The following is a 288,358-nucleotide window of genomic DNA, read 5'->3' as shown; positions in this document are numbered from 1 at the left end:
CCAGACCATACAAACTAAGAAACCGCTAGAAGTCTTGATGATCGACTAGCTCCTCGTGGGACACTCGGCCCAGGGGCTACAGTACTGTTCGGTGATGACTGATCATTTCTCCAAGTTCGCAGTAGTTACCCCGACTAGAGATCAGACTGCAGAGTCGGCGGCACGAGCCATCTGTCAAGACTTTATCCGGGTGTATGGATGCCCAAAGCGCATCCACTCCGACCAAGGCGCTTGTTTCCAAGGCAAGGTGATGGAAGAACTGTATCGTATGTATGGCATCGAGCGGTCCCGTACCACCCCTTACCATCCTCAAGGCAACGGAGCATGTGAACACTTCAACCGAACATTACTTCAAATGCTGAGAACGTTGGAGGAGGATAAGAAGGCGTGTTGGCCAGACTACCTGCCAGAGTTGGTCCGGACCTACAACAATCGGGTCCACTCCACCACGGGTTATACCCCCTATCTACTGCTGTTTGGAAGAGCTGGACGGGAGATCATTGAGCTGAATTTGGAACAGCCAGAGGAGCTGATGGAGCGAACGGTCACCTCATGGGTGAAAGAGCATCGGCAACGACTACAAACGATACGGCGGTTGGCGGGTCAGCAGCTGCAAGAAAAAGAGCATACAGGCCGTAAACCGACGCAAGAGTTACCACTCCAACCCGGAGACCGAGTGTTAGTCAGAGAGAATTGCCCCAAGGGAAAACTAAGTGAGAGATGGGAAGTACAGCCTTATAGAGTAATTGAGCGAGTGTATGCTAATGGCCCTGTCTACAAGGTGCAAATTGAGAGTGGGGCGTCCGCCCCTAGAGTACTTCACAGAAATATGCTGAGGCCCTGCCGGTCTGAGATCTGTTCTACGCCATTGTCGCCTGAAGGCGCTACTCCACTTTCCGAATCTGTCATGCCTGATGGTGAAATCGATGACGAGTGGTGGACCGTCCCTGATGTAATGGGTCCTCAGCCGCACAGAGACAGTAATCTCATGGATGTACCAGTACCGCCACGCGAGAACGAGACCAGACAAGAGCCCACAATGACTCCTGCATAGTGTTGAGCGATACCGTCCGATACTTGAAAGTATCGGTATCGGAAAGTATCGGCTGATACCGGCAAAGTATCGGATCTAATCCGATACCGATACCCGATACCAATACAAGTCAATGGGACTCATGTATCGGACGGTATTCCTGATGGTTCCCAGGGTCTGAAGGAGAGGAAACACTCCTTCAGGCCCTGGGAACCATATTAATGTGTAAAATAAAGAATTAAAATAAAAAATATTGCTATACTCACCTCTCCGACGCAGCCTGGACCTCACTGAGGGAACCGGCAGCGTTCTTTGCTTAAAATGCGCGCTTTTCCTTCCTTCCGTGACGTCACGGCTTCTGATTGGTCGCGTGCCGCCCATGTGGCCGCGACGCGACCAATCACAGCAAGCCGTGACGTAATTTTCAGGTCCTTCTAGGCATTCAGTATTTTAAAATTACGTTCCGGCTTTGTGATTGGTCGCGTCGCGGTCACATGGGCGACGCGACCAATCACAAGCCGTGACGTCACGGGAGGCAGGAGACGCGCGCATTTTTAAAATTACGTCACGGCTTGTGATTGGTTGCGTGCCGCCCATGTGACCGCGACGCGACCAATCACAGCAAGCCGTGACGTAATTTCAGGTCCTGATGCCTATTTCTGCATTCAGGACCTGAAATTACGTCACGGCTTGCTGTGATTGGTCGCGTCGCGGTCACATGGGCGGCACGCAACCAATCACAAGCCGCGACGTAATTTTAAAAATGCGCGCGTTTCCTGCCTCCCGTGACGTCACGGCTTGTGATTGGTCGCGTCACCCATGTGACCGCGACGCGACCAATCACAAAGCCGGAACGTAATTTTAAAATACTGAATGCCTAGAAGGACCTGAAAATTACGTCACGGCTTGCTGTGATTGGTCGCATCGCGGCCACATGGGCGGCACGCGACCAATCAGAAGCCGTGACGTCACGGAAGGAAGGAAAAGCGCGCATTTTAAGCAAAGAACGCTGCCGGTTCCCTCGGTGAGGTCCAGGCTGCGTCGGAGAGGTGAGTATAGCAATATTTTGTATTTTAATTCTTTATTTTACACATTAATGTTGTATTTTACACATTAATGTTGTTTCGATACCGATACCCGATACCACAAAAGTATCGGATCTCGGTATCGGAATTCTGATACAGCAAATATCGGCCGATACCCGATACTTGCGGTATCGGAATGCTCAACACTACTCCTGCAGCAAGTGTTCCTCTGGAAGATAGTCAAGCCTTGCCTGACAGCCAAGAGCTCCGGAGATCCCAGAGGTCTAATGCAGGGGTTCCACCAGTTCGATATGTAGAACAGTGTGCTCTGTCTGTTTTTCCAACTTTGTTGCCTCCTCTATAGGTGCTGTTTCCGCATTACATGTTCCTTCATTATGCTTCGACCTTGATGCTGTGATGGCCGAGGACGACCATCATTAAGAAGGGAAACATGTAAGAGGGTGGTGCTGTTATGGACAGTAACACGCTGCCACTTTAAGAGACAGCACCCCCTTGTCTGGTGTGATGGAATGTTCTGCTTCCCCCTGCTGTAGACTGTGAAGATAGCTGCCCTAGAATTAGGGGAGGAGTTGAGCCTGAACTGTGTGTGTGAGCTGAAGCTGTGACAGACTGTGTGCTGTTTGCTACAAGAAAGGTCCCACAGCCTGGGACGGAGTGTACTTGTGAAATTTGGAAGACTTTTCCGGGTACAGCAAAGGTGGCTGTTCTGTGCTAGTTTGTGAAGCCATGAAGTTACTGAGAAAGGGACTTACAGTTTCCAGGAGCATGCCTAGGATCCAGAAGCAAGGAAAAGACCACGCTTCACAGAGCTGACAGAAAGCTGTGCGCACCACCATATAGACTGCTGGGGGCCCCCCTGAGACTGGACCCGAGTCCCCAACATCACCGTGAGTCTGTTCCTGTTTGGTGCACCTGTTAGGGCCTAGTGTAGGCTTCAGTAGTCAGTACACGGCAGCCGTGTGGCCTGCTTAGTAAAGGCCAGGGAGGTTATATGTAGAGTAGCATCGTTATCTGTTTATTGTTTAAATTTGCTTGTGAGACATATTTTGAGTCTGTAATAGCTGGAGCACCGTGCTATTTTATGGACAAGATAAAGTTTATAACTCTTGTAAAGTGTCTCTTGCCATTGCATACTCCTGTTTGCATCTTCCTCCCCCACTTCATTCCTTGCCTTCCAATAAATCTACCCTTTGTTGTTTGCACCTCATCTTGTGTACAGTAGTCTTCCTGCACCGTGGTGGTCCCCTGGCCATTGCTTCATATGTATGAGAGGCTTCTGCTGGGCTGTATATGTATGAGAGGCTTCTGCTGGGCTGTATATATATGAGGGGCTTCTGCTGGGCACTATATGTCAGAGACTTCTGCTGGGCTCTATATGTATGAGAGGCTTCTGCTGGGCTGTATATGTATGAGAGGCTTCTGCTGGGCTGTATATATATATGAGGGGCTTCTGCTGGGCTCTATATGTCAGAGGCTTCTGCTAGGCTCTATATGTATGAGAGGCTTCTGCTGAGCTGTATATGTATGAGAGGCTTCTGCTGGGCTGTATATGTAATATATGTATGAGAGGTTTCTGCTGGGCTGTATATATAAGAGGGGCTTCTGCTGTGCTGTATATGTATGAGAGGTTTCTGCTGGGCTGTATATATATATGAGGGGCTTCTGCTAGGCTGTATATGTAAGAGAGGTTTCTGCTGGGCTGTTTATATATGAGAGGCTTCTGCTGGGCTGTATATATATGAGGGGCTTCTGCTGGGCTGTATATGTATGAGAGGCTTCTGCTGGGCTGTATATGTGTGAGAGGCTTCTGCTGGGCTGTATATATATGATAGGCTTCTGCTGGGCTGTATATGTATGAGAGGCTTCTGCTGGGCTGTATATGTATGAGAGGCTTCTGCTGGGCTGTATATGTATGAGAGGCTTCTGCTGGGCTGTATATATATGAGAGGCTTCTGCTGGGCTTCATATGTATGAGAGGCTTCTGCTGGGCTGTATATGTATGAGAGGCTTCTGCTGGCCTGTATATGTATGAGAGGCTTCTGCTGGGCTGTATATATATGAGAGGCTTCTGCTGGGCTGTATATGTATGAGAGGCTTCTGCTGGGCTGTATATGTATGAGAGGCTTCTGCTGGGCTCTGTATGTCAGATGCTTCTGCTGGGCTGTATATGTATGAGAGGCTTCTGCTGGGCTGTATATGTATGAGAGGCTTCTGCTGGCCTGTATATGTATGAGAGGCTTCTGCTGGGCTGTTTATATATGAGAGGCTTCTGCTGGGCTGTATATATATGAGGGGCTTCTGCTGGGCTGTATATGTATGAGAGGCTTCTGCTGGGCTGTATATATATGATAGGCTTCTGCTGGGCTGTATATGTATGAGAGGCTTCTGCTGGGCTGTATATGTATGAGAGGCTTCTGCTGGGCTGTATATGTATGAGAGGCTTCTGCTGGGCTGTATATATATGAGAGGCTTCTGCTGGGCTTCATATGTATGAGAGGCTTCTGCTGGGCTGTATATGTATGAGAGGCTTCTGCTGGCCTGTATATGTATGAGAGGCTTCTGCTGGGCTGTATATATATATGAGAGGCTTCTGCTGGGCTGTATATGTATGAGAGGCTTCTGCTGGGCTGTATATGTATGAGAGGCTTCTGCTGGGCTCTGTATGTCAGACGCTTCTGCTTGGCTGTATATGTATGAGAGGCTTCTGCTGGGCTGTATATGTATGAGAGGCTTCTGCTGGGCTGTATATATATGAGGGGCTTCTGCTGGGCTGTATATATATGAGGGGCTTCTGCTGAGCTGTATATATATATATATATATATATATATATATATATATATATATATATATATATATATATATATATATTGTAGCATGGCTAAAGGGTGTGTAGTCGTCGGGAGGTATGTGCCACATAAGTGCCTTGTTGCTGTAATGTAGCCCGGAGTATTTCTTTATTGTATATAACCATGTATACAGTGCCTACAAGTAGTATTCAACCCCCTGCAGATTTAGCAGGTTTAATAAGATGCAAATAAGTTAGAGCCTTCAAACTTCAAACAAGAGCAGGATTTATTAACAGATGCATAAATCTTACAAACCAAAAAGTTTTGTTGCTCAGTTAAATTTTTATAAATTTTAAACATAAAAGTGTGGGTCAATTATTATTCAACCCCTAGGATTAATATTTTGTGGAATAACCTTTGTTTGCAATTACAGCTAATAATCGTCTTTTATAAGACCTGATCAGGCCGGCACAGGTCTCTGGAGCTATCTTGGCCCACTCCTTCATGCAGATCTTCTCCAAGTTATCTAGGTTCTTTGGGTGTCTCATGTGGACTTTAATCTTGAGCTCCTTCCACAAGTTTTCAATTGGGTTAAGGTCAGGAGACTGACTAGGCCACTGCAACACCTTGATTTTTTGCCTCTTGAACCAGGCCTTGGTTTTCTTGGCTGTGTGCTTTGGGTCGTTGTCTTGTTGGAAGATGAAATGATGACCCATCTTAAGATCCTTGATGGAGGAGCGGAGGTTCTTGGCCAAAATCTCCAGGTAGGCCGTGCTATCCATCTTCCCATGGATGCGGACCAGATGGCCAGGCCCCTTGGCTGAGAAACAGCCCCACAGCATGATGCTGCCACCACCATGCTTGACTGTAGGGATGGTATTCTTGGGGTCGTATGCAGTGCCATCCAGTCTCCAAACGTCACGTGTGTGGTTGGCACCAAAGATCTCGATCTTGGTCTCATCAGACCAGAGAACCTTGAAACAGTCAGTCTCAGAGTCCTCCAAGTGATCATGAGCAAACTGTAGACGAGCCTTGACATGACGCTTTGAAAGTAAAGGTACCTTACGGGCTCGTCTGGAACGGAGACCATTGCGGTGGAGTACGTTACTTATGGTATTGACTGAAACCAATGTCCCCACTACCATGAGATATTCCCGGAGCTCCTTCCTTGTTGTCCTTGGGTTAGCCTTGACTCTTCAGACAAGCCTGGCCTCGGCACGGGAGGAAACTTTCAAAGGCTGTCCAGGCCGTGGAAGGCTAACAGTAGTTCCATAAGCCTTCCACTTCCGGATGATGCTCCCAACAGTGGAGACAAGTAGGCCCAACTCCTTGGAAAGGGTTTTGTACCCCTTGCCTTGCCAGCCTTGTGACCCTCCACGATCTTGTCTCTGATGGCCTTGGAATGCTCCTTTGTCTTTCCCATGTTGACCATGTTTGAGTGCTGTTCACACGTTTGGGGAGGGTCTTAAATAGTCAGAAAAGGCTGGAAAAAGAGATAATTAATCCAAACATGTGAAGCTCATTGTTCTTTGTGCCTGAACTACTTCTTAATACTTTAGGGGAACCAAACAGAATTCTGGTGGGTTGAGGGGTTGAATAATAAATGACCCTCTGAAAAAACTTTTCCCAATTTAAAAAAAAAATAAACAAAGAAATAACATTCTTTTTTGCTGCAGTGCATTTCACACTTCCAGGCTGATCTACAGTCCAAATGTCACAATGCCAAGTTAATTCCAAATGTGTAAACCTGCTAAATCTGCAGGGGGTTGAATACTACTTAAACCAAAATTGCCCTCTCGGCCAGCAGAGGGCATACCTCTCAGCCAAACCATATAAACCTAAAAAGAACACTGGGCTGCAAGATAGAATAGTAAATATCTGCAAAGTATGCGACCAAACAAGAGAGGTATCAAAATCAAATTTTATTCTTACGGTATAAATACACAATATTAGGGTAAATGTTTATGGACAGAAAATACGGTGATTGGAAAGACGTGCCAACATAGCCACCAGCAAAGATGTCATAAAAGGCTGGGGAAGGACACACACAGTCCAGGCAACCTGACTGCCCATCCACGCCAGAGTGTGGCCCAAGTTCAAAACATTTATTGATATTTTATAAAATATAAAAGAAGCAGCATAAATGGTCAATGTTAATAATGGAAGGGGGTATCCAGTGAAAAACCCCCTAAGGAGTTAAAAAGCTCAAAATAGCAATGACCCTAGACCGTAAATGTAGTTTGTGCTGCGTAAGAACAGGGCATATGATAATAACAAATTACCAGCACATCCAGGTCCTAACAAAAGTGCATGCAGGCAAATACTAGTAAAGGCACATTACCTTGGGACATAGTGGGAGGCTGGTACCGGCGTGGTATGGACAGAAGGAGGGCCTCGACGCACGTTTCGCCGTAAAAGGCTTCATCAGGAGGCGTGGTGTGCTGGAAGCAGAGTTGAGGTTTAAATAGGGACCAAGGGGGACCTGCTGACCAACCGGCGCGCTCCCATCATGATGCGGAAGTCGCCGACCGGCTGGCGCAGCTGCGCGCCACGGAGTATGGGCGGGAGGACTAGCGTCATCTCCGCCCATCTCCACGGCAACGCAGCAAGCGCCCGACACGGCCGGGGACGCCACAGCGCATGTGTGGGGCGCGCTCGAGCCAGGGGGAGGAAGACAAAAGTGAGGAGGTACCGTGACCATGGATCCCTGGCCAGCCGGCACGCTCCCATCATGGTGCGGGAATCACCGGTCGGCGGGCGCGGCCGCGCACCCCGGAGTGAGGGCGGTGGGGAGATGGTAATCCCCGCCCATCTCCATGGCAACGCAGCCGCCCAGTACGGCCGAGGACCCCACAGCGCATGCGTGGGGCGTGCTCGAGCCAGAGGGAAAAGTAAAAAAGAAAATGTATGTGTGCCGTAACTGGAGCTGGATGGATGGAGAGCTAGATGGGGGCAAAAGCAAAGATACTAAAAAGTTGTTTAACAAAGGAATAATATCCAGAGGAACAAAAGAAACAATAATAAAAATGCATGATGTCCCATATGGTGCCCCAAAGAGCATAACAGTCAGCGTAAGACAGATCAATATAATAATTACATATCAACAACGAATACATGAACTTATTATAAATAGTTAGATCATTTTAACCCCAATCAAAGTAGTCCACATAGGTACAGGAAGAATATGTAACAGCCAGGCAATAGTTAGTAAAAAACTGTCCAATTAGGCACCGAGAAAGATGTATGCAGGCCAAATGCGATTAACGGCAGCTCCCCAACAGATCCCATATTACGATGTTGCAATAGATGTAGTAGTCTTCAGATGGATAAGGTCCCACATGAGCGAATCAAAAGTGGAAATGTATGAACATCTGGTCAAAGACAAAATATAACAATAAATAGCAAATAACAACAACGAACAAGTGCAACCCAAAAAGGAGAAATAACCATAAAATTAACCCCAAACATGCAAATAAAAACACAAGCGACCTGGATTCATAAAAAAGACTTGAAGCTGATGGCCTCATTGAGGCCTCTTGGTGAGAGAGTGTCAAGATTGACCATCCAACGTGTCTCTTTTTGGAGGAGTTTCTGTTTGATGTTACCACCACGGATCCCCGTGTAGACGCGGTCAATACCGCAAAAACTCAAACCCTTAGGGTTACTGTGGTGGACATCAAAAAAGTGTCTTGGAATGGACTTTAATAAGAGGGGCTCCGAACAAGTAGCAGAGTTCCTAATATCCCTGATATGCTCCTGTACTCGAACTTTAAAGGCCCTGGTGGTCATGCCGATATATATGCGGTTGCATGGACATTTGGCGTAATATATTAGAGCTTCCGTGTTACAGGTGATGTGATGTACTATCCTGTACGTTTTGTCCCCCGTGGAGTTGGCAAATTCCTTACTCCTTACGGCGAAACGTGCGTCGAGGCCCTCCTTCTGTCCATACCACGCCGGTACCAGCCTCCCACTATGTCCCAAGGTAATGTGCCTTTACTAGTATTTGCCTGCATGCACTTTTGTTAGGACCTGGATGTGCTGGTAATTTGTTATTATCATATGCCCTGTTCTTACGCAGCACAAACTACATTTACGGTCTAGGGTCATTGCTATTTTGAGCTTTTTAACTCCTTAGGGGGTTTTTCACTGGATACCCCCTTCCATTATTAACATTGACCATTTATGCTGCTTCTTTTATATTTTATAAAATATCAATAAATGTTTTGAACTTGGGCCACACTCTGGCGTGGATGGGCAGTCAGGTTGCCTGGACTGTGTGTGTCCTTCCCCAGCCTTTTATGACATCTTTGCTGGTGGCTATGTTGGCACGTCTTTCCAATCACCGTATTTTCTGTCCATAAACATTTACTGTAATATTGTGTATTTATACCGTAAGAATAAAATTTGATTTTGATACCTCTCTTGTTTGGTCGCATACTTTGCAGATATTTACTATTCTAGGTTGAATACTACTTGTAGGCACTGTATATATCTGCTTCAGGACATGTGGTGATGTCAGACCACATGGCTAATCATGTGATGGGTTACTGGGTGTGGTTAGCTCTATATAAGACAGGCAAATGCTTAACACAGGGGATATTGTTGTGAATTAGACTTTTTGGCTCCCTCTTGTGGTTACTAGTGATATGACTCTGGGATTGTCTTTCCTCAGTTTGGCACCCACCTGGGTCGTTAGTCCAGGGGTGTTGCTATATAAACTTCCTGGATCCTTAGTCCAGTGCCTGGCATCGTTGTAATCAGATCCTTTCTGTTTGCTCCTGTCTGCTGTCCTGGTTCGTGCAAAATTAAGCTAAGTCCTGCTTCTTTGTTTTTTTGGTTATTTGCTTTGCTCTTCTTTTTGTCCAGCTTGTACTAAATGTGATTCCTGACTTTGCTGGAAGCTCTAGGGGGCTGGTGTTCTCCCCCCGGGCCGTTAGACGGTTCGGGGGTTCTTGAATATCCAGCGTGGATATTTTGATAGGGTTTTTGCTAAATACCTAGCTCATTCTTGCGTTTGTCTTTTCCTCTTACCTCACCGTTATTATTTGTTGGGGGCTTGTATCCAACTTTTGGGGTCTTTTCTCTGGAGGCAAGAAAGGTCTTTCTTTTCCCTTCTAGGGTTAGTTAGTTCTCCGGCTGGCGCGAGACGTCTAGAACCAATGTAGGCACGTTCCCCGGCTGCTGCTATTTGTGGTGCTAGGATTAGATATATGGTCAGCTCAGTTACCACTGCCCTATGAGCTGGTTTTTTGTGTTTGCAGACTTAGTAATTATTTCTGAGACCCTCTGCCATTGGGGTCATAACAGGATATGTGTGGAGGTGAAACCCTCCTGAGTGTGTTAAGGCTACAAGAGTGAGCCTGGTGGACTGGACACTTTGTTTTTCTTTTCCTGAACTTAAGGCTATTTGTTTGCTGTTATTTTTCCATGTAGTTTATGACGCAATAAACCCTCTGAACTTTAAAGGAACGTGCCTCCTGAGTGTCAGCCATCGCACCTGAGTGAGTGAAATCCCTACAATTGGTGGAGAATGCGGGCAGCGTTCCCAGCGGAGACGAAAAGTCTGTTATTGAATGTCCTGGGTCAAGTCTGTTGTAAGCCAGCCGGGGAAAATCGAGGAACTGCTGAAACACTTGGTCCAGTTGCAGTCACAGCAGGAGCAACGGCAGAGCCAGCAGGAGCAACGGCAGCAAGAGACCAACAGGCTGTTGATGCAGCAGATACAACAGAGCCAGCAGCAGATACAACAGAGCCAGCAGGAGCAACGGCAGCAGATGCAACAGAACCAGCAGGAGCAACGGCAGCAGATGCAGCTTCTGGCATCCGCCATCCAGGGCAAGTCGAGTGCCCCAACCCCAGGTTTGGCTGATGACACCCACGTCCGGAATACGGTAAGACGCGCATTGCAGAAAATGACCCCCGGGGATGATGTTGAGGCCTTCCTGACGGTGTTTGAGAGGGTCGCTGAGAGGGAAAAACTCCCGCCAGAGCAGTGGGCAGAGGTACTGGCGCCATACCTGATGGGAGAACCCCAGAAGGCGTACTATGATTTGACCTTGCAGGATGCCAAAGAGTATCACAAATTGAAAGTTGAGATTCTCGCACGTTTGGGGGTGACACTGACTGTCAGGGCACAGCGAGTTCACAGCTGGGCCTATCACCGGGACAAACCGCCTCGCTCTCAAATGTTTGATCTGTTGCACCTGGTCCAGAAATGGCTGCAGCCAGAGTCGTGTACACCTGCACAGATGGTGGAACGGGTGATGATGGATCGGTTTGTGCATTCCCTCCCGAGGTCCATACAGACTTAGGTTGCCCAGGGTGATCCCCAGAATGCCGACGAGCTGATCGGACTGGTTGAGAGATACCAAGGGTTGGAAGGCTCCTCCGGGAGACAACCCATGCCGTACTGGGGGTCCCAGAAGGGAGCTGAGTCCCAAAAAGGGGTGGCGCGTCCAAGGTCACAAAGGGCGGGGGAGGTGGTGCCCAAGGTCCCTACGGGTGATGTTATTTGTTGGAGGTGCCACCGGCCAGGACATATAGCTGCCCGTTCCCAGACCACTGAGCAGATGGACTGCAGCATGGGACGCCGTTGTTCATACTATGCATATCCAGCCTGCAGTGTGAACTCTCCGCCCAACGAGGGACCTCAAGCGTGTCCCGTAAAGGTGAACGGTCGAGCAGTAACGGCACTGTTAGACTCAGGGAGCCTGGTGACCCTGGTGAGGGCCACTTTTCCTCTCCACCTGCTCCCGGGAAAGAAGGTTGGAGTGCGGTGCATACATGGTGATGCAAAGGACTACCCTTTGGCCAGGGTGGACATTGAAACGGCATGTGGCACTGAGTCCCACATAGTCGGCGTCATGCAGGACTTGTTGCACCCTATAATTATTGGCCGGGATTTCTGTTTGTTTTGGGATTTGTGGGGAAAAGGTTCTGAGCTCCCTAGCAAGAGTAGGGAACCAATGAACCCTGGAAGGGTGTCGCCACACCCAGAGTCAGACAGGTTTCCTTTTTGTGTTCTGGTTGGGGATGAGGAGGAAGTGTCCACCGCATCTGACATTATGGAGTTAGAGGTAACCGGTGAAAATTTTGGGACTGCCCAACATAGGGACCCCACTCTGAGGGAAGCCTTTAATAATGTCACAGTTATTGACGGGGTGGTACAGGAACCGGGCGCAGACACAAGATTTCCCCATTTTCTGATGAGTGGGGAGTTGTTGTACCGGATCACGAAAATAAGGGAGGAGTTGGTAGAGCAGTTGATAGTGCCGGGTCCGTACAGACGGAAGGTGTTGGACATGGCCCATTCCCACATCTTGGGTGGACACCTAGGGGTGGGAAAAGGCAGGAACGGATTGTGCAGAGGTTCTATTGGCCTGGGTGTCACCGGGAAATAGTGAACTATTGCAAGTCCTGCCCTACATGTCAGCTAACTGCTCCCACTCCTCATTTCCGGAACCCCCTTGTGCCACTGCCCATTATTGAGGTGCCGTTCGAGAGAATTGCCATGGACTTGGTCGGTCCCTTAGTTAAATCAGCCCGGGGCCATCAGTATATATTAATCATCCTGGACTATGCCACACGCTATCCTGAGGCAATTCCTCTGAGAAATTCTTCTTCGAAGAATATAGCCTGCGAGTTGGTCCATGTCTTTTCCCGGACATGTCTGCTGAAAGAGATCCTGACTGACCAGGGGACACCTTTCATGAGCAAGGTGATGAGGGAGTTATGCAAAGCCCTGAAAATCTCCCAGTTGAGGACCTCGGTGTACCATCCCCAGTCAGATGGCCTTGTTGAGAGATTTAACAAGACACTGAAGAGCATGCTGAGAAAAGCTATAGAGAAAGATGGTAGAGACTGGGATTGTCTCTTACCCTACCTGATGTTTTCTATTCGTGAAGTTCCACAGGCCTCCACAGGATTCTCACCGTTTGAGCTTCTATATGGCCGACATCCACGAGGACTCCTGGATATAGCCAAGGAAACCTGGGAAGCCGAAGTCACGCCCCACAGAAGCATCATTGAGCATGTGGCCCTGATGCAGCAGAGGATTGCAAAGGTGATGCCTATTGTGAAAGAACACCTCCTCCAGGCACAAGAAGCTCAGGCCAGAGTCTACAACCGGTCTGCAAGAGTGAGGCAGTTCAATCCGGGAGACCGAGTTCTTGTGTTAGTTCCGTCGGTGGAGAGCAAGTTCTTGGCCAAATGGCAAGGGCCATATGAGGTTGTCGAGAAACTTGGTGAAGTAAATTATAAAATTCACCAACCAGGAAGACGGAAACCATTCCAAGTATACCATGTCAACCTCATCAAGCCCTGGCAAGATAGAGAGCCGACAGTAACTCCGTTGTTAAGCAACCCAGAAGGTGAGGTTGGAGCGGTTACTATAGCAGATACGCTATCGAAGACCCAGAAACAGCAGTGCCGGGAGTTACTCCAGAAAAACAGGGACCTGTTTTCAGAGTTGCCAGGACACACGAAGGTCACAGAGCACGAGGTCCTAACAGAGCCACATGTGCGGGTGAACGTGAAGCCCTATCGTATTCCTGAGGCTCGTCGAAAAGTTATCTCCAAGGAAGTGGAGCGTATGTTGAAGCTTGGAGTCATTGAGGAATCCAAGAGCGGTTGGTCGAGCCCAATTGTCCTGGTCCCAAAACCTGATGGAGAGTGGAGGTTTTGCAACGACTATCGGAAGTTGAATGAGGTCTCCAAGTTTGACGCTTATCCCATGCCCCGCGTTGATGAGCTCATCGAAAGGCTTGGGCACGCCAGATATATATCCACCTTGGATTTGACAAAGGGGTATTGGCAGATCCCCATGGCACAGGAAGCCAAGGAGAAGACGGCCTTTTCGACACCTGATGGATGCTTCCAGTATGTCCGGATGCCGTTTGGCCTACAGGGAGCTCCGGCGACCTTCCAGAGGGCTATGGATAGAGTCCTTGCACCCCATAAGGCCTACGCTGCTGCGTACCTAGATTATATCGTCATCTTTAGCCCGGACTGGGAGAGTCATCTGGAGAAAGTCCAAGCGGTGTTTGATGCCCTAAGAGAGGCGGGGTTTACAATAAACCCGAAGAAATGTGCCTTGGGTAAGGAAGAAGCTAAATACCTAGGCTATATAGTGGGTCGTGGAGAAATAAAGCCCCAAATCAGGAAAGTGGAGGCAATCCAAACATGGCCGAAACCACTCTCCAAAAAGCAAGTTAAAGCCTTTCTGGGAATCGTGGGATATTACAGGAGGTTCATCCCGAACTTCGCCACAGTGGCTGCGCCTCTGACTGATCTGCTAAAGGGGACAAAATCGGTGATGGTTAAATGGTCTGAAGAGACAGAGTCAGCCTTCCAAGAGTTGAAAGGGGCTCTATGTAAGCAGCCCGTTCTGATGGCCCCAGACTTTAATAAATAATTTATTCTTCAGACAGATGCCTCAGATGTTGGGGTAGGAGCAGTCCTTTCCCAAGAGCTACATGGGGAGGAGCATCCTGTCCTCTATCTAAGTAGGAAGTTGTCCTTGTCTGAAAAGAACTACTCAGTCGTTGAGAAAGAGTGTTTGGCCATAAAGTGGGTGGTGGACACGTTACAGTACTATCTGCTGGGTCGTAAATTCAGACTGATATCTGACGATGCCCCACTGAGATGGATGAGGGAAACAAAGGGTAGAAATGCTAGGGTCACCCGTTGGTTCTTAGGCCTGCAGGACTTCAGTTTCCATGTGGAACATAGGGCCGGAAAGCTTCACGGTAATGCGGATGCCCTATCAAGAATCCCTTGTTTAGTGGGGAAAAGTGCCAAGCCCCACGGCTTTAGGCAGAGGGGGGAGGTATGCAGCATGGCTAAAGGGTGTGTAGTCGACGGGAGGTATGTGCCACATAAGTGCCTTGTTGCTGTAATGTAGCCCGGAGTATTTCTTTATTGTATATAACCATGTATATATATCTGCTTCAGGACCTGTGGTGATGTCAGACCACATGGCTAATCATGTGATGGGTTACTGGGTGTGGTTAGCTCTATATAAGACAGGCAAATGCTTAAGACAGGGGATATGTGTGGAGGTGAAACCCTCCTGAGTGTGTTAAGGCTACAAGAGTGAGCCTGGTGGACTGGAAACTTTGTTTTTCTTTTCCTGAACTTAAGGCTATTTGTTTGCTGTTATTTTTCCATGTGGTTTATGACGCAATAAACCCTCTGAACTTTAAAGGAACGTGCCTCCTGAGTGTCAGCCATCGCACCTGAGTGAGTGAAATCCCTACAATATACTGTGTATGAGGGGCTTCTTCTAAGCTGTATATATATGAGGGGCTGCTGCTGGGCTGTATATATTAGAAGCTGCTGTTAGGCTGTATATATATGAGTGGCTGCTGCCGGGCTGTATATATCAGAGGCTGTTGCTGTGCTGGCTGCATATAGAATAGAGGCTGAGGGGTTGTATAAAGTGTATACACAGCACTATACTGTAAACAGGTCCACACTATATACATACAGTATACACAGACACACTGTAATGCAGGATATAGTGTGGACTTGTATATACAGTATGGTACTGTGTAGGACAGGAGCTGCAAGAAAGATACACAGACAGACACACACGGACACATACACGGACACACACAGGTCATACTCACCCACAGCGACACTGTGAAGACTGACCCACTTCACCTCTGGATCTTCAGTGACTGAAAATCCAGAGTGAAGTCCTGCCGCTCTCCGTGGTGGAGAATCCTCTTCTCACGCCGACATCGTGGCTCCGCCTCCTTCCTCGAAGGTAGCTGAACAAACTCTCATCTGATCTAATTCGAGGGAGCGATCATATAGCTGAATGGGTAGCGCCTAGAAGCTTCTGTTGAGATCGGAGAAGGCTGCCATATGCCAGAAGCTAAGCATTAGGTACATGTAGGGTACTAAGGAAGTCTGGCTAGGCTAGCCAGGTAAGTGGATGCTGATTCAGGTCAGGTGCCATGACTCTGCCGCTCTGCGCCAGCCTCTGAGATGTAGGACCGTAGCCAGGTCCCTACACTTTCAATAGTTTCTCTTTTGTTAAATGTTCCTTATCATTAGAAATGATTCACAGCAAAGAGACGTGTATTTTTCATGTTTTGCGATATTTATCCCTTTATTGGTGGGAGGCCCCTGCTTGGTGGATGGCCCAGGGCCCACCCCTAAATCCGGGCCTGGGCACATGTCAGCTATTCAAAACAGCTGACATATCCCGGCTTTGATGTGGGCTCACCGCCGGAGCCCTGCATCAAAGCGGGGGTTCTGACCTCGGACGTACTATCCCGTCCAAGGTCAGAAAGGGGTTAAAGAAGAAGAGCTCCCATCAAAGTTTTTATCCCCTTAATACATTGCAATCATATTACACAGCACTGTGTACTTACAATTGTTCATTGTGCCTTTCTACCCAGTTAATTATTTTCCATCAGATCTATGACATCACATGATTAAAAACGGACTAGCTGAATCCTTCTAAGCTTTATGTAGAAACAGGAAGTTTCTTTTTTCTGCATGAGTCATCCCCCCCTCTTTAACTTCTGACCCAGCTGTTCCTCTCCTGCCTCCTTGTTGGTATTTTTCAGTGATGTAGAATTGTATATCAAATGATGACCCATGCAGGGAATAGAGGCCTCATGTTTCTACATAGAAGGATTCAGTTAGTCTGCTTTTTACTCCCGTGATATCATAGACCTAATGGAATAGAAAATAATTAACTGAGTAGAAGTGTCATGACCCAGACCGGGTTTTGAGTCCTGTCTTCCCTTTTCCCGGTCTGATCATGTCAGGGGTTAACTTTTCTCAGCCTCAGTCTGGTCTCAGGTTTGCAATTTAGCCCTGCTGTGTCCTGCAGATCAAGTCAGTTATATTTTCTGCCTAGTGCTGCTGTACCTGATTCTGATTGCTCTGATTTGTCCTGCTGCGTTTGCTGTCTGAACTCATGTCTTTGTTTTCCCCTGTTCTCATCTTGACTCAGTGTTTCCCTTTAGTGTGCAGACCCCCTGGCTTGACTTGGCGTGTATCGTGACCTGTTTCTGTCCTTTGTCTTTTGGCTTATCCGCTCATGACCGTAACTGGCCCCCTGGCTTGTCTCTGACCGCGAGTTTGCTTATTTACAGTCTAGGATTTGACCCTACTTGTTTTGACTATTCTGATGCCACCTTTGGTAGCCTCACTGTTGCACTGCAGGTTAGCTCTGTTTAGTTGCAGACCTGCTTCTTCTCTACTGCCATATAGTGAAGCCTGCACCTACCTGCATTGCAGCAGCATGACAAGAAGGACAAAATTAACAAGTGCAAGTACACAGTGTTATATTATTGTCAGATTGGAACCATTGATTCTGTGTTTTGTAGTCAGCCTCTCTTTCCGTTGAGCCACAACACTTTTTCTTTGAGTCTTTTAGTTCTGTTATGTTTGTTTCTGCTGGTTTTGGGTAACAGGTGTTTTTCATTTACGCTGTCTCTGTCCTATCACCTTTTGAATGCAGCTTTAAATACATTCTTCTATCGGTGTTTCCTGCTGGTGATAGACTTTGTTGGATTCATTCACTGGGCATTAGTTTGTGTTGGTTTCAGTTGCTTTGTGTGCGATTTCTTTTCCCCTTAGGGTATGTGTCCACGGTCAGGTTTGCTCCAGGCTTTGGTCAGGATTTTATGCAGGTAAAATCCTGACCAAAAATGCACCTGAGGTCACTGGCAGGTCACCTGCGGTGTTCCTGCGTGTTTTGCTCATTGTAGCCACATGCTGCGTTCTGAAAAAACGCAACGCATGTGCGTTTTTGCGGGAAAAACGCATGCGTTTTTTAATGCACAGTGGAGACGGGATTTCATTAAATCCCCTCCACTATGCTGTAACATCTGGACGCTGCGTTTTTGACGCTGCGGCTCAGCGCTGCGTTAAAAACACAGCGTTTCCTGAACGTGGACACATACCCTTAGGGTATGTGTCCACGTTCAGGATTGCTTCAGGATTTGGTCAGGATTTTATGCAGGTAAAATCCTGACCAAATCTGCACCTGAGGTCACTGGCAGGTCACCTGCATTTTTTCTGCAATGTAAGGACATGCTGCGTTCTTAAAAGACGTGCCGCATGTGAGTTTTCTCGGGTGTGCCGCTTGCGTCTTTTACTGCATAGTGGAGGGGCCACTGCATAGCGCCATTGTGTTACCTTAGGGTGCCAACCTCTGTTGTCAGGCAGGGTCAGAGAATGGCTTTTCCTAGTCTGAACAGGGACCTGTCAGGTTCAGGTATTTGTCTTCCAGGTTTTACGTTACCCGTGTGAATGTGCTTTGGCAGTCATAACAATGATACGATGACTGGAATATATTCAGAGGATAAAAATTTTGATCGGAGTGATTCTCCAGCTGTCAGTGTTGGAAAGAGGCTGTCCAGCAGAGTTGGCAGTACTTCAGTTGCTTTGACAACTATTCCAAGTGTTAGAAATGAGACACAACTCTTTAGCACTGGCCCTCCCACTACACTGACTCAGAAATAAAATCTGAAAGCCCTTAGTTAATCCCACTCAGATCTGCTGTGCTCCAGCACGTCATCACTCTGCTGTGCTCCAGCACACTGTCCGTCTCACACCGAGCCTATTCTGAGCTATTGTGGGGGTATGTTCATTTTTCCCAGTGTGCTGCCTGCTTATGATTGGTCAGCTTCAGGCTAGGCTCATCTTTTCCATCTGAGAAAATCGGTCCAATTATGTTGATCAGCATGGAATCCAATTTTCTTGGATGAGGAGAATACAAAAAAATAAAAATTCTCCATCGTCTACATTTTGTCAGTCCGTGAAAATCGGACCGCACTTGGATGTCATCTGAGCACGATCCAATTTTTTTCCTGAATCCAAAGATTTGAATGGTTGAGTGCATTCCAACTATATCGGAGGCAAATCGTGCATGCTGCGATTTTTTTTTTCCTCGGAATATGCTAATGAAAAAAGTTTTATTCAGATCTACAGCCACTATTACATTGTGAATCCAGTCCATTATAAATACTTTGGTTACAGGTTCTCTTTAAATAAATCACTTACACCTTCTCTTTTCTGAATATACTTACTAAATGGAAGGAATAATAATGATAACTAGATGGGTATTTCCTGAAGGAACTACAGATAGTGCTTTGGAATGGTGCCCGGGCTGCCCCTGCAAGACTTTCACACTTGGGTGCCCCTCAGGCGGTCCGATTTGGTGGGTTGGGTCAATCTGGGTCTGATTTTGTGGGCGGGGTAAATCTAGGTCCGATTCGGTGGGCGGGGTCACTTTTGGTCCGATTCTGTGGGCGCGGCCACTCTGGGTCCGATTCGGTGGGCGGAGCCACTCTGGGTCCGATTTGGTGGGCGGGGCACCTTAGGGACCAATTTGGTGGGTGGGGTCACTCGGTCCGATTTGGTGGGCTGGGCACCTCAGGGTCTGATTTGGTGGGCTGGGCACCTCAGGGTCCGATTTGGTGGGTGGGGTCACTCTGGGTCCGATTTGGTGGGCGGGGTCACTCTGGGCCCGATTTGGTGGAAGGGGTCACTCTGGGTCCGATTTGGTGGAAGGGGTCACTCTGGGTCTGATTTGGTGGAAGGGGTCACTCTGGGTCCGATTTGGTGGGCGGAGCCACTCTGGGTCCGATTTGGTGGGCGGGGTCACTCTGGGTCTGATTTAGGGGGCGGGGTCACTCTGGGTCCGATTTGGTGGGCCGGGCCCCTCGGGGTCCGATTTGGTGGGCCGGGCCTCTCGGGTTCCGAATTGGTGAGCGGGGTAATCTACTATCTAATTATCTAAGGGCACTTCCGTCTTTCTGTCTCACAACACCGCTACGTCATCATCTCGTGAGACCGCAATGCACTCTTGGGACCGGAGCGCGCAACAAGCATCGGGTACCGGCCACTCCAGGTGCAACAAGCATCGTGTACCGGCCGCTCTAGGAGGTGCAACAACCATCAGATACCGGCCGCTCCAGGAGGTGAGTATGTAACTTTTTTATTTTAATTCTTTTTTTTTTAACAGGGATATGCAGTATACTATGTGACTGGACAATATACTACGTGACTGGGCAGTATAACTACGTGGCTCTGCGCTGTATACTGCGTGGCTCTGTGCTGTATACTGCGTGGCTCTGCGCTGTATACTACGCGGCTCTGCGCTGTATACTACGCGGCTCTGCGCTGTATACTGCGTGGCTCTGCGCTGTGTACTGCGCGGCTCTGCGCTGTGTACTGCACGGCTCTGCGCTGTGTACTGCGTGGCTCTGCACTGTGTACTGCGCGTTCTGCGCGGTATACTGCGCGGCTCTGCGCTGTATACTGCGCAGCTCTGCGCAGCTCTGCGCTTTGTACTGCGCGGCTCTGCGCTATATACTGCGTGGCTCTTCGCTGTATACTACGCGGCTCTGCGCTGTGTACTGCGCGGCTCTGCGCTGTGTACTGCGCGTGTCCGTGCTGTGTACTGCGCGTGTCTGCGCTGTATACTGCGGGGCTCTGCACTGTATACTGCGGGGCTCTGCGCTGTATACTACGCGGCTCAGCGCTGTATACTGCGCGGCTCTGCGCTGCATACTGCGTGGCTCTACGCTGCGTACTGCGCGGCTCTGCGCTGTATACTGGGTGGCTCTGCGCTGTGTACTGCGCGGCTCTGTGCTGTGTACTGTGCGGCTCTGCACTGTGTACTGCGCGGCTCTGCGCTGTGTACTGCGCGGCTCTGCGCTGTGTACTGCGCGGCTCTGCGCTTTATACTGTGCGGCTCTGCGCTCTGTACTGCGCGGCTCTGCGCTGTGTACTGCGCAGCTCTGCGCTGTATACTGCGCGGCTCTGCGCTGTGTACTGCGCGGCTCTGCGCTGTGTACTGCGCGGCTCTGCGCTGTGTACTGCTCGGCTCTGCGCTGTGTACTGCGCGGCTCTGCGCTGTGTACTGCGCGGCTCTGCGCTGTGTACTGCGCGGCTCTGCGCTGTGTACTGCACGGCTCTGCGCGGTATACTGCGCGGCTCTGCGCTTTATACTGTGCGGCTCTGCGCTCTGTACTGCACGGCTCTGCGCTGTCTACTGCGCGGCTCTGCGCTGTGTACTGCTCGGCTCTGCGCTGTGTACTGCGCGGCTCTCCGCTTTATACTGCGCGGCTCTGCGCTTTATACTGCGCGGCTTTGCGCTGTGTACTGCATGGCTCTGCGCTGTGTACTGCGCGGCTCTGCGCTGTGTACTGCACGGCTCTGCGCTGTGTACTGCACGGCTCTGCGCTTTATACTGCGCGGCTCTGCGCTGTGTACTGCACGGCTCTGCGCTGTGTACTGCGCGGCTCTGCGCTGTGTACTGCACGGCTCTGCGCTTTATACTGCGCGGCTCTGCGCTGTGTACTGCACGGCTCTGCGCTTTATACTGCGCGGCTCTGCGCTGTGTACTGCGCGGCTCTGCGCTGTGTACTGCGCGGCTCTGCGCTATGTACTGCACGGCTCTGCGCTTTATACTGCGCGGCTCTGCGCTGTGTACTGCATGGCTCTGCGCTGTGTACTGCGCGGCTCTGCGCTGTGTACTGCACGGCTCTGCGCTTTAAACTGCGCGGCTCTGCGCTGTGTACTGCACGGCTCTGCGCTGTGTACTGCGCGGCTCTGCGCTGTGTACTGCGCGGCTCTGCGCTTTATACTGCGCGGCTCTGCGCTGTGTACTGCGCGGCTCTGCGCTGTGTACTGCGCGGCTCTGCGCTGTGTACTGCACGGCTCTGCGCTTTATACTGCGCGGCTCTGCGCTGTGTACTGCACGGCTCTGCGCTGTGTACTGCGCGGCTCTGCGCTGTGTACTGCACGGCTCTGCGCTGTGTACTGCACGGCTCTGCGCTTTATACTGCGCGGCTCTGCGCTGTGTACTGCACGGCTCTGCGCTGTGTACTGCGCGGCTCTGCGCTGTGTACTGCACGGCTCTGCGCTTTATACTGCGCGGCTCTGCGCTGTGTACTGCACGGCTCTGCGCTGTGTACTGCGCGGCTCTGCGCTGTGTACTGCGCGGCTCTGCGCTTTATACTGCGCGGCTCTGCGCTTTATACTGCGCGGCTCTGCGCTGTGTACTGCGCGGCTCTGCGCTGTGTACTGCGCGGCTCTGCGCTATGTACTGCACGGCTCTGCGCTTTATACTGCGCGGCTCTGCGCTGTGTACTGCACGGCTCTGCGCTGTGTACTGCACGGCTCTGCACTGTATACTGCGTGGCTGTGCAATATACTACGTGGACATGCATATTCTAGAATACCCGATGAGTTGGAATCGGGCCAATCATAAGACTACGGATAGTGGTTTGGAATTGTGCTGTACTGTCACTTTAAGAGCTGATATTATCTGACAAAACTTGTGACCTGGTGAGCTGATGTAGATTTCATAGGAGTTGGCATAGTAACTGTGTCTGACTGCGCATATCAATGAGCTAATCAGCCAGGTGGCAGTTATTTTTAGAAATTGCCTCAGAAACCAGCCCATTATAAACGTATAGGAAAATTTCTCCATTGAAACGCATTGAAAGACTTTTTTCAAACACAAATTGCGCAAAAACTACAAATCCGATCGACACGAAAAATACTTAGCACACCTCTCAGGAACGCTGGCTTCGAAATGACACCTCACTGGAGTCTGTGAGTTTAGCGGTTCGGGCCGCATTACGTGCGGACTGAATAATAAGAATAAGAAGAAGTTTACCACGGTGGAATAACAGTATAGTGCTTTGTTCCAAAGCACTATAATAAAAAACCTTTAATTCATGCATATTAAAATTACTTCTAACGTCTCGGTCAAGGTTCAACATAGAACGTTTAGTGCTTGTCACATTGGATAAAATGCTACTTATATAAAGTGAGGTTGAATTTAGCAAAATAAAGTCTGGAAAGAATGTATAAATAAGCACTTGTATTTAGTCAAGGACATTAGACTATGCGAAGCTGTAATTAAAATACAAAATTCCCTTTTAAACAACTCATTTGTTACATGCTAGTTCTTCATTTTCCATTCAGAATTATTATTTTGATGGACACATTACTGTTGTGTTCGGGTCATAGTGACCTGAAGAGAATTTGTGAGGCCCTGTAGATATTTTTCTATAAGTTTCTAAAACTTGAGGTTACTTGACTTTTCCTCATTTGGGGGGACCTATCTATGAGTAGGTTTGGTTTGTTTTTTGTTTACTTTTTGCTACACGCCGATTTGTACACTTGTCGTGTTCGGGTCATAGTGACCCGGCATCATTTTTTACGGCTGTGAGGCCATATTTTCAGTGAAATAAAGGAGTTATAACCTCAGTTGGGTCTATTTATTGCATCTGTATAGCAATTTATTTATTTCCTAAATTATTTCATTGGGGTCGTACACGCGCTCTGCTGGGTGTATGCATTGAGATCTGCGCACCATAAAAATGGCTTTATATTGATTATTTTTGGTGCACAGTCTATACTAAAATGTAGAGCGCATCCAGAGAGATCACTAGGTGTGCACTACACGTGTATATTCTGCGCAGAACGGACTGCGCAGAACGCGATGTGTAAGTGGGCCTTATTTTGTAAAGCTGAGCTCTAAAGGCCTGCAAATGATTTTTTTTGGCTAAGAAAGTCAGTATTCCGGGCTTATCTCCTTGTTTTCCGAACGGAGGGAGAAGCAGGCCTTGTACAGAGCATCCAGCAACATGCTCAGGAAAGTGAAACCATGGCCTCCACAAGCACTTCTACCCCCATGGCCTCTACCAGCGGTGCTTCCAGAATAAAAAGAAAAAGGTGCAGCTATTGCCCTTATTCTTGTGATAATAAAACAAGTATTACATGTTTTGGATGCAAAAAAAACTTATGCAAAGTCCATGTTTATTGTTCTTCATGCAAGATACATAAGCTTATATTACCATGTAAATATGTTCAAATTGAAGTGTTTATTATCTTTAATTTTTTATCACAAAATGTTTGATTTGCTTTTTTTTTTTTTTTTTTTTTTTTTTTACCACATGTGTGTAGTTTGCTATTTTTCGTTTTGCTTATTACTAAGTTTTTTCAATAAAAAAATAAAGATTTCAATTTCATTTTTCTTTTTTTTATTTCCAAACATGTTCCCGTACAGTCTGGTAAGCAAAAGGTATAAAAATAATTGAGTTAGAGTATCTAAAATCAAGATTTAATAAACCGGGTCATAGTGACCCAGGAGCAATACAAGTGTATAGTACATGGGAACAAAACAGCAGGGTTAAAATTAACTGTCCCTATGTGACCAATATGGTACAGACAGCAGGTTGGCTCAGTGGTTAGCACTGTCTCAATCTCACAATCCCACCAAGAACAACATCTGCAAGGAGTTTGTATGTTGTATGTATGGGTACTTTGGTTTCCTCCAATAGTCCAAAGACATACTGATAGGGAATTCAGATTGTGAGCCCCATTGGGGACAGTGATGGTGATGTATGTAAAGCGTGCTGGAATATGATGGTGCAAAATGTAATATTAGTAGTGGTGACACTGACCAAGTGACCTACAGTAAGAGTGTTGGTCTATCGCAATGTCATGCTGGCATTTTGCTATTATCAGGATTTAGGTTATAAACTGTAGATCTCTCAGTAACCTAGAAAATGGGCAGCATTGGCAAAGGCCCAAAAAAGCATTTAATAGAGATTTAACGGGTTATAGCAGGATAGAGGGAGGGCATAATTGTCAATAATATATGAATAGGATAGTATTCATGTGAACTATTAGAGTGAAAGAATAGATCAGAGAATGCATATATAGAGCTGTGAGGCTCCATTAGTGTCAGCAGGCAAAATGTTACATATACAGGGCAATGTGACCCCAAATTGCAGCAGCTTGTAGGACAGATGGAGAGTAGTGTTGAGCATTCCGATACTGCAAGTATCGGGTATCGGCCGATACTTGTGCAGCGCCCCAGAGTCCTGGTCGTTGCAGTAGCATGGTTCAGCCACTAAGGGGGGCCATGCTGCGTTCGATGGCACGGAAGGAGTTCTCTGAGCAGGTATCACAGTCACCAATACATTTCACAGCTGGGCCTCCGGGGGGAGCTAAGGGTGCTATTCATTAGGCCACTCCCCACCATAGTGGGTAAACTGGGGGTCAGGCAGGAAGTTAGAGAGAACGCTGACGGGATTGAACGGAGCAACACCTGGTGGCAGAGGGTGTTGTGAAGGGAGAGACTGTAGGGTCTCTGCCAGGGGTGGGATCCTGGCAGAGGCTTGGCATGGAAAGAACGTAAAGGGACCGTGCCTGCTCAGCATAGCGGCGGTGCCCAAGGAAGGACTAAGAAGCGAGATAGATTGTGCTGAGTGAGAAACGAAATCAAGCGAAAGGAGATACCAGTGAGGGTTGTGCTGAAAGAGGCAGCACCTTACTGAGGCGCACTACCGGTGGCCGGAACGCCGAGGAGGTAAAGAGTTTCAAGCCATACCTCAGACCTACGGCAGGGCAGTTAGCTTGAGGCGGACTGTCTCACGCATCACCCAGGAAGGCAAAGGGGGGTACCAACAGGAGAGGGGCGCAGATAGAGTCCCGGAAGATCTCCGAGCCTCCCCGTCATACGGGTGCGTTCCTACCATAGTATCTGGAGGGACGAGGAAGATCATTGCGAATTAAGTTGTTGTGAGGGAATACGAGAAACAGACACAACAGTTGTGGGGTACTTTCCGTAAGCACAGCAGGGAAGGACTGCAACACATAGCGCTAGAAGGAAGGCACCGATTTCCACCTGCAAGGAGAGCTCTGGAAGTGCCATTGGACCGGCCGGACTTGCGCAGCCTGGTGAGCCGTATTCCGGACTGAGGACCCAGAGAGCTTCAGTAAAGAGGTAAAGAGACTGCAACCTGGTGTCCTCGTTATTTACCGCGACCTGCACCCCACAACTGCACCGCTACAACATCACTTATTGCACCGGACGTCCCCCACTGACAGACAGGGCCACGGACCGGGTCTAGCCACCGTGACAACCCCAGGACTGAGACCTAGAGGCCCGGCTCCGGGTACCCCTCGGCCCTGCGGCGGTGTGGGGGCGCTCCAACTTGGCGTCACGAACAGGATCTACTTAAGCCTGAAGAATCAGGTCATGTGTGCCTAGAGACTGTGATTTACTGTGCTTGGACTGTACTTTATTGTAAGACTGTGCTGCGCCATTAGCCGCCAAAAGTTCCCGCCAAAAGGCGCCGCCATTGCTACACCCAAGGGGAAGGAGGGCGTGTTATGGGCGGAGACTCCCAGTGTGGCGCGAGAAATGGCTACCGCCCCCTGCACTTCTGGCTGCAGAGGGATGACCTGCCCCAAAGCAGAAGAGAAACACCCCTTGATATGCAACGGCGGGAAGCTGGCGACGGAGAAGCCCGACCTCGGAGAAATGGCGGAGTTAGGTGCATGCACTGCCGGCGACTATCAGGCGGCGATGACGAGCAGCAAGTGCCTGAGCGAGGAAGAAGCGATCCCGGCCTACCATCCTTCACCAGCGACGGACCGGGAGCCTGTGAAGCTGACAGCGGAATTACCTCCACCAATCCCGACCTCGGAGTTGGAGGAGGAGGAACCACAGCAAGCGGAGCCGAATCCGAGAATCCCATTGGAGGAGCCACGGTCCGGGCTGCCGCCGACTCCAGCGCCCTTGTCGGCGGACCGGATCGACCACGGTGGGACCACACTAGGCGCAGGTACGAAAGGCGCCCCTGCCCCCGCACTCGATCCCGCTCCCGCGACCGATTTCCCCCGCAACAGTAGCCCTTCCTTCACAATTGACCGGGCGATCCTCACCCCTGGCGCGATGGGGAAACTGTTACCACCATTACCCACCAAGTGGGGGGAACCCATAGAGATGGACCCGGGAGGGGTGATGTTTCGATGGGATACCCCCTGGGTCGAGCAGGACGGGGTTCCAGTGGATGGTCTCACTGTTGCGGTGTTTACCTGGGAACAGTACAAACAATGCATACTCCAACACTGGAAGCAGCGCGAAGAAGTTGAAAAACAGGAGATGCAAAGTAAGAAGTTTATATATGGTGGAAAGGACGCAGTAAGACGAGGAATTGTATCGGCCTTCTACCCCAAGAAAGGGTGGGGCTCCATTTGGGAATCAGGTTTACCTACTGGCATCTTCGTTGCTGGCTACGACGTGGACACCCCCTGCTGTGATCGGGAGGGCGAGCCGCTACGGGAGGGAGATCAAGTGACGTACACCCGCCACCAGAATGCGCAAGGATGGCGTGCCCGGAAGGTGCGGCGATGTGAGCCTGAGAGAGTCTCACCTGTGGCCCCAATTACGGGTGATCCAGAATTGCCGGATCTCGTTACTATCTCCACGGTGCGCTTTGTAGTAGCTCCCGAGCTTGCCCGCCAGGTTAGTCTTCAAATCCAGACGCCGAGTGACCTGGTGGCCCCTGTGGAGCTTGCCGCTGGAATCCGTGTCACAGTGGCCGGGGTCCAGGAACCAAAGCCACCGGAAGAAGAATAAACCTCGATACCATGAAAATGTAAATAGTTACTATTTGTTCTTTTGAGTTGCTGCTAAACCCGCCCAGGGTTAATGGATCCCTCTGTTCACCCGGGATCCTCTTTGTTTGTTTTCCTTTCCTAAAATTTTTGCACAAGTTTAAAGAACTGCAGAAATCATGGACTGTGCATGATTCGAACTTCCCTTGTAAATAGTTTGCACCTTCTTAAAGGTGCTCCCTACTGGTTTTAGCCAAAGACACTTTGCGAAGATATTTGCCCTATTTGTTTGAGCCAAAGACACTTTGTGAAGATACCTTTCCTACCGGTTCTAGTTAAAGACACTTTGCGAAGATACCATGCCGGAACCTTTGCATGGGCCGGTAGGCTGAGGAGACGAGCTACCTTAGAAAGACTTGGTCTCCTCTTAAAGGGGATGTGAGAAACTGAACTTGAGAGAGATACTGTTGCAGAACAGTAATGCCATAATGATGCCTTGAAAAGAAATGTAACTGTTTTACATGCTAAGTTATATGTGTTGAATTTGTTAAAATGTGAAATTTGAATAATGTTTTGAAGACAGGAAAGATGCAGAGAGCCCGTAGGGGTAGAAGCAGAGGTCTGCATAGTTGAAAGTAAGAGAAGTAATAATGAGGGTGAGGATAGAAGGTAAACCCTGCGTCCCCATTGAAAAGTTACTTTATTGCTAAGGACAGAGAGTGAACCCGTAGGGGTTAGAGAGTGAGTCCTTAAAGGGGCCGAGTAGAGCTGGCTCAGAGTTCTTCAACCGAAAGGAATGTTATGTCTATACTGTGTATAGTAGCGAAAGGCAGTAGGCCCTGGCTGAACAGGGCGGTCCTGTAGAAGAAAGGAGAGGCAGTAGGCCTGGTGCCGTAGGGACAGGCGGTCCTGCAGGTTCACAAGAAGGAGAATGTAAAGTTGAAATGCCTTATAATGTGATTATAGGAAGGCCTTTGATAGACTAAGAGTGTGAGTTTCTTAAAGGCAATGTTAAGTTATTATTTCAAAAATTGCATTAAATAGAATACCCGGTTGGGTAACAGAAGTTATTTATACTCTGTAAATTATAAGGTTAATTATGTTTGTAACGTTACAAGTGTCCTCACCTCCCATAAAGGGAAGCCTACTTAAGTATACTTATTGTTATGTGCACTCAACAAAATTGTATGTCTTTTTGCTAACCTGTATTGTTGTTTTTCTTCCCAGTCCCGGAGTACTGTGTTTAACCAGGGGGGAGTGCAGCGCCCCAGAGTCCTGGTCGTTGCAGTAGCATGGTTCAGCCACTAAGGGGGGCCATGCTGCGTTCGATGGCACGGAAGGAGTTCTCTGAGCAGGTATCACAGTCACCAATACATTTCACAGCTGGGCCTCCGGGGGGAGCTAAGGGTGCTATTCATTAGGCCACTCCCCACCATAGTGGGTAAACTGGGGGTCAGGCAGGAAGTTAGAGAGAACGCTGACGGGATTGAACGGAGCAACACCTGGTGGCAGAGGGTGTTGTGAAGGGAGAGACTGTAGGGTCTCTGCCAGGGGTGGGATCCTGGCAGAGGCTTGGCATGGAAAGAACGTAAAGGGACCGTGCCTGCTCAGCATAGCGGCGGTGCCCAAGGAAGGACTAAGAAGCGAGATAGATTGTGCTGAGTGAGAAACGAAATCAAGCGAAAGGAGATACCAGTGAGGGTTGTGCTGAAAGAGGCAGCACCTTACTGAGGCGCACTACCGGTGGCCGGAACGCCGAGGAGGTAAAGAGTTTCAAGCCATACCTCAGACCTACGGCAGGGCAGTTAGCTTGAGGCGGACTGTCTCACGCATCACCCAGGAAGGCAAAGGGGGGTACCAACAGGAGAGGGGCGCAGATAGAGTCCCGGAAGATCTCCGAGCCTCCCCGTCATACGGGTGCGTTCCTACCATAGTATCTGGAGGGACGAGGAAGATCATTGCGAATTAAGTTGTTGTGAGGGAACACGAGAAACAGACACAACAGTTGTGGGGTACTTTCCGTAAGCACAGCAGGGAAGGACTGCAACACATAGCGCTAGAAGGAAGGCACCGATTTCCACCTGCAAGGAGAGCTCTGGAAGTGCCATTGGACCGGCCGGACTTGCGCAGCCTGGTGAGCCGTATTCCGGACTGAGGACCCAGAGAGCTTCAGTAAAGAGGTAAAGAGACTGCAACCTGGTGTCCTCGTTATTTACCGCGACCTGCACCCCACAACTGCACCGCTACAACATCACTTATTGCACCGGACGTCCCCCACTGACAGACAGGGCCACGGACCGGGTCTAGCCACCGTGACAACCCCAGGACTGAGACCTAGAGGCCCGGCTCCGGGTACCCCTCGGCCCTGCGGCGGTGTGGGGGCGCTCCACTTGCTGTATCGGAATTCCGATACCGAGATCCGATATTTTTGTGATATCGGGTATCGGTATCGAAACAACATTAATGTAAAAATGTGTAAAAGAGAGAATTAAAATAAAAAATATTGCTATACTCACCTCTCCGACGCAGCCTGCACCTTACCGAGGGAAGCGGCAGCATTCTTTGTTTAAAATTCGCGCTTTTCTTTCCTTTACGTGAGTCCCGGCTTGTGATTGGTTGCGTGCCGCCCATGTGACCGGGACGCAACCAATCACAGCAAGCCGTGACGTAATTTCAGGTCCTTCAGGATTTTAAAATTACGTTCCGGCGTTGTGATTGGTTGCGTCGCAGTCACATGGGCGACGCAACCAATCACAGCAAGCCATGACGTAATTTCAGGTCCTTAAGGATTTTAAAATTACGTCACGGCTTGCTGTGATTGGTCCGCGTCCCGGCAACATGGCGCCGTGACCAATCATAAGCCGGGACGTCACTGGAGGCTGGACACGCGCGCTTTTTAAAAAGCGCGCGTGTCCAGCCTCCCGTGACGTCATGGCTTGTGATTGGTTAATGGCGGCCATGTTGCCGGGACGCGGACCAATCACAGCAAGCCGTGACGTAATTTCGTCACGGCTTGCTGTGATTGGTCCGCGTCCCGGCAACATGGCCGCCCTGACCAATCACAAGCCGGGACTTCACGTAACCAAGTAAAAGCGCGAATTTTAAACAAACAACGCTGCCGGTTCCCTCGCTGAGGTCCAGGCTGCGTCGGACAGGTGAGTATAGCGATATTTTTTATTTTAATTCTTTCTTTTACACATTTATATGGATCCCAGGGCCTGAAGGAGAGTTTCCTCTCCTTCAGACCCTGGGAACCATCAGGAATACCGTCCGATACTTGAGTCCCATTGACTTGTATTGGTATCGGGTATCGGTATCGGATTGGATCCGATACTTTGCCGGTATCGGCCGATACTTTCCGATACCGATACTTTCAAGTATCGGACGGTATCGCTCAACACTAATGGAGAGGAAAGCTGAGTAAAGTTACAAACAACTGTTTTTACTAGAATTTACATAACTACAAGCTCCTGGTATAAAGTTAGAATTATGTATGGCAATAATTGCTCTAATTTGTTTATTTCCAATTATTACATTTGAACTACAGTCAGTTGTGGCAGATTTATTGCGGGTTTTGGGTGGTAATTAAAAATTCTTTTAGTAGCCTCAATCCACTACTGGAGTACGGTTTCAGCAGGTGTTCCGATAGTTGGAAGGCTTCACCCCCAACACAAATAAATGGCATTGGTGGCCCAGAGGTCTTAGGCAGCGGTCTTGGGGGTGGAAATTGGAAGGTGTATCCATAGAGATGATGCCCCATTGCAGACAATTTAAAAACTTGGGAATCATTGGAGCGGCCATAGGCCCCTATATCGACCGCTATAAATTTGTATTCAGCGTCAGCGATGGCCATGAGCACAATGGAGAAATATTTTTTATAGTTAAAATATTCCGATCCAGATCCAACAGGTTTGACGATGCGGATATGTTTCCCGTCCACTGCACCCAAGCAGTTGGGAAACTGACAGATTTGCTAAAACTTTTCCGCTATTTCCAGCCAACTCTCCGTTGTGGGATGTGGTATAAACTTGCCATGTTAGGCCTGTCCCACACGTCCAGATAATTCCGGTACCGGAAAAAAACTGTACCGGAATTATCCGTGTCCGTGTGCCTGCGTTTCTGTGGCACATCAGTGTGGCACACGTGTGCCTCCCGTGTGCCCACTGGGTACCACACGCACCGTGCAGGAGACAGCGCTAAAGTTTAGCGCTGTCCCCTGCATCGTGCTGAAGCCGCGATTCATATCTTCTGTGCAGCAGCGTTTGCTGTAAAGAAGATATGAATAATCCATTTTTTTAGTGGTATTTCGTGTTTAAAATAAAGCTCCATGTCCCCACCCCCTGTGCGCCCCCCCGCTGTTCTGAAAATACTCACCCACCTCCCTCGCAGTGTCCTGTCCTGGCCGCACCTTCTACTGTATGCGGTCACGTGGGGCCGCTCATTTACAGTAATGAATATGCGGCTCCACCCCTATGGGAGGTGGAGCCGCATATTCATGACTGTAATCGGTGGCCCCACGTGACCGCATACAGTAGAAGGTGCCAGCAGGACAGGAAGCAGCAACAGCCAACGAGGGAGCCGGGTGAGTATTTTCAGAACCGCGGGGGGGGCGCACAGGGGGTGGGGACATGGAGCTTTATTTTAAACACGAAATACCACTAAAAAAATGGATTATTCATATCTTCTTTACAGCAAACGCTGCTGCACAGAAGATATGAATGGCGGCTTCAGCACCATGTGGGGGGGACAGCGCTTACTGGAGCGCTGTCTCCTGCACGGCACACGGAGAATGTCCATGTGCGGTACGTGTTTTACACGGACCCATTGACTTTAATGGGTCCGTGTAATACGTGTGCTCCCACGAACACTGACATGTCTCCGTGTTTGGCACACGGAGACACGGTCCGCAAAAAATCAATGACATCTGCACAGATGCATTGATTTTAATGTGTCTACGTGTGTCAGTGGCTCCGGTACGTGAGGAAACTGTCACCTCACGTACCGGAGCCACTGACGTGTGAAACCGGCCTAAAGAGCCCCACAATGCACAGCAGGTGTGCTTCACAATTAAGGAGATGGTGGAAATCCCAAGTCTGAACTGGAAATGGAGTGATGAAAGGGATTCTCCAGTTGCAAGGAATCTGTGGGGAAAAAAAGGGGTAAAATGAGTACAAAATACCAGCAATAACATTACAGTTATAAGTCAGCTTTAACAGTTGGAGACACAATAAAAACAATTAGTAAAAACTACCAGCAACAACATTAAAGTTCTAAGCTTTAACAGAATGAGATACAATAAAAATGGCTTACCAAAGCGTCACCATCAGACGCGTCGCCGGTGAAATGGAGAAGCGGCAATATGTGTCACTTCTTCTGATGAGGTGTCCAATTCATTACACCAATAAATCAAAGTTCTCCTCTTTCATCCACTCATATGAGACAAATTTTTCTGGGTTTCCTCATAGCTCCATGTATAGTGTAGAATACACACCACGCGTCATTCTCTGTGCAGTGATGGGGTGGATCCACAAACGTCGTCGGCGCAGACGCATGATGCGCTGTCTCTCTCGCTCCTTCTCCAGAACAATCGCTATCAAACGATTCGCCTCCACAGTAAAATCCACAGTAATCTTCAGAATGTTTGCCATCACCCCTTCCATCTTCGCCACTTGCTCCTCTACAAGCTGTCAAAGATGGGCTGTAGGAACACTGCATATATAGGTTTTCAGTAGCCAATCATGTTTGGGAGCCTCCCATGGGCGTTTTTAAAAACCGGATCCGTCGAAAAATGGATAAAAAAAAGGAAAAAAGGATGTAACGGATGCAAAATGGATGGGACAGATCCGTTTTTTTGCCGGTTGCAGTGCGCAGGCGCCAGAAAGGTCAGAGAGGCCCGGCGCCTGCGCACTGCAGTACTTTGCTCTGCCCTCAACAGGGCAGACAAAGTATGCCTGCACCGGAGCCGCGGCGTAAAGACCCAAAGAGGACGTCATGGAATGAACATGGGAGGCGCCGGAGCGGACCGGAGACACCCATCCGACCAGACCGCAGCGGGACCGCCCCTGGGTGAGTATAATCTAACGTCTTTTTCTCCTCTTTCAGGTAACATCGGGGGCTTATCTACAGCATTACGGAATGCTGTAGATAAGCCCCTGATGACGGTGAGCTTACCTCACCAGCCATTTTGGGGGTGACAGGTTCCCTTTAATGCTAAAAGTGTTTAAGGAGGGAGAGGCACTTGGCGGTCTCCACCACCCCCTTACACATGGATAATGCTAGCTTCTACAACCCCTGGCAAAAATTATGGAATCATCGGCCTTGGAGGATGTTAATTCAGTTGTTTAATTTTGTAGAAAAAAAAGCAGATCACAGACATTGCACAAAACTAAACTCATTTCAAATGGCAACGTTCTGGCATTAAGAAACACTAAAAGAAATCAAGAACAAAAAATGTGGCAGTCAGTAATGGTCACTTTTTTTAACCAAGGATAGGGGAAAAATTATGGAATCACCCTGTAAATGTTCATACCCAAAAATAACACCTGCATCAAATTAGATCTGCTCATTAGTCTGCATCTAAAAAGGAGTGATCACACCTTGGAGAGCTGTTGCACCAAGTGGACTGACATGAATCATAGCTCCAACACGAGAGATGTCAATTGAAACAAAGGAGAGGATTGTCAAACTCTTAAAAGAGGGTAAATCATCACGCAATGTTGCAAAAGATGTGAGTTGTTCACAGCGTGTTTAAAATCTGGACCAAATACAAACAACATGGGAAGGTTGTTAAAAGCAAACATACTGGCACACCAAAGAAGACATCAAAGTGTCAAGACCAGAAACTTAACCCCTTCACCCTGAAGCCTGTTTCCAACTTCCTGACCAGGCCATTTTTTTTCAATTCTGACCACTGGCACTTTATGAGGTCATAACTCTGAAACGCTTCAACAGATCCTGGTGATTCTGAGTTTGTTTTCTCGTGACATATTGTACATTATAATAGTAGTAACATTTCGTTGATATGACTTGCGTTTATTTCTGAAAAAAAATGGAAATTTGGCGAAAATTTTGCAATTTTTAAACTTTAGTTTTATGCCCTTAAATGAGAGAGTCATATCATACAAAATAGTTAATAAATAACATTACTGACATGTCTGCTTTATATTAGCACAATTTTGGAAACATAACAAAAAAAATTAGGAAGTTATAAGAGTTAAAAGTTGACCAGCGATTTCTCATTTTTACAACAAAATTAGCAAAACCATTTGTTTTAGGGACCACCTCACACTTGAAGTGACTTTGAGGGTCCTATATGACAGAAAATGCCCAAAAGTGGCACCATTCTAAAAACTGCACCCCTCAAGCTGCTCAAAACCACATTCAAGAAGTTTAATAACCCTTCAGGTGCTTTACAGGAATTTTTGGAATGTTAAAAAAAAAATTGAACATTTAACTTTTTTTCACAAAATTTTTACTTCAGATCCAATTTGTTTTATTTTACTAAGGGTAACAGGAGAAATTGGACCACAAAAGTCATTGAACAATTTGCACTGAGTACGCCGATACCCCGTATATGGGGATAAACCACTGTTTGGGCACATGGCAGAGCTCGGAAGGGAAGTGGCGCTGTTTGACTTTTCAATGCAAAATTGGCTGGAATTGAGATCGGACACAATGTCGCGTTTGGAGAGCCCCTGATGTGCCTAAACAGTGGAAACCCCCCACAAGTGACACTATTTTGGAGAGTAGACCCCCTAAGGAACTTATCTAGATGTGTGGTGAGCACTTTTAACCCCCAAGTGTTTCACTAAAGTTTAGAATGTAGAGCCGTGAAAATTAAAAAATCATTTTTTTCCCACAAAATGATATTTTAGCCCCCAAATTTTTATTTTACCAAGGGTAACAGGAGAAATTGGACTGTAAAAGTTGTTGTCCAATTTGTCCTGAGTACGCTGTAGGGGGGAACCACTGTTTGGGTGCACGGCAGAGCTCGGAAGGGAAGGAGCACCATTTTCAGAATTGCCTGGAATTGAGATCAGATGCCATGTCGTGTATGGAGAGCCCCTGATGTGCCTAAACAGTGGAAACCCCAAAATTCTAACTCCAACCCTAACCCCAACGCACCCCTAAGTCTAATTCCAACCATAACCCAAACCACACCCCTAACCTGAACACAGCCCTAACCCTAATCCCAACCCTAACCATAACCCTGACCACATGCCTAACCCCAACACACCCCTAACCCTAATACCAGCCCTAATCTCAACCCTAGCCATAACCCTACCCACACCCCTAACCCGGACACACCTCTAACCCTAATCCCAACCCTAACCCCAACCGTAAACATAATCCAAACCCTAACTTTAGCCCCAATCTTAACTTTAGCCCTAACCCTAACTTTAGCCCCAATGCCAACTTTAGACGCAACCCTAACCCTAACTTTAACCCCAACCCTAACCCTAATGGGAAAATGGAAATATATTTTATTAATTTTATTATTTTTCCCTAACTAACGGGGTGATAAAGGGGGGTTTGATTTACTATTTATAGCGAGTTTTTATAGCGGGTTTTTGTTTGGCAGCTGTCACGCTAAGAGACGCTTTTTATTGCAAAAAATAGTTTTTGCATCACCACATTTTGAGAGCTATAATTTAGCCATATTTTGACCCACAGAGTCATGTGAGGCCTTGTTTTTTGTGGGAAGAGATTAAATTTTTATTGGTACCATTTTCGGGCACATGACATTTTATGATCGCTTTTTTTTACGATTTTTGGGAGGTAGAATGAACAAAAAACAGAAATTCCTGAATTTCTTTTAGGGGCGCGTTTATACCGTTACGCATGTGGTGAAATTGATAAAGCAGCTTTATTCTTCAGGTTAGTATGATTACAGCGATTCCTCATTTATATCATTTTTTTGTTTTGGTGCTTTTACACAATAAAAACTATTTTATATAAAAAAATTATTGTTTTTGCATCGCTTTATTCTGAGAGCTATAACTTTTTTATTTTTCTGTTGATGATGCTGTATGGCTGCTTTTTTTTGCGGAACAAGATGACATTTTCAGCGGTACCATGTTTATTTATATCCGTCTTTTTTATCACATTTTATTGCACTTTTTGTTCAGCAGTATGATGATAAAGCATTGTTTTTTGCCTCTTTTTTTGCGCTGTCCGCTGAACGGGTTAACTAGTGGGATAGTTTTACAGAGCGGGTCGTTACGGACGCGGCAATACCAAATATGCGTACTTTTATTGTTTTTTATTATTTACATAAATAAATGGATTTATTGGAAAATATTTATTTATTTATTTTTTTCCTTATTTGGGAATTTTTTTTTTTTTACTTTATAACATTGTCCCAGGGTGGGACATCACTATGTTACATCAGACCGCTGATCCGACACTTTGCATAGCACTGTGCCAGATCAGCGATCTGACAGGCAGTGCAGGAGGCTTTCAAGCGCCTGTTCTCAGCAGGCACCGGGAAGCCACCTCACTCCAGGACCCGGAAGGAGCCCCGTGGCCATTTTGGATCCAGGGACTCCTTCGAGAACACCGTAGCAACATGATCGCAACGCGTTGTTCCGGTGGGAGAGCGCAGGGAGCCCCCGTCCCTGCGGAATGCCCCTCTATATCGCTGTCACTGCTGACAGCGGCATCAGAGGGGTTAAATGCCCACGATCAGTGCTAGCGCCGATCGTGGGCATTGCTGCGGGGTGTCAGCTGTCACATACAGCTGACACCAGCATGCGATTGCCACGGTGCTCACCGTGAGACCGCGTGATCGTGCCGCCGTACTAGTACTGTGGTTTGCGAGAACTCAGTTCCCGCAGAGCAGTACTAGTAGGACGCATGTCGGGAAGGGGTTAAAGCAATATGTCTCCAAAACAGGAAATGCACAACATAACAAATGAGGAACGAATGGATGGAATCTGGAGTCAACGTCTGTGACCAAACTGTAAGAAACTGCCTAAAGGAAATGGGATTTATATACAGAAATGCTAAACAAAAGCCATCATTAACACCTAAAAAGAAAAAAAAAACAAGGTTATAATGGGCTAAGGAAAAGCAATCGTGGACTGTGGATGACTGGATGAAAGTCATATTCAGTGATGAATCGCGAACATGCATTGGGCAAGGTGATGATGCTGGAACTTTTGTTTGGTGCCGTTCCAATGAGATTTATAAGGATGACTGCCTGAAGAGAACATGCAAGTTTCCACAGTCATTGATGATATAGGGCTGCATGTCAGGTAAAGGCACTAGGGAGATGGCTGTCATTACATCTTCAATAAATGCACAAGTTTATGTTGATATTTTGGACACTTATCTTATCCCATCAATTGAAAGGATGTTTGGGGATGATGAAATCATTTTTCAAGATGATAATGCATCCTGCCATAGAGCAAAAACTGTGAAAACATTCCTTGAAAAAAGACACATAAGGTCAATGTCATGGCCTGCAAATAGTTCGGATCTCAATTCAATTGAAAATCTTTGGTGGAAGTTGAAGAAAATGGTCCATGACAAGGCTCCAACCTGCAAAGCTGATCTGGCAACAGCAACCAGAGAAAGTTGGAGCCAGATTGATGAAGAGTCCTGTTTGACACTCATTAAGTCCATGCCTCAGAGACTGCAAGAAGCTGTTATAAAAGCCAGAGGTGGTGCAACAAAATAATAGTGATGTTTTGGAGAGTTTTTTTGTTTGTTTGTTTTTCATGATTCCATAATTTTTCCTCAGAATTAAGTGATTCCATAATTTTACCCCTATTCTTGGTTGAAAAAAGTAACCATTACTGACTACCACATTTTTTGCTCTTGATTTCTTTTAGTGTTTCTTAAAGCCAGAAAGTTGCCATTTGAAATGCCTTTAGTTTTGTGTTGTGACATGTGTCATGGTTCCCAATGGCAGGGGAACGTCAGGACACATAAATAACGGACGAGCTCTTGGGTGATGGAATCTCGAGCTGACCGTGAGCTAAACCTACCACACAACTAATAGTGGCCGGGGGGCGTGCCTACGTTTTATCCCTAGACGTCTCTCGCCAGCCGGAGGACTAACTAACCCTAGTAGAGGAAAAAACAGACCTGGCTTACCTCTAGGGAAATTCCCCCGAAAAGGAGACAGAAGCCCCCCACATATATTGACGGTGAGTTCAGAGGAAAAGACATACGCAGTATGAAGGTAGGTTCAGCAAAGCGAGGTCCGCTTACTAGATAGTAGAAAGATACAAAAGGGAACTGCACGGTCAGCTGAAAACCCTTTTAAAATACCATCCTGAAATTACTTTAAGACTCATGTGTCAACTCATGACACCGGAGTGGTAATTTCAGCCCACAAGAGCTTCCAGCTACAGAGAATGATATAACTGTAAACTGGAACAAAAAATGCAAACCAACTTAGGACTAAGAGTCCAACTTAGCTGATCAGTAGTCTAGGAGCAGGAACATGCAACAGAAAGGCTCTGGTTACATTGATGGCCGGCAAGGCAATGACTGAAGAGCAGGAATAAATAGGAACTCCCCACTACTGATGAAAACAGGTGAACTGAGAAAGAAAACACACCCGAGTCACCAGTACCACTAGCCACCACCAGAAGGAGCCCAAAAGCAGATTCACAACAGACATGTCTGTTATCCACTTTTTTTCTACAAAATTAAACATCTGAATGAACATCCTCCAAGGCCGGTGATTACAGAACTTTTTGCCAGGGGTTGTATATGCTGCCTGTAGTCTCCCAAGAACATAGATACTGTAAAACTTAGTTACAGGATTCCTGAGGGGTTTGAAGTAAGAATTGTTGTAAATATTGACCCTTTGGGTAGAGTCACTCTTTAAACAGTGAGACATATACAAATATAATGTGTTTGTGTCTTCAGGCCGTCTTATGACACATCAGTGTAAAAAGTATCAGTCACTAGGCAATTATTTTTGGACTGGATGGTGGTCCAATTCTAACACATCGGGTATTCTAGAATATGGTTGTATGTATGTATATAGCAGCCACATAGTATATAGCATAGGCCACGTAGTATATAGGAGCCATGTAGTATATAGCAGACAAATAGTACGTGGCCTGTGCTATATACTATGTGGCAGCTATATACATACATACATACATATTGTAGAATACCCGATGCGTTAATACAGGCCATGCAGTATATAACACAGCCCACGTACTATATAACACTATATCACACAGCCCACGTAGTATATAACACTGCCCATGTAGTATATAGCACAGCCCCTGCAGTATAGCACACAGTCCACGCAGTATATAACACTGCCCATGTAGTATATAGCACAGCCCACGCAGTATATCACACTGCCCATGTAGTATATAGCACAGCCCACACAGTATATCACACAGCCCATGCGGTATATAGCAGTGTGGGCACCATATCTCTGTTAAAAAAATAATTAAAATTAAAAATAGTGATATACTCACCCGCCGGGATCCACCGAAGCTCTGGCGATCAGCGCGCGGCTGCCACCATCTTCAGTTCCCAGGATGCATTGCGAAATATCCCAGAAGACTTAGCGGTCTCGCAAGACCGCTAAGTCTTCTGTGCAATTTCGCAATGCATCTCTGGAAACAGAAGATGGCGGCAGCCGCATGCGGCTCGGCAGACTACGGAGGGTGAGAATAGCAGGTTTTGTTTTTTTTTTTATTATTTTTAACATTACATTTTTTTACTATTGATGCTGCATAGGCAGCATCAATAGTAAAAAGTTGGGGACACACAGGGTTAATAGCAGCGATAACGGAGTGCGTTACCAGCGGCATAACGCGGTCCGTTACCGCTGGCATTAACCCTGTGTTAGCGGTGACCGGAGGGGAGTTTGCGGGCGCCGGGCACTGACTGCAGGGGAGTAGGGAGAGACTAATCGGACTGTGCCTGTCGTTGATTGGTCTCGGCAGCCATGAGATGCAGCTGGGGAGACCAATCAGCGACGTGGGATTTCCGTGACGGAAGTTGAGGACAGAAAGACGGAAGTACCCCTTAGACAATTATATATATAGATTGCCACTTTAATTTAAAGGGAGCCTGTCAGTCCAAACTGATGGTATAAATGAAACATGTAGCCTTTTAGGGGACAGTGATGATGATGTCTGTATTAGGTGCTGCCGAGTATGATGACGATGTATACATTTATGTGAAAAAGTGTTTTCCCTTCCTGAGTTCCTATTCTTTGCATGCTTATCACACTTAAATATTTGAGCTCACCAAACAAATTTAAATATTAGACAAAGATACTGCAAGTTAACACAAAATGCAGTTTTTAACCCCTTCCTGACATGTGTCGTAATAATACGCACATGTCAGACTCCCCCTGTTTCAGCTCCGAAGCCCGCACTTTTCCGGGCACATGACAGCTGATTTATACAGCTGACATGTGCTCGCAACAGCCGTCGGTGGAATCGCGATCAACCTGCGATGTTAGATAATTAACCCCTTTCTGACATCGAGTGTTATGATCCCAGTGGCTGGGGATCACAGAACTACTAGCTAAGTACTAAGTATAGAACAAGCTCTAGGGAGGTGGTAACTGGATTGACCGCAAACCTGATCCCAACCAAACACACTAAAGGTAGCCGGTGAACGTGCCTAAAATCCTGGACGTCTCGACGCAGCCTGAGGAACTAACTACCCCTAAAGAGAAAGCAAGACCTCACTTGTCTCAAGAGAAATAACCCCAAAGATATAGGAAGCCCCCAACAAATAATAACGGTGAGGTAAGGGGAAAAGACACACGTAGGAATGAAAACAGATTCAGCAAATGAGGCCCGCTAAAACTAGATAGCAGAAGACAGACAGAGAACTGTGCGGTCAGCAGAAAACCCTACAAAATATCCACGCTGAGAATTCAAGAACCCCCACACCAACTAACGGTGTGGGGGGAGAAACTCAGCCCCCTAGAGCTACCAGCAAGCAAGGAATCACATATTAGCAAGCTGGACAAGAAACATATAGAACACTGATGATCAAAAAATGCACAAACGGAAACTTAGCTTCTCTTGAAGAGACTGGGAGCAAGGTAGTCAGAAGGAAACAGAATAGCACTGAATACATTGACAGCAGGCATAGAACTGAGAGTTCCAGTGAGCTAAATAGGAAACCACCCACATATAACGAGACAGCTGATGCCAGCCACAAACCTGCAGAAAGACAGCACTACACAGTACCACTTGTGACCACAAGAGGGAGCCCAGAAATAGAGTTCACAACAGTACCCCCCCCTTGAGGAGGGGGCACCGAACCCTCATCAAGACCCCCAGGGCGATCAGGATGAGCAGTATGGAAGGCATGAACCAAATCAGCCGCATGAACATCAGAGGCGACAACCCAGGAATTATCCTCCTGACCATAGCCCTTCCACTTAACCAAATACTGAAGCCTCCGTCTAGAAATACGAGAATCCAAGATCTTCTCCACCACATACTCCAATTCGCCCTCAACCAGCACCGGAGCAAGAGGCTCAACAGAAGGAACCACAGGCACCACATACCTCCGCAACAAAGACCTATGGAACACATTATGAATGGCAAACGATGCTGGGAGGTCCAAACGAAAAGACACTGGATTAAGGATTTCCAAAATCTTATAAGGACCGATGAAGCGAGGCTTGAATTTAGGAGAGGAGACCTTCATAGGAACAAACCGAGAAGACAGCCATACCAAATCCCCAACACGAAGTCGGGGACCCACACCGCGACGGAGGTTGGCAAAGCGTTGAGCCTTCTCCTGTGACAACTTCATATTGTCCACCACATGGTTCCAAATCTGCTGTAACCTATCCACCACAGAATCCACCCCCGGACAGTCAGAAGGCTCAACCTGACCTGAGGAAAAACGAGGATGAAAACCAGAATTGCAGAAAAAAGGCGAAACCAAAGTAGCAGAACTAGCCCGATTATTAAGGGCAAACTCGGCCAATGGCAAAAAAGTCACCCAATCATCCTGATCAGCAGAAACAAAACATCTTAAATAAGTTTCCAACGTCTAATTAGTTCGCTCGGTTTGGCCATTCGTCTGAGGATGGAAGGCCGACGAAAAAGACAAATCAATGCCCATCTTAGCACAAAAACTCCGCCAATATCTGGACACAAACTGGGATCCTCTGTCCGACACAATATTTTCAGGGATGCCGTGCAAGCGAACCACATTCTGAAAAAATAAAGGAACCAAATCGGAAGAGGAAGGCAATTTAGGCAAGGGCACCAAATCGACCATTTTGGAAAAACGATCACACACCACCCAGATGACAGACATTCTCTGAGATACTGGAAGATCTGAAATAAAATCCATGGAAATGTGCGTCCAAGGCCTCTTTGGGACAGGCAAAGGCAAAAGCAAACCGCTGGCACGAGAACAGCAAGGCTTAGCCCGAGCACAAATCCCACAGGACTGCACAAAGGAACGCACATCCCGCGACAAGGAAGGCCACCAGAAGGACCTAGCCACCAAATCTCTGGTACCAAAAATCCCAGGATGACCCGCCAACACCGAAGAATGAACCTCGGAAATAACTTTGCTGGTCCATCTATCTGGGACAAACAGTTTCTCTGGTGGGCAACGGTCAGGTCTATCCGCCTGAAATTTCTGCAACACACGTCACAAATTTGGGGAAATGGCAGACAAAATCACTCCCTCTCTGAGAATACCAGCCGGCTCTGAAACTCCCGGAGAGTCAGGCACAAAACTCCTAGAAAGAGCATCGGCCTTCACGTTCTTCGAACCAGGCAGGTACAAGACCACGAAATCGAAACGGGAGAAAAACAACGACCAACGAGCCTGTCTAGGATTCAGGCGCTTGGCAGACTCGAGATAAATCAGATTTTTGTGATCAGTCAAGACCACCACACGATGCTTAGCTCCCTCGAGCCAATGTCGCCACTCCTCAAATGCCCACTTCATAGCCAACAGCTCCCGATTACCAACATCATAATTCCGCTCGGCAGGCGAAAACTTTCTTGAAAAGAAGGCACAAGGCTTCATCACAGAGGAATCAGAGCTTCTCTGCGACAAAACAGCCCCCGCTCCAATCTCAGAAGCATCCACCTCGACCTGGAAGGGAAGAGAGATATCAGGCTGACATAAGACGGAGCTGAAGAAAACCGGCGCTTCAGCTCCCGAAAGGCTTCCACGGCCGCAGGAGACCAATTAGTCACATCAGAACCTTTCTTGGTCAAATCCGTCAAGGGCTTAACCACGCCAGAAAAATTAGCGATGAAGCGACGGTAAAAATTAGCAAAACCCAAAAACTTCTGAAGACTCTTAATAGATGTAGGCTGAGACCAGTCATGAATAGCCTGGACCTTGACTGGGTCCATCTCAATAGTAGAAGGAGAAAAAATAATACCCAAAAAGAAAACTTTCTGTACTCCGAAGAGACACTTTGAGCCCTTCACAAATAAAGCATTAGCACGCAGGACCTGAAACACCATCCTGACCTGCTTCACATGGGACTCCCAATCATCCGAAAAGACCAAAATGTCATCCAGATACACAATCATAAATTTATCCAGATATTCTCGGAATATGTCATGCATGAAGGACTGAAACACAGAAGGCGCATTAGAGAGTCCAAAAGGCATCACCAAGTACTCAAAATGGCCTTCGGGCGTATTAAATGCTGTTTTCCATTCATCCCCCTGCTTAATACGCACAAGGTTATACGCACCACGAAGATCTATCTTGGTGAACCAACTGGAACCCTTAATCTGAGCAAACAAATCAGACAATAATGGCAAAGTATACTGAAACTTGACCGTGATTTTATTTAGAAGACGATAATCTATACAAGGTCTCAGAGAACCATCCTTCTTAGCCACAAAGAAAAAACCTGCACCAAGAGGGGAGGAGGATGGGCGAATATGTCCCTTCTCCAAAGACTCCTTTATATAACTCCGCATCGCGGCATGTTCTGGTATAGACAAATTAAAAAGTCGTCCCTTAGGGAACTTACTACCAGGAATCAAATTTATAGCACAATCACAATCCCTATGAGGAGGCAGGGCACTGGATCTGAGCTCATCAAATACATCCTGGTAGTCCGACAAAAACTCAGGGACCTCAGAAGGAGTAGAAGAAGCAATTGACACCAACGGAGTATCGCCATGAATCCCCTGACAACCCCAACTTGACACAGACATAGCTTTCCAATCCAAAACTGGATTATGGGCCTGCAGCCATGGCAGACCCAAAACAACAACATCATGCAGATTATGCAGCACGAGAAAGCGAATCACCTCCTGATGTACAGGAGTCATGCACATGGTCACTTGAGTCCAATACTGAGGCTTATTCTCAGTCAATGGTGTAGCATCAATTCCCCTCAGTGGAATAGGAAATTCCAAAGGCTCCAGGACAAAAGCACAGTGCTCAGCAAACGACAAATCCATCAGACTCAGGGCAGCACCTGAATCCACAAAAGCCATAACCGAGTAGGATGACAAAGAACAAATTACAGTAACAGACAAAATGAACTTAGGCTGTATAGTACCAATGGTGACAGGTTTAGCGATTTTTTTTAAGCGCTTAGAGCATGCTGAGATAACATGAGTAGAATCACCACAGTAAAAACACAACCCATTTTGACGTCTATGACTTTGCCGCTCATTTCTAGTCAGAATTCTGTCACATTGCATTGACTCAGGTCTCTGTTCAGAAAACACCGCCAGAGGATGCGCAGATTTGCGCTCCCGCAAACGCCGATCAATCTGAATGGCCAAAGCCATTGAATCACTCAGACCTGTAGGCGTGGGGAACCCCACCATAACATTCTTAATGGCTTCAGAAAGACCTTCTCTAAAATTTGCAGCTAGGGCACACTCATTCCATTGAGTAAGCACCGACCATTTCCTAAATTTTTGACAATAAATCTCTACTTCATCCTGACCTTGAGAGAGGGTCAGCAAAGCCTTTTCTGCCTGACTCTCAAGATTAGGTTCCTCATAAAGCAGTCCAAGCGCCAGAAAAAACGCATCCACATTCAGCAATGCAGGATCTCCTGGCGCCAAAGAGAAAGCCCAATCCTGAGGGTCGCCGCGTAACAAGGAGATAACAATTTTAACTTGCTGAGCGGAATCACCAGAGGAGCGAGGTCTCAAGGATAGAAATAATTTACAATTATTCTTAAAATTCAGAAACCTAGATCTATCTCCAGAAAACAACTCAGGAATAGGTATCTTTGGCTCAGACATAGGGCTATGAACAACAAAATCCTGAATGTTTTGCACCCTTGCAGCAAGATGATCCACACTAGAAGTCAGACTCTGAATATCCATGTCTGCAGCTGAGCTCAGAACCACCCAGAGATTAAGGGGATGAGAGAAGCTGGACAGACTGCAGCAAAGGAAGAGAAAAAAAAAATTGTACTCAGGACTTCTTTTATCCCACTTCTGCGAAGCATTAAACATCTTTTTGGCCTGCTGTACTGTTATGATCCCAGTGGCTGGGGATCACAGAACTAAGTACTAAGTATAGAACAAGCTCTAGGGAGGTGGTAACTGGACTGACCGCAAACCTGATCCCAACCAAACACACAAAAGGTAGCCGGTGAACGTGCCTAAAATCCTGGACGTCTCGACGCAGCCTGAGGAACTAACTACCCCTAAAGAGAAAGCAAGACCTCACTTGCCTCAAGAGAAATAACCCCAAAGATATAGGAAGCCCCCAACAAATAATAACGGTGAGGTAAGGGGAAAAGACACACGTAGGAATGAAAACAGATTCAGCAAATGAGGCCCGCTAAAACTAGATAGCAGAAGACAGACAGAGAACTGTGCGGTCAGCAGAAAACCCTACAAAATATCCACGCTGAGAATTCAAGAACCCCCACACCAACTAACGGTGTGGGGGGAGAAACTCAGCCCCCTAGAGCTACCAGCAAGCAAGGAATCACATATTAGCAAGCTGGACAAGAAACATATAGAACACTGATGATCAAAAAATGCACAAACGGAAACTTAGCTTCTCTTGAAGAGACTGGGAGCAAGGTAGTCAGAAGGAAACAGAATAGCACTGAATACATTGACAGCAGGCATAGAACTGAGAGTTCCAGTGAGCTAAATAGGAAACCACCCACATATAACGAGACAGCTGATGCCAGCCACAAACCTGCAGAAAGACAGCACTACACAGTACCACTTGTGACCACAAGAGGGAGCCCAGAAATAGAGTTCACAACAATCGAGCACAATAGTACGCCGATGTTGGACTCCCTCGCTTTGATGTGGGCTCCGGCGGTGAGCCTACATCTTTTCTGGTGCATTTCAGCTGTTTTGAACAGCTGACATATGGAAAAGTATAGTATCTGATAAACCAAAAATTAGTATTAACCAAAAGTATAACCAAAAACTAATATGTACAAATATCTTTATTGAATCAAAAAATATAGGACTAAAAACGACACAACACCCAAACCCCTCTTAGTGGGAGTGGGTCAATAAAAGACTGGCCCGATAATACAAGGGCAATATATGGGAGCACGGCATTAGATTATAGGTTCTACGTGTCCCTAAAGTGCTCCCTGCCTATCTGCGGAGGTTGGCACCCTCTTGGACGCAATGTGGCGCCCCCGCTCCTCGACGGCTCGCCCTAAAGAGCCCTATGTGTCCCTCAAGTGATATGGAGATACTATACTCTGTAGATATCCTAAAAACACCACACCATAGGGCCCAACAAGCTGACATATGCCCAGAACAGCTGCAGGTGGAATCACGATCCACCTGCCGCTATTAACCCGTTAAATGTTTGACAGCAGCATTGAACATGCGCTTCCGGCAATCGTGTCGGAAACCCGCCCACCAGTGACCCCCGTCACGTGATCGCGGGTCACCGATGGGTTGGCATGACAACCAGAGGTCTCCTGAGAGACCTCTATGGTTGTCACTGCCGACTTGCCTGGAGTGCCACCCAGTTGTCAGCGCTCATAGCAAGTGAGTAATTCAGCTACATACAGGTGAAGTGATCATTGCCTGTATGTAGCTGAGCCGATCGAGTTATGGCAGCTTCTAGTCTCCTACGGAGACTATTAACTCCTTTCTGCCATTGAACGTACTATTCCGTCCATGTGGGGTGGGCCCTAATTCCCAAGGACGGAATAGTACATCCAGCTCGATCGGCCACGCTCACGGGGGGAGTGCGGCCGATCGTGGCCGGGTGTCAGCTGCCTATCGCAGCTGACATCCGGCACTAAGTGCCAGGAGCGGTCACAGACTGCCCCCGGCACATTAACCCCCGGCACACCGCGATCAAACATGATCGCGGTGTGCCGGCGGTACAGGGAAGCATCGCACAGGGAGAGGGCTCCCTGCGGGCTTCCCTGAGACCCCCGGAGCAACGCGATGTGATCGCGTTGCTGCGATGGTCTCTTACCTCCTATCCCTGCAGGCCCCGGATCCAAAATGGCCGCGGGGCTGCATCCGGGTCCTGCAGGGATTACTTCCGGGTGCAGACCAGGCTCTGGTAGCCTGGAGCACTGGAACTCAGATCGGTGATCTGACAGAGTGCTGTACAAACTGTCAGATCAGCGATCTGTGATGTCCCCCCCTGGGACAAAGTATAAAAGTAAAAAAAAAAAATTTCCACATGTGTAAAAAAAAAATAAAAAAAAATTCCTAAATAAAGAAAAAAAAAATATTCCCATACATACATTTCTATATCTAAATAAAACAAAATCAAACAATAAAAGTACACCTACTTAGCATCGCCGCGTCCGTAATGACCCCACCTATAAAACTATTTCACTAGTTAACCCCTTCAGTGAACACCGTAAAAAAAAAAAAAAAAACGAGGCAAAAAAACCCTGCTTTATTTTCATACCGCCAAACAAAAAGTGGAATAACACGCAATCAAAAAGACAGATATAAATAACCATGGTTCCCCTGCAAAATGTCATCTTGTCCTGCAAAAAACGAGCCGCCCTACAGCATCATCAGCAAAAAAATAAAAAAGTTATAGTCCTCAGAATAAAGCGATGCCAAAATAATTATTTTTTCTACAAAATAGTTTTTATTGTATAAAAGCGCCAAAACATAAAAAAATGATATAAATGAGGTATCGTTGTAATCGTACTGACCCGAAGAATAAAACTGCTTTATCAATTTTACCAAACGCGGAACGGTATAAACGCCTCCCCCAAAAGAAATTCATGAATATCTGGTTTTTGGTAATTCTGCCTCACAAAAATCGGAATAAAAAGCGATCAAAAAATCTCATGTGCCCGAACATGTTACCAATAAAAACGTTAACTCGTCCCACAAAAAACAAGACCTCACATGACTCTGTGGACTCAAATATGGAAAAATTATAGCTCTCAAAATGTGGTAACGCAAAAAATATTTTTTGCAATAAAAAGCGTCTTTCAGTGTGTGACGGCTGCCAATCTTAAAAATCCGCTAAAAAAACGCTATATAAGTAAATCAAACCCCCCTTCATCATCCGCTTAATTAGGGAAAAATTAAAAAATTTAAAAAATGTATTTATTTCCATTTTCCCGTTAGGGTTAGGGCTAGGGTTAGGGCTAGGGCTAGGGTTAGGGCTAGGGTTAGAGCTAGGGTTAGGGCTAGGGTTAGGGTTAGGGCTAGGGTTAGGGCTAGGGTTAGGGTTAGGGCTAGGGTTAGGGCTAGGGTTAGGGTTGGGGCTAGGGTTGGGGCTAAAGTTAGGGTAAGGGTTTGGATTACATTTACGGTTGGGAATAGGGTTGGGATTAGGGTTAGAGGTGTGTCTGGGTTAGAGGTGTGGTTAGGGTTACCATTGGGATTAGGGTTAGGGGTGTGTTTTGATTAGGGTTTCAGTTATAATTGGGGGGTTTCCACTGTTTAGGCACATCAGGGGCTCTCCAAATACGACATGGCGTCCGATCTCAATTTCAGCCAATTCTGCGTTGAAAAAGTAAAACAGTGCTCCTTCCCTTCCGAGCTCTCCCGTGTGCCCAAACAGGGGTTTACCCCAACATATGGGGTATCAGCGTACTCGGAACACATTGGAGAACAACTTTTGGGGTCCAATTTCTCCTGTTACCCTTGGGAAAATACAAAACTGGGGGCTAAAATATAATTTTTGTGGAAAAAAATTATTTTTTATTTGCACGGCTCTGCGTTATAAACTGTAGTGAAACACTTGGGGATTCAAAGCTCTCACAACACATCTAGATGAGTTCCTTAGGGGGTCTACTTTCCAAAATGGTGTCACTTGTGGGAGGTTTCTACTGTTTAGGTACATTAGGGGCTCTGCAAACGCAATGTGACGCCTGCAGACCATTCCATCTAAGTTTGCATTCCAAATGGCGCTCCTTCCTTTCCAAACCCTTCCATGCGCCCAAACGGTAGTTCCCCACCACATATGGGATATCAACGTACTCAAGACAAATTGGACAACAACTTTTGGGGTCCAATTTCTCCTGTTACCCTCGGGAAAATACGGGGGCTAAAAAATAATTTTTGTGGGAAAAAATTTTTGTTTTATTTTTACGGCTCTGCATTATAAACTTCTGTGAAGCACTTGGTAGGTCAAAGTGCTCACCACACCTCTAGATAAGTTCCTTAGGGGGTCTACTTTCCAAAATGGTGTCACTTGTGGGGGGGTTTCAATGTTTAGTCACATCAGTGGCTCTCCAAACGCAACATGGCGTCCCATCTCAATTCCTGTCAATTTTGCAGTGAAAAGTCAAACGGCGCTCCTTCCCTTCCGAGCTCTCCCATGTGCCCAAACAGTAGTTTACCCCCACATATGGGGTATCAGCATACTCAGGACTAATTGTACAACAACTTTTGGAGTCCAATTTCTTCTCTTACCCTTGGGAAAATAAAAACTTGGGGGTGAAAAGATAATTTTTGTGAAAAAATATGATTTTTTATTTTTACGGTTCTGCATTATAAACTTCTGTGAATCACTTAATGGGTTAAAGTGCGCACCACACCTTTAGATAAGTTCCTTAGGGGGTCTACTTTCCAAAATGGTGTCACTTGTGGGGGGTTTCAATGTTTAGGCACATCAGGGGCTCTCCAAACGCAACATGGCGTCCCATCTCAATTCCAGTCAATTTTGCATTGAAAAGTCAAATGGCGCTTCTTTGCTTCCGAGCTCTGTCATGCGCCCAAACAGTGGTTTACCCCCACATATGGAGTATCAGCGTACTCAGGACAAATTGTACAACGTCATTTGGGGTCCATTTTCTCCTGTTACCCTTGGTAAAATAAAACAAATTAGAGCTGAAGTAAATTTTGTGTGAAAAAAGTTAAATGTACATTTTTATTTAAACATTCCAAAAATTCCTGTGAAACACCTGAAGGGTTAATAAACTTCTTGAATGTGGTTTTGAGCACCTTGAGGGGTGCAGTTTTTAGAATGGTGTCACACTTGGGTATTTTCTATCATATAGACCCCTCAAAATGACTTCAAATGAGATGTGGTCCCTAAAAAAAAATGGTGTTGTAAAAATGAGAAATTGCTGGTCAATTTTTAACCCTTATAACTCCCTAACAAAAAAAATTTTGGTGCCAAAATTGTGCTGATGTAAAGTAGACATGTGGGAAATGTTACTTATTAAGTATTTTGTGTGACATATCACTGTGATTTAATTGCATAAAAATTCAAATTTGGTAAATTACTAAATTTTCAAAATTTTCGCCAAATTTCCGTTTTTTTCACAAATAAACGCAGGTAATATCAAAGAAATTTTACCACTATCATGAAGTACAATATGTCACAAGAAAACAATGTCAGAATCTCCAGGATCCGTTGAAGCGTTCCAGAGTTATAACCTCATAAAGGGACAGTGGTCACAATTGTAAAAATTGGCCTGGTCATTAACGTGGAAACCACCCTTGGGGGTGAAGGGGTTAATGCATGCCAAAAGTTAAAAAAAAATTGTTTTAAAAAATATATAAAAAAATAAATAAAAGTTCAAATCACCCCCCTTTTTACCCCATTCAAAATAAAACAATAATAAAAAAAACCCCTACACATATTTGGCATCGCCGCATTTAGAATCGCCCCATCGATCAATGAAAAAAGGATTAACCTGATCGCTAAACGGCGTAGTGCTAAAAGTAAAAACGCCAGAATTCTGTTTTTTTTTTGTCGCCGTGACATTGCATTAAAATGCAATAATGGGTGATCAAAAGAACGTATCTGCAGCAAAATGGTATCATTAAAAACGTCAGCTCTGCTTGCAAAAAATAAGCCCTCACCCAACCTCAGATCACAAAAAATGGAGACGATACGGGTCTCAGAAAATGGCGCAAATTCTTATTTTTTTTAGCAAAGTTTGGAATTTTTTTCGCCACTTAGATTAAAAATAATCTAGACATGTTTTGTGTTTATGAAATCACAATGACCTGGAGAATCATAATGGCAGGTCAGTTTTAGCATTTAGTGAACCTAGCAGAAAAAGAAAAAAAAGAAGTGTGCGATTACACTTTTTTTGCAATTTCACCGCACTTGGAATTTTTTTTCCCATTTTATAGTACACGACATGATAAAACCAATGGTATTGTTCAAAAGTACAAGTCGTCCTGCAAAAAATAAGCCCTCACATGGCCATATTGACAGAAAAATAAAAAAGTTATGGCTCTGGGAAGAGGAGGAGCAAAAAAATAAAAACGCAAAACCAAAAAAGGCTCCGGGGTTAATCAGTATAACAGCACCAGCCTGACACTGTCTGTAGGTTACTCAGCACAATCCTGCTGGCAGGTTCCCTTTAAAACATAAATTAACTGTGGTTTATCACATCTTTGGGAAGCTGAGTTAAAATTCCCTAGGCACATACAGGCCTGACTACTACCACAGCTGTTCTCAATCGCTTAAATAGGACCTACCTGATAAAGTCAAGTAGACTAAAAGATCCTCAAATCCTAGATATCATTCCGCGAACCAAAGAAATTCTGTAATGAGAATCAAAGTAATTCAGATCTATCAGTCTGGAAAAGGTTATAAAGCCATTTCAAGGAAAATAGAAAAAATTAGAGTCTGGCTCAATGAGACTGGATTTTCCTTTTCTTTTTCAAAAGAAAATATAGTGCATACAAAAGAAAAATGTACATGGTTTACATGACCCAGTCGACGCGTTTCAACTGCACTAAGCAGTCTTACTCATGTCATGATCGGGCCCTCGCAATAACATTGCTGGTGCGCCGATCGTAAGGGAGAAGTGGCCCTCTCCCAGCCTTTTCAATTCTGTGATCGATATAGATTCCTTCATTTAGGTGGTCAAATGGCCTGAGGAGGACGGGCACCACTCCTGGCCCTGACAGCCGGGTCTTGGCTTTAACTTAAGCTGAGCTCCCGGCGGCGATCACACCGTATGAGTATGCCAAAGGTCGTGAAGGGGTTAAATGCACACAGTTAAAGCTTGTATGAGGTGCCAGTCATAAACTTACAATTAATGAACAATGCGTTCAATGCAAGTAGCGCACCATGCTTCTATTACAAGTAGTGCACCGTAATTCCATGACAAGTAGAGCACCATGATAATATGACAAGTAGTGAACCACGCTTCCATTTACAAGTGGTGAACTACAACTTCCATGATGACAATTAGTGCACCATGCTTCCATTATAAGCAATGCACCACGATTACATGACAAGCAGTGCACCATGCTTCCAAGAAGAGCACCATGCTTCCATAGCAAGTAGTGCACCATACTTCCATGACAAGTAGTGCACCATACTTCCATTACAAGTAGTAAACCACAACTTCCATTGTGGAAAGTGCATGAGATCCCTGAGACTAAGCTATACGCAAAACGCGCGTCGGGGTGCAGCCACTACTTAATGGTAATGCTTCAGCATACTTCTCTTATGCATTTTGCTTACACTTAGCTATTTCAGGTCACTTTATTATTTATGCACTGTGCCTTATAACCATATATGGTCTTGCTACTCAAAACTATGTCACCTTGTTACTCAAACCACATTGCTTGAATTCCAGAACTACTAGAATTATGCTGGGTTGCTGCTTTTATTAGGTATTTATCCTATTTAACCCCTCCTTTGGCCCATCATACCTATGGGAAGTTTATGTTTCAACTCCCTTGATAAATTCATTATATCTGTAGCACTTGTAATAACTCTGTTTAAGATTGGTGGCTTTTCTTACTATTTTTTTCCACCTTATTCCTTAGCTACACATTGCCTTTATTTGGTGGCTTCTTTTGCATAGCATTTTCCCTGATTCATGCAATTTAACTGGTTTTAATATATTTGTTTAAATAAAAATCATGTTATTTTATGGCTTACTGCTGCCCATTTCCTATTTGATTTACGCTTGATTTTGGAAGTTTTGCCGTTTATCTAGGCAGTATAATCTTTTGATGTACAAACACCAAGGTAGCTGCTTAAAGGGAACCTGTCTCCCCCAAAATCGATGATGAGCTAAGCCCACCAGCATCAGGGGCTTATCTACAGCATTCTGGAATGCTGTAGATAAGCCCCCAATGTATCCTGTAAGATGAGAAAAAGAGTTTAGATTATACTCACCCAGGGGCGGTCCCACTGTGATACAGGTCCGATGAGGGTCGCGGTCCGGGACATCCCATCTTCTTACGATGACATCCTCTTCTTGTATTCACGCTGTGGCTCACTGACTTTTCCCGGCGCCTGCGCACTGCAGTACTTTGCTCTGCCCTCAACAGGGCAGATAAAGTACGCCTGCGCCGGAGCCGCAGTGTGAAGACAAGAAGAGGACGTCATCGTAAGAAGATGGGAGGTCCCGGACCGCGACGCCCATCGGATCGGACCGCCCCTGGGTGAGTATAATCTAACCTCTTTTTCTCATCTTTTAGGATACATCGTGAGCTTATTTACAGCATTACAAAATACTGTAGATAAGCCCCTGATGCCGGTGGGCTTAGCTCATCATCGATTTTGGGGGTGACAGGTTCCCTTTAAGCAGCTACCTTGGTGTTTGTACATCAAAAGATTATACTGCCTAGATAAACGGCAAAACTTCCAAAATCAAGCGTAAATCAAATAGGAAATGGGAAGCAGTAAGCCATAAAATAACATGATTTTTATTTAAACATACATATTAAAACCAGTTAAATTGCATGAAGCAGGGAAAATGCTATGCAAAAGAAGCCACCAAATAAAGGCAATGTGTTGCTAATGAATAAGGTCCTGATGCTGGTGGGCTTAGCTCATCGTCGATTTTGGGGGTGACAGTTTCCCTTTAATCATGCCCCTCCAGGGTAAGTCTGGTTTGTGGCACCGTGGGGCCACAACCAGCCTGGGTGCGAGCATTACAGCTTCCTTTACAAGTAGTGCACCAAGCTTCCTTTAGAAGTAGAGCACCATGCTTCCATTACAAGTAGTGTTTGAGTAGGTGGATCAGCTGCCATGTTGCCCCCTGAAGACATCAATGCCACTGTGATAAATAATATGTAATGTAATGTTAATGTATGAAAGTAATGCAAGCTGTGTGTTAGAATGTAAGTGAAACGTTAAGTCTGCCAAACATTGGACTGCTGGGGAAGGCGGAGTTAATGTTGGGACTAGCCCATAAGGGAGGAGCTAGCCTGCTCCTGCATGAAAAGATGACTGTGGTACTATTAGAAGTGAGTGTGTGCAGAGATCTGGATAGGAAAATAATTAATGTGGTGTGAGCTGTGAGGCACAAGGCAGCAAAGACCATTAAAGAACTTTAGAGGTGACAGAGATCCAGTTCAGCAGCAAGTGGGCAAAACCTATTAGTGGGAAAATTAAAGGAAGAAGAGAGTCTTGTGTTGGCCCACAGTTGGGGAACCTGTGAAGGATGGGGCAAAGAAGAGGGAAGCATCTCTAGGAGTGGACCTTGTAAGGCTACGTTCACATTTGCGTTGCGTCGGGCGCAGCCACAGCGACGCATGTGTCATGCGCCCCTATATTTAACATGGGGGGCGCATGGACATGCGTTGTGTTGCGTTTTGTGACGCATGCGTTTTTTTGGTGCAAGCGTCAGGGCGCAGAGGACGCAGCATGTTGCATTTTTTTGCGCTATAAAAATGAATGCATGCGTCACAAAACGCTGCGTTTTGCATGCATTTTTGCGTGCGTTGCGTCGCCGACGCAGCACACAACAACGCAAATGTGAACGTAGCCTAAGTGATCACACACTGCTGTTTAGGTGCAGGTTTTGCAGTATGACATGTTGATCTCTGTGTCCCTGCACCGGGAAAATGGAAGTTTATCTGATTTGCTCTGCTTGTTTACAGTCCACATGTAAAGTGCAGCCACCCAAAACTGACTTTAATCGGGTCCACTGCCCCTGACAGTGCATTTGTTTGGAGGCCTGGGCAGGTAAGCATCTCTGCTTTTTTTCTGGTGTTTTAGTGCATGAAGCTTCCATTACTAGTAGTGTGTCATGCTTCCTTACAGCCTATTAATCACGCTTCTGAACATTTATTTGTACAATGACCTGGAATGAACGGTGCTATAAAATAAATAATGATAACGCAAATAAATGGATAGACTTTTAGTGAGCAAAGTATGTACATACTTCAGATTCTTTGATAAATTATAGAAAAAATGCCACAAACGGACAAAGTGATGCCGCGCTTAGGGGTAAATGCTATATGCTACTAAGATGCAAGTAGTCAATGTATAAATACAATGCGCAATTGTTCCGTGGTGAGAGGGTGCTTACCCTAAGTATAGATGCGCTGATTGTTCCGCTGCGATGCCCCGAGGAGTAGTCTGATCCGGTCCCCGCTGCTGGTTCTTGCAGCGTCGGAGGGAAATAGAAGGGGGGAGCGGGAGGTAGTATAGTAGCTAGCGCGATACCTGGGAGCCCCGGCCGAAGGCGTCCCTGGTAACCGCGAGGAGAGAAATGGCTGTTGGCGCCGGCTCGCAAGTGCCTGAACTGTGACGTCACACAAGGTACGGAGCGGCGTTGGGGCCAAAAGGGATGACTAAACCAACGCGTTTCGAAGGTGCACGGCCTTCTTCATCAGGGTTACGGTGTATCACTCCATCCTCTCCTTTTATGGGTTGTTAATTAGCTGCTATTCTGCCCGCCCCCCATCCCAGTGTATGACTCCTTTGAATCTTGATCATAATGAGTCTGCTATGTTAATTACGCGGCGTTCAAGAGGCCTAACTGATCTGGACCACCCTAAATAGCCTATCTATTCATAAATAAATATAAATTAAGAATCAAATACTTTATTAGAACTGCATGATTAAAACCTGAATGAGTGTAAATTCAAAATCAAATGCTTTATTAAAACTACATGATTAAAACTTAAAAACCTAGAACTTTATCCTGTGCCTCACTGGTGATATGCAAATTCCTCTGTTTATATTACGTAGCCGTTACCCCGGGGCTCACGTAAAAAACTTAAAAGAACGACGCTAACTAAAACTACTTGGTATTAAAATATTTAAAACGTTTGTTTGAAAAAAGCGTTAATAAGAATCCCTAGCTTAAAAACATAGCTCAATCCCTTTGCCTCCCACTATTGCTATTTAATAAAGCGCTTAGGGTACTGTTTGTATCTGTGTGCGCTGGAAGGTGAACCATACCCCTTACTTGGTTATACGTGTATATGTCCTTATTAAGGGAGTAAAACAGGGAACTGCGCAAAAAAAGGGAGAGAAGGACGGGGAGGGCGATGTTACTCTATGTGCCTGTTGCGTGAGGAGAAGGGGTAAGGGAGAGATGAGACGGGATACAGACATGGAGGAGTACTCTCCACCTTTCACAAGAATTATGTGCCCATAATGCATGTGTGTTTATACCACATTAGAATTATGTTCAGTCTTACTGCCTGCTTCAGAGGGCATGCAATTCCAACTCCTGGTTGAGACCCCTTGGGGATAGGCTGTCCAATAAGAATATCCACTTCGATTCAATTCTCGACATCTGTTTGAGGAAGTCCCCTTTTCTTGAGTTAGGTTTGATCTTTTGAATTCCACAGAACTGTATGTCCTTAATCTTCCCCCCATGCTTCTCCACAAAATGTCGTGACAAGGGATGTCCTAAAAATCCCTTTTGGATGTTAGTAAGATGTTCCTTGATCCGTATCCTGAGTTCCCTCTTGGTACGACCAACATACAGTTTCTTGCATGGACATATGATAATGTATATCACTCCCGAGGAAAAACAGGAGATTTTATTCTTAATGCTGTATGTCTTTGTGTTGTTGGTGTCCATGAACTGGGTCTGACAGGTTTTCTTGAAGGTTGTGTTGATGCAACTGAAACAACTGCCACAAGGTGTAAATCCCATATTGGAACTTGAGGGAATCCCACTGTTAGATGCTGGTTTACTAAGGGCCAGTTTGTTTGTTGGGGCAAGAAGATTGCCCAAAGTACGGGCTTTCCTGAACACGAACTTAGGGTAAGGTGGCAAAAATTCTCCCACCACCTTATCCCTAGATAGAATCGCCCAATGTTTGCGTATGATGTTCTGGAATTTCCTATACCCTGCGTGGAATTGTGTTATGATTGGTAGGGACTTTATCTGTTCTGGAATACTGATGGTATCCCCAACTCTGTTTCTGTTCCCCTCAATCAGTGAGTCCCTCGATATATCCCTCACCTCGTTCCTAACTCTTTCCAATGCAGGTAGCGGATACCCTTTTTCCACAAATTGATTTGTCAGATGTTCTGATTCGTTCTCATAGTCCCTTATGTTGGTGCAGTTCCGTCGGACTCTAGTGAACTGGCCTTTCGGTATGTTATTTAGCCAAACGGGCAGGTGACAGCTAGTTAGATGGATGTAGCTGTTTACATCAATTTCCTTACGATAGCATTTGGTATGTAGCCTGCCTTCCTCAATGTATATGGTAAGGTCCAAAAAGTTGATACTACTGGAGCTTATAGTAGGCGTGAACTCGAGTCCAAAGTTGTTATCATTTAGGTTGGACAAAAACCTCTCTAATGAGGACCACGAGCCGTCCCAGATGATTATCACGTCATCTATGAATCTGCGCCAAAGTATTAGGCCTTCCTGTAGGCGTCCATTCTTATATATATAGGATTCTTCCCATTTGGCTACGTATATATTTGCGAAACTGGGCGCAAACCGCGTGCCCATCGCGGTCCCCCATGTTTGCAGGAAGAACCTATCTTCGTACATGAAGTAACGAGAAACAGAAATTATAAATAAAAAAGTGAGAAAGTTCCAGCGTGACCATATCCCAGAGCAAGCGTACATGGATTACCCTGCTACATCCATCTAACTAGCTGTCACCTGCCCGTTTGGCTAAATAACATACCGAAAGGTCAGTTCACTAGAGTCCGACGGAACTGCACCAACATAAGGGACTATGAGAACGAATCAGAACATCTGACAAATCAATTTGTGGAAAAAGGGTATCCGCTACCTGCATTGGAAAGAGTTAGGAACGAGGTGAGGGATATATCGAGGGACTCACTGATTGAGGGGAACAGAAACAGAGTTGGGGATACCATCAGTATTCCAGAACAGATAAAGTCCCTACCAATCATAACACAATTCCGCGCAGGGTATAGGAAATTCCAGAACATCATACGCAAACATTGGGCGATTCTATCTAGGGATAAGGTGGTGGGAGAATTTTTGCCACCTTACCCTAAGTTCGTGTTCAGGAAAGCCCGTACTTTGGGCAATCTTCTTGCCCCAACAAACAAACTGGCCCTTAGTAAACCAGCATCTAACAGTGGGATTCCCTCAAGTTCCAATATGGGATTTACACCTTGTGGCAGTTGTTTCAGTTGCATCAACACAACCTTCAAGAAAACCTGTCAGACCCAGTTCATGGACACCAACAACACAAAGACATACAGCATTAAGAATAAAATCTCCTGTTTTTCCTCGGGAGTGATATACATTATCATATGTCCATGCAAGAAACTGTATGTTGGTCGTACCAAGAGGGAACTCAGGATACGGATCAAGGAACATCTTACTAACATCCAAAAGGGATTTTTAGGACATCCCTTGTCACGACATTTTGTGGAGAAGCATGGGGGGAAGATTAAGGACATACAGTTCTGTGGAATTCAAAAGATCAAACCTAACTCAAGAAAAGGGGACTTCCTCAAACAGATGTCGAGAATTGAATCGAAGTGGATATTCTTATTGGACAGCCTATCCCCAAGGGGTCTCAACCAGGAGTTGGAATTGCATGCCCTCTGAAGCAGGCAGTAAGACTGAACATAATTCTAATGTGGTATAAACACACATGCATTATGGGCACATAATTCTTGTGAAAGGTGGAGAGTACTCCTCCATGTCTGTATCCCGTCTCATCTATCCCTTACCCCTTCTCCTCACGCAACAGGCACATAGAGTAACATCGCCCTCCCCGTCCTTCTCTCCCTTTTTTTGCGCAGTTCCCTGTTTTACTCCCTTAATAAGGACATATACACGTATAACCAAGTAAGGGGTATGGTTCACCTTCCAGCGCACACAGATACAAACAGTACCCTAAGCGCTTTATTAAATAGCAATAGTGGGAGGCAAAGGGATTGAGCTATGTTTTTAAGCTAGGGATTCTTATTAACGCTTTTTTCAAACAAACGTTTTAAATATTTTAATACCAAGTAGTTTTAGTTAGCGTCTTTCTTTTAAGTTTTTTACGTGAGCCCCGGGGTAACGGCTACGTAATATAAACAGAGGAATTTGCATATCACCAGTGAGGCACAGGATAAAGTTCTAGGTTTTTAAGTTTTAATCATGTAGTTTTAATAAAGCATTTGATTTTGAATTTACACTCATTCAGGTTTTAATCATGCAGTTCTAATAAAGTATTTGATTCTTAATTTATATTTATTTATGAATAGATAGGCTATTTAGGGTGGTCCAGATCAGTTAGGCCTCTTGAACGCCGCGTAATTAACATAGCAGACTCATTATGATCAAGATTCAAAGGAGTCATACACTGGGATGGGGGGCGGGCAGAATAGCAGCTAATTAACAACCCATAAAAGGAGAGGATGGAGTGATACACCGTAACCCTGATGAAGAAGGCCGTGCACCTTCGAAACGCGTTGGTTTAGTCATCCCTTTTGGCCCCAACGCCGCTCCGTACCTTGTGTGACGTCACAGTTCAGGCACTTGCGAGCCGGCGCCAACAGCCATTTCTCTCCTCGCGGTTACCAGGGACGCCTTCGGCCGGGGCTCCCAGGTATCGCGCTAGCTACTATACTACCTCCCGCTCCCCCCTTCTATTTCCCTCCGACGCTGCAAGAACCAGCAGCGGGGACCGGATCAGACTACTCCTCGGGGCATCGCAGCGGAACAATCAGCGCATCTATACTTAGGGTAAGCACCCTCTCACCACGGAACAATTGCGCATTGTATTTATACATTGACTACTTGCATCTTAGTAGCATATAGCATTTACCCCTAAGCGCGGCATCACTTTGTCCGTTTGTGGCATTTTTTCTATATATCTATATCTCAGGATAGGCACAGATCCTGTCAGTGATCCCAGCAGCTAGGGTTTTCCAGTCACTATCCATTTTCCCTGTCACCATCCTTTTGTCTCTAAACGTGGTGAGCGCCAGTGTGTCAATTTCTTCTTTGATAAATTACTATAGTTGCATTTTTTTTTAAAATGTGTATTTTTGGGTTAAAAATGCATTATAAGGTAGTATACACACAATCCTCAGATCAGATACCATGTTCATTTTGTATAATCATACCCGAAATACAGTAGCGTAGCTACTGGGGGGGCAGAGGGGGCCATTGCTCCAGGCCCTGTCATCTGAAGGGGCCCACAGGGAGATCCACTGCCGCATTTGAAGTGTCAGGGAGAGAGCAGCACAATGCCGGCTCCCCTGTCTGATAGACTCTGCTCAGTGGCAGGCTGCAGAGCCTCCATCCGTGCCGAGTGCGATGTGGTGTGGCCTCTCCCTAGGAGCCTCTTCCTGGCTGGGCTGGCAGAAGCAGTTACTTTCTGGCTGTGCACGCTTGGATTGGCTGAGGCACGCTGGGTCCTAGTGCCCTTCTTGCATCTATCTGGACACTTCCTGGCCCCCCTCACTGCCTGAAAACTTCATCAGTCAGTAAGTGGGGATGGATTGTTAGATTAATTCGATTTGGGCAATCATGGTCACTGTGGGGTGAATGTGAAAGGATTGTGGGGGCTGAAGTGGGGGAGGGGGACAGGGCACTGTGGGGTAGATATGAGAGGATGGGGGTTATTGTGGGTGTTGGGGTGTGTTAGGCTACTTTCACACTAGCGTCGTTAGCACTACACGTTGCAATGCGTCGTTCAGGAGAAAAAACGCATCCTGCAAAGTTGTCTGCAGGATGCGTTTTTTCCCCATAGACTTACATTACCGACGCATTGCGACGTATAGCCACACGTCGTGCGACGGTTGCGTCCGTGTTTTGGCGGACCGCCGGCACAAAAAAAGTTACATGTAACTTTTTTTGTGCGTCGAGTGCGCCATTTTCGAGCGCGCATGCGCGTCCGAAACTCCGCCTCCTCCTCCCCGGACATCACAATGGGGCAGCGGAAGCGTCGTAAGACTGCTTCCGCTGCCCACGTCAGGCATTTATTTCACAGCATGCGTCGGTACGTCGGCCCGACGCACTGCGATGAGCCCATACCGACGTTAGTGTGAAAGCAGCCTAAGGGTGACAGGGCACTGTAGGGTAAATGTGAGAGAGGATGGTGGTATTTTGGGAGGGGGACAGGGTACTGGGGGGTAAATGTGAGTTTGAGGGTATTGTGAGGGCTGAGGGGGCACAGGGGACTGGAGGGCTGATTATTATTATACTGTTTAATGTTATGAGATTAGATGCACTCCATCATATGTAATAGTTGCTGTCTTGGGGGCTGGAGATGGGGAGGTCGGGGGCTTTTTATACTTGCGAGCTGGGACTTTTATAAATATTAGTAAAACAAGCATAGCATTATAGGTTAATAGCGTTAACACATTAGTAATAGGATAATATTTCAGTATTAGCATAACAAGGATAAGTAAGGCCGTACTGGGCCGCAGGCCTTCAAAGGGAGGACGCCATGACAGGGTTAAGTGATAATACATGAGAAAGCATTGGGTTGAAAGAATTTTGGGTGGGGAAGGGTTAATAAGTTTGAATCAAGGGAATGATGTATGGCTAGGGGGAGGGGGAATAGGGAGAAGAGGTGGAGTAAGGGCGGGCAGTATAAGGGGCAACGGCCATCTCAGTGGGGCAACCATTTTAGGTCCCCCACCGTACTAGAAACAAGCTCAGAGCTAATTTTAGTTATGGAGATTGAGGCGATTCTGCTGCAAAGCAGAGCTGCTGCAGGAACCAGAGGTGCGGGATGGCTACAGGCATCCATTCAGGGCCTGCTGCCTGATGGGGGAGCCGAGCAACCCCAAGGCTTAAGTGCAGGGCGACGGACTCGGAGGTCTAGGCCTCCGGAGCGCCTCAGCCCTGAGGCTACCCCCAGGGCCCGGCGCCGTATAAGGAGCCCCTCTAAGGACCCTCCGGCCACGGTCACGAAGCATCGGCAGACGGCGTGTAAACCAGCGGCTGGGAGGAATCCGCAAAACCGGCGGGGCCTGCAACAGGGGGAGGTGTCAGCCTCCCCTGCAGCGATGGCGTCTGGAGGAAGCGTGGATCCAGGAGCAGGAGCGGCCGCTGCCCAACCAGGAACGGGCTCGGCTCGGCGGGGCAGAGAGGTACTGCGGAGCACACGAGGGCCTGCTAGTCAGGTGCCTTCAGCGCAGGGAGGTAGCCGGCAACGCGTGCACTCACCGGCAGCAGCAGGAGCCAGGGATCCGGGATCAGGAACGGCTGGGGCCCCTTCGGTTCGGCCCCAGGCTCGGCATTCATCCAGCAGCAGTGAGGAGTCGGCGGGGCGAGCATCAGAACGCAGGGTGGCTGGTGAGTGGCAGTGGGGAGTCTCCTCCTGCTCATCGGCTGCTGCTGCTGCTACAGAGAGCAGAGCTGGACGTCCCTGTGCTGCAGCTGGGAGGGGGAGGGGGGGCGAAGCTGACCGCGGGCCTGGAGGGGTTCGCTGTGTAGTAGGAGGGAGGGAATCTCCGGCCACTGGGGAGGGGGAGAGGAGGGGGGAGCATGGATTAGGCCATTCATCTAGAAGAAGAGGATCGTCAGCCAGATTTGAACCAGGACATGCAGGACTCATGGACACTGGGGACGCAGCGGTCGAGTCGAGCCGGCTGCACACTGCATCCACATCCATGGGACAGCACGAGGATGGAAGGAGCATGCGCCCAGAGAGATCGCATCAGGACGCTGGACTGGCGGCTGCTGGGAACACAGCACCCAGGCAGCCAGGTGAGCGAGATTTCACTTCCTTTTACTTACCTGCACTAGCCTCAAATGTGAACGCAAGGGGGAGGATTTATTTGTTGGGGGGGCTAGTGGTGGCTCTGGTGTTTTATTACAAAGTCTTAAAGATTTAGTGCGTTTATGGGAGGCGGGGAGTACACAGGGCACGTTATCTCCTTCTGCGGCTTGGTTAGGTAATAGAAGGGGTATGGGGGATGGAGGAAGAGGTCTAGAGTCACGTCCTGTGGTCCAGAGCGAGGCAACGGGGGTTACTGCGGCGGCTGGGGATGAGGCGGCTTCGGGCAACGCGTTAACGGGTCAGGTATCCACGGCGGTCGATAACGGGGGCAAAGATAAAGATGAAGCAGTGCGCTTAGGGGATGCGGCAAAATGTGAAGTGTATGTCTGTTTTGAGGGGCCTCTGGGAACACATTTAAAGCAGGAAGTAAGGGATAGGATTTGGAAGGGGGAATACGTGGAAATATTCTCGCTTCTCCCACTCGAACGTTTTAATTTAGATAGGGTCAGACGGGATGAGTCTAAAAAGGAAGACGAGGAGAGGAGACGTTTTCGTTTGATACCCCACACATTCAATAATTGGTTACAGGCTTTCGCTATATAGGCTAGCGTGATTGGGGAAAAAGCGCCAGAAAATTGTTCGCCCCTATTCTGCTATATGGATACCATAGGGGAGGCATATAGAGTATATGGGGGACAAGGATGGTTGAGATATGACGAGCAATTCCCCCAGAGGAAAGCAGTTCGTCCAAACATTAGATGGGATCATAAAGACATAGCTCTCTGGATGAGAGTGACGGCCCCTGGTAAAGGGGGTCCGGGTCCACAATCGTTTCTTGGGGGCACCGGGGGGTTCAGGGCAGTTGGTGCACTCGGTGGCAGTACAGAAAGGACTGTGCTTCTCATACAATGAGGGTTTGGCGCCAAGTGCAAATTTAAACACGAGTGTTCCGCCTGCGGAGGTAATCACGGGGTGTCGAAGTGCTTCAAGGGAGGAAGACAGAAGGGATCTGAGGGTTTTGAAAAAAGGGGTGACACCAGTTCGGCTGGAAGAGATGGAGCACTTTCTAAATAAATACCCGGACAAAGAGGCTGCAAAATTGTTGCGTGATGGTTTTCGGGAGGGATTCAAGATCCCTTTTGTTGACATGGAGGTGAGGTTATCAACCAAGAATTTGAAATCAGCCAGGGAATTCCCAGAAGTGGTCACTGAAAAATTATAAAAAGAAGTGGCCTTAGGTAGAATGGCTGGCCCGTTTGACACAGCCCCCATGGATAACCTGAGAGTGTCGCCATTGGGGGTTGTACCAAAAAAGGAGCCTAACAAGTTCAGGTTGATTCATCACCTTTCATTTCCGAAGGGCTCTTCGGTAAACGATGGAATTGACCCCCAATTGTGTTCTGTGTTATATACTTCTTTTGATTCGGCAATGTCATGGGTTAGGAAATGTGGACAAGGGGCCATGTTGGCAAAGACGGACATTGAGGCAGCGTTTAGACTCCTACCAGTTCACCCGGACAGTATGCATTTGCTTGGTTGATTTTGGGACGGGGGATTTTTTGTGGATCGTTGTTTGCCGATGGGGTGTTCATTGTCATGTGCCTATTTCGAAGCATTTAGTACATTTCTAGAATGGGTAGTTAAGGACGTGACAGGACTCGGTTCTTGTGTTCATTATTTGGATGATTTCTTGTTTGTCGGGTCGGCCTTTTCTTCGGATTGTTCGGTTTTACTTCACTCGATGGAAGGGGTGGCTAAAAAATTTGGCGTTCCGTTGGCAGCGGAAAAAACGGTTGGGCCTGTTACATCTTTGAGTTTTCTGGGTATTGAAATCGACACGGTGGCAATGGAGTGTAGATTGCCAGAGGACAAACTGGAGAACATGAGATTGGAGGTGAAGCGTGTAGGTAGCTTGAAGAAGGTAACACTTCGTGAGGTCCAGTCGTTGCTTGGTAAACTGAACTTCGCTTGTCGGATCATGCCAATGGGAAGAGCTTTTTGTCGTAGACTTTCATTGGCCACGGTTGGGATTAGAGCGCCGAATCATTTCATACGGCTTAGAAAGGATCTGAAGGATGATTTGAAAGTTTGGGAATTTTTTCTGGAATCATACAATGGAAAGTCACTTTGGATTGCGCCGGTGGTGTCGGCGGAGTTTCACGGCATTTTGGTCGGTTCGGCGGACAAATCGGGTTTTTCTTTGTTTTTTCGGAACGAATGGTTAGTGGCCGAGTGGCCAAAAACGTGGAAAGAGAACGGTCTAGTAGCTGATCTTATACTCCACGAAGTTTTTCCTATCGTGGTAGCTTTGACACTATGGGGAGGCAATGTTCGAGACAAGAAAATATGTTTTCGTTGCGGCTCAATTGGGGCCATGGAGGCTATTAATTCGTTGTCTTCATCAAAACACTCTCTTCTGCGAGTTTTGCAGCACCTGGTTTGGGCTGGTTTGAATTTTAATTTGTGGGTCACGGCGGAGCTTGGGGTTTTGAAATATAACAACATTCTTGAAGCTCTTTCTTCTTCACAGTGGGATCGTGTTCGGGAGTTGGCACCTCAAGTGGAACCCACGGGGAAGGTTTGTTCAGAGGAGCTTTGGAATCTTCCGCTGGGGCAGTGAGAGACTTGTTGGCCAGATCGCTGTCGGCTGGAACTTGGTCGCACTATACGAGGGCCTGGGATTCTTGGGTCCGGTGGAAATTTCAGATGGGTGTGGATTTAGAGGACGAAAGCAAATTGATTTTATTTATCGGTCATATCTGGGAGACAGGTTGGTCAGTGTCCAAAATCAATAATTCTTTATCAGGCTTGGCTTTTGTCTTTAAACTGAGGGGGTTGAAGGATTTGACAAAATCGTTTCTGGTCCGGCAGGTGGTAAAAGGCTGTCGTAAAGGCTGGAAGGTGTCGGACGGTAGGCGCCCGGTGTCATATGAAGTTTTATTAAATCTGGAAAATCAGTTGGAGGCTGTGTGTTCGGATATGGGGGAAGTAATTCTGTTTAGATTAGCATTTTCTCTAGCATTTTTTGGGGCTTTTCGGTTAGGTGAAATGGTTAGTCCTTCCAGGTGTAAGGAAGGTGGTATACTGAGGCAGGATGTGGACATGTTTGGGGACAGGCTAGTGATATTTTTGCATTCTTCCAAAATGGATACGGCAGGAAAAGGTTGTCGAGTGGTTCTTTTTGAGGTAAACGGCTCTCCAGTTTGCCCGGTAAAATGTTTGAGAGAGTTCCTGTCTGGTCCAGGTCCGGGGGACTACCTATTGTTAGTGCATAAGGATGGGTCATTTCTCTCCTGTTTTCAATTTTTCACTGTATTTAGACGTTGTTTGGAAAAAGGGGGCATTCCAGCGAAGAATTTTAGTGGGCATTCATTCCGGATTGGGGCAGCAACGGAGGCTGCCAGGAGGGGTTTAGGAGATGAAATGGTTCAGAGGATCGGTCGCTGGGAATCAGTAAGATTTCGTTCTTACATTCGTCCTTCTTTGTTGTAACGGATTGATCTAATTGACCGCGGTTTTCCTTTTCAGTTATATGGTGTTGATGTTTCCTTTTCTATTTTCAGAGCCGAGGCAATTACTTATTGGATCATGGGTCATTCATTTGTCTTTTGGGCGGCAATGAGGGCCGATGTGCGTCCGGACGGGAGACAACTGGGAGTGCCCCAATCGCTTGGAACCCTGAGGTGGATGGGAAAAAGGGGTATGATGTGGAAGCAATTGCTGTCGGAATTCCACAGATTTGTTCGTTTGGATCGGGTGCCAGACTTGTTGGTGGTTCATTTGGGGGGCAATGACTTGGGCAAACGTCCCTGTAGGGAACTAATCAGGGATATCAAGTTTGACATGTTACGGCTTTGGTCTATGTTTCCATGTTTGTTGGTGGTTTAGTCGGACATTGTGCCCAGGAAGGTTTGGCGCGGGGCAAGATCTGTTCAGGGTGTGAACAAGGCGAGGATTAAGTTAAACAGAGCGATTTCACGTTTTATGGTGAGAAATGGGGCACTTGTGGTTCGGCATAAGGATCTAGAGTCTGGGCAAGGGGAATACTGGAGGAAAGATGGGGTCCATTTAAATGCGATAGGTCTAGATTTGTGGTGTCTGGCGATTCAAGAGGGCATTGAGAAAGGTATTTTGGTATGGCGTGACATAAATGTTTGAGGGGTCAGAACATTTATGCTGGTGGCGTGGGGGGGGGTCCTCGAGGTTGGTGGTGATGGAAATGGTGGATCGGAGGGGGGGGGATCTCAAAGGTCCTGGACTCCCCCGTGGGTGAACAAATTTGGAATGGAACAAAAAGATCACATGGAGGTGATAATTAGGATACATGGGCAATTTTGGAGGAAATTGGCCGGGTGAGTCTATGGGCGTCTCTGAGCTGGAGCGTAGCGGCTAGAGGCAAGACGTGACCTGGAGGCCAAGTTTTACGGTTATGGAGGACAAGTTTTTTATGGTCTGGAGGCCAAGTTTATTACATTTTGGGGCTTCGAGGACCGCCCTCCCCGTGGTTGATGTTTAATAAATAAACTGTTTGTTATTATGTGTTAATAAAACGGCTGCTGTGGCCAACTTATCCAAATACCATTGTGGTCAGTTTTATATTTCAGATAAAGTGGTCGGGCCGTTGGTTGAAGGGTAAAATGAGGAGTAAAAAGGTGGGTAGAGATACTCATGGGGATTCACGTATACCCAATTGTCAAGTATTAGCATAAGCGCATAGACAGACGGCCGTATAGCGCATGCAAGGATCGCATTGCAATCCTCGGACTGGACCGACCCTCTCTTGACATAAGCGTGACAGAGTGATGGAATACTATGCAGCTGTCAGCCTCTGGTCAGGAGAGCCGACGATCAGTCCGACGATTGTGATGCGATCCGAACATGAGAAATACGTCCGTCTGTCTGCCCCCTAACAAGTATAACAATACAGTAACCACGGGCTGCATTCTATGTTATAAGAATAAATTGCTTATTATTAAATTATTAAGTTATTAAAGGCTTGGGACAATTGTCTGCACTCACTTTAAGACTACTGACTGCCAAATCATGATGGGGTGCGCCTGCCGTCTTGAGACCCCAAGAACACTGTTGTGATCAGGCGGTTATGCGTCCAAGTTTGCTATTTGCACGTGTCAACTAGAACAAGTTTGACTTCTCTCAATAGAAGAAAATCGTCACACGACCTCCTGCTCTCATCAGCGATGCTGGGGCCATTATTACTGTACATAGGGGGACTTCTAAATATTAAGTAGGCACTTACGAAGCATTTAAGCCTAGCTACTGGGTGGCAGACGGTGCTGAATCGGCTGTCAGTCTGTCCCGGGGCATCAGTTACAGCCGCCGCTCTCTATACATAGAGCGGTGTCATGGTTCCCAATGGCAAGGGAATGTCAGAGAACATAAATAACAGAACAGCTCTTGGGTGATGGAATCTCGAGCTGACCGTGAGCTAAACCTACCACACAACTAACAGTGGCCGGGTGGCGTACCTACGTTTTATCCCTAGACGCCTAGCGCCAGCCGGAGGACTAACTAACCCTAATAGAGGAAAAGACAGACCTGGCTTACCTCTAGGGAAATTCCCCCAAAAAGGAGACAGAAGCCCCCCACATATATTGACGGTGAGTTCAGAGGAAAAGACATACGCAGTATGAAGGTAGGTTCAGCAAAGCGAGGTCCGCTTACTAGATAGCAAGAAGATACAATAGGGAACTTCACGGTCAGCTGAAAACCCTATTAAAATACCATCCCGAAATTACTTTAAGACTCATGTGTCAACTCATGACACCGGAGTGGCAATTTCGGCCCACAAGAGCTTCCAGCTACAGAAAAATAACATAACTGTGAACTGGAACAAAAATGCAAAACAAACTTAGGACTAAGAGTCCAACTTAGCTGATAGTAGTCTAGAAGCAGGAACATGCAACAGAAAGGCTCTGGTTACATTGATGGCCGGCACTAGAATAACTGAGCAGCAAGGCTAAATAGGATACACCCATATCCTGATGGAAACAGGTGAACAGAGAAAGTGAAGCACACAAGTCCAGTACCACCAGTGACCACCGGGGGAGCCCAAAAACCAAATTCACAACAGTACCCCCCCTCATGGAGGGGGCACCGAACCCTCACAAGAACCACCAGGGCGATCAGGATGAGCCCTATGAAAGGCACGGACCAAATCAGAGGCATGAACATCAGAGGCTGTCACCCAAGAATTATCCTCTTGACCGTAGCCCTTCCACTTGACCAGATACTGAAGTTTCCGTCTGGAAACACGGGAGTCCAAGATCTTCTCCACAACGTACTCCAATTCACCCTCAACCAACACCGGAGCGGGAGGCTCAACGGAAGGCACAACCGGTACCTCATACCTGCGCAATAATGACCGATGGAAGACATTATGGATAGAAAAAGATGCTGGGAGGTCCAATCGAAAGGACAGGGGGTTAAGAATCTCCAAAATCTTATACGGGCCGATGAACCGAGGCTTAAACTTAGGAGAAGAAACCCTCATAGGGACAAAACGAGAAGACAACCACACCAAGTCCCCAACACGAAGACGAGGACCAACACGACGACGGCGGTTAGCAAAATGCCGAGTCTTCTCCTGGGACAACTCCAAATTGTCCACCACCTGTCCCCAAATCCGATGCAACCTATCCACCACAGTATCCACTACAGGACAATCCGAAGACTCCACCTGACCGGAAGAAAAACGAGGATGAAACCCCGAATTGCAAAAGAAAGGAGAAACCAAAGTGGCAGAACTAGCCCGATTATTGAGGGCAAACTCCGCCAACGGCAAAAAGGCAACCCAGTCATCCTGATCCGCAGACACAAAACACTTCAAATAAGTCTCCAAGGTCTGATTAGCTCGCTCAGTCTGGCCATTAGTCTGAGGATGGAACGCAGACGAAAAAGACAAATCAATGCCCATCCTAGCACAGAACGCCCGCCAAAATCTAGACACGAACTGGGTCCCCCTGTCAGAAACGATATTCTCTGGAATACCATGCAAGCGAACCACATTTTGAAAAAACAGAGGAACCAACTCGGATGAGAAAGGCAACTTAGGCAAGGGCACCAAATGAACCATCTTTGAAAAACGGTCACACACCACCCAGATGACAGACATTTTCTGAGAAACAGGAAGATCAGAAATAAAATCCATAGAGATGTGAGTCCAAGGCCTCTTCGGAATAGGCAAAGATAACAACAATCCGCTGGCCCGAGAACAACAAGGTTTGGCCCGAGCACAAACATCACAAGACTGCACAAAAACTCGTACATCTCGAGACAGGGAAGGCTGTTGTGAAATTGGATTCTGGGCTCCCCCTGTGGCCACTTGTGGAATTTAACTTGTGTGCATCATCCCCTCTGTTCACCTGCTCCTATCAGGATGTGGGAGTCGCTATATAACCTTGCTCCTCTGTCAGTTTCATGCCGGTCAACAATGTAATCAGTAGCCTTTCTGTGCATGTTCCTGCTACTAGACAACTCCCAGCTAAGTTGGACTTTTGTCCTTGTGTGTTTTTGCATTTTGTTCCTGTTCACAGCTGCTGTTTCGTTACTGTGTCTGGAAAGCTCTTGTGAGCGGAAATTGCCACTCTGGTGTTATGAGTTAATGCTAGAGTCTTAAAGTAATTTCTGGATGGTGTTTTGATAGGGTTTTCTGCTGACCATGAAAGTGCCCTTTCTGTCTTCATGCTATCTAGTAAGCGGACCTCGATTTTGCTAAACCTATTTTCATACTACGTTTGTCATTTCATCTTAAATCACCGCCAATATATGTGGGGGCCTCTGTCTGCCTGTTGGGAAAATTTCTCTAGAGGTGAGCCAGGACTGTCTTTTCCTCTGCTAGGATTAGGTAGTTCTCCGGCTGGCGCTGGGCATCTAGGGATAAAAAAACGTAGGCATGCTACCCGGCCACTTCTAGTTGTGCGGCAGGTTTAGTTCATGGTCAGTATAGTTTCCATCTTCCAAGAGCTAGTTCTCATATATGCTGGGCTATGTTCTCTCGCCATTGAGAATCATGACAGTTTGACCGGCCCAAAAAAAGGTTAAATTACTGGCTGAGAAAGGAGAGAAAAAAGAAGTCTGCTACAATTTTTTTTTTTTTTTTCCCTCTAGTTCTGAGTGTGCTCTTAATTGAATCACTTGCTAGTCTGCCTATACTGCAGCCTTCCTCTCTTCCTCTCCTTCTAATCCTTGAATGGCTCTGTGTTCACCTGTTTCAAATGGAACTTCAGAGTGTAGCTACAGGTTTGAATAATCTCGCCACAAAGGTACAAAATTTGCAAGATTTTGTTGTTCATGCACCTATGTCTGAGCCTAGAATTCCTTTGCCTGAATTCTTCTCGGGGAATAGATCTCACTTTCAAAATTTTAAAAATAATTGCAAATTGTTTTTGTCCCTGAAGTCTCGCTCTGCCGGAGACCCTGCACAGCAGGTCAGGATTGTAATTTCCTTGCTCCGGGGCGACCCTCAAGACTGGGCTTTTGCATTGGCACCAGGGGATCCTGCGTTGCTCAATGTGGATGCGTTTTTTCTGGCCTTGGGGTTGCTTTATGAGGAACCTCATTTAGAGCTTCAGGCGGAAAAGGCCTTGATGTCCTTGTCTCAGGGGCAAGATGAAGCTGAAATATACTGCCAAAAATTCCGCAAATGGTCTGTGCTTACTCAGTGGAATGAGTGTGCCCTGGCGGCGATTTTCAGAGAAGGTCTCTCTGATGCCATTAAGGATGTTATGGTGGGGTTCCCTGTGCCTGCGAGTCTGAATGAGTCCAAGACGATGGCTATTCAGATCGATAGGCGTCTGCGGGAGCGCAAACCTGTGCACCATTTGGCGGTGTCTACTGAGAAAACGCCAGAAAATATGCAATGTGATAGAATTCTGTCCAGAAGCGAGCGGCAGAATTTTAGACGAAAAAATGGGTTGTGCTTCTATTGTGGTGATTCAACTCATGTTATATCAGCATGCTTTAAGCGTACTAAGAAGCCTGACAAGTCTGTTTCAATTAGCACTTTACAGTCTAAGTTTATTCTATCTGTGACCCTGATTTGTTCTTTGTCATCTATTACCGCGGACGCCTATGTCGACTCTGGCGCTGCTTTGAGTCTTATGGATTGGTCCTTTGCCAAACGCTGTGGGTATGATTTGGAGCCATTGGAGGCTCCGATACCTCTGAAAGGGATTGACTCCACCCCATTGGCTAGTAATAAACCACAATACTGGACACAAGTGACTATGCGTGTTAATCCGGATCACCAGGAGGTTATTCGCTTTCTGGTGCTGTATAATCTACATGATGTTTTGGTGCTCGGATTGCCATGGCTGCAATCTCATAACCCAGTCCTCGACTGGAGAGCTATGTCTGTGTTAAGCTGGGGATGTAAAGGAACTCATGGGGACGTACCTTTGGTTTCCATTTCATCATCTATTCCCTCTGAGATTCCTGAATTCTTGTCTGACTTTCGTGACGTTTTTGAAGAACCCAAGGTTGGTTCACTACCTCCGCACCGGGAGTGCGATTGTGCCATAGACTTGATCCCGGGTAGTAAATACCCTAAGGGTCGTTTATTTAATCTGTCTGTGCCTGAACACGCTGCTATGCGAGAATATATAAAGGAGTCCTTGGAAAAGGGACATATTCGTCCTTCGTCATCTCCCTTAGGAGCCGGTTTTTTCTTTGTGTCTAAGAAAGACGGCTCTTTGAGGCCGTGTATTGATTATCGACTTTTGAATAAAATCACTGTTAAATATCAATATCCGTTACCACTGCTTACTGATTTGTTTGCTCGTATAAAGGGGGCCAAGTGGTTCTCTAAGATTGATCTCCGTGGGGCGTATAATTTGGTGCGAATCAAGCAGGGGGATGAGTGGAAAACCGCATTTAATACGCCCGAGGGCCATTTTGAGTATTTGGTGATGCCTTTTGGTCTTTCAAATGCCCCTTCAGTCTTCCAGTCCTTTATGCATGACATTTTCCGCGATTATTTGGATAAATTTATGATTGTGTATCTGGATGATATTCTGATTTTTTCGGATGACTGGGACTCTCATGTCCAGCAGGTCAGGAGGGTTTTTCAGGTTTTGCGGTCTAATTCCTTGTGTGTGAAGGGTTCTAAGTGTGTTTTTGGGGTTCAGAAGATTTCCTTCTTGGGATACATTTTTTTCCCCCTCTTCCATCGAGATGGATCCTGTCAAGGTTCAGGCTATTGGTGATTGGACGCAACCCTCTTCTCTTAAGAGTCTTCAGAAATTTTTGGGCTTTGCTAACTTTTATCGTCGATTTATTGCTGGTTTTTCTCATGTTGTAAAACCATTGACTGATTTGACTAAGAAGGGTGCTGATGTTGCTGATTGGTCCCCTGATGCTGTGGAGGCCTTTCGGGAGCTCAAGCGCCGCTTTTCTTCCGCCCCAGTGTTGCGTCAGCCTGATGTTGCTCTTCCTTTTCAGGTTGAGGTCGACGCTTCTGAAATCGGAGCTGGGGCGGTGTTGTCGCAGAGAAGTTCCGACTGCTCCGTGATGAGACCTTGTGCTTTTTTTTCCCATAAATTTTCGCCCGCCGAGCGGAATTATGATATTGGTAATCGGGAGCTTTTGGCCATGAAGTGGGCTTTTGAGGAGTGGCGTCACTGGCTTGAGGGGGCCAGACATCAGGTGGTGGTATTGACTGACCACAAAAATTTAATTTACCTTGAGTCTGCCAGGCGCCTGAATCCTAGACAAGCGCGCTGGTCGTTGTTTTTCTCTCGGTTTAATTTTGTGGTGTCTTACCTACCGGGTTCTAAGAATGTTAAGGCGGATGCCCTTTCTAGGAGTTTTGAGCCTGATTCCCCTGGTAATTCTGAGCCCACAGGTATCCTTAAAGATGGAGTGATATTGTCTGCCGTTTCTCCAGACCTGCGGCGGGCCTTGCAGGAGTTTCAGGCGGATAGACCTGATCGTTGCCCACCTGGTAGACTGTTTGTTCCTGATGATTGGACCAGTAGAGTCATCTCTGAGGTTCATTCTTCTGCGTTGGCAGGTCATCCTGGAATCTTTGGTACCAGGGATTTGGTGGCAAGGTCCTTCTGGTGGCCTTCCCTGTCACGAGATGTGCGAGGCTTTGTGCAGTCTTGTGACGTTTGTGCTCGGGCCAAGCCTTGTTGTTCTCGGGCTAGTGGATTGTTGTTACCCTTGCCTATCCCGAAGAGGCCTTGGACGCACATCTCGATGGATTTTATTTCGGATCTGCCTGTTTCTCAGAAGATGTCTGTCATCTGGGTGGTGTGTGACCGTTTCTCTAAGATGGTCCATCTGGTTCCCTTGCCTAAGGTGCCTTCTTCTTCCGAGTTGGTTCCTCTGTTTTTTCAAAATGTTGTTCGTTTGCATGGTATTCCGGAGAATATCGTTTCTGACAGAGGGACCCAATTCGTGTCTAGATTTTGGCGGGCATTCTGTGCTAGGATGGGCATAGATTTGTCTTTTTCGTCTGCTTTCCATCCTCAGACTAATGGCCAGACCGAGCGGACTAATCAGACCTTGGAGACATATTTGAGGTGTTTTGTGTCTGCGGATCAGGATGATTGGGTTGCTTTTTTGCCTTTGGCGGAGTTCGCCCTCAATAATCGGGCCAGCTCTGCCACCTTGGTGTCCCCGTTTTTCTGTAATTCGGGGTTTCATCCTCGATTTTCCTCCGGTCAAGTGGAATCTTCGGATTGTCCTGGAGTGGATGCTGTGGTGGAGAGGTTGCATCAGATTTGGGGGCAGGTGGTGGACAATTTGAAGTTGTCCCAGGAGAAGACTCAGCTTTTTGCCAACCGCCGTCGTCGTGTTGGTCCTCGGCTTTGTGTTGGGGACTTGGTGTGGTTGTCTTCTCGTTTTGTCCCTATGAGGGTTTCTTCTCCTAAGTTTAAGCCTCGGTTCATCGGCCCGTACAAGATATTGGAGATTCTTAACCCTGTGTCCTTCCGTTTGGACCTCCCTGCATCCTTTTCGATTCATAATGTTTTTCATCGGTCATTGTTGCGCAGGTATGAGGTACCAGCTGTGCCTTCCGTTGAGCCTCCTGCTCCGGTGTTGGTTGAGGGTGAGTTGGAGTACGTTGTGGAAAAGATCTTGGACTCTCGTGTTTCCAGACGGAAACTCCAGTATCTGGTCAAATGGAAGGGATACGGTCAGGAGGATAATTCTTGGGTCACTGCCTCTGATGTTCATGCCTCCGATCTTGTCCGTGCCTTTCATAGGGCTCATCCTGATCGCCCTGGAGGTTCTGGTGAGGGTTCGGTGCCCCCTCCTTGAGGGGGGGGTACTGTTGTGAAATTGGATTCTGGGCTCCCCCTGTGGCCACTTGTGGAATTTAACTTGTGTGCATCATCCCCTCTGTTCACCTGCTCCTATCAGGATGTGGGAGTCGCTATATAACCTTGCTCCTCTGTCAGTTTCATGCCGGTCAACAATGTAATCAGTAGCCTTTCTGTGCATGTTCCTGCTACTAGACAACTCCCAGCTAAGTTGGACTTTTGTCCTTGTGTGTTTTTGCATTTTGTTCCTGTTCACAGCTGCTGTTTCGTTACTGTGTCTGGAAAGCTCTTGTGAGCGGAAATTGCCACTCTGGTGTTATGAGTTAATGCTAGAGTCTTAAAGTAATTTCTGGATGGTGTTTTGATAGGGTTTTCTGCTGACCATGAAAGTGCCCTTTCTGTCTTCATGCTATCTAGTAAGCGGACCTCGATTTTGCTAAACCTATTTTCATACTACGTTTGTCATTTCATCTTAAATCACCGCCAATATATGTGGGGGCCTCTGTCTGCCTGTTGGGAAAATTTCTCTAGAGGTGAGCCAGGACTGTCTTTTCCTCTGCTAGGATTAGGTAGTTCTCCGGCTGGCGCTGGGCATCTAGGGATAAAAAAACGTAGGCATGCTACCCGGCCACTTCTAGTTGTGCGGCAGGTTTAGTTCATGGTCAGTATAGTTTCCATCTTCCAAGAGCTAGTTCTCATATATGCTGGGCTATGTTCTCTCGCCATTGAGAATCATGACAGAAGGCCACCAGAAGGACCTAGCCACCAAATCCCTGGTACCAAAGATCCCGGGATGACCTGCCAACACAGAAGAATGAACCTCCGAGATGACTCTACTGGTCCAATCATCAGGAACAAACAGTCTACCAGGCGGGCAACGATCAGGTCTATCCGCCTGAAACTCCTGCAAAGCCCGTCGCAGGTCTGGGGAAACAGCAGATAATATCACCCCATCCTTAAGGATACCTGTAGGTTCAGAATCACCAGGGGAATCAGGCTCAAAACTCCTAGAAAGGGCATCCGCCTTCACATTTTTAGAACCTGGTAAGTATGAGACCACAAAATTAAACCGAGAGAAAAACAACGACCAGCGCGCCTGTCTAGGATTCAGGCGCCTGGCAGACTCAAGATAAATCAAATTCTTGTGATCGGTCAATACCACCACCTGATGTCTAGCCCCCTCAAGCCAATGACGCCACTCCTCAAAAGCCCACTTCATAGCCAAAAGCTCCCGATTACCAATATCATAATTTCGCTTGGCGGGCGAAAATTTTCGAGAAAAGAACGCACAAGGTCTCATCACGGAGCAGTCGGAACTTTTCTGCGACAAGACCGCCCCAGCTCCGATCTCGGAAGCATCGACCTCAACCTGAAAAGGAAGAGTAACATCAGGCTGACGCAACACAGGGGCGGAGGAAAAGCAGCGCTTAAGCTCCCGAAAGGCCTCCACAGCAGCAGGGGACCAATCAGCAACATCAGCACCCTTTTTGGTGAAATCAGTCAAAGGTTTAGCAACATCAGAAAAACCAGTTATAAATCGACGATAAAAATTAGCAAATCCCAAAAATTTCTGAAGGCTCTTAAGAGAAGAAGGTTGCGTCCAATCACAAATAGCCTGAACCTTGACAGGATCCATCTCAATGGAAGAGGGGGAAAAAATGTACCCCAAAAAAGAAATCTTTTGAACCCCAAAAATACACTTAGAACCCTTCGCACACAAGGAATTAGCCCGCAAAAACTGAAAAACCCTCCTGACCTGTTGGACATGAGAATCCCAGTCATCCAAAAAAATCAAAATATCATCCAGATACACGATCATAAATTTATCCAAATATTCACGGAAAATGTCATGCATAAAGGACTGAAAGACTGAAGGGGCATTTGAAAGACCAAAAGGCATAACTAAATACTCAAAATGGCCCTCGGGCGTATTAAATGCGGTTTTCCACTCATCCCCCTGCTTAATTCGCACCAAATTATACGCCCCACGGAGATCAATCTTAGAGAACCACTTAGCCCCTTTTATTCGAGCAAACAAATCAGTCAGCAGTGGCAGAGGATACTGATATTTGACTGTAATTTTATTCAAGAGTCGATAATCAATACACGGCCTCAAAGAGCCATCTTTTTTAGATACAAAGAAAAAACCGGCTCCTAAGGGAGATGAAGAAGGACGAATATGTCCCTTTTCCAGGGACTCCTTAATATATTCTCGCATAGCAGCATGTTCAGGTACAGATAGATTAAATAAACGACCCTTTGGAAATTTACTGCCCGGAATCAGATCTATGGTACAATCGCAATCTCTGTGAGGAGGTAGTGAACCAAGCTTAGGCTCCTCAAAAACATCACGATAATCAGACAAAAATTCCGGAATCTCAGAGGGAATAGATGACGAAATGGAAACCAAAGGTACGTCCCCATGAGCCCCCTGACATCCCCAGCTTAACACAGACATTGCTTTCCAGTCAAGGACTGGGTTATGAGATTGTAACCATGGTAATCCGAGCACCAAAACGTCATGTAGATTGTACAACACAAGGAAGCGAATCATCTCCTGATGGTCTGGATTCATACGCACAGTCACTTGTGTCCAGTATTGTGGTTTATTACTAGCCAATGGTGTAGAGTCAATACCCTTCAGAGGTATAGGAACTTCCAGAGGCTCTAGATCAAACCCACAGCGCCTGGCAAAGGACCAATCCATTAGACTCAAAGCGGCGCCAGAGTCGACATAGGCATCCGCGGTAATTGACGATAATGAACAAATCAAGGTCACAGACAGAATAAACTTAGACTGTAAAGTGCCAATTGAAATAGACTTATCAACCTTTTTTGTTCGTTTAGAGCATGCTGATATAACATGAGTTGAATCACCACAATAGAAGCACAACCCATTTTTTCGCCTAAAATTCTGCCGTTCGCTTCTGGACAGAATTCTATCACATTGCATATTTTCTGGAGCCTTCTCAGAAGACACCGCCAAATGGTGCACAGGTTTGCGCTCCCGCAAACGCCGATCAATCTGAATAGCCATTGTCATGGACTCATTCAGACCTGTAGGTGCAGGGAACCCCACCATAACATCTTTAATGGCATCAGAGAGACCCTCTCTGAAATTCGCCGCCAGGGCGCACTCATTCCACTGAGTAAGCACAGACCATTTACGAAATTTTTGGCAGTATATTTCAGCTTCATCTTGCCCTTGAGATAGGGCCATCAAGGCTTTTTCAGCCTGAATCTCTAAATTAGGTTCCTCATAAAGCAACCCCAAAGCCAGAAAAAACGCATCCACATTGAGCAACGCAGGATCCCCGGGTGCCAATGCAAATGCCCAGTTTTGAGGGTCACCCCGCAGCAAGGAAATTACTATCTTAACCTGCTGTGCGGGATCTCCAGCGGAGCGAGATCTCAGGGAAAGAAATAATTTACAATTATTTTTGAAATTCAGGAAACGAGATCTATCCCCGGAGAAAAATTCTGGTATAGGAATTCTAGGTTCAGATATAGGAGTATGAATAACAAAATCCTGTAAATTTTGAACCTTCGTAGCAAGATTATTCAAACCTGTAGCCAAACTCTGAGGATCCATTTTAATCAGGTGAGATCAGAGCCATTCAAGGATTAGAAGGAGAGAGAGAGACAAAGGCTGCAATTAGAGCAGAAATGCAACTGAGTCAACTAAAAAGCAAGCTCAGAAGAAAAAAAAAAAAAAAAAATCTGCAGACTTCTTTTTCTCTCCTTTCTTCTGCCAACGGTTTTAACCCTTGGCCGGCCATACTGTCATGGTTCCCAATGGCAAGGGAACGTCAGAGAACATAAATAACAGAACAGCTCTTGGGTGATGGAATCTCGAGCTGACCGTGAGCTAAACCTACCACACAACTAACAGTGGCCGGGTGGCGTACCTACGTTTTATCCCTAGACGCCTAGCGCCAGCCGGAGGACTAACTAACCCTAACAGAGGAAAAGACAGACCTGGCTTACCTCTAGGGAAATTCCCCCAAAATGGAGACAGAAGCCCCCCACATATATTGACGGTGAGTTCAGAGGAAAAGACATACGCAGTATGAAGGTAGGTTCAGCAAAGCGAGGTCCGCTTACTAGATAGCAAGAAGATACAATAGGGAACTTCACGGTCAGCTGAAAACCCTATTAAAATACCATCCCGAAATTACTTTAAGACTCATGTGTCAACTCATGACACCGGAGTGGCAATTTCGGCCCACAAGAGCTTCCAGCTACAGAAAAATAACATAACTGTGAACTGGAACAAAAATGCAAAACAAACTTAGGACTAAGAGTCCAACTTAACTGATAGTAGTCTAGAAGCAGGAACATGCAACAGAAAGGCTCTGGTTACATTGATGGCCGGCACTAGAATAACTGAGCAGCAAGGCTAAATAGGATACAACAAAAATGCAAAACAAACTTAGGACTAAGAGTCCAACTTAGCTGATAGTAGTCTAGAAGCAGGAACATGCAACAGAAAGGCTCTGGTTACATTGATGGCCGGCACTAGAATAACTGAGCAGCAAGGCTAAATAGGATACACCCATATCCTGATGGAAACAGGTGAACAGAGAAAGTGAAGCACACAAGTCCAGTACCACCAGTGACCACCGGGGGAGCCCAAAAACCAAATTCACAACAGAGCGGTGACTGAAAAAGCGTCAGCGCTGCCCCTATGACTGGAAGAGCACGGCTGCTGGGAGGAATACAGTTAATTTCCTCCCGGCAGTGGGGCTCTCAGTACGGGCCCACACAGTGTCAAAACCCTATTAACCTGCAGAATAACCCCATAGCTGCAGGTTAATAGCATTACTTTACAAGACAGGTTCCCTTTAAGCTCTGCAGTAGAGCAAGGAGACACGATCTCCCTGTACCACTTCTGTCCGTTTTGTAGACCACAGGTCACCTTAAGCCTGTCGTCTACAGAACGGCAGGGTGATGCACTGGCTAAGTCGCCAGCGCATGCATAGAATGTCACAATGTGAGCTAATGAGAGTCACTATACTGTTTGGGGGCCATCATACAATGTGGGAGCCCATATACAGTGTGGGGACTACTGTAGGGAGCCACCATAAAGTGTGGGGGCCATTATACAGTGTGAGAGCTAATGAGAGGGCCATTATACAGTGTGGACTACTCTGCATGGCCCTCATAATGTGTGGAGACTAAGCTGTGGGGGAATTATACTGGGTATATTGGATCTCTGTCAGCATTATACTGTGTATAGGGGAGCTGTGGGCCCATCATACTGTGTATAGGGAAGCTGTGGGCCTATTATACTATGTATAGGAGAGCTGTGGGATCATCATACGGTGTATGTGGGAGCTGTGGGCCCACCATACTGTATATGAGATAGCTGTGAGAGCATTACGTATACTGTGTATAGGGCAGTTGTGAGTCTATAATGCTGTGTATAGGAGAGTTGTGGACCCATCATACTGTGTATAAGAAAGCTGTGGGGGCATTATACTGTGTATAGGGGAGCAGTTGTCTCATTATACTGTGTATAGTGGAGCTCTGTCAGCATTATACAATGTGTAGGAGAGCTGTTGGATCACCATATAGTGCATAGGGGATCTGTGGGCCCACCATACTGTGTATAGAGGAGTTGTACATGGGGAACATTATTAAATGTTAAGTGGGCACGTAAACATTATTATAAAGAGGGGCACTCAGTATTGTGACCATCAAAGTTGCACATGGAGTATTACTTTCTAGGGACAATATGTGCAGGGCACATGCACAGGAAATTAATATTTTCTAGGGACAATTTTACCATCTAGAGAGCACAGAAGTGGATTATTACTATGTGAGGGCATAGTGGTAGCATTACTATGTAGGGCACTAAGAGAAGCCGTTATTGTACCACACAGCAGGTGCAGTAATAGGGACACATACGGCAGCAGCAGCTCAGTATTGGAATCAGCAGGATGAGCAGTTTGTGCAGGTAGGGGATAGATGTGAACAGTGCTGGAAATGTGTGAAGTCAAATGTGTCTTTGTTGTATTCTCTGCAGACGAGTCCTGGCTGGAGAAGTCGTCATGTTATGTCTGGATCAGATGGAAAAGGTGAGAAAAGTGACGACTCCACCAGAAAGAACGTCCTCTGTAAGTCTCCATCTATAACTGCACTGTGATCTTTATATGTCATGCAGGACTGGTATCTACCGCTATATGTCACCGTATGGCGATACTATCAGTGCTGGTCATTGTATAGAGATTTATTTTCAATAACTGTGCGGTCATCTCCTGAGGTTCCCCTATGCCCACCGTAGTTATAATCATGGTTACCTGGTTAAGGGCCACAGGTGGACACAGACAGAAAAGGACCCATGTGCATAAACAATATATGGGCCCTTTGCAGCCCAAGAGCTCCTAAAAATGCAAAATTGCACTTTATTTAGAGGTAGAAATGGGCCCCTTATCTCTTTTGGCCTATAGGTTGCACTAATGATATGTCCGCCTGTAAGGGGCCCACTCACGTTTTGTCCCCCTGAGCTGAACCCCTAGCTAAACCTCTGCCTAAATACCATGATAAGGGAGGCTAGAGTAGCCAGGGACACTCTCAGAAACATGATTAATACGAGAAAGAAAAAGAGTACAAAACGTCCCAAGGATAAAATTCAATAGTGCTGCACCAGGTCCCCAGGTGGAAATAAATATGGGTAAGGACAGTTTTTGATTCACTTTGTGCACTTTTGTTCCCTTAAAGTGATACATACTATTTTACTAGTTGGTCTTATTTGACCTTCTTGGGATTGATTGTTAGTACCCATTATATGTTTTATTGTTGTGTATGAGCCATTTTTTATTTAGTGATCTTAATGTAATTTCAGGTGACTTACTGATTTGGGTGCTATCTCTTTCTCTTGATTGACTGATATTTACAAGGGAACAGCCTTATGTGGGTCGCACTTGCACTTTCTTTATATGGCTGCCATTTTCTGCCCTCCCTCTCACTAGTATTTGGTACCTTGGTGCATTACACCTGTTATTCATTAAATTGCTTCATCATTATTTGTACTTATTATGTATTTTGTTTGTATGACATATGTGTTTGGAATAAATATTGCATTTTTTCCTTATCCTTTTGTACTTTTTTTTCTTTCTCGTATTAATTATAAGGTAGTATGCTATTAGTTCCTTTGGAGAGTACTCTTCCCACATGTGTACATCTTTTTAGTGTGTTTCTGTATTTTGCACCAATCAATCACTTTCTCAGAATGTAAGGTATACAATTGAGTTAATTCTCTGCATTCTGGATATGATATCTGCGTAGACCAAGGAGGATGTTACAGCCTTCCGCAGCTGATTCTCTGCTCTCAGGCATCAATGCTGGTCTGAGCAAAGCCCCCACTACTGAATGACAGCCCCCCTGAGAGATGCTTGCCGCACCCCCTTTAAATCCAGTACACATAAAAAGGCAGAGCTGGTCCAGCTGCCAAATGGCCACATGGTGGAGCCTTGCAGGCACTGTGCACTCTTACACAGATGCCTTTAACCCCTTAGAGCCCAAAATTCTTAAAAAAAAAAAAAATCCCACAGAAAAAAAAGTAGAATATATATGAGAGGCTGGAGTTTGTGTTGCACTGCATGCTACTGCCACAATATACATGGCTTACCAGAGTTTCAGTCCCAGCTGCAGTAACAGCAGCAGTGTTACCTGCAGAATCAACCATCACTATGGAACAGACCTGGCAAACTTGTCCCCAACTGGCCACCTGCTGGTAGCTGTGTCCCTTGGAATCATTGGAAGTTTGGGCTTCTTCAATAACTTGCTGGTACTTGTCCTCTTCTGCCAATACAAGGTCCTGCGTTCACCCATTAATATGCTCTTGATGAACATTTCCCTGAGTGACTTGATGGTCTGCATCCTGGGCACTCCATTCAGCTTCGCAGCAAGTACGCAGGGACGCTGGCTCATTGGTAAGGCTGGCTGCATTTGGTATGGATTTATCAATACACTTTTTGGTGAGTCTCATTTTGTATTAATCTTTGTAGAATAATTATGCCGTGCTTTGCTGAGCTGTTGATTTTCTTATGTAGCTCGAGGTAAAAGCGCAATGTGCTCAGCAGTTTGAAATATATGTCAGAGCTATATTTGTCCATGAAACTGACAAGTTTATTAAATTAATAATCTAGTTTCTTTCTATTTGCCATAAATCAAACCTGTTTAATGCATCTTCTGACACTTCCCTGAATCATGAGCATGCTCGGCAATGAGTTCTTCAGGAGTTTCTCTAAGTTTTGACTGTTATGCGTTCAATGTACTAAAAACATAAGTAAAAACTTGCAACTATAGCAGGATAAAATATAAAAGAAAAGATGAAACAAATTCAGACTATTAGCTAGTAAATAAATATTTGGATTTGACATTTTCCCAAGTTTTTATCAACATCTTGTATCCTCGGGGCTCAGACATCTGTGATTTTTTTCGTACGAGAAGTGTCTTTTATTAGTTTCATCAGATTTTCAACAGAGTTTGGTCGCAGGCTCATCATTTTTTTTTTTTGTCTGATGAGAAAAAAAACAAAGTTTCTTCACCTTCTCCTATCAATCCATGAACAATGGACAGCACTTGGAGGGCATTCGAGTACTGTCCGATATATATATTTTTTTTTTTTCACACACCCATAGACTTTGATTCTCGAGTTTCAACCGACCATCGGATTAATATAGGACGATTCAGAAATTTTGCACTGACCTCTCGGTCCCCAAAAATCATGGGCATGTGAATAGACCCGTAGACTTTCATAGGTACGATTGCTTTCTGCGAAAACCACATACACTGCATGCAGAATTATTAGGCAAGTTGTATTTTAGAGGATTATTTTTATTATTGATCAACAACTATGTTCTCAATCAACCCAAAAGACTCATAAATTTCAAAGCTTAATATTTTTGGAAGTTGGAGTGTTTTTTTTTTAGATTTTGCTATCTTAGGCTACTTTCACACTAGCGTCAGTACTGGGCCGTCACCATGCGTCGGCCCGACGTACCGACGGAGGTTGTGAAATAAATGCACAACTATTGTAATGTCCAGGGAGGAGGGGGCGGAGTTTTGGCTGCGCATGCGCGGTCAAAAATGGCGGACGCGACGCACAAAAAAAGTTACATGGAACTTTTTTTGTGCCGACGGTCCGCCAAAACACGACGCATCCGTCGCACGATGGATGCGACGTGTGGCCATACGTCGCAATGTGTCGCTAATGCAAGTCAATGGAGAAAAAACGCATCCTGCGGGCAACTTTGCAGGATGCGTTTTTTCTCCAAAACGACGCATTGCGACGTACAGCCAACAACGCTAGTGTGAAAGTAGCCTTAGGAGGATATCTGTTTGTGCAGGTAACTATTACTGTGCAGAATTATTAGGCAACTTAATAAAAACCAAATATATTCCCATCTCACTTGTTTATTTTCACCAGGTAAACCAATATAACTGCACAAAATTTAGAAATAAACATTTCTAACATGCAAAAACAAAACCCTAAAAAATTAGTGACCAATATAGCCACCTTTCTTTATGATGACACTCAGCAGCCTTCCATCCATATATTCTGTCAGTTGCTTGATCTGTTTACGATGAACATTACGTGCAGCAGCCACCACAGCCTCCCAGACACTGTTCCAAGAGGTGGACTGTTTTCCCTCCCTGTAGATCTCACATTTTATGAGGGACCAAAGGTTCTCTATGGGGTTCAGATCAGGTGAACAAGGGGGCCATGTCATTATTTTTTCTTCTTTGAGACCTTTACTGCCAGCCACGCTGTGGAGTAGTTGGAGGCATGTGATGGAGCATTGTCCTGCATGAAAATCATGTTTTTCTTTAACGATACCGACTTCTTCCTGTACCACTGCTTGAAGAAGTTGTCTTCCAGAAACTGGCAGTAGGTCTGGGAGTTGAGCTTCACTCCTTCCTCAACCCGAAAAGGTCCCACAAATACATATTTGATGATACCAGCCCATACCAGAACCCCACCTCCACCTTGCTGGCGTCTGAGTCGGAGTGGAGCTCTCTGCCCTTTACTGATCCAGCCTCTGGCCCATCCATCTGGCCCATCAAGAGTCACTCTCATTTCATCAGTCCTTAAAACATTTGAAAAGTCAGTCTTAAGATATTTCTTGGCCCAGTCTCGACATTTTATCTTATGTTTCTTGTTCAAAGGTGGTCGTTTTTCAGCCTTCCTTACCTTGGCCATGTCCCTGAGTATCGCACACCTTGTGCTTTTTGTTAATCCAGTAAAGTTTCAGCTCTGAAATATGGCAAAACTGGTAGCAAATGGCATCTTGGCAGCTTCACGCTTGATTTTCCTCAATTCATGGGCAGTTATTTTGCGCCTTTTTTGCCTACCACGCTTCTTGCGACCCTGTTGGCCATTTGCCACGAAACACTTGATTGTTCCGTAATCACGCTTCAAAAGTTTGGCAATTTCAAGACTGCTGCATCCCTCTGCAAGACATCTCACAATTTTGGACTTTTCAGAACCCGTCAAATCTCTCTTCTGACCCATTTTGCCAAAGGAAAGAAAGTTGCCTAATAATTAAGCACACCTTATATAGGGTGTTGATGTCATTAGACAACACCCCTTCACATTACAGAGATGCACATCACCTGATTTACTTAATTTGTAGTTGGCTCTCAAGCCTGAACAGCTTGGAGTAGGACATGTATAAAAAGTATCACGTGAGCAAAATACAACTTGCCTAATAATTCTGCACACAGTGTATAGCACTGATACTCAAAAAACTGACTTGTAAATGAGCCCTAAGGGTATGTGCACACGTTGCGGATTTGCCTGTGGAATTTTCTGTGCGGATTCTGCATCTCTTGGCAGAAAACGCAGGTCAAGATCTGCGTGTTTTTTAATGCGGATTTTGTGCGTTTTTCCCGGTGATTTTGTGCTAATGTCATGCGTTTTTACTCCTGCGTTTTCCTATAATGGAATGGGTACAGAAACGCTGCAGAAACGCACAAAGAATTGACGGTGACCAGAAAAATGCCCACAGGAAAATTGCCCACAGGAAAAATGCCCACAGGAAAAATGCCCACATGGAAAACTGCCCACACGGAAAATTGCGCACACGGAAATTTGCCACACGGAAATTTGCCCACACGGAAATTTGCCCACAGGGAAAATTGCCCACACGGAAAATTGCCCACATGGAAAATTGCCCACACAGAAAATTGCCAATTGTAGCATCACAAAGTTTCAGATTCATGATATTTGAGGTGCAAGGTGAAGAATGCCAACAGAAAATTGCCCACAGGCTTAATTATAGGTTAACTGCTCTGTAGGACAGGGGGATAGTATATGCATGTATACTTGAGATGCTCTGCAGGGCAGAAGAATAATATATAATTATAGGTGAGATGCTCTGCAGGACAGAGAATAGCAAAGACCTATAGGTTAAATGCTCTGCAGGACAGGGGAGAGTATGCAGGTATAGGTGAGATGCTCTGCAGGACAGAGAATAGCAAAGAGATATAGGTTAAATGCTCTACAGGACAGGGGGATAGTATATGCATGTATACATGAGATGCTCTGCAGGGCAGAAGAATAATATATAATTATAGGTGAGATGCTCTGCAGGACAGAGAATAGCAAAGAGATATAGGTTAAATGCTCTGCAGGACAGGGGGATAGTATGCAGGTATACGTGAGATGCTCTGCAGGGCAGAAGAATAATATAATATTGTAGGTGAGATGCTCTGCAGGACAGAGAATAGCAAGGATATATAGGTTAAATGCTCTGCAGGACAGGGGGATATTATGCAGGTATACGTGAGATGCTCTGCAGGGCAGAAGAATAATATAGAAATATAGGTGAGATGCTCTGCAAGACAGAGAATAGCAAAGAGATATAGGTTAAATGCTCTGCAGGTCAGGGGGATATTATGCAGGTATACGTGAGATGCTCTGCAGAACAGAGAATAATATAGAATTATAGGTGAGATGCTCTGCAGCACAGAAGAATGTCGGCAAAAATTGCCCACATAAAAAACTACCAACAAGTTTATTAAGAACAGTTTATTAAGGAGTTTTAATAACAACAATAACTTAAGTTTATTAAACAATCATTGCACAGCTGCAAATAATTAGCTGCCGGGTGATTGTCCTTGACTTCCATGGGCTCCATTGAAATACAATACAGCACAACACAGGCAGCAAAGAAAATGCAGAATGGATTTCAACAAATGTCTCTGGGCCCAGTTTACTTCTCCAGGTTCTACAGGTTCGGTTCACTCATCCCTAGTCCCAGAGTACGGATTCTGTTCTTAGGAGTTGTCATTCCACTGTGCTAATAATAATTCTGCTCTCATTGTGGTGTGTGTGGGCCTAGAGACCCTTAGGCTATGTTCACACGCTGCAGATTTTGCTGCGGATCCGCAGCGGTTTCCCATGCGTTTACAGTACAATGTACTGTACAATGCACATGCTGCGGAAAAAAACGCTCAGAAACACAGTGGTTTACATTCCACAGCATGTCAATTCTTTGTGCGGAATCCGCAGCGGTTTTACACCTGCTCCATAATAGAAAACCACAGGTGTAAAACCGCAGTGGAATCCGCACAAAAACAAAGGACCATTCTATGTGTGCACATACCCTTATTCAAATCCACTCTGCATTTCCTTCCATCCTATGCCTGCCTGCACCTGCAGTATATGTGTATGATACATAACTAGGTAGGGACTGTTCACCCATACTCTTGGTAGTCGTAAGTGGACAGGGAAGAAAGTGCAGGCCCCAGATTCACTGCAACTGAAGTCAATGGGAGAGTGGAGCTGCTATGGCGCTTCTGCTCTTCTGACAGATTCTGACAAAATCTCACCTTTCTGCGGTGCCTTCTGGGTTTCCAGGACCATCTATCTCAGACAGCAGCACCCTGCTTTTGGTGGGCACCCACTAAGATGATAATGTATTAGATCTGACCTGCAGTCCCATGTAACTCCACAGATAATAGAGTGATTCTTTTGTGGGTACTGATAGCAATGATGGCTCCTCTGGATCACACTGCTGCTGGCTCTGCATGTGCTGCTGTTCTGGGCTGGTGCGAGGAGTAAGGCAGAATCAGTGAGAGATGAGAGCAGACTAGATCTATCTATTGCTGAGAATGACAGACTGCTACAAACGACAGATCTTCAGCATGTTTGCAGTTTTGCACTAGGTCAGCAGTAAATCACAAGTTGATCACATATCATGTGAACATCCTCACCTTTCACCTCAAATATCATAGTCTGAAACTTTGTGATGCTGAAATTGGCAATTTTCCATGTGGGTAATTTTCCATGAGGGCAATTTTCTGTGTGGGCAAATTTCTGTGTGGGCAATTTTCTGTGTGGGTAATTTTCCGTGTGGGCAATTTTCCATGTGGGGAATTTTCTGTGTGGGGAATTTTCCATGTGGGCAATTTTCCGTGTGGGCAATTTTCCGTGTGGGCAATTTTCTGTGTGGGCAATTTTCCTGTGGGCATTTTTCCTGTGGGCATTTTTCATGTGGGCAATTTTCCTGTGGGCAATTTTCCTGTGGGCATTTTTCAGGGAACCCACAAAAACAGTGATTGGCAGCTCTCTGCCAGCAACCATAACTCTGGCAGGGAGCCTACATTGAGAGACCTCCATGGAGGATATGCATAAGCTCAGATTGGCCTCCTCCACACCCTCTGAGCTTAGTAGTTTTCCACCGTTGCGCTTTTTTTTAGAAAACAGAGGACAAGCATTTACATAATGCCCTTTTTTACCACAGCAAAAACAGAGTCCCTGCTTCCTGAGCGAGGGGGCTTGATGACGCGACACCCCTGCGATTTGCATAGACTCCGTGGGCTCACCTGCAGCAACCTCACGTGCACCTACAACCTCCCCCATAGGCGGTGTCTCTAGCGCCCCCTGACGCAAACAACGATCAATGCGGACAACAAGACTCATGGCAGACTCTAGAGAAGCAGGAGTCTCATACATCAGAAGGGCTTGTTTAACCCTTCTCGAAACCCCACATACAAACTGACTCCACAGCGCCGGGTCATTCCATTATGTGTCCACCGCCCAGCAGCGAAATTCAGAACAGTAATCCTCCGCCATTCGCTCCCCCTGGCAGAGAGCGCGTATTTTAGATTCTGCTAGAGCCAATCTGTCAGGATCATCGTATATGAGTCCAAGAGCAGAAAAAAAACCTCCCCACTGAGTTAAATGCAGCTGAATCAGAAGGTAATGAAAACGCCCATGCTTGGGGGTCTCCGTTTAGTAATGACAAAACCAAGCCCACACGCTGAGCCTCATTACCTGAGGAAAGCGGGCGCATACGAAAATACAATTTGCAAGCTTCACGGAAAACAACAAATTTACTGCGTTCCCCAGCAAACCTCTCAGGTAAAGGGATTTTTGGCTCTGCAACTCTACCTGCAGTTTCCACTTGCACATTAGATACCACAAGACCCTTTTGCTGAACTGCCCCCTTCAATTCAGTGACCTGTAAGAACAGCGCCCTCAACTGGCGGTTTATGGAAGTCATGGGATCCATGACATACAAAAAAAAAATATATATATATTTTTTTTCTTTTGGGCTGATTATAATGTCACGGGATTACTGGGTAGACTAAGGCTGGTTACCCGGGCCCCTGCGATATCCCTCAGACTAGGGAAACCCTGTCTGTCCCTTTCCCAGAAGTTACACTAAAGGTGTGCATGTCTGGGCTGCCAGGCCTGACCCTGTCTCCTGTTTCAGCCCTAAGCTGAAACCACCACCCGCCACCCAGTGAAGAGACCACACACCAATCCCCACAGAAAGCACAGACAGGGAAAACTGAAAAACGCACCACGCCGCTGACACACAGGAATACACTATAATGTGCACAGGGCAAAACAAATACAAATATAGGAAGGAGGAATATGACAAAGGATAATACACCACCAGATATGATATTCCTACAACAAGACCACCACTCCAGACCGGAATCACTAGGCATAAAGCACAAGCTATAATCGGCGACGCCCAAAGTCCAGCACGACTATTTAAAGGCCGTGGACGTGACCCAGCCTCCAACCTGATTACCAGCTAGATTAACCCCGAGCAAGCTGGATAAAATCTAGCCGACACCACTGAGTGTGTAGTGGACGTAAGTGGAGTTACTGCTGTCTGTCGGACGCCCTAGTGTGAACAGCGTCCGACATGACAGTGAGAGAGAGAGGACCCTGCTGACCATAAGAGCTTACACTTTACAGGAGAGAGAGGACCCCTCTGACCATAAGAGCTTGCACTCTATAGGAGAGAGAGAGAGGACCCTGCTGACCATAAGAGCTTACATTCTATAGGAGAGAGAGAGGACCCTCCTGACCTTAAGCGATTACACTCTATGAGAGAGAGAGGACCCTTCTGACCATAAGAGGTTACACTCTACAGGAGAGAGAGGGCCCTTTGACCATAAGAGCTGGTGTGAGCAGGTTGCAAGATGCAGTAACTGGTCGGAGGCAGAGCAAAGGTTAACATTGGGTTTACTTTTAACAGGTATACTCGCAGGGAGAAAATGAGTAAAACAGTACAACTGAATAAAGGGCTTGAAACTCAGAGAAAACAGGGGTAGTGAATAGGGTAGACAGTTCAAGAATAGCAAACTTATCAGTCCGACGACGTCAGGATGCGGATTTCTGGATGTGAATGTTGGCGGCAAGACCTTGGCGCCTAAGGGGTCCTGTGTAGTCCAGGAGAAGATGGCATCCTGGATCCTGGCGGTGTTTCCTCATGGTCTGGTCGATGATCAGTAAGTTGAGAAATGATGAACGGCAAAGAGCAGAGACAAGAAACGGTTGTCAGCAGTTAGAACAGGTCACCACTCATGGCGGGTGACCCGGCTTCCCTGTAGATGTGTGCGTGTGTCTGTGTCTTGTCTGCGGAGTTTGTCACTCATGGTCAGTGGTAACAGCGAGGACCGCATGAGTCTTTGTCAGCAGTCTCTGGTCACTGCTCTCAAACCCTTCTGGCTTGGGCCTGCTCTGTCTAAATGCTTTGTGGTAGGATCCCTGACACTGTCCTCCTGCGCACTGCACGTACCCGCCAAGACTGACTGATTTCCCGCACGCTGCAGGCCTCATCTTAGCCATGCCCCCTGCTCTTATGCTTTCCCCCGTGCAACCTGGGTGACAGCCCCGACAGTTCCGGATCCGTCACAAAGTAGGCACGCCTGGTCTGGGTCTTCTCCTTCCACTTGCACTCTATGGAAGAGAGAGAGGACCCTGCTGACCATAAGAGCTTACACTGTATAGGAGAGAGAGAGGACCCTGCTGACCATAAGAGTTTACACTCCACTGGAGAGAGACTTACCCAGTGACTTTGTAGATGAAAAACGATTCTGCTGTTACAAACTGTTCTCCACTGGGAACCGCTAGTCTCAGGTGGCTCCATTAAAAGACCACCACTCTACGATATGGTATGATAATCCGCTAGATGTCATAGCTGCAGGGCATTTTGGGGAGGCCCATGTGGCAATGCAAAATGATGATAGCCGGTTTTATGATGCTTCAGCAGTGTGGGAAATGGTGGCGGCAAATTGTTTTTTTGCAAATTAAATCTCAAAATGTTCGAATTCGTGTTAAATCACAAATTTCAGGAAATTTGACTCAGACTTGGTCCTCCATAGTTTGATCCGCTCATCTGTAATTATAAATTATTTATATCTTGGTGGAAATTGTGTCTGTCTTGATCCTACAGAATAGAGCTGGGATTAGTTTGTATTCCTTTTTACTAAGCAATGTGATTCCTTTCTGCCTCATTGGTAATATGTACTCTTAGTTCTCATGGCTCTCACCATGCACCGTGTTTGCACTCTAGGGTCTAGGTCATAAAAGGTTCCTAAAAGGGAGCTTGTTTTTTTTGGATAACTTTCTTTCTGTGAAATTTAAAATATTTTGATGCACTTGTGACTGACGGTACATGTCTTCATCCAGTGCCATAACATATACTGACATTTTCAAAATCCAGCAGGAATTATTGAGTTTCTACTGAGTCCGGCAATCAGGAGAAGGTGAGCAATAATTGGCAACTGGCTCTCCATGTTTATATCATCAATGCAGCACAGAATGAAAGGATTTATGTAGTACACATCATTCATGATAAGTCATCTGCAGGAAAAGTCATGTGAAATCCATACTGACCTATAGGTAAGTGTCTGTTTGATAGATGGACAGAATGTCAGCACTGTACGACCTGCCATAGATCTCGATTCACCCCTTACTGACTGACAAACTTGTGGAATCGCATAGAAATGTAGAGAAAAACAATGATAATAATGTATCTCAACTGTATTTTCAATGTATTTGCTGGTATTCTGCCAATTGATGATGAGCGGATTGTTTGAAATTCAAATTTGTCAGTTTTCCCAATTTTTTCCTACACAATTTAATTTGCGGTGAATAAATTTGCTGCAAAGCCTTTAGTAGCTCGGAAAATAAGTGTATAACATGTTGAGATATTCTAGGAATGCATTGAGTCCTTTTGAGTTCTTTAATGCAAACATCCCTAACAATTTCCAAGTGACCTCAACCTATCTAATTAGGGGAAAACGTATGGTAACTGGTGGTAACCAACATCGGTATTCTGGTGGGTTGTATTGGTGTAATATTGGACTATTACAACAAAGAAGTGTTCAAATATATTTTTTTTAACAGGCACACTGTGTAAGGCACAGATGTGTATATAATTCTGAATTGTGGAGATTTTTCTTTTGATTAAAGAAAAAAATATGACTTGACCTTCTAACGATGCAGGAAGAACAGATTCTGTGACACATAAGCCATGGTTTCAGGATATTTATTTAGTAGTGAATTTAGGGCATTGGGGTATTAACCTGCTCTCATTGTTTGCAGTGTTTGAAGAATTAAAAAACTCTGTTATTAAAGGGAATTTGTCAGTAGGATCAACCCTCCTAAGCCGTCTATATGGACATGTAGGTCATAGGAAGCCAGATTAAACAATACCTTGCTATCTGAGATACGATGTCTTATTACAGAGAAATCCACATTTTTATTATATGTAAATGACATGTAAAGGACTATCAGCCGGACATAGATCTCCCTAAAAATCTATCTCCAGAGTTTATTATACATGATAGGGGGTGTTACCAGTGTGAGATATGTAACTTAACATTGACTCATAACAGACATGCTAGCTGCTGCAGCTCTCACAGCTGTGCTGTATTGCAACATTTCATCACTTAGTGCCTGTGAGATGGAAGATGACACTGAGGGGAACCGGCAGATGTGTCAGTTATGATCACACAAAGCTCTGCAGTGAGATCATGGGATGAGAGAGCGGCCATTACACATAACTCTGGTGACCATTACATGTACCATACTGGTAACACCCCCTTTAATTTATAGTAAACTCTGGAGGTAGATTTCTCACACACATAGCCCAAATGTTTCCCGTCACAGGATGGATGATGTAAGCAGCCATAATTTGCCTTAATCAGCTGCCGGCAGAGCTATAGTGTAGCTGTAACAGTAAGGGTATGTGCGCACGATTAGTAATTGTGCGTTTTACTGTGATTTTTGGTGTGTTTTGCCGCAGTTTTGTGTGCATTTTTTACATGCATTTTTGTACAGCAATGAATGCTTTATTGAGATAAATAAAGATACTAAAAAAAAAGTTTTGTGGTGTAATTTCTTGGTTTAACACCACCTTTTTCATTCTGATGTAATAGCATCAGGGTAATGGCATTAGGGCTTGGTGTCAGTAGCTGTCATTGACACCAAGCCCTAGGTTTAGTAATGAAAAGGTGTCAGCCAGACACCCTCATTACTAAGTTGTAAGTAAATACACACACACACACACACACACACACACACACACACACACACACACACACACACACACACAGTCACCAGCCTATGTAGGAGAGGAGCATTAACAGAATGAATCTACATAAGCTGTAACCAAACAGCAACTCTTAATTTAAAAAAAAAAAGAAAAAACAATTGCGTGGGCTCCCACATAATTTTCACAACCAGCAGAGGAAAAGCCGATGGCTGAGGGCTGATGTTAATATTCTGGGAAGGTGTCAATAGCCATAAAGGTTCCCAGGCTATTCCCAGCCACAGCTGTCGGATTAGCCTTTACTGGCTAGTTTACAGGGGCACCCCAGAAAAAAATTGACATAGTGTCCCCCTATAAAATCTAACCAGCAAAGGCTAGGAGGACAGATGCTTGCTGATATTAATAGCCTAGGAAGGAGCCATGGATATTGGCCCCCTCCCAGACTAAAAAAATCAGCTCTCATCCACCCCAAATAAGGCACATCTATAACGTGCCAAATCTGGCACTTAACCTCGCTCTTCCCACTTGCCCTGTAGTGGTGGCAAGTGGGGTGATAGTTGGGGGGTTGATGTCACCTTTGTATTGTCAGATGTCATCAAGCATATAGGTTAGTAATGGAGAGGCATTTCTAAGACAACCCAATTACTAACCCCATAGTGATATTATAAAAACACACACACCTAGAATAAAGTCCTTTACTTGAAATAATGATACAGACTCCTTTATTGAATCTTAATTAAACCGTACTTACCGAATGCCTAATCCACTGATGCCAATGTCTCCTGCAACAAAAATAAAATAATAAACCACAATATCCCTCACCTGTCCACAGAGAAGATAATCCATAATGTCCCACGACGATCCTGATGACTTTGAGAGCACTCACGGCGTGAGAAAGTTCTCAGGCAGCGTTGGTGCCTTAAGTAAGAGCACTGGAGCTGATCAGCTGATGAACTCCGGTGAACTCTCTCACGGCGGCTCAGTGCTATACACTGCGGGAGTGAGTACCTCCTGTCAGTGTATCGCCGGCGGCCTAGTAGAGCAGTCACGTCTCCCAATGTGACTGTTCTACAAGTGAGATTGCCATAAGACACGCGGGATTATGTGGACTACAGCGGACAGGAAAGTATATGGTGGTTTACTAATTTTATTAGGAGCATCGGGTATTGGGCTTTAAGGTGAGTATATGTTGTTTTTTTATTTTACATTTTTTTTCTAGGAGACGAAGGCATCAGGGATTTGATGTTAGGTAAGTATAATGTGTTTTTTATTTTTATTTGAATATGTATGTAATTATTTTACTTTTTTTTTTTTTTTAAGTGTGAGCACAGGTGCCGGCTGACGAGAAACTACGTCTCCCATCAGCGGCTCCAGCCATTACTGTTATCAGTGGCAGCAGATGTTGGCTGAAGGGAGGAGTAATCCCATCAGCCCATGCCTGCTGACATGCGGTAAGCTTTTTACTGTGGGTCACCACTGCGGGTAACAGTCACAGCTGCGGAGTCATGATGATATCTGACAGCATGACCCCGCAGCTCTCTGACCAATGGTCTTACCAGCGGTAGCGTTAATGCCGATAAGAACCACTGCACTGGTGTTTCCCACTCTGTCACACAGATGACAGCGTGGAAAACACCATAGGAAACCGGTAAAAATGCAAACAAAAACTCAGCAAATCTGCAAACATTTTTAAACCTGTGTTTTTGCTGCGGATTTGACTGACTCAATTGAAGTCAATGTGTAGAAAATGCTAAAAATCCACACAAAGAATCGACATGCTGCAGAAAAAAAATGCACTGGAAATACTCAAGGAAAATTACTGATCTTGTGCACAACAGTTCTGTATTGTCATTGAATTAGCTTTCATAACGACTCCATAGTGTTTTTGGCCCATTTCTGTGTGGAAAAAACGCAGCGAAAACACATAAAAAACACACCATGTGCACATAGCCTAAAAAAACTAAAAAATCCAGAGCCTTATCTATATCTGCAGTGCCTGGTCTGGCTTTTTTTTTTTAGTTCAGCATTCCTGATAGAGCTCGGTTATTTCAAATAACTGGCTAACTGCATGTATTGCACAATCCCATCAAATAACTCTTATGACATTGATTTATGCTGTATGCTTTTTTCATCTTTATTGCTTTTCATGTGAGTCATAGTTTTACTGCCACTGCTGTAACAACCTATACTAGTGATCCCTGTGATATAGAAGTTCCTGTCACAACTTTGGATACTTCTTATTTAGTTTTTATCCGTGTATCTATATGGCTCTGGCAAAATTAACAGACCACTGCAAAACATTCAGTTTGTCAAATTTTTCTCTTTATAGGTATATTTTTGAGTAAAACGTAAATTGTTCAGTTATTCTATAAACGTCTGACAACAATTTCCAAGCAATAAATTTTGTTGTTTTTTTTCTGAAAAGCAAAAATAGTCAAAATTAAAAAAGAAAAAAACAGTGCTTTCAGGCCTCAAATAATGCAAAGAAAACAAGTTCATAATCATAAGCAAGGTCACACTACCATATTTTCAGCTCGAGTGCTGTCCTTTAAAAACTGACATCACACAGATAGCACTAGGAACAATGTGATTCAACTAGACAGCTCAAATTAGCTTGTGGGTTTTTTTTCACGTACCAAATCTGTATGTGAAAAAAAATCACAGCATGTACTATTTTTTTTAGTATTTCAGATGAGACTAAACTATTAAAAAGTCTATGAATGCGCCAAAAGCAAAAAAATTGGATCCAACATGGATCAACCATATAGCAATCATATTTTCTACGGATGCATTTCCATTATTAACCAAGGAGACAGAATTTAACTATTTATCTTTAAAGTGTTATATAAAAACCTATGCCACACAGATGTAAAATACAGACACATAGATGAAATACAGATGACAATATGGATAAAAACCCTCCGAGATTTCTGGATGAAACTTAGACAATTTGTTTTTAACCCCTTCCCGACATGTGACGGTATAGTACGTCACATGTCGGGACCCCCGCTTTGATGTGCGCTCCGGCGGTGAGCGCACATCAAAGTCGCGACATGTCAGCTGTTTTTTACAGCTGACATGTGCGCGCAATAGCGGCGGGTGAAATCGCGATCACCCGCCGCTATTAACTAGTTAAATGCCGCTGTCAAGCGCAGACAGCGGCATTTAACTACCGCATCCGGCCGTGCGGCCGGATATGAGCGCATCGCCGACCCCTGTCACATGATCGGGGGTCGGCGATGCTCCTCCATTGTAACCATAGAGGTCCTTGAGACCTCTATGGTTACTGATTGCCGGTGGCTGTGAGCGCCCCCCTGTGGTCGGCGCTCATAGCACACCTGCATTTTAGCTACATAACAGCGATCTGATGATCGCTGTTATGTAGCAGAGCCGATCGGGCTGTGCCTGCTTCTAGCCTCCCATGGAGGCTATAGAAGCATGGCAAAAGTAAAAAAAAAAAGTTTTTAAAAATGTGAAAAAAATAAAAAAAACATAAAAGTTTAAATCACCCCCCTTTCGCCCCAATCAAAATAAATCAATAAAAAAAACCAAAAACCTACACATATTTGGTATCGCCGCGTTCAGAATCGCCCGATCTATCAATTAAAAAAAAGCATTAACCTGATCGCTAAATGGCGTAATGAGAAAAAAATTCGAAACGCCAGATTTACGTTTTTTTGGTCGCCACGACATTGCATTAAAATGCAATAACGGGCGATCAAAAGAACGTATCTACACCAAAATGCTATCATTAAAAACGCCAGCTCGGCACGCAAAAAATAAGCCCTCACCTGACCCCAGATCACGAAAAATGGAGACGCTACGAGTATCGGAAAATGGCGCAATTTTGTTTTGTTTTGTTTTTTGCAAAGTTTGGAATTTTTTTTCACCACTTAGGTGAAAAATAACCTATTCATGTTAGGTGTCTATGAACTCGTAGTGACCTGGAGAATCATAATGGCAGGTCAGTTTTAGCATTTAGTGAACCTAGCAAAATAGGCAAGCAAAAAACAAGTGTGGGATTGCACTTTTTTTGCAATTTCACTGCACTTGGAATTTTTTTCCCGTTTTCTAGTACACGACATGCTAAAACCAATGATGTCGTTCAAAAGTACAACTCGTCCCGCAAAAAATAAGCCCTCACATGGCCAAATTGACGGAAAAATAAAAAAGTTATGGCTCTGGGAAGGAGGGTAGCGAAAAACGAAAACGGAAAAACGGAAAAAGCTCCGGGGGTGAAGGGGTTAATTTAGCCTGAGTGTATAATGACTCGGAATAAACTTTTAATATTCCACATTTCTGAAAATCATATTGTCTAATAAATTTTTATATACAGCTCTGGCAAAAATTAAGAGACCACTGCATAATGTTCAGTTTGTCTGATTTTTCCCTTTAAAGGTATATTTATGAGTAAAATGTACAGTACAGACCAAAAGTTTGGACACACCTTCTCATTTAAGGATTTTTCAGTATTTTCATGACTATGAAATGTGTACATTCACACTGAAGGCATCAAAACTATGAATTAACACATGTGGAATTATATCCTTAACAAAAAAGTGTGAAACAACTGAAATTATGTCTTATATTCTAGGTTCTTCAAAGTAGCCACCTTTTGCTTTGATGACTGCTTTGCACACTCTTGGCATTCTCTTGATGAGCTTCAAGAGGTAGTCACCGGGAATGGTCTTCCAACAATCTTTAAGGAGTTCCCAGAGATGATTAGCATTTGTTGGCCCTTTTGCCTTCACTCTGCGGTCCAGCTCACCCCAAACCATCTCGATTGGGTTCAGGTCTGGTGACTGTGGAGGCCAGGTCATCTGGCGTAGCACCCCATCACTCTCCTTCTTGGTCAAATAGCCCTTACACAGCCTGGATGTGTGTTTGGGGTCATTGTCCTATTGAAAAATAAATGGTCCAACTAAACGCAAACCGGATGGAATAGCAGGCCGCTGCAAGATGCTGTGGTAGCCATGCTGGTTCAGTATGCCTTCAATTTTGAATAAATCCCCAACAGTGTCACCAGCAAAGCACCCCCACACCATCACACCTCCTCCTCCATGCTTCATGGTGGGAACCAGGCATGTAGAGTCGAGTCCATCCGTTCACCTTTTCTGCGTCGCACAAAGACACGGTGGATGGAACCAAAGATCTCAAATTTGGACTCATCAGACCAAAGCACAGATTTCCACTGGTCTAATGTCCATTCCGTGCGTTCTTTAGCCCAAACAAGTCTCTTCTGCTTGTTGCATGTCCTTAGCAGTGATTTTCTAGCAGCTATTTTACCATGAAGGCCTGCTGCACAAAGTCTCCTCTTAACAGTTGTTGTAGAGATGTGTCTGCTGCTAGAACTCTGTGTGGCATTGACCTGGTCTCTAATCTGAGCTGCTGTTAACCTGTGATTTCTGAGGCTGGTGACTTGGATAAACTTATCCACAGAAGCAGAGGTGACTCTTGGTCTTCCTTTCCTGTGGCGGTCCTCATGTGAGCCAGTTTCTTTGTAGCGCTTGATGGTTTTTGCCACTGCACTTGGGGATACTTTCAAAGTTTTCCAAATTTTTTGGATTGACTGACCTTCATTTCTTAAAATAATGATGGCCACTCGTTTTTCTTTATTTAGCTGCTTTTTTCTTGCCATAATACAAATTCTAACAGTCTATTCAGTAGGACTATCAGCTGTGTATCCACCAGACTTCTGCACAACACAACTGATTGTCCCAACACTATTTATAAGTCAAGAAATTCCACTTATTAAACCTGACAGGGCACACCTGTAAAGTGAAAACCATTCCCGGTGTCAACCTCTTGAAGCTCATCAAGAGAATGCCAAGAGTGTATAAAGCAGTTATCAAAGCAAAAGGTGGCTACTTTGAAGAACCTAGAATATAAGACATAATTTCAGTTGTTTCACATTTTTTTGTTAAGTATATAATTCCACATGTGTTAATTCATAATTTTGATGCCTTCAGTGTGAATGTACAATTTTCATAGTCATGAAAATACAGAAAAATCTTTAAATGAGAAGGTGTGTCCAAACTTTTGGTCTGTACTGTAAATTGTTCTTTTATTCTATAAACTTCTGACAACACTTGTCTGAATTTCCAAGCAATAAATTTTGTATTTTTTTTCTGAAATGGAGAAATGGTGAAAATGTAAAAAACAAACAAACAGTGCTTTCAGAACTTAAATAATGAAAAGAAAACAAGTTCATAATCATTTAGAAACAACAATACTAATGTTTTAACTCAGGAAGAGTTCAGAAATCAATATTTTGTGGAATAACCATGATTTTTAATCACAGCTTTCATGCGTCTTGGCATGCTTTCCACCAGTCTTTCGCACTGCTTCTGGCGCAAAAATGTAAGCAGTTCTTCTTTGTTTGATAGCTTGTGTGAGTATCCATCATCCTCTTGATTACATTCCAGAGGTTTTCAATGGGGTTCAGGTCTGGAGATTGGGCTGGCCATGACAGGGTTTTGATGTGGTGGTCTCTTAATTTTTGCCAGAGTTGTATATTATGTGTTTTATTATTGTATGTATTCATTGTATATATTAATTATAATAATTCTAAATATATAATATGATAATAGCAATAAATTAAAAAAATAAAAAAAACTTTGGGAGTGCTGCTTTAAGGTCTATAATCCTTTTATTTGTTTCCCCTAATCTGATTTTTTATTACATCAAAGTTCAACTTATAACTGGTTATTAAATGGGTTTTACAATAGTTACATATTATTCACCTATCCTTTGGATAGTTTTCCAAGATCACTTGGTTAGAGATCTAACATCCAACATCACCACCAATCAACAACTTGCAGTAAACAGTGTACAGAGCTTGAACAGTGGAGTGCCAGTGGAGATCAATCTTATTCTGGAGGTTGAATCCTTACTGATCTGATATTGCAGGTCTATATTAAAGATATGTCATCATTATCAAAGGACAACACCTTTAAACCAGCTTTGAAATGGAGAAAAAATATGAGGGTTACAAATCATGCCATCAGATAAGCTCACTAACCACTAGAGCAGCAGCACTGGAGAGTTGGGGGTTGCAACTGGAAAGCAACACTTACAGGTGCAACTCACAAAATTAGAATATCATAAAAAAGTTAATTTATTTCAGTTCTTCAATAGAAAAAGTGAAACTCCTATATTATATAGAGTCATTACAAACAGAGTGATCTATTTCAAGTGTTTATTTCTGTTAATGTTGATTATTATGGCTTACAGCCAATGAAAACCCAAAAGTCATTATCTCAGTAAATTAGAATACTTTATAACACCAGCTTGAAAAAATGATTTTAAAATCTGAAATGTTGGCCTACTGAAATGTATGTTTAGTAAATGCACTCAATAATTGGTCAGGGCTCCTTTTGCATCAATTCCTGCATCAATGCGGCATGGCATGGAGGCGATCAGCCTGTAGCACTGCTGAGGTGTTATGGAAGCCCAGGTTGCTTTGATAGTAGCCTTCAGCTCGTCTGCATTGTTGGATCTGGTGTCTCTCATCTTCCTCTTGACAATACCCCATAAATTCTCTATGGGGTTAAGGTCAGGCGAGTTTGCTGGCCAATCAAGTACAGTGATACTGTTGTTTTTAAACCAGATATTGGTACTTTTGGCAGTGTGGACAGGTGCCAAGTCTTGCTGGAGAATTAAATTTCCATCTCCAAAAAGCTTGTCGGCAGAGGGAAGCATGAAGTGCTCTAAAATTTCCTGGTAGACGGCTGCGCTGACTTTGGTCTTGATAAAACATAGTGGACCTACACCAGCAGATGACATGGCTCCCCAAACCATCATTGATTGAGGCTACCTCACACTAGACCTTGGAAATCTAGGTCCCAGAGTCTGGAGGAAGAGTTGAGAGGCACACAATACAAGCTGCTTGAGGTCTTGAGCACTTAAAATGGCCCATTAACTCGTCTCAACACATAGTGTGCTGGAGGAAACTTCTAGTTTTCAAATCACTGAAGCTAATATGTCCTCTCCTGTACTTTGCCAGTGACTGCTTCTCCCCGTCCCTTGTCTTCTGATCTCATCTTGCACAATGCAAAAATCTTTATTGGTCAGAACTTCCTATAGTATTAAATAAATGCCAAGGTGCAAATACACTAAGGCTAAAGTGCAAACATATTCTATAGTACTATAAGTCACTCCATGTGAGTTGCGGTGCGTAAGTAGGGATTGAGTCCGAAAAACAAATAGAGGAAAATCTCGGCATTCAGAGGTTGAGTCATAGAATAGTAAAAATATTTTAATTAGGCAATCCAGTTGCACAAAATATTAACGTTTGTTCATTGACACTTTCCTGAAGAAAAAGGTAGCAAAACTTAATGGGTACCTGTCATTATTATTACTTGTACATCAAATGCTGTGGGTTCAAAGCCTGTCAAATAAAATGTTCCATTCATTATAATCTCCTTCATGTCCCTTATCATAAGTTATCAAGTAAGTATGTTTTCAAGACTTTTGTGGCTCAATTTTATCAAATCTGATTCTGGAGTGAAAGCTTTGAAAAGTTGCAAAATTTAGGCGCAACTCAAAGTTGTATCCAAATAGACTATTTTTTTTTGCTCATTTCTTGCCAGTGTTATTCCACATTTGTTTCATTATGTATGTCTCTTAAACAATTCATATTTATTCTATTCAAAGAGGGATAGGGATTTTTTTTGGCGCCTTACATCAGTCATCATTGGTCCAATTAGGACTACTATACCATCTTGATTATCTTCATGTTGATCATTTTAGCCTGACCTCTCCCATACCGCTGTTTACATATTTTTTGTATATATTTGTTAATAAACTTTTTTTTACATTTTATTTATTTTATTTACTTGTTTGCCCCTAGTGTTTTTTTTATTTTTGTAGGTACATCATTTACTATATTGTTATTGTGCGAACTGAAATCTTTTTGCTTTTGCACGTTATCATATAGTGACCTGCTAAAAGTTACTGATCCCCCATTCATCTCTGTACTTAATCAGGAATCTTACATATTTTCCAATAAGCTTGACTTTTATTTCTATAGGGCACAGACTGTAATTTAAGGAGGCAAAAGAAAAAGATGACCTAGCTACAATAGGTACTTCCCAATACCATTAAACCTACAACATACGGAAGCATATACCAAGTAGTATTTTTTTTTTTAAAAAAGGTATTTACATGATCCATGCAAAAGAAAGGATACCTGTTTAACATACATCGAATCATATAAGCACTAATTGCATTCATTTTTTCGTGCTTTATCCAAATTATATGGTTTTTTTTGAGAAATATTGTTGTATTCTCCAAGTATGTTATCATCATTATTCTTATTATGAAACTTGGCTCATCATTTGAGTAAAACCAATCCTGTGTTTTCAGGTCCATTTTTGTGTCTACTCGCTAAGGCATAATTTTCTCTATTTTAAGAAATTGTATGTTAATAATTGTTAATAAAATTATCCCTTTTTTTAAAAAAAACAACTACTTGGTATATGCTTCCGTATCTTATAGGTTTAAAGTAATTTAAGGTGGTTGGCCACTACTTGGTTGGCCATCAATATCTGATCAGTAGAAGTGGAACCTCACTTGTTACCGGCTCTGGCTGGAACTTCTCTGATGCTGCCGGAACACAGCAGCTTTGTCAAAACTATAGTGGCTATGGCAGAAAACTACAGATCCACCCCAATTCGCTTGAATGGGAGGTGGATTTGCAATAAATGGCACAGCCACTATAGTAAGGATGGAGTTGCTGTGTTGCAGCAGCATCTGAGAACGTCAGTCATCATTGCTAACAACTGATCGGTGGGGATGCCGGGTGTTGCACCCACACCAAACAGATATTGAAAAGTAGTGGCCAAGTGGCTTAATGATGTGTTTTATGTTCTTATGCATTATATAATGCATTGTATTTGATCAAACTATAATAACTATTCTTCTTTTATCCTGTAGGAACTGTATCTTTGGTGTCTCTGGCCGTGTTATCGTATGAACGTTATAGCACAATGCTTAGGTGTACGGAAGCCGATGCAACAAACTACAGGAAGGCTTGGCTGGGAATCCTGGTGTCTTGGTCCTACTCACTTATTTGGACTTTGCCTCCACTTTTTGGGTGGAGCAGCTATGGACCAGAAGGGCCAGGTACTACTTGTTCAGTGAACTGGCACTCACGTGATGCCACAAACACATCTTATATTGTTTGCCTTTTTATTTTTTGCCTGGCTCTGCCTTTCTTCATGATTGTGTACTGCTATGGAAGACTCCTGATTGCCATCAAACAGGTAAGGTGAATTTTAAAATTAAATGTGTTCAGATTTCCCCCACTGTTCGGGGAAGACTGAATTAGAACCTTGCATGTCGTTGTTACGATTTTAACCCCTTATTGACCCAGCCAATTTTGACCTTAATGACCAAGCCAAATGTTACAATTTTGACCAGTGTCAGTTTATGTGGTAATAACTCTGGAACAATTCAACGTATCCCACTGGTTCTGAGAACGTTTTTTCATGACATATTGTACTTCATGATAGTGGTAAAACTTATTCGATATGACTTGCGTTTATTTATCAAAAAACGGACATTTGGCAAAAAAGTTTTACATTTAGCAATTTTCAAACTTTTCATTTTTGTTCCCTTAAATGAGAGAGATGCGTCACCAAAATAGTAAATGAATAACATTTATCACATCTACTTTACATCAGCACAATTTTAGAAACATAATTTTTCTTTGTTAGAAGGGTTAAAAGTTGACCAGTAATTTCTGATTTTTCCAACAAAATTTCCAAAACCATTTTTTTATGGACCATATGACATTTGAAGTGGCTTTGAGGGGCTTATATGACATAAAATACACAAATGTGACAACATTCTAAAAACTGCACCCCTCAAGGTGATCAAAACCACATTCAAGAAGTTTATTAACCCTTCAGTTGCTTCATGAGAACTGAAGCAATGTGAAAGGAAAAAATGAGCATTTAACTTTTTTTCACAAAAAATTTGCTTTATACCCAAACTTTTTTATTTTCACAAGGGTCACAAGAAAAAATAGACAGCTAAATGTGTTATGCAATTTCCCCTGAGTATGCAGATACCCCACATGTGGGGAAAATCCACTTTTTGGGCATAATGCAGGGCTTGGAAGGGAGGGAGCACCGTTTAACTTATTGAACGCAAAATTGGCTGGAATTGAGAGCGAATGCCATGCCGCGTTTGTAGAGCCCCTCATGTGCCTAAACATTGGAAACCACTCACAGCTGACCCCATTTAGGAAACCACACTACACAAGGATTTTATCCAGGGGTATAGTGAGAATTTTGAACCCACAGGTAAGATACAGAATTTGATAACAATAGGCGACAACAGGCGACACTCCGTGTAAACCTGAGCACCCAATGCAAACTCGAGTAGTGAGCACCTGCGCTAAACAGTAGCCTTCATATCTTTATCTTTTTTTAATAAAAAAACAAAATCTAACTCCAACCCTAACCAACCCTAACACAACCCTAACCCCAACCCTAACTCTAACCCCAACCCTAACTCCAACCCTAACTGCAAAGAATGGAAAAAAATATTTTTTTTATTTTATAATTTTTATTTAACTAAGGGGGGTGACAAAGGGGTATTTGATTTACTATTTTTTTTTAATCACTGTGATAGACATGAACATGTGGTTTGAAGGAAAGAGCAGCGAAAAATCTTACCCTCATGCAAGGGACCTATTAAACAGAAGAAACTGTGGTGTAATTTACAATATTAGGCCAGTCTTGGAGAGGTAAGTATGGAAGGTTGAATGAGAGAGAGGAAAGATAGTCAGTTTTGTTTTGTCCATAATGAGTTTTAGAATTTGTGATAATGAGAAGAAGGGAGATATACTTGGTAGACACACTGGGATTTCTGGCATCAGAGAGGTAGATATGTCTGACATAGGTGGTATTTGAAGCCCTGGGATGTTATAAGGCAAAAAGAACACATGGAGCAGAGTCTGCATTATGTCTAGTTTAGCTCTTGTTTACAGTACATTGGACCCTTTAAATTAATTGTCCAGGGAAATTATATTGTTTTTCAAATATCAGTTTTAAAGATAATTTACAAATTTGCAATGTACCTTCATTAAACATTTGAATAATTTTACCATTAAAAGAGTTGGCCATTACTATTTTATTAATGGACTATCTCTAGGAGAGGCCATAAATATATCTGATTTGTGGAAGTGCAACACCCAGCACACCCGCCGATCAGTTGTTACCGGCACCAGTACTGGCTGGAAGTTCTTAGATGCTTCTGAACACAGCCGCTCTTTTATTTCTATAACATGATACTGCAGATCCACCACCTATCAAATGTTGTTATGGAGCTGCTGTGTTCTGGCAGCATCTGAGAGTGTCCGACCAGTGCCAGTAACAGCTGATCAGCAGAAGTGCCAGGTTTCTAACCCTCACCAATCAGATATTCATGGCCTATTCTAAGGATAGACAATGAATTCAAAAGTAGTCGGTAACCTTTTTAACAGTTCCTTGTTTTCAGACCAGAAATGTTAACGTTCTTCTGGGCTCTACACAGACCAAACTGCTGCCTCCTCCTTATGTCAAGCTATGATGAGACAATCTGTCTAAACTGATTTGACTTTCGTTTCCTAACACTTAGGCCGCTCTGCTTTGGTTGTCCTTCTTGAGTAATTCTACCTGCTAGGCGTATTCTACCCCCCTTGAAGCCTTATGTAGTTCATAACCATCCTACTTTCAGAAAGAGAGAAATTAGTAGGCTTCACAGTGGGGATGGCAGAGTGCATGCACCTGAGCTGCAGATCAATGAAAATGATGATAATTATTCCTGGAGAATAACCAGTTGTGGACTACAACAGTAAGGAAAGGAGGCATGGGGATGGTGTGCTGCATGCACAGTCAAAGATTCACACAGTTAAGATAGTCAGTGGGATTTAGACACTATGGGGGCAGGAACTATTACATTGAGGGCGAGAAGGAGAAATGTCAGAACTGGAGGAGTAATGTAACAACTTCCACAATGGAAAAGGTCCTGCACAGCAGATGAGAATGAAGGCTACAAATATCTTATGCAAATAAGTAAAGGGGAGAGAAAACATAATGAGAATAAAAAAATATAATTGAAGATATCTTATTTTTTTTTAAATTATTCATAGGGCAAGGCCTTTAACTATAATAGAAAGCCGTTTATGTTAACAATAAAGTACAAGTATGTAAATTTGGGTCTTGAGCATGTGACAGAACATTGCAGCTATATAACTAAACTAGTAAATATTGAAAAGATCTGTCGGGTAGACGATGCGTCATGCAAAGTCCTGACAATGCTGCTTACCAAGAACTCCTGTTATTATTATATTCCAAAGTAGTTCTCCAAAAACCCTAGAGCCAGGAAAATAGATTCATGTTGCTAAGTTCATTCAAATGTTTGGATCATTGTCCTTAGGAAATATATTGTCCAGTTTCCTTTTAATTAAGGTCTGAGGGAGTTAAAGGGAACCTGTCACCACGTTTTTGGAAGATGGGATAAAAATAGCGTTAAATAGGGGCAGAGGTGGGCGTTACATTAGTGTTTGTTATGCGTTTATTACCCACCTAAGTTGCCGAAATACCTTTGCAAAGTCTCCGTTTTCGCCTGTCAATCAGGCTGGTCTGGTCAAAAGGGCGTGTTGTCTTCCCCCAGATTTTGCGTAGTTTTCCGTTGGTGGCGTAGTGGTGTGCGCATGCCCAAGGTCCCGAATCCTCTGCAAGGGGATTTAAAAGAGCGCGCTGTTCATTATTTCATTGGTGATCGGTGGGCGCGGCCATCTTCCTTTGGCCGCGCGTGTGCAGAAGCGGCGCTCTGCTGGCCGCGGCTTCAGGAAAATGGCCGCGGGATGCCACGCGTGCGCAGATGGATATCGCGGCGGCCACTTTCCTGAAGCCGCGGCCAGCAGAGCGCCGCTTCTGCGCACGCGCGGCCAAAGGAAGATGGCCGCGCCCACCGATCACCAATGAAATAACGAACAGCGCGCTCTTTTAAATCCCCTGGCAGAGGATTCGGGACCTTGGGCATGTGCACACCACTATGCCACCAACGGAAAACTACGCAAAATCTGGGGGAAGACAATACGCCCTTTTGACCAGACCAGCCTGATTGACAGGCGAAAACGGAGACTTTGCAAAGGTATTTCGGCAACTTAGGTGGGTAATAAACGCATAACAAACACACTAATGTAACGCCCACCTCTGCCCCTATTTAACGCTATTTTTATCCCATCTTCCAAAAACGTGGTGACAGGTTCCCTTTAAGCAGTAAATCCGTATGTATCACTCTATTGTGTGAGATCAAAGGACAAGACCAAGTTGTGGATTGTTGACATAACATGCCGTCCAATGATTTGTGAAATCTTGGCCATGTTTCCACTGATGTTGGTATTCACTAACAAACACTTCATGGTCTTGTTTCATTTATTTCATTGGCTAAATCTGTCAAGTATATGGATGTTTCAGGTTATCATCTGTGTATGCTTAGAATAGACAACCTTAAAATGTGAGAAATTGATCAAAGTGGTTCATGCTGTTTGATAAATTTGGTTCATGTTTGGACTACTTTAAATAGCTGTAAGCCCAAGGGGACAATTGTTTGGCCAGCAACTATCTCGCCCAACTCATTCATACAAAGAAGTGCTTGCTCTGTCAAGTGCTCTAGTGTTTTCTAAGGGTACCGTCTCACAGTGGCACTTTGGTCGCTACGACGGCACGATCCGTGACGTTCCAGCGATATACATACGATCTTGCTGTGTCTGACACGCTACTGCGATCAGGGACCACGCTGAGAATCGTACATTGTAGCAGATCGTTTTAAACTTTCTTTCGTCGCTGGATCTCCCGCTGTCATCGCTGGATCGGCGTGGGTGACAGCGATCCAGCGATGTGTTCGCTTGTAACCAGGGTAAACATCGGGTTACTAAGCACAGGGCCGCGCTTAGTAACCCGATATTTACCCTGGTTACCATTGTAAATGTAAAAAAAAAAAAACACTACATACTCACCTTCTGATGTCTGTCACGTCCCTCGCCGTCTGCTTCCCGCACTGACTGTGAGCGCCGGCCGTAAAGTAAAAGCAGTGCACAGCAGTGACGTCACCGCTGTGCTGTGCTTTACGGCCGGCACTGACACAGTCAGTGCGGGAAGCAGACGGCGAGGGACGTGGCAGACACCGGAATGTAAGTATGTAGTGGTTTTTTTATTTACATTTACAATGGTAACCAGGGTAAACATCGGGTTACTAAGCGCGGCATCGTTGGTCGCTGGAGAGCTGTCTGTGTGACAGCTCTCCAGCGACCACACAACAACTTACCAACGATCACGGCCAGGTCGTATCGCTGGTCGTGATCGTTGGTAAATCGTTTAGTGTAACGGTACCCTAAGGAAGAGCCTTGGTCAGACCTCTCTGACAGTAGCTTATCGCTTTGAAAACAAAAAGGTTTGCCCTTCAAAATTGGACATGCTGTATATTTATCTCCCCCCAACATCGTCTGTGAGGTGTCTATATACACATTTGCCTGTCAGCTGAGCCTGTCAATATTGGTTAGGTCAAATTTAGTCTAATTCCATTATATCAGCTAGCCTTAATGGTAGTTCATAAAAACAAATTTCCAGAAAGCTGGCATAGAAAAGGATCACATTTTTGCTGAATAATTAGTAGCGCAATAATGTTACGACTTTCGGAATTTTTGCTTTTCTCACTTCTACAGCCCTATTTCTGAGTTTTTGCTCTGTCATAGGAAGAGAAGTACCCGCATGCCAAAAATAGCAGAGCCAGGTGGATCCATTCAATTTATGGTTCATCTGATTTCTGTCATAGTGTGCGTGCTGCTATATTTTCTCTGGATTTTCGCTGGAGACTTGAAAAAGAGCCTCCACGGCAGATGTGAAGAGAGTCAAACACTGTTATTTAGGCACTGGTTTAGAAGCATTATTGGAACTAAATATGAAGTTATTTGGGCACCAAATTGTATTGTGCTAATAATTAGGCACTGTAAGGTGTGTGCAGCTTAATTTACAGGAAGGCATTTTTGTTCACTGAATATAAAAAACACAGATGACTGGACCATACATAATGTCTTAGGCTGCTTTCACACATAAGTTTTTTGCCTTCAGGCACAATCTGTCGAATGGTGATAAAAATGGATCCGTCGCAGATTGTGAAAAACTGATGCAATGGATCTTTTTTTTTACGGATCCAACTAGCTGAAACAGCTAATTGGATCCTAAAAAAAACAGAGCATGCTCAGTTAAAAAAAACGGAATCTGGCGCCCATAGCCTTCCAGCACCCATAGGCTTCCATTCTAGCAAAAAGCCGAAAGCACCATATGGCACTGTCCAGTTTTTCGCCGGAGACAAAAAAAACGTAACTTTGTACGTTTTTTCCAGATGCCGGACAAACAATTTTCGCCGGATCCGGAAATATGAGGCCATCTGGCGGAATCTGGCGCTAATACAAGTCTATGAGAATAAACCGGATCCGGCGGCATAATTCGCTGGATCCGTTTTTTTTTTTTCAAAAATCGCCAGATAGAGCCTGACGGCAAAAACCTGATGTGTGAAAGCAGCCTTAACTACCTTCCCGATATGTCCGGGACGAGGTATTTCGGTGGCCTAGGCAGATGAAGTCGATTGTGCCCCCACCTCTGAGCCCCCCCAGTCAAAGAAATGGATCTGAGACTAATGTAACAGGACCCACAATGCACCCTCCTCCAATTGGTCAGGTAACAACCTCTGACAACCATTTCCACTAGAATTGTTACCTTTTTCGCTCAAAAATACCAACAAAAGTAAAAAAGTGGTGTACTTTAGAGGTGAGGCTCAACAGGGAGTTCAGTTTTAAAGCTAGATTTATAAACACTCATTATTTGCTGACAGTAATGTCAGGTCAACCCCATATACAATTGCATGAACCAACAACTCCCAGTATGTCCGTAAAACTGGTAAGGACTAGATGCTGGCAGTTGTTCTTATCAGTATTTTATGAGACTGCAGACTATATAGAAACCACAGAACTGATGAGACACAATCACAAATAAACATTTACATCTGACAACTTCTGTGATTGGAGTCATTCTCTTTCTTTTCGTCTCCATCTAGTCCAGACGCCATTATGACTTTTCACATCCACAGCTTGTCTCTGCAGACTTACCTCTGCTCCAGTCTTCTGCTGCACTTCCCAATATTGTGGCCTTAAAATAGGAGTGTTATTAAAATGCCCTCTGGATAAAAACATCTGTGTATATTGGGCCCTAACTAAGCCTCCTATAGTATATGGTAACCACACTCTCTGCCCTTATTTATGATCTATAACCTCACCACTGTCTGCCATTATCAGCTTTTAACACCAGAGCCCTTATGAACCATGGCCTAGACCATGGCTGTCCCCTTTCCACTGTTTTCTCTTACACTCTCTATATGTCCACACTGTCTCCTGCCAGGCTAAAATCTCTCCATATGGTGCCCCCATTACACACTTTCTTCATAGCCATTCTGTGCCTCTTCACACTATGCCCCCATACTGCCCATCATGCTATCCTTTCCAAATTGTATCCCCTCCTCACACTGTCCTCCTACACAGTATGTGGGCACAGCAGCCGCCCAATATACACTATGATGACCCCCCACAGCACACTATATGGTATTATGACTCCCCAGTCCCCGATGCAGTATATTGGCCCTCAGCCCTTTCTACACAGTATATTGTCCCTCACAGCACCCCACACAGTATGATGTATATCCCAGCTTCCTATATAGTATAATGTCCCTCATGGTCCCTCAAATATTATGATGTCTCCACAGCCTCAGTATAATGTCCACCATAGACCCCGATATAATATGGGGCACCATCTTGAAGAAAAAAATTTCCTCCTCCAAGATGGTGCTACCCACTCCTACGCAGTAGTAGCTATCGTATCACCTCTATATACACCGACAGCTGCTACTGTGCAGGCACGGCGGGCACCATTTTCTAATGGATTTTTTAAAATATACTATTAGGATAACCTCAAGCACATTTATTATTAACACAGTAAACCTGTAATTAATATACTACCAGGATAACCTCAAGCACAATTATTATTAACACAGTAAACCTGTAATTAATATACTACCAGGATAACCTCAAGCACATTTATTATTAACACAGTAAACATGCGATTTTGCTGCAGCGCAGGTGCCACGGCTGGCACCCGCCTGAAGAAGGGTATTTTTTTTCAGTATGCACATATACTCAATATGTAAACTAGGGGGGTAGGTCAGTGAGGAATCACTGACCTGTCAGCAGTCTGCATTATGAATAGCTAATCAGAGCACCACATGAAGACCCCCCACAGGCCGCCCCGGAGCACGAGCATATCATTAACTCAAAACTGAAAATAAAGATTACAGAACAACCACAAGATGGCTGTCATCCACCAAGGTATCATTGTAAACAGTATGACGTCGTCGACCTGACACTGTGTGTAAGTTACTGTGCACAATCCTGCTGACAGGTTCCCTTTGACAGTTGGATTAGCTCACTAGTTGTAAGGGATAAGAGGAGTTTTATAGAAAATGTTTTCTGGGTTACAGTGAGTGAAGTAAGGGCTGTCACACAGCCTAGTCAGAGTCTGGGACTCATCAAGTGCAAGTCTGGGTGGAGTGGAAAGCAAGGCTAAGCAAGAAGAGTTACCAAGTTCTAGTGCAACTAAGATATAGCAGAAGAGAATGGGTCTGGTCAGTATTTGTTTTCCTAGAAGAATGAGAGTACAGCTTTGGTCACGTCTGGACTCTGGGACAGTCTTGAACCTAAGGTTCAGGAGAGGTAAAGAGAATCATGCCTCTGTCTCCCTGAAGAGGAAGATATCAGCCCTGTCGCAGAGTGAGGTGAAGATGGTGGGTCTCAGAAAAGGATGGGGACAAGGACTGATGGATCACAAAACCTAAAGAACACCACTAAAAAGAGACTTTGTCTTAATCTGTATGCTGCAGCCATGTGTAAATGAATTGCACAGTAAAGTCGTATCTGTTAACCCAAACCCAAGGTCTTCTGCCTTGTTTGTAGCTGATATTGGTACCCTGGATGGGGAGATAGTAAGGGCTCCAGAAATAAAAGTGAGTAAGGAATGTATTCCATCACACTCCACCCAGACATTCATTTAGAAGAGGGGTTGCAGACCATTCAGAACTCAGTTTCGGCCCTCAGCAGACTCAAACACTCGTGCCCCGGCCCCACTTCACCTACACAGGAGCTCACCTGTGATGCCCCAGGGTCCTGGTCATTACAGTGGCATTGCTTTCCCCTTGGGGAGAGTGATGTCATGCTTGGAAGCGATGAAGGATAACTTTCTCCAGGTAATCACTTGCATACAACACGTTCATACTCCAGGCCAGAAGGCCTGGACCCGGATTAAGGGGAAATTCCCTCATATATTCTGGCTGGAGAGGAAGTTAGAGAGCATTCTGTCAGAGGACAGAGAAGAGAGCAGACAGACATAGAGTGTCGGAAGGTCTGAAGGAGCCGTGTAGTCCGAGGTACTACAGCTCCTGGAGGAAGAGAACAGAAGGAATGAAAAGTTTGTAGAAAGAGTGCAGGAGAGAGAAAGCACAGGAGAATAATACCAATGGAGCAGAGCAGTGATTTGGCTACCTCCCTGCCTAGCGCAGATTCCGGTAGCCAGAAGACCGAGGCCGTGCTGAACTCTAATGTGGCATAGCTGAAACCAAAAGGACAGCTGGATTGTAAATCACTTGTCCGCCTTTATACCCAGGAGACACAGTGATAAATATAGGGCCCAGGTCATGACAGAGACCCTGTAAAAAGGTAAAAAGGTCTGCTTCACTTGTCATACGGGTAGTGTCCTAACCTATATGGAGAACAGAGAGGAACTGTGAGGACCTTATCAGAAGCCATAGGCAGTAAGGGACTACAACACCACCGCGGTTTGGGGAAGGCTTTTACCTCCACCTAGTCAGAGGACTCTGGATTCGCTTCCAAGCCGGCCGGACCCTGCCTGTACCTGTTGTCTGGTGCCCTGGACTGCCTAAAGCTACAATAAACCAGGTAAAGAGACTGCAAACCTGTGTCCTCGTTCTTCACTGCACTTCTCACCATCTTCACCTCTACACCGGGAGCCCTGGGGACCTACTTCACCTGTGGGAAATTATATCATCTAGCTGCCATAACATCACCCCAGAGGACCCCCCCTTCATGCAGCGTCGGTCCCTACTGACCGAATACCACAGGTGGCGTCATGAATAGACTTTATTAAACCCTTTAAAGACTTTCCGCTTTTAATTCAGTGCCCAGGGCCATGGACCAGGTCAAGCCACCATGACATCCCCTTTAAGTACCGGACCCGGTACCGAATATCCCCATTGCCCTGGTGAGCGACCCACACCTTAGCCAATAGCTGAGATCCTGCTGTAAATGCCAGGGCTGGTGCCTGCCCCATCCTTGGCTGTTTAGCCCTCTGAATGCTTCAATCAATAGCAATCGCAGCATTTATTAGATTGAAAGTGGGAGGGGGCTGCTGCCTTCTTCACTCCAACAGCACCCCCATGATGTTATTATGGGGAGCTGATTGTAGTCATGGCACCTGGAAGCCAAATGACCTCCAGATCTGCTAGCTATGGTGGCCTGTTAGACCCAGTCATAAGCAAGTGTGAGGCTGTGGCCTCTGATACAGCTAGGGGGTGCTGTTTGTTCTCCCCAGAATGTGCATGCAGATGGATGAAGTCCATAGGTGTGCATGAGAGTCACGGATTTCCGGTCCGGGTTTTCCAGGTGGCTGAAGGCCACAGGTTTGTGTGTGTGTTTAAAAACCCTGCAGTAAGGGGTAGGGGTGTGTAAGGCCGTGTCAGGTCATGTCAGGTGTGCGAGGTGCACGTCAGTGTCAGTCTGGTGTGTGCTGGACTGCAGAGTGCATGGAGGCACAGGCCAGCAGAGCCAGCACCCAGGGCAGCTGAATAGCCTGGCACCCGCAGTGTACACAGAGATGCAAGTTGTCCATGGTACTGGTCTCGGATGTGGACAGTCCTGTGCACGGAGGTGGATGTCCTGTTCCCGAAGGAGTCGGATATGGACAATCCTGTGCCCGGAGGTGGATGTCCTGTGCCCGAAAGAGGACTAGCATGTGCAATGATTGCAAACAGGTGGATATGGTGCCCGGCTGCTATCCAGAGGATATCCTGAACTATGTACGACTGTGTGAGTAAAGAGTCTGTAAAGAGACTGTGATACAGCGATGCAGGACACCCACAAGAACTAGTCAGAGGAGGGCTGACGTGTGTAGTGTCTGCAACATATGAGGCTGTGTGTATGGAGACATATAGAGACTGTGAGATGGCGTGCGGTCGCCCAGGGAAACTGGACAAGGGAAGTCTGGCCTGTTTAGGGACCGCAAATCTAAAGCTATGTAATATGTATTGCTTTGAACTGGTGTAAACTGGTCACTGATAATATCCACTGAAGTTATATGCATTTATGTGAATTGGACTTTAATGCTGTGAAGCAACACATTAAAAGAGACTTTTGTGTTTGAATTTGTGGGTCACTGCCTCTTCACTGCATACGATGCTACTGCAGCCTTACACAAGTTGTAGCAGGCCAGTGTAAAACTGACAAATCTAGTCCATTGTAATGCATGTGGATTGAAATGTATTACACCAGTAATCAGATAAATAAAAGTTCCATAATTACACAGGTATGCAAAATTTGGGTTTATGGAAATTTGTGCAAATCCAATGATTTATTCTTATGTTTTCTTTGAGAGCCAAAATTCTTGCTGGTTGGTAGGTGATAAAATACTTACTCCATGTAATAAAATGCAATTTAATTGTTTAAAAATCATACAATGTGATTTTCTGGTTTTTATTTTTAGATTCTGTCTCTCACACTTGAAGTGTACCTACAATAAAAATTACAGACCTCTCCATTCTTTGTAGGTGGGAAAACTTGCAAAATCAGCAGTGTATCAAATACTTATTTTTTCCACTGTATATAATATCCTTCTTATTTTTAAGGCTGAATCCCTCCACATTGCACATGCAAAAGTAGCAGTCATCACTATGATTTTGTGGTTCCCTCTAGATCATAGGCACGCCAAAACGAAAGCTCTTTCTTCCCTTTCGACCACTGTCTTAGTTCTTCTACACAACAGAACACACTACATGTAGAACTCACTACTTGTCCTAATAACCTCGTTTTACACCAAAGTATGCATAATACACTTTTCTAAACGAAGTCCATAATGTTCCTTCGTTGTTTCTTCACTACAAAACAACCACAAATGTAGCAAAAGTTGTTGAGTCAATTACAACACCCATTTGTAGCCATTTCCTGCACATTGTTAGAACCAGAAGCATAATTCACCAGAACCACTAAATACTGAAAGGAATCGTGGTAAGGACACCACCACACTCTTATGAGCTCTGTCTAAAAGAAAATCTACCTTTGTTCCCCATGGCAACCAATCACAGGGCAGCTTTCATTTCTTATACTGCTGAAGTAAAATGAAAGCTGTTCTCTGGTTGGTTGCTATGGACACCATCACACTGTTATGAACTGTGAGTAAAAAAAATATCTTTCTTTTCTGCCCATAACAACAAATCACAGCACAGCTTTTATTTCTTATGCTGCTGAGGTAACATGAAAGACATGCTATGATTGGATGCTATGGACACCATCACACTATTTGTAAGCTGGGTTAATAAAATCTTCTCTGCAGCCAATCACAGCCCATTGTCCATTAATTTTTAACTAATCTAATGACACCAAAATCATCCACTAAAGGTCATGCAAAGGGGTCAAAGTATAGGCCACGAAAAAGCCTATGGAGTTAGTGTTTGTGTAAAAACTGTAAGTGATGGAATTTTTTTTCGATATTTTGTAGTGTAGTGTAGTGTAGTGTAGTGTAGCGTAGTGATCAAAAATACAAAAATCACATCTTACTTTTCCAACAATTTTACCCTAGTCTTATTTGTTCGCTGTTTAACACACAGTATACCATATAGGAGTGTCAATGGAAGATATTGCATAAGGAATCGTCCTTTATGAGGACAACACTTTCTACCAGAACACATAATGCTACTAGGTCATTAAGTCATTGGTGCTGTGTAAATCACTGACCCTGTAGCTGAATTTTAATGGCTTTACTTAAAATTCTTCCTGACAGCATGGATGTCACAAAAGTACATCACCACTTCCAAAGTCTCTTTTAACACATCCTTGCTGAGTACCTGACGTCCACTGGGACATAAAAATGTATCTGGCACTTAGAATCTTGTTATGTTTAGGTTTTACTATTTTGTGACCTTTATTCGAAGGTTGTGATGGCTGACATCATACCAATAATAAAGTGATAAACTTACATTATGTTTGAAAATTGCAAAGTCAGTAATGTTCTTTCTATGGGTACAAACCACCAAATTCATGCACTGACGCTTAGACTAAGTTCACACCACATACAAATATTCCCTCCCTTAACTTTCTGCAATTTATGATAAGGAGTAGATTATAATTTCTTAACCTATTAGTTCAATAAATTATTGCAGTATGCTACAATTATCACTTCAGGCTGCAACCCACATCTTCTCCAGCATTGGACATATTATGTGGAGATTCTGAGAGAGAATCAAAAGAACACTAATGGGATACATAACGAGTATATAAGAACAATATCTAAGCATAGGAGTTTTTTTTTTAATGATCAATAATTGAATAAATGTTATATTTTATGAGATTTAACAAAGAAACACTATATGGACACAACTACGGGGACATCTTTATTATGACATCCCATTCTAAATCCATAAGCATTAATATCGAATTGGTTACAGTTTCCACTCAGAAGATGTCTAGAAGATTTTTGAGTGTGCATCTAGGTATATTTGCCCATTCATCCAGAAGAACATTTGTGAGATCACTGATGTTGGATATGAAGTCCTGACTCACAATCTTCATTCTAGTTCATCCCAAAGGTGTTGGATGGGGTGGAAGTTAGGGCTATGTGCGTCCAGTTGTTTTCTTCTAGACCAGGGATGCACAAAACTTTTTGGTCTGAGTGCCACAATGTCATACGAAACCACTCCCTAGGGCTCCAAAAAATGTAAAGTGGTACTTGCATGAATACATCACCAGAACCACTGTCAGTGCATGAATACATCACCAGAACCAAGTTTTGAGTATTTGATAGTATCTTCTCATTTACTGCAGCAATTAATCAATGTCATCACACCCTCACTTACACTGAGTTTTTGGAGCAGAAATCCAAATCCACCTCATAACCTCAAATTTCCAAGTTTTGAGGATTTTTGAGTTTTAACATAGCCATATGGCACATAATCTTACCAGTTATAGATTCCTATGATTGTAGAAGATTGGAACCAGCATCACCAGAACCATCATCAGATCCATTATCAGTACATGAAAGCAACAATTTCACACCAACGCTAAGTGAAATCACCAGAACCTCCATCAGTACATGTTTGCAGCACCAGACCAAACATCAGTTCATGATTCCATCAACAGAACCACTTTCCGTGCATGAATAAAGCACTAGAACCATCATGAGTACATGAATGCAACACTACATTTAGTACAGCGATCAATTACAATGTCAGGACAAACCCATATACGCTTGTATAGCATGAACCAGCAGCTCTCCTTGTGTCCATAACAATAGTAAAGAGATACTCGGAGTTGTTAACAGCGATCATCAGACTGAGGACTATAGAGGAACCATAGTACTGCTGATAAGTAGCCAGTATCACAAGTAAACATTATACCCAGACACCTTATAACTGACATCTTCTCTGATTGAAGTAGTTTCCATCCCTTTTGTCTCCAAGTAGTAAAAACACCATGATGACTTTGAACATCTACAACTCGTCTCTGCAGAATTACATCTTTTCTGGTCTTCTGCAGCACATCCCAACATGGTGGTCTTAAAAATAACAGTGTCATTATGATGCTTGTGAATAAAAATATCTGCCCTTCTCTCAGCCCCCGAATAAATAATTGCTCACACGCACACACACACACACACACACACACACACACACACACACACACACACACACACACACACACACACACACACACACTGCTGTCTTTACAAGCTGGGCATGTCTTAGTCAAATTTCCGGTGTAGGGAAAGCTTGTGTGTCGAGAATTTATCAATTATCAGTAGCTACTTATGGCCACACACTAAGTAATTTTGTATTATTATTAAAAGATACATAGAATTTAGGGTTAAACAAAGTGTAGTATCTACTAAGATTAATATCATTGCACCTTTTATGTCTACCTTATGGTGTTTTTTGCCTGTTTTGATTTGCACCTAATTCTTTGTTTACTTTTCCCATTTTTTAAAACATATTTTGCTTAATTCATCCTCCCCTTTATGTGCACCAGTTATTTTGCACAAATTTTGCAGAATTTAGCAAAAGTGTAACTTTTTTCTTTAAAAGTCACAAAACATGTCAAAATCAAAAATGAAAAAAAGCAATATCAAACAGTATTTTTTTTCAATTCTGTGAAAAAAAATCATGAACAATGTGTGCCCTTTTTAAGAATTAGATGCAATAAAACTTCATCTATTACCCCAAAACAAAAAAAAAATAATTGTATTATGAAAGTTCTGAATCTGGCCCTGAGCGATCATTACTAAGAAGGATCTTTTTACATCGCTGCTTTCTCATTTATTGGTTGCAATTCCTAAAACTGTCATGTGGTGTCACCTGTGAATAACTGTCCCATGCATTTCTGATCTTGAATTCCAGTTAGAAGGAATATAAATAGTGATTTAATTGGTTTTATATGAAAAATGATTTGACATAAAAATTAGGAAACACACGTCTTTGTAATCTTTATCTATGTGATTCATTTTCTGTAACTCAAGAAGCAATTTTATGAGCTAAAGTTTTAGATATAGAAATATTATCCTTTGCGTAATTCAACGGCTTATATAACCCTTGGCAAAAATTATGTAACCACCAGACTAGGAGGATGTTCATTCAGTTGTTTAATTTTGTGTAAAAAAGCAGATCACAGACATGGCACAAAACTAAAGTAATTTCAAATGGCAACTTTCTGGCTTTAAGAAACACTAAAAGAAATCAAGAACAAAAAATGTGGTAGTCAGTAATGGTTACTTTTTTTAACCAAGAAAATGTGTCCCATATAATGCTGCATAAAGGTTGATTATGGCCCCATAAGATGCTCCATAGAAACATTTGCCTCATGCAATGCTGCATAAAGTTTGATTATGGCCCCATAAGATGCTCCATAGAAAATATCCCCCATATAATGCTGCATAAAGGTGATTATGGCCCCATAAGATGCTCCATAGAAAATTGTCCCCCATATAATGCTGCATAAAGGCTGATTATGGCCCCATAAGATGCTCCATAGAAACATTTGCACCATATGCTGCTGCGATTAAAAAAAATGACATACCCACCTCTTGTCCTGAGTAGACACACGCACTTGCGATATTCACCTGTCCCTGTTCCACTGCCGCGCGCCGCTCCGTCTTCCGTCTCTCTGCAGTGTCTGTTTTCTAATGATTTCCTATGGTGTTTTGTTGCAACCTGACACTGTTACACGTCTCCAAATGAGATACAAGTCGAACATGACACACTTGGCATAGACTTAGGCTATGTGCACACGTTGCAGAATTGCCGCAGAAATTTCTACGGCAATTCTGCAACTCCCTGCCACGGGAAATACGCATGCATATTCCCACAAAACACTAGTGTTTTGCAAGCGTAATTAGCTAGCGTTTTCCAAGCAATCTGTAGCATCGCTTGGAAAACTGATAGGTTGGTCACAATTATCAAGCATAGTGTTTGACAAGTGTGACCAACTTTTTACTATTGATGCTGCCTATGCAGCATCAATAGTAAAAAAATATGTTAAAAATAATTAAAAAAAAAAAAAAAAATCTCGATATGCTCACCTCCTGGCGTCCCCCGCAGCCTTCCCGCTCCTCGCGATGCTCCCCGCAGCTTCCGTTCCCGGTAATGCCTCGTGGCAATGACCCCAGATGATGTAGCGGTCTCGCGAGACTGCTACATCATCATAGGTCATTGTCGCAAGGCATTACTGGGAACGGGAGCATCACGAGGAGCGGGAAGGCTGCGGGGGCTGCCGTAAGGTGAAAATATCACGATTTTTTACTTTAATTCTTTTTTTTAAAAGGTATATGGTTCCTAGGGCCTGGAGGAGAGTCTCCTCTCCTCCACCCTGGGTACCATCCGCAGATGATCCGCTTACTTCCCGCATGGTGGGCATAGCCCCATGCGGGAAGTAAGCGGATCAATGCATTCCTATGTGTACGGAATCCCCGTGATTCCGCACAAAGAATGAACATACTGCGTTTTTTCCGGAATGCGGAAAAAATGCAGCATGTGCATAAAAAATGCGGAATGCATTAAAAATGATGGGATGCTTTGTTAGGGCTAGCAGAACGCACCAAATAATTAGAGAAAAGGAATAAGGTGCGTTCACAGCCTGGGGTCCACTGTGCAGAGATGGAACATGCTGCTAAGCAATGATAGACTATATGGCGGTACAATGAAGATACACACACGGGTTAGCTTCACCCTGTGTGAAAGAAGCGAACTCTGTTGCGTCACAGGGCCGCAGTACCACACGTAACAGAAATAATAATTAAGTAGCACGAGAGTGCATGCGGTGCCGCACTGGCGGACGCCACTAACCACCCAGACTTGGGTTTGGAAAGCGCGGTGATAGCGCACGGCGCCGCACTGGTCACAGTAATAGATGCTGTTTGTGTACCAGTGTTGGTAACAAGTCGGGCGCTAGATTACAATCATCCTCCTTACGCGAGCATTCAAACACAAGGGAGGGGATGATTAAAGAGCGACTTTCATTCACAACACACACACGTAAGCAAGTGTATACTAGCACATGGCCGTGCGGCCATGCAAACCTTTTATAGCTGCAGCAAGTTCAGGACCTTCCTAGAGGACCAATAGGAGCTACTGCAGTACCTGAGCATGTGACCCCAGACCTCCACTGAGAGGTCTTTCTTTGGGCATGCTCAGAAGAGGAAAAGCAAGACAGTCCCAGAGATATCTGCTCGCCGCTGATCAGTACTGGCTACAATGGCAGAGCCTGGAAAGGCAGCAGTAACCCTTTGCACAGAATAAGACTGAGCGAGACGCTGGGACCGACGTCTCCGCTGAGCAGGCTCCACTGCAGCTGATGCAGAATGAGAGACCGCAGCAGACATGGTTCGAGATTCCCTGTGTGCAGCGGCAGGAACTCGACTCCTAACATGCTTATGTAAGCATTTTTTCGGCGGAAAATGGCCGAAACAACACTAAAAAAATTCTAAAAATCCTGAACGTGTGCACATAGCCTTAAGTTCAATTTGCATGCAACAATGTCTGCAACTAGTGTTGAGCGATACCGTCCGATACTTGAAAGTATCGGTATCGGAAAGTATCGGCCGATACCGGCAAAGTATCAGATCTAATCCAATACCGATACCCGATACCAATACAAGTCAATGGGACACCAAGTATCGGACGGTATCCTGTATGGTTCCCAGGGTCTGAAGGAGAAGAAACTCTCCTTCAGGCCCTGGGATCCATATCAATGTGTAAAAGAAAGAATTAAAATAAAAAATAGGGATATACTCACCCTCCGGCGCAGCCTGGACTTTACCGCCGTAACCGGGAGCCGTTGTACCTAAGAATGCGCGCTTGAAGGGCCTTAGATGAGGTCACTGCGCTCTGATTGGTCCATAGCGGTCGCGTGACCGCTACGCGACCAATCACAAAACCGTGACGTCACCTAAGGTCTTAAAATTAAGAAAGAATTAAAATAAAAAATAGGGATATACTCACCTCTCCGACGCAGCCTGGACTTTACCGCCGTAACCAGGAGCCGTTGTACCTAAGAATGCGCGCTTGAAAGACCTTAGGTGACGTCACTGCTTTGTGATTGGTCGCGTAGCGGTCACGCGACCGCTACGGACCAATCAGAGCGCAGTGACCTCATCTAAGGCCCTTCAAGCGCGCATTCTTAGGTACAACGGCTCCTGGTTACGGCGGTAAAGTCCAGGCTGCGTCGGAGAGGTGAGTATATCCCTATTTTTTATTTTAATTCTTTCTTTTACACATTGATATTAATCCCAATACCGATTCCCGATACAACAAAAGTATCGGATCTCGGTATCGGAATTCCGATACCGGCAAGTATCGGCCGATACCCGATACTTGCGGTATCGGAATGCTCAACACTATCTGCAACTGCTATCGTACAACAAATGTTGCCATATGACCTATTTCATGATTATGCAGGTATTCTGACATGAATTTTCAAAGTAGGTATGTCAGCTTCAACAGGTCTAAGAGAGTTATTCAATAATGTATGTCATGTCATGAACCGGGGGTGTTTGGTTGCCCCCAGTTCTTCATTAGGGATTTATTTATAACCCATTTCCCAGTTCCAGTGTGGAACTTGCAGCTCTCTGGCGCCTCCTTACCCTCAGGTCAGTCAGGGAATTGCACCTAGAATAATTAGTCGCCAGAAAGGCTGCCTTGCTATGTACTGGATATTGGGCACACTGCAGTGACAGTGATATAACTACTCTTGCTCAAAGGCAGGAAATCCACTTATAAAACCCTTTCTGTCACTACCAGCTTTGCCCAAAAAGCTCAGAACGCTTTGCTGCCACCAGCTCCTATTACTTATGATGAATAATGAATCAGGAGCCACCCCAATCAGTAGCAATGACTTAGGTCAGAGGACTTAGGGTACGTTTAGAGCAAGAAAAACGAGACTAGTAAATATTATAGCTTTTACTCCAAAAAGAAATAGGCAGTGTTTACAAAAGTATAAAAATATTGCTACAAAATGAGACAAATACTATATGTACAGAACGAGTACAAAATAAAAGGGATTAAAGAAGAAAAACGCTTACAGTTATCTCATATCATGGTTGCCATGTGGTGTGGGAGGGCGACATATCACAATGCATCAGAGCAGATTGCAGAGCTTCTGTTAGCTGACTTCCTGGGCAAAAAAACTCCCAACTGAGCTCATCAATGTCATATCCTCTGCTTCGTGACCTCACTGAATGGGCTGCGCCCTGGAATGTACACACCTTTTCAAAGCCACCAAAACTTCATTAATTTCATAACTCGATGGGGGGCTTCATGGCACAACAGCAAGACTATCATTGATCTTGTTTTGAAATTAGTGTTCTATTAAGTCTTAACATGGAGTTGAAATATGAGCCGGTTAAGCAGAAATCTATTTCTCTTATTCTGCTGGTGTTGGAGCTTAGAAAAGCCACTGTCTGATGGCTCTATTTCGGCATGTTATAAAAATGTAAGATTCACACCTCTGTCAATAATCGGTGCCATTATACGTAACTTTTCAAGAACAAAGAATTCCCATGTGTATGGGACAAAGGCTGATTCCTGATGACCAACACATTCTTGAGGGAGGGGGATGAGTGGTTTAGAATTGCACAGGTAGACTGAGGGGGCACGCAGCTGTGACAGGGGGGTAAGGGAGGAGCTGGCAAAGTGAAAGAAAAGCTACCTGGTATAGGGAGAAGAAGGAGGGGCAGCGAGGGGGACTACAGCTGCAGCGTATGTGTGCTGAGCTGGCATATCATAGAAGGCACTAGAAGGGCTCATTGAATGACATATTCGTAATATCATTACACCTCCCTTTTGGAATATGCTACAGAGGCAGGACCTCTCGGTACTCCTCCAGGTGCACCTCGGCAGGTTCGCCCCGGCGGGACAACCCATCTGCATTGCCATACTAATTGCCCATTTTGTCTTTCACTGTAAAGTCGTACTGCTGGAAGGCAAGGCTCCAGCGTAGCAACTTTCTGTTGGTACCAGACATGGTGTGCAGCCAGCTCAGGGGGTTGTGGTCGGTCACCACAGTGAAGGTGCATCCGTACAGGTAGGATTGCAAACGTTGCAGAGCCCAACCCATGGCCAGGCACTCCTTCTCGATGGTGGAATAGGCCACTTCCCTCGGCAAAAGCTTCCGGCTCAAGTTCAACACGCGGTACTCTTGGTTCCCCGAGTCCACTTGGCTGAACACAGCACCGAGGCCAAATTTGCTGGCATCAGTCTGTACCAGGAATGGCAGACTGCTGTTGATGGAGTTTAGCAGCGGAGAACTGCTCAGAGCTGTTTTCAAAACCCGGAAAGCCACCTCACAGCCAGCTGTCTAGTCAACTGTTTGGGGTACTTCTTCCTGGTGAGGTCCGTCAAGGGTTTTGCAAGACTACTATAGTTCTGTACGAAGCGCCTATAGTACCCTGCAGTGCCTAGGAAGGACATCACCTGCTTCTTGGTCCTGGGAGTGGGTGATTGTATCCACTTTTCCAGGCTCTGGCCTCATAAAACCCCTGCCTACCTGGTGCCCCTGGTAGTGGACCTCGCTCATGCCCATCTGGCGCTTACCCAGCTTGATAGTCAGGCCTACTTGGTGAATTCACCTGAGCACCTCCTGGAGATGCTGCAGGTGTTCCTCCCAGGAGAGACTGAAGATGGCAATGTCATCCAGGTATGCCACCGTGTACTTCTCCAGTCCCTGAAGCAGGTAGTTGACCATCCGCTGGAAAGTGGCAGGGGCTCAAGCAGCTCCTCAATGCGCGGCATTGGGTGCGCGTCAGGCTGTGATGGCGTTGAGCACCCTGTAGTCCACGCACAACCGGGTGGTCCTATCCTTCATTGGCACAAACACTACAGGTGAGGCCGACGCGCTTTTGGACTGTTGAATCACCCCCAGCTGTAACATCTCCTTGATCTCCTGGTGCATAACCTGCTGCACCTCGTCGGAGATCCGATGGGGTGTCCGCTGCAGTGGGGCATGATTCCCGGTGTCCACCATGTAGACCGCTAACTCAGTCCTTCCGGGTCTGTTGGTAAACACGGCCCGGAAGGGTTCCAGCGTGGTCCGCAACTGCGACCGCTGGGGTTCGGATGGCAAGGCGCTTACCTTCACGCCCTCGATGGACCCACCGACCTTGGTTTGTGCCAGCATGTCCAGGAGAGGGTCTTCCTCCCCGTCCTCAGGCAGGTTGCAGACTGGTAGGATGCAGGCTTCCCGTTCTTGATGAGCATTCATCATTGACGTGGAAAGCTTTGCACCTACCCCGGGCGTGGTCGAGAGTGACCACCTAGGTGACTGGGTTGAGCTGTTGGTGTACGATGTACAAGCCTTCCCAAGCTGCCTGTGGCTTATCCTTTGGTACAGGGACCAGTACCCACACCTGCTGACCCACCTGGTAGGTCCGCTCCCGGGCGTGCTTCTGGTCAGCCTGAGCCTGCGTCATGTTGTCATGCACCAACTGCGTCAAGGTCTGCATCTTATCACAGAATCGCATGACATACTCCAGAATGGACACTTCTGAAGGGTTTGGCTCTTCTTCCCAGGATTCCCTTACCAACCCATTAACCTAACTATCCCTGTGTTGCCCATTCAAAATGTTTTACCATAACCAGGTTCCTTGCATCATGTTCTCTCATGCTTCATGCATTTAATAGCCCTCTGTTTCTGTATTGTTACATACTTAGGCTGATAACCGGTTCAAGCAGCATTACATGAACACCCGATTCTTACACTTTGGCTGGTCAGAACAACGAAAGCAAGTGTTACCATCCACCTTTCGTGTTTCCCCTATTTCCTCATAGATTGTAAGCTTGCGAGCAGGACCCTCATTCCTCTTGGTATTTGTTTTGATCTATGTGTTTGTTTTGCTGTAATGTTTATTGTATGTACAAGTCCCCTCTAAAATGTAAAGTGCTGCGAAATATGTTGGCGCTATAGAAATATAATTATTATTATTATTGTGAAATCTAGTGGACTTGCCTAAAGCAACACATTGCTTTGTGAAATAGAATACGTGCATTATCATAAAATATTCAATTTGACAAAGCAATGTGTTGCTTTAGGCAAGGCCACTAGATTTCACAATACAATCAGCATACATTAATGAAGAAATCTCTTAGACCTGATAAAACTGACATACTTGCTTTGAAGTTTCATGTTAGAATACCTACATAATCATGAAATATTCAAGCATGAATTTTCAAAGTAACTATGTCAGCTTCTTCAGGCTTAGATGTTTATTCCATAATGTTAGCCGATTGTACTGCGAAATCTGGTGACAGATATTCTATGTACGTGGAGAGAAATTCCAGTGACTAAGCATGCAGCATTGATATTGCTACAGTAGGAATGGGATTTGCAGTTGCGAGGTATCTCTGACTGTGCTTATTGCCTGGTTGAACAAAAGATTAACATGCCAAAGCTTGTTATACCAACAAGCAGACATCAGGGGAAAGTATGGCTGCCCAGCCCTGAAATTGTTATCAGATGCTGTTAACATCAGATGACTCTGCTGACAGTTATCTAATGTTCATTAGCTGCATATCAAAGTCCTGCTTGTAGTCTGATCCCATAGTAATGTTATGTTCTGTGTCTGCAAGATCAGACGACACAAAGGGTTGTATTGCAGTTTGCAACCATAATGATGCATAGGGATTAGGGATATTTGATTGTGCGAGTCCATCTGCCTTAGAAAAGGTACGTCATACAAGTGGGTCTCAACAATAAACAGATTTACATATGTTTGGTCTACGCATCTAAAATTACAAAAAAAGGCAGGTAGGATCCGGCTATATTCTGTTTAAAGGAGATGTTCTATAATTAAAGGAAATGTCATTGTAAATAAAATCCTAAATACTTTTAAGTTGTAAATCACACTTGTTTTGTCATGGAAAACAGTCACTATAGATTGACAATGGTCGCAATCTTGTTACGTTGATAGAAACATGTTGTCAAATGTCAATAGCACAGGTACATGAGCATGTGTAGTAGGAAGTTCCCCTGCTGTGACTTGGAGAAAGCCCATACCAAATACTGTCAGTTCATCTCCAGGTCACAGCAGTGTGAGCAGCCTTTTCTTACCAAAGCACTCCTGCTATCTCCAGAATTAGATCAGATAGTCAGGGTGGACAGCAATGTGAGCAGCCTCTCCTTACCTCAGCACCCCTGAGCAGTGTGATCAGCCTCTTCTTACCTTAGCATGCCTGGTATTTTCAGTATTAGATCCGATACACAGGGTGGACAACAGTGTTTAAATTAAAAGACCAGATAGCAGCAGTGTGAGCAGTCTCTTCTTACCTCAGTACCCCTGGTGTCTCCAGTATTAGATCAATAAGTTGATGTGTAAGCAGAGCACCATATAAAGTCCCTGCGCACAGCCCCGCCTACAGGGCACAAGAATCTCATTAACTGAAAACTGAAAATAAAGATTAAATAACAACCATAAGATGGATTTAGTTCATCAACCCAGGTATCATTTTTATCAGTATAACAGCACCAACCTGATACTGTCTGTAGGTTACTCAGCACAATAATGCTGACAGGTTCACTTTAACTCAGCACAACTGGTATCTCCAGTATTAGATCAGAAAGACATAGTATACAGGAATGTGAGCAGCCTCTTATTACCTCGACACCCCTGGTATCTCCAGCATTAGATCAGAAAGGCAGGGTAGTCAGCAGTGTGAGCAGCCTCTTCTTACCTCATTACCTTAGTGATTTGATAATTAGGGTTATTTATGAATTTATTTTTAATTACATTTCTTTTCATTTTCTCTTTTTTTCTGTTCCTGGAGAACCTCATTAAAGGGAATCTGTCTGCAGGAAAAAAATCTTACGGTGTTCTGCTGTGAAGACACTGACCTTGAACTGCAGTGACCTCATCACTGACTTTTTCCCATGGTGCTGAGGTCACCACAGTTCAGCCCTGCTGGGAAGGCAGCCTCACTGACCGGCGGTAACCATGATGATGTCACCACTGGTCAATGATGCTGCGCTTGCAGCAGTTCATTCACCAGTGGTTTTCAGCCTGGATGTTCGCATCTTAGCACCATCCAGGTTGAAAACTATTTTTCCCCCAGACATGGATTATGGCATGGGACAGAACAACGGATAAGTGAAGGATAGTTATTTTTTATTTTTGGCTTATTACAAGATGCAAGAGATTCAGTATAAAGATTATTATTATTATTCAGTGTAATTAGGTGAGTATAACTGTGTTTGCTATTTTTAAATAAAAAAGGAAAACTGTGTTTTGTTTTATTTCTAATAACAGACTTTATTCTTGTGGTGTCTTTATTTACCATGTAACTTATAGACACCTCTCCATTACTAAGCCGTGGGCTTGATTTCACCTGACAATACAAAGGTGACATCAACCCCACAAATATGAATCCCACTTGCCACTGCTACAGAGCAAGTGGGAAGAACCAGGCAAAGAGCCAGAATTGGCGCATCTATTAGATGCGCCTTTTCTGGGCAGCTACAGGCTGCTATTTTTAGGTGGGGGGGCCTATATCAATGACCCTTTACCAGCCTGAGAAAAATGGGGACCATTCTATTTTTGATAACCAGCCTTGCTGAAGCTGACAGCTAAGGGTTGCAGCCCCCAGCCATGAGTTTTGCCTGGCTGGTTATAGAACCACGCCATTTTTTTAAAATTATTTATTTACAGCACAGAAGCCGGCTGATGAACACTCACATCAGCTGCTCCTGCTGTTACTGCTATTAGCTGATGGGTGTAGTAGTCCCATCATCTGCCGCCTGCTGTCTTTATTATCACTTGAATATAACTCATCATTCTCCCCTGCTCGCGTTGATCGCCGGCAGAGAAGGGGAAAATGCTGAGAGCAGCATTCAGCACCCGTTGCCGGGGAACAGCGCTTACTGTAGCGCTGGTTCTCAGGTGCCGGTACATGTCACACAGATGACATACCAGTGTGTCATCCATGTGCACGGTAAAAATCAAGCATGTCTGTGTGTGGGTCAAACGGTCCATGGTAACACTCGGATATGTGCACAGCAACGTAGTATTCAATGTATCTTCGTGTGTCAGTGTCTCCGTTACATGTGAAAACTGTCACCACACGTACTGGAGAAAGAGCCCTAATGCTGCTATCAGATTATAAAGCAAAACCTGCTGATAGATTCCCTTTAATTTGAAAAAAACTTGGACAGATGGGAGTAGTGCATGACTAAGATGAAGGCAGCAACCATCCCCCAAAACATAAAGACCACATCCAAACAAAATAAAATAAATGTATAAACGTTGGTTACTGTGGCTGCAATGTGAGGGTGAGTGTGAATCGATAATATTCGTGTGCCTTAAGGCAATTAAATCACTTTACATCATGGAATTTCCATTCAGGGCACTTTCCTTGGTATAATTTAGATCCAAGCAGGTTTTTGCTATGTAATCTGAGGACAGCATGAGGTAGGGGTTAAAACACTGAATTCTATGATGTGTTATTTATAATTTCGAGATTATCATTGCCAGGTCTGATGTATAGGTGACTGCTAGTCTATCTCTGCTTCTTCTGTGATAAGCAGCTCACTGTCAATAGACTATCTACATACAGAGCCTGGTGTGAGCGGCGTTGGCATTCTCATCTCTGCTGCATTCTAGATCTAAAAACTATGATTGTGTCAGATGAGGTAACAAAAATCTTAGATACGCAGCACATACATGATGGGGATTAAATATGAGGCACTGCAGGCTGTATCACACATGATGGGATTAGATACATCACAGTGCGGGCTGTACCCCACATGATGGGATTAGATACGCAGCTCTGCTTCTGATATTTGTAATACAGGGATATCTGAAAAAAGCTTACACTGATATAGCAGAGCTCAGTCAGTGTTCAGAGCACAGCAGAGTGATCACTACACTATTGGCCTCTGAACACTGCGGTGGCAGTGGCGGTGAGTGGTAGTTGACAGCCTGACATTGTACTATTAATCCCAGGCTACCGCCGATCACACTGTTCTCACTACTGGAAGAAGTCTCCGTCATGCCCAGTTCTCTCACGGCTCAGAGCAGAGCTGCGGCGGGGACTTCTCCAGCAGTGATTACAGCCCAGTAGCTTGACAGAAGTACAATGTCAGGCTGCCATCCACTGCTCACCACCCTGATGCTCACTGCTTTCCACATCCTCCAGTCTCCCTTTATCTATTGTGCGCTGCTGTGAGCTACAAAAAAAATGGCGCCTGACTCCCTCCCCACAGCTGTGACCTGGACAGCCCAGGGGGTGTGCCAAGGTCACACCTGGAAGCACCCACTTACCGCAGTCTCCTAAGTTTATGAGCTACCATTTTTATGGGTCTGTAAGTGTCATGCTCAGACACTTACACACCAGCAAATAAAACTGGCAGCCCCCAGTGGCTGCAGAAAGAAATAAAAAAAAAAAAAAGTGTTAAAACAGTGCATTTTATTTTGCATTTAAAATAATTTTACATATTCAATAATAATATGAAATTAAAAATTACACCACATTCTCTTTACGTTTAAAGTTATAAGACACCCCTCACATTATGAAACCCCTCCATTTCGACTACTCCTGTTATCGACAAGTCTTTCTTCCCTAAGGCTAAGTTCACATTAGCGTTGTGCGACGCAGCGTCGGGCGCCGCTGCGTCGCCGCATGCGTCATGCGCCCCTATATTTAACATGGGGGCGCATGGACATGCGTTGTGCTGCGTTTTTTGACACATGCGTTTTTTGGGGCGCACGCGTCAGGGCGCACAGGACGCAGCAAGTTGCATTTTTTTTGCGTCCAACTTTCGGCAAAAAAGGACGCATGCGTCGCAAAACGCAGCGTTTTAGCATGCGTTTTGTTGCGTTTTTGTTTGCGTTGTGCGTTGCGTCGCCGACGCTGCGTCGCACAACGCAAATGTGAACGTAGCCTAACACAGTTATTATCTACTGTGTAGTTTCTCAATAAACCTGTGAACAGAATGTAACCTTTCTCGTTCAGCTGAACGATTTATCAGCTTGTTCTTTTATCACTCATATGTATATCAGAGAATCCTGGGTCCAGTTGCTTTAGTTCAAGACAATCTGCAAATGACTGAATCAGTAGCGTTCGCCAGTGTTAAGATTACTTCTATGGACAGATGATGAAAACAACACTTAGGGTCCCTTTCCACTTGCGAGGAAAACGGACGCGTGCAATCCGATAAAAAATCGGATTGCACTCGGACCAATGTTAGTTAATAGGTGTCTTTTGATTTGCGATTTTTTTCTCAGCCGAAATCGGACTGAGAAAAATCTGGATCGGCTGAGAAAAAAATCGCAGCATGCTGCGTATTGCTGCGATTCTCGGACGAGACTCGCCAATGCAAGTCAATGGGTGCGAGAAAAAAATCGCACAGCACTCGCACCATGCGAGTTCTGTCCGATTTTTACGCACCGGTGTCCTTTGAAAAGCCGGTAATTCAGCGCGGTGTACAGTAAAATCACACTGACAGGTTAGAATAGAGTAGATATATACACATAGAATGTGTATATATACATATATATATGTCAGTGAGACACCTATATATGTATATTTATATTTAATGCAGCACTAGATAGCATTAAAGCCGCTAATTCAATTGCCGGCTTCTCATTTCTCCTGCACAAACCCGACAGGATATGAGACATGGTTTACATACAGTAAACCATCTCATATCCCCTTTTTTTTGCATATTCCACATTACTAATGTTAGTAGTGTGTATGTGCAAAATTTCAGCGCTGTAGCTGCTGAAATAAAGGGTTAAATGGCGGAAAAAATTGGCGTGGGCTCCCGCGCAATTTTCTCCGCCAGAGCGGTAAAGCCAGTGACTGAGGGCAGATATTAATAGCCAGGAGAGGGTCCATGGTTATTGGCCCCCCCGTGGCTAAAAACATCTGCCCCCAGCCACCCCAGAAAAGGCACATCTGGAAGATGCGCCTATTCTGGCACTTGGCCACTCTCTTCCCACTCCCTGTAGCGGTGGGATATGGGGTAATGAAGGGTTAATGCCACCTTGCTATTGGAAGGTGACATTAAGCCAGATTAATAATGGAGAGGCGTCAATTATGACACCTATCCATTATTAATCCAATTGTAGGAAAGGGTTAAAAAACACACACACACATGATTTAAAAGTAGTTTAATGAAATAAACACAGCGGTTGTTGTAATAATTTATTGCTCTCTCAATCCATCAGCAACACCCTCGCTTGGCAACATAATAACCGCACAAGATACATACCTTCTGATGTCCGATCATGTCCCACGAGGTAATCCATCTGAAGGGGTTAACTAATATTACAGGCACGAGCTGCGATAAACCACTCACTGGTGCCTGTAATCCCCCGGGTGCTGAAAGGAAAGCAGGATCTGTACTTACATTGAGTCGCGGTGAGGCGCCCTCTGGTGGATGTTCTCATAAACTGCAGCCTGGGAACTTTTTCCCACGCTCCAGGTCATATGAGGACATCCACCAGGGGGCGCATCACCGCGACTGAGGGAAATGTAGGTCAATGACCTACATTTCATTCATTCGCAGGGGAATTACAAGCACGGAGCACAGCTGCATTTGCAGGGCTCCTGCCTGTAATATTAGTTAACCCCTTCAGATGGATTACATCGTGGGACGTGATCTGACATCTGAGGGTATGTATCTTGTGCGTTTATTATGTTGCCAAGCGAGGGTGTTCCTGATGGATTGAGAGAGCAATAAATTATTACAACAACCGCTGTCTTTATTTCATTAAACTACTTTGTAATCATGTGTGTGTGTGTTTTTTAACCCTTTCCTACAATTGGATTAATAATGGATAGGTGTCATAATTAACGCCTCTCCATTATTAATCTGGCTTAATGTCACCTTCCAATAGCAAGGTGGCATTAACCCTTCATTACCCCATATCCCACCGCTACAGGGAGTGGGAAGAGAGTGGCCAAGTGCCAGAATAGGCGCATCTTCCAGATGTGCCTTTTCTGGGGTGGCTGGGGGCAGATGTTTTTAGCCACGGGGGGGCCAATAACCATGGACCCTCTCCTGGCTATTAATATCTGCCCTCAGTCACTGGCTTTACCGCTCTGGCGGAGAAAATTGCGCGGGAGCCCACGCCAATTTTTTCCGCGAGTTAACCCTTAAATTTAATAGCTACAGCGCTGAAATTTTGCACATACACACTACTAACATTAGTAGTGTGGAATATGCAAAAAAAAGGGGGATATGAGATGGTTTACTGTATGTAAACCATGTCTCATATCCTGTCGGGTTTGGGAAGGAGAAATTAAAAGCCGGCAATTGAATTAGCGGCTTTTATGCTATCTTGCGCTGCATTAAATGTAAATATACATATATAGGTGTCTCACTGACATATATATATGTATATATACCTATTCTATGTGTATATATCTAGTCTATTCTAACCTGTCAGTGTGATTTTACTGTACACTGCGCTGAATTGCCGGCTTTTCAAAGGACACCGGTGCGTACAAATCGGACAGTAATACGGATGTCATACGGATGATGCGATTATAAAAAACGGATGATGCGATTAAAAATCGCATTGTACTCGCATGACACTCGCATGAAAATCGCATACGTTCCATCCGTTTTTTCGGTCCAGATTACGGACCGTTTTTTATCTCGCAAGTGGAAAGGGACCCTTAACCTGAGGTCGGCGTCTCCATTCCTGCTCTTGAGAGACAGTAATTTATACCCTCTCTTGTGCTACCAATCGAGAAATATAATGAACAGTAGTGTTTTATCCACTGAAGCTGCTTTTCAATACCTCGCTAAAATAAATGTTCACAGGATAATCTATGTTCCCGGCACATTTTCTCTGTAACGGTTCTCTGCTTCCTCATTCATTCTGCTTACTCCTGTTTTGTCTCCTCTTAAACCACTCTGCTATTTTAGTAAATTCCATCACAGACATAGTAGATATTTTTTATGAAAAATAAAAAATTTTATTGTTTTTTTTTAATCTGTCCTTTGTTATATAAAGTATTTTTATTTTAGGACTTTATTGTTTTAAGAAAAAGGAAAGGTTCTAGCTTCTAATGTGCAAAAATGTATTTCAACGTTAAAAGGATTCCATAATCAGGATAGACATGGTGACGCGTTTTGAACACACAACCTGGGTTCTTTATCAGAGCGGCACAGTTAATTTACGTGCCAAAGAGAATGCAAAACACGGTCAAATGCTGCAGTAACTAAAACCGCGAAATGTATTGAAAGTGTGTATAACAATAGAAAAAAACAAAACAAACAAATAAGAATAAAAATACAGATGTAAGAAACATGTAACCAGGTACGTGGCATAGGCCAATAATGGAACATCAACTTGCGATGCATATTTAGTCCATCTGGATGACATGAGTTCAGGTTGAAAATCCAGAAGACTTCTTGGTCGAGTAAACGCCTTTTGATGTCTCCACTGCCATATACCTGCAGGGAAGAGGTATCACGGCTGTGATACTGGATTAAGTGCCTGAATACAAGGGAGATAGTGCGATTAGTATCAGACAGGTTGCTAATATCTGATATCTGCTCAGAGATGCGATTCTTACGTTTGTGGATAGTACAGACTACATATAACTTGATACAAATAGTGCATTTCATTACATGTAATACATGATCATTTTTGCAATTTATGTATTGATGAATACTGAATCGTTGAGAACCATTTGTATTAAATAATATTTTTTGTAACTAGTGCATACTGACATATGCCACAATGATTAAATCCACATTTATAAAAACCTTTACAATTCAGCCAAGTGTCACATTGCACAATTCTTTGAAACATACTCGGAAATGTTTGGGCTTTTTTAGCTACCACTGGGCTTAAAATTTTGGAAGAAATCGCATCCTCATACAGGATTGGTCAATATTAACTGTTTATTTATTTTATAAAATTGAGAACTAAATTGCAAGGAAAGTACTGGTTTATTTGACATAAAGCATTCCTCTTAAACTGTGAAAATGTTATTAGATCCATTTTATTTGTATGCTTGACAATATTAGAAACTTTATTTACAGGCCAAGATGAATAATTTTAATTTGGTATTACACTCACAGTTTTAGCATTTAATTTAGCTTTGATTGTGTGCTGCGGATGCCCGCTAAGCGCTAGCTACATGTAAAATTGTGTTAACAGTAATTGGTTTAGAAAAAGTAGAGGTGGAAATCTGGCAGTCAGCCCCTTCTAATTTGAGATCTAAAAAATAAGTGGATTTACAATGGAAACTACACTCACTGGCCACTTTATTAGGTACACCTGTCCAACTTCTTGTTAACACTTAATTTCTAATCAGCCAATCACATGGCGGCAACTCAGTGCATTTAGGCATGTAGACATGGTCAAGACAATCTCCTGCAGTTCAAACCGAGCATCAGTATGGGGAAGAAAGGTGATTTGAGTGCCTTTGAACGTGGCATGGTTGTTGGTGCCAGAAGGGCTGGTCTGAGTATTTCAGAAACTGCTGATCTACTGGGATTTTCACGCACAACCATTTCTAGGGTTTACAGAGAATGGTCCGAAAAAGAAAAAAAATCCAGTGAGCGGCAGTTCTGTGGGCGGAAATGCCTTGTTGATGCCAGAGGTCAGAGGAGAATGGGCAGACTGGTTCGAGCTGATAGAAAGGCAACAGTGACTCAAATCGCCACCCGTTACAACCAAGGTAGGCCTAAGAGCATCTCTGAACGCACAGTGCGTCGAACTTTGAGGCAGATGGGCTACAGCAGCAGAAGACCACACCGGGTACCACTCCTTTCAGCTAAGAACAGGAAACTGAGGCTACAATTTGTACAAGCTCATCGAAATTGGACAGTAGAAGATTGGAAAAACGTTGCTTGGTCTGATGAGTCTCGATTTCTGCTGCGACATTCGGATGGTAGGGTCAGAATTTGGCGTAAACAACATGAAAGCATGGATCCATCCTGCCTTGTATGGAGCATCTTTGGGATGTGCAGCCGACAAATCTGCGGCAACTGTGTGATGCCATCATGTCAATATGGACCAAAATCTCTGAGGAATGCTTCCAGCACCTTGTTGAATCTATGCCACGAAGAATTGAGGCAGTTCTGAAGGCAAAAGGGGGTCCAACCCGTTACTAGCATGGTGTACCTAATAAAGTGGCCGGTGAGTGTATATGTAAAGGATACATTTTTTTTTGTTTTGTAAATTATAAGAACTTACCATCCATGTCAGATTATATCAGGTTTAGTTTCCCAAACCTATGGAAAAGCAGCCATTTAGTCATCAATTTCCCCAAAAGCAGTGTTCTTCTCAACCAGCAAAGTACCAGATGAACCTGGCACAATAATAGGCAGGGCTATACACTCTATAAGAGAGATACTTAACTAGTGACTCTGGAGATGGAAAACGACTCTGCCATACAAACTGTTCTCCACTGGGAACCACTGGTCTCAGATGGCCCAAGTACTGACTACCACTGTGCATGATGTGAAAATCTGCTAGGTGTTATAGCTGCAGGGCATTATGAGGATGCCTACATGGTCATGCAAAATAACATTTACCTGCTCTTTGATGCTTCTGGAACATGTGAAATGCTGCCGGGCAAGTTTTTCTTTTTTGCGAACTGTGAATTGAAATGTTCGAATTCGCATGAAATTGTTAATTTCAGGAAATTTGACCCAAACTCGATTCTTCACGAAATGATCTACTCATCTTGCCCTCAGGTTAAAGGCTTTGTCCACTACTAGGACAATCTCTTCATGATCAATATGTTTGGCCTGATAAAATAATAAAGCCTATACTCATCTCACGTGCTGGGGCCATTCCTGCGGTCTGGCACCCGTGCTCCTGGGGCATCCATGTGATTGATGTGATACATGACCCCGGCGTCCAATCAGTGCCAGCGTCACTGTCTCGCCTTCATACAAACTGAACGTGAAGAGGAAGCCAGGGCTGCAGCTTAACTCTGACTTCTTCATGCTCAATTTGACAGGAGGCAGGAACAGTGACACCAGTATTGATTGTGCGCCAGTGTCACGTGTCACAACAACAGCACTGGAACCTCGGGAAAGCGACTGCTGATACTGCGGGAACGATGCCAGCACAGGAGGTGAGTATAAACTTTATTAAGCTATCAGGGCCAAGCAAGGGATAGGAGAACTTGGCCAAGTAGTGGACAACTTAAGTTCCCATGATGAGTATTTGGTGAGTTTTTGCTGCCCAAAATGCAGTGTCTTACTGTTACAGCAAAGTGGATGAGATTTATAACATTCTCATGCCCACTGTGCTTTTTTATACGCTTCATAAACTGCGTTATTGAAATCTGAAACATGTCAAATTTTACCCATAGAATTGCAATAGATGCAGATAATCCTTAAATAAAAAAACAATTATGGTATGCGTTTTTAGTGAGTTTGTCAAAGCCAAATGCTGGGAAGTATCAAAAACAAAGAAGTTTTATTTAAAACATAACTCACCAAAAATACATAAAAACCAGCATGAAGCAGTGCATGACAAAATGCAGTAAAAATGCATGTTAAAAAAAACTACAGTTAAAAACACAATGAAAAAAAATACAAGTAACCTACTGTATATACTCTAGTATAAGCCGAGAATTTCAGCCCATTTTTTTAGGCTGTAATTGCCCCTCTCGGCTTATACTCGAGTCATTGCCAGGGGTCGGCAGGGGAGGGGAGCGTCAGTTGTGTAATAATACTCACCTGCTCCTGGCATGGTCCCTGCATGTCCCTGGTTCCTGGGCGCCGGCAGCTTCTTCCTGTAGTGAGCGGTCACATGGTACCGCTCATTACCATAATGAATATGGACCCGACTCCACTCCCATAGGGCTGGAGCTGCATATTCATTACTGTAATGAGCGGTACCATGTGACCGCTCACTACAGGAAGAAGCTGCCGGCGCTGGGGAACAGATGTGCAGGGACTGTGCCAGGAGCAGGTGAGTATAACGCAGTGCGCAATATTCACCTGTACCATGTTCCACCACCGGCCGCCGCTGTATCTTCTGCATCCTCTGCAGTGACGCTCAGGTCAGAGGGCGCGATGACGCGATTTGTGTGCGCTGCCCTCTGCCTGAACAGTCAGTGCGGAGGAAGGGGAAGACACAGTGGCGCCCATCGGTGGAGCAGGTGACTATAGCAAGTGCCGGGGGCCTGAGAGGTGAGTATGACATTTGTTTTTTTTTTAATCACAGCAATAGCATATGGGGCAAATGTCTGTATGGAGCATCTTATGGGGCCATGTGCAGCATTATATGGGGCAAATATCTGTATGGAGCATCTTATGGGGCCATGTGCAGCATTATATGGAGCAAATATCTGTATGGGGCCATGTGCAGCATTATATGGGGGAAATATCTGTATGGAGCCATGTGCAGCATTATATGGGGCAAATATCCCTATGGAGCCTCTTATGGGGCCATAATCAGCATTTGTGGAGCATTATACAGGGCAAATGTGTCTATGAAGCATCTTATGGGGCCATAATCAACATTTGTGCAGCATTGTATGGGGCATATTTTGTATGGAGCATCTTATGGGGCCCATCATGAACTGTATGGAGCATTATATGGGACTCCTGATTCAATATGGATATTCAAAAACACTTAAACTACTGATGTCTCAATTAATTTTACTTTTACTGGTATCTATGTTTATTTTTGAAATTTACCAGTAGCTGCTGCATTTTCCACCCTAGGCTTATACTCAAGTCATTAAGTTTCCCCAGTTTTTTTGTGGCAAAATTAGGGGTCTCGGCTCGGCTTATACTCTAGTATATACGGTAATTTACTTAATAGGGGCAGAAATTCTGCAGAAAATCTGCAAATCCAAAACTCACCAAATTCTGATGTGGGAATGTTGCCTGAATGAGAGATTGTTTGCTAACCTGTCCACTTCCAAGAACACATCAATGACTCTTCCATCAAGCAGAGATGTTGATAACTATGATGAATTGATACACAAAGTAGAGTAGAAATTTAAATAACTTTAATTGCTAAATAAATAAGTTTTATTTTACACTGACAAGAAATAAGAAGTTAACAAATTGCTCATTTATTGAAATTCTATTGCTAGTATTTTCCTTCATTTTTATTTACTCCTCACTTCTCTTGCTGATTTTTATAATTCTGAACAACCCAGATGAAAAATGTGCAGCATTATTTTCAGCTAAATATATTAATCAGTGTTTTATATAACCTTGAAAACCAGCAGGGAATGAAAGTTAGTCACTGGAGATAAATATGAACAAAAATGAAATGCCTGTCATGTCCGTGCCTGCCTGAGTATTATCATTTATTTGATTTGTTACAATATCTTTCTTCCTTAACTGGGCTATTTTTTGTTTTTTGTACTTTTGTTTTTTCTCCCTTTCTACCAAGAGCCATATCTTTTGTCTCAATATCCATATGAGGGCTTGTTCTAGTTTGTGGAACGAACTATTGATATGAATTGCACTATTCCATGTACATTATTATTGGCAGGTGAGGCAGATGTGGAACCAAAATATATATATTTTTTATTTATTTTATATGATTTCTATATTTACCTGAATGTATAAAAAATGTAAGATCCTTTTTGCTTTAGAATGAGAGCAATATTGTTTCTATTTCATTTTAATGTTTTAAAATTTGTCTTGGATTCAGTGTGATTCTGAGGGTTAAAATATTGTGTCTCTTGCAGAAAATGGAGAAGATGTGTTGGGCAACTTTGGTCCAGATTGTATGGGCTGCAACATTATCTAAAAGCAGTTGCAACTGAACACCTAAGTTTCATGACTATTGTGGAGACATGGGGGTCAGCTGGTGCTCTTGTCTGCTAGCCAAAACTGCATGGACCAGGGTTCATCCCACCAAACCCCCGCTCTCCTTTTACTGTGGGCATAATACTACTCGGACAACACATAGTGAGGGTAAAACAGTGTGGCAATACTTTATTGAACCACAAAACGGGCAAATAACACATAGAACAGTCCCAGCAAAATACGCAAGATGGAGCAAAATTACAGTCTCACCCTTCCTCTGTCTCACCAGGATAAGAGCAGGTGTGGCTTCCAGAGCTTCCAGGGCCAACTACCCCCACTCAAGGCACGCACAGAGAGGAGGTAGCGACAAGCTTAGGAAGCTGTCTGTCCTTTGAGGTACAAGGCCAGGGGACCAGAGGATCACAACCTGGCTTCTCCGAACATCTCCATGGAGCCAAGTGACTGGTGGGTCCAAATCCTGACTACCCCAAATCTATCCATGGGTTTAGTGATGGTCAATGGGGCAGATGTGTACTCTTTCAGCTGAGGCTGTGGTCCCCTAAGCTGGCATCCTGTAGAATGTCGAATCTGTGTCCCTCATGATGGAGCAATGATGCTTTGGCAACTGTCTTGTACAATGTTCATGGCTGTGGTTTTGTAAAGAGTCTCTGGTTCTCTGGATCTCTTGAATGTCTAGGATCTCTTGTTACAGAGGCATATCCTTTTTATAGTTCACAACTGTTCTTCAAGCCATAATTTACAGGAAAAGGGGAAGGGGTGATGAGGTTAACCTGTATTGTTTAATTATTTATAGTTTATCCTTCAATGTTTGCAAGTCAACAAACTGCATTGCCCAGTATAATGTGTAATCAACATATCAGCAAACATAATTGTTCAGTGACCCTGCATTCCTGTTTTACAAAGATAACAGTACAATAAAGTGTAGGAGCTGATATAAGAGGTAAATAGCAATCATTAATTAATTCACAAATATCAATTCAACTTGCAAGAAGAGTCAACATAAATGTAGCAGTCTATGCCTTCTGGCTTACTGAAAATAGACATCTGAAAAATTGAGATTAAACCCTTAACCACAGATACGTATTAAAACGGTAGTCGTTAAGGGGCTTTATTCCCTCATCGCCATCGCTGACAACCTGGAGTATCTGGCACGGCCAGTTTTGTGACTGATCAGGGCTGATTAACCACTTAAATGCTGATGTAAATAGCGACAGCAGTACTTAAGCTGTTGGCAGTCGGTCACAAAACCCCATTAGTAACCATTGGAACCCTGCAATGAGAATTGTGGGTCCATGGTACCCTGAGGTAATGTGATGACCCCAGGGTACAGTGGTCTGTAGATCCAGCTATACGCCGGGGTAACACTAGCGTAGAATACGGATGAGTGCTATGTGAGAAAACATCGCATAGCACTTGGACCAGTGTTCATTTATGGGGCAGCTCACACCTGCGATTATTTTCTCATGAAGAATCGGCATGTGAGTACAATCGTAGCATGCTGTGATTGGCACTCAACCAAGTCTCGCCTCACTCACACTCATATAAGTCTATGGGTGTGAGTGACACAATGCACATCATTCAGATATAGTCCGAGTGTGGTGCGATACACACCGACCCCTGCAGTGGAGGAGATGGAGAAATTACTTTCTCCGCCTCATCTGCAGCTGTGCTCCGATTTTCTCTGTGTGAGAGGCTCGGAGCACAGTAGCATGATGACACTCTTCTCACAGCAGAGTAGGAGCCAAAGGTCAGGGGCGGATTATAATAGGGTCAATCTGGGCAGTAGCCCAGGGTCCAGTGGTGTGGCGTATGGGCCCGGTGGGCAGAGAGGGGGCCCGCATCGGGCCTCATCCCATCTGCTCACCGGTCCCCTACCGGCGCTGCGGCAGTTTCACCTATTGATGTGCAGGCGCGCGCAGGTTCAGGTTCATTTTAGGCATCTTTATAGCTCACAAGTGTGGGCAACCACAGATCTGTGATTGCCTAAAAAGATGAATAACACCGGAGCAGACACCAAACGGAGTCTCCATCTGCCTCATGGTGGGAGATTACGCTGGGGGGTTAGTCTAAATTGCATTTTTTGTAGGATTTACACAGAAAGACCGACTTAAGTGCACAAGAATGTGATCCCAGCCTTATACTGAAAGCAATTAAAAATATTATGCACTCCAAAATGTTACCGATAAAAACCCTAATTTATCCCTCACAAAACAAGCCCCTACTCAGGTTCATCATCTGTCACTGGAACTACAGGGGGTTCCTATGTTAGTGCTAGAACATAGACTCTGGAAAAGCAATATGGCTTCTGCCCACTCATTTAAAAACCAGTGAATTCTGTGCTCCAAATGCCCACTCCTTCTGAGCCCCACTGTGCCTAAACCATGGTAAGCAGCTATATGTTTGGCATTATTGTAATGGAGAGAAGTCATTTAATGTACAGGTGTATATCACCAGAAGCAGAAGCTGGGTACAATGTACGGGGTGCTACAATATATGGGGGCTGTATGAGGACACAAAGTATTGGTACTAGACTGTCAGATTTGCAATTCTCCAGAAAAAAAAGCCTGGCTTGGATGTCAGAAAATAGTCACGGCAGCTGTAGATGAATTCATTAAGAGGTGCAGTTTCACTTTTGCTTTTCTTTCTGCTGCTCTGGCACCTTCGGGGCTCCGCAATATCTACAAACTTTTCTAGCAAAATCTGTGCTCCAAAAGCCAAATAGCGCTCCTTCCTTCTCATCACTGGCCTGTGGCCTAACAGTAATTTCTGACAACATATGGGGCATCACCACGTTCGAGAGAAATTGTGAAATAAATTGTGGGGTCTAGTTTCACCTATTAACAACCTGTGTACCTGAAAAATTTGCAGCAAATTCAAAAATTTAATTTTTACCACTAAAATGTCATATTTCCACTTCTCAATATTATAAAATTCTGTGAGGCACCTATGGGTTAAAAAATACTCACTAAACCAGTAGCTGAATTCCTTGAGGGATCTAGTTTCCAAAATGGGGTCACTGCTGTTTTCACATGTCAGGGGCTCTTCAAATGCGACATGGCATTCACAATCTATCCCAGGCAAATGGCGCTCTTTCCTTTCCTAGCCCTACCATGTGACCAAGCAGAAGATTTTGACCACATATGGGGTATCGTCGTATTAGGGACAAATTTCGCAACACATTTTGGGTCCATTTTCTCCTATTGTCTTTTGTGAAAATTACAAACTTGGGGCTAAAACAACTTTTTCGTGAAAAAAAAAAATAAAAATGTTCAATATGACAACATAATATTATCAAATTTGGTGTAGTATCTGTAGATTCAAAATGCTCACTATACCCCTGAATAAAATTCTTGAGGGGTGTAGTTTCCAAAATGGGGTAAATTGTGTTTTTTTTCACTGTTTAGGTACATCAGGGGCTCTCCAAACGCGACATGGCATCCGCTCTTGATTCTAGCCATTTGTTTGATCAAAAAGTCAAATGGTGGTTCTTCCCTTCTGAGCCCTGCCGTGCGTCCAAATAATAGTATTACCCCACATATGAGGTATCTGGGTACTCGGGAAAAATTGTATAATAAATTTTGAGGTCCATTTTCTTCTTTTACTCTTGTGAAATTAGAAAAATTGGGGCTAAACGTACACTTTTGTGGGTAAAATGTGATTTATTTATTTTCATAGCTCTATGTTATAAACTTCAGTGAAGCACTTAGGGGTTCAAGGTGCCCACCACACATCTAGATACATTCCTTGAAAGGTATAGTTTCCAAAATGGGGTCACTTGTGAGGGTTTCCACTGTCTAGGCACATTAGGGGATCTCCAAATGCAACATGGCGTCTGCTCTCAATGCCAGACATTTTTGTGTTCAAAACAAGTCAAAGGGTGCTCCTTCCGAGACCTGGCGTACACCCAAACAGTGGATTTTCACCACATATGGGGTATCTGCATACTCAGGACAAATTTTACAACACATTTTGGGATCCATTTTCTTCTATTACCCTTGTGAATATAACAAATTTGGAGCTAAAGTAAAATTTTTGTGAAAAAAAATCAGATGTTCATTTTTTCTTCCACATTGCTTTAGTTCCCGTGAAGCATCTGAAGGGTTGATTAACTTCTTGACTGTGGTTTTGAGTACTTTGAGTGATACAGTTTTAAGAATGATGAAACTTTTGGGTATTTTCTGTCATATAGAGCCCCCAAAGTCACTTCAAATGTAATGTGGTCCCTAAAAAATTTTTGCAAATTTTGTTGGAAAAATAAAAAAAATCGTTGGTCAAATTTTAACCCTTCTAACTTCCTAAGAAAAAAAGTTAAAAAAATGATGCAAATCTAAAGTTGACATGTGGGAAATGTTATGTATTAACAATTTGCATAAGACAACTTTTTGATTTAAGGGCAAAGGAATTAAAAAATTTCCAATATCGAACACGTTTTACAACTAGAATGAAGTACAGTATGTCGCAAAAAAAACTATCTCAGAGTCAGTTAGATCCATTGAAGCGTTCCATAGTTATTACCACATAAAGTGACACTGGTCAGATTTTAAAAATTTGGCCTGGTCAGTAAGGTCAAAGTTGATCTGTCATTAAGGGGATAAGAGGCACCAGTGACCTCTTGTGGCTGGAGTCTGACTCCTATATGCCCCCTTATCAAAACTGATGAGAAAATCGCCTGTCTTAACAAGTTGGGCCAGAACCTGTAAAAATGAAAACTACAGAAAGTGAAGGAAACAAGTCATATCATGGCCAGAAACAGTGTTATTCCTTGCTTATGTAAGGAGATGGGCATTTTGCCCTGTTCCCCCATTTAAGACATCAGTGCTGTGTATAATGTAAAGAGTAGTGAGTATAATGTCATGCGTTATGGTGATGGTAATGTGCCGTATGGATTGTGATGTGATGTACTGTAATGTGTTGCATTGTACTGATAGAAAGCTGCCCAGAAACAGGCAGTAATTAGGGTAAGATGCAGTTAAGTATTGGGACTAGCCCAGAGAGGGAGTAGCTACATAGCAGGATCAGAGAGGACTTCCTGGTAATGACTCACACAGGCCTAGCTTGCAGCTAGAGCAGACATTTGGTCTGAGTGCTCAGCAAGGTCGCATGCAGTGGATGTTTTGTGGCAAGAGAGAAAGGAGATCAGGACACAGATAGCCTTTGTCAGGCACACAGGTGGCTGGCGCATGTGGTTCATGGACCCACAAAGCCATAGGGCCAGACCTGCCTAGGAAGGGGCATAGCTTAGCATTTACCTGGTGTTTGCTGGAGCTCCTCATGGTGTAAACAGACTGGACTGCAGGTGGTCGCCAGGTACCACTCCTAGGCAGGTGCCAGTACTGCAGCTCCCGGTCCCAGGCTTCAGGTTTGCTGACACACGGAGACGTGATCGAGGTCACTGACAAGCAGGTAATGGAAACTGATGGACTCTACGGACTACTTGGATTTTGAAGATAGGCTTTTGTTCACACATGCAGATATCAGGAAGCAATTCTGGAGCTGGCACTCAATACGACCAGGAAAAACAGACACAGGACTGATCGCACTGGGACGAGGAGACCGGGTATAGGTACCACAGACTCGGTTTCAGGATTAGGATACTGCCAAAGTGGTCACAGGAGCACAAACAAACAATCTAGGTGAACAGAAACACAGGATACGGAATAACTATAACAGGGACTAGGGATGGGGAACCTGGCAACATACAGTTGCACACACCAACACCACCAGATGCCTTGCGGCATTGTCTGGGAGACACTTTGCAGGGGATCACATTAAGTAAATGCCTCCCAGCCATTACCCCTTTAAGAGTAGGGGAGCACGCTCACACATGTGTTAGGCACGTCGCTGGAGCACAGTGCGGTGTGCAAAGGGAAGAATGAGGTAACTCAGGAGGACGCTGCTGCGCCCGGTACAGTGAGTAAGCTGGCATCCCTGCATGGTGGGAGGAGGGGAACCATGCAGAGACGCCAGCAGACGTTACAGTATGATGATTCATAACAGACCTAGATAAGAGAGAGTTACAGAGTCGCAGAGAGAAGGACAGTGCCAGCTCAGAGGACTGACCAGAGAGCATATTGACCAAGTGAGAAGGTTCCGGAGAAGGTATGCCTGGCAGCAATGCCCCGAGTAGCTTTCAACTATTAATGGTAGTGGGCCAGGATGGAATAGAACATAAGATAAAGTGAGTGTCGTGGGCGGGTGTTCCCTAAGCTTCAGAGAGCTTGAAGTTGAGTCCATCCATATTGGCAAACCGATTCCTCTATGAGCGAATTCAGACACGGAACCGCGGGAAGAGGAAATAACTTTTACAGCCTGTACTGTGGTTATATAACCCTCAAAAAATATTCATCAGACATCAGGCACCAAAAGCTTATAATAAAGGAATAAGAAATAAATGATAAAAAATATATATATTAAAATGATTACTAGGTGTGTGCAGGCCAGAGCATGTCCAACTGATTGGTGATCAATAAAATAATAATTAATTAAATATCAAAGAAATAGTGGTGAGGTGATCTGTACACCAAAAATTAAACTAAAAAGGAATTACCTTTATATATAAACACATGTGATATGATAATAAATAATGTGCAAATAGATCAAAAGACTGTGTCTATAAATCTTTCATAATTATAAAATTAATTAACAATATAAAAGAGCACATGCTTATAAATATTATAATTAAAAATATTTAATGAGCAAAATCAATGTGCAGATAAAAAATGGAGTGTATATAATTAATCAAAAAGTGAACTTCATTAATAAAGTATCAAATGTGCCCACGTACTATATTGCACAGCCCACGTAGTATATTGCACAGCCCACGTAGTACATTGCACTGCCCACGTAGTATATTGCACTGCCCACGTAGTATATTGCACAGCCCACGTAGTATATTGCACAGCCCACGTAGTATATTGCCCAGCCCATGCAGTACATTGCACAGCCCACGTAGTATATTGCACAGCCACGTAATATATTGCACAGCCCACGTATTATATTGCACAGCCCACGTAGTATATTGCACAGCCCACATAGTATATAGCAATGTGGGCATCATATCCCTGTTAAAAAAAAGAATTAAAATAAAAAATAGATATATACTCACCTTCCTTTGGCCCCGGATCCAGGCGAAGCGGTTACCAACGCTCCTCGCGTGCTCCGGTCCCAAGAGTGCATTGCGGTCTCGCGAGATGATGACGTAGCGGTCTCGCTAGACCGCTACATCATCATCTCGCGAGACCGCAATGCATGGAGCGGTCACCGGAGCGTCGCGAGGAGCGGGAAAGGCCGGTTCTGGATCCGAGGGGCCGACGGACGGTGAGTATATAACGATTTTTAATTTTTTAAATTATTTTTAACAGTAGATCTTTTAGCTATTGATGCCGCATAGGCAGCATCAATAGTAAAAAGTTAGTCACACAGGGTTAATAGCAGTGGTAATGGAGTGCGTTACCCACAGCATAACGCGGTCCGTTACCGCTGCCATTAACCCTGTGTGAGCGCTGACTGCAGGGGATTATGGAGCGGGCACAGACTGCGGGGAGGAAGGAGCAGCCATTTTGCCGCCGGACTGTGCCCGCCGCTGATTGGTCGTGGCCGTTTTGCCGCGACCAATCAGCGACTTGGATTTCCATGACAGACAGAGGCCGCGACCAATGAATATCCGTGACAGACAGACAGACAGAAAGCCAGACAGAAGGACAGACAGAAAGACGGAAGTGACCCTTAGACAATTATATATATATATATATATATATACATACATGCAGTGTATATATATATATATATATATATATATATATATATATATATATATATTTATCATTCATTTCTTATTCCTTTATTATTAGCTTTAATAAAGTCTCTATTTTCTAACAATGAATTTTTATGGTGATGAGGTGTTGGTTATTGTGTCCAAATAAAGCATTATTTACATTACTCTTTCATGTCTGATGAATATTTTTTGAGGGTTAAATATTCGTGTTAATATTCATTGACTATATAATTAAAAACATTTTCTGGTATTTCTTTTCTGTATAGGATCTTGCTTTTGTACTGTGGTGTTAAGCTGGGTGGTCGTGAATAAAGGGAGATCAGTGGAGCAGGAATGTGTGAGGCCCAGGAAGTAACAGGACTGTGTAATATGATGCTGTGTATTAATGAAGAAATGTGCTGGAAGTTGTGTACCTGCTATCCTGTGTACATAGTTGCCATGCAATGGCTGTTCAGTAAAGTTTAGCTTGTTAAGAACCGGTGGACTTCTTTCATAAACTGGTTAACACCTGGTTCTGGCAAACCAACATAATGGTTACACATTGCAGCCTGCATTGGCGTAGCGCCCTCACAGCACAAGTCCACACTCCCAGACAAGACCCCCACCTTCAGGTAAGGCTACTTTCACACTAGCGTCGTTTGGCCTCCGTTTTGGAAAAAATGCATCCTAATGTAATGTTTTTTTGTGCGACGTGTCCGCCATTTCCGACCGCGCATGCGCAGCCGGAACTCCGCCCCCTCCTCCCCGGACCTTACAATGGGGCAGCGGATGCATTGAAAAACTGCATCCGCTGCCCCCGTTGTGCGGCGCTTTCAACGCTAGCGTCGTTGCGTCGGCACGTCGCATTGCGACGTACAGTGCACGACGCTAGTGTGAAAGTAGCCTAACCTGCTAGGGTGCAACTGATGAGTACCTCGCTCACGGCTACTGCCCCACTTACACATACACACCTTCAGGCCGGAGACACACTGCTGCGAGATACGGCCGAGTCTCGCTGGTTAAAAGCAAGTTGTGGCACCTGCACTCCAGAGCGGACCGTGCAGCTGCATAGCAATACATGGAGCTGCACGCTCCGCTCCGGAGTGCAGGTGCCACAGCTTGTTTTTAACCAGCGAGACTAGGCCGTATCTCGCACCAGTGTGTCTCCGGCCTAAAGCTTATCCTGAAAAGTAACCTGACACAACAGGTATGCTGTAATTCTTATCCCTTTTACCAATCTTTCAGGGCCCTACCAGTCTCTTTTTGGAAATAATAAAAATCCTACAGACTGACAAACACTCTGCACAAATATGTCTCCTCCGGTTTACTTTTAGCTTCATTTCTAAGCAGAGCAGTATTTACTATGGCATAAAAAGTATTTTTTAAGGCTTTGAGTTGAATATTAAATCAATGGCAGGGACTTAAATTTTCAGCAAAGGGACTTCACAGGTTTTTTTAAGTAAGGGATTAGACTGTGTAAATTTAAAGTTTTAAGGCTTATCCCTGTACAAGTGTCTGAATGTCTTCCCCCCTGCCATGAGCACAAGCCTGCTGAACCTCATTTTGTTCAGAGATCAGACTGCAGGAGGTACAGAGTCAGCTCAGCTTGGTGTATTAGGAGAAACGATTTATGGCATACAGACTAAGCAGTGTTTAGATCAAAGCCATTTGGAAAAATAGCCACCTCAAACTATGCAGCTGCCAGCATGGTCCACTCTGATCATAATGTGTGCCCAGGAGACTCAACACATTCTTCAGAAAAGGTTTTTTTAATCCATTCATTGTCCAAATCTAATTTTACAATTTCTTACATAGTTACATATTTTTGCATGTTTTGAAAAAGATTTGTATAACATAATCTCAAGAATTAGAAAATGTCTGTCAGGCTATGTGCACACGTCAGGATTTCTAGCAGAAATGTTCCTGACAAAAACCGGACACTTCTGCCAGAAATCCACATGCGGGTTTTTTTCGCGTTTTTTCATGCATTTGTGACGCGTTTTTTGTGCGTTTTTTCCCAAATGCATAGAATTGCGGGAAAAAAACGTGGAAAATTAATGAACATGCTGCTTTTTTTTACTGCGGAAAAAAACGCACCATGTGCACAAAACATGCAGAATGCATTCTAAATTATAGGATGCATAATGTATGCGTTTTTAATGAGTTTTTATAGCGTTTTTATCGCGAAAAAAAGGCGAAAAAACCTGACCATGTGCACATACCCTCAATGTTACTGAATGCTCTAGAAACTATGCTACTTTGTCAGATTAGTAACGAATGATCTATCATACATATAAGCAAATTAATTAAAAAAAGCCAATTAGTAGAAGTTGTGTCCTGATGATATTTAGACCCATATCTATGGTTTATAGGAGAGTTACCACATGCTTAATTTTGATAATGCACGTAGAGAATGACCTGTAACAACTCCTCTCTACCAACTCCTAAGTGGTCAAGGAAGTGGGTGGTTAGCCTGGGGGACAGTATATGACGGGATGGAAGAGCCTAATGGTAATAATAATAATCTTTATTTTTATATAGCGCTAACATATTCCGCAGCGCTTTACAGTTTGCACACATTATCATCACTGTCCCCAATGGGGCTCACAATCGAAATTCCGTATCAGTATGTCTTTGGAATGTGGGAGGATACCAGAGTGCCCAGAGGAAACCCACGCAAACACGGGTACCCCAGGACCCCAGCGCTGCAAGGCTGCAGTGCTAACCACTGAGCCACCGTGATGGTGTGGACTCCAAAAGAAAAATGGCATCCAATCTGCCTGTATTTATAAAAAAAAAAAAGGATTGGTGGTGGCGCGAGTAATGTGGGGTTATGGTGAAGTTAGCAGTGATCGTACGGCGGTATATACACATTTTCCATGTGTTGAAATCCGGAGGTGTATATGCCGTACACTCCCTGTCAGCTTTCCGATAACTAATTATTGGGAGCTGCCTAAGGCCTCGTCGCTTGATCGTCGGCCAGTCATGTAGATATCTGGATGATAGGGGACAGCTGAGTCCTGTTTGCTTCAAAAATCACAGTGGGTGGTTCTGTGTGACTACTGTGACCTCCGTGATAATTGGATGAAATCCTTGACAAATTGGTTGGCCAGTCCAGTCTGTTGGCCTTGGAAATGAAGCCTTTCTGCCTGGTGGATGCAGATGGTTTCCGAAAGCTGATGACTGTCACAGTCCCCCAGTACCAGTTGCCCAGTAGCCATTACTTCTCAAAGAAAGATGTGCTTACACCAGTATGTCGCAAACAACATCACCCATTCCATAAAAAAGCCACTGTAATTGTTTAGTCAGTTTGAGAATAGCACACCTGTTTCAGATCCAAAATTAGGTTTAGCTTTTTTCACAACTCATTGAGAAGCCATTGCTTCTTCACTTTCAAAACAGCAAAACATCCCTATTGTTTCCTCATTTAGCCAGAAACAAAGCTGAAAACCGTCAATCTGTTACTGGTCCCACATAAGAGGCTTCAAAAGAAGCCATTGTAATTGTTTAGTTATTTTGACAATAGCACACCTGTTTCAGATCCAAAAATAGGTTTAGCTTTTTTCACTACTCGTTGAGAAGCCATTGCTTCTTCACTTTTAGGGTATGTGCACACATCAGGATTTCTTGCAAAAATTTTCCTGACAAAAAAACGGACATTTCTGCCAGAAATCCGCATGCATTTTTTTCACGTTTTTGACGCGTTTTTGATGCGTTTTTTGTGCGTTTTTCCCCAGATGCATAGAATTGCGGGAAAAACACAGAAAATTCGCAAAATTAATGAGCATGCTCATTTTTTTACCGCAATGCGTTTTTTTTTGCGGAAAAAAATGCATCCATGTGCACAAAACATGCACAATGCATTCTAAATGATATAATGCATAATGCATGCGTTTTTAATGAGTTTTTTTTAAAAAAATTTAGCGCGAAAAAACGCGAAAAACCCCCCGAAAAAACCTGAACGTGTGCACCTAGCCTAAAAACTGCACAACTGTCACTATTGTTTCCTCATTTAGCCAGAAACAAAGCTTTTGATACTCTCCAAACAGAAATAATTTTTCCACCGCCCTTTGTGAATAAGCTGCTACTTTTTCCGTTTGCACCACCTCTTTATAAACAACAGGCATTTGCCTCCAAAGAGGGATAATTTTAGGACCAATTTTGTAATTTAAGAAGCTTAAAAAGTCTGTCAGTGCAGTGTGTTATTAAACAGGTTGTTGGTTAATACTGGTTACGATCTCTTTTACCTATAGCCAGTTATGTTTGCATTAAAGAGTTTTGAAAGGGGTTCAACACAGTCATAAGACCTCTTAGAGTTTTATGCAAATAATTTTCAGGTAATTAGTGACTTTGCAGTATTAAGTTTTGCAGCAAATTGAATTTTTAGGAAAATTCGTCAAACTTGGAGAATTTGATTTTTAAATATTTTATCATATCTCCTAATTTTTAGACCATTTTACTATGCAATGTTATTAAATGGTCTGTTACTCAAACTTTGACACTACTGTAGCTGTTTGTGTTAAAGTCACTTCTTATAGCAAACGTCAGTTGTGGTCTCCACATACAGTGGGGGGAATGAGTATTTGATCCCCTGCTGATTTTGTCAGTTTGCCCACTGACAAGGACTTGAACAGTCTATAATTTTAAGGGTGGGTTGATTTTGACATTGGGAGCTGGAATATCAAGAATAGAGTCCAGGAAGTCGCATTGTATAGATTATATAAATTTATTTGCATTTTACAGTGAGAAATAGGTATTCGATCCTTCTGGCAAACAAGAATTAATACTTGGTGGCAAAACACTTGTTGGCAAGCACAGCCATCAGACGTTATTTGTAGGTGGTGATGAAGTTCGCGCACATGGGCAGCATGGTGGCGCAGTGGATAGCACAGCAGCCTTGCAGCGCTGAAGTCCTGGGTTCAAACCCCACTAAGGACAACATCTGCAAAGAGTTTGTATGTTCTCTCCGTGTTTGCGTGGGTTTCCTCCGGGTACTCCGGTTTCCTCCCACATTCCAAAGACATACTGATAGGGAATTTAGATTGTGAGCCCCATTGGGGACAGCGATAATAATGTGTGCAAACTGTAAAGCGCTGCGTAATATGTTAGCGCTATATAAAAATAAAGATTATTATTATTATTAAAGAGCTTTAAAGGGGTTGGATATAGACCTATGAGACCTTAGAACGTTACTCACATATTATAAGAACAATTGTAGGCTTTGAAGCATTGTGATTTGTGTTGAATCAATTTGCTGCAAAACACATTTTTTTGGGAAAAACTTGTGTAGGATTACTTTTTTAGGAGCGTAAATAATTTGAGACATTGTGAATGGACCTTAACTGCTTAACACTCCTAGACATATATATCTGACATGAGCACATGTCCTATAGTGACTTCATGATGGCTATGTATGTCATGCTGATCACATAGTGCAGCTTCTTTACCAGCACGATCAGCTGAAGACGAATTGATATACACAGCTGGGCTTCTGCTGTTACTAATTTAGCGTAACCCCACATATGCCACAATAAATATTGACAGCTGCACTTGAGGTATTTGACAGAGGGTGAGCACTCCCTCTGTCAGCTCATTGACATACTTGCAGCAAAGTCACGGAGTTCCGTTAGTTTGCTAATACAACTAGAAGCCTGACAATGGCCTCTGGTGTGCAGGACACTTTCAGAGACAGTTGTCTAGGCTACCTCTCAGTTAACCCCTTCCCGACATCCAGCGTATATGCATGGTACTGCGGGAGATGCATTCCCGCAAACCGCCATACATATACTTCCTCACAATTGTGTGGGTTCACGCTGAGTGCTGCTGCGATAAAATGCAGGTGCCATCTCTACATGAGAACTGACACCCTGCAGCAATGCCCACAATTGGTGCTAGCACCGATAACGGGCATTTAAACCCATAGATTCTGCTGTCAATGATGTCTATGGGCATCGCAGAGGGAGGGAGCTTCCTCTCTGCTCCCATCTGCACAATGTGATTGTTGTTGCATTGTTGTGCTGATGGTCTCCATGGTGAACCTGGGCCAAAAGATGGAACGTGGGTCACCCAGTAAAAGTGTAAGTATAGTTTTAGTGTGCACTCTGCCTGATAGGGCGAGGTGCTGGTGTAATGGACCAGATGGCCCAAATCTAGACAATTTATAAAGTTCACCACACTCTCCTGTGAATATCATGCAAAAATCACAATTTATTTTAGCATAATCTGGGAGCGTAACAGAATCTTAAGTAATAAGCGATATACAAGAACAATGTTTCGGCTCCGCCGGAGCCTTTGTCACAAATCGCTTTTTCCAGAAGGAAGAGATATAAGGGAGGATGGGGATAAGGATCCCAGAGTTATCACAAGGATAATAGTTGATTATGCATCCATGTTTGGTAGCCCACTCAGTGGCTGGTGGTAATCTGTGTGTAGGGTATATAAGCGGCGCTCCCGCGCTATGTGGGAGGGGCTTCTGGAAGCATGGGGTGAAATTTCTCCAGATTACCACAGCAAATTAACTGCTAGAATGCCAAAGGTCTGCAATGCTGTAATTGCTGCAAAGGGAGCATTCTTTGACGAAAGCAAAGTTTGAAGGAGAAAGTTATTATTTCAAATAAAAATCTTTTTTTCGAACCTTGCCAATGTCTGACTAGATTTTAAATTAATTTGATAATTCATTTGATTAATAAAAGTATGAACTTTTGAATGGTAGTGTATGGTATTGAAGCGCCCCCAGACGCAGGGCCACGGGGTACCCGGTACCGGGCCTCTCAGTCTCGGTCCTGGGGTTGTCACGGTGGCTAGACCCGGTTTGTTTGCTAAGGGGCGTCCAATAAAAGGGGTGATGATGGTGCGCGGTGTAAGGTGCCATGAATAACGAGGACACAGGGTTGCAATCCAGAGCACTGCTAACAGGGCTGGCTGAGACCGGCCGGTCCGAAGGCACATCCAGAGTTTCCTTTGCAGGTGGAAATCAGTGCCTACCTTCTAGCGCCTGTGTGTTGTAGTACCTCCCTGCTGAGCACCACGGGATAGTCCTCACAACTGTTGTGTCTGTTTCTGATGTTCTTTCTCACAACTCTCGTTTCTGTTCTGATGTTCTTCTCCGTCCCCCAGATGATTTGGCTAGGACGCACCCGTATGACGGGTAGGCCTGGAGTTATTCTGGGACCCTAGAGATGCCCCTCTCCCACAATTGCCTCCTATGTCTTCTTAGGTGATTTAGGTGAGGCAGCCAACCTATAATTAACTGTCCTGCCACTGTTTGAAGTAATGCTTGGAGCCCAATACTTCCTCGGCGTTCCGGCCACCGGCTACGCGCCTCAGTAGGATGTTGCCACCATCTTAAGGCACGACTCCTACTGGTTCTATTCCCCTTTGTGCTGTGATCTCGTTTCTCACTTCTCCACAATAAACCTCGCTTCGTGTCCTTTCTTAAGATGCCACCGCAACGGGTGCAGGCGCGGCTCCGTAACGTTCTGTCCTTTTCGCTAGGCCAATCTCAGGATCCCACCCCTGACAGAGACCCCCCTGAATCTTCCCCCGCAACACCCTCTGCCACAGGTTGTTGCCTGGCTTAAACCCAGTCAGCTTCTCTCCAACTTCCTATCCAACTCCCAGTTTTACCAGATTGTGAGGAGTGGCCTAATACATAGAACCCTTTGCTCCCCCTGGAGGCCAGAGTGTGAAGTGTAATGTGTGACTGTGATACCTGGTCAGGTGAACGCCTTAAGTGCCATCAGACGTACTATCACTCCCCTTAGTGGTGGAGCGTCAGTACTGCAACGACCAGGACTCTGGGGCGCTGCAGTATCTCCCCATCCAGAACAATCCAACCTATAATTCTGTCCCACTTGTTAACCCCTTCAGTGAGCAAAGTATAAAAAGAGGCAAAAAATTATGCTTTATCATCACACAGCTGAACAAAGTGGAATAAAATGCGATTAAAAAGACGAATGTAAATAAAAATGGTATCTTTGAAAACATCATCTTGTTCCCCAAAAAAGAAGCCACCATACATCTCTGACTGCCGAAAAATAATAGTAAAGTTATAGCTCTTAGAATATAGCAATGCAAAAATAATTATTTTTTCTATAAAATCTTTTTATTGTATAAAATATGGGGATGCAAAAACTTGTTTTTGCAATAAAAGCGCCTTTTAGTGTGTGACAGCAGCCAAATATAAAAAAAAACTATATAAATCTGGTATCGCTGTAATTGCACCGACCTGAAGAATAAAGTCGCCTAATCACTTTTACCACTCGAGGATCAGCGTAAAAAATAAATAAAACCAATTCTTTACCAGCTGTTAATTTTTTCATTCTGCCTCCCAAAGATCGCAGTAAGGTTCAACTCATGTTTATCCTGCACTCTATGCTGAACGCCTTACATCGGGGTTTCCGTGTAATTCTCTGAATTACATGATTCAGACAGAACCCCTGATGGCAGATCCCCTGTAATGAGGGTAGATGGAATATGGAGGCACTGTGGATGCCATCTGCCCATATGATCTGGAGGTATCCGTCTTTTTATAAAAGAGCTGTCCGCCACCGTTTTGTGCACTTCTGAAAATGACAACGCTGAACACAGGCCAGACGGAGTCCAGTGTAAGTCTGCTTCCTCATTATAGTGAGTGGCTCCCTCAGGGAGTCTCATCTGAATCACGTCACCTGGAGACAGGGCCGGCTCCAGGTTTTTGAGGGCCCCGGGCGAAAGAGTCTCAGTGGGCCCCCCTCTTAAACACATACCATGCTTCATGATGCTCAGATACAGCAGAGAAATATACCACAGCCCACGTAGCATATAACACAGCCCACGTAGCATATAACACAGCTGTTGTGAATTTGGATTCTGGGCTCCCCCGGTGGCTACTGGTGGAATTGAACTGGTGTCTTCATCTTCTCTGTTCACCTGTTCCCATCAAGATGTGGGAGTCGCTATATAACCTTGCTGCTCTGTTAGTTGCTTGCCGGTCAACAATGTTATCAGAAGCCTCTCTGTGCTTGTTCCTGCTCCTAGACAACTACTAGATAAGTTGGACTTTTGTCCATGTTTGTTTTTGCATTTTGGTTCCAGTTCACAGCTGTAGTTTCGTTACTGTGTCTGGAAAGCTCTTGTGAACAGGAATTGCCACTCTGGTGTTATGAGTTAATGACAGAGTTTTAAAGTAATTTCTGGATGGTGTTTTTGATTAGGGTTTTCAGCTGACCATGAAAGTGTCCTTTCTGTCTTCTGCTATGTAGTAAGTGGACCTCAAATTTGCTAAACCTATTTTCATCCTACGTTTGTTATTTCATCTTAATTCACCGCCAATACATGTGGGGGGCCTCTGTCTCCTTTTGGGGTATTTCTCTAGAGGTGAGCTAGGACTAATATTTTCCTCTGCTAGCATTATTTAGTCCTCCGGCTGGTGCTGGGCATCTAGAATCAACGTAGGCATGCTACCCGGCCACTGCTAGTTGTGTGTTAGGTTTAGTTCATGGTCAGCTCAGTTCCCATCTTCCAAGAGCTAGTTCCTATATATGCTTATGCTATGATCTCTTGCCATTGAGATCATGACAGTTTGACCGGCCCACTAAAGGGTTAAAATCCTTGGCTGAGAAAGGAGAGAAATAAGTAGTCTGCTGATATTTTTTTTTTTTTTTTTTTTTTTTTTTCCTCTCCTTTGAATGGCTCTGTGTCCACCTGTTTGTAATGGATCTTCAGAGTGTAACTGCAGGTTTGAATAATCTCGCCACGAAGGTACAAAATTTGCAAGATTTTGTTTGTCATGCACCTGTATCTGAGCCGAGAATTCCTTTGCCGGAATTTTTCTCGGGGAATAGATCTGGGTTTCAGAGTTTTCGAAATAATTGCAAATTATTTTTGTCCCTGAAATCTCGCTCTGCCGGAGACCCTGCACAGCAGGTCAGGATTGTGATTTCCTTGCTCCGGGGCGACCCTCAAGACTGGGCTTTTTCATTGACACCAGGGGATCCTGCGTTGCTCAATGTGGATGCGTTTTTTCTGGCCTTGGGGTTGCTTTATGACGAACCTCATTTGGAGCTTCAGGCAGAAAAAACTTTGATGTCCCTATCTCAGGGGCAAGATGAAGCGGAAATTTACTGCCAAAGATTCCGTAAATGGTCTGTGCTTACTCAGTGGAATGAGTGCGCCCTGGCGGCGACTTTCAGAGAGGGTCTCTCTGATGCCATTAAGGATGTTATGGTGGGGTTCCCTGTGCCTGCGGGTCTGAATGAGTCCATGACAATGGCTATTCAGATCGATAGGCGTTTGCGGGAGCGCAAACCAGTGCACCATCTGGCGGTGTCCACTGAGAAATCGCCAGAGAGTATGCAGTGTGATAGAATTCTGTCCCGAAGCGAGCGGCAGAATTTTAGACGGAAAAATGGGTTGTGTTTCTATTGTGGTGATTCTACTCATGTTATATCAGCATGCTCTAAGCGCACTAAAAAACTTGGTAAATCTGTTTCCATTTGCACCTTACCGTCTAAGTTTATTCTATCTGTGACCCTGATTTGCTCTTTGTCATCTATTACCACGGACGCCTATGTCGACTCTGGCGCCGCTTTGAGTCTTATGGATTGGTCCTTTGCCAATCGCTGTGGGTATGATTTAGAGCCTTTGGAGACTCTTATTCCTCTGAAGGGGATTGACTCCACCCCATTGGCTAATAATAAACCACAATATTGGACACAAGTAACTATGCGTATTAATCCGGGTCACCAGGAGATTATTCGCTTTCTGGTGCTGTATAATCTACATGATGATTTGGTGCTAGGATTGCCTTGGCTGCAATCTCACAACCCAGTCCTCGACTGGAGAGCTATGTCTGTGTTGAGCTGGGGATGTAAGGGGGCTCATGGGGATGTACCTGTGGTTTCCATTTCATCATCTATTCCCTCTGAAATTCCTGAGTTCCTGTCTGACTATCGTGACGTCTTTGAAGAATCCAAGCTTGGTTCGTTACCTCCGCACCGAGAGTGCGATTGTGCCATAGATTTAATCCCGGGTAGTAAATACCCAAAGGGTCGTTTATTTAATCTGTCTGTGCCTGAACATGCTGCTATGCGAGAATATATAAAGGAGTCCTTGGAAAAGGGACATATTCGTCCATCGTCATCTCCCTTAGGAGCCGGTTTTTTCTTTGTGTCAAAAAAAAACGGCTCTTTGAGACCATGTATTGATTATCGGCTTTTGAATAAAATCACTGTTAAATATCAATACCCATTGCCGTTGCTGACTGATTTGTTTGCTCGCATAAAGGGGGCCAAGTGGTTCTCTAAGATTGACCTTCGTGGGGCGTATAATTTGGTGCGAATCAGGCAGGGGGATGAGTGGAAAACCGCATTTAATACGCCCGAGGGCCACTTTGAGTATTTAGTGATGCCTTTTGGTCTTTCTAATGCTCCGTCAGTTTTCCAGTCCTTTATGCATGATATTTTTCGCGATTATTTGGATAAATTTATGATTGTGTATCTGGATGATATTCTGATTTTTTCGGATGACTGGGACTCTCATGTCCAGCAAGTCAGGAGGGTTTTTCAGGTTTTGCGGTCTAATTCTTTGTGTGTGAAGGGTTCTAAGTGTGTTTTTGGGGTACAGAGGATTTCCTTTTTGGGATATATTTTTTCCCCCTCTTCCATTGAAATGGATCCTGTCAAGGTTCAAGCTATTTGTGATTGGACGCAGCCCTCTTCTCTTAAGAGTCTTCAGAAATTTTTGGGCTTTGCTAACTTTTATCGTCGATTTATTGCTGGTTTTTCGGATATTGCTAAACCATTGACCGATTTGACTAAGAAGGGTGCTGATGTTGCTGATTGGTCCCCTGATGCTGTGGAGGCCTTTCGGGAGCTTAAGCGCCGTTTTTCCTCTGCCCCTGTGTTGCGTCAGCCTGATGTTGCTCTACCTTTTCAGGTTGAGGTCGACGCTTCTGAGATCGGAGCTGGGGCAGTGTTGTCGCAGAAAAGTTCTGACTGCTCCGTGATGAGGCCTTGTGCCTTCTTTTCCCGTAAATTTTCGCCCGCTGAGCGGAATTATGATGTTGGGAATCGGGAGCTTTTGGCCATGAAGTGGGCTTTTGAGGAGTGGCGCCATTGGCTTGAGGGGGCCAGACATCAGGTGGTGGTATTGACTGACCACAAAAATTTGATTTATCTTGAGACCGCCAGGCGCCTGAATCCTAGACAGGCGCGCTGGTCATTATTTTTCTCTCGGTTTAATTTTGTGGTGTCATACCTACCGGGTTCTAAGAATGTTAAGGCGGATGCCCTTTCTAGGAGTTTTGAGCCTGACTCACCTGGTAACTCTGAGCCCACAGGTATCCTTAAGGATGGAGTGGTATTGTCAGCCGTTTCTCCAGACCTGCGGCGGGCCTTGCAGGAGTTTCAGGCGGATAGACCTGATCGTTGCCCACCTGATAAACTGTTTGTTCCTGATGATTGGACCAGTAGAGTCATCTCTGAGGTTCATTCTTCTGCGTTGGCAGGTCATCCTGGCATTTTTGGTACCAGGGATTTGGTGGCAAGGTCCTTCTGGTGGCCTTCCCTGTCACGAGATGTGCGAGGCTTTGTGCAGTCTTGTGACGTTTGTGCTCGGGCCAAGCCTTGTTGTTCTCGGGCTAGTGGATTGTTGTTGCCCTTGCCTATTCCTAAGAGGCCTTGGACGCACATCTCGATGGATTTTATTTCAGATCTGCCTGTTTCTCAGAAGATGTCTGTCATCTGGGTGGTGTGTGACCGTTTCTCTAAGATGGTCCATTTGGTTCCTCTGCCCAAGTTGCCTTCTTCTTCCGAGTTGGTTCCTCTGTTTTTTCAAAATGTTGTTCGTTTGCATGGTATTCCTGAGAATATCGTTTCTGACAGAGGGACCCAATTCGTGTCTAGATTTTGGCGGGCATTCTGTGCTAGGATGGGCATAGATTTATCTTTTTCATCCGCTTTCCATCCTCAGACGAATGGCCAGACCGAGCGGATTAATCAGACCCTGGAGACATATCTGAGGTGTTTTGTGTCTGCTGACCAGGATGATTGGGTTGCTTTTTTGCCATTGGCGGAGTTCGCTCTTAATAATCGGGCCAGCTCTGCCACTTTGGTGTCCCCGTTTTTCTGTAATTCGGGGTTTCATCCTCGATTTTCCTCTGGTCAGGTGGAATCTTCGGATTGTCCTGGAGTGGATGCTGTGGTGGAGAGATTGCATCAGATCTGGGGGCAGGTGGTGGACAATTTGAGGTTGTCCCAGGAGAAGACTCAGCTTTTTGCCAACCGCCACCGTCGTGTTGGTCCTCGGCTTTGTGTTGGGGATTTGGTGTGGTTGTCTTCTCGTTTTGTCCCTATGAGGGTCTCTTCTCCTAAGTTTAAGCCTCGGTTCATTGGCCCGTATAAGATATTGGAGATTCTTAACCCTGTTTCCTTCCGTTTGGACCTCCCTGCATCCTTTTCTATTCATAACGTTTTTCATCGGTCATTGTTGCGCAGGTATGAGGTACCGGTTGTGCCTTCCGTTGAGCCTCCTGCTCCGGTGTTGGTTGAGGGTGAGTTGGAGTACGTTGTGGAGAAAATCTTAGACTCTCGTGTTTCCAGACGGAGACTCCAGTATCTGGTCAAGTGGAAGGGATACGGCCAGGAGGATAATTCTTGGGTGAATGCATCTGATGTTCATGCCTCTGATCTGGTTCGTGCCTTTCATAGGGCCCATCCTGATCGCCCTGGTGGTTCTGGTGAGGGTTCGGTGCCCCCTCCTTGAGGGGGGGGTACTGTTGTGAATTTGGATTCTGGGCTCCCCCGGTGGCTACTGGTGGAATTGAACTGGTGTCTTCATCTTCTCTGTTCACCTGTTCCCATCAAGATGTGGGAGTCGCTATATAACCTTGCTGCTCTGTTAGTTGCTTGCCGGTCAACAATGTTATCAGAAGCCTCTCTGTGCTTGTTCCTGCTCCTAGACAACTACTAGATAAGTTGGACTTTTGTCCATGTTTGTTTTTGCATTTTGGTTCCAGTTCACAGCTGTAGTTTCGTTACTGTGTCTGGAAAGCTCTTGTGAACAGGAATTGCCACTCTGGTGTTATGAGTTAATGACAGAGTTTTAAAGTAATTTCTGGATGGTGTTTTTGATTAGGGTTTTCAGCTGACCATGAAAGTGTCCTTTCTGTCTTCTGCTATGTAGTAAGTGGACCTCAAATTTGCTAAACCTATTTTCATCCTACGTTTGTTATTTCATCTTAATTCACCGCCAATACATGTGGGGGGCCTCTGTCTCCTTTTGGGGTATTTCTCTAGAGGTGAGCTAGGACTAATATTTTCCTCTGCTAGCATTATTTAGTCCTCCGGCTGGTGCTGGGCATCTAGAATCAACGTAGGCATGCTACCCGGCCACTGCTAGTTGTGTGTTAGGTTTAGTTCATGGTCAGCTCAGTTCCCATCTTCCAAGAGCTAGTTCCTATATATGCTTATGCTATGATCTCTTGCCATTGAGATCATGACACACAGCCCACGTAGCATATAGCACTGGCCACGTAGCATATAGCACAGCCCAAGTAGCATGTAGCACAGCCCACGTAGCATATAGCACAGCCCACGTAGCGTATAGCACAGCCCACGCAGTGTATAACATAGCCAACGTAGTATATAGCACAACCCACGCTGTGTATAACACAGCCCACGTAGTATATAGCACAGCCACGTAGTATATAACACAGGCAGCCCACGTAGTATATAGCACAGGCAGCCCACATAGTAAATAGCAGAGGCAGCCCACATAGTATATACAGTGGGGCAAAAAAGTATTTAGTCAGTCAGCAATAGCGCAAGTTCCACCACTCAAAAAGATGAGAGGCGTCTGTAATTTACATCATAGGTAGACCTCAACTATGGGAGACAAACTAAGAAAAAAAAATCCAGAAAATCACTTTGTCTGTTTTTTTATCATTTTATTTGCATATTATGGTGGAAAATAAGTATTTGGTCAGAAACAAACAATCAAGATTTCTGGCTCTCACAGACCTGTAACTTCTTCTTTAAGAGTCTCCTCTTTCCTCCACTCATTACCTGTAGTAATGGCACCTGTTTAAACTTGTTATCAGTATAAAAAGACACCTGTGCACACCCTCAAACAGTCTGACTCCAAACTCCACTATGGTGAAGACCAAAGAGCTGTCAAAGGACACCAGAAACAAAATTGTAGCCCTGCACCAGGCTGGGAAGACTGAATCTGCATTAGCCAACCAGCTTGGAGTGAAGAAATCAACAGTGGGAGCAATAATTAGAAAATGGAAGACATTCAAGACCACTGATAATCTCCCTCGATCTGGGGCTCCACGCAAAATGCCACCCCGTGGGGTCAGAATGATCACAAGAACAGTGAGCAAAAATCCCAGAACCACGCGGGGGGACCTAGTGAATGAACTGCAGAGAGCTGGGACCAATGTAACAAGGCCTACCATAAGTAACACACTACGCCACCATGGACTCAGATCCTGCAGTGCCAGACGTGTCCCACTGCTTAAGCCAGTACATGTCCGGGCCCGTCTGAAGTTTGCTAGAGAGCATTTGGATGATCCAGAGGAGTTTTGGGAGAATGTCCTATGGTCTGATGAAACCAAACTGGAACTGTTTGGTAAAAACACAACTTGTTGTGTTTGGAGGAAAAAGAATACTGAGTTGCATCCATCAAACACCATACCTACTGTAAAGCATGGTGGTGGAAACATCATGCTTTGGGGCTGTTTTTCTGCAAAGGGGCCAGGACGACTGATCCGGGTACAAGAAAGAATGAATGGGGCCATGTATCGTGAGATTTTGCGTGCAAACCTCCTTCCATCAGCAAGGGCATTGAAGATGAAACGTGGCTGGGTCTTTCAACATGACAATGATCCAAAGCACACCGCCAGGGCAACGAAGGAGTGGCTTCGTAACAAGCATTTCAAGGTCCTGGAGTGGCCTAGCCAGTCTCCAGATCTCAACCCTATAGAAAACCTTTGGAGGGAGTTGAAAGTCCGTGTTGCCAAGCGAAAAGCCAAAAACATCACTGCTCTAGAGGAGATCTGCATGGAGGAATGGGCCAACATACCAACAACAGTGTGTGGCAACCTTGTGAAGACTTACAGAAAATGTTTGACCTCTGTCATTGCCAACAAAGGATGTATTACAAAGTATTGAGATGAAATTTTGTTTCTGACCAAATACTTATTTTCCACCATAATATGCAAATAAAATGATAAAAAAACAGACAAAGTGATTTTCTGGATTTTTTTTTCTCAGTTTGTCTCCCATAGTTGAGGTCTACCTATGATGTAAATTACAGACGCCTCTCATCTTTTTAAGTGGTGGAACTTGCACTATTGCTGACTGACTAAATACTTTTTTGCCCCACTGTAGCAGAGGCAGCCCAGCTCACCCACCACCACGCCATCGCCGTCGCCCCCGACCGTTGTGGACACAGGATCTGCGCACATGCACTGATGAATGCTGCTCGTCTTCTGCTGCTCGCTGCGCTGGAACTCGACAGTGGAACCGGGTCCCGGACCATGTCGCGACGTGATCTGTGTGTCAGCGGCAGCGCTGCTCTTCTTAGTGACGAGCTCCTCACTCTCACCCGGAAGTGACGACCGCCGGCCCGGAAGTGACTCTTTTATCCCCATAGACGGTGATTGGTGAGTATTCCTGCTGCAGTGAGTCCCAGTCAGTGAGTCCCGCCTCCTGCTGCCGGGAATCATATATCCGCTCCAGCTCCACCTCCGAGTCCTGGCTGCAATCACACACAGCACACTAACACAGGGAGGGAGGGCTGGACTCAGGAATGATGTAGTCCGGCTTCGGGGGCCCTCCAGGAGCGCATGATGCACTTCGCATCAGTGTCGGCAATGCCGGCATAATAAGTGTCTTACCGTTATGGGCCCCCCAGTCTCGCCAGGGCCCCGGCATTTGCCCGGGTGCGCCTGGTGCTGACGCCGGCCCTGCCTGGAGATGTAGATGGAAACATAAGTGCTCAGCTTAGAGCGCCGGATAAATGTTCTAGGTCCATCAAGTTCAACCTTCCTCCACCAATTGTACATTTCGTCACCAATATAACTATAACCCACAGTGTTATGTGCGGGAAATTCTGCTCTTTTAGCACTTAGGGGCTCTGTATATGGAGTCCGCAAATTATTCCAGGAAAATCTGTGCTCTAGGAGGGAAATGGGGCTCCATCCCTCTCGAGTCTCGCCGTGTAGCCAAGCAGTACTGTACAACCACATATGTGGTATTTCAACATTCAGTGGAATTTGTGGGACAAATTTTGCTGCTATTTTACCCATTTCCCAGTGTGAAAATGTAAAATCTGGGGCTTAAACAAAATTTTGGTTGTAAAAATATAATTATTTTTTTCACTGTCCAAAGTTATAAAATTCTGCTACACACATTGGTGTAAATATGATCACTACATCACTAAATGAATTCATTAATTGGTGTAGTTTTTTAAATGGGGTCACTTATGGGGGGTTCTGCTGATCTGGCACCGTAGGGGGTCTACCAACGTGACATGGCAATGTCACTAATGTAGGAAAAAAAAAAGTATTTCGGCTCACCCTTAGTTCATCCATACGAAGTGGTAGTTATCGGTCCGAGCACGGAGACAAAGTATTGCTGCCACAACACTAATTGACATGTAGAGAAAGAAGGTGTGAATCCAGCTCCAAGGATAAAATGTAGAAAACTTTATTGAATCACTTTAAAATGCTGCTAGCAGCATTTTAAAGTGATTCAATAAAGTTTTCTACATTTTATCCTTGGAGCTGGATTCACACCTTCTTTCTCTAAATGTCACTAATGTGACATGTCACCCTCAAGCCAATCCAGCAAAATCTTAACTCCAATATGGCGCTTCTTCCCTTCTGAGCTTTGCACTGTCCCTCAAAAGTAGTTTTTGACCACATATGGGGTGTTGGTGTACTGAATAGAACAAATATTCTCCTGCTATTCTTGTGAAAATGAAAAAAATTGAGGCTAAAACAACATTTTTGTGGGAATTTTTGTTTAATTTTCACAGATTAACGTAAAATTCTGTGAATCACTTGTGGGTTCAAGGCGCTTATCATATGTCTAGATAAGTCTAGTCTTGGGTCTAATTTCCAAAATGGGGTCACTTGTGGGGGGTTCTCCTGCTATTCTTGTGAAAATGAAAAAAATTGAGGCTAAAACAACATTTTTGTGGGAATTTTTGTTTAATTTTCACAGATTAACGTAAAATTCTGTGAATCACTTGTGGGTTCAAGGCGCTTATCATATGTCTAGATAAGTCTAGTCTTAGGTCTAATTTCCAAAATGGGGTCACTTGTGGGGGGTTTCCATTGTTTAGGCACATCACGGGCTCTCCAAACACGACATAGCGTCCGCTAATATTTCCAGCAAATTTTGCTTTCAAAAAGTCAATTTTATGCTCCTTCCCTTCCTGGGCCTACTGTGCATCCAAACAGTAGCTTTCTTCCACATATTGGGTATTGGTGTACTAAGGAGTATGGTGCATTTTCTCCTGTTACCATTGTGAAAATGCTAAATTTGATGCTAAGAGATGCTAAGAGAACATTTTTGTGGGAAAAATGTGTTTTTTTTTTATTTTCACAGCTCTACGTTACAGACTTCAGTGTAGCACCTGGTTGTTCATAGTGCTCACCACCTATCTAGATAAGTTATTTGAGGGGTCTAGTTTCCAAAATAGGGTGGGAGGTGTAGGCACTTCAGATGGTCTCCAAATGCGACATGGCATTTGCTAATAATTCTAGCAAAAAGTGTAATGACACTTCTTAAAACCTTAACGACCGCCGATATGCCTTTTAACGGCGGCAGTTAAGGGTACTTAAACCACAGTGCCATTAATTAATGGCCCTGTGGAAAAAATTGATAGCACCCCCCTGAGTCGGAGTTTCTCCGGGGGTAGCTGAGACCCCAGAGAACATGATTCGGGTCGTTTTTACTGACCCCGATGTTGCGATCACCGTTATTAATGGTATAACAGGAACCACAATAAAAAAGTCTGTTTTTCCATTTAATTTCACTCTCTTCTGATGTGATTGCACATTAGGGGAGTGAGAAATAGGGTCCCCCAATCACCCCCGGTACCTGTGGAGTCCCTGCATGCTCCTGTGCCACCGGCATCTTCCAGGAGAAAATGGTGGGCCATTGCGCAGTGCGCCCGCCGAGATCTGCCAGCCAGCACCTGGCAACAATAGGAACATTTTCCTTTTGGTTCCTTTTGATCAATGTGTTAGACTCTATCACAGTGATAAAAATGAAAAAAATTGTAAATAAAACCCCCTTTTATTAGAGAAAAATAATGAAATTAAAAAAATCAATTTCCATTTTTCAATTAGGGTTAGATTTGGGCTAAAGTGAGTTGGGCTAAAGTTAGGGTTAGGGCTAGGGTTAGGGTTAGGATTGGGATTAGGGGTGTGTTGAGGTTAGGTTTGTGGTTAGGGTTATGGTTAGAGTTGGGACTAGGGTTAAGGGTGTGTTGTGGTTTGGGTTGGAGTTAGAATTGGAGGGTTTCCACTGTTTAGGTACATCAGGGGTCTCCAAATGTGACATGGTGCCACCATTGATTCCAGCCAATTTTGCGTTCAAAAAGTCAAACGGTGCTCCCTCCCTTCTGAGCCCTGCCATGCACCCAAACAGTGGCTTTCCCCATTATATGGGGTATCTGCGTACTCATAATAAATTGCACAACAAATTTTGTGGTCCATTTTCTCCTGATACCCTTGTGAAAATAAAAAAAATTGGTTTCAAAGTAATTTTTTTGTGAAAAAAGTAAAATGTTCATTTTTTCCTTCCACATTGCTTTAGTTCTTGTGAAGCACCTGAAGGTTAATAAACTTCATGAATGTGGTTTTGCGCACCTTGAGGGGTGCAGTTTCTATAATGGTATCCCTTTTGGGTATTTTCTGTTATATAGGCCCTATACTGTCCTCATACACATTAGCAGGGTGTGCGATGAGACATGTAGCTAAACTCCCTGTCTTCTTTAAGAAAAGAGGCTGTAAAATTGTAACCTTCTTTTATTGATTGCAGATGTGACAGGAATGGGTGAAACTATAGAATACAATAACAGGAGCATTTCAGAATATATAACTGCACAGAGCATGAAACACAAATAGTCTGCAATACACAGGTAATATGACATAATATATAAACTGATGATTACCTACTTAGTACAACAAACGTATTGATAAACACAAGATTATAACACATAGATAGTTCTTACCAACTATGCTTAGTGCAGGCTGTTTAAGGAGCATGAAGAACATGAATGGTGTTGTTTCTTCTAAGACACATGGAGGAATAATGGCTGCTGTTCCCTTCACAGTGTCATAATAAGACCATAATGCAACAGGAACAATCCCACAATGCCCTAGGAAATTCCCACAAGACATTGCAAATTAGACTAGAATTTATGCATTAAACGGACCGCAGGTGGTGCTGTTACCTTACAATATGAAATATATGAAGGATTAATACACACAAAAATACCATGTCTATAATAATGGAGACATAAAAAAAAATGACTAGACTTTCTAGACAACTCACTTCAAATGTGACGTGGTCCCTAAAAAAATGGTTTTGTAAATTTTGTTGGAAAAATGAAAAATCGCTGGTCAAATTTTAACCCTTATAACTTCCTAACAAAAAAAATTTGTTTACAAAATTGTGCTGATGTAAAGTAGAGTTGTGGGAAATGTTATTTATTAAGTATTTTGTGTGACCCCTCTCTCTGATTTAAGGGCACAAAAATTCAAAGTTTGAAAATTGCAAGTCATATCAAAGAAATTTTACCACTAACATGAAGTACAATATGTCATGAAAAAACAGTGTCAGAATCAGTGGGATCCATTGAAGTGTTCCAGAGTTAAAATCACATAAATTGACAGTGGTCATAATTGTAAAAATTAACTTGATTATTAAGCAGCAAACTGGCTTTGTCACTACGGATTTAAAGCAAGTACTTACAATAATTAAGCTTAATATAGAGTCCCCACCACCCCAACGCACGTTTTGTCTACTACTTCATCAGGCGGCTAGAACAATCTTAATTATTGTAAGTACCTGCTTTCATAGTGAAATCTATGTGATTTATACTGTTGGGGATGTTTTACCCCTAGTATTGTTCTACATGTAGATTGTCAAGCAATGAAAAGCAAATTATCCTATGTAGCTTGTACCATATAGTGTCTCCATTTATGCCTATTCAGCAGCCTTTATGTCTTCACTCTAGTTTTTGTAGATTTAAAAAAAGAAATTTTTAAAGAATATATACTCTTTGTTTATTTATTTAATTTCCTCTGGTGTCTATACATGTTATGTGAGTTTATTTACCCTAAGTTATAATTTAAGTGGGTACTTTTGTTATTTACCATAAAGTGACACTAGTCAGAATTGTAAAATTTGGCCTGGTCCTGAAAACAGGCTCGGGGGTGAAGGGGTTAAATACTGACAAGCTAGGTAATGCACTTGACTACACAAGTAATCTAATTATAAGATAGCATGTGCAAGTAGCAAAATGGTTTTAAGTGTTCGTTTGTTTTTAATAAAAAAATATAAGCACCCTTTGCAAAATCCTAGTTTTCTCAATATATAAATCTAGAAAATACAAAGGCCATTTCAAAAAGAAACATATTACTGTAGGTACTACTGCACACATAACTGTCACATTGGATCAATGCCACATTGGATCAATACGTTTCAATCAATCAATTAACCATTGGATCAGTAATGTCACATTGGATCAATACTTTTCAATCAATCAATCAATCAATCAATCAATCAATCATTGGATCAGTATTGTCAAATTGGATCACTATTTATTATGGGAAAACTTTGCGGCATAAGAACACGTTATAAGCACCCAAGAAAAGTAGGTCACAAAAACATGCCTAAAAAAGGTCAAGTTAAAAAGTCTCTAAGTCTCTTCTGTCTTTTCTCAATAATAGATGCCGGATGCCATGATGGATGATGACCATCCATCATGGCATCCGACATCTACAGTGTGATACCTCCTGATGAACCGTGTTACTGACGGGGAAACGCGTCGGGGTGCATCTGATTCATGCTAAGTATACTCCTAGCGGCTTTATCATGCCCATTGGAATACCTAATGGGCTAGATTTGTCTATTTGACATTGATGCTGCTGGTATTATAAATATATATATATATATATCTATCCAAGTTTGATTTTGAAGGAGGGTCAATCGATACTACTATTTGTCCTCTAAATCATGTGTGATGGTCACCCATTGAGGCGATGCATCTGAGCCTGTCAGAATCACCATGTGGCAAATTATTACTAATATGGAGATATAATCATGAAATTAAATGATTTTTTTATATTTTTTTCTGCCTGTTTAGATGCCCGTTACTAAAATTGAGGGATTAGTTGAAAACAATTTTTCTTCATCTCTGTGCTATTGATAAATTGTTTTCCCACCTGTATTTATAGGGTTGGAATAGGGCAATGAGGAGCCCACGGTGACTGGGGGCGCCAAAATCGTTCTTTTAGGGTCCCAACTTCCACAGCTAGGTAGGGGCAATCTAGGCCTAGCGGAGGGTATCTTGCAGGTTAGTATAGTACTAGGTCGCATATTTTTGGTATAATACTACTTTTTTTCACTGGGTTGTTTTTTTTTTATTGAATCATTAAAGGTAAATTTTTAATGGAAATATATGTTTACACACTAATTTAAATTTCCTTGGATATAATTTTTCTTTTTGAGAAAGCAATTTTTCATAAAGTTTTCTTTTTATACATATTACTTATGACATATTCTAAGCATATTACTTTGAAAGGGTTCGCTCTACAAGCCTGTACATTTTCTTAGTGTTCCAATATCACACAAAATTTGCTTGTGTGCTCTCCACGTCATAATCAGTGTACAAAAAGGACTGCTGACCATTACTATTCCAAGCCTTTGTTGTTTAGCACAGGCTCATTCTAGTAGAATAAATCAGAACATCTTCTTATAGATTATATGTTCCAGTTCAGTCACAAAGTATTTTGACAAAATTTCTCAAAATAAGAATTTAGCTTGTGGGCATTTGTTTGAATTAAACATAATCTGAATTATGAAATAGGCATTAGACACATGAATGATCCTTTTAGTAACATAATATATATGTGTTCCTTTACTTCTATATTTACTTCCTTTGTTTCATTCCTCTGATCTGGATTTCTCTGCATCTCCTATAATCAGTTTTTGACATTGCTACGCTGTGCGGTCTTTGTGTAATGCATTCTTTCTTCTCTTTTTTTCCTTGTGCAGCTTCCCACACACAAGGCTACGCTTCAAGTGATATCATATTTCATTTTCAATTTGAAAGCCAGATATCAACTTGTAAGGGGAATTGATTCTCGCTTCTGATATACCAAACATTATATTTGATAAATACTCAAATACCCCAACACTTTGTACCATATATTAACATAACCCATAAAGAACCTTTCTCCAATTGCACACGTTGGCTATACTATTAACAGGCAATATTAGGTCATTTGTGGATTGACCCATAAAAAGAGACTCTAGTTACAAATTTTTGCATTCAAAGTCACCTCCAAATAGGGAAGACGTCTGTTGGATCTTTGGGGTCCATTATCGTCTTCGACACTAGACCCACCAATGGATTCTTTGGTTATCTAATGTCCATTCTTGTACTGTATTTATTTTCTATTTTCTGGCTTATTTTGGATTCCTGGTGGATACTAGGTCTTAAGGGCAATGATTATAATGTCCTATTGGTTTTGTCAGACCCATGTACAGTATAAATTTTGTTATGTAGTTACATTATCTCTCTCACCCTTCTCAATCATTTCTGGGTAAATAGTGGTAGATTAAGCATTTTATTTATCAATCCGAAACGTTTTATATAAATAAAAGTAAACTGTATGCCCTACGTGCATATGGCACTGTGGGAAAGCGTAGCCTTAAGGTGCAATAAATGAGCTGATTTTGGCCTGGTAACTAGATTTGATTGATTTTATATGTCAGCCACCTCTTGTTTACTGGCTTGTTTACACAGAATGATGATTACTGATGGGAACAGAACAATCGCTAATATGATTTTTCTGTCCCCATATGTCATCATGTTATTAGCAGCATATTTCTTGCTTACATTGGGTGATGTGCTGCTGATAATGATGATTTTCATTCCATGCATAATCTATGTTAGTATTAGAGCTTCAACCGCTTCAACCATCAAAGAGGAAATGCTAATTAATGTATGATAAAATATATATACTCACTGTTTCTGCTGTCTTAACACCTGTTAAGTGTTAAAATCTCCCCATCTGATTGCAAGATTTTATTTTTGGCACATACTATTTTTTTGTCTGTTTCTAAATGTTCAAAGTTATATCAATCCCTCAATCTTTTATGGTCTTTTTTTTGTCCAGCATGAATTTTTCTTTATCTAGTTCAGTGTTTCCCAAACCATGTCCTTACAGCCCCCCATAACACATCATGTTTTCATGATTTCCATAATATTACACCGGTGAGAACCTGGGGCAATTTCTGATGCCTTAATAATAATTCCATCACCTGCGCAATACTAAGGAAATCCTGAAAACAACGTGTTGGGGGTCTTGAGGACTGGAGTTTGGGAATCACTAATCAAGTTGACTGTTCATCAAGTTACATTGGGCCTAGACCTTAGAAAATTATTCCCTATATATTAAGATCTGGCCATTGAAAGCACGTGTGTTGGGTACATGTGTGCTATGTCTGCTGCAATATTGTTAAAGATTGTGCACAGTTAGTCAAAGTAGTTAGACAGTGCAGAAGACAGGTAAGCTACACAAGATCAAGCAAACATGCTTCTGGTTGAATTGTGCAGCACAATGTATTTTCCATATCTCTTTGCTTCACCAATGTTCTAGCAGCTGCTTTCTTTTAAATCTACTACAGCGAGACATGAGGGAGGTTCCAGATGTTGTAGAAGGGCCAGCTGAGAGATTTAGTTTCATTGGCAATGAATTTTAGGCTATGTTGCGGATTCCATTGCGGATTTTTCCATGCGGATTCACCGCTGATCTATTGCTTTTTTATGCAGATTTCGCCTGCGTTTTTACACCTGTGCATTCCAATTATGGAACAGGTGTAAAATACTGCGGATTCCGCACAGAGAATTTACATGCTGCATAAAATTAACCGCAGCTACTCCGTGCTGAATTTTCAGCAGCATGTGCACAGCATATTTGGTTTTCCACACATTTACATGGTAGTGTACAACACATGGAAAACTGCTGTGGATCTGCAGCCAAATCCGCAACGTGTGCACATACCCTTAATTTCAGGATAGCTTAAGTGGGTCGCTGGACCCTTAAACACTTCCATCATGACTATAACAATTGTCAGTAGTGGGAGGTGGCATTTATGGAGATGTGATAAGACTAGTGATGAGTGAGTGTGCTTACTCAGGTTTTCCGAGCATGCTCAGGTGGTCTCCGAGTATTTTGGGCATGCTCGTAGATTATGTTTGTGTCACCGCAGCTGCATGATTTGTGGCTGCTAGATAGCCTGAACAAATGCAGGGATTGCCTGTTTGCTAGGGAATCCCCACATGTATTCAGCCTGTCTAGTAGCCACAAATCATGCAGCTGCGGGGACAGAAAAATAATCTACGAGCACTCTCAAAATAATCGGAGAACACCCGAGCATGCTCGGAAAACTCAAGCAGCGAGCACACTCTCTCACCACTAGATAATACCCACCGGGGGCACTCCTGTGGGGGTGGTGTCTAGGTGCAGGTGTTGGAGCGCCCATGCAATTTTAAGCAGCCTGGCACACGTGTGAACTTGCAAATGTAATACTTTACTAAAGGGGGAAACACGGTACAGTCTGTTGCTTAAAGGCCAAGTGGTGGTATTTAACAGTATAGGTTACACTGCATATTGTGCGTTTGAAAGCAAGTATCCTCACCTTATGAAATAAGCAAGTTTAGGCCTCTCAGGGCAGCTGGAGCACAGTTTTTTCATTTGCTACTGGAGGAAATATTATGAACAGTCCAGGTAATGGTACACTGATGGAGGGACCTTTATAGGTTGGCTCCCTGTGGCGAAACACTTGTGGTATGGGAGTAGTCATGGTTTTGGCCTACTATTCCCTATTGCAGGGGGGTAGATTGGTTAAAGTTTGTGATGCTTCATGGCATATAACATGGAACTAGTTTTTGCTAGAAGCACACAGGAAAACCAGTATGCAGGAGAACACTTGTTGTGCCTTATCTTTCTTGACTGTTTGTGGCTTCACTGCTTTTTGGTCGCAACTGTGGAGAATGATGTCCCCTCGGCGTGGACTGCAATGGATGCAGGGACCAGAGGAGCTTCCTTGCTGTTCTTTTCCTGACACAAAAAGGACTACGTTGGTTTGTACCAGCTCACAGGAAGTATGTGCATTTAGCTGGGAGCCTCCTCACAGCTGTTTCTATGGCAGCTTGTTGTGATGGAATTAATCACTTAACTTTCATATGCATACATTGACTAGTAGATGACAGCAGAGTACAAATTAGAATGTACATTTATGAATCCTCAGTGTACGCACATACAATGTATTACATCTCCTAACTCACAGTATCCAAAGTAGTTTTGGCACACTGGAACAAATCTACTGCCAGACAACTGTTTCACCCAGCAGCAGTAGACCGGGTACCACCCTTTAACACATTCTGTACACTTTCTCCACATCAAACCCTCTCTACTTTCCTCTCCCATGTTCAACTTTTATGCTCTTCTCACATTTATGAAAGGCTGAAAACTATTCACTATCACCATATAGAGCACAAAATTGTTGCATAAACTGAGACACCTGCTCATTCCCTTTATTTTCCTTCACCAGTCGCTACTAGCAATATCTCTCCTAAGCCTGTCCTCCCTATTTTAGCAAATGTAACTCCATTTATGATGCACATAGAAACTCTGCTAATCTTATTAACATTCAATGCATGTCTATTCTTGTCTCTTTCAATTGTGCTCTCTGGAACTCATAGTCAGTTTGTAATAAAATCCACTACATCCATGACATTTTCTCTTCCAATTCAATTTTAACCTGTCACTGAAACCTGGATTCAGCAAGTAGAGACCACAGCTGCTGCTGCTTTCTCATATGATGGGCAAAATTTTCACATGCCCCAGACTTGCAAACAGACAAGATAGAGGTGTTGGTCTGCTCCTTTCATCACAATGAGCTATCTAGGATTAAACCCCCCAAACCTGCATTTATTTTCTCCTTTTCTTAGGTCCACATGGATAGACTCTTAAAACCCTTCTCTATGAGAGTGGCAGTTATGTATCAGCCTCAAGGCAAAACCAACCAGTTCATGATCACTTTGAAGCATGGCTTCCACACTTTCTATCCTGTGACATTCCCATTTTCATCATGGGGAAATCTACTCTTTGTATCTACTACTTACCGTCTTTCTCTAATCTCCCATCTCGGAATTTCACAGTTTACTAACTCTTCTACCCGTGAAGACAGTAGTACACTGATCCTTGTCTTCATTCAGAAATCTATGTGCCATCTAAAACTCATTCTCTTCTTCCCTGCACAGAGAGTGAGCTTGCACAGGTGGCAAGGTGCTTGTATGAAGGTGCTTATGTTTTGTACAGCAGGCTGCCTGGCGGAGAGTGGTTGGGTAGGAAGCCTATGCCTGGCCCAGTGCTCTAGCATAGGGATCAACTGTATTGTTGTGTTTTGACATTTAAAGGAAGCCAAATTAATTTTCTTATCAATTTAGTGCTGTGATCAAAACTATTTTCAAATATGCTTGCTTTAAAAATTCCCTACTATTCCCTAACTCCACTACCTAAGTAATCTGTGTACATTTTTTAAGCTTCAAAAAACACAGACAACTTCATTTTTTTTATGGACAGGGCAAAAAAGCTCCATATTTTTACTGACTGTCCTGAAATTTCTGGACGGATGGCAACCCTTGGAAGAAATCAAATTAAAATAAATGTATATTATTTAATATAATTAGAAACCCAAGTGATCCCACTGTGGGAAGACTTAGGCCACATGAACCATGTGTGGGGTTTTTTTGTGCGGAAAATCTACTGTGTTTAACTGTTCAGGCAAAGTGCATGTAATTTCATGAAAACTTATGCTTGCTTTGCATTTAAAGTTGCATTTGAACTGTGCATTTTTGGTGTTTTTGTTCCTATTCCGCTTCTACAGGAAGTTTAAAAAAAACTTGTTCAGTTCCATTTTTAAGTGCAGAATTAAAGTTTTTCTGTTCTAAAAAAAAAGCTACATTAAAAAAGCGCTGCTTCAAGTCTGACCCAAAACGCATTAATAGAAAAAATGCATTAAAAAGGAAGGAAAACGCTGTAATCAGAGAAAATAGTTTTTCCTTATTATGTGAACACGAGATTATACTGTACATACCTAAATTGGACAGGAAAGGGACATGGGTCGCACCACAAGAGGTTAACTGGATCTGTCAAAGATAGCGTTAGAAAAGTATTTGATATTATTTAATATCTGTAAATTTCACATGTAAGAAACTTCTAATGCTGTTTTGTATCCTGCAGGTAAGTGGAGTCACGAAAGTAGCAGCTCGTTCCCGGGAGCAAAGAGTTCTTATCATGGTGATTGTGATGGTTATTTGCTTTCTTCTCTGCTGGCTGCCCTATGGAATAATGGCTTTGATTGCCACATTTGGAAGACCTGGACTCATCACCCCTTCCGCTAGTATTATCCCTTCTGTTCTTGCAAAGAGCAGCACCGTATACAACCCCATCATCTATATTTTCCTCAATAAGCAGGTAAGTAATGCAACTGGACAGAAGTTAACATTCTTCAGGATATTTATTTTATCTGGTTTTTATGTTTACATTTATTGACAACTTCCACTATTACAGCATGTAATGCCATATTAAGAATTTCAGTTTTCTGAGATAATTTAATCAAAAAGGGAAAGGTATTGTCCACTAAACATGGACAGCTTGCAGAGTTTTGTGAATAGGCTGATGTATCACCAATAAAGTACCTGTCTATGGCTATCCACTCAAATTATTAAATTATGGTCGGCACTGCATATTAAAGATACACAAGTGCACATTGAAGGCACGGCAGGTTAAAGATAGGCAAGTGGACAAGGGCACATTGAAGCAACCATATTTTCGGTCATGTAATTAAACATTGGATCGCATTTGGACCAATGGTATTCAATGTGGTGGTGCACACTGCACGTGTCTGATTTTTTCCCCAGGAACAAGTCTGTTCGAGGAAAAAATGGTATGCACAATTAAATAAATTGGATAGCCATGTAAGTTAATAGTTCCGTCAAAAAATAAAACTGAACTTGGATGACAACTAAGTGTAAACCGAAACAATGGATTAAGCCATAAAGCACTGAGAGTTACAAACTGCATACATTTTGTTGATACAAAAAATGACACAATATAGAAATAAAACACATGACACAGTATAATGCAAGCATATCAAGGAGACGTGGCGGCAGTGGCAGCTTATAATGAGGTCAATCTGGGCGGTAGCCCAGGGCCCAGTGGTGTGGGGGGGCCTTGGGCAACCGCTCAGATTGACCACTGCCATCAGGGCATTACTGCCCTGACTGGCGTATGGGGGCCCGCAGTGGGCCCCGTCTCATCTGCTCACCGGACCCCTACTGGCGCAGTTTAACGCTATTGATGTGCGGGCCCGCGCCCCCATGTGAATAGTTAACAGCCGCCAGCCAATTGGAGGCTGGCAGCTGAAGTCAGCCGCAGCGCGCACGTCACCGGAGTCTGATGTCATTGTCAGTCGCCGGCGAGTGTGCGCTGCTGGAGGGAGCTTCGGGTCCCCCGCCGCTCCTGCATACTGGGTACTGTATGTCCATAATTATGCATCACTGTGACAAATAGCTGATCTTTCGCAATTTTATATTTCTGCACTTGCATTATATATTGGATATGTATCAGCCTAACGCTAAGTTATTAGGTGTTCTTTACGAGTACCATGGGGTGTGTTTGTGCGGTGGGTGTTACCCTGTAGCCCTTTGTGTAATTTTTTGGTACTGCCATATAGTGTTTCACTAGCCCCATTTTTCCACTGTACCTGTTTCGTTTGTATGTCTTTTTAATATATATTGAATAAAGTCTATTTTTTATGGGACCTATTGACTGTGTTTCTCTGTGGAGCTTTAGGATTACTGTATACTATATACAGAGGTCCTGTGTATAATGTCACAGGTGATCACTGTATTACCTCTACACAGACACTTCATACTAAGTACAGATCTCCTGTGAATACTGGCACTTATGGTGATAGTATTGTGTTTTTTTTTTTTCTTCCTAACTGAAGGGTAAATTGACTAGATCAATGGATGTTTGACAGGTTATAGTTTCACACAGCAACTATTTTTCTGGAATAATCTGGATCAGGTATATGATGACCCCGTCACATGACCCCGTCACATGACCCCGGGGCCCACAGTGTCTGAACAGCCCGGGGCCCTGGCTACCCTTAATCCACCCCTGCGTGGCGGTAAGTAAGGAGGGTAGACAGAAATCAAATAATAGGACCCAGGGAAGCTGCACTAAATAAATGTTATGGCATACCACAGTGCCCCATTAAGGGTAATGGGCTAACAAGCTCCAAGGGTAAAGTGCATACAGTGCATAAAATAATCGAGCCTATTCTCAAGACATCAGGTTTGCTTACCCATCATCGATCAAAACCGCTGTGACCCTCCTCACAGCCCCTGACGCACATTTTGCGCACCTGCTTTATTGAAGGGGATGATGGAATGTCCAGCCTCACAAGTTTAAATATGTGCCGCTAATGTAGCACCCCAGAGTGTAGTCCGATTTTCACAGACTAACAGAATGGAGAAGATGGAGAATTTTTTTCTTTCTTATTCTCCTTATCCGAGAAAATCAGATCACACCCTGATCAAACTCTGATAAAAGTGTGATCATAGTCTTATTAGCATAATCAGCCTGATTCTCTCGGATAAGAGAATATACAGTTGTCTGACCCTAGCCGAAGGGGTAGGAATTCCAAACTTGTAATCTTCTGGAGTAAAGTACTACACTTATGATGCTTGTCTAAATGCTTTTATTAAGGAATCCTTGATCAGTCCAGCAATAGCTTGTATTTTCCTGAATCCAATGTGTTTTTACAGGTGTCCAGTGGCAGAATGCTTGAAAACACCACCAACATTTCAGTCTTCCCGCACCTCGATCATGGTGGTAATCTGTCTACAAGAGATGATGAAAATAAACCAATGTATCCATCACTTGAGTATGGTGCTAGAGGAGCTGGTTTCTTTTCTTCATTTCCTGACACAGCCATGCTAAAAAAAACTGAACAATTTCATATTAAAAAATATTCAGGGCCAGAAAAGTGCATTTGCTGTTTCTAGTTATTTTATAAGTGTTCCTACAAAGACTAATACAGAGAGAACTACGTCATATACAGTATAACCACAGTCACAGACAGGTCCTCTTCTGCCTCCCTAATGTGAGTGTGACTATAGTGGGTCTTTGCCACTCTACAGCTCAATCTCACACTCACCCCTCACTCTTCACTACAGATTGAGACATACTGCTGAGCTGACCAGTACATACCCTCAAGACGAGTAGCACTGCCACCACTTACCGGAATGTCCATAAGTCCCAATGTCACACATACAACATAATCACAGCACGCAGGCCATGCACAGGTCACATGTATGTGTTAGGCCTATTCTCCTACTTCTTTACCTCTTTGGGTTCTGTATGAATAACCCTGGTTCTGGATCAATATTCAGGATTGTTTGTATCCCTTGTATAGTGCTGGTAGCATATATCTACAGTAAGATGCCCTCCAGTATATGTTTCCTCTAAAGTGTATATATAATTCTTTTGAATGGCTAATTGGGTCATGTTTTGATATTTGACCGATGTATTTTTGTACCATTGTTTTCCATCTTCATTTGCAGATTGTGCAGTCATTTACTACCAAGTTCCTTGGGGACATTTGTATTTTAGATTTTGTACACCGTTTTTTATCTTGCTCTGTATTTTTATATAAGGTTCTAATGGATATTTCTGATATTTTTGGCATTATTTATAACAGGTATAGCTTTATCATAAGCAGTTAAAAAATTATGTTTTGGTCATTTCCAATTTGGGTTTTTAATTGTTTTTAATGATATGTTTAATCTGTCTTCTTTGTCTATAGAAAAAGTAGAGTTCTTAACCCCTTTCCGACATCAGGTGAAATAACCCTCCGATGTCAGACACCCTTCCTTTGATGTGGGTTCCACAACTAAACAACTATCACTGAGCTGCTATTGTACCGGCGAGGGCGGCACTGTCTTGGAGGAATTTTTTTCTACTTCTCAGTAAGATGGCCCCGCCAGAGCATGCGCAGTAGAAGCTATTGGATCACAGCAGCAGACACCGATAGCAGCTACTGCGCAGGCGTGGCGGCGCCATTTTCAAATTGATAATTTTTTTGCCCTAGCTGAATAACATCAAAAACATGTATTATTGGGAAATGAAATGTGATTATGCTGCAGAGCAGGAGCCACGGCCGGCACCTGCCTGCAGAAGTTTTTTTTTATTTTTTTACTTATATAAGGATATTCAATATGCAAACTAGGGGGCAGGTAACTGAGGGATCAGTGACCTGTCAGCAGGCTGCATTATGAATATAATCAGAGCATCACATTAACCAACCCCAAGAATCTCATTAACACAAAAGTGAAAATAAAGATTAAAGAACAACCATAAGACGGATTTCATCAACTAAGGTATTATTGTAATCAGTATAACGACGCCAACCTGACACTGTCTGTAGGTTACTGTGCACAATTCTGAAGACAGGTTCCCTTTAATTACTCACCAAGTGAAATATTGTAAAGAATGACTTTCCTCCACAGTAAAATGAGTGATGGTAATAATGATCTATGATTTCATGATTTCCACATAAAAAAATTCATTGGGGAGGTCAAAGCTAAAACTGACATAGTAAATTTCCACAGAGTGTGGGAAATGATAACAATCCTGCTTGAAGCTGGTGAAGGTGTAAGAGTTAGAGGGTCGACAGTCCTAAAAATCATAGGTCATCTCAGGTTAAGTATATTAAGATTTTAATAAGTCAACACAGTGGCGGATATAGAAGGATGAAGGACACTGTGCAAAAACAGTATAAGGGCCCTTTGCAGTCCAATTGCTCATCATAATGCATCATTCCCTCTGCTTTGGAGGTGGAAATGGCTCCCCTTTATCTCTGGGGCCCTTTGCTACTACACAGGTTGCACCAATGGCATGTCTGCCCCTCAGTCAATGTGCAAAAGAGTTGTATAAAATTCTTGACTGCTCGCGATCTACCGTGTTATAAATCTTTTGGTATTCATTTTTGTGCACAGTTTAAAATAACCTAATAGCCCCTTGCCAAAAATGTTTTCTGATGATTTATACCAAAGATGGTACCTGCTCTACAGGGATTGTAACATTACGTGTGCAGCAGTGTAACATAATTTACAGTTGATTGGAGAACCGGAGTTTCAAATATCTTTTAATTAAAGCTCATTATTTTGATGAAGAAGTATTGCGCAGGTTCATGTTGATGGTAATTATCTTTCATTTTCTTAATTAGTTTTAATAAACTGTTAGGATTGTCAGAAGAGAATTGATGTACTGTACGCCAGGCATCACTGACTTGCGTGACTTGTGACTTACCTTGAAGGGTTTTCTATTTTCCTTCCTATTGGGAATGATTCGTTTTTTCATTAAATCTCTGTTACTGTTTAACGATATTCCCATTTGCATTTTTTAAAATCCACGCTATTAAATCAACTCCTCAGCCATTCTAAGAGTATTAATTATAAAGTCTCCAAAATTTCAGTATGCGGCCAAATATTTATTTCTCCTTTATTTTTCATGGGTCCCTAAACATTTTTTTTCTAAACCGCATATATTCAAGGAATACTCATCAGAATATTGTTTATGAGGTAAAGAGAAACACAGCTCATGTACTTTAGTAAAAAATGGCATTTGCTGCATTTTGTCTATCCTCCTGAAAATGAATGAGTAACTTGGTGTTACCATATTCCTTGTCAAAGAGGTGTTTCTCCAGCTTCTTCTATTAAACAGGCCATTGAAAATGGACAACACACAGATAGCCCCCAAATTCTGTCTAATTTTCTTTAACAGACCCATAGATTTGTATTGCGATTTTGAACTGAGATTCAGACCAATATTGGACAAGTCTCCAAGATTTTATTTGCACCATAAGTCCTAGCCATGAAAACCATTCATAGAACTCGTACGTGTGAAATGGATGCCTGAATGAGCTTGTTCTGAAAAGTGAGAAGGAGTCTTGGGAGAACTACATTTGGGCTACATTCCCACGATCAATATTTGTTGAATTTTTAATATTGCTGAATTTCTGCACCTATTATGAAAATTATGTTGCTTGCATTTTTTTCATTGAGTTTTTGTGTGCTGTAGTGCAGCGGGGATGGTGCAGTGCGACAGCCAGGCAGTGACCACAGGAAAGTACAAGACAAATGTCTTTTAATGTCCAAAGAAACTTACAACTGGAACAAAAAAGGTAACCTACGGATCGCAGCCGGGAAACAAGACAGTCCGTAACAGACCTTTTTTCATGGGCGACTGCATTGCCTTGTCACACTGAGGGGTGCCAGGCCTTTTGACTCCGTTTGGCTCCATCTTGCTTCACACAGGCTGAAGCTTTGCAGAGCCTGCTGCTCTGCGAGTTTGCAAACCAAGACTGGCACACGCAACCCTTTGCTGCAGGGGGTTTTACAAGGAATCTGTGGCCATGGACCACTTGTAAGACCTGGTCAGGACGAAACGGATCGCCCCACTACCATCCTGTAGTCCGCTCCAAAAATAAAAGCCCATGGTGGGTTTTCTTAAATCTGCCTTGGGCAAATAGCTTGTCCAAGACCAAATTTACTTTTATTTTGCACTAGCTGAAGAGCCCGGCATTGCCCGGGCATAAAAACTAACTGTGGTTAGTTATAGCACCTCACTTCTCACATTTTCCCATCACGCCTCTCATTTTCCCCCTCACATCTCCCATTTTCCCCTCACACCTCTCATTTTCCCCCTAACATCTCTCATTTTCCCCTCACTTCTCTCATTTTCCCCTCACTTCTCTCATTTTCCCCTCACTACTTTCATTTTCCCCCTCACACCTCTCATTTTCCCTTCACTCTTCTCATTTTCCCCCTAACACCTGGCATTTTGACCTCGCACCTGTCATTTTCCGATCACTCCCCCTCACTCACTCTTCTCTATATGCAGCCTCATACTGCAGCAGCACCTCACTTCTCTCATTTTCCCCCTGACATATCTCATTTTCAACTCACATCTTTATCCATGAGGCTTCTCCCTTTCCCCTGACATCATGCCTCACAGGAGCAACTCCATTCTAGACATGACGGAGCTAGATGTGGCCTGTGCCTGCTTTGTGGAGTGGGCGTGGCTTGATATATACATACACACATTGACATGCACTCAACTTTACATATATAGATTGCAATCACAGCTATATCTGTGACTGCAATGCACTCCAGCAATCTCAATACACTTCTATACGCATTCTGGGGGACACATATTGACCCTCGCACATGATCCCCCTTACTACCTCACAGTGCGTTCTTTCACATGCATTTTTATCTTCTTTTTAACACTTTGTTTTTCCTCTCTGTTTGGCATGTCATGCCTTAAATAAAGCTGCTTTGCTTATGAAACCTCCTTGGATATGACATTCTCAGGTGTGGATTACATGCATTTTTTATGCATTTCCGCTGCAGAAATGCACTAAAAACACGTCTCTTTTTTTTTATGTGTGGGTTTTCCACATTTCATTCAAGTCTATGGGGAAATTCCGCACAGAAAACCCAGTGCACCCGTATTCAGTGAGAAATTGAAATTCTTACATTCACGCAGCATAACAAAGAATCACAGTGAACAGGAGATTTCTATAAATTGATGATCTATAAAGCAATGAAGATGTTGGCGAGAGATGAGTATAGAAGATGGGACAAAAGCTCTGACATGCTGGAAAGCGGGACTGAGCCCTCAATCCGGATGATTGGTAGCTTTGCATCTTGAAAATAATACCAAATTTTGCTCAACACCTAATATTCATTAGTAATTAATCAATAAAGCACAGCTCAACCACAAAACAGCAGAAATAAATTCATACTAATGTACTAAATACACTCTAAAATAAAGCAAGAGTGATTCAAACAATGAACAAGTCACACCAAGACAAATGGGAAAACAAACCACCTCCCAAAACAGATAAGAGCTGTAGCAGAGTAAACAAATGAAGCAAGCAAGCATAATACACCGGCATGGAAAACTGTTCTGTAACTTAATATCCAGCCAGAGTGTAACAGCCATAGGGGTAGAGAAGTAATATAAACAATAGTTCACCCTAAGGAACCTAAAAAGTGGTGTGTCCATTGTGCCACCTGGGCATTTAAATGTTACAGCACTGTTTTCCTTGCACGTTTATTGCTTTTGTCTGTGCAAACAAAGGGAGCTAGCATGCATAATAAACTGGCAGGAAAAACTGTGCTGTTACATTTCAAGCCTAAGTGGCACAGGGGACACAACACTTTTTAGCTTCCTTAGGGTAATTTACTGTTTGTATTGCTTCACTGCCCCTTTGGCTGCTTAATTGGGCTAGATGATATAGTACTGTTTTCCCAGCCAGTTTATTATTCTGTCTTGCTAATTTGTTTGTTCAATCTGCTACTTCTGTTTTTCCATTTGTCTTTGTGATGCCTATTAATTATTTGAATTATTTAAATACCGTAATTTTCAGACTATAAGCCGCAGCGGACCATAAGACGCACCCCCAATTTTGGGGTGGAAATAGCAGAATAAAGATTTTTATAAGATGGGGGTATGTCTTATTGTCCAAATTTAAGGTATCTTATCTGAGGGCTGGCGGTGGTAGAGCGGAGTGACAGGAGGCATGGTCTCTTCCTCAGGAAGCCGGCGGCGGCAGAAGTGGGGCAATGCTGCAGTCCCGGGGTGTGCTGTGGGTCCGGTGTGGACGGTGAAGCAGAGTATGGAGCAGTGTCCCTTCCTCAGGAAGAAATGTGGCAACGCCGTGGCCCAGTGTCCATGGCGAGTAGAGCAGAGTGCATCACCAGTTTCTCGGTGGCCATCTTTCTGAAGCAGATTGAGATCTCGGCAGCCCTTGGCTTCAGAAAAATGGCCGCCGAGATCTCAATCTCTGACGGCTATTTTCCTGAAGCCAATGGCCAAGATCTCAATCTGCGCATGCGCCGCCTCTGACGGCATATGGCTTCAGGAAGATGGCCACAGTTACCCCAATGATGCACTCCGCACCACCCACAAACAACACCAAGCCTCATCATCGCCACCGGTTCCACTGCTATACCACTGCCGCTCCCCCCAGTAAGCCTGTGTTCAGACTATAAGACGCACCCCCATATTCCTCCCAAATTTTTTGGGGAAAAAGTGCTTCTTTTTGTCCGAAAAATATAGTAATTTGTGAAGTAGCAACAGCATGGAGGTGATTATATTGCAACACTGTGCAGTGTAGCTGTAAATTCTGCACTCGGGTGGGATAAGACAGTTCCTAAAAAGCAGCTGGAGGATGCGTGTTTCCTGATTTTCTCTCTCCCTCTGTTCCTCATTCATCCTTCACTCTCTCTCAATTGTCTTTAACAGGTAGCTGTAATCTGATCCTTCATTGAGCTGGCAATCTGTCTTGTTTTAGCAGTTTTTCATATTGAATTATTAGTTTAAGAGCCAGTGGAACGCCCACCAGGGCTGTGGGGTACTCTGTACCAGGTCCAGTACTTAAAGGGGATGTGTCACGGTGATGGTGACCCGGTCCGGGGCCCTGGTCACCCACATTAAAGGAAAAGTCATTAAAGGGATTTGAATAAAGTTTGTGTTCGTAATGCCACCTTTGGTTCTCAGTCAGTGATGACCGACGCTGCTTAAAAGGGTCCACTGGGGTGATGTTATGGCAGCTAAGATGGTATGACTTCCCACAGGTAAAGCTGGGCCCGCCGGGCTCCCGGTGTATAGATGAAGATTGTGGGTGGTGTAGCAAGAAAGGGAGGACACAGGTGTGCAGTCTCTGTACCTGGTTTACTGATGAATTCAGGCAGCCACAGTCCAGGGTACCGGATCACAGGTGCAGGTATAGTCCGGCCGGCTTGGAAGCGAGTTGGGAGTCCCCCTTACCAGGTGGGGTTAGAAGCCTTCCTTCTAGCGCTCTGGTGTAGGCCCTTGCTGCCTTTAGCCTCTCACAGGGTCTTCACGTGTTCTCTCTGTCTTCCAGGTTGGTAGGACACTACCCACACAACAGGTAGCTCGAGCCTTTTTACAGGGTCTCTATCACGACCCAGGCTCTATACGCTACTGTGTCCTCAGGTGTAAGGACAGACAGGTGACATATAATCCAGCTGTCTTGCCGGTTTCTGCTGTGTCACTTGTAGTATGACACAACCCCGGTCTCCCTGCTACCAGTATCTGCGCTCAGTAGAGTGGTAGCTCAGTCACAGCAAATCCCCTAGTTCTTCACTCTCCTGCACTTGTCTTCCCCTCCACGCTCTCTACAGCTTGTCCAGCATCCTGTTCTATTGCAGGAGCTGCAGCACCCTCGTGGCTGCACGGCCCCTCTCTCATACGTTCTGCTTCAGACTGCTCCAGTCTGCTGTCTGGCACTCACTGACTGACTGACTCTACTTTCCCTCCAGACCAGAATATATATAAAGTAGCCACCCACAAACTGGATCAGAGCTCCCCCTTCTGGCCTGGAGTATGAACATGTTGTATGCTTGTGTTTACCTGATAAGAGAGATCCTTCTTCACTTCCAAGCATGACATCATTTTCCCCATGAGGAAAGCAATGCCACTGTGACAACCAGGAACCTGGGGTGTCACACCAGGGGAAGTAAAGAAGTGCTCATAAGTCAAGGTAGAGGCATGTTTCTTTATATAACACAACGTTTCTAATATTCACCGGTACTATTGAGTAATGTAAAGTTTGTTGAAAGGACAATGGCTATTTAATTTATTTAATACATGGCTGTGAAATATTAAACATTTTCTAGAATGTTTGCATTCCACACTTTACCAATAACAGATGACCTACAGTGCCTTGCGAAAGTATTCGGCTCCCTTAAACTTTTCAACCTTTTCCCACATATCATGCTTCAAACTTAAAGATAACAAATGTAATTTTTTGATGAAGAAACAACAAGTGGAACACAATTGTGAAGTTGAATGAAATTTATTGGTTATTTTAAATTTTTGTGGAAATTCAAAAACTGAAAAGTGGGGCGTGCAATATTATTCGGCCCCTTTACTTTCAGTGCAGCAAACTCACTTCAGAAGTTCATTTTGGATCTCTGAATGATCCAATGCTGTCCTAAATGCCTAATGATGATAAATATAATCCACCTGTGTGTAATCAAGTCTCCGTATAAATGCACCTGCTCTGTGATAGTGGAGCGGCCCCCAGACGCAGGGCAGCGGGGTACTCGGTACCGGGTCTCTCGATTCTGGGGATGTCACGGTGGCCTGACCCGGCCCGTGGCCCTGCTAAGGGGCGCCCAATTAAAAATGTAGGTGACGGGGTAGGTCGCAGTAAACGACGAGGACACAGGGTTGCAGTCTCTTTACCTCTTTACTGAAGGCTTCGGCATCCGCAATCCAGAGCACTGCTAACAGGGCTGGCTGAGACCGGCCGGTCCGAAGGCACATCCAGAGATCCCTTTGCAGGTGGAAATCAGTAGCCTACCTACTACCACCTGGGTGTTGTAGTACTTCCCTGCTGAGCACCACGGGATAGTCCTCACAACTGTCGTGTATGTTTCTGCTCTTTCTCTCCGTCCCCCAGATGATATGGATAGGACACACCCGTATGACGGGGTAGGCCTGGAGTTATTTTATAGGGACCCTAGAGACGCCCCTCTCCCACAATTGCCTCTGTTGTCTTCATTAGGTGTAAAAGGTGAGACAGCCAACCTAAAGTTAACTGCCCTGCCATAGTTCAAAATAATGCATAGAGTCTATTACTTCCTCGGCGTTCCGGCCGCCGGTTACGCGCCTCAGAAGGATGTTGCCGATCTCTGGGCACGACTCCATCTGGTTCTATCGCCTTTGTGCTGTGATCTCGTTTCTCACTTCTCCACAATATACTTCTCTTCGTGTCCTTCCTTAAGATGCCGCCGCAATGAGGGGCAGGCATGGCTCCGTAACGATCTGTCCTTTGCCAGGCCTCTGCCAGGATCCCACCTCTGACAGGGACCCCCATGAATCTTCCCAAGTAACGCTCTCCTCTCACTAGATGTTACCTGGGCAAAACCCAGTCAGCTTCTGTCTAACTTCCTATCCAACCCCCAGTTTTACCAGAGTGTGAGGAGTGGCCTAATACATAGAACCTTTTGCTCCCTCTGGTGGCCAGAGTGTGAAGTGTAATGTGTGACTGTGATACCTGGTCACGTGAACTCTTTTAGTGCAATCACACGTACCATCACTCCCCTTAGCGGCAGAGCGACGTTACTGGGGCGCTGCACTCCCCCCCGTAAATCCAGTACTCCTGGATTGGTAAAGAAGAACAACAATACATGTTAGCAAAAGACATACAAAATTTTGAAATGCTGTAAACAAGTAAATATTAACAGTGCTTCCCTTTATGGGAGGTGAGGACACTTGAACGTTACAAACAGAAACATATTTACATGGTGCATAAGATTTTAAATAACACTTATTAAATAACTGACTATAAATAACTATCATTACCCAGCCGGGCATTCTATCTGCTAAGTGCAAATTCGGAACAATAATCTAACTCTTCCTTTAAGGGCGTAAGGGCAGGTACCCACTAAAGGCATACTATAAAACACTATAGTACCAATTAACTTTTCTTTATCTTCCTAAGTACAGATTCACCAACCATCTTCTTATGGCTTTCCGGGGACTCACTAACCCCTACGGGTTCACTTTATTGAAACTCAGTTTTCAACTTTCCCTGGTCCTCAATTTTCAAAGAACATCATTAAACGTTTCTTATTACTATCTAACCAACTACATACTATTCCTATGTAAACATTATTACTATTTAACTCTCTTAAGGCAACATTATATTTTGGCTAAGTGCAACAAGGAACATTCCCTTTAAGAAGGACATCTCAAGTCTCTTTGAGGTAGTGCAAACTATCAATTTGCAAGTCTGCGGTAAACAAGAACTTCTGCGCTGTATCCAGGAACAGTCTCTTCAAAAAGCTATTTTCTTTGTAAAACCAGTAGGGGGCACCCTTAAAAAGGTGCAAACTATATACAGCAACAGTTTGTGAATCATTCACCGTCCATGATTCGGCAGTCTTTGATAAACGTGGAAAACTTGTGCAAAAACATAAAACAATAGGGATCCCGGGTAAACGAAGGGATCCCTTTAAGAACTAACCCTGGTCGGGTTTTAGCAGCAAAACAGCAGGAAAACTAACAGTTAACTATTTACATACTCGTGGTTCTGAGGTTTATTCTCATGGTAGGTTGCAAGGCATCATTCGGTAGCGAACACTTCCTGGCCTGGGAAGATCTGTGTTCGACTTCTCATCCGATGCGGTATCAATGTCACTAATCGGTTTTTCAGGTATAATCTGGGTTCGAATGTCAGTTTTGGTAGTAAGTTCAGTAGTAGAGATAATGCACACTGTAGTAGTAGTGCTGGGGCTCGTCGGTTCAGAGGTAGTCTTAGTCAGGGCAGCAGGTGGTGCTGCGATGGGGCCTATCAATAGTTTCCCAGTCACCGGAGCAGGGTCGGCATTCTTACCTGCTGCAGCGGTGTCCTCGATGTCGGCTGGCTCTGCTGGCAGCAGCGTCCGCGACGGTGTTGGCAGCGGCTCCTGTAGCGATGTAGGGAGCGGTGGCGGTGTTGAGGAATCCTCCGCAGGTGTTGTCCGGTATGCGGTCCTGGTGGTTACCCGCATCTGCAGGAGCTGGTCAATCAACTCCTCCATTCTGGCCTGCAGGGAATCAGTAACAGCGGTGGAGGTCTGGTTACAGTGCCCCTCCGGGTAGCTGGGGGAGTACTCTGCTCGGACCCCACGCTCTGGTCCTGGGCAGCTCTCCATGGCGTCCTCCATGTGGTTTTCTTCTTCCTGGTCCATTTTCAGCTCTCTCCTTCATGGGCGGTTTCGCTTTCTTTGTCTCCGCCCTCCATTGAGAATCAGGAGGCGGATCTCGGCTGCTGACGGACACGTCCTCAAGGTACAGAAATATTTAGACTGGGTGGCCATTGTCTTTCGCACTCTTCAGTTCGTTCACGCCCACAACTCCACGCCCTTCTTCTTCCCCTGCGCTCCTCGTGGCGCTGTAATGGCGGCGGTTTTGAAGGGATTTTTTGGCGGCAAATAGCAATACACAGTCTTTGCAATAAATCACGATTCAAGTACAATTCAATCACAGTTCCAAGGCACACATGACCTGATTCTTCAGGCTTAAGTAGATCCTGTTCGTGACGCCAAGTTTGGAGCGGCCCCCAGACGCAGGGCAGCGGGGTACTCTGTACCGGGTCTCTCGATTCTGGGGATGTCACAGTGGCCTGACCCAGTCCATGGCCCTGCTAAGGGGTGCCCAATTAAAGATGTAGGTGACGGTGTGGGTCACAGAAAATGACGAGGACACAGGGTTGCAGTCTCTTTACCTCTTTACTGAAGGCTTCAGCATCCGCAATCCAGAGCACTGCTAACAGGGCTGGCTGAGACCGGCCGGTCTGAAGGCACATCCAGAGTTCCCTTTGCAGGTGGAAATCAGTAGCCTACCTACTAGCGCCTGGGTGTTGTAGTACTTCCCTGCTGAGCACCACGGGATAGTCCTCACAACTGTCGTGTATGTTTCTGTTCTTTCTCTCCGTCCCCCAGATGATATGGATAGGACGCACCCGTATGACGGGGTAGGCCTGGAGTTATTTTATAGGGATCCTAGAGATGCCCCTCTCCCACAATTGCCTCCGTTGTCTTCATTAGGTGTAAAAGGTGAGACAGCCAACCTAAAGTTAACTGCCCTGCCGTAGTTCAAAGTAATGCGTAGAGTCTATTACGTCCTCGGCGTTCCGGCCGCCGTCTACGCGCCTCAGAAGGATGTTGCCGATCTCGGGGCACGACTCCTGGTTCTATCGCCTTTGTGCTGTGATCTCGTTTCTCACTTCTCCACAATATACAGTACTTTGCTTCGTGTCCTTTCTTAAGATGCCGCCGCAATGAGGTGCAGGCATGGCTCCGTAACGATCTGTCCTTTGCTAGGCCTCTGCCAGGATCCCACCCCTGACAGGGACCCCCCTGAATCTTCCCAAGTAACACTCTCCTCTCACTAGATGTTACCTGGGCAAAACCCAGTCAGCTTCTGTCTATCTTCCTATCCAACCCCCAGTTTTACCAGAGTGTGAGGAGTGGCCTAATACATAGAACCTTTTGCTCCCCCTGGTGGCCAGAGTGTGAAGTGTAATGTGTGACTGTGATACCTGGTCAGGTGAACTCTTTAGTGCAATCAGACGTACCATCACTCCCCTTAGCGGCAGAGCGACGTTACTGCAACGACCAGGACTCTGGGGCGCTGCACTCCCCCCCGTTAAATACATGTTAGCAAAAGACATACAAAATTTTGAAATGCGGTAAACATCTAAATTTTAACAGTGCTTCCCTTTATGGGAGGTGAGGACACTTGAACGTTCCGAACAGAAACATATTTACATGGTGCTTGAGATTTTAAATAACACTTATTAAATAACTGACTATAAATAACTATCATTACCCAGCCGGGCATTCTATCTACTAAGTGCAAATTCGGAACAATAATCTAACTCTTCCTTTAAGGGCGTAAGGGCAGGTACCCACTAAAGGCATACTATAAAACACTATAGTACCAATTAACTTTTCTTTATCTTCCTAAGTACAGATTCACCAACCATCTTCTTATGGCTTTCCGGAGGACTCACTAACCCATACGGGTTCACTTTATTGAAACTCAGTTTTCAACTTTCCCTGGTCCTCATTTTCAAAGAACATCATTAAACGTTTCTTATTACTATCTAACCAACTACATACTATTCCTATGTAAACATTATTACTATTTAACTCTCTTAAGGCAACATTATATTTTGGCTAAGTGCAACAAGGAACATTCCCTTTAAGAGGGACATCTCAAGTCTCTTTGAGGTAGTGCAAACTATCAATTTGCAAGTCTGCGGTAAACAAGAACTTCTGCGCTGTATCCAGGAACAGTCTCTTCAAAAAGCTATTTTCTTTGTAAAACCAGTAGGGGGCACCCTTAAAAAGGTGCAAACTATATACAGCAACAGTCTGAATCATTCACCGTCCATGATTCGGCAGTCTTTGATAAACGTGGAAAACTTGTGCAAAAACATAAAACAATAGGGATCCCGGGTAAACGAAGGGATCCCTGTTGTGATTCAGTTATTTGGCTCCCCCAGTGGTCGCTTGTGGTACTGGTGTCTTGTGAGCTTTTCACCTGTTTCTATCAGGATGTGGGAGTTTCCTATTTAGCCTTGTTCCTCAGTCATTCCAATGCCGGCCATCAATGTAACCAGAGTCTTTCTGTTGCATGTACCTGCTCCCAGTCTGCTGACCAGCTAAGTTGGACATTTCTGTCCTTTGTCTATTTTTGTATGTTTTGTCCAGTTTGCAGTTATGTGATTCTCTGCAGCTGGAAGCTCTTGTGGGCTGAAATTGCCACTCCGGTGCCATGAGTTGGCACATGAGTTTAAGGTAATTTCAGGATGGTTTTTTGATAGGGTTTTGTAGCTGACTGCGAAGTCCACTATTGTATCCTTCTGCTATCTAGTTAGTGGGCCTCGCTGTGCTAAATCTGTTTTCATACTACGTTTGTCTTTTCACCTTAACTCACCGTTATTATATGTGGGGGGCTACTATCTCCTGTGGGGAATTTTCCTCTGGAGGCAAGCCAGGACTGTGTTTCATCTATTAGGGGTAGTTAGTCCTCCGGCTGGTGCGAGACGTCTAGCGAAAGTGTAGGCACGTTCCCTGGCTACTATTAGTTGTGTGTATAGGTTTAGCATCGCGGTCAGCTCTAGTTTCCATCACCCGAGAGCTTGTCCGTTTTTCTATGTTTCTGATGTTCCCCTGCCATTGGGAACCATAACAGTATGGCCGGCCCACATGTTTAATCTATGGGCTGAAGCAGGAGAGAAAAAGGAACTGTGTGGAATTTTTTTTTTTTTTCTGAAGTTGCACTCCAGCTCTAATTGCAGTCTCCTGCTTTCCTCTTCTCTTAACCCCTGAATGGCTCAGATTTTATCTGTTGAAATATGGATCTCCAGAGTCTGGCTACAAATTTGAATAATCTTGCTGCTAAAGTTCAGAATATACAAGATTTTGTTATACATGCTCCCCGGTCTGAACCTAAAATTCCTTTACCAGAGTTTTTCTCCGGAGATCGATCTTGTTTTCTGAATTTTAAATACAATTGTAAATTGTTTCTTTCTCTGAGATCTCACTCTGCTGGAGATCCTGCACAGCAGGTTAAAATTGTGATTTCATTATTGCGGGGTGACCCTCAAAATTGGGCATTTTCATTGACGCCAGGGGATCCTGCGTTGCTCAATGTGGATGCGTTTTTTCTGGCCTTAGGGTTGCTTTATGAGGAACCTAATTTAGAGATACAGGCTGAAAAGGCCTTGATAGCCCTCTCTCAGGGGCAAGAAGAAGCCGAAATATATTGCCAAAAATTTCAAAAATGGTCTGTGCTTACTCAGTGGAATGAGTGCGCTCTGGCGGCAAATTTCAGAGAAGGTCTCTCTGATGCCGTAAAAGACGTCATGGTGGGGTTTCCTACGCCTACGGGTCTGAATGAGTCCATGACAATGGCTATTCAGATTGATCGGCGTTTACGGGAACGCAAACCTGTGCACCATTTGGCGGTGTCTTCTGAGAGGGTACCAGAGAGTATGCAATGTGATAGTTTTCTGTCCAGAAGCGAACGACAGAATTATAGGCGCAAAAATAAGTTGTGCTTTTATTGTGGGAATTCAACTCATGTTATATCAGTATGCTCAAAACGAACAAACAAAGTTGCTAAATCCTCTGCTATTGGCACTTTGCAGTCCAAGTTTATTTTGTCTGTGACTTTAATTTGTTCGTTATCTTCTATTGTCGCGGATGCTTATGTGGATTCTGGTGCCGCTTTGAGTCTTATGGATTGGTCCTTTGCCAGACGCTGTGGGTTTGATCTAGAGCCTCTGGAAGTCCCTATACCTTTAAAGGGTATTGATTCTACACCATTGGCTAGTAATAAACCACAATACTGGACACAAGTGACTATGCGTATGACTCCAGACCATCAGGAGGTGATTCACTTCCTTGTGTTGTTTAATCTACATGATGTATTAGTGCTGGGATTGCCATGGTTGCAAACCCATAACCCAGTCCTTGACTGGAAAACAATGTCTGTACTAAGCTGGGGATGTCAGGGAAATCATGGGGGCGCACCTTTGGTTTCCATTGCTTCATCTATTCCCTCTGAGATCCCGGCTTTTTTGTCTGATTATTGTGATGTTTTTGAGGAGTCTACTCTTAATTCTCTTCCCCCTCACAGAGATTGTGATTGCGCCATAGATTTGATTCCTGGCAGTAAATTTCCTAAGGGTCGTTTATTCAATCTGTCTGTACCTGAACATGCTGCTATGCGAGAGTATATTAGGGAGTCCTTGGAAAAAGGACATATTCGTCCTTCTTCATCTCCTTTAGGAGCAGGGTTCTTTTTTGTAGCCAAAAGAGATGGTTCTTTGAGACCTTGTATTGATTATAGACTCTTAAATAAGATCACAGTCAAATATCAGTATCCTTTGCCATTGCTGACAGATTTATTTGCTCGCATTAAGGGAGCTAAGTGGTTCTCTAAGATTGATCTTCGCGGTGCGTATAATTTGGTGCGAATTAAGCAGGGGGATGAGTGGAAAACCGCATTTAATACGCCCGAGGGCCATTTTGAGTATTTGGTAATGCCTTTTGGTTTGTCAAATGCCCCTTCGGTCTTTCAGTCTTTTATGCACAATATTTTCCGTGAATATCTGGATAAATTCATGGTTGTGTATCTGGATGATGTTTTGATTTTTTCGGATGACTGGGAGTCTCATGTTCAACAGGTTAGGAAGGTTTTTCAGGTTTTGCGGACCAATTCTCTGTTTGTAAAGGGTGCAAAGTGTGTTTTTGGGGTTCAGAAGATTTCTTTTCTGGGGTACATTTTTTCCCCTTCTTCTATTGAGATGGATCCTGTTAAGGTTCGGGCAATTTGTGACTGGACGCAGCCGACTTCTCTTAAGAGCCTTCAGAAATTTTTGGGCTTTGCTAATTTTTATCGTCGATTCATAACTGTTTTTTCTAGCGTGGTCAAGCCTTTGACTGATTTGACTAAAAAAGGTGCTGATGTTGCCGATTGGTCTCCTGCTGCTCTGGAGGCCTTTCGAGAGCTTAAGCGCCGCTTTTCTTCTGCCCCTGTGTTGCGCCAGCCTGATGTTTCACTTCCTTTTCAGGTGGAAGTTGATGCTTCCGAGATTGGAGCGGGGGCGGTTTTGTCACAGAAAAGTTCAGATGGTTCAGTGATGAGACCTTGTGCGTTCTTTTCTCGAAAATTTTCGCCCGCCGAGCGAAACTATTATGTTGGTAATCGGGAGCTTTTGGCGATGAAATGGGCATTCGAGGAGTGGCGTCATTGGCTTGAGGGTGCTAGACATCAGGTGGTGGTCTTGACTGATCACAAGAATTTGATTTATCTTGAGTCGGCCAGACGTCTGAATCCTAGACAGGCGCGCTGGTCGTTGTTTTTCTCTCGGTTTAATTTTGTGGTCTCGTATCTGCCAGGTTCTAAAAATGTGAAGGCTGATGCCCTTTCTAGGAGTTTTGAACCTGATTTCCCTGGTGATTCCAAACCTACGGGTATCCTTAAGGATGGGGTGATATTGTCTGCTGTCTCCCCTGACCTGCGACGTGCTTTACAAGAGTTTCAGGCGGATCGGCCTGATCGTTGTCCGCCTGGTAGATTGTTTGTGCCGGATGAGTGGACCAGTAGAGTCATCTCGGAGGTTCATTCTTCTGCGTTGGCAGGTCATCCGGGAACTTTTGGTACCAGGGATTTGGTGGCTAGGTCCTTCTGGTGGCCTTCCCTGTCTCGGGACGTGCGTACTTTTGTGCAGTCTTGTGATGTTTGTGCTCGGGCCAAGCCTTGTTGTTCTCGGGCTAGTGGATTGTTGTTGTCCTTGCCTATTCCTAAGAGGCCTTGGACACACATCTCTATGGATTTTATTTCTGATCTCCCCGTTTCTCAGAAAATGTCTGTCATCTGGGTGGTGTGTGACCGTTTTTCTAAGATGGTTCATTTGGTACCTTTGCCCAAGTTGCCTTCCTCATCTGAGTTGGTGCCTCTGTTTTTTCAGAATGTGGTTCGGTTGCATGGTATCCCGGAGAATATAGTTTCTGACAGGGGATCTCAGTTTGTGTCCAGATTTTGGCGGGCGTTTTGTGCCAGGATGGGCATTGATTTGTCTTTTTCGTCTGCATTTCATCCTCAGACGAATGGCCAGACGGAGCGTACTAATCAGACCTTGGAGACTTATTTGAGGTGTTTTGTGTCTGCTGATCAGGATGACTGGGTCACCTTTTTGCCGTTGGCAGAATTTGCCCTTAATAATCGGGCCAGTTCTGCCACTTTGGTTTCCCCTTTCTTTTGCAATTCGGGGTTCCATCCTCGTTTTTCATCTGGTCAGGTGGAATCTTCGGATTGTCCTGGAGTGGATACTATGGTGGACAGGTTGCATCGTATTTGGGGTCAGGTGGTGGACAATTTAAAGTTGTCCCAGGAGAGGACTCAGCATTTTGCTAATCGCCATCGTCGTGTTGGTCCTCGTCTTCGTGTTGGGGACTTGGTGTGGTTGTCTTCCCGTTTTGTCCCTATGAGGGTCTCTTCTCCTAAGTTTAAGCCTCGGTTCATCGGTCCTTATAGGATTTTGGAAATTCTTAACCCTGTGTCTTTTCGTTTGGACCTCCCAGCATCCTTTGCTATCCATAATGTTTTCCATCGGTCGTTATTGCGGAGGTATGAGGTGTCAGTTGTGCCTTCTGTTGAGCCTCCTGCTCCTGTGCTGGTTGAGGGTGAATTGGAGTACGTGGTGGAGAAAATCTTGGACTCCCGTGTTTCCAGACGGAGACTTCAATATCTGGTTAAGTGGAAGGGCTATGGTCAGGAGGATAATTCTTGGGTTTCAGCTTCAGATGTTCATGCTTCTGATTTGGTCCGTGCCTTTCATAGGGCTCATCCAGATCGCCCTGGTGGTTCTTGTGAGGGTTCGGTGCCCCCTCCTTAAGGGGGGGGTACTGTTGTGATTCGGTTATTTGGCTCCCCCAGTGGTTGCTTGTGGTACTGGTGTCTTGTGAGCTTTTCACCTGTTTCTATCAGGATGTGGGAGTTTCCTATTTAGCCTTGTTCCTCAGTCATTCCAATGCCGGCCATCAATGTAACCAGAGTCTTTCTGTTGCATGTACCTGCTCCCAGTCTGCTGACCAGCTAAGTTGGACATTTCTGTCCTTTGTCTATTTTTGTATGTTTTGTCCAGTTTGCAGTTATGTGATTCTCTGCAGCTGGAAGCTCTTGTGGGCTGAAATTGCCACTCCGGTGCCATGAGTTGGCACATGAGTTTAAGGTAATTTCAGGATGGTTTTTTGATAGGGTTTTGTAGCTGACTGCGAAGTCCACTATTGTATCCTTCTGCTATCTAGTTAGTGGGCCTCGCTGTGCTAAATCTGTTTTCATACTACGTTTGTCTTTTCACCTTAACTCACCGTTATTATATGTGGGGGGCTACTATCTCCTGTGGGGAATTTTCCTCTGGAGGCAAGCCAGGACTGTGTTTCATCTATTAGGGGTAGTTAGTCCTCCGGCTGGTGCGAGACGTCTAGCGAAAACGTAGGCACGTTCCCTGGCTACTATTAGTTGTGTGTATAGGTTTAGCATCGCGGTCAGCTCTAGTTTCCATCACCCGAGAGCTTGTCCGTTTTTCTATGTTTCTGATGTTCCCCTGCCATTGGGAACCATAACAGATCCCTTTAAGAACTAACCCTGGTTGGGTTTTAGCAGCAAAACAGCAGGAAAACAAACAGTTAACTATTTACATACTCGTGGTTCTGAGGTTTATTCTCATGGTAGGTTGCAAGGCATCATTCGGTAGCGAACACTTCCTGGCCTGGGAAGATCTGTGTTCGACTTCTCATCTGATGCGGTATCAATGTCACTAATCGGTTTTTCAGGTATAATCTGGGTTCAAATGTCAGTTTTGGTAGTAAGTTCAGTAGTAGAGATAATGCACGCTGTAGTAGTAGTTGCTGGGGCTCGTCGGTTCAGAGGTAGTCTTAGTCAGGGCAGCAGGTGGTGCTGTGACGGGGCCTATCAATAGTTTCTCAGTCACCGGAGCAGGGTCGGCATTCTTACCTGCCGCAGCGGTGTCCTCGATGTCAGCTGGCTCTGCTGGCGGCGGCGTCCACGACGGTGTTGGCAGCAGCTCCTGTAGCGATGTAGGGAGCGGTGGCAGTGTTGAGGAATCCTCCACAGGTGTCGTCCGGTATGCGGTCCTGGTGGTTACCCGCATCTGCAGGAGCTGGTCAATCAACTCCTCCATTCCGGCCTGCAGGGAATCAGTAACAGCGGTGGAGGTCTGGTTACGGTGCCCCTCCGGGTAGCTGGGGGAGTACTCTGCTCTGACCCCACGCTCTGGTCCTGGGCAGCTCGCCATGGTGTCCTCCACGCCTTCGTGTCCTTTCTTAAGATGCCGCCGCAATGAGGTGCAGGCACGGCTCCGTAATGATCTGTCCTTTGCTAGGCCTCTGCCAGGATCCCACCTCTGACAGGGACCCCCATGAATCTTCCCAAGTAACGCTCTCCTCTCACTAGATGTTACCTGGGCAAAACCCAGTCAGCTTATGTCTAACTTCCTATCCAACCCCCAGTTTTACCAGAGTGTGAGGAGTGGCCTAATACATAGGACCTTTTGCTCCCCCTGGTGGCCAGAGTGTGAAGTGTAATGTGTGACTGTGATACCTGGTCAGGTGAACTCTTTTAGTGCAATCAGACGTACCATCACTCCCCTTAGCGGCAGAGCGACGTTACTACAACGACCAGGACTCTGGGGCGCTGCAATAGTCTCAGGGTTCTGTTTGAAGCACAGAGAGCATCATGAAGACCAAGGAACACAGCAGGCAGGTCCATGATGCTGTTGTGGAGAAGTTTAAAGCCGGATTTGGATACAAAATGATTTCCAAAACTTTAAACATCCCACGGAGCACTGTGTAAGTGATCATATTGAAATGGAAGGAGTATCATATCACTGCAAATCTACCAAGACCCGGCCGTCCCTCTAAACTTTCATCTCAAACAAGGAGAAGACTAGGGATGGGTGAGCACTAAAATGCTCGGGTGCTCGTTGCTCGGGTTGAGCAAATTGGAATACTTGGGTACTCGGCCAGAACAAAGAGCCCAATGTAAGTCAATGGGAGACCCGAGTATTTTTACCTCGATCTCCCCCAGGGGAGACTGAAAATGATGGAAACACTGCTCAAATGACACAGTGACCTCACTGTCATTCTTGACTCCTAGTTCACAGCCTTAATCTTTTTTTCCGAGATTCATACCATTTTTCCCGCTGCCACAAAAAGCACATGAAAAGGAAACCAAAGCGGGTTTTGCTTGGAAATATGTCAAGGTACACCCTTTGCAGGTTAATGACTTGCCTGTAAGGCCAAATATTTCACCCCAGATCAAAAATTTCCTCTCCCACTTACGGTTAGTTCAGACGCTGCGTTTTGAAGCGTTTTTCAACTTTAACATTGCTTTCAACCACTACAAATGCATTCACTGGGAAATGTCATTGTAACATGACATTAACATGACATTTAACAGGGGTGTTAAACCCCCAGCTGGCCATGTGGTGTGTGACAGATAAGCAGACCCATCTTGTTTCATTTACGAAGGAGGGACTCTTTAAGTCACAGAGCCTATTTTTACTGGTGCATCAGGTGGCATTAATCTTCTTAAAGGGCCTTTATGAAACAGTGGGTCTCCTAAGCTGTTGTAGCCTATGCTGTGAGTGGATGGGCTTCCAAGAATTACGACGCACCGCAATACCCCTGTCATAAGATGTCCAGGGGGGCATTGTTGCATTGAATTCAAGGCCTGCCCTGCTACCAATTCATATGCACCCCAATAATCCTTTGAACCCACATACTGGATGAGCCAAGGAAAATACACTTCACAATATGCATTTTGTACTCCCGTACTCCTTGGTTTCACACATTGGCGGGAAGGCCTGCCCTGCTGCATAGTCAGTCATATGCACCCCATTAGGCCTTGGAACCCACATACTGCATGGGCCCAGGAAAATCCACTACACAATATGCATTTTGTGCTCCATACTCCTTGTTTTATACATTGGCAGGAAGGCGAGCCCTGCTGCATAGTCATATGCACCCCATTAGGCCTTGGAACCCACATACTGAATGTGCCCATGAAAATCCACTTCACAATATGCATTTTGTACTCCCGTTCTCCTTGGTTTTACACATTGGTGGCAAGGCCAGCCCTGCTGCATAGTCATGTAGCCAAAAAATTACCGCACACTCTGATTAGGTATGATGCAAAAAAAGTGTTCAATACGTTTATTACAGAAAAAGATTGCCATGAAGTGAACAGAAACACAATGAATTCAGATTCGACCAAACCCAACGTTTCGACCCACAAGGGTCTTATTCATGGGGTTACTTGGTTTCCAAAGGTGCATAAATAGACAAGAAAGCAGGTAGGCAATTTTTTCAATGTAAGTCCTGTCACTATGGTGTCACGGGGAGGCACATCAATGCGGATGAAGAGCGAATCATTAAGGAGCCAGGGGTAGTGTTCTAGCCCATATGTTCTGCCTGTTAGGGCTCGGGGCAGTAGTACTCCTATACTCCTAAATGCCCCGTACAGACCACGTTCACCCAGGTCATCTAGTGGCAGTTAAAGGACACATTGCAGGAGACAGACTTAAGAAGTAGGCCCAATGTAATGTAATGCCCAATTCCCCAATGTGGGGTCATGTTTTTACAAAATAAAATAGTGCCTTCACAGCCCCGGTGCCCAAAAATCACCGGCCTATAACAGTACTGAGCACATGCACCCTGGTCATGTCGTTGGAGATATGGAAGAGACATTGCAGGAGACAGAGTTAAGAATTAGGACCAATGTAGTGGTATGGGTCTCTGAGACTTTTAATGCAGTGCATGATCTGCCAAACAATTCCCCAATGGGGGTACCTTTTTTAAAAATAATAAAAATACACTAGTGCCATCGCATGCCCCTAGCCCAAACTTCAACGGCCTATAACAGTACTGACCAAGTTCACCCTGGTGATCTAGTAGCAGGTACAGGACAGATTGCAGGAGACAGAGTTAAGAAATCAGCCCAATGTAATGTCATGGCCAATTCCCCAATGTAAAATACTTTTTTAAAAAAAGAAAAGAGTGCCATCACAGGCCCCTTGGCCAACATGCACCGTACAGAGCACGTTCACCCTGGTGATCTACTGGCGGTACAGGACAGATTGCAGGAGACAGAGTTAAGAAGTCGGCCCAATGTAATGTCATGCCCAATTCCCCAATGTAAAATCCTTTTTTTAAAAAAAGAAATGAGTGCCATCACAGACCCCTTGGCCAACATGCACCGTACAGAGCATGTTCACCCTGGTGATCTAGTGGCAGGTACAGGACAGATTGCAGAAGACAGAGTTAAGCAGTAGGCCCAAAGAAATGTCATGCCCAATTCCCCAATGTGTTGTCCTTTTTTTAAAAAATAAAAGAGTGCCATCACAGCACCCTTGGCCAAAATGCACCGTACAGACCACGTTCACACTGGTGATATAGTGGTTCTGGATGAGGAGGATGAGGATAAGGAGGAGGATAAAAGCAAACAGACCAAATCTGGAAGCGTATACCCATTTGTGGTTGTGAAGAGGTGCATGGGAATACACCTCCCCAAAAGAGAGAATGTATTTGAGGTTATGTTTCGCTGTTTTCACTTGGTGGTGTACAGAAGTCTTTCCCAATCCAATCCTTGTTCATTTTGATAAGAGTCAGCCTGTCAGCATTTTCAGTTGACAGGCGGATGCGCTTACCTGTTATAATTCCACCAGCGGCACTAAAAACTCTCTCTGACAGAACGCTAGCAGCAGGGCAGGCCAGGACCTCCAAGGCATAGAGAGCCAGTTCATGCCACGTGTCCAGCTTGGATACCCAATAATCAAATGGCACAGAGGAATCACGGAGGACGTTTGTATGATCTGCAAGGTACTCCCTCACCATCTACCCAAACATTGCACTTCTTGTGACAGCACCCCTTGCCTCTGTGCCGCCACGATGGAAGGGTCTAAGAAAACTGTCCCAGAAGTTGGCCATTGTTCCCCTGCCTGAGCTGGATTGTGCTTCTGTCTCTCTCGCTTGGACTCCTTGGTTGTACAACAAACTCTGACATCTGCTGCCAGCGTTCTCACATGGGACTTTTCTAACTAATTCCGCTACAAGGGCCCTGTGGTACTGCAACATACTGTACACCTCTCTGCCTCAGGCAGAAGAGATTGAAAGTTCTTCTTATAGCGTGGGTCTAGAAGTGTCACCAACCAAAATTTTGATAATCCGAGGGTTACGTGAAATGCAGCGCAACATAAAGTCAGCCATGCTTGCCAGATTGCTAACAGGCAAGACTTCTGTGTCCTCACCAACAGGATGACTGACCATGCTGTCCCCGTCCTCCTCCTCCCTGTCCTCAGGCCATCCCTGCTGAACAGAAGCTAACACAGATGTGTTTATAGTACCGTCTATAGCGCATGAAAGTAGCTCCTGTTCTTCCTCCTCCTCCTCCTCATTGCCTACCAATCCACGTTGAGAAGACATGAGGCTGGGCTGAGTGTAATCCCTCTGTATGTTTCCTTGCTCCATGTCCTCGTGCTCTGCCTGCAATGCATCCTCTTTGATTGTGAGCAGAGAGTTTTTCAGAATGCTGAGATGTGGGATGGTGATGCTAATTATGGCGTCATCGCCGCTCACCATCCTGGTGCAGTCCTCAAAGTTTTGGAGGATGTTACATATGTCTGACATCCATGTCCACTCCTGAGGTCTTATGTGTGAAATTCGATGGCCTTGTTGATGTTGGTAGTCAACAATGGCCCTCTTCTGCTTACAAATCCTTTCCAACATATGCAGTGTAGAGTTCCAGCATGTGGGGACATCACACAACAGTCGGTGAGCTGGAAGCTGAAACCGCTGCTGTAGCACGGCAAGGGCGGCTGAAGCTATAGCTGACTTTCTAAAATGGGCAGACAGACAGCGTACCTTCACTAGCAGATCCGGCAGCTCTGGGTAGCTTTTCAGAAAACGTTGAATCACGAGGTTAAGCACATGGGCCAAGTAAGGTACGTGTGTGAGCTCACCTTGCCACTGAGCGGCCACCAGGTTACGGCCATTGTCACACACGACCATGCCTGGCTGTAGGTTCAGCGGTGTCATCCAAACATCTGACTGCTCTTTCAGCGCTGTCCACAACTCTTCTGCATTGTGCAGTTTGTCAAATATGCAGATTAGCTTTAGCACAGCCTGTTACCGCTTGGCTGAGGCAGTGCTGCAGTGTTTCCAGCTTCTGACTGATGTGTTGATTTCAGACATGGAGATGAAGAGGAGGAGGAGGTGCAGGAGCTGTGGACTGTGGGGGCAACCCTGATTGACGTAAGGCCAGCAATCCTCGGCGTGGGGAGGATGTGTTCCATCCCAAGGTCCGACTGGGTCCCGGCTTCCACTATGTTAACCCAGTGTGCCGTCATTAAGATCTACCATCCCTGCCCACAAGCACTTGTCCACGTGTCCGTGGTTAGGTGGACTTTCCCAGTAACAGCATTGTTGAGGGCACGGCTAACGTGGGACACATGCTGGTGTAATGCCGGTACGGCACACCGGGAGAAATAGTGACGACTGGGGACCGAGTACCTTGGGATGGCTGCTGCCATCAGGTTGCAGAAAGCTTCCGTCTCAACAAGCCTAAAAGGCATCATTTCTAGCGCAAGCAGAAGAGAAATATTTAAATTGAGGACTGTGGCCTGTGGGGCGTTGGCTGGGTATTTCCGCTTGCTTTCCAAAGACTGGGTTATAGACAACTGAACGCTATGCTGGGACAAGGACGTGGACGTGCTTGCTGATGGTGCTGCTTGACTGTGGGCCATAACAGGTGCAGGGCTAGAGGCATCTTTTTATTATTATAATTATTTATTTATATAGCACCATTAATTCCATGGTGCTGTACATGAGAAGGGGTTACATCAAAATACAAATATCACTTACAGTAAACAAAACTACCTATGACAGACTGTTACAGAGGGAAGAGGACCCTGCCCTTGCGGGCTTGCATTCTACAGGTTTATGGGGAAGGAGACAGTAGGTCGAGGCTTGCAGTAGCTCCAATGGTGTTGAGCTGGCCGTGTGGTCTTTACAGGCTGTAAGCTTCTTCACGGTGTACTGGGGATTGGCTTCTATGCAAAACAGTGGAAGAAGCAGTGATGTGACCAGCAGGCAGTGGTCCTGGAGCCTGGGGTTTGGCCCACAAAGTTGGGTTCTTTGCTTGCATGTGCCTGATCATGCTGGTGGTGGTCAGGCTAGTTGTTTTGCTACCCCGATGATGGGGGCATGGCAGGTACTGCAAATGGCCTGTTTGGGGTTATCGGCAGAGTCTTTAAAAAATAGCCAGACTCCAGAAGATCTCACAGGTGGAATGGCAACTTCACTCATGTTGGTGTTACAGGGAATGGATGCACGCCTTCTGTCTGTAGCCACCACACTGCTTCCTGCCTGTTGGGGGGTATGCCTCTTTCCCTATTTGTGCTGCTGTCCTCGCTATGCATGTCCTCCTGCCAGGTTAGGTCAGTCACTATGTCATCCACCACCTTGTCTTCCACATCCACACCCTGCTCCTCCTCCTGACTTTCTGGCAATTGTGTCTCATCATCGTCCACCTCTTGTGACACTTTCCCACCATCGCCTTCATGTGACCGGGGCTGGTCAAAGCTTTGGGCAGCTCTACATGCGATCTCATTTTTCCCCACTTCAAGTTGACCGGCAGAGATTTCTGAATCTTGAAATGGAAAACTGAACAGCTCTTCAGAGTGTCCAAGTGTGGGATCAGTTGTCTGAGGGCACTCGGCATGGTGGGAGGAAGGAGGATCAAGGTGAGTAATATCCTGGCCACACTCACAGCTACTCAGACTTGACCATGTGGAAGACAAGGTGGTAGTGGTGGCTAAGTGACTGGAAGCATTATCCGCTCTCCAACCAACAACCGTTTAACACTGCTCTGGCTTCAATAGTGGTGCGCCGCGGTCCCCTAGAAACTGGGACAGGAAGGTCGAGCGAGAAGATGTGGGTCTTTGTTGTTGCCCACTTTCACCTTGCCCACGGCCTCATCCTCTGGATGCACCATCAGCATCACGTCCACTTCCCCGTTTTTTGCCCCTTGCCTTGCCCATTTTAAATGTACTACTGTACTATTTCAAATGCTCAACACAAATGTCTTCATTACTAGCGAAATAATATGTGATCAGTATGCCTGCAAATCTACGATTTTTCAAACCCAATCACCAGGCAGGCCTCAGCCTGACCTAACAGACTGTATTGAATTTTTATTTTTTTTAAAGTTAATTTATGCGAAATAGCGCTGTATAGGATTTGAGTATCTCAGAGCCAAAAAATAAGTACACCGGCCTCCAATGCCAAAACTTGGAGCAGAGATATATGGCAGCTGTAACAGAAATACCACACTGGCAAATCTGTGGCCTTTCAAATTTTTTTTTGGCTGAATAGCGCTGTATAGAATGTGAGTATCACACAGCCAAAAACTAAGTACACCGGCCTCCAATGCCAAAACTTGGAGCAAAGATATATGAACGCTGTAACAGAAATACCACACTGGCAAATCTGTGATCTTTCAATTTTTTTTTTGCTGAATAGCGCTGTATAGAATGTGAGTATCACACAGCCAAAATAATAAGTACACTGGCATCCAATGCCAACACTTGGAGCAGAGATATTTGACGGCTGTAACAGCAATACCACACTGGCAAATCTGTGGCCTTTCAATTTTTTTTTAGGCTAAATAGCGCTGTATAGAATGCGAGTATCACACAGCCAAAAAATAAGTACACCGGCCTCCAATGCCAACACTTGGAGCAGAGATATATGAGGGCAGTAACGGAAATACCACACTGGCAAATCTGTGGCCTTTCAATTTTTTTTTTGGCGAAATAGTGCTGTATAGAATTTGACTATCAGACAGCCAAAAAAAAAATACGCTGGCCTCCAATGACCAAACTTGGAGCACGCAGATATATGAGGCCTTTTTAGGTGAATTTAAAACACAAAAAAAAAATGCTACGTATGCCGGAGAAAATATAATTTTTCAACAGTCCTCAGTCTGACAGAACAGACTGTATATTTTTTTTTGGGGGGGTGGGGGAATTTTTTGAAAAAAGAAAAAAAAAAGGTATATAGACAGTAAATAAGCTGCAGCAGCAGGCAGTTATGGAGCTTTGGGAAGGATGCAGTGGGAGCAATGTATGCACATACAGTGCCTGCAGGCCTTGCACTGATGTGGATATGCTGTGCCCTGCCTGCCTAGCGCCGCATTATCAGGACCCACGAATTAGCCCTAAAAAGAACTGTTGGTTTCTCAGGGGTTGTGGATGTAAGAGTTGCAAACCTACACTACCTCTAAACACCATGACTCTGACCCTATTTCGGCACCAGCTCTCCCTACTCTCGCTGAAATAGGAACAGAATGCAGCGAACAGGGCGGCGCCAGGCATCTTATACTCGGGATGAGATGCTGTGCGACCCAGCCAATCACTGCACGACCACAACAAAGATGGCTGCAGCGTTTCATGGCCTGGCAGACAATCCCTGCACCGTGATTGGGTCTCTAAAGTACGCCAAAACTGCTGGGTGGAGACTGCAGTTACCGCTCAATAATCCCGTAAATGCTTGCTGTTCGCCGAGTACACCGAGCATAGCAATACTCGTGCGAGTAACGAGTAGTGGCGAGCACGTTCGCTCATCACTAATAATAATGTCAAAAAAAGTTTAAAAAAAATTGTAATACTGTAATCTGTATTATAAAAATCTTACATGTAAGTCCAAAGATACACAAAAGGCAAATAATTAGAAATAAACAAAAAGTCAAAAGTAAGGAAAATTTGAAATACAAATTACTTCATTTACAGTATTACATTATATCTTTTGTATATCACTTAATTGAAAATTTTTAACTTAGAATGCAAAATAGTCACTTACTTGTATTGCCATTGGTGGGGCCACGCAGTTGCACGAAGCAAGGAAGGAGTTTGAGCTGATTCGCTCACAGTAATCGCTGTGTGCGATGCGCAAGGAAGGTGCTGGGGGGGTTGTCACCTCTTAGAGGAGCGCTGCTGGGTCGTCCGCAGTTAATTGCAGGACAGCTGACACTTACCTCGCGGGCTCCGGCCAGTAGCGACGCTGAGGGATGCGGCGGGCTTTGGTGGGGGTGGAGCTTGCTGTGACGTCACAGAGCTGCTAACCAGCTCAAACTCCTTCCTTGCTGCGTGCAACTGCGCTGCACCACCAATGGCAATACAAGTAAGTGACTATTAGTGCCTACACTATAATAATCACTATCTCCACTGTGAACGCCGTGGTGGAACATATATACTTACACAGCCCTATAATACCATCTGCAATTGTACAGATTATATTAAGTGGTTCCACTATTAATATAGATTAAACCTACTTAACTATAAGTAGGCGAGTGGGAGATATACATCTAATCCTTCACACAAAGTGATTATTATATCTACATTTTAGTCCATGAAATCCAAAAACACATTCATCAATAACTACCACGAAAAACCTCCCACAGACTGGACAGGCTACAGAATGCTTTGTTTTAAAAAAATATATTTTATTTATATCAAAAATTAAAACTTATTTAAATACACAAAAATTATTGTAGTAATGCCTCCTATCTAATACAGATCAGATGTTGTTCCACACATAATAAATAACAAATATTGTAAAACAAGCAGCAACTATGCCTTTAGTGATGTTTCTAATGATACCACCATTAACATATGGATAGTATCCAGGACACAGTGGCCTATAAAGAAACCCCAATACACTGCTCAGTGCATATAAACATTGCTGACAATGTATGACATAATGCTAACCTAAAAGCATGATTATTAAAGCATAATTACCTTGGTAAAACCACACGAGATCCACGCTAAACCCCAACGCGCATTTCGATTACTTCTTCCGAGGGTGTATATTAGAGGAGGAAATGGGAGTGCATTTAACCTCCCTTCCAGCCAATCGCTATCCGTGCATGTCAACTAATTATTGGATATCGGATCTATCCGGTCTCATAAATGCGCTCAATCTCAATGCGCATGTCCAGATGTGACCGAAGTGGAACGCTTTTGCGTTCCACCTACAGGCAACTACTTTTAATATCTTCTGGACAATAAAGATAAATATCAAATAGCGCTCTTTGCATGGCCGGATACCTAAATGTCGTACCTATCTAATCTAAATGCGCAAGTCCGGAAGTGCCCGAAATGGAATGCATTTGCGCTCCACTTGCAGGCAAATATCTTAACATCTTCCGGATAATGAGGATAAACATCAAAAGCACACTGCACATGGCCTGATACTTAATGTCAGACCTGTCTGGTCTCATAAGTGTGCTCAATCTAAATGCGCAACTCCGAAGGTGACAGAGGTGGAACGCATTTGCGTTCCATCTGTATGTTAATACCAAAAAGTCTTAGGGATAAGGGGGTAAAGTTCAAGGTGTATAACCAGAGATCACAATGGTGGAACGGATTACGTTCATCGCACAGTAAGCACAATACACAATAAGGTCACCGTAGACAGTTTCATTGTATAGCAGTGTAGCGGACTGCACTCCACAAGATCATATGCGCCCAGAGTTGCCCAGCAGTCCGACCAACATTGGTCAAATCAGGTTATAAGACATTTTAATGTGTCATATCGCAACCTATATAAATCAAATTAAATTAGTCTATATAATGCAAATGCCTATTTCTATTTATGATCTAATCGTATAGATCAATCATTAAACACCTATGATGGATCAGATGCCTGGACCAATCCTGGCACACAGAGCCAAAAAATATCCCAAATTAAAACGCCCTACACTTACCATAACATCACATACCCTGTGACCAAACAGGTCATGTGATGAAAAGTCCACCTAAAATCAAATCAATAAATGTGTCATATTATGGATCATATCAACAATCTCTATAAATTCATATGTACCAATTTCCCTCAAATTTCCAATAAGGTAAGTAGTAAAAAAAACATATTGTACAAATTATTTGATCACATGATTGTATAGCACTTGTACGGTAGCGCCATACTTATTGGAACATCAAGCCACTAATAAAATTGCCCACTGGTTCCTATTTTCACACATGACATCAAGAAAAATGGCACATGCGACCCTGGCTCTGCTGTCCATGGGAATCAACCGCCCCCGGCAATGACGGAACCCGCGTGTTCAACCTAGCTCAGGCCAGGTGGAAAACACGAGACCAATCTTTGCCACGGGTAGGAGAATCCAGCCTCGACAACAAGGAGCATGCGCACATCAAGATGCCATTAGTGTGACAACTAAGATGAATGGTAGTGTGACCAACACTAAACTAATATGTGTGAGACTATAAAACCATGGGGTGCGTGTCAAACCAGACATGAATAAAATATGTACATATAGCTGTAAAAGCATGATGTGATATATTGCATACAAAGGGATGATAGTTATGTGATTGCTTTACACTAAGATAAAGTATGATAAGTGTGAATTAGACATACTACATATAAAGAAAAGTGAGATTAATGAAAAAGTGAATATGAAAAAAATATAAACATACAAAGATTGACCTGCAAACATATATAAATATAAGAATAGAAGATAAATAAATAAGTGCCTTATTACATTTGAATTATTAATTAGTGTTCATATACGAGAGAAAGAGAATACAATCTCCAATCACCAGAGCTTTTCTATTAGTCCTTTTGTTAGCATTCCTCAATGGTTGGTGACGAAAGGGTAGCTAGGGCATGATTTTCTCAACTGTAGAATCCTTTGGGCACAAACAAAAACGTATCCACATAGCCAAAAGACCATGGTACACGGAAAAAGCAAACAGTTGGGAGTGATCGTTAACGCGGTATCTAAAAATAGGATAAAACAAATTAAAATCATACAAAAAGAGAGACCAAAGCCCACTAACCCATAAAATAATACCAGACAAGCATGCACATTAAACCAGATCCCTTTTACAAGAATACCCCAAAGCCGAAACTTTCATTCAATCCTTGGGGAGCCAATGTCCCCAATCTGTATATCCATTGGCTTTCTATTTGAGCCAATACTTTGCCCATGTCACCACCATGTATCCTCATAGATACACAGTCAATCCCTTTAAATACCAGGCCTATGGTCTTACATCCATGGTATTTCCGGAAGTGTCTTGGCAGGGTTTTTAAAGTAGTTTCATCTTCCACCATTTTTGCTTCTCAATATCTCTACAATGTTCTCTTATTTGAACCTTTAATTCATGTGTTGTTAGGTTTTTATATACTTTGCCACATGGGCACGTGGCATGATATATAACCCTGTTATGATCCTTAGTGGCTGAGGATCACGAATAGACCAGCAAGTGAATAAACTAAGGACAAGCTCTAGGGAGATGGTAACTGGACTGATCGCAAATCCGAACCCATCCAAAACAACCAGAGGCAGCCGGTGAACGTGCCCAAAAAATTCCCAGACGTCCCAAGCCAGCCTGAGGAACCAGCCACCCCCAAAGAGAAAGAAAGACCCCGCTTGCCTCCAGAGAAATAATCCCCAAAGATATAGAAGCCCCCAACAAACATCAACGGCGAAGTAAGAAGAAGGCACATACGCAGGGATGAAATCAGATTCAGCAAAAGAGGCCCACTAGTACTAGAAAGCAGAAAATAGAGCAGGGGTCCATGCGATCAATAAAAAACCCTTACAAAATATCCATCCTGAGAACACAAGAACCCACGCACCAACTAATGGTGTGTGGGGAGAAACTCAGTCCACTAGAGCATCCAGCAAGCAAGGAAATCACATTTTAGCAAGCTGGACAAGAAAACATGATAAACACTGCTGATCAAAAAATGAGCAAACAAAACTTAGCTTTGTCCTGGATGGACTGGGAGCAAGGTAGTCAGAAGGAATCTGAGTAGCACTGATTACATCGACAGCCGGCAACAAGAGGAAGTAAAACAGAGTTATATAGGAACCTCCCAGAGGATAACGAACCAGCTGATAGCCAGAGACCAGCAGGATAACAAACAAAGCCACCAGGGGGAGCCCAAAGCAAAAGTCACACCATACCACCAGTGACCACAAGAGGGAGCCCGAAAACAGAGTTCACAACAGTACCCCCCCCCCTTAAGGAGGGGTCACCGAACCCTCATGAAAACCCCCAGGGCGATCAGGATGAGCCACATGGAAGGCACGAACCAAATCGGCCGCATGAACATCAGAGGCGACAACCCAAGAATTATCCTCCTGAACATAGCCCTTCCACTTGACCAAATACTGGAGCCTCCGTCTAGAAACACGAGAATCCAAGATCTTCTCCATCACGTATTCCAATTCTCCCTCAACCAGCACCGGGGCAGGAGGCTCAACCGGAGGAACCACAGGTACCACATACCTCCGCAACAACGAGCGATGGAACACATTATGAATAGCAAATGATGCCGGGAGGTCCAGACGGAATGACACAGGGCCAAGGACTTCCAGAATCTTATAAGGACCGATAAACCGAGGCTTGAACTTAGGAGAGGAGACCTTCATAGGAACGAAGCGAGAAGACAACCACACCAAGTCCCCAACGCGAAGTCGGGGACCCACACAACGACGGCGGTTGGCAAAGAGCTGAGCCTTCTCTTGTGACAACTTCAAATTGTCCACCACATGATTCCAAATCTGATGCAACCTATCCACCACAACATCCACTCCAGGACAGTCAGAAGGCTCCACCTGACCCGAGGAAAAACGAGGATGAAACCCCGAATTACAAAAAAAAGGAGAAACCAAAGTAGCAGAACTAGCCCGATTATTAAGGGCAAACTCGGCCAACGGTAAAAAAGTAACCCAGTCGTCCTGGTCAGCAGAAACAAAACATCTTAAATAAGTCTCCAAGGTCTGATTAGTTCGCTCGGTTTGGCCATTCGTCTGAGGATGGAAGGCCGACGAAAAAGACAATTCAATGCCCAACTTAGCACAAAAGGTCCGCCAAAATCTAGACACAAACTGGGATCCTCTGTCAGAAACAATGTTCTCAGGAATCCCGTGCAAACGAACCACATTTTGAAAAAACAGTGGAACCAACTCGGAGGAGGATGGCAACTTAGGCAAGGGCACCAAATGGACCATCTTAGAAAAACGATCACACACCACCCAGATGACAGACATTCTCTGAGAGACAGGGAGATCTGAAATAAAATCCATGGAAATGTGCGTCCAAGGCCTCTTCGGGACAGGCAAAGGTAACAGCAAACCACTGGCACGAGAACAGCAAGGCTTCGCCCGAGCACAAATTCCACAAGACTGCACAAAGGAACGCACATCCCGCGACAAGGAAGGCCACCAAAAAGACCTGGCCACCAAGTCTCTGGTACCAAATATTCCAGGATGGCCCGCCAACACCGAAGAATGAACCTCGGAGATGACTCTGTTGGTCCATCTATCCGGGACAAACAGTCTCTCCGGTGGACAGCGGTCAGGTCTATCCGCCTAAAACTCTTGCAGCACACATCGCAAATCTGGGGAGATGGCAGACAAAATCACCCCTTCTCTAAGGATACCAGCCGGCTCTGAATCTCCAGGAGAGTCAGGCACAAAACTCCTAGAAAGAGCATCAGCCTTCACATTCTTCGAACCCGGCAGGTACAAGACCATGAAATCAAAACGAGAGAAAAACAACGACCAACGAGCCTGTCTGGGATTCAGCCGCTTGGCCGACTCGAGATAAATCAAATTTTTGTGGTCAGTCAAGACCACCACACGATGTTTAGCTCCCTCGAGCCAATGTCGCCACTCCTCAAATGCCCACTTCATAGCCAACAGCTCCCGATTACCGACATCATAATTCCGCTCGGCAGGCGAAAACTTTCTTGAAAAGAAAGCACATGGCTTCATCACAGAGCCATCGGGGCTTATCTGCGACAAAACAGCCCCCGCTCCAATCTCGGAAGCATCAACCTCCACCTGGAAGGGAAGTGAGACATCTGGCTGACATAAGACTGGAGCCGAAGAAAACCGACGCTTCAGCTCCCGAAAAGCCTCCACAGCCGCAGAAGACCAATTAGTCACATCAGAACCCTTCTTGGTCAAATCCGTCAAAGGCTTAACAACGCCAGAAAAATTAGCTATGAAGCGACGGTAAAAATTAGCAAAACCCAAGAACTTCTGAAGACTCTTAACAGATGTAGGCTGCGTCCAGTAATGAATAGCCTGAACCTTGACTGGGTCCATCTCAATAGTAGAAGGAGAAAAAATGAAACCCAAAAAAGAAATCTTCTGGACTCCAAAAAGACATTTTGAGCCCTTCACAAATAAAGCATTGTCACGTAGGACCTGAAAGACCATCCTGACCTGCTTAACATGAGACTCCCAATCATTCGAAAAAACCAGAATATCATCCAGATACACAATCATAAACTTATCCAGATATTCACGGAAGATGTCATGCATAAAGGACTGAAAGACTGAAGGAGCATTAGAAAGTCCAAAAGGCATCACCAAGTACTCAAAATGGCCTTCAGGCGTATTAAATGCAGTTTTCCATTCATCACCCTGTTTTATACGCACAAGGTTATACGCACCACGAAGATCTATCTTGGTGAACCAACTAGACCCCCTAATGCGAGCAAACAAATCAGTTAACAATGGCAAAGGATACTGAAATTTGACCGTGATTTTATTCAAAAGGCGATAATCAATACAGGGTCTCAGGGAACCATCCTTTTTAGCCACAAAGAAGAATCCTGCACCAAGAGGGGATGAGGACGGGCGAATATGTCCCTTCTCTAAAGACTCCTTTATATAACTCCGCATGGCAGCATGCTCCGGCACAGATAAATTGAAAAGTCGTCCCTTAGGAAACTTACTACCAGGAATCAAATTTATAGCACAATCACAGTCCCTATGAGGAGGTAGAGAATTGAGTTTGGGCTCCTCAAATACATCCTGGTAGTCTGACAAAAACGTAGGGACTTCAGAAGGAGTGGACGAAGCAATAGACACCACAGGAGCGTCACCATGAATTCCCTGACAACCCCAACTTGACACCGACATAGCTTTCCAATCCAGGACTGGATTATGAGTCTGCAACCATGGTAGACCCAACACGACGACATCATGCAAATTATGCAGTACAAGAAAGCGAATCACCTCCTGATGATCAGGAGTCATGCACATGGTCACTTGTGTCCAGTACTGAGGTCTATTCGTAGCCAATGGTGTAGAATCAATTCCCCTTAGTGGAATAGGGAATTTTAAAGGCTCCAAATCAAAACCACAGCGCCTGGCAAATGACCAATCCATCAGACTCAGGGCGGCACCTGAATCTACAAAAGCATTAACCGGGTAAGATGACAGGGAACAAATCAGGGTAACAGACAAAATGAACTTAGGCTGTAAAGTACCAATGGTGACAGATTTATCAACCTTTTTTTGTGCTTAGAGCATGCTGAGATAACATGAGCTGAGTCACCACAGTAAAAGCACAACCCATTTTGCCGTCTATAATTTTGCCGTTCACTTCTGGTCAGAATTCTGTCACATTGCATAGATTCAGGTGTCTGTTCAGAAGACACCGCCAAATGGTGCACAGGTTTGCGCTCCCGCAAACGCCGATCAATCTGAATGGCCAGAGTCATTGACTCATTCAGACCTGCAGGCGTAGGGAACCCCACCATGACATTCTTAATGGCTTCAGAAAGACCTTCTCTGAAATTTGCAGCCAGGGCACACTCATTCCACTGAGTAAGCACCGACCATTTCCGAAATTTCTGGCAGTACACCTCTGCTTCATCTTGCCCCTGCGAGAGGGCCAATAACGTTTTTTCAGCCTGGTTCTCAAGATTAGGTTCCTCATAGAGCAATCCAAGGGCTAGAAAAAAAGCATCTACACTAAGCAATGCAGGATCCCCTGGCGCCAATGCGAAAGCCCAATCTTGGGGGTCACCACGCAAAAAGGAAATGATAATCTTAACTTGCTGAACGGTATCACCAGAGGAACGAGGTTTCAAAGAAAGAAACAACTTACAATTGTTCCTAAAATTCAGGAACCTAGATCTATCTCCAGAAAACAACTCCGGAATAGGTATTCTAGGCTCTGACATAGGACTGTGAACAACAAAATCCTGAATACTTTGAACCCTAGCAGCAAGATGATCCAGACTGGAAGCCAAGCTCTGGACATCCATGTCAGCAGCTGAACTCAGAGCCACACCAAGATTAAGAGGAGGAGAGAAGCTAGCCACAGCAGCTAGACACACGGCAACAACAAAAAAAATTAAAAAATTTCTCAAGGCTTCTTTTCTCCTGCTTCTGCCATGCAATTAACACTTTACTGGCCGGCTGTACTGTTATGATCCTTAGTGGCTGAGGATCACGAATAGACCAGCAAGTGTATAAACTAAGGACAAGCTCTAGGGAGATGGTAACTGGACTGATCGCAAATCCGAACCCATCCAAAACAACCAGAGGCAGCCGGTGAACGCGCCCAAAAAATTCCCAGACGTCCCGAGCCAGCCTGAGGAACCAGCCACCCCCAAAGAGAAAGAAAGACCCCGCTTGCCTCCAGATAAATAATCCCCAAAGATATAGAAGCCCCCAACAAACATCAACGGCGAAGTAAGAAGAAGGCACATACGCAGGGATGAAATCAGATTCAGCAAAAGAGGCCCACTAGTACTAGAAAGCAGAAAATAGAGCAGGGGTCCATGCGATCAATAAAAAACCCTTACAAAATATCCATCCTGAGAACACAAGAACCCACGCACCAACTAATGGTGTGTAGGGAGAAACTCAGTCCACTAGAGCATCCAGCAAGCGAGGAAATCACATTTTAGCAAGCTGGACAAGAAAACATGATAAACACTGCTGATCAAAAAATGAGCAAACAAAACTTAGCTTTGTCCTGGATGGACTGGGAGCAAGGTAGTCAGAAGGAATCTGAGTAGCACTGATTACATCGACAGCCGGCAACAAGAGGAAGTAAAACAGAGTTATATAGGAACCTCCCAGAGGATAACAAACCAGCTGATAGCCAGAGACCAGCAGGATAACAAACAAAGCCACCAGGGGGAGCCCAAAGCAAAAGTCACACCATACCACCAGTGACCACAAGAGGGAGCCCGAAAACAGAGTTCACAACATAACCCCTCAGGTTGAGAATGTAATATATTTCCTGATGTTATATTTCTTTGTATTATCAAAATTAACGAAAGTTTTTGCTTTGATTGTATTAGAACAAGCCTTGCACAGGCCACAGGGAAAAAAAATAGCATTAGGGGTATCGGTAAATTTCCTATTTGATCCTGTTGGGTCATAGAGATTATGCACCAGGGTATCAGAAAAATGTCTTGATCTCCTTGCCGTGATCTGCGGTTTCTGTGGTAAGATCTTTTTAAGGATAGGGTCAGTGAAAAGTATTTTCCAATGTTTGATTACCTCCCTGAATTGATACCATTTATTATGGTATGTAGTAATCATTCTAATCTGATCTAGATCACTCGTTGCTGATTTTTCCATTCCCCCATATAGTAGTTGATCTCTAGAGCTCCTCACTACCCTATGATATCCTCTTCTTATGTTCCTCCTACTGTAACCTCTTTCCTGAAACCGATCAATAAGATCCCTGGATTGACATTCAAAGTCCCCAGACCTGGTGCATATCTTTTTTGCCCTTAAAAATTGCCATACGGGAATACCCCTGATGGTGGCTGGTGGATGAGATGATGTCGCATGCAAAAAGGAGTTTGTGGCCGCTGGTTTTCTGTAAAGGTTGGTATATAAATATCCATTTGCATCTACACCAATGGCGAGATCCAGAAACTCAATAGCTCTTACAAATTTGAAAGTAAGTTTGATATTTAAATCATTGTTGTTCAAATTGTCCATAAATAAACTTAGATCTTCATTGGATCCCTCCTATATGAACCAAATATCATCTATATACCTCATCCAGCCCGTGATCAGGCTGGACTGAGGTACTGGTTCGCTGACAAATATTTTGCGTTCCCATGCCCCAAGGAATAAGTTGGCATAAGAGGGGGCAGAACTGACCCCCATTGCCGTACCCTGTATTTGTAAGTATGTGCTGTTTTTAAATGTAAACATATTGTGAGCTAAAGCATATTCCAATAACTGTACCAACAGCTGAACCATGTCTCTGTCCATATTGCTGCAACTCAAAAACCACTGTGCCGCTTGAAGTCCAACTTTATACCAAATGGAAGTATAGAGCGCTTCTACATCTGCGGTTACCATTACTGCAGTATCACTTAAATGTACATTATCAATTCTACGAAGAGCTGAATTTGTGTCTTTTATGTAGGATGGTAGCTCACTTACCAAAGGCTTCAGATAGTGGTCAATGATTCTGGTAACTACTTCACATAAACTTCCACTGCCGGAAATTATTGGTCTCCCAAGCAGATCCAAGGGATCCTTATGGATCTTAGGGATCAGGTATAGGGTTGGAAGGCGTGGATGCATTTCCTTAACGATTCCCACAATTTTGGGGGGATTATCCCATTGGTAAAAGCATCTTCCAATATTCTAACTAGTTCTTCCTGAAATGAATGCATTAGATTACTTGTCAATTTATGATAGCAATTTTTATCATTGAGTAATTTTAATGCTTGTCTCTCATTCATATCGTTTGGCCAGATGACTATATTTCCGCCCTTGTCAGCAGGTTTGAATACCACATCAGTAAGGTTAGCCAAAGTATCGATTGCTTCTCTCTCTGCCCTGCTGCAGTTGGATCCCCCAAATCCATCTTGACTGAACTCCTGAATATCTGCAGTAACTAATTTAGTAAAAACATCAACAGCAGGACAGAGATTGAGAGAAGGAAATTTCTTAGATTTAATAATTAAAGATGTAGGCTTACCAATGTGGTATTACCTTCCTCTGCAAGGGCTTCCAGATTGGCCAAGGCTTCCTTTTCCTGGGTAGATGGAAATAAATAATTCAACTCTGATTTATAATTTATTCTTTTTAAAATCATTTTTCTGGAGAAAAGGTGGAGGTCCTTGATGGCTATGAATGGATCTAGATATTGAGACGGAGAAAAAGTTAATCCCTTGTTCAAAACCCTATGCTGAGTTTCTGTAAGATATGATGGTCAGATAAGTTAATTACCTTAAACTTGTCCTCTCTATGCTTAGATGTTTTGGTAAAAATATCCGCCTGTCTTCTAGGACCATTTTTTCGGGCTCCAAACCTTGTTGTCATATTGGATCCCCGACTGTTTACAGATACTTTGGCTTCCGACATAGAAGACATGGAACTAATTGATGATTGTTGAGTTTGCACTACTTTTCTTCCATTGCCATTTATAGATTTTATTTTCATCATAATCTGTTACATCCCTCTGATATTTTTCATCTTTCTCTGACATATTTCATTTTCCCATTTCTCCATATCATTTTTGAGATCATTAGACCACATTTCAAGAAGATCTTTTTTTATTTCCTTTTTCATAGTTTCCTCAAGTTTTTCCAACTCACTTTCAATCTCAGTTATTGCCTGTATGTTACTTTCAATAATTATTTTGAGAAATTCAAGGAAGCAGGATGTGGCTGCATTTGACCATCTTTTAAGAAATTATCATCTTTCAAGTCAAAGGTAGCGAAATGTAGCAAAGGTATGATTTCTTGACTGACATAATTTTCCAATGCAGTCCTCGTCCACCAAAATCTGGTTTTCTTGTACGTGGCATTTTCGTATTGTCTAAAATTTCCTTGTCTGATATAGATGTATCAACATTAGACGCGGAGGCACCTACTTTAACCATAATTAAACATAATTTCCACAACAGGAGGAAAAAAGGAGGCTAAAACCTCCACTATTCTAGAAAAAACACAGAAAAACAGGCAAAGGTGCTTACCTGTCTAGGCCTCAAATCAAATGCACTATCATGGTGCAGCGGGCTCAAGTAAAGATGGCAACTACACAGTTCCGGTAATACCAAATGAGACAGCCAGCCTACAATCAGGGATTGGATGCTTGGCACACCAGTGCAAATAAATAATCTGCAGCAGTGTTCACACAGAGTATGCACGGAAACTGGATCATAGCCTATTAGTAACGCCCTGTGGCGAGCTGCCCAGTGCTAACTGTAATGTGTCCCGTGTGAACAGAGGCCACAACTTACAAAGCCATCAGGGACCAACTGCACCTCAAAAATTAAAAGTAAAAAAAGTGCACAAGAACATATCAAAATATGTAAGGTATTAGTTAATATTATGGCCACCATACGTAAGCTGGCAACCCACGTCATGGGTCTTGTGCACTTTTTTACTTTTAATTTTTTTTAAAAATGCGGACTTTAGCATTTAGATTAGATAGGTACGACATTTAGGTATCCGGCCATGTGCAGAGTGCTTTTTGATATTTATCTTTATTTTCCAGAAGAATTTAAAGGTTGTTGCCTGTAGGTGGAACGCAAACGTGTTCCACTTCGGTCATATCCGGACCTGCGCATTGAGATTGAGCACATTTATGAGACTGGGTAGATCCGATATCCAATAATTAGTTAACATGCATGGATAGCAATTGAATGGGAGGGCAGTTAAATACACTCCCATTTCCCCATCTAATATACGCCCCCAGAAGAAGAAGTAATCAAAACGCTCGTTGGGGTTTAGCGTGGGTCTCGTGTTGTTTTACCAAGGTAATTATGCTTTAATAATCATGCTTTTAGGTTAACATTATGTCATACATAGTCAGCAATGATTATATGCACCGAGCAGTGTATTGAGGTTTCTTTATAGACCACTGTGTCCTGGGTACTAGCCATATGTTATTGGTGGTATCATTAGAAACATCACTAAAGGCATAGTTGCTGCTTGTTTTACAATATATGTTATTTATTATGTGTGGAACCACATCTGATCTGTATTAGATAGGAGGCATTACTACAATAATTTTTGTGCATTTAAATAAGTTTTAATTTTTGATATAAATAAAATATATTTTTTTTAAACAAAACATTCTGTAGCCTGTCCAGTCTGTGGGAGGTTTTTCGTGGTAGTAAAGTGATTATTATCTATATTATCTATATTTGGTTTTATACAGTACACCGGGGCATCTGACAGCTAATCCTTAGGATCTGACTGCTCCGACAGGGATCTACCCTTACTAGCTACAAGTCCAGTAAGTATTATCTCTCTATTTGTATAAATACAGCACATCGATCATTGGAGATGTATATACCCTATTATTTTCAGCAACACCTACTGGCAGGCGCTCAAATCACCAATCTCCCGATAACCCTACAGAGATTAAGCTTCTCTTTTTCCATTATAAGTAAGTGCAACCGTAATCCAGTCAGGTGTCAGCTCAAGGATCTAAAGCATCATAACTGCTACCTTTCATCCACCTTTTTAGCCACTCTACTTGTCCACTGATCCGCTCAATCCATTCATCTGGTCCTACACGGACAGAGCACCATCTTCAGTACAAGTGAGTACCCTACAGCCTTAGTTGTTGAACCCTGTGCATAGCATTTATTGATCTATTTAATTTTCACTTATATCGCTATCTCATCTCAGTTTAGCGCAGTGTTTTTTCTCCAATTTTTACTACTTACAGGGACAGCACAGAACCTGTTTTAAAATACCAGCCGCTTCTGAATCTCCTCTCTCTTCCCTCCTCTGGTGAGAAGCGCCAGTGTAAATCTTTTCTCTATACCAATATTGGATTAACTTGGAATCTAGTTTTGGCAGCTCTATAATGAATAGCTCAAGTTAAAACTTTCCAAAGCAAATTTCTGTGCATCCCACACAATAATCTGATTCGAGCCTCAGCACCACATGAGACATTTTTCAATATTCAGCATGAATATTTCATACCTTCTAAGAAGAAAGCACGACTTAATGATGTTCATATATAAAGCCAGATCAAGGTTGGTTGAGGCCCCCAGACATGAAATCTAATAGGGACTCACTGTAGTTTCACATTTTAAAATGTATGGTAATACAAACTTAAAAAAATAAAAATTGTCAAAATGTACAAACTATTAATGTAGACTGCTTCCGCCCTTCTCCAAAGCGTAATTAATTTCCAAGTCTTTGTCCAATTTGTTCACTGGGCATGTGTTGTCCTCTTCCTCCTTCTTTTATCTGCCCACTTGTGCAGTCGGAAGACCATAGACTTGGGGGCTCATCACTAAATCAGTCAACCATTCTCACTCTCTTGAAGCTCTACAGTCTAAAGTGGCCTGCTTCCAATGCTACAAGCTTTGCAGACTAGTTGTCCCTCAGCAATGATATGTTGGGGTATGGATCCCTGATTAATATTTTAGGGTGGTGGAAAACATGCAAACAGTAGTGCCGCACCCTATCAGTCAGAGGCTAGTGTCACACAACTGTGTATCCTCTCATCCGAGTAAATCAGATCGATTATGCAAATCACAATCTGACCACACTTTGATCAGAGTGTGATGATAGTGTACGCTGATTCTCTCGGATAGGGAGAAGTCGGAGAAAAATAATTCTCCATCTTCTCCATTATGTCAGTCTGGTGAAATCAGACTACACTCGCAGCTCATCCGAGAGCTGTCGAATGTTTTCCACTGACTAATTGACTTGCATGTCCAAGTGCAATCCAAATATCGGATCAAACTCAGGCATGCTGCAATTTTTCCCCCTAACTGGCTCCGAGGAAAAAAATCAGACATGTGCACGACCCCATAGAATAATTTTGGTTTGAGTGTGATCTGATGTTTTGTCGCACTTGGACCGAAAATACGGTCATGTGCACGATCCCACATACTATAGAGTAAAAAATGCAGAATAGGGTAGGAGGGGTAGGGGAGAATCAGAGTGCCAGTCTCCTAAATCCATTCAGGCCTCAAATAGTGTCACCCCTCATTTCCTCCATCTTGTTGTTAATTTTTCTCTGTGTCATCTCTTCAACTGCAACTTTATCTCACCATGAAATTACAGACCTAGTTCTATAACCTGATTGAATATTTCTATGGACAGAGCTATCTTTAGCTCCCTAATGTTTGTGACATGTAATTTTCTGTGCTGTAGCTGTGGATTGTGTCTCCTTTCAAATTAAGTGGAGCATATAATTTCTGTATTCTGCCTATGACAGATCCTCTTATTGGTCACCCAAGAGCTATCTGCTGACACGCAAATCCTGCATCCTGAACATCACATTATCAGGCTATTGTTGTACATGATCTATGTCTTGGGCACATATTAGCTTATGCTATCACAGATATGAAGTTTCTACAACCATTCTCTTATACATTGTTACCGCACTAATAATAGTCCTATAAATTGATATGAAGAAAATGGAGACACAGACAGCTGTAACTTTAAGATTATCAAGACAAATCTTGAGTTTTTACAAAAATGTTATCCTATAGATCTTCATACTCTTACAATAAATTAACCCTAAGAGGACCAAGTCTGTTTTAGAATTAAGTTTTTAGAATTAAGTTCTCTTAATATGGTGCCATATTAAGAGAACCATATCAATTTAATAGAGAGAAAAAAAAGAAGTAAATCTCCAGCGTGAAACTTGGATAAAGGTTCAATTTATTTAGACAAATCCATTAAAATCCTTATAGTGGTACAGCAAATGATGGGGTACATGATACGACCAATGCGTTTTTTGACCTGTTAAGGTCGTAATCATGGCATGTTAAGACCTTAACAGGTCGAAACGCATTGAATCCACTATGAAATAAGGATTTTAATGGATTTGTCTAAATAAATTGAACTTTTATCCAAGTTTCACGCTGGAGATTTACTTCTTTTTTTTCTCTCTGTTGTGGACAACGCCTCTGATCCAGGCACCTCCTTGCATGAATTACATTCTGAATCAATCAAGACTTTTGTTCCTGAGCAAACTTGCACACAAGGACTTCTGCTTCATACTGGTGAGCTGAATTTTTACCCCTTCCCTTTTTTCCTTTTCATACACATATCTTTTTAATATTTCCTGTGACATAACTGTTTAACATCTTGATTTTGCTGAGTGAGTTGTAGTTTTCAATTTCGCTTTTTGGGGTACAATACTTATTTACATTTTTCCTTAACTTTTATTATGCTTTTTTTGAGTGTGCATTTTAAATGTTTGTTATATTACGTTTATTGTATGGTTTATAAAACCATGGAAGGATCAAATATATACAATAAAAGTACATATCGTACTACACCATTCCAAGAGCCATATTTTTTCATTGTAGGAAGGTAGTTGCCCACGTTTCCCCCTTGAAGACCTGCATATCAATGCAATGTGAAATGATGTTTAGTATGTTTAGTGGTTTGTACTGTTAGCAAGGAAGATGTATTCTGCCAAGCAACGGTAACTCACAGGGATAATGAGAGTTAATAGTTGGGACTAGCCCTGAGTGGGAGGGGCTAAAGTGAAGTGACAGCAGAGAGGTTCCTTTCAGCAGTCAGATAAGGCCTAGTCTGCCGCAGAAGCAGACCCATTGTCTGACTAAGAAGCAGAACCGGATGAAACCAAGACAATGAATAGCATGATACAGAGTAGAAACAAAGGAAAAGTGTTAGAAGGAGTGAGTGATTCTCTGGAGACAGTGTCTGGGGCAGGAAGCCTAGTGGTACAGTACGGAGTTATCTGAAAGGCAAGTGACGGAGCACTACTGAGGAGGAAAGCAGGACGAAAAGAGAGAGAGAGTGCTGAGTGCAGTAGTTCAAAGTTGTGGCATAAGTGGAATCTCAGGTTCAAAAGGAGGACTCTCACTTACTGGTTAGAGGCGCTGTTGTTGGGACTAGGGAAGCTCCCAAAGTGTTATACTGGGTTGTGTTGAAGCTGGAGAGAGTCTAATGGACACAAGCAGAGCAAGCTCAGAAATGGACTGGAACATCTATGAAGATGCTCTATGTTGTAAGAAAAATGTCCATGAAGTTATACACCCATGCTGTACATAATTCCCACTTTATTGTTCACTAAAAGACAGTTTATTTTTGAGTGGTAATTAGGGTTGAGCGAAACGGATCGGACAAATTGAAAAATTGCCAACTTTCGGCAAGGTTGGGTTTCAGGACATGCTGTCGGCGATCTTCGCGCCAAAGTTGCGTTTCGTATGACGCTTTCAGCGCCATTTCTCAGCCAATGTAGGAGTACGCAGAGTGTGGGCAGCATGATGACATAGGTCTCGGTCCCCACCATCTTAGAGAAGGGCATGACAGTGATTGGCTTGCTTTCTGCGGCGTCACAGGGGCTATAAAGGGGAGTGCACGCCGACCGCCATCTTACTTCTGCCAATCTGAGCATAGGGAGAGGTTGCTGCAGCTTCGTCAGAAGCAGGGATATACTTAGGGAGGGAAGATTAACCCCCAAACCGCTTGTGCTGTAGCGATTTCCACTGTCCAACACCACCTTTTCTTTGCAGGGACAGTGGAGGCTAGATTTTTGTGCATCAGCTCTGTAGCTTATAAGGCTCCCTGATAGCTGCATTGCTGTTTGTACGCCGCTGTGCAAACCAACTGCTTTTTTAAAAGCAAAAATCCTGTTGCTCCTTTCTGCACAGTTCTATTGTTTATTTGTCCACACTTTTGTGTGCAGCAGTCCTTTTTATTGCTGGCTGCCATACTTGTCCTGAGATCATTGTAGGGAGATTGTTATTGACCCCCTGACGAAGGCTCACGCCGAAACGTGCGTTGGGGACTGGCACATCCAGGAGACAGCAGCAATTCAGGTAAATCCTGCTCTGGGCACTTTCCTTTTATTATACCTACAATATTTAACTATTTATTGATAGTACTATTACCCATACCTGTGTCAGTGCCCACCATACCTTACAGCAGTTACCTGCTCTAATTAGTTATTCCAGCGGCCGATTTTTTGCACTTGTGCACTTTATATTTGCACTCATTTTTGCACTTTGGCCACATATATATTTTCTTGGCACTCTATGCTGGTTTAAACAGAGTAATATTAACATTTATCAGTCCGATATTCAATGATATATATATATATATATTTATTTATTTATTTATATCATGTTAGTACCGTAATATTTTGGGACTGTGTTTTGTATGCTGCTGTGTCTCCTCTGTGTGCCCCATTTTTTGGTTTCTTTTTCCCCCCCCTACCAATTTATGTAGTATTACCTTTCCTTAATAAACTCTATTTATTGATTATATGGGCATCAGATCGGTTGTTTGTTCTCTGTTTTTTGCATTTAATTTTCCGAGTTGTCCGCTATTACGTCCAGCTTTTGGGGTACATGTGTTATGCACAAATATATACTGAACATTTGAGTACACGTGCAGTTCTGTGTATCCCGTGCCTTGAGTTGTTTGTTTATTAAAGATTGTTATTGTAGTACAGTCTATTTATATATATATATATATATATATATATATATATATATATATATCTTCCAGCCACGTTCTGCCACTTACATTGTATAGTGTAATACAGTGGGCTTGGTTTTTGCAGCAGTCTCCCACATAATAAAGGGAGATTTAAATTGCCCCTAAGTGGATCTGCGTCAGTTCTGTTTGACGTATATCTGCCAGCCACTTTCTGCCACTTACATTGTGTAGTGTAATACAGTGGGCCTGATTTTTGCAGCAGTGTGTCACACAAAATGGGAGATTTAAATTGCCCCTAAGTGGATCTGCGTCAGATCTGTTTGTAGTATATCTGCCACCCACTTTCTGCCACTTACATTGTGTAGTGTAATACAGTGGGCCTGGTTTTTGCAGCATTCTCCCACATAATAAAGGAAGATTTAAATTGCCCCTAAGTGGATCTGCGTCAGTTCTGCTTGTTGTATATCTGCCAGCCACTTTCTGCCACTTACATTGTGTAGTGTAATACAGTGGGCCTGATTTTTGCAGCAGTCTCCCACATAATAAAGGGAGATTTAAATTTCCCCTAAGTGGATCTGCGTCAGTTCTGTTTGTCATATATCTGTGTCAGGACTCTGAACATTTTTTACATTTTGTGCATTACTGCCTTTTTCCAAGATGGCGTCTTTGGTCTCATGTGCATTGTGTCTTCCTGCTATAAAACTCCACCCCAGCCTTCAGTCTGTGCTAGAGTATTCTGCCTTGCATCCAGCTCCTGACCTCTGATTACTCCCTGGCTATATACCTGCTCATGTGAACCTGTGTGGTTATCCTGCTACTCTGCTCTGAGTTCCTGCTGCATACACCAGTTCCAGTAATCCTCCTTCATCTGCTGCTCGTGTTTACTTCCATCTGCATTTGCTGGACATGTAAGCTGTTTCTGCTCTGCAAGAACCTGAGACTATTAACCAGGCCTCCCTGGTTGAGCTAAGATATGATTTGAACTGCCTTATAGCATATCTATCTGTGTTTGGACTAAGACAAGGATTTATTCTTGTCAAGTATCCTCAAGAATAATTGTGCTTGATAGACTTTCTGCTTGATTGCATTTTCCTCTGAAGTTTCCTAAAGACTGCTAAGCTGCATTTAATATTTACTCCAAGTGTTGTGGACTTGAGTTTCTCTCTGCACCTGTTTGAATCACCGTGTGATAATATAGACTTTACCACTTATAAAACTGTGTCCTGTAGTTGTCTTGTTCCACGCAAAGAGTCTCCCCCCCTATAATTATTACAGGATACTCTAGCCATAAAAAAAAAGGAGACTGCTGGAACAATGACTGCAGAAAGCAGATTAGAGCAGGTGTTTTCCATAATTAGATCACTGCAGAAAGATGTGGAAGGTCTGCAAAAAAAGTTTGGAAGCTTTCAACACAATCAACAAGTGTTTGGACAAACTTTTCAGGAATTAAGCAACCGCATAGCAGCCCAGGAAAACAAACTTGCTGGCATAGAGTCCCAGTATGGACGGGCTTTTTAGGACATAAGCACGCAAATAGCTGCACAAGTGACTTTACCCTCTGGGCAACCGCCACCAGGTAGCCCACCTAAATTGCCCCCATTCAGATATAATGGTGATCGCGACAAATTTTGTGGCTTTGTGAATCAATGTATGCTATATTTTGATGTGCATGCTGACCGTTTTCCTACTGATAGATCCAAAGTATTGTGTGTAATAATGCTATTGACCTCACGAGCACTCGCCTGGGCACACCACAAGAGCTAGAGACATTTATACAGCATTGTGTGCGCATTGACATTCGCTTTACTGAGCGTAGGCAGGAGAAATTTGCTGCATATAACCGTATTTCTAACTTTTCCCTTCCTTCCAAAGAGCCTGCAGGTAAAACATCTCGGGAGGTGGAGGAGGTGCCCATGCAAATTGATTCCGTTCAGAGGCACGAGATCAATGAGCGCCGGGAGCATCGCCTTCATGAAAGTCTATGTTTCTACTGCGGCAAGTCTGACCACTTCTTGATCAATTGTCCTAAGTGTCCTAGACGGCCTAACAAGATGCTAGCAGCAGTAGGGGAGTATGACAACTGTGATGATGAATCTGATGTCTCTGAATGTAGCCTGCCTTTAAACGCTGTATTCCATTCACTTTCTATGACTTCACCCCCCAAGGAGCTTAAGGAAAAGAACTCTCACTGTTCTCTCCCTATTAAGATCCTGTGTTCAGGACAGTGGATTTCCAGTGCAGCTATGATTGACTCTGGTGCAGGTGGCAATTTCATGGATATCGCATTTGCCAAGGAACATGGTATTGAAATTCAGCAAAGAGCCTCTCCAATTACCATGGAAACAGTGGATGGGTCACCTTTAATCTCTGGGCCTGTGGATCAGGAGACCGTACCCCTTGAAATTTTGTTGGAGCCTAATCATCAGGAGCAACTTTCTTTCTTGCTAATTTCTTCTCCTCATTTTCCTGTGATTTTAGGCATTCCTTGGTTGCGTTCTCAGAACCCAATTATCAACTGGGAGACCAAGGAGATTATCTTTCCAACAAGGAGCAACTCAGCGTTAACAGAAGCTGTCCCTGAGTCCACGGCTAAGGAACCACATGTACAGGTATTTTCTTTACCTCCAGCATATAAAGAGTTCTCTGACATCTGTGACAAGAAGAATGCAGATCAGCTTCCTCCACACAGGCATTATGACTGTCCCATTGAGTTGCTTCCTGGGGCAGCTATTCCTTTTGGTAACGTATACCCTTTGGCGGCACCTGAGCTTCAAGCCTTAAAGGAGTATATTGATGAAAATCTGGCCAAAGGCTTCATACGTCCTTCTTCCTCACCAGCAGGGACACCTATATTTTTTGTAAAAAAGAATGATGGGACCCTGAGACCCTGTGTTGATTATCGGGAACTCAATAAGGTAACCGTACGAAACCGTTACCCTTTGCCTCTGATTCCCGAAATACTGGAAAGAGTCCGCCATGCTAAGGTGTTCTCTAAACTGGATCTTCATGGGGCTTATAATTTGGTGCGTATTCGTCCAGGGGATGAGTGGAAGACAGCATTCAGATGCCGGTATGGACACTTTGAATCTCTTCGGGCTTTGTAACGCCCCTGCAACGTTTCAACACCTTGCTAATGACATTTTCAAAGATTTGTTGGACCAGTTTGTGGTGATCTATTTGGACGATATACTAATCTTTTCTGACTCTTTACAGGAACATGAAGAACATGTCAAAACTGTTTTAAGACGTCTGAAAGAGAACCATCTGTATATTAAGCCAGAGAAATGCGAGTTCCATTGTTCTGAGATACAGTTCTTAGGTTATATCATCTCTCCCCAGGGGCTGAACATGGAATCTGGTAAGATTCAGGCTATCCTTGACTGGCCGGTACCCAAGAACGTTAAGGAGGTCCAAAGTTTTATTGGTTTTGAAAATTTATACAGACGCTTCATTCGAAATTTTTCTGATATTTTCCGTCCCATTACTTCCTTGACAAAGAAGGAAAAGCCCTTTAAGTGGTCATCACAGGCTCAAGAAGCTTTTGATAGGCTTAAGATCTATTTCACATCAGCACCGCTGTTGATACACCCAGATCCAACACTTTCATTCATTATGGAGGTGGATGCTTCTGATAATGCTTTGGGGGCTATTCTCTCCCAAAGAACTGGAGAGGATGGTCTGCTACATCCTTGTGCTTTCTTTTCCCGTAGACTAACCTCAGCAGAGAAGAATTACGATGTGGGAGACAAGGAATTGCTGGCTATTATTGCGGCTTTCAAAGAATGTAGGCATCATCTGCAAGGAGCTGCACAACAGATCATAGTGCTAACTGACCATTGCAATTTAGAGTTCCTTAGATCCGCTAGATGTCTTTCTCCTCGTCAGGCTCGTTGGAACTTATTTTTAAATCAATTTAACTTTGTTATCTCGTACCGTCCAGGTTCTCGTAATGGGAAGGCTGATGCTTTATCCCGAATCCATGCTGCGGATTCTGTACCTTGAGCCCCGTCCAAGACCATTCTATCTGATGCCAATTTCATCGGAGTTATCCATGATCAGGACTTGTGGAAGGAGTGCAAAGAGGCCTATGACGGTGATGTATTTCTGGCCAAACCACCTGAGGATATTAATCTTGTCTTTAAGGGTGGCATGTGTGTTGTGAATTCCGTTCTTCAGCTCCCTCCTGTGGTTATGAATGGTACTTTTGTGAGTTCTGCCCTTGGGCTCCCTCTGGTGGTTTCGAGTGGAACTGCTGCTCCTTGAGGTTCTGCAGCAGCTGCTTTCACTAATCGGCTCCACTGGCCTTGCTATTTAACTTGGCTCTGGTCTGTAGTCCATGCCAGCTGTCAATGTTCTCTGGGTTGGATTCAGATCTCTACTTGGATTTCTCTGATGGCCTGTCCATTTCAGCATAAGATAAGTTCTTGCTAGTTCTTTGGTTGTCCATTTGCTTTGGACCTTACTGCTCAGTTAAGTTATGTTTCTTTTGTCCAGCTTGTCATTATGAAATATTCAGGCTAGCTGGAAGCTCTGGGGAAGCAGATTTGCCCCTCCACACCGTGAGTCGGTGTGGAGATCATTTTTGTAAATTCTGCGTGGATTTTTAGTTTTTAATACTGACCGCACAGTATCCTTTTCTATTTTCTGTCTATCTAGATTAGAATTGGCCCTCCTTTGCTAAAATCTGATTTCATTTCTGTGTATGTCATTTCCCTCTCTACTCACGGTTAATATTTGTGGGGGGCTATCTTTCCTTTTGGGAATTTCTCTGAGGCGAGATAGTTTTCTGTTTCCATCTTTAGGGGTAGCTAGTTCTTAGGCTGTGACGAGGTGTCTAGGGAGTGACAGGAACGTCCCACAGCTATTTCTAGTGTTGGTGTTAGGATTAGGAACTGCGGTCAGTAAAGCTACCACCTCCCAGAGCTTGTCCCATGACTCATTTTACCCACCAGGTCATATCAGTGCTTCTCCGTAACCACCAGGTCATAACACATGTGGTTTAGAGATTGATGTATCTACGTCCCTGAGGTCGTCCATCTGCAGATCCTCAAGTTGGTACATGACTCCAAGTTGGCTGGTCACAGGGGGGTAAAGAAGACACAAGAGTTCCTGAGCCGATTCTTCTGGTGGCCAACTTGCCTGAAGGATACCAAGGACTATGTTCTCTCTTGCGAGGTATGTGCCCATTACAAGACTCCTCATGTGGCACCTACGGGTCTTCTACAACCATTACCTGTTCCGTCCCGCCCTTGGGGGTCTATATCAATGGACTTTATTGTGGAGCTGCCTACATCGGGGGGCATGAATACAATCATGGTGGTAGTTGATCGCCTGACTAAAGCTGCTCATTTTGTTCCATGCACCGGCCTCCCCTCAGCTAAAGATACAGTGAACTTGGTTATACAGAATGTCTTTAGGTTGCATGGGGTCCCGGATGAGATCATCTCTGACTGTGGAGTACAGTTCACTTCAAGATTCTGGAAGGGGTTTTGCTCTGCACTCAATATTAATGTCTTTCTCAAAATTTTTGCCAAATGTCAGAAGTTATATTTTACCACTATTATGAAGTACAATATTTCAAGGAAAAACTGCCCCAGAATCAGTGGGAATTCTCGAAGCGTTCCAGAGTTATTGCCACATATAGTGACAATGGTCAGAATTGTAAAATTTGGCCTGGTCATGAATGTGAAAACAAGCTTAGGGGTGAAGGGGTTAAGGAAACAAATTTGTTATCATAATTAAAAAAGCATAAAAAAGTGATATCAACTGCTTTGCCATCAGAAACACTTTTCTGGGGGCTAAAGAGAAGGTCACTCAAATAATGTAAGCAGGTAATTTTGTGACAGTGCTAAAATTTAATGCAAATTGAGTTTTCGTTATTAAGTTAATTTTCATGATAAGGAATGTGATTTTTCTATTCGCTTTTCATAACAAATTAGAGTGAATAAAAAGTGCCATAATAAAAACTGAATCGGGAAACTCTATGAAAATTAAAAGTTGTGTCAGTCTCAAAATTTTGACCACCACTAAATTATATATATATATATATATATACTGCTACTATGCATAAATATTACAAATACACTAAATTTTAGTAGACTAATGTGGTCTTTAGTATGCAATGTAGAGGGGCCTAGAAGTTCTAGAAAAAGCAGTGATACCAATCCTCCAGTACTGTCTTGCTCTCAGCCTGGCACTGTGTCTGCAGCCACCTCTCCCCCACCACATTCCATCCTGTATACATATTGTACTGCATCATTCATCAGTCAGATGATTATTTTGATGATTTACTGGTCTTGTAGATGAGCAAGCTCTTTTCACTTTCTCCCTGTTGGCTTGGTTGGCCTTTGCTCTGCAGAAACTACTTCAGCCCCATCTTTTTTCCACAACCATGGAGTCCCACTGGAGGACACAGACAGACAAAGGCCTTTGTGCAAGAAAATTATATTAGCCCTTAGCTCATCATAAAGCACAATTTCATCTGCTTTGGCGGTGGAAATGGTCCACCTTACCTTTTGGGCCCCTATGCGATTGCACAGGTTGCACCAATTGTATGTCCGCCCTGATGCTTCAGAAACTTTTGAAATAAAACTGCTTATTGAGAATCATACTTTGAATAATTTATGAGCTTACATTTGTAATGTAATGTAGATGAGTTTTCCAGCTAAACTAAATAGGATTTTCTCAACATAGATATTATTTCTTTGTTAGATCACACAAAAGAAAATGATTCTCAAGTGCAATCATTTTTAGAAAATAGATCAGTATCTATAAATTGCTGGCGCTGCCTGCTCTTCTTTTCATTGCTTCTAAGAACATCCATCTAATGTGTTCTGTGCTTAAGAAAAGAAGCCAGGTCTAGTGCACTGATTATTATTGGCCACACTGTACAATAGTAAGAATCTCTATGTTGACTGTCTACCCGAAAATCTGACACTGGAAATGAACTTGCTACCAATTAACCCTTGTTGTATATCTTAAGGGTTACCAAAGAAGTATTTAAGACATATAAATATAAGATAAAAAGTAATTTTTATTTCACAAAATATAAAAACAATTACTTTGAAAAGTACATAATTGATCTAGAAAGGTGCTGGAAAAAAGGGAAAAATAATACCAACAATGTGCACAGTGTGTCAAAAACGGCGCAGAATCAAATACTGTATAAATGCTAAAAATTGGAATTCAGGAGTTGTTTACCATAAAAAACATTTTTTGTTGTTATCGCTGCTACTGGTAGCATGGTAGGTGTTGTAATAGCTCCCTATCCCTGAAAGCTATGCTAGTTGAATATAAATGACAGGTATGATATTGAAATTAAAGACATACTCCGTGCTCAGTTTATGTCCTTAATTTTAAAGTGCCTCATGTGCATTCAAATATCATACAGCAGCAAGTCATGTCAAAGTTCAAAATATTTATAAAGTATACCTGTCAGAGCTGAGCCGCTGTCGCACAAGGTGGATTCTCTCTGCCCCGACGCGCGTTTCGCTCCGCTTCTTCATTCAGCCACAAAGCATGGGGCACAGTACCCCCACAGAAGCTCCTAACAATTTTACCCACACAGCGTAAGGCGCAGTACCCCCATAGATGCTGTTAAAATATTTTACCAATAGAGCATGGGGCACAGTACCCACACAGAAACTGCTAAATTTCACGTACAGAATATGGGGCAGAGAAACCTCACAAAAGCGCTGTAAAAATTTCAACCACAGAACATGGAGCTGAGTAATCCCACAAAAGCTATTAAAAAGAAATTCACCCACAGACCATTCAGCTGAGAAACCCCACAGAAGCTGCTAAAACATTTCATCCACAGAGCAAAGAGCACAGTACCCTCACAGAAGCTGCTAAAAAATTTTACCCACAGAGCATGGGACAGACTAACCCCACAGAAGCTGCTAAAACATTACATCCTCAGAGAATGGGGCACAGATTAGAAAAAACTAGTGGGCATGCACAGTACTATCACAGACACGAGTGCACAGTACACAGAGAGTGTTTTTGGAACTGACTTAAAAAAAAACATACTTAACCAAACAAAAATTAGCGATCTACAACCAGGAGTCGTAGGTCCAAGTGGAGGAGAAGATTTACATGACAGGGTAGGTGAAAGAAGCAAGGGAGGCGTAATCCAACACTGTTTGTTTGTTTTTTTCATTTTTTTTTCTAATTAGAACTGACTCTAAACAATCAATAATTAACCAAACTAAAATTAGCAATCTAGAACTAGGAGGCGTACATCCAAGTGGAAGAAAAGGTAGGAGGAAAAAGCGAAGGAGGAGATAGTCACAGTTTTTTGTATTTTTTATTTGTGGAAGAGGCACCAAAATAAAACAAATGACAAATAGAGCTGAATACAGGCTCGGTGCGGCTGGTATAGTTGTCGAGTCATTCAAAGATATGGACAAGTCCTGTGGGACCCACGGTTGGGTCTTTTAAAGGAATGTTAGGTTCCCAACATTTGATGTGAACAGGTGGATGCATTGTCTGTGATCACACCTTCTGCCAGGGAAGGCCAGCACCTCCAAGGCAAAAAGTGCATATCCATTTGTTAGTATATGGAGATATGTGAACATATACTCTCCCCCATGTTGTTGTAATGCTGCTAATAAGGACCCTGTTATATGGTGGTGCTGAATGTTGTGGCATTCTCATAAAGCATTGCCACATTTTGGCCATGCTAACCCTGCTGTCCAAGGTGCTGACAATATCCCAGCTGTGATGCCGGTTTCCTCCTCCGCCTCTGTGTTGTTCTTCCACTGAGCCCATGCTGTCAGGTGGGAAAGCCATCAACAGTTTTTCTATCAGCGTCAGCTTATATTCATACTTTTGGCGCTCCCGCACTAGTGATGGAAGTAATAATGGTACCTTGTCCTTGTAGCAGGGATCCAACAGGGTGGCCACTTAATAATCTGCACTGGTAACAATACGGACAACTCGCTGATCATTGCGCAGACATAGCAGCATGTTTTGGCTCATGTGTGCCAGGTTGCCCAGAGGCAGCGGCAAGCTGTCCTAAGTGGGAGGTGCTTCATCTGGGTACTCTGTATCCCCCCAGCCATGCTCCAGTGATGCCCATAAGCTTATCTGCGTGCCACCATCCTGTGAATAAGGTTGTTCTTCCTCTTCATCCTCCTCCTCATCATCATCCACCTTCTCCTCATCCTCCCAAACTGTCCCCTGGCTGTATAGTTGAGTACTTCACCACTGTTGGGTTAGTAACCTACCCTCCGAGCCATGTGTGGACAGACCTGATAACGGTGTGAATTGGCGCTGCTTCTCCTGTTCTTCTTCCTTCTGTGCCACCACCTCATCATTCATGGCCTGCATTGTTTTTTCCCCCAGGCATATAAGTGATTTAAGCAGTGCAAGATGGCACACATGTACCGCATCGAGGCCCATTCATTGGTGAAGTGGTGTTCTTCTGGAGCAGTAGCAAAAACTCCACTATTGTCTGCGACTGCTCACACAGTCTCTCCAGCATATGAAAGGTGGAGTTTCACCTTGCTGGTACATCCAGTGAGTGGGAAGGCAGAAGTGATGCTGCAGTGCAGACAGGTGAACAGCAGCAGGGTGGCAGTGCTAAAAGTGCTTACACACTGCTCTCAATTTCAGCAGCAGCTCTGACATGTGTGTGAAGTTTTTCAGGGAGCTCTGCACCGCAACATTCAGCACATGAACCAGGCAAGGCATGGATGTCAAAACGGTTAGGTTCAGTGCTGCTATGAGATTTCTCCATTTATCACGCAGCACCAGGCTGGGCTGGAGTTTCACCAGCACCAACCAAGCAACCACTCATCTGTCTGCTCTTTGATCCCAGTTCATAGCTCTTTCACCCTGGGATTTGAGGAGCTGCATTCCCGCAATGCGCTGTGTCATGATCTCTGCAGGCAGAGATCATAGCAAGCCTATAGAGGGACAAGCTCTCGGAAGATGGAACTATACTGACCATGAACTAAGCCTATTTAACGCTAGATGCCCAGCTCTGGCCTAAGACCTAAATAGCTAGCAGAGGGAAATATAAGACCTGGCTCACCTCTAGAGAAATATTCCAAAGAAGACAGTAGCCCCCCACATATAATGACGGTGAGTTCAGATGAAACAACAAACGCAGCAGGAAAATATTCTTAGCAAATTTGAGGTCCGCTTACTAGATAGCAGAAGACAGATAGTATACTTTCATGGTCAGCAGAAAAACACTAACAAAACACCATCCAGAGATTACCTTAAACTCTGGCATTAACTCATAACGCCAGAGTAGCAATCCCTGATCAACGAGAGCTTTCCAGACACAGTAACAAAACTTCAGCTGTGAACTGGAACAAATAGGCAAAACAAAACATGGACAAAAGTCCAACTTATCTAGTAGTAGTCTGGAAGCAGGAACAAGCACTGAGAGGCATCAGATAACATTGTTGACCGGCAAGAAACCACCAGAGAAATGAGCTTAAATAGCGACACCCACTACTGATGGAATCAGGTAAAACAGGAAAGAGGATGACAAGTCCAATTCCACAAGCGGCCACCGGGGGAGCCCAGAATCCAAATTCACAACAGTACCCCCCCCTCAAGGAGGGGGCACCGAACCCTCACCAGATCCACCAGGGCGACCAGGATGAGCCCTATGGAAGGCACGAACAAGATCAGAAGCATGAACATCAGATGCATTGACCCAAGAATTATCCTCCTGGCCGTAACCCTTCCAGTTGACCAGATACTGGAGTTTCCGTCTGGAAACACGAGAGTCCAAAATTTTCTCCACAACGTACTCCAACTCACCCTCAACCAACACCGGAGCAGGAGGCTCAACTGAAGGTACAACAGGTACCTCATACCTGCGCAATAACGACCGATGAAAAACGTTATGAATGGAAAAGGACGCAGGGAGGTCCAAACGGAAAGAAACAGGATTAAGAATCTCCAATATTCTATAAGGGCCGATGAACCGAGGTTTAAACTTAGGAGAAGAGACCCTCATAGGGACAAAACGAGAAGACAACCACACTAAATCTCCAACACAAAGCCGAGAACCAACACGACGATGACGGTTGGCAAAACGCTGAGTCTTCTCCTGGGACAACTTCAAATTGTCCATAACCTGCCCCCAAATGTGATGCAATCTCTCTACCACCGCATCCACTCCAGGACAATCCGAGGATTCCACCTGACCGGAGGAAAATCGAGGGTGAAACCCCGAATTACAGAAAAACGGGGACACCAAGGTGGAAGAACTGGCCCGATTATTGAGGGCGAACTCTGCCAATGGCAAAAAAGCAACCCAATCATCCTGGTCAGCAGAGACAAAACACCTCAGATATGTCTCAAGGGTCTGATTAGTCCGCTCGGTCTGGCCATTAGTCTGAGGGTGAAAAGCAGACGAAAAAGACAAATCTATGCCCATCCTAGCACAGAATGCCCGCCAAAATCTAGACACAAATTGGGTACCTCTGTCAGAAACAATATTCTCAGGAATACCGTGCAATCGGACAACATTCTGAAAAAACAGAGGAACCAACTCAGAAGAAGAAGGCAACTTGGGCAGAGGAACCAAATGGACCATTTTAGAGAAACGGTCACAGACCACCCAGATGACAGACATCTTCTGGGAAACAGGCAGATCTGAAATAAAATCCATCGAGATGTGTGTCCAAGGCCTCTTAGGAATAGGCAAGGGCAACAGCAGTCCGCTAGCCCGAGAACTACAAGACTTGGCCCGAGCACAAACGTCACATGACTGCACAAAGACTCGCACATCTCGTGACAGAGAAGGCCACCAGAAGGATCTTGCCACCAAATCCCTGGTACCAAAAATTCCGGGATGACCTGCCAATGCAGAAGAATGTACCTCAGAGATGACTCTGCTGGTCCAATCATCCGGAACAAACAGTCTATCAGGCGGACAACGATCCGGTCTATCCGCCTGAAACTCTTGCAAGGACCGCCGTAGATCAGGAGAAACGGCCGACAAAATTACTCCCTCCCTAAGGATACCTGTGGGTTCAGAATTACCAGGAGAGTCCGGGTCAAAACTCCTAGAAAGGGCATCTGCCTTAACATTCTTAGAACCCGGTAGGTATGACACCACAAAATTAAAGCGAGAAAAAAATAAAGACCAGCGCGCCTGTCTAGGATTCAGGCGTCTGGCAGTCTCAAGATAAATCAAATTTTTGTGGTCAGTCAATACCACCACCTGATGTCTAGCCCCCTCGAGCCAATGGCGCCACTCCTCAAACGCCCACTTCATGGCCAAAAGCTCCCGATTCCCAACATCATAATTCCGCTCTGCGGGCGAAAATTTGCGAGAAAAGAAGGCACAAGGCCTAATGACGGAGCAGTCGGAACCTTTCTGCGACAACACTGCCCCAGCTCCGATCTCCGAAGCGTCAACCTCAACCTGAAAAGGCAGATTCACATCAGGCTGACGCAACACAGGGGCAGAGGCAAAACGGCGCTTAAGCTCCTGAAAGGCCTCTACAGCATGAGGGGACCAATTAGCAACATCAGCGCCTTGTCTGGTCAAATCAGTCAGTGGTTTAACGACATCCGAAAAACCAGCAATAAATCGGCGGTAAAAGTTGGCAAAGCCCAAAAATCTCTGAAGACCCTTAAGAGAGGAGGGCTGAGTCCAGTCACAAATAGCTTGCACCTTGACGGGATCCATCTCAATGGAAGAGGGAGAAAAAATATACCCCAAAAAGGAAATTTTCTGGACCCCAAAAACGCACTTAGACCCCTTCACACATAAAGAATTAGACCGCAGAACCTGAAAAACTCTCCTGACCTGCTGGACATGAGAGTCCCAGTCATCAGAAAAAATCAGAATATCATCCAGATATATTATCATAAATTTATCCAGAAAATCGCGGAAAATATCATGCATAAAAGACTGGAAAACTGAAGGGGCATTAGAAAGACCAAAAGGCATGACCAAATACTCAAAGTGGCCCTCGGGCGTATTAAATGCGGTCTTCCACTCATCCCCCTGCCTGATCCGCACCAAATTATACGCCCCACGAAGATCAATTTTAGAGAACCACTTAGCACCCTCTATACGAGCAAACAAATCAGTAAGCAATGGCAATGGGTATTGATACTTAACAGTGATCTTATTCAGAAGCCGATAATCAATACATGGTCTCAAAGAGCCGTCTTTTTTTGAGACAAAGAAAAACCCAGCTCCCAAGGGAGAAGAAGATGGACGAATATGTCCCTTTTCCAAAGACTCCTTTATATATTCCCGCATAGCAGCATGTTCCGGCACAGACAAATTAAACAAACGACCCTTTGGATATTTACAACCCGGTATCAAATCTATGGCACAATCGCACTCACGGTGCGGAGGTAACGACCCAAGCTTGGGTTCGTCAAAGACGTCTTGATAATCAGAGAGGAACTCAGGGACTTCAGAGGGAATGGACGACGAAATAGAAACCAAAGGTACGTCCCCATGAATACCCTTACATCCCCAGCTCAACACAGACATTGCTCTCCAGTCCAAGACTGGGTTGTGAGACTGCAACCATGGCAATCCCAGTACCAAATCGTCATGTAAATTATACAGCACCAGGAAACGAATAATCTCCTGGTGATCCGGATTGATACGCATGGTTACTTGTGTCCAGTATTGTGGTTTATTATTAGCCAATGGGGTGGAGTCAATCCCCTTCAGAGGAATAAGAGTCTCCAAAGGCTCTAAATCAAAACCACAACGATTGGCAAAAGACCAATCCATAAGACTCAGAGCGGCGCCAGAGTCAACATAGGCGTCCGTGACAATGGATGACAAAGAGCAAATCAGGGTTACAGACAAAATAAACTTAGACTGAATGGTGCTAATGGAAACAGACTTATCAAGCTTCTTTGTACGCCTAGAGCATGCTGATATAACATGAGTAGAATCCCCACAATAGAAACACAATCCATTCTTCCGTCTAAAATTCTGTCGCTCGCTCCTGGACAGAATTCTATCACACTGCATACTTTCTGGCGTCTTTTCCATAGACACCGCCAGATGGTGCACCGGTTTGCGCTCCCGCAGACGCCTATCAATCTGAATAGCCATTGTCATGGACTCATTCAGACCTGCAGGCAAAGGGAACCCCACCATAACATCCTTAACGGCATCAGAGAGACCTTCTCTGAAAGTTGCCGCCAAGGCGCACTCATTCCACTGAGTAAGCACAGACCATTTACGGAATTTTTGGCAGAAAACTTCAGCTTCGTCTTGCCCCTGAGATAGTGCCATCAAAGTTTTTTCTGCCTGAAGTTCCAAATGAGGTTCCTCATAAAGCAAGCCCAAGGCCAGAAAAAACGCATCCACATCGCGTAACGCAGGATCCCCTGCTGGCAATGAGAAGGCCCAATCTTGAGGGTCACCCCTGAGCAAGGAAATCACAATCCTAACCTGCTGAGCAGGGTCTCCAGCTGAACGAGACTTCAGGGACAAATAAAGCTTACAATTATTTCGGAAATTCTGGAAGCTAGCTCTATTCCCTGTGAAGAACTCCGGCAAAGGAATTCTCGGCTCAGATACCGGAGCATGTACCACAAAATCTTGTAAATTTTGTACTTTCGTGATGAGATTATTCAAACCCGCAGTTACACTCTGGAGATCCATTATTGTCAGGTGCACACAGAGCATACAGAGATTAGGAGGAGAGAGAGAGAAAAGACTGCAGCAAGGCAGACTGGAGGAAAAAAAAAAAAAAAAAAAAAAAATTTCAGCAGACTTCTTATAACTCTCCTTTCTCAACCTGGGTCTTTAACACTTTATTGGCCGGTCAAACTGTCATGATCTCTGCAGGCAGAGATCATAGCAAGCCTATAGAGGGACAAGCTCTCGGAAGATGGAACTATACTGACCATGAACTAAGCCTATTTAACGCTAGATGCCCAGCTCTGGCCTAAGACCTAAATAGCTAGCAGAGGGAAATATAAGACCTGGCTCACCTCTAGAGAAATATTCCAAAGAAGACAGTAGCCCCCCACATATAATGACGGTGAGTTCAGATGAAACAACAAACGCAGCAGGAAAATATTCTTAGCAAATTTGAGGTCCGCTTACTAGATAGCAGAAGACAGATAGTATACTTTCATGGTCAGCAGAAAAACACTAACAAAACACCATCCAGAGATTACCTTAAACTCTGGCATTAACTCATAACGCCAGAGTAGCAATCCCTGATCAACGAGAGCTTTCCAGACACAGTAACAAAACTTCAGCTGTGAACTGGAACAAATAGGCAAAACAAAACATGGACAAAAGTCCAACTTATCTAGTAGTAGTCTGGAAGCAGGAACAAGCACTGAGAGGCATCAGATAACATTGTTGACCGGCAAGAAACCACCAGAGAAATGAGCTTAAATAGCGACACCCACTACTGATGGAATCAGGTGAAACAGGAAAGAGGATGACAAGTCCAATTCCACAAGCGGCCACCGGGGGAGCCCAGAATCCAAATTCACAACAGCGCTGTGCATGTGAGGATCGTGATGTCGTACATGTACAGCGCATTGCGGGAACACAGCTCAAGTTGAGCACCCCTGCAATTGGGTGCGAATGTCAGCTTTGTGTGAGTGCTTGCATGAATTGCGGGCATTTAACCCCTTCTGCTGTCAATAGTGAGAGTGACAACGAGGAAATCGAGCACAGGGAGAGGGCTCCCTGTGTGTTTCCATCAAGACAATCGCTTTGTCCTGATGGTTTCCATGGAGACCCCCAGCCGCACGATGTCATTTAGGGAAGGTGGCTTCTTAGTGCCTGCTCTCAAAATATTATAAACATAAGGATGAATGACCTCGAATGACCTACATGCTCTCAAAATATTGGGATGAGCAATAAAAAACATGTGTTAGTGTGTGACAGCAGCCAAACATAAAAACCCGATATAAATCTGGTATCGCTGTAATCACACCGACCCGAAGTTGTCTAATCACTTACACCTCACGAGGGAAAGCGTAAAAAATAAATAAATCCAATTCTTCACCTGCTGTTGATTTTTTCACTCTGCTTGCCAAGGATCGCAGTGAGGCTCGGCGCACACTTATCCTGCGCTCTGCACTGAGCACTTGCATTGGGGTTTCTGTATAAATCTCTGAAATACGTGATTCAGACAGAACCATCAGCAGAAGATTCACTTTAATGAGGCAATTGGAGGCACTGTGGACCCGTCTGGCCCGTGATATGGCGGTGTCCATTTTTTTAGGTGAATATAAACGCACAGTCCCCCGCAGTTTTGTGCACCTCTGATAACAAGTATACCGCTGACAGAGGCCAGACAGAGTCAACAGTAACTCTGCTGCCTCATTATAGTGAATGAATCCCTCGGGGGTCTCACCTGTCATGTCATTCAGAGATTTAGATGGAAACCCCAAAGTAAGTGTTCAGCTTAGAGCACCGGAAAATTTGTGATCCTAAATGTTATGTAAAGTGTTCCCAAAAAAACTTCAACTCAATCCACAAAGAAAGCAAGTCCCCACTCAGGTCCGTTATCTAATAAAGGAAATATAGTGGGCTTCCACTTTACTGGTAGCACCAAGGCTCTGGAAAAGCTAAATGGTTCCTCGCCCCTCAAAAGAAATTCAGCAAATTCTGTGCTTCCAAATTCAAATGTGCACTCCCTTCTGAGCCCCACAGTGTGCCTAAACCACATATAATGTCCACGTGTTTGGAATTTCTGAAGCAATGAGAGCCCACCTAATTTACAGGTGCATGTTTCCAGAAGCAGGAGCTGGGCATATCGTACTGGGCACTACAACATGCTGGTCATTTCAACATACTCATCACTACAACAGCAGTTTTCAATTTTCACTCAGCAACATCCACTAAAGCTTGTTTCTGGAAAATACTCATGGAGTCAAAATCATCACTACACCTCTAGATAAATTCCCAAAGGGGTATACCGTCCAAAATGGGGTCACTTGAGGGGGGAGATTCTGCTTTTCTAGCACGTAGGAGCTTGTTATATGGAATCCACAAACTATTCTAGGAAACTCTGTGGTCCAGAAGGTGAATAGTGCTTTCTCCCGAATCTCGCCGTGTGGCTAAGCACTACCATACAATCACATATGGGGTATTTCTACATTCAGCAGAAATTGTGAGACAAACTTTTGTGCCATTTTTGCCCATTTCCCAGTGTGAAAATGTAAAACTTGGGGCTAACACATAATCTTGGTGGTAAAAATGTAAATTAATTTTTCTTCACTGCCCCGTTTTATAAAATTGCTTGACACATGTGTGGTGTCAATATAATCACTGCACCTCTAGATGAATTCAATGAAAGGTTTAGTTTGCAAAATGTGGTCACTTTTGGGGGTTCTGCTGTTCTGACACCTCAGGGCCTCTGCCAATGTAACAATGTACCCTGAAACCAGTGTAGTAAAATTTGCACCGTAATAAGCTGCTCCTTTCCTTCCGAGCTTTGCACTGTGCCTCAAAAGTAGTTTTCAACCACATATGGAGTATCAATAAACTCAGGAGAAATTATACAACAAATTTTGTGGTCCATTTTCTCCTGTTACCCTTGTGAAAATACAAAATTTGGCGCTAAAAAAAGATTTTTGTGGGAAAAATTTGATTTTTTTTTATTTTTACAGCTCAACTTTATAAACTTATATGAAGCTCCTGGGGGTTCAAGGTGCTCAATACTCATCTAGATAAGTTCCCTAATAGGTCTAATTTCCAAAATAGTATCATTTGTCTGGGTTTTCCACTGTTTTAAGCACATCAGGGGATCTCCAAACGCAACATGGCGTTCGCAAATTATTTCAGCAAATCTTGCATTCAAAAAGTCAAACGGCGCTCCTTCCCTTCCAAGCCCTGCCATGTGCCAAAACAGTGGTTTCCCCCCACATATGGGGTCTCTGTGTACTCAGAAGCAATTGCTAAATAAATTGTATGGAGCAATTTCTCCTGATACATTATGAAAATGCAACAAATCAGGAGCTAAAAAAGATTTTTGTGAGAAAAATGTGATTTTTTTATTTTCACGGCTCAACATCATAAAGTTCTGTGAAGCACCTGGGAGATCAAGGGGATCATATCTAGATAAGTTCCTTAAGGGGTCTAGTTTCCAAAATGGTGTCACTTATGGGGGGTGTCTACTGTTAAGGCTCATCAGGGGCTCTCTAAATGTGACGTGGCATCTATGAATTATTCCAGCAAAGTGAAATGGCGCCCCTTCCTTTCCGAGCTCTGATGTATGCCAAAACTTGGGTATCGGCATGCTCAGGATAAATTGCACAACAAATTGTATGGTGCAATTTCTCTTGTTATCCTTATGAAAATGCAAAATTTGGAGCTAAAATCATTTTTTGGGGAAAAATGTGATTTTTTTTTATTTTCACGGCTCAACGTTATAAACTTCTGTGAAGTACCTGGGGGTTCAAGGTGCTCACCACACATCTAGATAAATTTCCTGAGGGGTCTAGTTTCCAAAATGCTGTCATTTGTGTCCACTAATTAGGCACATCAGGGGCTCTACAATCACCACATAGCGTCCTATAATTATGCCAGCAAATGATACATTTAAAAAGTTTCCGAGGCCTGTTGTGTGCCCAAAGTTTCTCCCCATATATTGGGTATCAACAGGAGAAATTGGACAGCAAATTCTAAGGTCCATTTCCTCCTGTTACCCTTGCAAAAGTAAAAAGAATTAGGTCTAAAGGAAAATTTTTGTGAAATAAATTTTTATGAAAGAAAGGTAAATGTTTATTTTTTCCTTCCATTCCATTCCAGAGTTAATAAACTTCTTGAATGTGGTGTTGAGCACCTTAAGTGGTGCAGTTTTTAGAATGATGTCACTCTTAGGTATTTTCTGTCATATAGGCCCCTCAAAGTCACTTCAAATGGGAGGTGGACTATAAAAAATGATTTAGCAAATTTTGTTGTAAAAATGAGAAATCGCTGGTCAAATTTTAACCCTTATAACTTCCTAAGAAAAAAGAATGATGTTTCATAAATTGTACTGATGTAAAGTAGACAGGTGGGGAATGTTATTTATTAACTGTTTTGTGTGACATGGCTCTGTGATTTAAGGGCATAAAACTTAAAAGTTTGAAAATTGCAAAATTTTCAAAATTTTTGCGAAATTTTCAATTATTTCAGAAATAAACGTAAGTCATGCTATTTTTTTTTTCACCACTATCATGAAGTATAATAAGTCACAAAAAATTAGTCTCTGAATCAGTGGGATCCATTGAAGCATCTCAGAATCAGTGGGATCCATTGACGCATTCCAGAGTCATTACCTCATAAAGTGACACTGGTCAGAATTTAAAAAAATTGGCCTGGTCCGGAAGTTGAAAACAGGCTTTGAGGTGAAAGGGTTAAATCTATAAAATACTCTTTGCCCACTATTTGCATTTTACAACATTAGACATCATATACTGAAATATTCTAGTCTCAAATACTTTTGAAACTAAGTAGTTCTTATTCTATATAATATACAGTATATGATAAATATGAACTTCTTCACTTAGGAATTACTTAGACCTCCAAAAAGTGACTTTCATACAGTAGAATAAACATCCTGTGCAGGCAATGATAAGAGAGCACATTTTTCATATTTTGATTTTTAAATTGCCTTAAAAACAGTACATTTTTCCTGCAAACCTTTTGCTATTCTTTCCTAAGTCTGATGTTTTTTTCTCCAAAAGCCAGGATACCAAAGTACAGTTGATTAAAAGCAATAATATCAAGCTCGCTGGAGAAAAGCTGTCTTCTGAGTAACTTGAGTCATAGACTTTGTAAATTAAATGAGATTCTGCTGCAGATTTATGATGACCCATACTGTATAACAACATCTAAAATTCATGGTGTGAGGAGAGATAGGGAGAGAGGAAGATCTCTAATGCCTGACATTCACTCACAAGTCTCTATGTATTCCCTTTTTATTATTTTGTGCAAGTACTCAAAGAGGAGCCTTAATATGTTAATATTTACCACACATACGCTCAAGATGGCTGAATTAGAATGATTGTATTTCAGTGGGCGACAGCAACATTATTTTTATTAAAAACAAATTCGGAAATGCAATAAGTGAAATGTTTTTTGTTGGAACATTACCTTTTACCCCTATAAGCCATACAGAAAAACTTATGAAAGATATAAAATTCATATATCTTGATTCCTCTGTGCTTATGTTATATTAGTTGTGATTTATGTTAGAAACATGTTTTGTTGTCATATCCTCCATATACATTATTGCTTAATATGTGATACTACAGTTTGAAATAAAAGATCTTAGCACCTTTAAATTAATTATTTTACTTGTCAGCACAGCAGGAACAGAGCTTGAGAATAGCTCAGGCATGTACCCAGGCTTTCAATGCCGGTATAGGGTTTATCCACTCTCAGATGTCGTAAGTAGGTAAATAATGGACTAAGGTCGAAAATTGAATTTTTGCCCCAGGTGACAAAAAGCCCAGCTATGCCTGCATGGTGGCACCAGTTTTAAAGGAGCACTCCCATCAAAGTTTTTATCCTCATAGTATATTGCAATCATCATATTATATGACACTATGTATTTAAAATTGCTCATGTCTTTTTACCCAGGTAATTGTTCTCTTTTCTCTGCTCTACACTCCCTGACAGAAGTTATGTCGCTTATCCATGTTATGTAAATAAAAGCTTATAACCGGACGTTAAATTCATCCATTGATTGTATAAATTATTCTTTTGAAAGCTGAAACCCTCCGAAATGTGGTTTAGGTTAAGAAAATAAATTGGCATCAATGCAGAAATATTGATCAGTTAATTGACACAGAATGGTCAGATTTTGGCAAGACAAATGTTTTGTCATCGACAGAAAGTAATGTGATATTCAAACAAATAATTAACTTAAAATACAAATATATGTGTTAGGGCTAGCGGAATGCACTAAATGGATATGGAGACTTTATTATAATAAATGCGTTCGCAGCCCGGGGTCCACCGTGCAGGAGAACCTGCTGCTAGCAAATGGCGGAACTAAATGGCGGTATGAGCTACCTCTGTTACTTCACAGAGTAGCCGTGAACTCAAAGCACTGCGCCCTGTTAACCTTCACAGTGGCACAGGCTAACTACCAAAACGAGAGCAGTCAGTGGTCATGCATGCACACAAAACTCCTCGCCGGAGGTGCCAGCATGCTAGGGCCTATTTCAGCCAGGTCCCTGAATACTCAAACACACAAACTCCTCGCCAGAGGTGCCAGCATTCTAGGGGCTTATTTCAGCCGGGTCCCTGAACACAATCATACGTGACCACACTGGCGCAAAGTACAACATAGAACAATACTAGCGCATGGCCATGCAAGCCTTAAATAGTTGCAGCACATACAGGACCTTCCTAGAAGGACCAATGAGAGGCTGCCACAGAGCGTGAGCACCTACAGGACCTTCCTGAAAGACCAATGGCCTTAGCTGCAGTGTCTGATCATGTGACCCTCGATCTCCACTGAGAGATCTTACTCTGGGCATGCTCAGAACGAGAAAAGCAGGACTTAGTCCCAGAAGCGTCTGCTCGCCGCTGCCCAGCACTGACTCCAATGGCAGAAGCAGGAAAAGCAGCAGTAACTCTCTGTACAGTCAGAGAGAGTGAGCGAGATGCTGGGACCGATGTCTTCGCGGAGATGGCCTGAGATTCCCCCTGTGCAGAGGCGGGAACTCGACCCCTAACAATATGTTGCATAACTTTGGTGTTAGGAGTCGAGTTTCCTCTGCTGCACAGGGGGAATCTCGATCTGTGTCTGCTGCGGTCTCCCATTCTCCATCAGCTGCAGTGGAGCCTGCTCAGCGGAGACGTCGGTCCCAGTGTCTCACTGAGACTGATTCTGTGCAAAGGGTTACTGCTGCCTCTCCAGGCTCTGCTATTGTACCCTGCACTGATCTGCGGCGAGCAGGCTTTTCTGGGACTAAGTCCTGCTTTGCACACACTGAGCATGCCCAGGGCAAGATCTCTCCGTGGAGATCAAGGGTCACATGCTCAGGTACTGCAGTCAAATCTATTGGTCTTTCTAGGAAGGTCCTGTAGGTGCGCAGGCTCTGTAGCAGTCTCTCATTGGTCCTTTTTAGGAAGGTCCTGTACGTGCTGCAGCTATTTAAGGCTCGCATGGCAGTGCTTTGCGCCACTGTGGTCATGTGTTTGAATGTGTTCAGGGACCCGGCTGAAATAAGCCCCTAGAATGCTGGCACCTCCGGCAAGGAGATTGTGTTTGAGTGTATTCAGGGACCTGGCTGAAATAAGCCCCTAGAATGCTGGCACCTCCGGTGAGGAGTGTTGTGTGCATGCATGACCACTGACTGCTCTCATCTGGGTGAGAGTCTTAACAGGGCACAGAGCTTTGCTTTCTCGGCCGCTCTGTGAAGCTAACAGAGCTGGTTCATACTGCCATATTGTGCCGCCATTCACTTAGCAGCAGGTTCTTTCCTGCACGGTGGATCCCGGGTTGCGAACGCACCAATCCCATCAATAAATATATTCGGTGTGTTCCGCAAACCCTAACAGTATACTAGCGCCAGGATCTGGCTAAGTAATTGCGGACGAACAGCGATTGCAGGGGTTCATCCAGCTGCTGGAGGGTCGGTTGACGTCTCTTGAGCGTGCAACCTCGGCGGTGGATGTTACCACAATAGCTGTTCAGGCTGCTAGCGTGGCTGCAGCAGCTTTACCCACTGCCACCTCTGTTCCGACCATATCTCACCTCCCATTGCCTGAGAGATACTCTGGGGACAGTAAGTCCTGTAGGGGTTTTGTGAGCCAGTGTGGTATACACCTCGAGGTCCTGGCTGCACGTTTTCCCACAGAGCGGGCAAAGGTGGGATATATAATCTCTCTCTTGTCGGACAGGGCGTTGGAGTGGGCTACGCCGCTGTGGGAGCGCAACGATCATGTGGTGCGGAGTGTTCCTCGGTTTTTGGACACTCTGAAACAGGTCTTTGTAGGACCTCAAGTCACCCATGATACAGCGCTCCAGCTGCTGGCTTTGATTCAGGGTTCAGACATGGTCAGCCATTTTGTGGTTACCTTCCAGACGTTAGCGTCTGAGTTGGAATTGCCAGATAAAACCCTCATTCCCGTATTTTGGAGGGGGCTGGCTGACTATGTGAAGGACGCTTTCGCTACTAGGGAGATTCCCGCCACACTGGAGGAGCTTATAGCTGTATCAACTCGCATAGACCTTCATTTTCACAAGCGAAGGTTGGAGCGAGCCCAGTGTAGGCAGAGGTTTCGGCTGGCTCCCACCTTCGCCAGACCTCTGGAATCTCCAGTCCAGGCGTCTGAGTCACATGAGGCCATAGAGGTGACACGAGCGGGACCCAAGTCCCAGTCCGCTCGTGCACATAAGGTCTGTCATGTTTGCCGGCAGTCAGGATATCTTGCCTCCAAGTGTCCTCAGCGGTCGGGGAAACGTCAGCATCTAGTGGCAGTAGGAGGAGGTACACTAGACGCGGCGATGTTTGCCTCAAAGTTGTCCTTCAAGGGGACAATTACCTTTGGCCCACCCACTCTTATGGTAGAGCTATGCGTAGACTCTGGGGCGGAGGGTAATTTTATGTCATCCGCTTTCGCCCAGCGTCACGCAATACCCCTGGCTATGCTCGCCAAACCAGTAACCGTTTGAGTGGTAAATGGGTCGACACTACCCTCTCAGATTACCCACCAAACCATCCCTATCACGCTTTCTGTGTCTCCATCACATCAGATTATCTCCCTATTTGTCATGCCTGAGGGAATTGATGAGGTCCTGTTGGGGATACCATGGCTACGTTACCATTCTCCTCATATAGAGTGGTCCTCAGGGAGAATTTTGGGATGGAGTAAATCCTGCAAGGGTAGATGTAAGAGGGAGTGCATTCAGGTTGCTACAACTCAGGTACCCGCAGATCTTTCCTCTCTCCCCAAACACTATTGGCCCTATGCAGACGTGTTCTCCAAAAGGGCTGCGGAGACCCTTCCGCCTCACCGCCCCTATGACTGTCCTATTGACCTCTTGCCTGGTGCTGAGCCTCCCCGGGGTCGAGTTTATCCGTTATCTCTCCCGGAGATGGAGGCAATGTCTCAGTACATCCAAGAGAATCTGGCAAGAGGATTCATTAGGAAGTCAGTGTCACCTGCAGGGGCAGGGTTCTTCTTCATACAGAAGAAGACAGGGGACTTACGTCCATGCATAGATTACAGGGGTCTTAACGCTATCACCGTTAAGAACAAGTACCTATTACCCCTGATTTCTGAGCTTTTTGATAGGCTACGGGGAGCAAGGGTATTTACAAAATTAGATCTGCGGGGTGCCTACAACCTGATTCGCATCCGTGAGGGGGACGAATGGAAGACGGCTTTTAACACCAGGGATGGGCATTATGAATACCTGGTGATGCCCTTCGGGCTCTGTAATGCGCCAGCCGTTTTCCAAGACTTTGTGAACGACATTTTCCGGGATATGCTCACCACCTCGGTCGTAGTTTATCTGGATGATATTATCATCTACTCTCCACATATTGACTCCCATTGGAGAGATGTTCGCAAAGTCTTCGACCTCTTACGGGCAAACTCCCTCTACGCCAAGTTGGAGAAGTGTGTGTTTGAGCAGGAGTCCTTGCCTTTCCTTGGTTATATCATCTCTGCCCAGGGTTTGGCTATGGATCCTGCCAAGCTACAGGCTGTGATGGACTGGCAGGAACCCCATTCTCTTAAAGCGGTGCAGCTCTTTATGGGGTTCATTAATTACTATCGCCAGTTCATTCCACACTTCTCAACTTTGGTAGCTCCCTTGGTTGCCCTCACCAAGAAGGGAGCAAATCTCAAGTTGTGGTCAGAGGAAGTCTCCAAGGCCTTTCTCTCGATTAATTCACACTTCGCTAGCGCTCCCATCCTACATCGCCCCGATGTAGATAAGCCATTTATCATGGAGGTGGATGCCTCATCCGTTGGTGCTGGAGCAGTCCTTTTCCAAAAGGATGCTCAAGGTCGGAAGCATCCTTGCTTTTTTTTCTCCAAGACCTTCACACCAGCGGAGAGGAATTATTCCATCGGGGACAGGGAGTTGCTAGCCATGAAGTTGGCTTTTTCAGAGTGGAGACTCCTCTTGGAGGGAGCTCGCTTTCCCTTCCAAGTGTTGACTGACCACAAGAACTTGGTGTATATACAGACGTTCCAGCGGCTGAATTCTCGCCAGGCTAGATGGTCCCCGTTCTTCTCCCGGTTCCATTTTACTCTCCATTTTCTCTCCGGGGAGAAGAACATTCATGCCGACGCTCTCTCCCGCTCCGTAGTATCATCTGAGGAGGAGGAGGAGGAGCTTCGGCTTATTGTCCCTTCTGAGAGCCTGAGAACTGTGGCTCCGGTTTCGCTTGAGTCTGTGCCCCGGGCAAGACCTTCGTACCAGCGAATTTGCGACCAGAGGTTCTCTCTTGGGCTCACTCGTCCAGAGTGGGTGGACATTTTGGGACCAAGAGGACATCTGAGCTTTTGGCGAGGACGTGCTGGTGGCCGCATATGGCTCGTGACGTCGGGGACTATATTCGGGCGTGTGTCTCCTGCGCCCAGAATCGGTCTCCTCGGCAACGGCCTGCTGGGTTACTTTACCCCATGCCGGTGGCAGACAGGCCCTGGGAAATGGTCGGGATGGACTTCGTGGTGGGCTTACCCAAGTCTCGTGGCTGCACCGTTATCTGGGTAGTCACCGATCATTTTTCTAAGATGGTGCATTTGGTGCCGCTTCCACGGTTACCTTCTGCACGGGCGTTGGCGGCGTTGTTCATTAAACATATTTTCTGCTTACATGGAATGCCTGATAAAATTGTCAGTGACCGGGGCCCCCAGTTTGCATCTCGGTTTTGGAGAGAGCTCTGCTGTTTACTCAGCATAGAGCTGAATCTCTCCTCTGCATATCATCCCAAGACGAATGGGTTGGTAGAGAGAATCAACCAGACTCTGGTGACATACTTGTGACATTTTGTCTCTGCTAGGCAGGATGACTGGGCATCTTTGCTACCTTGGGCAGAATTTGCCTTGAACAACACCGTAGCCGATTCCACTGGTCAGACTCCTTTTCTCCTCAATTACGGCCAGCATCCGCGTGTCCCTGTGCCCATGCCCATGTCATCCACCGATTCTAGGGTGGCAGACTGGGCGGTGGAGGCACGTGACATCTGGGATCGCACACAGGATGCCATCCGGGCCTCCGAGGAGAGAATGAGGGTTTCGGCCGATACACACCGGTGCCCCGCTCCAACCTTTGCTCTTGGCGACTTAGTGTGGCTCTTCGCCCGTAACATCAGGCTGCGAGTTGAGTCCACTAAGTTTGCGCCTCGCTACATTGGCCCGTTCAAGGTTCTGGAACAGGTCAACCCTGTGGTCTACCGTTTGGCTATTCCTCCACGCCTTGGTATCACCGATACCTTTCACGTTTCCCCCTTAAAGCCCGTTCATTTGTCCCGGTTTTCTGAGTCATCTGCCGGGACATCGGGTTCATCCACGGATGAGTTTGAGGTGAATGCTATCGTGGGGTGCAAGGTGGTACGTGGCAAGAAATTTTATCTGGTGGATTGGAAGGGTCACGGTCCAGAGGATAGAACCTGGGAGCCTGTGGAGCACATTCGGGCTCCGCTGCTCATTGCAGCTTTTGAGCGTAGCGAGGCTCAAGGAGGGGGGGGCCCTTGGGGGGGGTAATGTTAGGAGTCGAGTTTCCTCTGCTGCACAGGGGGAATCTCGATCCGTGTCTGCTGCGGTCTCCCATTCTCCATCAGCCGCAGTGGAGCCTGCTCAGTGGAGACGTCGGTCCCAGCGTCTCACTGAGACTGATTCTGTGCAAAGGGTTACTGCTGCCTCTCCAGGCTCTTCTATTGTACCCTGCACTGATCTGCGGCGAGCAGGCTTTTCTGGGACTAAGTCCTGCTTTGCACACACTGAGCATGCCCAGGGCAAGATCTCTCAGTGGAGATCAAGGGTCACATGCTCAGGTACTGCAGCCAAATCTATTGGTCTTTCTAGGAAGGTCCTGTAGGTGCGCAGGCTCTGTAGCAGTCTCTCATTGGTCCTTTTTAGGAAGGTCCTGTACGTGCTGCAGCTATTTAAGGCTCGCATGGCCGCACGGCCATGCGCTAGTATCTTCCAAAGTTACGTGCTTTGCGCCACTGTGGTCATGTGTTTGAATGTGTTCAGGGACCCGGCTGAAATAAGCCCCTAGAATGCTGGCACCTCCGGCAAGGAGATTGTGTTTGAGTGTATTCAGGGACCTGGCTGAAATAAGCCCCTAGAATGCTGGCACCTCCGGCGAGGAGTGTTGTGTGCATGCATGACCACTGACTGCTCTCATCTGGGTAGTTAGCCTGTTCCTCTGTGACAGTCTAACAGGGCACAGAGCTTTGCTTTCTCGGCTGCTCTGTGAAGCTAACAGAGCTGGTTCATACTGCCATATTGTGCCGCCATTCACTTAGCAGCAGGTTTTTTCCTGCACGGTGGATCCCGGGTTGCGAACGCACCAATCCCATCAATAAATATATTCGGTGCGTTCCGCAAACCCTAACAGTTGGTGCATGAAGTTGTGGTGCTATTAGAGTCATATTTAATATTTTGTGTGACTTACATAAGCTTGAAGGACTGCATCCATACAGTTCAACAATGATTCATACAATTTATTAATCAAGTCATCAGGAATAGCAAAGAATGCAGTCTTACACGCCTCCCAGAGTTCATCTAGATTCTTTGGTTTCGTCTTTCAAGCTTCCTCTTTCATCCTATCCCAAACATGCTCAATGATGTTCATGTCTGGTGACTGGGCTGGCCAGTCCTTAACCACCTTGATCTTTTTTACCTGGAGGAACTTTGTTGTAGAGATGGATGTATGAGATGGAGCACCATCCTGCTGCAGAATTTGACCCCTTTTACGATTTGCAATGTGAGAGGTAGCTAAAACTTCTTGATGTTTTAGGCTATTGATATTGCCTTCCACCTCGCACACCCCCATACTGAATGTAACCGCAGACCATGATCTTTCCACCACCAAATGTAACTGTTTTCTGGGTGTATTTTGGATCCATACGGGCTCCAGTAGGTCTCCTGCAGTATTTGCAGCTGCTGTGGTGTAATTTTACTGAAAATTCATCAGAGAAATCCACCTTCTGCCACTTTCCCAGCGTCCATCTGTTTAGCAGGCTGTGGGACTTTGCAAATGCCACACGGTTTTTTATTTCCATTTTATTTAGTTCTGGCTTCTGGGCACTGACACATTTCGAGACAGAATCCTACAAAACTGTTCTAGTTGACACAGGGACTTGAGGTGACCAGGCCTGTTGGAGCTCTGCTGCAGTGGAAGAGGGGCTTGCTTTGGATTTTCTAATCAACAAACTTTCCTCCTGAGCAGTTGTCCTTCAGGGTCTTCTGGACCTGGGCTTCTCAAACACATCTCCAGTCTCTTTTTTTAATTCTTTGTACTTGACGCTGAGGCACATTAAAGGTGCCAGCCACCTCTGCAGTGAATCTGATCTTCAGCCTCTTGATAATCCAGGCTTTGGTTGCAGGGTGGATTTTTGGCATGTTGTCAGAGCTCAAGTTGCAGTTCAAGTGAAGGTCTGGGGTGCTGGGTTTCTTTTTATACACACACACTAATTAACCAATCATTTACTGAGCACAGGTGAGGATGTAAACTAGGATTGAGTGCATTATATGACCAGGCAACAAAACTTTTGTCTTGACAAAATCTCACCATTCTGTGTCTATTAACTGATCAATATTTCTGCATTGATGCCAATCTATTTTCTTAACTTAAACCACATTTCGGAGGGTTTCAGCTTTCAAAAGAATAATTTATACAACCAATGGATGAATTAACGTCAGGTTTTAAGCTTTTATTTACATAACATGGATAAGCGACATAACTTCTGTCAGGGAGTGTAGGTAGAAACAGGAAGTCTCTTTTCCCTGTATGTGTCATCTCCCTCTTCAACTCCTGACCCAACTGCTACTCTGCTCCTCCCCCCTGCCAGGGACTTTTGTAGTTATGACTTATTCAGGAAAAAATGACCTCCTATTTCCACCTATAGTGTAGCACTTTTGCAGTCATCATTGCATGGTGTCCCCTTCTCCTTCCATGCAGAGATGCTGGCTTGGCACCCTGGCCCTGGCACGGTCCCTGGCATGCTCCCTGCTTCCTGATTGTGTGAGCACCGCAGTTCCTGCTGGCATGGCTAGTGCGCATGTTTGAACACATTTTACTAAATGCACACAGCCTGTTGCTGAGAAGCATTTAACATGCAGAATACACCTGCAAGATGGCTCCAGGCAATAGCTCAAGTGTCCATTCTAGTCTGGAGACCCTGTGTGGTGCTTTGTTGGGGACAGTAGAGTCACAAGAGGTGACTGATCTAGAGAGGAGTGAACTTGTTCAGAAAACGTTCGCCAATCTCAAGTTCGGTACGAACGTAGCTCATTTGGATAAATGTTCAGATTCCCGAGCATACTTCCTAAAAGTCAGCAAAATACGGGCACAGTTTGGTAAATGATCACGTTTCCACTAATGCTTTTGTTAGGACTTTGGCTATGATAGTGGTGCTCTATGATGAGCAGGGGGATGTGTTTTTTGAGGGCAGGGGTTGGAAAGAGTTCAGAGCAGCGGCGTCTGTTATTTCTTAATTAACTTCATGAGTGGAGTTTCCAGAAGCCAATCAGGGTGCCGAAACTATCCACAACATCTAGACACAAGGGCTTCTGTCATTGGCTGCCGAAGTCACATGTCCCTCTCCATATAAAAAGCGGACATGTTATTTTGATGGCACCATTTTATCAGTGTAACATTGCAGATAGGCCACTCCTGCTGCATGTTGTCAGATAGTTAGAAAGGCAGTTGATTGTTAGCTACTTAAGGCTACGTTCACATTTGCGGTGTGCGCCGCAGCGTCGCCGCCGCAACGCACAGCGCAAATGTGAACACATGCACAACGCTGCTTTTTGCGCCGCATGCGTCCTTTTTTCCATTGATTTTGGACGCAGCAAAAATGCAACTTGCTGCGTCCTCTGCGCCCCGACGCGGGCGCCGCAGGGACGCATGCGGCGCAAAAAGCAAGTGCACCGCATGTCCATGCGCCCCCATGTTAAATATAGGGGCGCATGATGCATGCGGCGCCGCTGCGGCGCCCGACGCTGCGGCGCTAGCCGCAAATGTGAACGTAGCCTATGCTAGGTAGGATCCTGTGTGAAATCGACTTTCCAGCATCTAACTCGTTTGTGCTAATAGTGTGGTGCAGCTGTCTGCAGAGCTCATGCATATTGAAAAAATATTTTTTTTTTGGTGTTAAACGTGATACAGCCTGCTATATCCCACATTGTAATTTTGTAATGGTGAAATTGTTCTGTGTGTAGAGCTGTTGCACAGTAAAAAAATATTATTTTGGCTGTTGCTAACGTGATTCAGCATGCCTTATCTCACCTTGTTATTTAGTGGTGGTGAAATTGAACTGTCTCCATAGCTCATGCAGATAAAAAAAATACATTTTTCTGTTGCTAAATGTGATACAGCCCTCCATATTCCAAGTTGTAATTTTATGGTGGGGAAATTGTTCTGTGTAGATCTGTTGTAAAGTAAAACATTTTTTTGGGCAGTTGCTAAAATGATTTAGCACACTATAAATTACTGTCATTTAGTGGCAGTGAAGTTTAACCCCTTCCTGACATCAGACGTACTATCCCGTCGAGGTGGGGTGGGCCCGTATGACCACCGACGGGATAGTACGTCATACGCGATCGGCCGCGCTCACGGGGGGAGCGCGGCCGATCGCGGCCGGGTGTCAGCTGCCTATCGCAGCTGACATCCGGCACTATGTGCCAGGAGCGGTCATGGACCGCCCCCGGCACATTAACCCCCGGCACACCGCGATCAAACATGATCGCAGTGTACCGGCGGTATAGGGAAGCATCGCGCAGGGAGGGGGCTCCCTGCGGGCTTCCCTGAGACCCCCGGAGCAACGCGATGTGATCGCGTTGCTGCGAGGGTCTCCTACCTCCTTCCTGGCTGCAGGTCCCGGATCCAAGATGGCCGCGGCATCCGGGTCCTGCAGGGAAGGAGGTGGCTTACCGAGTGCCTGCTCAGAGCAGACACTGGTAAGCCTGCAGCCCTACACAGCAGATCGCAGATCTGGCAGAGTGCTGTGCACACTGCCAGATCAATGATCTGTGATGTCCCCCCCTGGGACAAAGTAAAAAAGTTTAAAAAAATTTTTTCCACATGTGTAAAAAAAAAAAGAAAAAAATTCCTAAATAAATAATAAAAAAATATATATATTATTCCCATAAATACATTTCTTTATCTAAATAAAAAAAACAAAACAATAAAAGTACACATATTTAGTATCGGCACGTCCGTAACGACCCAACCTATAAAACTGCCCCACTAGTTAACCCCTTCAGTAAACACCGTAAGAAAAAAAAAAAAAAAACGAGGCAAAAAACAACGCTTTATTACCATACCGCCGAACAAAAAGTGGAATAACACGCGATCAAAAAGACTGATATAAATATCCATGGTACCGCTGAAAACGTCATCTTGTCCCGCAAAAAACAAGCTGCCATACAGCATCATCAGCAAAAAAATAAAAAAGTTATAGTCCTGAGAATAAAGCGATACCAAAATAATTATTTTTTCTATAAAATAGTTTTTATCGTATAAAAGCGCCAAAACATAAAAAAAATGATATAAATGAGATATCGCTGTAATCGTACTGACCCGAAGAATAAAACTGCTTTATCAATTTTACCAAACGCGGAACGGTATAAACGCCTCTCCCAAAAGAAATTTATGAATAGCTGTTTTTTGGTCATTCTGCCTCACAAAAATCGGAATAAAAAGCGATCAAAAATGGTCACGTGTCCGAAAATGTTACCAATAAAAACGTCAACTCGTCCCGCAAAAAACAAGACCTCACATGACTCTGTGGAGCAAAATGTGGAAAAATTATAGGTCTCAAAATGTGGAGACGCAAAAACTTTTTTGCTATAAAAAGCGTCGCTGGTTTCACACTTGCGTTTTTGTCTGCAGCGTTTTTTGCACAAAAAAACGCATGCGTTTTTTCCCTATATTTAACATTGAAAACGCATGCGGTTTTTTTGTACGCGTTTGGTCGCGTTTTCAAACGCATGCGTTTTTTTTCTGCATGCGTTCATTTTCAGAAATACAACCTGCAGTATTTTCTTGTGTTTTTAAGCACATGCGTTTGCGTTAAAAACGCATGCATTTTTATCGAAAAAAAACAGAAAACACACTGAAAAGCCACCCACCACCATCAAGGTGATAAAGGGATCCAAACCCTAACCCTAACTCTACCCCTAACCTCACCCCTAACCGTTTAATGAACATTTTCTGACAGTCATAGTGCCACGTATTTCAGTGCCACGTATTTCAGTGCCACGTATTTCAGTGCCACGTATCACGTATTTCAGTGCCACGTGTTTCAGTGCCACGTATTTCAGTGCCACGTATCACGTATTTCAGTGCCACGTATCACGTATTTCAGTGCCACATATTTTAGTACCACGTATTTCAGTTGCACGTATTTCAATGCCACGTATTTCAGTGCCACGTATTTCAGTGCCACGTATCACGTATTTCAGTGCCACGTGTTTCAGTGCCACGTATTTAAGTGCCACGTATCACGTATTTCAGTGCCACGTATTTCAGTGCCACGTATTTCAGTGCCACGTATTTCAGTGCCACGTATTTCAGTCACGTATAGGGTTAGGGGTAGGGTTAGGGTTAGGGCTAGGGTTGGAGGTAAAGTTAGGGTTGGGGCTAAAGTTAGGGTTGGGGCTAAAGTTAGGGTTAGGGTTTGGATTACATTTACGTTTGGATTAGGGTTGGGATTAGAATTATGGGTGTGTCAGGGCTAGGGGTGTGGTTAGGGTTACCGTTGGGATTAGGGTTAGGGGTGTGTTTGGGTTAGGGTTTCAGGTAGAATTGGGGAGTTTTCACTGTCCAGGCACATCAGGGGCTCTCCAAGCGCGACATGGCGTCCAATCTCAATTCCAGCCAATTCTGCGTTGAAAAAGTAAAACAGTGCTCCTTCCCTTCCGAGCTCTCCCGTGCGCCCAAAAAGGGGTTTACCCCAACATATGTGTTATCAGCGTACTCGGGACAAATTGAACAACAACTTCTGGGGTCCAAGTTCTCTTGTTATCCTTAGGAAAATAAAAATTTGGGGGGCTAAAAATCATTTTTGTGGGAAAAAAAAGATGTTTTATTTTCATGGCTCTGCGTTATAAACTGTAGTGAAACACTTGGGGGTTCAAAGTTCTCACAACACATCTAGATAAGTTCCTTGGGAGGTCTAGTTTCCAATATGGGGTCACTTGTGGGGGGTTTGTACTGTTTGGGTACATCAGGGGCTCTGCAAATGCAACGTGACGCCTGCAGACCAATCCATTTAAGGCTGCATTCCAAATGGCGCTCCTTCCCTTCCGAGCTCTGTCATGCACCCAAACAGTGGTTCCCCCCCACATATGGGGTATCAGCGTACTCAGGACAAATTGGACAACAACTTTTGGGGTCTAATTTATCCTGTTACCCTTGTGAAAATACAAAACTGGGGGCTAAAAAATCATTTTTGTGAAAAAAAAAAGAATTTTTATTTTCACGGCATGGCGCTATAAACTTTAGTGAAACACTTGGGGGTTCAAAGTTCTCAAAACACATCTAGATAAGTTCCTTGGGAGGTCTAGTTTCCAATATGGGGTCACTTGTGGGGGGTTTGTACTGTTTGGGTACATCAGGGGCTCTGCAAATGCAACGTGACGGCTGCTGACCAATCCATTTAAGTCTGCATTCCAAATGGCGCTCCTTCCCTTCCGAGCTCTGTCATGCGCCCAAACAGTGGTTCCCCCCCACATATGGGGTATCAGCGTACTCAGGACAAATTGGAAAACAAATTTTGGGGTCCAATTTATTCTGTTACCCTTGTAAAAATACAAAGCTGGGGGCTAAAAAATCATTTTTGAGAAAAAAAAAAAAAATTATTTTCATGGCTCTGCGTTATAATCTGTAGTGAAACACTTGGGGGTTCAAAGCTCTCAAAACACATCTAGATAAGTTCCTTAGGGGGTCTACTTTCCAAAATGGTGTCACTTGTAGGGAGTTTCAATGTTTAGGCACATCAGGGGCTCTCCAAACGCAACATGGCGTCCCATCTCAATTCCAGTCAATTTTGCATTGAAAAGTCAAATGGCTCTCCTTCCCTTCCAAGCTCTGCCATGCGCCCAAACAATGGTTTACACCCACATATGGGGTATCATCATACTCAGGACAAATTGCACAACATTTTTTGGGGTCCAATTTCTTCTCTTACCCTTGGGAAAATAAAAAATTGGGGGCAAAAAGATCATTTTTGTGAAAAAATATGATTTTTTATTTTTACGGCTCTGCATTATAAACTTCTGTGAAGCACTTGGTGGGTCAAAGTGCTCACCACACATCTAGATAAGTTCCTTAGGGGGTCTACTTTCCAAAATGGTGTCACTTGTAGGGAGTTTCAATGTTTAGGCACATCAGGGGCTCTCCAAACGCAACATGGCGTCCCATCTCAATTCCAGTCAATTTTGCATTGAAAAGTCAAATGGCGCTCCTTCCCTTCCAAGCTCTGCCATGTGCCCAAACAATGGTTTACACCCACATATCGGGTATCAGCGTACTCAGGACAAATTGCACAACATTTTTTGGGGTCCAATTTCTTCTCTTACCCTTGGGAAAATAAAAAATTGGGGGCGAAAAGATCATTTTTGTGAAAAAATATGATTTTTTATTTTTACGGCTCTGCATTATAAACTTCTGTGAAGCACTTGGTGGGTCAAAGTGCTCACCACACATCAAGATAAGTTCCTTAGGGGGTCTACTTTCCAAAATGGTGTCACTTGTAGGGGGTTTCAGTGTTTAGGCACATCAGGGGCTCTCCAAACGCAACATGGCGTCCCATCTCAATTCCAGTCAATTTTGCATTGAAAAGTCAAATGGCGCTCCTTCCCTTCCAAGCTCTGCCATGCGCCCAAACAATGGTTTACCCCCACATATGGGGTATCAGCGTACTCAGGACAAATTGTACAACAACTTTGGGGGTCCATTTTCTCCTGTTACCCTTGGTAAAATAAAACAAATTGGAGCTGAAATAAATTTTGTGTGAAAAAAAGTTAAATGTTCATTTTTATTTAAACATTCCAAAAATTCCTGTGAAACACCTGAAGGGTTAATAAACTTCTTGAATGTGGTTTTGAGCACCTTGAGGGGTGCAGTTTTTAGAATGGTGTCACACTTGAGTATTTTCTATCATATAGACCCCTCAAAATGACTTCAAATGAGATGTGGTCCCTAAAAAAAAATGGTGTTGTAAAAATGAGAAATTGCTGGTCAACTTTTAACCCTTATAACTCCGTCACAAAAAAAAATTTTGGTTCCAAAATTGTACTGATGTAAAGTAGACATGTGGGAAATGTTACTTATTAAGTATTTTGCGTGACATATGTCTGTGATTTAAGGGCATAAAAATTCAAAGTTGGAAAATTGCAAAATTTTCAAAATTTTCGCCAAATTTCCATTTTTTTCACAAATAAACGCAAGTTATATCGAATAAATTTTACCACTAACATGAAGTACAATATGTCACGAGAAAACAATGTCAGAATCGCCAAGATCCGTCAAAGCGTTCCAGAGTTATAGCCTCATAAAGGGACAGTGGTCAGAATTGTAAAAATTGGCCCGGTCATTAACGTGCAAACCACCCTTGGGGGTGAAGTGGTTAACTGTCTGCATAGCTCATGCAGATTACAAAAAAAATTCTGTTAAATATTATACAGCTCGCCATATCCCAAGCTGTAATTTTGTGGCGGTGAAATTGTTCTGTGTTGAGCTGTTGCACAGTAAACAATTATTTTTTTGGCTGTTGCTAATGTGATTCAGCATGCCATCTCCCACGTTGTAATTTTGTGTCAGTGAAATTAAGCTGTCTGCAGAGCTCATGTAGATTAAAAAAAATTCTGTTACAAATGTGAAACAGCAGGCTAGATCAGAGTTTAAAATTGTTTTGAGCATATATTTGATTTTATACAGGCCTCATCCACAGTTAAAAAAAATACTTTCTTCTGTTAGTAACATTATACAGCAGGCTAGATGTCAGTTTTAAAAACACCAAAAAAGGAACAATTCAAGAAAACACACCAAAAACAGGCAGAGATGCTTACCTGTCTGAATAGGCCTCAATACAAATGCACAAGCAGGGTGCAGCGGACCCAAATAAAATAGCAAATGCACAGGTGCAATACCTAATGAAACAGCCAGCCTTCAATCAGGGATTGGCCGTGTGGTACACCAATGCACTAAGATAAAAACTGTATGTGGCGTGTTCACACAAGGAATGCAAGCATCTGGCTCCAGCCTATTAATGACGCCCTATGGCGGGCTGCCCAGTGCTAAAATGCATCCTGTGTGAACAGAGGCCACAGTATACAGAACCATTTGGGCCCAACTGCACCCTGCAAAAAAATATACGTGCAAAACAAAACATATAAATATATGTAAGGTATTGGTTAATATTCTGGCCATAATATGGAAGCTGGCAACCCACGTCAAGGGTCCTTACTTTTTGCCAGTCCTACACTAACATGAAAAACACCAAAAAAGGAACAATTCAAGAAAACACACCAAAAACAGGCAGAGATGCTTACCTGTCTGAATAGGCCTCAATACAAATGCACAAGCAGGGTGCAGCGGACCCAAATAAAATAGCAAATGCACAGGTGCAATACCTAATGAAACAGCCAGCCTTCAATCAGGGATTGGCCGTGTGGTACACCAATGCACTAAGATAAAAACTGTATGTGGCGTGTTCACACAAGGAATGCAAGCATCTGGCTCCAGCCTATTAATGACGCCCTATGGCGGGCTGCCCAGTGCTAAAATGCATCCTGTGTGAACAGGAATTGGTGTACCACACGGCCAATCCCTGATTGAAGGCATCTCTGCCTGTTTTTGGTGTGTTTTTTTTTTTTAGATGTCAGTTTTACATTTTTGGGTGCTGATATTGTTCTCCATACAGTGGTTCACATGATAAAAGCAAAATTAGTTTTCTTACTATTGTGCTACCAACAGCAGGCTACATTTCATCTTTTCATTCTTTGGTACACTTATTGTTCTCCATACAAGGAGAATCTGAGCACAAAAGAATGACAAACTCAGATGTGGCCACATTTTTGAAGCAAGGTGAGACATGATGAAGCCCACCTTGGCCCCATCAGAAGCAAACATATGCCCCAGGAGTTCAAAGTGCAGCGTGCACTGAATAATGAACCCCCGACACTGAACGGGGTCGCCACGGAAGTGAGTGGGAGCCGCCAAGCGAGGACCTCTACTTGCTATGCAGCTAGATACCTGGATGCCAGTGGCAGAGTTGGGTGCAGGCAAAGAGACCAGGGATTCCATGCGAGTACACGAGTTGTGCAGAAAAATCGTGAGCTTGTCCTGTTGACTCCTCAGATGGGTAACCTCCAGACATAGCTCCATGGCCGGAGGTACCTGGGATCCAGCGGGTTCCATGGCTGGAGCAATCTGTAACGAATGGAAACGGAGGCACAGGTGGTAAAGTTCACATTCGTTTTTATTGTCATAAAGCGTGGAACCTCTGGAACATGGTCCGGGGGGCTCTGAAGGGGGCATGACTACATGAGCCCAGACACCTGTAGTAAGGCCCCTTGAACAGGGTCAGAATGGGACACCTGGGGGACACATGGGTGCTACCTCCAGTTGGACCCCGGACTAGTGGTAGCTGACCCCGCGGGACAGATGGACAAACAGGGTTAGCAGGTGACATAGAGCTAACTGGTGGAAACCAGGAGTATGGGTAGAGACTGGTTCCAGTGGTACCGACGTTGTCCTGAGGTTCAGGTGGCTGAATGGCGGGATGATACGGAACCGGAGTAAGCAGGCTGGAGATCGTCCAGAATAGCCAGGTAACAGGTAGCAGATAGTCTGTGGAGACAAACAGTGTAAGCGAAGCACTGACAGAGACTTCAGAACAGAAGCACATGATAGCAGGAACAGGAAGCTAGCAGCTGAGGATACTTGTTTCTCTGGCACCCTCGCTATGGTGGAGGAACTAGAAATAGCAATCATACACACGCCATTGGTCAGAAGCACCTTTTGAAAAATGAGCACTGTCTCTTTAAGAGACCGGCAGTGAGCACGCACGTGACCTAAGCACACAGCGCGAGGACCTGCTGGCTGCACACCAGGGAGCAGAGGAGAAACAGAGGTCCCGTCCGGACAGCGTGGAGACGGCACAGAGCGGGAGTCCCGACGGGGACCCCGCGAAGGTACAGGAACCGGACCGGGTGTAACAGGATGGAGGATATGTATGATGGGAATATGGGCACGGGACTATGGGATGGGGGATGTGTGATGGGTATATGGGCATGGGACTATGGGATGGAGGATGCGTATGATGGATATATGGGCATGGGACTATGGGATGGAGGATGATCATTATAATTTGTTATAACTAACCACAGTTAGTTACTATGCCCGGGCTCTTCAGCTAGTTTAATAAATACATGACTATTATTAGTTTTTTGGGTAATTTTTATATATCTTTAAATGTTACTATGTTTTTCATTATAACTTGTTTTACTTCCGTTCATCTAGTAATTTAGTCCTTTGCTTCAGATTTTTCATTTTTTTAAAGAATTGAACAAATTTAAATGTATTTTTAAGAATATTTGAAAGTCATGTCTCCTTAAGCCAAAGTTACTGAGCAATAGAAGATGAAAGTGATACATTTAAAGGATTTTGATTCCCACCAGCTCAACCACCTGCTGCCAATAACTATGACCCAGTAATACATTATGTTCTTCTTGGTCTTATTATACTTTTTTAAATTCTGTAAATGTTCTGACAAACTTTCCTTCTCAAGTAAGAATAGAAAAAGTTTTTGCAGGTTCATGGCATAACTTATATAACCTCAATAGGTACTTTTTTTAAAAAAAAAATTGACAATTGGTTAGTATTTTATCTAAGGACCATTGACTACCATTGACTAAAACTTCTGACATTTCCAAATTCAAAAAATTCTCTATATGTTCAGTGAGTTACTCTACATGATAGAATTCTGGTTGCTTTTAATGTATCTACCACTATCGGTAGCTTACTTCATGCTGGGTTGTTACTTAAAGGGATTTTCCCAAGAACCAAAATTCATTTTAATCAATAGATCTTGAAATAATAAGTTCCACAGTTGGATATATTTAAATAAAAATGTTTTTCCTGTGCTGAGATAATCTTATAAATGTGCCCCTGCTGTTTAGTGTATAATAGCCATGTCTAACTGTGCAGTAAGATATTCTGATCATACCACAGCTCCTGGGCAGGTGTGGAAGCAAAAAAGTATACTGACAGTACAGCACGGGCTCACAGCTGTGATCCTGTGCTGTAGTGCGTGTATACTTCATTTCTCCCTCCCTGCCCAAAAGCTGTGTGTCGGCTCACTAGGGCGATATAATTGAAGATAAATGTAAGTGTCCTCACTCCTGAATAATCTTTGCACTTGTTTTCAATAGATTTGTGTCTTGAGTTTCTTGAGTTTATATGGGGACGGGATTGTTGTTTGTTGGATGATGATTGTTAATACTGTGCTCTTTAAACTAGTTTTACCTTGCTAGATATTTCAGAACTTTTTAATCTACCGTAACTGCCAGGACTCACATGAATCCTGAGAATAAACGGGATGAAGTGTTTCTTCCAATTGGGGCTTTTTTTTGTAGTTCACTGCATAGCAAATATCTGGGATCATCATGGCCATTCAGTGAAAAAAAAATTGTGAAGGGGATGCAGCACTAAGCCAGCATTATAGCCCCTTTATAATTGTCAGGGGTCCCTGCAGTCAGGTCAGGACTCCTACTCACCAGAAATCAATGACATATCTTATAGAATGGGCATACCCTTTTATCTAAGCTAAAAGTTTTCAGTTATAATCATTTTTAAAATCATCCATCCTCCAAATAGATATCATAATGCATCATTTCTATTTCATTTCACTCAATAAGACAAGAATAATAACATTTGTAAATATGTTACATTTCTCATAGCAGAGGGAACTAGATGAGAACTGGCAGCGTTTTGCTTAGCTTGGATTGATTGTCTTGTGTTATTATATCTAAAATTCCACTTACTGCACACTACATGATCTCATCTCTCATCTATTCCTCTTTGATAATAATGGCTATTTCTGAAAATTTCTCTTGAAGGTTAAAGTGGTGGTGATTGTTTTTTTTCTTCTATTTCTAATGTCATTACAACAGAGGATCTTATGTAGATAATTCAAAGTCAACATAAGTCAGAGAAATGAGTAGATTTAACAGAGCTGGTATGTTGTGTTGTATAGAACAAATAAATATAAGACTTGATCACTTCCTACAGCCAGGATGAGTTGCTGTTTCCATTAGAGATGAGTGAACATGCTCTACCCTGCTCAGTTCTCGTTTGAGCATCACTGTGCTCAAGAAGCTTGGCACTCCATCGAGTATCCGGGTACTCACTTGCCATGCTCGATTCTCCACCCCACATGTTTGGCGCATGATTTTCAGCCACTAAAGATGCGGGGATCGTCTGCCAATCAGGGTAATGCCGTAACCATATTGGCTACTGGCATTACTGTGCTTGGTCAGCCACATAGCTTCATCAGGTCTATATAAGACCAAGAGACACCATCTTTGGTGCATTGTACCCAGTGTAGGGAGAGTCGCTGCTGCAGAAGGGACAGTGTGTTCTATAGCGTTTATTTACCTGCTGGTGCAAGATTAACCCCTTCCCGACCCATGACGCCACATAGGCGTCATGAAAACCCGTGCCAATCCGACCCATGACGCCTATGTGGCGTCATGGAATGATCGCGTCCCTGCAGATCGGGTGAAGGGGTTAACTCCTATTTTACCCGATCTGCAGGGAGAGGGGGAGTGGTACTTCAGCCCAGGGGGGGTGGCTTCACCCCCCCGTGGCTACGATCGCTCTGATTGGCTGTTGAAAGTGAAACTGCCAATCAGAGCGATTTGTAATATTTCACCTAAAAAACTGGTGAAATATTACAATCCAGCCATGGCCGATGCTGCAATATCATCGGCCATGGCTGGAAACACTAATGTGACCCCCCCCACCCCACCGATCGCCCCCCCAGTGCTCCGTTATAGGGTCCGGTCCCCTCCGTCCGCCTGCCGGCTCCCCCGTCCTGCTGTCCGCTCCCCCGTCCTCCTGCCCGCTCCCCCCCTGCTCCTATGTCACCCCCCCGTGCTCCGACGCCCCCCCCGTGCCCCGATCTCCCCCCCCTTATACTTACCGAGGCTCCCGGTCCCCGTCCGCCTCCATCATGGGCGCCGCCATCTTCCAAAATGGCGGGCGCATGCTCAGTGCGCCCGCCGGCCGGCAGATTCATTAGAGGTACATTTTGATCGCTGTGGTAGGTTCTATCACAGCGATCAAAATAAAAAAATAATAAATAAGCCCCCCCCTTTATCACCCCCATAGGTAGGGACAATAATAAAATAAAGAAAATATTTTTTTTTCTTTTTCCACTAGGGTTAGGGTTAGAACTAGGGTTAGAACTAGGGGTAGGGTTAGGGGTAGGGTTAGGGTTACGGGTAGGGTTAGGGTTAGGGTTAGGGTTATGGCATGTGCACACAGAGCGGATCGGCCGCGGATCCGCAGCGGATCGGCAGCGGATCGGCAGCGGATCGGCAGCGGATTGGCAGCGGATCGGCAGCGGATCCGCAGCGGATTGGCCGCGGATCCGCAGCGGATTGGCAGCGGATTGGCCGCGGATCCGCAGCGGATTGGCCGCTGCGAATTCGAAGCAGTTTTCCATCAGGTTTACAGTACCATGTACACCTAAGGAAAACCAAATCCGCTGTGCCCATGGTGCGGAAAATTCCGTGCAGAAACGCTGCGTTGTATTTTCCGCAGCATGTCAATTCTTTGTGCGGATTCCGCAGCGTTTTACACCTGTTCCTCAATAGGAATCCGCAGGTGAAATCTGCACAAAAAAACACTGGAAATCTGCTGTAAATCCGCAGGTAAAACGCAGTGCCTTTTACCTGCAGATTTTTCAAAAATCATGAGGAAAAATCTCACACGAATCCGCAACGTGGGCACATAGCCTTAGGGTTAGGGTTGGAATTAGAGTTAGGGTTGGAATTAGGGCTAGGGTTTGAAATAGGGTTAAGATTAGGCTTGTGGTTAGGGTTACGGATAGGGTTAGGGGTGTGTTGGGGTTACAGTTGTGGTTAGGGTTGGGATTAGGGTTACTGTTGGGATTAGGGTTAGGATTAGGGTTGGAATTAGGGTTACGGGTGTGTTGCGGTTAGGGTTGTGGTTAGGGGTGTGTTGGGGTTAAGGTTGTGATTAGGGTTATGGCTACAGTTGGGATTAGGATTAGGGGTGTGTTGGGGTTAGTGTTGAAGTTAGAATTGAGGGGTTTCCACTGTTTAGGCACATCAGGGGTCTCCAAACGCAACATGGCGCCACCATTGATTCCAGCCAATCTTGCGTTCAAAAAGTCAAATGGTGCTCCCGCCCTTCCAAGCCCCGACGTGCGCCCAAACAGTGGTTTACCCCCACATTTGGGGTACCAGCGTACTCAGGACAAACTGGGCAACAACTGCTGGGGTCTAATTTCTCCTGTTACCCTTGCAAAAATAAAAAATTACTTGCTAAAACATAATTTTTGAGGAAAGAACAATTATTTTTTATTTTCACGGCTCTGCGTTATAAACTTCTGTGAAGCACTTGGGGGTTGAAAGTGCTCACCACACATCTAGATAAGTTCCTTGGGGGGTCTAGTTTCCAAAATGGGGTCACTTGTGGGGGGTTTCTACTGTTTAGGCATATCAGGGGCTCTGCAAACGCAACCTGACGCCCGCAGAGCATTCCATCAAAGTCTGCATTTCAAAACGTCACTACTTCCCTTCCGAACCCCGACGTGTGCCAAAACAGTGGTTTACCCCCACATATGGGGTATCAGCGTACTCACAACAAACTGGGCAACAAATATTGGGGTCCAAATTCTCCTGTTACCCTTGTGAAAATAAAAAATTGCTTGCTACAACATCTTTTTTGAGGAAAGAAAAATGATTTTTTATTTTCACGGCTCTGCGTTGTAAACTTCTGTGAAGCACTTGGGGGTTGAACGTGCTCACCACACATCTAGATAAGTTCCTTGGGGGGTCTAGTTTCCAAAATGGGGTCACTTGTGGGGGGTTTCTACTGTTTAGGCATATCAGGGGCTCTGCAAACGCAACCTGACGCCCGCAGAGCATTCCATCAAAGTCTGCATTTCAAAACGTCACTACTTCCCTTCCGAACCCTGACGTGTGCCAAAACAGTGGTTTACCCCCACATATGGGGTATCAGCGTACTCAGGAGAAACTGGACAACAACTTTTGGGGTCCAATTTCTCCTGTTACTCTTGCAAAAATAAAAAAATTCTGGGCTAAAAAAATATTTTTGAGGAAAGGAAACACATTTTTTATTTTCACGGCTCTGCGTTATAAACTTCTGTGAAGCACTTGGGGGTTCAAAGTGCTCACTACACATCTAGATAAGTTCCCTTGGGGGTCTAGTTTCCAAAATGGAGTCAATTGTGGGGAGTTCCTACTGTTTAGGCACATCAGGGGCTCTGCAAACGCAACCTGACGCCCGCAGAGCATTCCATCAAAGTCTGCATTTCAAAACGTCACTACTTCCCTTCCGAACCCTGACGTGTGCCAAAACAGTGGTTTACCCCCACATATGGGGTATCAGCGTACTCAGGAGAAACTGGACAACAACTTTTGGGGTCCAATTTCTCCTGTTACCCTTGGGAAAATAAAAAATTGTGGGCTAAAAAATCATTTTTGAGAAAAGAAAAATTATTTTTTATTTTCATGGCTCTGCGTTATAAACTTCTGTGAAGCACTTGGGGGTTCAAAGTGCTCACCACACATCTAGATTAGTTCCTTGGGAGGTCTAGTTTCCAAAATGGGGTCACTTGTGCGGGAGCTCCAATGTTTAGGCACACAGGGGCTCTCCAAACGCGACATGGTGTCCGCTAATGATTGGAGCTAATTTTCCATTCAAAAAGCCAAATGGCGTGCCTTCCCTTCCGAGCCCTGCCGTGCGCCCAAACAGTGGTTTACCCCCACATTTCGGGTATCATCGTACTCAGAACAAACTGGACAAAAACATTTGGGGTCCAATTTCTCCTATTACCCTTGGGAAAATAAAAAATTCTGGGCTAAAAATCATTTTTGAGGAAAGAAAAATTATTTTTTTATTTTCACGGCTCTGCGTTATAAACTTCTGTGAAGCACCTGGGGGTTATAAGTGCTCACTATGCATCTAGATAAGTTTCTTGGGGGGTCTAGTTTCCAAAATGGGGTCACTTGTAGGGGAGCTCCAATGTTTAGGCACACAGGGGCTCTCCAAACGCGACATGGTGTCCGCTAACGATTGGAGCTAATTTTCCATTCAAAAAGTCAAATGGCACGCCTCCCCTTCCGAGCCTTGCCGTGCACCCAAACAGTGGTTTACCCCCACATATGAGGTATCGGCATACTCAGGAGAAATTGCCCAACAAATTTTAGGATCCATTTTATCCTGTTGCCCATGTGAAAATGAAAGAATTGAGGCTAAAAGAAATTTTGTGTGAAAAAAAAGTACTTTTTCATTTTTGCGGATCAATTTGTGAAGCACCTGGGGGTTTAAAGTGCTCACTATGCCTCTGGATGAGTTCCTTGGGGGGTCTAGTTTCCAAAATGGGGTCACTTGTGGAGGAGCTCCAATGTTTAGGCACACAGGAGCTTTCCAAACGCGACATGGTGTCCGCTAACGATGGAGATAATTTTCCATTCAAAAAGTCAAATGGCGCTCCTTCCCTTCCGAGCCTTACCATGTGCCCAAACAGTGGTTTACCCCCACATGTGAGGTATTGGTGTACTCAGGAGAAATTGCCCAACAAAATTTTAGGATCCATTTTATCCTGTTGCCCATGTGAAAATGAAAAAATTGAGGCTAAAATAATTTTTTTGTGAAAAAAAAGTACTTTTTCATTTTTACGGATCAATTTGTGAAGCACCTGGGGGTTTAAAGTGCTCACTATGCTTCTAGATAAGTTCCTTGGGGGGTCTAGTTTCCAAAATGTGGTCACTTGTGGGGGAGCTCCAATGTTTAGGCACACGGGGGCTCTCCAAACGCGACATGGTGTCCGCTAAAGATTGGAGCCAATTTTTCATTAAAAAAGTCAAATGGCGCTCCTTCCCTTCCGAGCCCTGCCGTGCGCCCAAACAGTGGTTTACCCCCACATATGAGGTATCAGCGTACTCAGGACAAATTGGACAACAACGTCCCTGGTCCAGTTTCTCCTTTTACCCTTGGGAAAATAAAAAAATTGTTGCTAAAAATCATTTTTGTGACTAAAAAGTTAAATGTTCATTTTTTACTTCCATGTTGCTTCTGCTGCTGTGAAACACCTGAAGGGTTAATAAACTTCTTGAATGTGGTTTTTAGCACCTTGAGGGGTGCAGTTTTTAGAATGGTGTCACTTTTGGGTATTTTCAGCCATATAGAACCCTCAAAATGACTTCAAATGTGAGGTGGTCCCTAAAAAAAATGGTTTTGTAAATTTTGTTGTAAAAATGAGAAATCACTGGTCAAATTTTAACCCTTATAACTTCCTAGCAAAAAAAAAAATTGTTTCCAAAATTGTGCTGATGTAAAGTAGACATGTGGGAAACGTTATTTATTAACTATTTTGTGTCACATAACTCTCTGGTTTAACAGAATAAAAATTCAAAATGTGAAAATTGCGAAATTTTCAAATTTTTTGCCACATTTCCGTTTTTTTCACAAATAAACTCAAAAATTATCGACCTAAATTTACCACTAACATGAAGCCCAATATGTCACGAAAAAACAATCTCAGAATCGCTAGGATCCGTTGAAGCGTTCCTGAGTTATTACCTCATAAAGGGACACTGGTCAGAATTGCAAAAAACGGCAAGGTCATTAAGGCCAAAATAGGCTGGGTCATGAAGGGGTTAAACCAACAGCCCTTTTTAGGGCTAATTCAAATCAATTCTGTTCTAGAATACTGCTCTTAGCTTCAGTTAGGGTAGGATTAGCTTCTGGAGTAGGAAGAGTGTATTAGAGGCGCTTATAGCAGGGTTGATTGCATAGTCCTTGATGCTGCTATGTTAAACCACCAGCACTTTTTAGGGTTAATTCAAATATATCCAATTCTCTAATAATATAGGTCATATCTGAAAATAATTTAGGGTTAGCGGACGGTGTAGGTATTAGCGTATTAGAGACATTTTGGCTCGTTTGATTTCGTTACAGAATAGATTCTGTTCTCTCATAATACCGCTCATATCTGAAAATAATTTATTCAAACATGATTAAAACAAAAAATGTAAAACAACCTGACGCATTTCTGCCACGACAATGCTCCCTTAGTCTTACTTCCAATGACCATACTATGGACCAGGGGACACTCATTATGGGTGAAAAAAAGGCGAGTCAAGCAGCGTAATCGGAAAGGGTTCTTTACAGTTAGAGCAGACAGACTGTGGAATGCCGACCACAAGAGGTAATAAAGGCAAACACTATAACAGCTTTTCAAATAGAGCTGAATGATTTCCTCAGTACACGTAACATTATACGGGTTATAGTTACATTAGTGACAAAATGTAAAATTGGTGGAGAAAGGTTGTACTTGATGGACTGAGGTCTTTTTTCAACCTCTGTAATTATGTAAAAATGTTGTTTGTTTTACTGTAGATGTGTGTTGTTTTGGATTACATATAATACTGTATCACTAGAGAAAGTACCCCTCACTGTTATGTCTTAAAAAGGAGAATTTCTTCTGCGATTATATGATTGACCAGTATTATGCATGGAAGTGTCCATTATCAAATATGAGATGTATTGACTGTGAATATGTGTGATAAATCTATAACGGTTCTCTTTTCTTTTTTCAGTTTCACAGATGCTTCATTGCCCTTCTTCATTGCAATCGTGCACCCCAATGCTCCAGTAATAGATTTTCATCAAAATCTACTAAGATTTGCTTGGCTACACGTAAACTACCAGATAACGTCACAATGAACGTTGCTTCCTCTAAACATCCTACCTCAGAAGAGGGAAAGACTCAAGTCAACAACACAGAACACGTCACCAGCGGCCAAAGCGACACTAGTAACCAAATGTGTATATTACCACAAAGTCCAGCTGTGACTCTAGTAGTTCAATATATGGAGTGATGCTTATCTTTCATGTAATGGCCAGGAGGACACTGTGGGGCAGAGAAAGATGTCTGTATCAAGGTTTCCAGACATAAGAAAATTACCTTACAGGTTAAAATTTATTAAAGAAAACCCATCAGTTCATCTGACCTGTCTATTCTAGTAAATGCCCTTGTGTTTTTCACTTGTTTTAGAACTCTCTGTGGTGTTGTTCCTCTATTTTTCTTCTACGAGTCCTCCCAGAAATTTGAGAATAAACTAACCATTGTGTGTTACCAGTCGGGATGTCTCAACACTACAACCTATCCCAGGTATCTCAGACTTGCTCCCTACATCTCAGTCTGCTGCCCTCTGTTGTGCTCCGCGTTGGATTTTGCCTGACTTAACTCAGTGACATCATCTCCTTAGGTCTTTTAAGGCTCATTAAGGCACCCACATGTACCTTAGGATTGAGTTTCTAAACTTTAGTTTGGTGTACTCCACCTTCTGCACACACCGTGCTTAATCTGCTTCAATACCTTCTAACCTCCACTTTATCCATCCTGTTGCTCCCAAAATTCCTGAGTGTGCCACGTCCTTGCTCCCCACTTGCCATCTTACCTGCTTCCTCCCACTCCCTGGGTCTCTGTACCCACCCAGACCAGAGGTTTAGGGGGTCCACTTCACAAGGTGAGCCTAACAGTGGATACACATAACTGAAAGCACTGCTTGGACAGAGTCAGTGCGGGTAGGAACACACCACTTTGAGAGGGACAATGGTAACACTCAATTGTTAGTTTATTGATGAATTATCAAGAACTACAAAACAGAAACAGCGCAATGAATAATGCAAGTATTTACTAAAACAGGCAAGTAAAAGTGATGTCAGGTCATCTTTAATATGTATTAGCCTCCTTTCTGTACATATGTGCATGTACATGCCAAATTCTGCTGCAGCTCATGGTTAAGTTCCCACAATGAGTTTTTTATGCTGTAAATTTCCGCTTACAGTTCCATCAAAGTGGATGGCATTTATAGAAATCTCATACCCACTGTGCTTTTTCTTTATGCTGAATAAACTGACCTGTGGTGAATTTTTTAAATTCACAACATGTCTTTACCTTGCAGGTTGGCTGAGTTGTATGTGAGAATTTTCCACAGAGAATTGCAATATATGTGAAAACGCTGCTGAAACGCACTAAAAAAAACATTCAAGCCAAAAATGACTGTGTCAATAAAGTTTTGTCAAAGTCAAACACCAGGAAGTACCAAAAGCAAAGCAGCTTTATTTAAAACATGACACACCAAAAAGAGTCAAAAACTGCAATATCAAAAATGCTGTTGAAACGCAGGTAACCTAATATAGCATAAATGCTTGAGAAAATCTGCATCTCGCCAAATACTTAACATGGGAACACAGCCTTTAAAAGAACCTTTCACCAAGATTATGCATGTTAAAATAAAGGTATGGCCATAATGGTACTAAGAAAAAGGTACCCAAAACAATTGACTAAAGGAAATACCGGACAAGGAAGTGTTCCAATAAAAATTACCTTTATTTCACAAAATGGTAAACAGTAATACTACATTAGAATAAAATAAGTTAAAAACATGTGCCCGTACCAGAAATAAATCCAAAATAATAAATATATATAAAAGTTTACAAAGTGGAGCTGTGAAATTAAAAAAAAATAAATTTTTTCCCACAAAAATCTTTTTTAGCCCCAAATTCTGTACAGTACAGACCAAAAGTTTGAACACACCTTCTCATTTAAAGATTTTTCTGCATTTTCATGACTATGAAAATTGTACATTCACACTGAAGGCATCAAAACTATGAATTAACACATGTGGAATTATATACTTTACAAAAAAGTGTGAAACAACTGAAAATATGTGTTATATTCTAGGTTCTTCAAAGTAGCCACCTTTTGCTTTGATGACTGCTTTACACACTCTTGGCATTCTCTTGATGAGCTTCAAGAGGTAGTCACCGGGAATGGTCTACCAACAATCTTGAAAGAGTTCCCAGAGATGCTTAGCACTTGTTGGCCCTTTTGCCTTCACTCTGCGGTCCAGCTCACCCCAAACCATCTTGATTGGGTTCAGGTCTGGTGACTGTGGAGGCCAGGTCATCTGGTGTAGCACCCCATCACTCTCCTTCTTGGTCAAATAGCCCTTACACAGCCTGGGGGTGTGTTTGGGGTCATTGTCCTGTTGAATAATAAATGATGGTCCAACTAAATGCAAACCGGATGGAATAGCATGCCGCTGCAAGATGCTGTGGTAGCCATGCTGGTTCAGTATGCCTTCAATTTTGAATAAATCCCCAACAGTGTCACCAGCAAAGCACCCCCATACCATCACACCTCCTCCTCCATGCTTCACGGTGGGAACCAGGCATGTAGAGTCCATCCATTCACCTTTTCTGCGTCATAGAAAGACACGGTGGTTGGAACCAAAGATCTTAAATTTGGACTCATCAGACCAAAGCACAGATTTCCACAGGTCTAATGTCCATTCCTTGTGTTCTTTAGCCCAATCAAGTCTCTTCTGCTTGTTGCCTGTCCATAGCAGTGGTTTCCTAGCAGCTATTTTACCATGAAGGCCTGCTGCACAAAGTCTCCTCTTAACAGTTGTTGTAGAGATGTGTCTGCTGCTAGGACTCTGTGTGGCATTGACCTGGTCTCTAATCTGAGCTGCTGTTAACCTGCGATTTCTGAGGCTGGTGACTCGGATAAACTTTTCCTCAGAATAGGTGACTCTTGGTCTTCCTTTCCTGGGGCGGTCCTCATGTGAGCCAGTTTCTTTGTAGCGCTTGATGGTTTTTGCAACTGCACTTGGGGACACTTTCAAAGTTTTCCCAATTTTGCGGACTGACTGACCTTCAATTCTTAAAGTAATGATGGTCACTCGTTTTTCTTTACTTAGCTGCTTTGTTCTTGCCATAATACAAATTCTAACAGTCTATTCAGTAGAACTATCAGCTGTGTATCCACCAGACTTCTGCACAACACAACTGATGGTCCCAACCCCATTTATAAGACAAGAAATCCCACTTATTAAACCTGACAGGGCACACCTGTGAAGTGAAAACCATTCCCGTTGACTACCTTTTGAAGCTCATAAAGAGAATGCCAAGAGTATGCAAAGCAGTCATCAAAGCAAAAGGTGGCTACTTTGAAGAATCTAGAATATGAGACATAATTTCAGTTGTTTCATACTTTTTTGTAAAGTATATAATTCCACATATGTTAATTCGTAGTTTTGATGCCTTCAGTGTGAATGTACAATTTTCATAGTCATGAAAATACAGAAAAATCTTTAAATGAGAAGGTGTGTCCAAACTTTTGGTCTGTACTGTATATGTATCAAATACTATGAGTGGCGGCCCAAAAAAAAAAGCAGAATGAAAATAATAGATCGCATAAGGATCAATCAAGCTGTATGAATACAAACAAAGCCCCAAGGAAATTGATCCTATCTAAGAAAAGTGTGTAAGGCCAGGGAAGGTAAGCACAAATAATTGTATATAATAATAATAATCTTTATTTTTATATAGCGCTAACATATTCCGCAGCGCTTTACAGTTTTGCACACATTATCATCGCTGACCCTGTTGGGGCTCACAATCTAAATTCCCTATCAGTATGTCTTTGGAATGTGGGAGGAAACCCATGCAAACACGGAGAGAACATACAAACTCTTTGCAGATGTTGTCCTTGGTGGGGTTTGAACCCAGGTCTCCAGCGCTGCAAGGCTAACCACTGCGCCACCATGCTGCCCATAAAAAATGTGAACTTCCATTGCGTGGAGTTGAATTCACAGTTCTCAGTATATCACATCCACATGAGAAGTATATACGAAAGAGAGAAAATACAACAAACTGCCAAATAAGTAATCAAAATAAACATGTGATTATAAGATATTCTCAAATATAAAGTTAATTCAAAGTGCATGAGTGCAAAAAGGCATGTAAAGCCAATGTGGCAAATATGGTGTTGAAAGTGCAAATAGTGATAATGCAGGAAACAACAATAGAGGCCTGTACCTTTAAGGCCCGCCGGTACTGATACAGCGCACACCTCGACGTGCGTTTTGGAATTAAATTCCTTTGTCGGGGGTCACCATAATGGTGCTTTTTTACTGATTCAATAGGTACCTTCAGTGAAGAAATCCATAGCCTGTTTTTTTAATCATCATTAGAAGTTTTGGTTTTCTAAGCATTCGGTGCAGTGGGTGGGACAGTGGGTAGGGTCTTTGGCTTTGCAATGGCCCCTCCGCTACCTCTGGTGTCTTTATCTTCTTCCTGTTTTAAATTTCGCACCAGTGTCGTCATAGCTGCGGGCCATAGAAATACATGCAGCCGCACACTCCTTTCCCGAGTGCCGGCGGCAGTGCCGGGTACTGATGCGAGAGACTCGCATTGCAGTTGCAAGTGTGACCACAGCCTAAGAAGGTAATTTCAGGCATAGTCTTTGTAGGATCAGAGTTTACACTATATCTCGCTTTTACTGCATGATTTTGCTTACTTTGGGACCTTCAGTTAAGTACACCAAAATACATAGCCATTGATAGCTAATGACTAAACCCAAATGTAGAAGTGCTGATTTTTATCACAAAACTGGATTTGCCATCTAATAAAAGCCATGGTGATATCATAGCATGTTCTGTGTGGCTGACGGTTTGCCAACTACATCATCTTCATTCACAAATTTATCAAGATGATCAAAACAATTCTAAAGAATAGAACAGTGAGTGTGATTCTCCTAAAAACAAGTGTGTTACATTGGAAAACATTTGTATATGTTTGTTTTATTGTATAACATATAACGATATACAGTACAATGCTGGGGAAATCAAGAACACAACATATTGCATTGCTCATAGAAATCTATTACATTTAGAATATTAAATACATTTTAGAAAATAAAGCTAATAAAAAATGTACATTTTTCGCCAGTCTATTTTTGATAGGATGTCGTACAATTGTTATCTGTACAGAAAATGTGTTTTCTTAGAAGTCTATGTGGAATGTAAAAGTTTGTCCTAAAAACATGCAAAGATAACAATGACTGTACTCATATACCGTATATGTTCTCAGAAATTATATGCAAAATGATTCCTTGCCTTTGTATGTAAAGTACTGAATGTAGTTTATGTCTTTGTTTCTGCTTTGTTGTGGTCAGACCTCAAAATATTTTTGTGTTACACGAGAACATTATATTGTGGCTAATTTTCTAAAAGGGGCTTTCCACTACTATGAAATTAAATACTTGAAGGGGTTGTCTACTAGTAGGGCAACCCCATCTTGAACTAACTGTTTGGCCCTGATTTGGCACATCACATAAGTAAAAAAAAATTTCTAATCAAAAATATGTATATAACATTATGAGTTTCCCTTGGAGTTTATTGAACACATTTTGAGCTTTGCAATCCAAACACAATCTTTTTAAAGTCCAAGTTACCTCAATCTATCTTATTTAACCACAGACAGCAGTTTTAAATTTTGTAGGCTACTTATATTGTATAAATGGTCCAAAAATTATTCCTTTATGGAGGAAGACGCATGCCTTACTGTTATTTATTCAAAGATGGTGCAAATGGGAGAAGCCGTGGCATTTATTTTCACACAGTAGAGTGAAAAATTCTCCCTGTTTGAAGAGTTTCAAGAGCTTAGCACCTTGAAAAGCAAACAGCGATAGCTTTCCACAAGCTGTCCAAAAATTATCCCTTTGAGTAGAGATACAAAACAAATGTGCTGTTTTTAATGTAAAGAAATTATTGTATCTCAATTAGGATTGAAAAATAATCACTTTTGGGCGGTCTGCAACTGGTTTGCTAATCAAAAACTGATTAGGCAATTACAAAAGCTTTTTTCTCAAGCAGTCCAAAAGGTCCCCTTTGTTAGGGATACAAAACAGGAGTCCTGTTTTCAAAGTGAAGCAGCTCTGGCTTGTTGTCACCAAGCTTTTTAAAATGTTACCCCTATTTTGGTAGCTGTTTCTTGTTGGTATACCTTTTAGGGTATGTGTCCACGGTCCATAATGAAGGCACTTTGAACCCGCTCCACCCAAAATGCCGCCCCCTTCTGTACGCATGGTGATGCCGGATGTGTTCATTGCACACATCCGGAATCGCCGCACCCCATACATAGGGCCCTGTGATTTACCTTGCGGCAACGGAGCGTCACTGCAAGGTAAAAAGACATGCTGAGTTCTAAAAAGACGTGCTGCATGACCGGAAATGCAGAGCCGCTGGATGCGTGATCGCACACATAGTGGAGACGGGATTTCATAAAATCCCCTCCACTGTGCTGTAACATCAGGACGCTGCGGATTGAACGCTACGGCTGTATGCAGCGTTCAATCCGCAGCTAATCCGGATGTAATACTGAACGTGGACACATACCCTAAGAGAGTACTTTTCTCAACAGCAGTATTACAGTTTAGCCCTTTGAAATGCAGTGTGCAGCAGGAATATGTATTGCAGGCATGACTGTTCAGTAGTTTTGTCAGGAGCAGTGCAATAGAGAATTAGATTGGTGCAGGCAAGGAGATGTGTGGTACTTTAGGGCCAGCAATGGCAAACCCAACAGCAGCAGTAAAGTGCAGCATTATGAAGCAGAGTATTCAGCCATAAGATATGTGTGTTCAAAAGCTGCAGCAGGAGCAGCACTTTAAAATGAATCTGTCAGTAGGATCAACCCTCCTTAGCCGTCTATATGGGCATTTCTATAACCACCGAATGACAAGAAGTGCAACAGGTTCTTAGCTGGGTAAATGTATGAAAGAAAATACACAATCATGCTCACCTGGTAGTGTTGTGTTCACATAACCATTGAAGAGACTTAGGCTGCTGCCAATCTGCAAGGAGAAATCAAAGAAGAAAACGTTAACAAATATGGGCATGCAGGTCATAGGAAGCTGAATAAAATGATACCTTGATACCTGCGATCCAGTGTCTTATTGCAGAGATATCAATGTTTTTCTTATATGTAAATTAACTTTTCCAGGCTACGGGCAGGACACTGATCTGCATAAGAATCTGCATCTAGAGCTTGTTTTTAATAAAAGGGGAAGTTACCAGTGTGAGACGAGTAAATAACACAGAACAGTAGAACTGAACTTTGTCTTCCTGCAAACACATTTTTTGCAGCTCTCTATTCTCTGCTGTATTGCAACAAAATTGCAACACTGGCTGCCTCTGAGATGGAAGCTGAAGCTGAGAGGAACCTGCAGATGTGTCAGGTATAATCACACACAGCTCTGCAGTGAGATCGAGATTTGACTGCTGCATGATGTAGTCTGTCACCATATAATGTACAAATACTGCAAAATATACAGTGTGGATTTCCAGTGGGTTGCAACTTCACAACATTTTTTTTGCAAGGTCTGGAAGGTGTGATTTGCCACATATGACACTTTTCTGGCCATAGCCACCACCTTCCTCAAGAGTGTGCATTTATGAAAGAAATCTTGTACTATCAATTTTAGGATGTGAGCCATGCATGGAGTGTGAGTTACTTTGTCTGACCGTAAGGAAGCCAGAGTGTTCCAGACATTGTCGCTCAAGGTAATTGCAAGATCCAATTCATGGAGAACCAGCCAGCAGGCAAATTGCCACTTGATGTACAGCAGCAACTCGTCCACCATAAGGATTTTCTCCTCTGTTTTTCCAAGCTGTAAAACTGCTTCGTAGCACTTAGCCTTGCATGAGTGAAAAGAAAGTGGTTGGTATATGGAATCAATTATGTGTGTGTAGAGTACAATGCACTTTTGATCCCAAAGATAAGTCCAGAAAGTGGTCTATATTCTGCTGCACTTGAAACTATAGTGTGTGCACCTCTTTTTGGGGGTTGGTATCTTCTGGCAGCAGGGGCGTAGCTAGAGCTTTTGCCGCCCGGGGCTGTTCCCGAGTTTGGCGCCCCCCCCAGAACGTATGCGATTTTCACACTTAGTCATGTACCGACGAGCTCCTCTCCCTTAAGCTCCCAATGTTAAGTGAAAAACTGAGAGAAGCAGAAGAGAAGCTCGTTGTTACAGGACCACGAGTATGAAAATCGCATATGAGTGACGTGTCCATGTGTCGACGACTGGAACCTGCAGAGCTGAATCCTGACATCGCAGCTTCTGAATTCTCACAACTAATGCACTGCACACTTTTAGGATTCTCCCTGGCCGGTGGACGGTCATGTCAGCACAAGCATGTGATTTGTATACTTCTGACCACATTCCGACTAGACGTGCCCAGCCTCGCTCAGTTCATTATCATAGAGTGAGGCCACACATGTCTAGTCAGCATGTGACCGCATGTATGTAAATCGCCAGCACGAGAGAATCCTGACAGTGTGCAGTGCGCACTGTGAAAAGTCAGAAGTCTGCAGTCACAAAGAATGACTGCAGACTCATTACAAACCTGGACATCCCCTTTAATGCTCCTAACATAAATAAAAACATGAGAGTTAGTTAGTATCACAAATAACATTTACATCCAGGTACCTTATAGATGACGTCGCCTCTGGAGTTGTTCTCCTTCATTTCTTCATCTTGTCCAGACCCCATGATGAGTTTTCTGATCCACAGCCGTCTCTGCAGACTTCCATCTTCTCCGTTCTTTTGCAGAAAATCTCCACATGACGCCCTTAAAGATACAAGTGTCATTATAATGCTCCTGAATAAAAAATTGCCCCTCACTATATTGTCTGCATAAAATATGACCCCCACACTGTCCGTCTTATGGTACTTGCTCTTCACACTGACCTCCCCTTTCTATACCGGACCCCTCTTCACACTGACCTCTCACACTGTGTCCCCCCTATAGGGCCCAGTATTTATACTGTACTCTCTCATCACACTCCCCCTCCTTTGTATACTATCCCCTCCTGGCTGTGCCCTTACACTGTCCCCCATGCTACGCATGCACACATCCCAACACCCTCACTCCCCGTACTCTGTCCACATACGTTTTTCACATCGCTACTCATACTGTATCCGCATACATCCCCCCGTTTGACCCCAAGCTGTCTGCACCCATCCCCCATACTGTTTCCTCATATATGCCCCCCCATCTCCCCCTTTGCTCTTCATTTTGTGTCCTCAGATCTCCCCCACACATTAAATCCCCCATCTCCACTCACATTAAATCTCCCCCCACAATAAATCCCCTCATCTCCACTCATATTAAATATCCCCAATCCAATAATATATCCCACTATCCCCACTCACATTAAATCCCCCCCACAATATATGCCCCCCATCCCCACTCACATTAAATCCCCCCCACAATATATGCCCCCATCCCCACTCACAGTAAATCCCCCCCACAATATATGCCCCCCATCCCCGCACATTAAATCCCCCCCACAATATATCCCCCCCATCCCCGCACATTAAATCCCCCCCACAATATATCCCCCCCACAATATATGCCCCCCATCCCCGCACATTAAATCCCCCCCACAATATATGCCCCCCATCCCCACTAACAGTAAATCCCCCCCACAATATATGCCCCCCATCCCCACTCACAGTAAATCCCCCCCACAATATATGCCCCCCATCCCCTCACATTAAATCCCCCCCACAATATATGCCCCCATCCCCACTCACAGTAAATCCCCCCCTGCACCTTCGGTGTCTTCAGCTCCATTGGAGCACTTTCCACCGCTCTGTGTCTCCTGGTCGATCTGCATCTCCTGCTCTGCCGCGCAGGTGAGTGACATCAGCAGCGTGATCACATGACCTGATCACACTGCTGGCGTCGCTCTGACCAGGCAGTCAGAGCTTCAATTGTACTCGCATCTCAGATACGAGTACAATTGAACACTGGGAGCCGGCACGCTGCAGCTTCTCTGTGCCGGCTGTCAGCTTGACAGTCGGCACAGAGAACAGCTGACTCCCAGTGCGGGGGGTGACAGAATGCAGCCGCCGGGGGAGACACTGCGGACCGCCGCTTTAGGCGGCCCGACTGCGCCCCCCTGCCGGCTGCTCCCCCCTAGATACGCCACTGACTCACCCCCGCATTGTGTCGCCCCTCCGCATTGTGCCGCCCGGGGCGGCCCGCCCCCCCCCGCACCCCCCTTCCTACGCCACTGTCTGGCAGGGCTAAGTGAGAGCAATCATTTCTTAAAAGGCAGCAGAATCTACAAGCTGGTAAGACAGTGACTGTACTACCTGTGAGTTTAGATAGCAAACCAGCGGTTGACTGAAAGCATATGCTTATTTCATTTACACACAGTCTGGGATGTACGGTTGTGCTCAAAAGTTTACATACCCCGGCAGAATTTGTTCTTTCTTGCCTTTTTTTTCAGAGAATATGAATGATAACACCAAAACTTTTTCTCCACTCATGGTTAGTGGTTGGGTGAAGCCATTTATTGTCAAACTACTGTGTTTTCTCTTTCTTAAATCATAATGACAACCCAAAACATCTACCCAATTACGACATATCACTCTGGAACAGTGTGGCGCCTGATGACAAACCTGCATAGCTAAAGTAAAAGATACTTAGCAAAGATGAAATATTTGTGAGCTATCCCACATTGTTAATATCTTTGATTCAAGTCAGATCAAGAAACTGATACATAACTTGAGGGAAAAACGTTCGGCAGTGTCATAAATGTGGGTAAGGAGGGAGAGGGTACCAAGACCCACATGTTACACCACAACTGGAAACATTAAAAAGTGCCCTAGATGAAGCTGCACATTCTACACAAAGAAGAACAACCTGGCATCGGCGGCAGCAACCCTGGCACACGCTACAAACACGTTTTCTCCATCGGTGCACCACGTGTGCTGAACATCTGTGGAGAAAATCCAATCTGCCTGAAGTTTTCATCCATTATAAATTTATGCTTAAAACATATAACTCTGCCTTCACCTCTCCAAACAATCCTACTTCAACACCTTTGTCACCACACTTTCCAACAATCCTTAAGACTCTTTGACACTCTACATTCTCTGCTCAATCCAAGAGTTCAGGCCTTCACCACCGACCTCTGCTCTGAAAAGCCGACCAATTGTTTCAAATAAAAAAATGACCATATCCAACAGAAAATATTCTCCCAATCTCCTAATATCATGCACTATCCTCCCTCCCGCACTGCATCCAGCTCATTTTCTGTTTATGAAAGTGCTGCATCAATTCTTTGGTATGCATTATCCAGAACAATTCAATTAATTCCCAATACCCACAGTTTAATGAGTGCCATAAAAATGCATTTCTTTAGACTGACCTATCACCTCATCTCACTTATGTAACCATTCCCGTTTTGCCCATACATACTGTACATACAAAACTATTAACAAAATCAGGACCCTTGTAGCATCTGTTCACACACCCTCCATTCAAAAATAAATATTGTGAATAAAGGAACTTGTTTTAAAATGTATTTTAGCAACATTTTGTGGTTGAAAGAAAGTAATTTTAAAATGTAAAAATAGACATATATTTTCTATTTTTAAAATTTTTCCTGATATCTGCAACAACAAAAAGAATATAAAAATGAGATAAAAATTAGGGTTGATGTATAGTAAAAAAAAGCTAAAAAATAGTTTGAATAAACAAAAGAAAATGTTAAAGCTCATAAATAGTGATCTGCAAACCCGTGGATGTTCGGGTCCGGTCGAACATCTAAAATATGTTTGGTTCGGGTACGAGAACTGTACCCGAATCTAAACCCGGACCACACTCAAATGAATGGAAGACCCGAACCTCCATTGTTTGCCACACTGTCATCAGCATGACAGCACTGCAAACACGGGCTCTGATCGATGTTAAGATCATTACCTCCATTCAGAGAGATCTGATTTCCACACTGTCAAATGCGATTCAGCATATGTGACTGGTGGTAAACAGGTTACCTCCGGTCATACGCTTCGGCTCATAACAGCGAGAGCAAACGCCGCTCATGAGAGTATTATAGCCTGTGCTATAAATAAACAATAATAAAAAATTATGTGGGGTCTCTATTTTTGATAACCAGCTCAGGTAAACTGACAGCTGTGGGCTGTTATCCTCAGCTGTCAGCTTTATCATGGCTGGTTATCAAGAAGTGTCCCACACCATTATCAAAAATAGAAGAGATCCCAGGTAATTTTTAAAAAAATGTATTTATTTATAGCTCAGTTGCCAGTTGATGAATTCTCCCATCAGCGGCCCCTGCTCTCGCTTTTATCAGCGACAGCAGGCATAGGCTGATGGAAGTAGTACTCTCTCATCAGCCAACCCATGTGACTGGAGGTAACCTTTTTACCACTGATCACAACTGCTGGCTCACGCTGTCATCAGACAGTGTGGGAACCCCAGCTCTCTGACAGGCGGTAATGATGTTAATCAGAGCCAAAGGTGTTTCTTGTGCAGTTATGCAGATGACAGTGTGGAAACACCTGATGTTCGAGGTTCCAAACACAAACTGTACCTCGGACTTCCTTTAAGAGTCCATGGTCGGGGTCCGTGCCTGCACACTAGGTGTTCAGTACAGACCTCGAACTTTACTGTTCGGGTTCCCCATCTCTACTCCTAAAACCACAATGTATGAAAAAACATGTAAATGTGTCTAGGCATGAACTAGTTAATAATATATGCCATTTGTTTTGTGAGATATTGCGACCATCTTGCAGAAGACAAATATGTCTGTTTATTTACCGCTGCAGAGAATAATGTGGTTCCAGTTGCATTGTGGGGTTTAATAATATTGTATTCCCCAATGTTAAGCAACTGATAACAAGATAGTATAACTGACACATTTTCATATACAAACCTTGTACAGTCACTCAAAAACAATATACAGAAAACTATGGCACTAATTTAAGTGAGAAATCTGTCATAAAACTGCTTAAAATGTTGGAAAATATTTGCACAGTACAAAATTGTGCAAAAATGTTATTAACTTTTTACGTCAGTCCCAGGCAGCTGTGCCAACTTTTTGAAATGTTAGCAGAGCAGGGCTGGGACAAAGTGTGACCAACCCATCCCAAAAAATCTTTATAAATTACAGTAAAAATGTACAACAGCCATTGGTTGGGTAATGTGCCTTAATGCATTTGACCCATTTTCCTCCAGCGCTACTTTCATTAAGCCGTACAAAATGCCAGTCTTAATTAATCGGGATCTGTAATAATAACCATAGCCGGATGCATCAGTAGTATACAGTTATACAGCAGGAATAGTAGGAACTTTACAGTTATTCACAGACGCTGGAGCTGGATTCAGGGAACGTGGACTTTTTTGGAGCTTCATGGTAACATTTTTTGCTAATTAATTTCATATCTTACACACATCTATCTATCTATACATGAGCATAGATGCTCATGAGGAGAACATAATTTTACCTCTATACAAGTCACTAGTGCGACCACACTTAGAATACTGTGCACAGTTCTGGTCTCTGGTGTATAAGAAAGACATAGCTGAACTAGAGCGGGTGCAGAGAAGAGCGACCAAGGTTATTAGAGAACTGGGGGTCTGCAATACCAAGATAGGTTATTACACTTGGGGCTATTTAGTTTGGAAAAACGAAGGCTAAGGGGTGATCTTATGTTAATGTATAAATATATGAGAGCATAGTACCATGACCTTTCTGATGATCTTTTTAATCATAGACCGGTGACAGGGACAAGGGGCCATCCTCTACGTCTGGAGGAAAAAAGGTTTAAGAATAATAACAGACGCAGATTCTTTACTGTAAGAGCAGTGAGACTATGGAACTCTCTGCCGTATCATGTTGTAATGAGTGAGTCATTACTAGTGTTGAGCGATACCGTCCGATACTTGAAAGTATCGGTATCGGAAAGTATCGGCCGATACCGGCAAAGTATCGGATCTAATCCGATACCGATACCCGATACCAATACAAGTCAATGGGACTCATGTATCGGACGGTATTCCTGATGGTTCCCAGGGTCTGAAGGAGAGGAAACTCTCCTTCAGGCCCTGGGAACCATATTAATGTGTAAAATAAAGAATTCAAATAAAAAATATTGCTATACTCACCTCTCCGACGCAGCCTGGACCTCACCGAGGGAACCGGCAGCGTTGTTTGCTTAAAATTCGCGCGTTTACTTCCTTACGTGAAGTCGCGGCTTGTGATTGGTCGCGTGCCGCCAATGTGGCCGCGACGCGACCAATCACAGCAAGCCGTGACGTAATTTTAGGTCCTTCAGGATTTTAAAATTACGTTCTGGCTTGTGATTGGTCGCGTCGCGGTCACATGGGCGACGCGACCAATCACAAGCCGTGACGTCACGGGAGGCTGGACACGCGCGCATTTTAAAATGCGCGCTTGTCCTGCCTCCCGTGACGTCACGGCTTGTGATTGGTCGCATCGCGTCGTGACCAATCACAA

At 44.1% G+C, this 288,358-nt stretch overlaps 1 protein-coding gene across 1 annotated transcript; it reads left to right on the top strand.

Annotated features, from left to right (window-relative positions):
- The first annotated feature begins 83,081 nt into the window (after positions 1-83,081).
- Positions 83,082-275,778, top strand: LOC143808444 (vertebrate ancient opsin-like). The gene is made up of 4 exons (XM_077291122.1): positions 83,082-83,769; positions 104,539-104,872; positions 177,537-177,765; positions 273,769-275,778. Exons 1-4 carry the CDS (start codon positions 83,412-83,414, stop codon positions 274,048-274,050), a joined length of 1,203 nt encoding a protein of 400 aa, XP_077147237.1. The 5' UTR covers positions 83,082-83,411; the 3' UTR covers positions 274,051-275,778.
- The last annotated feature ends 12,580 nt before the right edge of the window (positions 275,779-288,358 follow it).

This window comes from Ranitomeya variabilis, chromosome 2 (genome assembly GCF_051348905.1).
Source record: "Ranitomeya variabilis isolate aRanVar5 chromosome 2, aRanVar5.hap1, whole genome shotgun sequence".
Lineage (NCBI taxonomy): Eukaryota > Metazoa > Chordata > Amphibia > Anura > Dendrobatidae > Ranitomeya > Ranitomeya variabilis.
Note: the sequence above shows the minus strand (reverse complement) of the source record. Positions and strands in the feature narration are given on the sequence as shown.

Coding starts and splice junctions, on each gene's coding strand:
- LOC143808444 (XM_077291122.1), top strand. CDS start 83,412: ATGGCTTACCAGAGTTTCAGTCCCAGCTGCAGTAACAGCAGCAGTGTT. Junction 83,770..104,538: donor ATTTATCAATACACTTTTTG/GTGAGTCTCATT, acceptor TTTATCCTGTAG/GAACTGTATCTTTGGTGTCT. Junction 104,873..177,536: donor ATTGCCATCAAACAGGTAAG/GTGAATTTTAAA, acceptor CCTGCAGGTAAG/TGGAGTCACGAAAGTAGCAG.